Source organism: Urocitellus parryii, chromosome 8, assembly GCF_045843805.1.
Source record: "Urocitellus parryii isolate mUroPar1 chromosome 8, mUroPar1.hap1, whole genome shotgun sequence".
NCBI classification, from domain to species: Eukaryota; Metazoa; Chordata; class Mammalia; order Rodentia; family Sciuridae; genus Urocitellus; species Urocitellus parryii.
Genome location: NC_135538.1, coordinates 146,837,944 through 147,085,501, shown reverse-complemented (window position 1 = coordinate 147,085,501; position 247,558 = coordinate 146,837,944). Strand labels below are relative to the sequence as shown.

General features: G+C 42.1%; 3 protein-coding genes across 5 annotated transcripts; 1 reads left to right on the top strand and 2 right to left on the bottom strand.

The window, feature by feature from the left end:
- The first annotated feature begins 21,620 nt into the window (after positions 1-21,620).
- On the top strand, positions 21,621-83,043 carry Nup153 (nucleoporin 153). 3 transcript variants are annotated; one of them, XM_026402204.2, is made up of 23 exons: positions 21,621-22,940; positions 34,988-35,213; positions 40,781-41,029; positions 42,484-42,623; positions 42,705-42,830; positions 48,625-48,741; positions 48,850-48,894; positions 48,981-49,034; positions 51,120-51,266; positions 51,931-51,980; positions 52,250-52,376; positions 60,390-60,527; positions 61,127-61,225; positions 62,404-62,485; positions 64,467-64,589; positions 67,428-68,039; positions 71,230-71,424; positions 73,770-74,588; positions 76,914-77,059; positions 77,138-77,261; positions 78,044-78,316; positions 81,386-81,554; positions 81,884-83,043. In XM_026402204.2, exons 1-23 carry the CDS (start codon positions 22,830-22,832, stop codon positions 81,966-81,968), a joined length of 4,257 nt encoding a protein of 1,418 aa, XP_026257989.2. In that variant the 5' UTR covers positions 21,621-22,829; the 3' UTR covers positions 81,969-83,043. The 3 variants fall into 3 exon arrangements, with proteins under 3 accessions (XP_026257989.2, XP_026257988.2, XP_026257987.2); XM_026402203.2 differs by having other exon boundaries at positions 52,274-52,376; positions 76,914-77,261; XM_026402202.2 differs by having other exon boundaries at positions 76,914-77,261.
- Positions 83,044-84,765: 1,722 nt separating this feature from the next.
- Positions 84,766-94,821, bottom strand: Fam8a1 (family with sequence similarity 8 member A1). Its single transcript, XM_026402180.2, has 5 exons — positions 94,021-94,821; positions 93,038-93,158; positions 90,925-91,048; positions 90,270-90,409; positions 84,766-87,989 (listed from the first exon to the last, which is right to left on the bottom strand). Exons 1-5 carry the CDS (start codon positions 94,724-94,726, stop codon positions 87,845-87,847), a joined length of 1,236 nt encoding a protein of 411 aa, XP_026257965.2. The 5' UTR covers positions 94,727-94,821; the 3' UTR covers positions 84,766-87,844.
- Positions 94,822-109,504: 14,683 nt separating this feature from the next.
- On the bottom strand, positions 109,505-236,573 carry Cap2 (cyclase associated actin cytoskeleton regulatory protein 2). The gene is made up of 13 exons (XM_026402183.2): positions 236,343-236,573; positions 213,631-213,752; positions 209,749-209,849; positions 185,170-185,247; positions 147,929-148,072; positions 147,551-147,636; positions 142,227-142,332; positions 123,446-123,635; positions 121,228-121,400; positions 120,039-120,162; positions 119,870-119,952; positions 114,109-114,249; positions 109,505-111,016 (listed from the first exon to the last, which is right to left on the bottom strand). The coding sequence occupies exons 2-13, from the start codon at positions 213,749-213,751 to the stop codon at positions 110,933-110,935; spliced, it is 1,431 nt and encodes a 476-aa protein (XP_026257968.2). The 5' UTR covers position 213,752; positions 236,343-236,573; the 3' UTR covers positions 109,505-110,932.
- Between the last annotated feature and the right edge of the window lie 10,985 nt (positions 236,574-247,558).

The following is a 247,558-nucleotide window of genomic DNA, read 5'->3' as shown; positions in this document are numbered from 1 at the left end:
TACAATATGTGTGTGGAGTTTTACAGGAGTAGCCTACGTCCCTGTGCCGGAGACGCCTGCACCGCTGGTCCAGCTGCCCAGCTGTGTACGGGTGGTGAGAGGAGGCGTGAGACCGTGCGCAGCCCGCTCTACCTTTCTCCTTCAAGTTCGTAGCATTGGGAAATGAGGAGACATTGGAGACTTTATTGAAAAGCTGCTGTTCATGATTTTTGTGTATAGTGAGCTGACTGTAGTATTTTACTATTGTCTGTTTTAAAGGACGAAAAACTGTAATTTATATCCCCTTTCGACTTTATTGTATTTAATTGGTACAGATTTGTTGTGTGTGTTTTAGAATACAAACTGTCTAGTTCAGATGTTAAAACATCGGTTGTTGGTCTTTCATAATCCTGCCCTTCGTTTCTGACCCACTTTACCGTATTTGCATATATGTATGTCACTGGAGCGGCGAACAGTGTCACATTGGCGGGGGTTACTGAAGGCTGGTCACTGCCCCAGCATTGGATATCTCTTATCATTTAATCTGAGAGCGACCACAGCTGCTGTTCTTCAAGGGTCTGACAAATGGAAAGCTGACCCAGGACCTGGTGGGAGTCCTGGCAAAGCCGGGAGGCAGCCCACTCTGCCCTCAGCCTCTCCTCTGTGCTGCTTGGTGAGGTACTTGGATGGAGGGCTGGGCAGTCATAGGGCAGGAGGTGGTGAGCGTCACAACTCCCCGGCTGACCAGCACTCTGGTGCGGGGGGAGGGGAGTTCTGGAGCAGGTAGGATGTGGGTTACCATGCTCAGCAATGCCTAGGCAAACCCTCAGAGCAAGCAGCAGTGCCCTCTCGCCCCCGCCCCCCGCCCCCCCCCCACACACACACTTGGAAATGGTGGCTAAAGATTGCTTACTATAAGAATTTTGTTAAAAATGGTATTATTACAGAATGTTTTCAGGAAAATCTCAGCTGTTCATAAGAGCCTTTCTGAAGTCACCAAGAGTTGGATCTATACAGTGCTTTATAGAGACTTCCGGGAAGAAATAGAGAGGGGGAGAAAAAACTCAGAACTTACTCAAATTTTATAGTCTAGGTTCAGCAAGAGAGAAACTCAGCTATTTAACGCTTAAGCCAGTGGTAGAAACTGGAAATACTGTTCAAGACAAAAATGAACAAATCTGCCAGGCTTACTGGTGCACACCTGTAAATACCTGCGACTTGGGAGGCTGAGGTAGGAAGATGGCAAGTTCTAGACCAGTGTCAGCAATTTAGCCAGGCTGTGAGCAACTGGAAATGTGGCTAAGTGGTAAAGCGTCTCTGCGCCCGATCCCTGGTACCAAAACAACAACAAATAATGAACAAATTAACATCCCCTTACTGGTGTGAGATCAGTGGTACTTGGGACATTGGCATTGTCACTTGTTATGATTATAAGAGAACGAACTGGTTTGGGGACACAGTCTATTGAATATATCAGTACAGGCATGTGTTGAACAGTTAATTTCCTAAGTCCAGTGTTACCAGTGTCGTCATATTTGTGTACGGTCATTTGGACACATTTTCTCCTAACAGAAACATAGCTTGTGACTCTATGGCACTGACTTATGGTAGGAAAACTTTATTAAAATACCTTTAGGGTTAAGTAAGGGCAACACAGTATCTTCTACTAAATTATTACCACCCCAGCCAATTTAAGTTACAATATTCGAGCCTTGGAACCACACTGGAAAGAGAGACAACTAATTACATGATTAAACTTTATTTTAAAAAGTAAAGCTTTCTGGTCACGTAACGAGAGTCTTGGAGGAAAGTGTCATTGACGAAGATTTCTTGCCCTCTTCTTCCTGGACCGACAGCTAACAGAAGAGCATGCTGCGGGCCCAGTCATGTCGAAAGCTCTCCGTACTCAGCCTTGGTCTCCTACAGTGACAGCAGTGACCGTGTTTTCCTGAGCCTACCTCCCAAGTTCAAAAACAGGAACGGAAGGCCTGTCTGTGGTCTGTGGCAGGCGTCTGGGGTTTTCTGTCCTCTCAGAAAGGCACCAAGGCCAGCAGCTTCCCACCAGACATCCTGGGGGGATCTGTGACCTCTCACTGGTGGGACAGTGGGATCTAGATGGCCCCATGGAAGGCGAGAAGATGCCAAAGGGGAGCTCTGTCCTTCCGAGAGCATGAGCCAGGCCTGAGGGGAGCAAAAGCAAACCCCAAAGTCTAAATGTAATGAGCTTGTCTTTTATTCTTTTTTTTTTTTTTTTTTGATGCCAAGGATTGAACCCAGGGGTGCTTACCCACTGAGCCACATCCCCAGCCCTTTTTTATATTTCATTTTGAAACAAGGTCTTGTTAGGTTGCTTGGGACCTTGTTAAGTTGCTGAGGCTGGCTTTGAACCCACAGTCCTCCTGCCTCAGGTGCTGGGATTCCAGGTGCGTGCCACTGTGCCCAGCCCAGTTTGTCTTTTGTCTTTAATCCCGGAGGGGAGGAAGAGAGAAGTATCGATTTGCTCCTTGTTTCCTGGACACACGGTGCATGCGTAAAGCTGAAATGAAACACCTTGGTTTTTCTCTTTCCAACATTCTGGGACATGCACCCGCCTCTGTATTCTGTTTCCTGTCTGGGAGGCCCCCGGTGCCCTGCACACTGCTCACACACTGAGAAGACTAGCTCAAGAAGATGCACGGGGTGTCTTAAACCCTGTATCTGAACAGTGAATCATGTACAAAGAAACAGGAAAGCATTGTGGGACGATGAAGATGGTACAAAGAAACAGGTAAGTGTTGAAATTGGAGTCTCTGGAAGAAGACTTTAGCAAAATCTGAGCCAACCTGACCCTTTCATAATATCTAAAATGCTTTGAACTATGTAGTTTTTAAAATTGGTGTTTATAACAGCTGTAAGCAGTTACTTGGGGCCTTCATCTCCTAAATGTCTGCATGAGTCAAATCATGGAGATGTCCTTAAGTTTCTTTATTATTGTTTGTCTTTTCCTAATCCAGCAGGAAGTTTTGGGGCTATCACAGCACAGTAGATCAATTTCCCTAAGAGTTTTTGTCAAGAAACACACTTTGAACAAAAAGCCACAGCTCTGTGTGATTGATTAATCGCCCTTGTTGAATCAGCATAATCTACCTAGTGTGTGGTTAACCACAAATAAAACAAGCCTCCTCCAAACACTAGGGTTAAAATACTTAGGTGCAGCCGCTGCCAACAAGAGAGCAGTTTACTGAGAATGAGAACATAAGGTCTTCCTTCGTACCACAGGTACTCAGGGTGATTTTGATGATGGTGGAGGATGTCAGCATGCCTACGTTTTTCAAGCTAGTCCTTACATATACAGTGGCATGTATTTGTAAGAAGGGCAGTTATCTGACACACATAATAGATCACACTTACCCTTGGCAGCTTAAAACAACATTTATCATCTCACACAATGTCTATGGGTCCCAAATTCAGGCGTGGGCAGATCTGAGTAGTTCTGGCTCTACTCTCTTAGGCGTTTCCAGTCACCTGCAGCCCTGGCTTGATGGACTGGGGGATCCACTCTTCAGGAAGCTGGTGCTTCTTCCTTGCAGTGTAGACCTCTCTATACTGCTTGCATGTCCCCTCAGCATAGCTATGGGCTTCCCTGAAGTCAGTGGTTCAAGAGAGAAGACAGAAGCCATAGCGCCTCTCCTGACCTGGGCTCAGAAGCCAACTTCTACCACGCTATATTCTTTTGAAGTGGGATACTAAGAAGTGAAGGATGATCAGGCTTTCCCCCGTCCCCCCCCCCCCCTTTTTTTTGTTACCAGGATTGAACCCAGGGGTGCTTTACTACTGAGCCACATCCCCAATCCTTTTTATTATTTTGAGACATGGTCTTGCTGATTTGCTTAGGGACTCACTAAGTTGCTGAGGCTGGCCTCAAACTTGTGATCCTCCTACCTCAGCTTCCCAGGCTGCTGGGATTATAGGCATGCACCACTGGGCCCAGCTACGCTCTTCTTTTTGAGAAGAGAACTATAAACAGATATTAGACATGCTTCAAAACCACCAAAACTAGTTAGAAGTTGTACAGCAGAAGCCAGGGCCCAAAGCAAAGCTAACTGGAACCTTAAGTGAACACAGGAATCCAATTCCTGATGTAATGCTCTCATTCATGAAGAGGAATGTAACAAGGAAAGCTGCATCCCCTGGAGGGCAAAGGAGACAGCAATAAAAGGGAAAATGTGAGGATTATTTGAATATATGATATTGTCAATGATCAGACTGCTATAGTATTCCTGGTGGAAGCAAATGATCAGACACTATAAATTTTGCTTTTACTTATAGTTGTATTTTCTCATCTGGTTCTTTTTGGATCTGCTTCATTAGAGGCACAAGTACATAAATATATTTGATGGCTTTGTTCAATGCAGGAAATCCAAGCACATCCTTACTTATGAAGACAAGTAACAGTAACGATGACTTTAGGAATACAACTTCCACCAAAGACAAATTCCTCAGAGAAGCCTTTCCTTGATCCCTTAGACCGGGCTGGCTCCTGCTCTTGCGAATGGTCACGGTGTGCTATAGCTCTGGTTTACACCATTGGACGTGATATAATGAAATAATGGCATTTTTTTTTTCTGGTTTCCTCCCTCACAGAGCAGGGCTATGGTATTTTCCAACCCTGAACTCCAACTGCATAGTGCAGGGCTGGGTATGTATTAGGTTTCCAGAAGCCTGCTAAAGGGGTGATGCTGCAGTCTGGCTGGGCACAAATCACGAGCCACTCAAGCAGGAACAAACTTTATTTCCGAACTCACGTGAACGCCACACACCAGGAACACCACACACCAGAACTCCCTTCACTGGAACTTCACCAACCAACGAGAACTCCCCAGGAATCCCCCAAGAACTCCAAAGTAGCAGGCGCCTGAGGCGGACAGCAGGGGTCTATATACAATTGAATACATAGCGTAACTTAATTATCTGGCAAAATGCCAGGGGCCATTCCGACTGGCTGTGGCTCTCAACAGGGTGAGCTAGTGGGGAGAGCTGTACATCAAACCCAGAACTTGATCTGGAAGACCCAAGGCTTATTCCTAACAAGGATCCAGGAGTACGGACCCGGCTTTACAGTAGTGTTGATGTTTACAGAATACTCTCCAAGTGCTCCATTCCTCTCCTTTCCATTAAAAACATGATTTAGCCAGGACAGTGATATGCGGCTGTAATCCCAGTGACTTGTGAAACTCAGGTGGGAGGATCACCAAGTTGGTGGCCAGCCTCAGCAACTTAGCCGGGCCCTAAGCAACTCAGCAAGACCCCGATGTGGCTAGGGAGGTGGTCAGTGATTAAGCGCCCCTGGTTTCAATCTCCAGGACCCTCCAAACAACAAAAAGACATGATACCTGTACAAACACACATATATGGTTGAACTTAATAGTTGGTTTGTATTTCTTCAGTTACCTAATTCCCTTTTCTGTTTCAGGATCCCATTCAGGATATTATGTTACATTTTGTTGTATTGTTTTTTTGTTTGTTCTTTTTGTTTTGTTTTGCTTTTGCATCAAGGATGAAATCCAGGGGTGCTTAACCACTGAACTGCATCCCTTTTTTATTTTTTTATTTTGAGACAGGGTCCCACTAAGTCGCTGAGGCTGGCCTTGAACTTTCGATCCTCCTGCCTCACCCTCCGAGTGGCCAGGGTGACATACATGAGCCACTGTACCTCACTTTGCGACACCTTCTTATCTCCTGGGCTACGCCAGCACCTTCACTTGCTTTTGCTGTCTTGGGCAGTTTTGAGTCCTATAATGTCGGAGACTCTACTAGATTTGCTTTTGTTTTTCTCAAGATTAGACTGGAGTTCGTGGGTTCTAGGGGGGAGACCGCAGAGGTGACATGCCATTTTCATCACGTCGTGGTCCATGCGACCAAGGTGATCTCACTGTTGATCTCGGTCACCTGAATGCTGTTTGGTCTCTCCACCATCAAGCTACATCTTCCCTCTTTCTATATTCTTTGGAAGGAAGTCACCATGAAATTCACACAGGCAGAAGCTTGTTCTCTCGATAGGTCTTGCCTATCCACCAATCTGTATGAGGGGCACCCAACCTTCGTTCAACCCCTGTGATTCATTTCCTTTGGGCTGGAGATCACTGGATGAAGGAAATACAGATGGTGATGGATCTGAGCCGACTGGGAGAAAGGAATTTCACTGCCTACCATTTTCTGTTTTCTTTTTTTTTCTTTTTTCTATGTCTTTATTTACTTATTTTTATGTGGTGCTGAGGATTGAACCCAGTGCCTCACACATGCGAGGCAGGTGCTCTACCCCTGAGCTCCAGCCCCAGCCCCTCATTTTCTGTTCTCTGCTGAAAATTCAAGACTGAGAATCAAATATAACTGTGTCATCCACTATGAAGTTCTTTTGACAAGATTTTGAGCCTAACACATTCTGAAACTAGTCTTCCTGGGTGTGAATCCAGCTTGCCACCTAGCCTTTCTGATCTTGACTAATCCTAAGCCTAAAGCTCAGTTTTCCCACCACAAAGTGGGACAGGCAGCAGTATCCACCTCATGGGTTGTTGAAATCATTATGGGACAAATGCGTGTGAAATCCTTATACTGAAGAAACAACCAGGCAATGGGATATGTGTTCATATGAAACAGACATCTCTTTCCTGCTACCAATCATGGTACCCTGTGGTTCTCCACTCATAGCGTGAATGACACACCTTCCTTCATAGGGTTGCTTTGCTTTCAGATATCACCAAAGCAATGAGAACAGGCATGTTGGGAGAAGATCCAAGAATTTGTGGGAATGAAAATCAAATTCACTCAAATTAAAAACTCAGTGAATGTGTGAGCAACAGAAAATACTCCACGGAAGAAAGTAAGTTCGGAAGAGATTTAAAGAAAGTACTAAAAATATTGCATTGTGAGACAGAGATGGAAAGTGTGGGAAAGAGGTGAACCAGCATGCAGGATAGCATGACAAGACCAAATATACATCTAATACGAGCATCAAAGGAAAAAGAGGCATAGGAAAGCAGAGGTATCAATGCGAAAATTTCCCCAAACTGGTGAAAAGCATGAGTTCTCAGATTCAGGAAGTACAATAACTCCATAAAGAGAAAACTAAAAAGTCAACAATTAAACATATGACATGAAATTGCCAAACTCCAAAGATAAAAATATTTTAAAAGTATTCAGAGAGCCAGACATCTGTAATCCCAGCGGCTCGGGAGGCTGAGGCAGGAGGATCACAAGTTCAAAGCCAGCCTCAGCAAAAAGTGAGGTGCTAAGCAACTCAGTGAGACCCTGTCTCTAAATAAAATACAAAATAGGGCTGAGGATGTGGCTCAGGGATGGAGTGCATCTGAGTTCAATCCCCAGTATCCATCCCCCCAAAAAGTATTTAAAGAAAACAATTACTAGCTATAAATTAATCACAATTAGATTAACAGCGACCTTCTCAAACACACCAATAGAAATCTGGGGACATAGCTCAGTTGGTAAAGTGCTTGCCTTGCATGTACAGGTTCAATCCATAGCACCACAAAAAAGAAAAACAAAAAACTACACCAGTAGAATTCATAAGACAATGGAATAGATTCAAAATTCTGAAATTGCTAACTTATTTAGTTGCCAGTTACTTAAAGATTCAAGAATGAGGGCTGGGGCTCAGTGGTAGAGCGCTTGCCTAGCACGTGTGAGGTACTGGGTTCAATTCTCAGCACCGCATGGTAAATGAATGAATAAAATACAGGTTCATCAATAGCTAAAGTGAGAGAGAGGGGGGGGAGAGGGAGAGGGAGGAGAGAGGGAGGGAGAGAGATTCAAAAATAAGAACAAATTATAACATTTTAGCCCAAGACTGAAAGAATTGACTACCTGTAGATAATTCCACTAAAAGAACTATTTAAGGTAATACTTAAAGAAGGAAATGAAAAGCCGAGTACACCTCATCCTAGTCACACAGGAGGCGGAGGCTGGAGGATCATAAGTTCTAGGTCAGCCTGGGCAACTTTGTGAGGCCCTAAATCAAAATTCATAAAGGGCTGCAGATATAGTACAGTGGTACAGCACGTGCCCAGCATGCATGAGGCTCTGGGTTCAGTGTCCAGAAAGTAGGGGGAGAAAAAAAAGTCCAGAACGAAGATAAAGGCATGAATGGTGAGGAAAGAAATCAGTCGATATGTGGATAAATCTAAATGAGCATCAGCAAAATAAAACCTGTGTGGGAGCAATAAAATGGAAGTGGGACTCAAATATGGTCAACAGAGTCAACAGTTAAGGGAGGGGGGACTGGAATGGAAGCATTCCAGAATGTCCATGTTGCTTTGGGGGAGGATGGAGATGCTGATCCATTTTATTTTAACTAATCAATTTGTTCTCATCGGTTATACATGACAGCAGAATGCTCTTGGATTCCTTGTACACAAATGGAGCACAATTTTTGGCTTCTCTGGTTGTACCCAAAGTAGGGTGCTGATCCAGCTCAAGTGAAAGTGACAAAGTGATCACTCAAAAAGAAAAAAAGTGACTTCCAAACCAAGGACTGGGGGAGAGCAAGGTAACACCACCAGCAATCTATTAAGAGGAAGAATGAAGTGGGAAAAGCAGATGGAAATTTCTTTTAAAAAGGCAGCAAACAAGATGAAAAGGTACAAACAAATCTGAATAAATCCATATTCAGAATACATCTAAATAGGCTAAAATTATCTTTTTTTTTTTTTCTTAAACAAGATTTTTCTTTTTCCTCCACAAGGACTCTCCGGGTAGCACGAGGGCAGGGGAAGTACTTAACTTAGGCTTCGTGATGTTCTAGGCATAGGTGGGGAAAGGGGCTGGGTCCAACCCCACGTCCAGTTTGAAGGTGTTCCCATCTCGGAGCGCGCGCTGTGCTAAGTGAAAACATTCAACCAGGTCTCTTCCTCTGGATTCTCAAGTCCCTGGAGGATGCACCCCTAAGCTCTTATGGGGTGGGAGACAAACTCCCTTTCCTAGCTGCTCTGGGTGGGAAAGAAGAGCGGCAGTCAGCGGTGTGCCCAGACACTGCACCCATCTTGTGTTCAGCCCAGGGCCGGTCGTACCAAGAGCCTCCTTGAGGGTCTCCTTACATTTTGTCCGATATGCCTACGGCTGGTCCTTCAGCTATCATTTCCCCTGCCCTGCAAATGAGTTTCTCTCTCCCCAAGTTGTAATAAAATCTTTTTTTCCACAGGGGTCATCTGTTCTTTCTCCCTGGTAGTTTAATGATTTTATTAATTCATTTACTGTCACACATGATGAGTTTAGAGAGGGAGAAGTTACAAACCATGTGACTCATCTGCCAGCTTTAATCAGAAGCCACAGATCCAACTATGCTATGACTAGAAAGATTGACAGCCAATGCAAACAACATGAAGTACCATCATATAGAAGAGGAAGGGGACTCCAAGTGTAGGTGACCCTCTGTAGAGATCTACGACAGAGGCTCGCAGGGACTAAATTAAAATCAGTTTTCATAGCAAAAAGTTCACAACAGATGTACCAGGAGGTCAGAGATCAGAGAAAATCTAGTAATCTCCTTCTGTCCCACTTTTTGTTTACTTCTCTTCAGTAACATAACTAGGTAATAATACAGGTGTTACTTGAAGAAGGATTTAAATTTTTTTTTTTTACACAGACTGCTAGGATCTCAAGATCAATGAACAATATAAAGGCTATTCCTTGAAGTGCATGAAAATCAGTGCAGAGATGATTGTAATTAAATGGCATTTAGATGCTCAGTTACTTTTGCTTGGAGCATGGGAAGCAATATAGTTTATTGGCTTTTGAGTCAGAAAGAACAGGGTTCAATACCCATCTCTAACAATTCCCATCTCTATCAATTCCCATAACCAAACCAAAACAAAGAAGAACAGACACACACCCCCACTCTGACATTGGGCAGCTAGATGACTGATGACCTTGGGCAAGTTATTTAACATCTCTGAGCCTCAATTTCCTCATCTGTAAAATGGAAACCATATTCCATTTGTCACAGGATGGTTATGAAAATTAAGTGGGGTGCTACATGGAGAGGGTCTGGTGCTCAGCCTGGCATGCTATAGAATCTCAGTGCATGCCCCTCTGTGTCCTCTCCACACCCTGTCATCCTGGTGCTGTTTCTTGTTGCCACTAGTGAAAGAGAAATGAGATGTACATTAATAAATAATATGTTTTTTAAAAATTACTCTATGATAACAAAATAACACCATTCCCAAAATGATGTAAAAACACACTGGAATTTTGAGCCAGGAGATGTCCATTCATCATTAAGTCATTGATTATGGCTGAGTATATAGCCTGAGCTCTCGGCCCTCAATTTCCTACAAGGAGAGACAAAAATGGCTCAATACAAGTTTATTAAATGGAAATAAAATCCCAAATGGATGAACCACTCCAATGAACAAGGGCTTTTGTTTAAAGTAGAGATGCCTAAACCAACAACACAAGTCTGAGGGAATAGTAGCTTTTCAGCCAGAGGTGCAAGACTTGCGGAGGAAGCCTTCGTGAGGTTCAAGTTCATGGAGGCTGAGACTCCAGGGCTCCAGAGCTCACCAAAGAGCAGCCTGAGTTTCCCCTTGTGACCCTCCTGGTCCTGACTCTCACTCAGAAAAACAGCTGTCCCGGGCAGAGACCACTGTCCACCCCAGACAGCATGGATCTCCATTTCCAGATAGAATAAACCCCAAACAGAATGGGCACCTGTAGGCGAAGCTGGAGAAAATAACTCACTCATTAATGGTGGCACCAGCCTAGGAGAACTTGAGGTTCCTTTTGACCCTTGCGCGAAGTCTGATTTCCTTGGTCCCTAACTAACCCCATCGCTGTACCAAATGTTCAGCGGGGATAAAAAGGACATTCTCTTCAGAAGAATGATTTTCTTTCCTTATGACATTTAGTAGAGCGCTCTGCAGGCAGTTGATACTTCCTGGTCAATCAGGTACTGATGCTTAGTCAACTTTAAGGGAAAAGATATTAATAACTGAAGCCTGGAGTGTGAGGGCTCTTGGAATAAGGAAAGTGATTCTGGTAATCTGCTCCGTGCCCAGAAGTTCCCTTCTCTGCCTCCTGCTGGGCCTGCCCATCCCCCTCATGATTTACACCCCGGCCATTGTTATTGAACATGGAGGGGGATTCTGATGTCATAGTAACAATATGTGACTTTTTTGTTGAGTTAAGTCAATAAACATAGCTGACTTTGATCAATATCAACAACCATTCCAGGGGGTGAGTCTTCCCAATCGTTGCTTGTGAATGATTTTCAGTCAGTGTGTCCATCATCTTTCTCTAGGACTTAATCCTTTTTAGGAGTTCCAATTTAGCTCAGCACTCCTAACCTCCTTCTGGAATCAAATAGGTCAATGATATTGCCAGCCTAATATGTCCTACCTAGCCAGCTTCCATTAAAAAAAAAGGGGGTGAGCTGTTCTCGCCAAATAAATTAACAAGAAATTAAACAAATCAGTGCAAGCCATCTAAAGAGATTTCACTTTGTAATTTGTCTACATTGGGACTATGTATTAGTTACATAGAGCCTTTCTTCTAGAAGTATCTCTGAACCCTGAAAAACTAGGAGGCTTCTATATGCTAATAATTTTCCCTAAGAATCAAGCAGTATTTAGGTCTCTGGGAAATATTTTTGCACTGAACACAGCTTGAAGACCTGGATGCTCTTATGTGGTCCATTAGACTCAGAATTTCTTCTTGGAACATGGAAAGGAGATTAAAGGATGAGAAAAATGGGATTAAAAACCTGTAAGAGTAGATGAGATATGTGAACACCTGTTTGGCCTCTGCGTTATCCTCTCTTTCAAAGATGGATACAGGGGGTTGGGGTTGTGGCTCAGTGGTAAAGTGCTTACCTTGTGTGCAAAGGCCCTGGATTCTATCGCCAGCACCTAAATAAATAAATAAACAGACAAACAAACAAATAAATAAGTGTATTGTGTTCATCTACAACTAAGATAATATTAAAAAAAAAAAAAAGATGGATACAGAACTCCACTCTAGATTTTCATTCTATGCAAGGGAACTTAAGAAAGATAAAGAAATCAGGATGTGGAAAAGAAAATGACTTGCAGAGAGTTGTACCCCAAAGGAGGTCGGAGGACCAGTGCAACTGAGAACAGAAGGGAAAAAACTGGGAGTTTGTTTTAAAAAACAAAAACAAAAACAGACTTCTAGGGACTGGGAATATAGCCTTGTGTAGAGATTATGCTTAACTTTCATAAGGCCCTGAATTTGATACACACACACACACACTTCTAGGTTTAACCTAGAGGTTCTGTAGGTCTGGGACATGGACTGAGAATCCATACTTTGGATTCATCTCATGCTGATTCCAGATTTGTGGACGACCGTGAAACGAATTGAACAAATTAGGAACTAATTTTTAGCTCTGGCCTTGAAAATAGGGCTGAGGATGTTTAAAGTTGGTTGTCAGGATACTTTCCTCTCTATTCTCTTACCTCCTCTCCCTACTTTCAAGCAGTTAAGCCATGTGTGTTCACAGGGTGAAAAGGAAACAACCCTTCCGTGTCTTCCACAAATCTGAGATCCTTGGAGGAACAGATATAAGAAAAGCATTTGGGAGCTGCAGGGTGGAGTGTTGAGGAGGGTGAGGCTTCCCTCCAGTCACTGCTAGAAAAAGATGGTCCAGGCAGAGAAGAATTAGAGAGGAGCCCCAGAGGACCCAAGTGCCCTTGGACCCTCCCTGGGGTGAAGACGTGTTTGTGGGAGTTAGAGGAAGAGTAGATCCTGCAGATTCCCAGCCCAGTGATAACACCCTAGCCAGCCTGTGGCCACACTGCCAGAAGTTTTGGAGACTTGGCTTGATACCAGGCTGTGAGCTGTTGCTGCTGCCGCCTCTGCCTGCAGAGAACAGGCTGGGGGACAGAAAGCAGCAGGATTGAAGGGGCCAGATGGACAAATCATATTCCTTGGCCTCTTCCTCAGTTCTGGGGGATCTCATAGTTATTTGCAATTATTTGGGGACACAGTTTGTTCCTTTGCAAACTTGGGTCCATGTATCTCTGTCAAGTACATTCTGTAACCTGGCCTTTGGTCCTGAAGAATTAATTTGGAACTAAAGAACTGAATGGCGCCCTCTGCTGAAAAGCCACTGAACTGTCCTCAGGGACTGTGAGTGCTGAGCACAGTCTCTTTGAGCTGGGCAGTGGGAACCATGATGGTTTATATGAAGTTTTTGTTGTCTGCCTTCCAAAAATTGCTTAAAATGTAAAATATCAACATAAAGCCATTTAAATAAATAAAGCCATTTGTGAAATACATATTTCCAAAAGTAAATCTATGTGAATAAGCATTTAATTAAAATACTTAAGTACGACCATCTCTACTTGTCCCTAAATGGTAGAACCTATGTTGTGATCACATTTTTATTTGCAGAATATGTGGCTGGAATACAGCAAATATTCGTTGGATGTCTTTTTTTTTTTTTTTTTTTTTTTTTTTTTGCATTAGTAGGGATTGAACCTGAGGGCACTCTACCACTGAGCTGCATCCCCAGCCCTTTTGAAAGTGTTGGTTTTTAAAAAAATTTTTTTAGTTGTAGACGGACACAATATCTGTATTTATTTTTACGTGGTGCTGAGGAGCCAACCCAGTGCCTCATACATACGAGGCAGGCACTCTACCACTGAGCTACAGCTCCAGCCCTAAAAGTTTTTTTTTTTTTTTTTTTTTTTTTTTTTTAAGAGAGAGAGAGAGAGAGAGAGAGAGAGAGAGAGAGAGAGAGAGAAAGAGAGAATTTTAATATTTATTTTTTAGTTTTCGGTGGACACAACATCTTTGTTTGTATGTGGTGCTGAGGATCAAACCCGGCCGCACGCATGCCAGGCGAGCGCGCTACTGCTTGAGCCACATCCCCAGCCCCCCAAAAGTTTTTTATATTAAGACAGTGTCTCCCTAAATTGCTGAGGCTGGACTCACTTCTGCCTCAGCCTTCCAAGTCACTGGGATTACAGGCATGTGCCACCACACCTAGCAGTATGTCATTTTTTTAATGTTTTTTTGTTTTGTTTTAATTAGTTACACATGACAGTACAATGACCTTGACATATCATACATTTGAATCAGATGGGATATAATATCTCATTTTTCTGAGTGTACAGATTGCAGAAAGTATGTCAATTTTTAAAGTACTGTGTGTATCTTTCTCTCCTTAGTTCACAGTTCCTGTTTTGGTATTGCCTCTCAGGGAAAGCACTGTGTTGATCTGATTGCATAAAAGTGATATTACTGGCCTGCGGCGTAGCTCAGTAGTACGAGGACTTGCCTAGCATGTGTAAGGCCCTGTGTTCGATCCTCAGCATCATACAAGGAAAAATAAATAAAATAATGGCATTCTGTCCATCTACAATTAAAAGATTTTTTTTAAAGTGATATTACCATTTGTCTCTGGCAATTAGTACACGGTCTGAGAAAAATTATGTTTAAAAGGAAAGGGGAGATTAAAAGTACCTTAACAATGAACGCTAATCTTAACAAATTTTATTTTGAAGTATTTTTCCAAATACACAAAAAAATTTGCATAACATAAAAGTTGAAGAAAATAAAGAATTGCAAAACCTTGCATGAACAGGTGTTTTGGATACTTTCCTCTCTATTTAGGCCAGAGCTAAACACCATTCAGTAAACATTTATCCCATTTGTGTTTGGCACTATGGATACAAAACGTGAAGTGACAATAAGGCGAGGCTTTTCTTTCCTTTGTATTATTTATTAGTCCTTCATTATTTACGACGCTAGTAAGTGACACTCTGGTCTTCTGTGACACCATTTCTGCAAGGGATCATTCGTCTTTCCTTCGTTCATTTTACAGCTTTTGAATTTGGGTCAACAAGGAGCCAATCTGGACCCAGAAGAGTGACTTAACAGAGGGGAAAATACACCAAAGGTGAGTTCAGGCTGGCCGTGACCTGGCAGGATTTCTGAGAGTGCTTTCAGAAGGGGCGAGCCGAGACTGTCATTCAGAATTGAAGGTCTGCCATCCCCTTTCCCCTCTCAGCCTCCCTCTCTTTCCTCTGACACCACCCCTTAAACTTTTCCCCTTGCCTTTTCTACATTGCTGGTGTATATAGGAATTTTTTGGCAGAAAGTTGCCAGGGAAATTTAAACTGATGACCTGACTTGTCTTAGAAGTGTTGCATTTCCCCCTCTCCATCAGTTTTTCATATTTTTCAAGGGACCCTAGAGCTGGAGGAAAAATGAAGTGAAAGTCAAAACCAAACCTTGAGAGAGAAGGACCATGGCCGGTGTGTGAGGAAGCCTAGCTGCAAAGGTAGACCCCCATGAGGAGTAAGGGGAGAGGCACCTTCACTGCAGCCGGTGGTGCACAGGGAAGAGTGGGGGCTCCTTCCCATCTGTGTAGACCCGCTCCTCAGTCCCCAGAGGCAGACCATTACTGCTTTGCACAGTGACTGCCTTTTGGTGTGGACTTCAGGATGAGTGAGGCAAGCGACTGCACTTCAGCATTGCTTAGCAAGGATGATGCTCCAGCCATCATGGGTCTCAGGCCTTCAGCTGGAGGGATGGGTCCACAGGTGCTTCTCGTAAGTGCTTCTCAGTGGCTGGTGATTCAGTGAAGGGGCAAGATTCTCCGCCCTTGCAAGAGATAGAGAGATTTGACTGTTCCTCATTTAAAGCAGTTCAGGGGTGGCTTGGGCTTAATTGGGGCTGGTAGAAGCTGTTTGTCATTGGCTTTGGGCCCCTGTGGCGACCTCTGACATGATATATCACGTGTGTACATGGTGAGCATCAGCCTTTGTGTGCAGAGATCTCTCTCTTCCTAGCGGGGGAGCAGTATGACCAGTTCTGCTCCGTGTCTCTACTGCCTTGGGTTTGTCCGGCTATGCGGCCTGTTTGATACTGAATGTGGATTGACACAGCTTTGGTCATTTTTACCTTGGAGAGAACATTTGAAGAGTTCTGTTTGTTGTTTGTGTTCTGGTTTTGAAGACCCGTATATTTTTGTTAGCTCAAGATATCCTATAATGGACCTAAACAAGGTGAGCCATGTCATGGCCCCAAGCCAAACATGAGTTGGCGGTGTTGGCTTCAAATCATTTTAACTAATCACTATGGGTGGCTAATTGCTCTGTTCACTTAACTCTGCCACCTACGATAATGGAAAATGAGGATGTACTAAATCACTGTTTCAGGTAATAGTGTAGCTTCCTTTGGAAAAAGAAGCTAATGAAAATAATCATTAAAAATGTTCAATTTCTGTTCACTTTGGCGGTAAAGGTGGAACTTACCAACTGGTAAATAAGATGGGAAAAATCTACATGTTCCATAGGCTGTCAATCCATCAACTCTTAATTCTTGGTTGTTGTGGATTCATGAGGATCAGAAATTCCTAGATGGTCTCTTTTTGGGGGGTCTAGTTATGTCATTAGCCTGCATCGATGAGAATCTCACAGGAGTAGCCGTGGTTCTCCTTGGCTTGTGTGAGGGGAGATGCACGTGAGCACTTAAATCATAATTTTCCATTTTTTGGCACTGCACCACTTTTTAGGCCTTCTTGTTGTAGGAGTCAAGAACTCTAGATGTGTTGTGGGAAGACTACTATGGATGACCAACTTCAAGGGAATTTTTGAACCAAAGGATCCTTTATGGTTATAAAATTGAAATTTGACAGAAGAAAAAGTTTTGGAGAAAATACTGTATCTACACATCATTGTGGCTTCATGGTGCCTCTGTGAGAGGTCAATGTAGTCTGAGGAGGCAATCTATTTGCTTTTCTGCTCTATCAAGGAGAAAGCAGCTATCATACTTACCTTTAAAGTTTTACAGTTCAAGAAAGTGAAAGCTACAGGTTTTATTCTAAGTTACCTGACTTTTCATCTGGCATTCTGGATACTAGATAATAAATGATCCAGTCCCCAAGAATATCCCTTACTTGCTTTTGCATACTTTTCTTCCTTAAAAATGACTTTGTGAGGCTGAGCACGGTGGTAACACCTGTAATCCCAGTGGCTCAGGAGGCTGAGGCAGGAGGATCATGAGTTCAAAGCCAGCCACAGCAAAAGCAAGGTGCTAAGCAACTCGGTGAGACCCTGTCTCTAAATAAAATACAAAATAGAGCTGGGGATATGGCTCAGTATTTGAGTGCCTGAGTTCAATCCCCAGCACCAGCCCCCACAAAGACTTTATGATTACTTCAGAAAAATCATAGTAATGGTTTACCACTAGTTTTCTGGTATTTCTCTTTGCTCATGGCTTTTTTTTTTTTTTTTTTTTTGCACTGGGGATTGAACCCAGCGGTGCTTCACCAATGAGTTGTATCCCTAGCTCTTTTCATTTCCAGATGGAATCTTGCTACATTGCTTAGGGCCTTGCTCATTTGGTGAGTTGACCATAAACTCTCAATCCTCCTGCCTCAGCCTACTGAGTCACTGGGATTGCAGGCATGCACTGCCACACCCAGCTGGTCATAGGCTCTTGATTTATGGTTTACTCTACATCTATGTCTTCTGGTTGTTGTCTGTCATGAATTAATTCTAAAAGAAAAGTTTTATAAGAAGGCTGTTTGGGAATTAGCAAAGTGTTTTTCAAATATCTCCACTCAAGGTTATTTCAAAACTAATCTTTGGTTTCAGATTCTTAACATTTCAGATGTGCCTAATAAATTCTGGTGACATAGTTGATTTTCAAAACAGTGCTTTTCAATTTAATGTGCATACAAGTCACCTGGTGATCTTGTTCATCTGGAGGTGCTGATTGAGTAGGCCTGGAAGGGACAGAGATGCTCTAGTCTAACGAGCTCCCAGGGGACACTGCTGCTACAGTCAGTGAGCAGCAATGGACCAAAAGCCACTGTTAGTTTAAAATAGGTAGTTTGTGCTTTTCAGGTGGAGGTGGTGGGGTGATGTGTACATTAGGGTTGTTTCCATACTAATTAGAATAATGCACTTTAAAAGAAAAGCTTTCACAAGTTAGGGTCTGATCAATTGGAGTATTTTCTACAAATGCCGTTAAAAAAATAAAGAAGCTTGGGACTTGGTGTTAGCAGTTTGAATTTTGGGACTCTTAATTGTTTTATACTTGCAACCATAATGATGAGTCTGGTTAAAGTAACTGATCAGTTATATTTTTTTTAAAAACTCTAAAATTGAACAAGCCAATAGGTTGTTTGTATGGAATAGATTCAATAATGTGTTAGAATTTATGCTGTAGAATTCTGTAGGTGAATTGTTTGTGTCAAGAACCTCGTGGTCAGTGGAGCATAATGCATTAAACTTTAAGAGAACTCAGTACAATCCTTAGAGGATACAGTTGTATTCAATGACATACCAAATGCTAAGAGCTCAACATGTATTAGGCTCTCAATAAATAATTGTTTTCTTTTCTTTTTTAAAAATTTTAATTAGGTCTATGACAGCAGAGTGTATGTTGATTCATTGTATTCAATTGCAGCACAATTTTACATTTCTATGATTAAATAACTGTTTTTATTTTTGTTTATATTTTTGGTACTGGAGATTGAACCCGGGGTGCTCTACCATTGAGCTACACTACCAGCCTTTTTTATTTTTTGAGACAGACTCTTGCTAAGTTGCTGAGGGTCTGGTGAAGTCGAAGAGGCTGTCCTCGAACTTGTGATGCTTTTGCCTTAGCCTCCTGAGTTGCTGGGATTACCAGCATGCACCTCGGTGCCCAGAATATTTGTTTTTTAATCATTTAATCATTCACTAGCTGTCTTTAATTTTATGATGGGAATTGACCTTGAATTGATGGGAACTGACCTGAATTCAGTTGTCATTTTATCCAAACAATTTCATTCAAAAATGATGAATTTAGAGGCTGAGCATGGTGGCACACGCCTGTAATCCCAGTGGATCAGGAGTCTGAGACAGGAGGATCTCGAGTTCAAAGCCAGCAATGGTGAGGTGCTAAGCAACTCAGTGAGACCCTATCTCTAATAAAATACAAAATAGAGCTGGGGATGTGGCTCAGTGGTTGAGTGCCCCTGAGTTTAATCCCTGGTATGCCTCCACCCACAAAAACATAATGAATTTAAAATTTGCTTTGAGTTACATGTGTTTATGTTCATTCATGTAGTCAGGAAGAAGAAAAATCTAACGCATGTTGGAATCATGTGATAGATGTAATTAATCAAAACTTGGTTACATTAGTTAATTCATTTCATCTTAAATATTACTTTATTCTCCAAAGACAGAAAATATAATAAGTTAATGAGAGTATACTGATTTATATCTTTAAAAATCTTCCCACTGCCATGGCCCTTCTTCCCCTAAAATACAAACAAGCAAAAACCTCCAATAACTTTCTAGAATTTGAACTCTGCATTGTCATATTTATTGAGTTTCTCCAGCTGTGATTGTATATAGTAGAATGTGAACCTCATTACTTTAACATTATTTTTCTATCTAATGAAATGCTTGGTAATAATTATCACATGATATATAGAAGCTCAAGGAGATCTATCTAAAACTACTCAACAAAGTAGATATCATAGCACATGCCTCATTTTTTTATCTATACAAAGTAAACACATAAAGCTACCTAACTTCCTTTCATTGTCATCTTTAAGTGATCGTCTTACCTTTTGAAGAATAAAGGAAGGCTATTTTTTAAATCCAGGATGGACTTTGACCAAATTTATTTCTTTTGCAATTAGTGGATATTCTTCATCTATTAGTGAAAGGCTAGCAGCTTCTGTATTTGCTGATTTATGAATGGCAGATGGTTACCATGTCATAGGGGAAAAAATATAAAAAGTTTCTTGGTGAAGAAATACTGTAGTAGTAATAGGATTTTCATGAGCTGAGTTGTCTCCCAATAAACTATTTGTTTCAACTAAAAACAAAAAAAACAAAACCAACTGGGTCCAGGTTCATTTCAGATTTCTTCCTCTTATTTCTTGTCTGGTACAGCTTTCAGTGAATCAGTTACATGAATGTAGGACTACTGTATCATTGTCCCTTTAAATATTGTTATGCTTCCAAGAAATACCTGTGGAATGAAGGAAACAATTGAGAGCAAGGTTAAGAGAGATGTGCATTTTCCCCGATTTCCTCAAAATTCTACCCATCTTCTACTCTGAAGTTTTGTCTAGGTTTGGCCCAATTCTTTTACATGTTTCTTCCTTTCAAAGCTTGGCTGTGAAGGCTGTCCCTCTCAAGAAGGAGATGGTTTCCTGTGCTGGTAATTTTGATTCTGATAGGGTGAAAAGGAAGATGAGATGTGGATACAGTTCAATCTCCTACAATTGAAGACCAATTAAAAGATCAGGTACAGATCTTCCCTGTCAGTAAGCACCAGGAATAACCTTACTCTGCTTGGCAAATTACCTACCTAAGAAAAGAAGAGGATTTCTTCTAGTTGCAATGGCTTAGGCCAGTGATCCCCATGACTTGGGAGGCTGAGGCAGGAGGATTGCAAGTTTGATGCTAGCCTCTGCAATTTAGTAATACCCTGTCTCAAAAAAAAAAAAATAATAATGAGGGCTGGGGATGGAGGTGAATGGAGCACCCTGGGTTCAGTCACTAGTACTGGGCGGGGGGAAAGATGCAGTGCTTCAGGGGGAAGAAAATACCTGGAGAGTCTGTGGGGTAATAGCAGTAGAGGGAAGCTAGGACTGGGGAGAAGAAGAAGTAGACTAATTCTGTTTATCATTTTTGGCAACTTGTCTTAGTGGATATGGTCAGAGGTGCCACAGAAAGTCGTTTGCTCTGCAGCCTGTATCCGGTACAGCATGATTTCTTTAAGTGCTAAAAGGCATCACAAGTTCAAGGTACTATAAGTTTGATTTTACAATTTCACTTATATGATTTAAACAGTGACTTGAATCATACAGATTGGGGGTGAGGGGGTATAGAATTCTTGGAGCTTGTAATCTGTAGCTAATACCTTGTCAATATTATTAGATGCTTTCTATCTGAAGTTACTATGAGCTAGTTATAAACCCTTTCAGCAGGGCCACCACCCTGTTGAGGTCAATATTCACTCTATTTGCAGATGAGGAAACTGAAGCTTAGAAAGAAGATCAGTAACTTCTCCAAGGCTACACAGCTAGTAAGTGATGGATTTGTGTATTTGATTTCAAAGTTATTATAGATTCAAAAATAATTGTCTCAAATAGAACATAAAGCCTATGGTTTTTCACAACAGATTTTTCTCCCTAATCTTTTGTTTTATTTTGTTATTGTTGTCGTGCTAGGGATTGAACTCCAAGGTGCTTAACCATGGAGCCTCATCCACCGGTCCTTTTTTATGTTTATTTAGAGACAGGGTCTCCCAAAGGTGCTGAGGCAGGCTTTGATCTCTGGATCCTGCTACCTCAGCCTACTGAGCCACTGGGACTACAGGCATGCACTACTGCATCCAGATAGTGTCTCAGCTCTTACAGATGGGTTCTAATACTGGCTTTGACTGCCTAGCTCAGTGTCCTTGATGGTTCCAGCTACAATCTTTGAAAACCTCCATTTTGAAGGTTGAATGATAAACTGGACCAAATCGTTCTGTCAGCTCTTAGAATCTTTACAGGTAGTGAATTGAATCTTTGAATCTGGCTTATTCACTTTCCTAAATAGAATGCTATTTGGAAAAAAAAAAATGTTCACTTTTAAAATTACTAGAAATATTACTTACCCATAATGTTGGCTAACTACATTAGGTTATAACTGCATCCACTTACTGTGCTTCTTGCATACCAGTAAATACACTCAGTGCTGTACACAGATGATCACATTTACTCCTCACTATGGTTTTATGAGGTGGATTTTAAAGTCTCCCTTCTATAGAGGAGAAAGCCAAGGCCCAGAAGGTTTTGAGACCTCCAAAGTCCAATAGGCAGAGCGGCGAAGCCAGAATTCCAGCCCTGTGTGCTTGGCAGCAAAGCCCTTATGTGTCTAAAGAAACACTGGTAAGCTGCACGTATTTTCCAGTTCTGCTTTCGGCCTACGGTTCATGGACAGTGTTTATTCAACCCCAGGTTTGCTTTTCTCTTTTTTCATCTTAATAAAGCATCAGCAGCTCCTGTCTTTGGTTTCACATGCACCTTCTGCCAGCTGAACCATGATTGGGAGAAGCAGAGTGGGAGGAGGTTACTGTGCTCAAGCCGAACGCCTCTCCAAGATCTCCTTTACAGCCCACAGCAGCCGCGCCGCCCAGGCTTTGTGCCTCGGCCGGCTGGGCGCCACCCCTTCCGCGCGTCCGCGACCGGGCGTTGAACTACGTTTCCCAGCGGGCCCCGCGGCAAGAGCGCGGGCTCGACCAGCCTTCCTTCCTCCTCGCCTCCCCCCGTCGCGGCGGTGATGATGCAGACGCGTCGGGCGCTGACGAGTGACGGTGCTCTGGCTCGCGATCGCGGCGGCGGCCTAAACAGCGGCAATAGGCGCAACAGCGGCGGCGACTGCAGGGACGACGACGACGGCGGGGAGGGCGCTGTGCGCAGAGGGGAGGGGTAGGCGGGCGGCGCCGGCGGCTTCAACTGCGGCAGCGACAGCTAGGGCGACGGAAGAGGCTGCTCCGCCGGCCGGCGGTCGGGTTAGGCCTCAGCGGCGCCGGGAGCGGCTCGCGCCGTCCTCTGCGGGAGATCTCCATAGAGACCGTGACAAACAGACGCGGGGTCCGCGCGAGCTGCCGTTCTGGAGCCGGGTCCTCGGCCTCACCCTCCGCCACCCCCCCCGCCGCCGGCGCGCGCGCACCCTCGGTTTCTGCTCGCGACCTCGCGGTTCTCCGTGAGTCTGTGCCTTACTGTCTGGGCAGCGCGGGCCGACTTTTGGGCCGGGGCCGGGCGGGGGAGGCCCTAAGGCCGCCGCCTCTGCCTCTCCCGCCCGGGAGCGGGAAGCCGCCGAGGCTCCGCCATGGCCTCGGGAGCCGGAGGAGTAGGAGGGGGCGGTGGCGGCAAGATCCGGATGCGGCGCTGCCACCAGAGGCCCATCAAGCCTTACCAGCCGGGGCGACCGCAGCACCAGGTACGGGACGCGGGCGGCGGGCGGGGCCGGGTGTGAGGCCCCGGCGCCCCACGTGGAGAGCGGCCGGGAGGCCCGGGCAGAGGCCGGGAGGCGGCGACGGGAAGTGGGCTGCGCCAGGCCGGGCCTTGCGGCGCACACGTGGGGTTGGGCCGCCCTCGCCGGGCTGGCCCGGGGCTTTCCCGGGCGGCGCAGGGCGGGAAAGGAAATGCGGGGCTTGGGGCTACGTGGGCTTTTTTTTTTTTTTTTGGCGGGTTTTGGGGCTTTGACGGTATCACGCCCTTTGGAGGGGACTGGAAAGAGGTGGCTGGTGGCCCCGGAGCTGGCCGTCTGGAGGGGCGCGGGGAGGGGGCTGCCTGGACGGGCCTGGGGGCGCTCTAGGGCGCAGGGTGGCCCGAGGCCCTCGTCCCTCGCCCCCTGCCCGAGGCCCTCCGGCGAGAACCGCGGCTTAGGTCCCCTCCTGGCCGTGGCTGCCGTGCGCCGGGGCGTTTTGAAAGTCCCTCCGCCCTTACGTCGGGCTCTGCCGCGCGACTCTTCCCTCCCTTTCTCTCCTCCCCCTCTGCATTTCGGAGGCTGGAGTCGGCCGATCCCCGCGGCTGGCCGGTCGCCGGCCCTGGGCTCCCGCACCTGGGGTCTTAACAGCCAGGGTCGTGCTCCAGGGTTAGGTGCCCAGGACCCCGGGGGGCCACCCTGCGCCCGCGGGATGCTGGAGATGGTGAAAAAGGGGTTCCTCGAGGTGGTGGGTGAGACGTTTGGTTCCGAGAAAACCGCGCGTTGAGACGGGGCTCTGCGGGAGGACTGAGCGGGAAGCCCTGCCCTGTTTTGGCAGAGCCGCTAGTAAAACTTGTCGGTGGCTCTAAGGTGGGGAGTGCGTCTTCAGTTCCCCCAAACTAAGAGTACAGACCGCACAAGGACCTTGAGAACTTGTTGCATACTGTTAAAGGTACGTTTCCTCGATTGCTTGAACGTCGAACCCTTCAACGTTTTGTGTGGTGGTATTGTTAAATTGTGTCACTATCAACAGATTTTTAGAAGTAGAGATTTGAAGGAAATTTTATAATAGTATAAGTCGTGTTTTATGTAGTAAGTCGTTTTTTGCGTGGTTAGAACTCTGGACATTATTAACACTTCCAACAACCCCCCCCCCCCAGATATGTGCAGAAAAGCTTGGTTTTCAGAGTTCTTTGTGAGAAACAGGGGTGTTTGGAGACAGATTTAAGATTAGAATTCAGGTCACAAGCCTGACCATTTAACCTTACGTAATCCTTTGTGTATGGAAGTTAGAATTACGTGCTTTCTGTTTCTCCTAAGAATAAACTGAATGTTTTCCTAGATCTTATGCTGCTATAGAAAAAAATGAATTTTTAAAAATAAAGACCAATGAATGGTTTGGATTGAATTTAGAAGGGAAATTATATATTCTAGGGTGGCAAAAGTTACAATCACAATTTATTTTAAAAGTACTTAGATAAAAATCTAATTTGGGAGGAATGATGCCTTAATAGTACAACACCTAAAGTCCAAGTTGTTTTTAGAGCTGCTATGATTTCAGGCTGTGTGGTTTTATTTTAAATCTTGATAATTTATCATCATTTCTTATCTAAAATACTTTTTTCTTGTACCAGCCATTTGATTGAAAAAGAAAATATATTTTAGCTTTTGAACTGGGATCTGAGATATTTAGGGGTTTCTTGATCACTTAATACTGGCAGAAACTACGTGGTATTGGGGGATATATTAAAGAATATTCTCCTATTATTTTTTTTTTCCTCTTCATCTTAAAATAAGGACCTTTCTTAGTCCTTACTGGAACTTTGGTGGACCTGCTTGCTCTCAACTATACTAGACAATCCAGTGGATGTTTTGCAGCAGCTGCTGAGTCATCATGAATAGCAAGGAGCTTCATGACATGGCATGTTTTGTACTAATGTTAACTGATTAAGTGTTCAAGGTTTTCTGGGTGAAAATGAAGCCTTTGGTTTTGTGGTAGAAGGTTGGAATAAGAATGAGAGGTCTGGCACTGTTAGTTCATGGGTGTTTGCCAAACCCTGTCAGGCCAACTAGCTAGTGCAGTCACCTGGTACCTGTGACTTCTGCACATGTTCAGTTGACTTGTAATTTCCTGTTTTGACTTCTGGTTTAGCTCTGAGGGAAATGTGTAAAGATTAACATTTTCTCCTTGTAACTTATGATCTTTAAAATGTCACTGTGCTTGAAGATGTGGAGACAGAAATCCATCATCTTACTTAACTCACTGAGGGATAGTAACGCATAGAACTGTCACCGCTGTTGACCGGTGGATCTTACTCCATATTAGACCCGATTTACCTAACTACACTGACTACCTAACTTTAAATCTGGCTTCAGAAGCAAAAATGAAGAATAGCTTTGAACAGTGCAAGCTGATAATTTTCACTTGTATTCTTCTGCCTCTTATACCTTTTAGCTTAGACACTTTTATGAAGGGAATGGTATCATTTTCTACTTGGGAGTGAATAGGTCACTAAAGAGAATGTGGTTAGTTCTTGTCACTTCCCATCTCATTTTTGTGTTGTTCTGTGGAGAGGTCAAACCTCTTGCCTTTTGTAATAGCTACTACAAATTATTCGAGCACATGAGCCAGCAATCAATTCAGAACTGAAAGAAAGGGCTTCTTCTGGAAGAAACTACTGCCACCTCCTGGTGTTTTTTGCCTTCCAATTGGAATTGTGAGATTTGTCTTCTGGTTTGAAGCTAAGGGAGTCCACTCAGCAGTTTTGAGGCTATAAGCAACCTAGTGAGACCCTGTCTCAAAATAAAAAGGGCTGGGGATATGGCTCCAGGATTCAGTCCATGGTACAAAAAAACAAAAACAAAACAAAACAAACAAAAACAAAGATAGTTTACATCAGGGATTGGTAAACTTTTTCTGGAAAGGAACAGATGGTAAATTTTTAGACTTTGCTATTGCTAGTTCTCTGTTTTTCTTTTTCTTTTTTTTTTTTAACCTGTAAGTGGCACAATACCTTTATTTTATTTATATTTATGTGATGCTGAGGATTGAACCCAGTGCCTCACACATGCTAGGAAAGTGCTCTACTAGACACTGAGCTACAACCCTAGCCCCTCTCTCTCTCCTTTTTACAACCCTTTTGCAAATGTCAAAACCATTCTTATCCTCTGTAAGAACAGGCCAAGGCCTGTTGAATGAATTTAGCCTACAGACCATAATTTGCTAAGCTGGTTTATATGATAGTGTGGTTTTTGTTTTGGTATCTTCTTTTTTGATACTCTGCCCCGGGTAAGTATGTCCTGTGTGCTATCTGATGGCTAAAGTGTTTTGGTTTTGGTAAGAAGGGATATTTAAAGGTTGAGTGTTAAACTCATTCTAGAAGATCACAAAGTAGTTCTGACTTTTGTCTTTATTTGTTTTATCCTAGATGCTTAATATTTTAAATGGATATAAAAATGGAAATAATTGATTGGAAAAACATACTCTAATGGGATTAACTGAGTTTGAATCCCATTAGATTGCTCTGATTTGGGCAATTTAAATTCTTAATTTCCTCATCAGTAAAGTAAAACTTGTTGTGAGGGTTAAATGAGATAATATAAGTATAGCTTTAGTATATGATCTGACATGTATAGTTGGGACTCCTTTGAAATTGTTGTGATGAAGTAGAACCTTTGAATTTAAATGTCTTTAAATTGTGTCTGATTTGGGGGGGGGCGTTGAATGAGAGGTGCTTTACCACTGAGCCACATTCCCAGCCTTATTTGCATAACTTTTATTTTGAGACAGGATCTGGCTTAGGACCTTGCTAAATTGTTGTGGCTGGTATGGAACTTGTGATCCTCCTGAGTCACTGGGATTACAGTGTACCCCTGATACCTGGCATGAATTATCTGAATTTTGCTTCCTCTTAGAGGTTCTACCCCCTTCCCAAGTTTAATCCTTAATAGGTTTATATAAGATTTGAGATCTTTGTTTACTGAGTGATGAGGTGGTGAGACCAAATATTAAACAACTACTACCCTTTTAAGTATTTAGTATTTTCCTCATATAAGTGCCAGTCATTTTAAGTATATGGAAAAAAAGCCACAAATATTGTTTAATGAGAGCTAGGTTTGTTTTTTTGTTTTGTTTTGTTTTTTGGGTAGGGTACTGGGGATTTAACCCAGGGATGCTTTACCACTGAGTCACATTGCTACCCCTTTTTATTTTTCATTTTGAGACAAGGTCTCCCTAAGTTGTTGGGGTCTTGATAGATTGCTAAGGCTGGCCTCAAACTTGTGAGCTTCCTACCTTAGCCTCCAGAGTTGTTGGGATTACAGGTGTGTGCCACTGGTCCAGCTATTTACTAAATTTTTAAATTAAGGTGACAAAAAAGCCCAAGTGTATCCTTTTTTTCCTGGAAAGAACCTTGCTAAGGTAGGTAGCTATTAGTTTGAAGTAAAATGAAAACTTTGGTCTTTACCTAATGAAAATTGTTTTCTTTAGGTAAAGAGTATTATTAGATTGCAATGGTTCCATATTTTAAAACACTTGTAGCTACTTTGATTATGGCTAAAATATATTTTTAAAAGATCGTGCACTGGAAAGCCTGTTGTAACTTCTTGCTGCCAGCTACAGCTAATTGTCAGAAATAAAATGATAAGATAGATGGCTTTCTTATCCATATATGTCAGCTTGTCAGTTTGTTTGCTTTTGCTTATCTTTTTTCATAGTGTGATTTAAGAAATAAACTTTTACCCCAGTTTTCAAACATCTTAGGTGAGAAAAATGTGGCTGTATCTTATGGATGTTGTTTTAGTGGGCTTAACTGCTGTGAGCTTTTAATGGGTCATGAATTCTCCTTAGCTGCATTTATGGAAGAAAGTTTTTAAAAAGGTTAAAGTCTGTAGCCAATTGTAGAATTTTTGTTCTTTCATCAGAAAAGTATTTTAAGTGTCTAGAGAACTTGAGCTGCTTGGATGGGGTAAGTTTGGCCACTGAGTGACTAACAGCTTATAAAATATGGCAGTACCTTAGATTTAGAAGTTGAATTAAAGATATTGAAAGTGAATTTGGTGTATAACTGCATTAGAATTTAAGTACCAATTACTTTTCCCCCTTATGGAAACAACTGTTAACCTAACAGAGAAGCTATGTTAAAATAAGTAATTTTTTTAGGGGCTGGGGATGTGGCTCAAGCGGTAGCATGCTCGCCTGGCATGCGTGTGGCCTGGTTCGATCCTCAGCACCACATACAAACAAAGATGTTGTGTCCACCGAAAACTAAAAAAAAATAAATATTAAAATTCTTTCTCTCCTCCCTCTCCCCCCCTCCCTCCCTCCCCCCTTTTTTAAAAAAATGGATTTAAAAAAAATAAGTAATTTTAGAATGCATATATTTGAAAGCTATAAATTCTGAAAGAATAGAGTGACTTATGCCTTTACCATTTCGTGGTGTTGTTTTTTTTTAATAATATTATTTTTTAAGTCAGGTAGATTCTTAGATTGTTCTTGGGATTTGAGGGAGCAAAGGAGAAAACCCATTTGGGAAACTATATGAAATGACTTTGAAAAAAGTTTGGGAAGGAGGGTCTAGTGACATGGGTGTTAAATGGATCAGGAAGGTGTATACAGAAAGAAAACTTTTTAAGGGATGGTGACAGGTTTCTGTGTAATGCAGAAATAGCAGTCAAAACAGCCAAACTTGACACTGGTGATTGTTTTTGGTTTTATTGTTACAGATCCAGTGAAATTATTTCAGAAAGGAGATTTCAGAATCTGAGTACTACCATTTAATAAAGGATAATGTGAAGAAAAGCAAGTGGACTCAGGAGGCTGAGGCAGGAGGATCACAAATTTAAAGCTAGCTTTAGCAATTTAGCAAGACCCTGGCTGTAAATAAAAAATAAAAATGGGCTGGGGATGTGCTCAGTGGTTAAGCAAATTCCTAGGACTAACAAACAAACCCAGAAAGGAAAAGGGAGTGGAATAGAACTGAAGTAACAAACCTAAGAGAAGGAAATATGTATATGTATAGGAAGGATATATCCTGTGTCCATATTGGAAGATGCCTCTGATGAAAGATTTGTATGAAAAGAATGTCTTTATAATTGCAAATGAATTCTGAGTTGGTGTTGTATAGAAAAACCCTTCCCCTTCCCCCACTCTAGTCTTCTTTCTTTAATCCTTGAACTTTGATTAAATATATTTGAAAAGCTAATATGTCCACAGTGCTTTACACAGTGAATGTTCTTGATATATGTGTAGTATTGAATTTAATTTCACTGTGGTCTCCAAGTTGGATATTTAATTATTCTAAATCTCAGTTATCCCCACCTCCCCATCCCCTGGAGTTGAACCCAGGGTTACTTTTTCCAGTCCTTTTTAAGTTTACTTTCCCAAAATTCATTTATTTTTATATAACAAGCCATACACTAGAATTTTTTATTTTTAATTTCAAGACAGGGTTTTGCTAAGTTTACAAGGCTGGCCTTGAACTTGGTAATGCTCCTGCCTCAGCCTCCCTGGTTGCTGGAATAATAGGTGTGCATCACCATGCCTGATCTAATGACACATTTGATGTGTTTTGCCAAATGAAGAACCCTCAGTAATGGGGAGAGAACCCACTAGATTTGAGAAATGCAAGTTTAAAAATTTACTCCTTTAATTCTTCAGTTTAGCAAGACCCTCGTTATTAATTCATGTTATTTCTTATCATCTAGTGTAGACTTTGCTTCAGTGTCACAGGGAGTGTTTTTAAGATTTTAATGCCTTTTGTTGTTATTGTTTTTCCTAAACACTTCATTAATTTGACTTTTTAGGATTGCTTTTCTGCTGTCATTTAATTGGCTTAGTTATTTATCATTCCAGAGGATGGTTCAGTCTCTCCTTGTCCTTGGACAGCTTCAGTTGGTTTTTTTTTTTTTTTTTAAAGAGAGAGTGAGAGAGGAGAGAGAGAATTTTTAATATTTATTTTTTAGTTCTCGGCGGACACAACATCTTTGTTGGTATGTGGTGCTGAGGATCGAACCCGGGCCTCACACACGCCGGGCGAGCGCGCTACCGCTGAGCCACATCCCCAGCCCCATCAGTTGGTTTTTGTGGGCAAGAGATGTTAGTAGGGCATAAAAAATGATAATTGCTGAAAGTGAAACTTACGTCATGTAAATGTATTACATGTTTATTTATTTATTTATTTTTAAAGAGGGGGGAGAGAGAGAATTTTTTTTTTAATATTTATTTTTTAGTTCTAGGCGGACACAACATCTTTGTTGGTATGTGGTGCTGAGGATCGAACCCTGGCCGCATGAATGACAGGCGAGCGCTTGAGCCACATCCCCAGCCCCAATTATATGTTTTTCAGAGTTTTAGAATTATTGATGTTTTTAGAAACTTGCTCTAGAATATTCATATGTGGCAATAAGCTGTTATTTGAGCAGTGCGGCTGTAGGTAAATTAAACCCATGCACCAACAAATTTGTGCTCTGTGAGACCTGATGCCAGCTCTCACAGAACTGTGCTCTGGTAAAGGCCACAGACAGGCTGTAATTACCATGCTGTTTGGCAGATTGCCATCTTGTGGTAGGTAGCAGGGCACTGCTGGTACTCTTGTAAGGGAATGAGTGTCCCAGACTTGGAAGGTCAGAGGCGGTTTTCTATAGGAAAACTTCCATCAGGCTTCTAGGCTTACTGATGATACAGATCTGGAAAAAGGTAGGACTTAAGTATTCACTGGACCTTTCTTCAGAGTACTTGTGCTTCTTCCTCGGTTTTTCCTTTTGTTATGTTGCGAGTGTGTGTGCCCGCGCCTGCCTCTCCCTCTCTCTCCATGTCCTTCAGAATAGGGGATTGAACCCGAGAGCATTCTATCTCTTGAGTTATATTCTCAACTCTTTCTATTTTATTTATTTATTTTATTTTTGGTACTGGGGGCAACCCAGGGACACTTTGCCACTGAGCTATGTCCCCAGCCCTGTGTGTGTGTATGTATATATACACACATTTTGAGATGGGGTCTTGCTAAGTTGCTGCAGCTGACTCAAATTCTCAATCCTCCTGCCTCAGCCTCAGAGTCCCTGATATTACAGATGTGCACTGCTATTCCTGGCTTGTTATATTTTTTAAGTCATAAAGCATTCTTTCTTCAAACTGACTGTCCCCATTCCTGTAAAGACCTGAAGAACTCCTCAAGAACTCCTGAAAAGATAGTTGGGTTACACTGGGCCTTCTTTGGTAGTAAGGTCAATGAAAACTTAACTCCAAAAGGAAGCCATTTTTCCCCTTTTCCAATTCTTTTCACTCTCTCGATTTTTCATTAAGGGCTAAAGTGTTTGGTTCTTTAAAACTCTTTTAAAATAGACAGACAAGAAGATACTTCTTCAGATCTTATTCAGTATAATTCTGTGTATAATCAACAGATTTTTTTTCTTCTTGAGGAATTTTTAAACAATCCTGATATCTCCTAGTTGGTCATTTACTAAAAGCAAGTACATAATCTGTGCAAGTCTTTAACAAGTGGAAATAAAATTAGCTCCAGGGTGCATATTTACTTCTGATTGATTTTCGGAGTTGATATTATAAAATTTATAATGTTCATAAAAACAGGTGTAATGGTTGGATGAACTTGATAATTTTGAAAATAGGGTGGTCTTTTAGGTAAAATGTTACTTTATAGTTAAGTTTATAAGGTTATGTTTATTAAGGTCTTATTTGGTATAATAGGTCACTGAATTTTAAATAATTTTAGTAGCGTGGCTCTCAGAATTTAATTTGCATAATGATAACTCTAAGAGCTTGTTAAAAAGAAATTTGTATTTATCTAAGTATAACAGTACTTCTGATCTGAAGACTTTTTGCGGGGTTGGTACCTAGGATTGAATCCAGGGACTCTCAATCCCTGAGCCACATCACCCAACCATTTATTTATTTATTTATTTATTGATAGATAGATAGAATCTTGTTAAATTGCTTTGGGCCTCAATAAATAAGTTACTGAGGCTGAGGCTGGCTTTGAACTTGTGATCCTCAGCCTCCCGAGCTGATGGGATTACAGGAATGTGCCACTGCACCCAGTTGAGGACTACACTTTTTTGAGAATAATTATATTAGTCTTTTTATAATGATTAGATACGTGAACTGAAGAACAAAAGATGAAGCAGATGATTCTAAGCACATGTGCAAAGACACACATATAAGTGTATGTTTCAAGGGGATTTTTGAAGGATTTCAAGTTGATCTTAAGATATATTATATTTTTGCCTTTATTGATAAGGTAACCCTAAGTTTGGATAGCATATGTGAAGGACACTCCTTTATTTAGGTCTTCTCACTTTTGTTCCCTTAGTCTACTTAGCCTATTATTTAGTAAACACCCTTTTCTGACATTTTCTGTGCTTATATAATGGGGCACCCATCTCATTTTTCTTTCTCTTGATTTTTGTTCATGGCACTATCTCACACGTATGTTTATGTGTGACATATTTTGTTTTTCTCACTGATTTTTGAACTCCATGAGGGCAAAAACTTGTTCACCACTGTATCCCCAGTGTTTTGATTTCTTTTTTTAAAAAATATTTTTAATTGTATATGGACACAATACCCTGATTTTATTTATTTATTTTTATGTGGTGCTGAGGATTGAACCCAGTGCTTCACACGTGTGAGATAAGTGCTCTATCACTGAGCTAAACCCTGGCCCCACCAGTGTTTAATTCTTGATGCACACTACGGTGTGCAGTTAGTATTGATTGAATGAAGAAAAGCAGTGTGTGAACTGCATTGTATTCAGTACAGTCCAAAATGGTCACTGCAAAGTTTGTTGTTCTGATTCACTTTAGGATATTTTCATTATTGTCTGACTAGTGTTCCACATGTATGTTTTCTAAGCAGTTGAAGTTTGAGTCTTTTTTTTTTTTTAAGTATGCTTGATTTTATTAACCTGTTGTAGAGGAGCTTTCCCCCCTAAATGTAATGATAATTTCCTGAAATGTGTCTAAATTTCTAATGTCTTTAACTATAGTGTTGGTTCTCAAACTTTAACATAACATCAGAATCACTTGGGTGGACATTACCTGAGATTAATGCTACTGTAGCTGAGGGAACCACATGTTGAGAAACCACTAGGATTAGAATGTGTTAAGCTTAATTTAACTTTGTCCTAATGACTTGTGTCACTTAATAGAGGTATGTTTGATTATTTAACTACTTTTTATTATTTACTGAATGTACTTTTTTTTTTTTTTTTTTGGAAAAAAATCCTTTTGCTGTCATTTACTGTGCCACTAGTAACTCCTCTGTCCCACTGAAATGTTCCTGTGCTAAGCTGTTCTGGGCTGAGACTAGAGAAGTTGGTTAAATTTTAGCTTAGAAAAGAGAAAGTCTTGTAAGCACAGTTCATGTGTACTTCAGAGAATAAGCTTTTTCGTATCTGTTTTGATTATTCAGATTTGGTTTTTGATTGTTCTCTAACATATCTCCTGCTGTCACACAAGTGACTTCTGGTTAAATATAGTATCATTTTCTCTGCTTGCTTTAGATGGATAAGGATCATGAGGATCCGTGATATTTTTATATTTTCTATATTTTTATACTTTAGAAGTCCACAAATGACTTTTTCCACCCTGTTATTTCTGTAGTGCTTTAGCTAACCTATAACCTCATATTGTATGTGTCTTATTTTTTTTGAAAGGCTGTCTTAAACTGAATTTTACCTTGTTAAGTACTTCTGGGTCTTTTGAAATAGTGGAGGATGGGATAAAGAACTAGTACTATATTATATTATTAAAAATGTTAACTCTACATGTAGTAGGTATAATATGATCTTTTTTTCCAAAGTAACTAATATTATGCATCATAGCATAGAAAAAGGAAACAGTGCATTTGTGTTTTTTAGTAAATACTGCTTAATGAAGGAAATTGTTGCTTGCAATTGGTTACCTTAGCAGAGTTTTTTCTGTTGGCTTTTTCCTGGTTAGTAATAAAATTACCAATATGTTTGTTACACGTTGTAAGTTGAAAAGTACTGTCACTTAATTTTCACTATAATTTCAGTAGTTAGTAGGGGGGGTGTTCTTACTTAAGCTAGAGTAAATCAAAGAACAGGGAGAAATTCAAATTTCGTAATGGGTCATAGTAATCCCAAGGCCCATGCTTTTAGTCTGTCTTAGATATACTGAAGTAGTTGTGTTTGTGCCCGGGGTAAGTTACTTATTGTCTCTCTTCATCCTTAAAGTGATGGGAGTGTTAGTTTCAACTTCATATAATTATTGTAAGATTAAATTGAAGGAAATAAATTGATTACAGCATTGCCTGACTGATAACTGAAGTCACTGTAAATGTTAATAATTCTTGTAGTTATAATACCACTTTATATTTCTTCCTTTAAAAGTCAATACAGTAAAATTTCACTTTCAAAAGATATTAGAGGAGCTGGGGTTGTGGCTCAGCAGTAGAGCGCTTGCCTCACACATGTGAGACCCTGGGTTCGATTCTCAGCACCACATACAAAAATAAAGTGAAATAAAGGTGTTGTGTCCAACTGCGACTAAAAAATAAATATTTTTTAAAAAGATATTAGAATATTTCTTTGATTAATTTATGTTGGATTAGTTGTCTTTTGTTCTTAAACCCTCATTTCTATTAGTCTAATTGTTTTGTTTTCTTAAAGAATGTGTAAATAGTTGTTATTGAAGTTATGGTTTATATGGTTTCTTTTAATACATTGAGATAGAAAAGGATGCCTTTTCTTGGATTAAAACATTTAGTATGTATTTTATTGCTAAATCTAAAATAGATCTTGCTTATTTGATAGCTTATGGGGTATTTTAAAGGATTAGAATAATTAGGCATTTGGGACAAATATTAGCTCATGTATGCTATAGAACAAAGGAAAAAGTAAGAATTTCATATAAAGAAAATTTAAAATATTGTGTCATCGTAACTTTAGTAACCGAATTTTAGTAAACTCTGTTGGAAATAGTTATAGTTATGTCTTGCTTGGCATGAGTTTCTTTTCTGTAAGTGATTATATATTTAAAAAGATTAATTTCTAAAATTGTCTTGTGTTTTCTCCCAACAGGGCATTCTTAGCAGGGTTACAGAATCTGTTAAGAATATTGTGCCAGGGTGGCTACAAAGATATTTCAACAAGAATGAAGATGCATGTAGCTGCTCAACAGACACAAGTGAGGTTCCACACTGGCCAGAAAATAGAGATGATGATCATGTGATATATGGCCATGAGGAGAGCTCTAATATTAATGATGGAAGAATCACCCCTGAGCCAGCTGTCAGTAATACAGAAGGTAAGTAACATATGAATATATTTTTTATGAATGATAGATTTTCATGCCCTAATTTTAAATACATTTATGTTTACCTGGCTGTGGTTAATCAATGTCATTGAGTAGAACATAAAACATCTGAAGGAGGATGGTGATTAGGTTTAAATTGAATGTCTTTGTTATTTACCAACCTTCTGTTCATTAAGGAAGTCTGACACATTAGTTAAGAGTACAAACTCTGATGTCAGACTTTGGGTTTGAATTTTCATATCAGCAGTATTAGCTATGTAGTGTTTGGCAGGAGACCGTTTCCTCCTCTCTGCCTTCCTAAGTTGTTTCAGAAAGAGTAATTGTGAGCTGAGCATGGTGGTGCACTCTTGTACTCTAAGCTATTGGGGGCAGAGGTGGGAAGACCATTTCGGCCACAAATTTGAGACTGACCTTGTCTTTTTTTTTTTTTTTTTTAAGTAATTGTGAAGCCCTTAGAATAAACCCTAGCACTAAGGGAACACTGCACAAATGTTAACCATTAGAATGCAACTGTTAGTGCCTCTCAGAACTCGTGAATTTGGGTATAATATAACTAGTTGTATTCTGTTCTCTAGAGCAAACTCAATTGGGTTATTCCATTAATCACTGTTCAGTGACCCTGCATTTTAAATCTTTGAATTCTTAGGATCTACTTTCCAGCATTTTGTTAGGGTTTCCAAGTATTGTAAATTTAGTGTAACCCACGTCTAGGCTATATTTGGAGATATTATTATTGTCATTTCACTTGATATGTATTTTTTATATCTGTATTGATATATAGCTCATCTCATTATAGCTTCATTGAGATACATGCCATAAAACTCACCTATTTAAAATGTAGTTTAGTGATTTTAAGTATATTCACTGGGGTTTGCAGCTGTCACTCCCATTGATTTTAGAACCTTTGCTGTCACTCTTCATTCCCTTCTCCCTCAACTCCTGACAACCACTGATCTGCTTTCTATCCCTGTAGATCCCTATCCTAGGCATTTCATGTGAATGGAATCATAAAATATGTATTCTTTGTCTCCAATTTTCCACTGACCACAGTGTTTTCAGCATGTATCAGAATGTCATTTGTTTTTATTGTTGTTGGACAATATTCCATTGTATGGATAAATTTACCCCTTATTTATTAGTTAATGGACATTTGAGTTGTTTTCACTTTTTGGATGTTATGAATATCGCTGTGAATATTTGCATGCAAATTTTTGTGTAGAGTAAAATAGCTGGGGCATATAATCACTCTATATTAATCATTATGACAAATTGCCAAAGGGTTTTCTAAAGTGGCTGTATCATCTTACCTTCCTGCAGTATATGAAAGTTTTATTTTCTTTATATATCATTACCAAAACTTATTTTGATTATAGTTACCTTAGTAGGTGTAATGATATTTCATTGTGCTTTGGGTATAGTGTTGTGTCACCGTTGCCCTCCCCCTGCCAAAAAAAAAAAAAAAAAATCTGGGATTGAATCCATGCCTCATGCATGTTAGGCAAGCAGTCTACCACTAAGTCACAACTTCAGTCTCCAACTTAGTTTTAATATCTGTAGTTTTCAAGATTTCTTTTAAATATATGACAACAACCATCTGGAGGCTTTTTATTTGGTAGATGTCTAAGATGACTGCTTCCAATCCCCCACCCTGCCAATCACATGGGATCCAGTTTGACTTTTCTTTCTTTCTGTTAAGAGATTTTCTAGTATGCACTGATGTAGTCACAGTAACAGAATCTGTTCTCTCAATCCTAATAGAATACTTATAGGGTTTAATTAAACCTATATAGGGATTTAGGTGTGGGATTTATGGATAGTTTCTAATTCTACACCTGCAAGATTATTTTTTGTGTTTGTATTTACATGGAAACAATGGAATTAACTTCATTGGTTTGCTAAGGTTAATTCAAACTCAGATTGTATTCATTACTGTATTAAATTTATAAGATAGCTTTTCCTCATATGTATTACATATGCCTTTGTAATTTTTAAACTCAAGTTATTATGGAAAATTTATAGAAGCACAGAGGATAGTACAGTGAGCCCCTATTTCCCCATCACTCAACAACAGTTTATGGCTGGTTTTGTTTTCTCAGTTCTCACACATTTTATCCCACCTCTCCACTTCACTCCCCTGAGGATTCATTTTTTATTTATGGTGCTAGGGCTTGAACTCAGAGCCTCGTGTTAAGCAAGCACGCTACCACTGAGCTACATTTCCTGCTGTTTAGAAGCAAATTGTGGGCAGCTTTTTGATATGTTTCAAAAACTTATATCACATTTTCCTTTCTCAGACCTGACTCATAGTCCCCAAACCTTTGGAGTCCTAGGCAGTTCTTATAATCTGCCTTGACCTTTCTCAAATTATTTGTTTAATGCCTGCAGTCAGATAGTGTGAGACTTCAAGTATAAATTGTAACCCTCCCATAAGATGAACATAGCTATTACTAGATATAACAACAAAGAAAATCAGTTTATATCAACTTTGCAAAACATTACACTTGAAGTTATTCTCAAAATTTAGAGATATATCTACTGTCGAAGTAGTGTCAAATTGCAGAAGGCTAAAAATAACATGAAAGTTCTTAATGTTTCCTAAAAATTAATTTTTACAAAAATAACTTGTATTAATAGTAACAGTGGGGCTGGAGAGTATTTTTATTCTTCAAGTGGCACAATGCAGTAAAACAGTTTGCAGCCCATTTCAAATGTATTGTCTGCAGCCCCTGTTGATTCTTGTAATGATGATGAGCCTTGGATGTATAGATTGCTTCTGCTAGATTAGAAGAATAGAATGATGAGAAAAACCCCAAATCCATATACCTGTTAAAAAGTTTTGGACTATTACGCCTCATAGTTGTACTCTTAGAAAACTGGGTGTTTATGGCTGATGTGAATCTGTAGGTGACATGGCCTTATTTAATCTTCCCGTCCCAGACTATATTCTTCATATGGTTAGGTGTGAAAGATAGGAAGCTCTGTAAGTAGCAAGAACTGGCTTGTGCTTCTTGGCCATTTGAATGTATCATTTTTGGAGAAAGAATGCCTATTCAGTTTCTTTGCTTTTTTTTTGGTTTGGTAATTTGACTTTTGAGTTGTAGGAGTTATTCATATCTTCTGGATATTAGCCTCTTTATAGGCTTTCCGGATATTTTGTGTTCTGTCTTTTCACTCTTTTTTCACCACAGTTTAATTAATTAATTTGGTATGGGGGGATTGAACCCAAAGGCTCTTTACTGTTGAGCCACATCCCCAGTCCTTTTTACTTATTATTTTGAGACAGTCTCACTATGTTGCTGAGAGACTCAGCCTCCTGAGTTGCTGGGATTAAAGCGTGTGATATCACACCTTGCTTTAAATTTTAATGTAATGCCTTTGTTTTTGCTTTTGTTGCCTAAGCTTTAGGTATGGTATGTAATGTCAGATCCTAATAACTTAATGTTTTTCCTCTGATTTCTTCTGGAATTTTAGAGTTTTGAGGTATTGGGCTTAAGTCTAAGCCTACAATATGGTTAGACTTAACCTTCTGTTTCCCCTGTGACTTTTCAGAATGGTTGTAGACTGGATCTAACACTAGAACATAGTTCTTATTCCTACAGGGAAATGTTTTGGTACTTCAGCTGAATGCCAGGGAAGTGTTTATGGGATTTCTAGATTTCTAAGTTCTGGCAGCCCTTGAGAATTCTTGGCACAGGTTTTTTTTTTTTTTTTTTTTTTTGCTTAGTGCTCTTAGTGTCTCTGTTTTCAGCTTCATTGCAGCTGCTATTTGGTGGTCTTGCTTTGTGTATGTACAATCCATTTACCCACTGAACATTTCCATGTGAACTTCTGGGAGCTCCTGTGAGTGTAGTGCCCTTGGTTCTGATTCTATATGCTGTTTTGCATGGACTTCATCAGGACTCTGTTCCAGATTTGACAGTATTCCTCAGGCTTATCTTTTCTTAAACTCTTTTTTGTGGTCTAAACACAGTTGCCTTGTACTTTCACCAGTTTGATACATATTTACATTAGAAGAACTAGTTTCGTCTTAGTTATTTCATTCTCATGGGAACTTGACAAATGATTTTAAAGTTTTTGGAAATATACAAGAAGATGAACAGAGGTATTCTGAAAAAGAATAAGGTGAAGTGGAGTAAATTTAACAGGCATTCAGTGTGTTCTAAAGCAAAGTATTAAAACATTATGGCACTGGTACAGAAATATATAGGTGTAACATTAGAGGAAGAAGGAGTAAAGCCTTTTAATTGACAATCGATGAGGAAAGAATGGCTTATTTAAAATTTTATCTTAGGATACTAAAAACAGGCTTATCCCTTTGGAAAGAATGAAGCTTACTTCTTCACTCCTGCATTGTAACTGATTCCAGATGGAGTCAAGATGCAATAAGCAACAATACCAGAGGAAATGAGTAAAAGTTGTAAATGAGTTGAACTAACTGGGGGAAAAATGGTTGTGGTATTTCAGTTGTCATATCACATGGTCTTATGGGCAAAAAATACACTTTATACATCTTATTAGTCTTTTATTATTAATCTTAATAGTAAGGGAGACTATGACAATAAGCATTTAACAGAAGAAATATAAGTGGGTAACGAATATAGGGAAGGATGCTCAAAAGCTCTCTCACTTGAATAAGTACAAATAAAATAATGATTCCATTTGACAGAAATTAGAAAAGGTTAATATCCAGCTTTGGAGTTTATCAGAAAATGTATATTGTCATTTACTATTTGTGTGAGTACAACTTATGAAATCCTTTGAAATCACAGTTTAATATCTGTTATAAAAAATAAATAGGAGTATGCAGTTGAGTCTAGTTTGACAGAGCAGTTGATTTTCAGGAAACCTAGGACTGCTTGGGCTAATTTTGGCACTCAGCTTCAGACTTAACTGAATCATACATAGGCTGTGATAGGCTCAGAGAGATTTGTTTAATATCAGTTCTCACAAATGTCATATGTATTGAAATTATAGAACCATGAATTTATGCAAAAGAATACTCTTAAAATATGCAGATATAAGTGCATTCGTGTTTAATTATTTTCTTATTGGGAAAATAATTGAATAATTATAGGCAGTTTGAGGGTATAATAGAATACAGGGTGGTTTTTAAATGGAATGCTCAATGTACAAAAAATTATTGGTAAAAGAAAAAAGGTTAAAGAACAAGATGATAACATGATTATGGTGGGATAATGTATCTTTGTGTATACATAGAAAAAAATAGAGATACACAGAGTTAATAGTGACTAAATCTGGAGGGAGAGATTTAATGCTTGTTTTATGACTTTATGAGCAGGAGAATCTGGGACATGTTCTTTAAGTTGTACGTGATCACTAAATTATTTTGACACTAGTTTTGGTAACTTCAAGTTTAGTTAATTGGTTAAGGAGTATCTTAAATTTGTCTTATCATGGGAATCCTCAGTGATTCGTAGTTGAAACTATTAATATAGTGTTTCTTAAAGAAACACTGATAGTGTATTGATTTTTCTAAGTTGAATATTTATACTATTCTCTCTCACTCTCTCTCTCTCTCTCTCTCTCTTTTATTAAAGAACCTTCAACAACAAGTACTGCTTCCAATTATCCAGATGTATTGACAAGGCCTTCTCTTCACCGGAGTCATCTGAACTTCTCCATGTTGGAATCTCCAGCGTTGCACTGTCAGCCATCTACATCTTCGGCATTCCCAATTGGCAGTTCTGGATTTTCCCTTGTAAAAGAAATAAAAGATTCTACCTCTCAGCATGATGATGACAACATCTCAACTACCAGTGGTTTTTCTTCAAGAGCCTCTGATAAAGGTATTTTTTTTTTCATTTGATAGTAAGTTTGGTAGTAAAATTTCATGGAATGTTTTTTCCCCCACATTTTTTTATTGGTGCATTATAGTTGTTGATAATGTGGGATTTGTCATTACATGTTTATATATGCACACAGAAGAACAATATAATTTGACCAACATTCGAAAACACTTCTTTCTCCTTCCTCTCCACCTCTTATGTTAGTCCCTTTCCCCTGCTGATCTTTGATTTTTAGGATATCCACCCTCACCTTTGATTTCCTTTTACCTCTCTGGCCTTCCGCACATGAGAGAAGACAACAATCCTTGACCTTGTATGTTTGACTTATCTTACCTAACATGACGATCTCTAGTTCCAGCCATTTTCCTGCAAATGACATGATTTCGTTTTCCTTATGGCTGAATAAAATTCATGTATTATACCACATTTTCTTGATCCTTTCAACTGATGATGGACACCTAGTCTAGTTCCATAGTTTTGCTGTTATAAACATGGGTATGCATGTATCACTATATATTATCTGACTTTAATTATTCAGGGTTAATACTGAGAAGTGATAAAGCTGAATCATGTGCTGGTTACATTTCTAGTCTTTTGAGGAGCTTACAAACTGATTTTCATAGTGGTTGTACTAATTTACAGTCCCACCAGGACTGTAAAAATGTTCTTTATTCTTCATCTTCTCCAGCATTTATTATTAATTTATATTCTTGGTGACTGCCATTCTGACTGGTGTGAGATGAAATCTCAGTTTTGGTTTGCATTTCTTAATTGCTAATGATGTTGAACATTTTTTTCATGTGTTTGTTGGCCATTTCTATTTCTTCTTTTGAGATGTGTGTGTTTAATTCATTTGCCCATATATTAGTTGGGCTAGCTGATGTTTTGATGTAAAGTTTTTTGAGCTCTTCATGTATTCAAGACACTAACACTCTGTAAAAGAGTAGCTGGCTAGAAAAGACTTTCTCCTGTTCTGTGGGTTATCTTTTATTTCCTTTGTTGTGCAGAAACTTTTAAACTTATTAACTCTTGGCATTATTTCCTGACCTTTAGGGGTCCTTTTGAGAAAGTTGTTGCCTGTGCTTAAAAGTTAGAGTATTGACCCTATATTTTATTCTAAGAGTTGCATATTTTCTAGTTTAATTTCGAGGTCTTGGATCCATTTTGAGTTGGCTTTTGTGCAGGTTGTGAGATAAGGGTCTACTTCCATTCTGTATATGGATAACCAATTTTCCCAGCACCATTTGTTAAAAAGGCTGTCTTCAGTGTATGTTTTTGGCACCTTTGTCAAGGATTAGATGACTGTATCTGTGTGGGTTTGACTAAGTGTCTTCTATTTTGTACTATTGGTCTATGTTTTAGACCAATTACTGGCTATTTGACTTAGTTTTAATTTTTATTTTTCTATGTGAAAATCTAGAGTCTTATAATTGGCGCTATTACTTTTGTTTCAGATATAGCTGTTTCAAAGAACACTTCATTGCCACCTCTGTGGTCCCCAGAGGCTGAACGTTCTCATTCACTCTCTCAACATACTGCCACCAGCTCAAAAAAACCAGCATTTAACTTATCTGCCTTTGGAACACTTTCCTCTGTGAGTACTAACTGGATTGGATTTAATCACATTCATTTTGAGTATTTTTTGCTTAAAGTTTGTCATTGTGTTTCTGTGCAGTCACTTGGGAATTCTTCAAATCTTAAAACAAGTCAGCTTGGAGATTCTCCTTTTTATCCTGGAAAAACAACATATGGTGGGGCAGCTGCTGCAAGACAGTCTAAGCTACGAAATACACCTTATCAGGTTGGTTTCATTGGAGATGGATGATGGTTCTTCTTTTCTTTTTGCTTTTAATTAGCCATTCACTATTGACACTCGAAAATTAAAAAAAAAAAATAAACTTTTAGTTATTCTTTGGTAAAAATTACAGAACTATGGAGATGACTGCACCTCTACCATCACCCTTTTTAGGATATGTGAATATTATTTCAGGTCTAAGTGAACATTTTGTGTATTATAATTGTGTGTCTCTTAGGAAGTTTGATTAATTTATTTTGTAAGTGAGGAATAAATTACATAATAAAAATTTGCTCTTATTTGTGTATTTGAATTATATAATAAAACACATGCAGTTGTGTAACCATTTCTGCAGATTTTTGAACAAATATTCCCATCACCTCAGAACATTACCTTGTGTATCTCTGTAGTCAGTCTGTCCTTTCACTATCATCCTCTTGACCACCACTAATGTTTTTCTTTCCCTGTAGTTTGCCATTTTCCAGAATGTCATATAAATTTTAGTCAGGTGTAGCCTTTTGTATCTGACTTACTCCAGTTAGCATAATGCGTTTGAGATCAGTCTGTTTTTGCATGTCAATAGTTCCTTTTTATTGCTGAGTAGTATAATTATAGTTTTTCACCAGTAAAAGTTCACTGTATTATTTCTCGTTTTTTGCCTGTTTTGGATAAAGCTGCTATGAACATTTTGTATGAATGTTAATTTTCATCTCTTGGGTAAATACCTGGGAGTTGGATTACTGGCTCACAAGGTAAGTATATAATAAATTGCCAGATTGTTTCAGAGTGATTGGTACCAGTTTGCATTCTCACTAGTAGTGTAAGAGTTCTAGTTGCTCTGCATCCTTTCTAGGACTTGGTGCTAGCTTTTTGTTTTAGCCATGCAACTAGGCATGCAGTGGTAATTTCAACATGTGGTTTTAATTTGTACTTCCCTAGTGGCTATTGATTATTAGTACTGCAAGAAATCAGACATGTGCTCAAAAGTTACTCAGCAAGGCAAACTACCCAAAAAAATCTGGCAAGCAAGCACACTGGGTGGGAAGTCTGCCCAGGTTTTTATCCTTTTGCTCTGATAGAAGGAGTTTAGGATTACAATATATGTGATTGACTAATTTAAAATTCGGGAGGGCAAAGGGAAGGACTCTAGTTAGGATTGGATCACCTAGTACTCTGTAGGCATTATGATTGGAAGACAGAGGACAAAGAGAAATAGTTGGGGGAATCAAAATGGCTACATTTTAACCACATGGTTTAGTAACTTAAAAATAGTTCCGCCTAACTACTCACTAGGAAACTCAGATTTTAGATTATAGCAGACACATTTTTGTTACATATTAGTAAACTCAGACTATAGGTTTAACTTTGACAAAAAAGACAACATTAATCTTACATGATGTTGAACATCTTTTCATATGCTTATTTGCAATCAGTGTCTTTGGTGACGTGTCTTTAAATCTTTTGACCATTTTTAAATTGGGCTATCAAAGAATTTTGAGCGTTCATTTTTTTCAAATCCTTTATCAAATGTGTGTTGCAGATATTACATTCTGTGACATGTTTTCACAGGGTCTTTTGAAGAGAAATTTTTACTTTTGATTACATCTAAGTATATTATTCTGTTTTTCTTTTATGATTTCGCTATTATATCTAAGACATTTTTGTTTAACCCTGTGCCACAGATTTTCTTGTTTTTTGTTTGTCCCCAGAAGCTTCATAGTTTTAGGTTTTAATTTAGACCTGTGATTCATTTTGAGTTAATTTTTTTTATCTAGTGTTAGGTATGGGTCAACACTTGTTTTACGTATGGATGAACCATTGTTCTAGTACCATATGTTAAAAAGACTATCTTTTCTCCATTGAATTACTTTTGCACATTTGTTGAAAAGTAGTTTACTATACATTGGCTCTGTTTCTGGACTTTCTATTATTTTTCCATTGATCTGCATTTGTCCTTGCAGTATTACCTTGTCTTGATAGCTCTTTTATAGTAAGTCTTAAAATCAGGAAATGTGAGCTCTCTAACTGTTCTTTTCCTTTACAAGCTTGTTTTGGCTTTCTTGGGTTCTTTGCTTTTCCATAACATTTTAGATTCAGCTTGTTGGTTCCCACAGAGGCTGTTGGAATTTTGATTGGGATTGCATTGAGTCTAAAGATCAATTTGAGAAGAATGGACATCTTAACAAAATTGAGTCTTCCAGTCCATGAATACAGTATATCTCTTTATTAAGGTGTTTTTAAGATTTCTTTCATGAGTGTTTCGTAGTGTTCACAATGGAGACCTTGAACACATTTTATTAGAATTTTTTGTTTATTTTGATTAGTTACACATGACAGTAGAATGCATTTTGACACATTTATGTTTTCATTTTATTTGGCATAGCATGAGCAAAAGTCTGAATAGTGTTATTTATTCAGTAAGTTGAATTCATAGTTGAAGTCTTTCCAGCAAAGAAACATTCAGGCTCAAATAGCTTCCCTAATGAATTCTAACAAGTATTTAAAAAAGAAAGAACACCAATTATAAACTCTTCATGTATTAGAAAAGAACATTATCCAACTCTTGGAGGATACTGGGGATTTAACCCAGGGGCTTTTACCACTGAGCTGCATCCCCAGCCCTATTTTTTAAATTTCTTTTTGAGATAGGGTCTCACTAAGTTACTGATTATGGCCTTAAACTTCTGACCCTCCTGCCTCAGCCTCCTAAGTTGCTGGGATTATAGGTGTACCACCATGCCTGTCTCCCCAACAGTTTTTTTGGGGGTGGGGGTGCTGGGGATCGAACCCAGGGCCTTGTACATGCAAGGCAAGCACTCTACCAACTCAGCTATATCCACCCCCTACCAAACACATTTTTAATAGGCTAACAGTACTTTGATCCAAAATAAGACAAAGACATTATAAAAAAAAAAATGGACAGCATTTCTCATTAATTATGGATACATGCTTTTACAACAAAAATTTTTATAAATTGAATTCAACCTTTATAAAAAGAAAACTGTATCATGATCAGGTGGGATTTGTCCTGGGAAAGCAACATTTGAAAATTTTGTAACCTAGCACGTAAGCAGATTAAAGAATAAAAACCTTATGAACATTTGATATTATAAAACATTTCACAAAATCCATCATCCACTCATGATAAAAATTTTCAGCAAACCAAACGTAGGAAAAGATAAAAGATTCATCCTGATAAAGCATATTTACAGATGTACCATTCCTTAATGTGAAAGACTGATTACTGTTCTTCTGAAATGGGGGGAAGAGCAGGGAAGTCTCTTTATCAAAACTGCTACGCTTCAACCTACCCAGTGTAGAACAAGGTATACAGATGGAAAAGGGAGAGGTAAAATAATTCCTGTTCAGGAATGTAGGTATTTATTTATATCTATTACCAAAGGACTTCAAAAAATGCTATCAGAACTAATAGTTTGTCAGAGTCACAAGATACAAGGTCAAAATACAGAGCAATTTGTATTTATGTGTTGTATATATTAGTAGTCAATAATTAGAAATTAGTAACTTTTTGAGAAATACCAATTTAAGGGAAATTGCATCCTGTTCTTTGTCCTGCTATTTTCTTGAGGACTGTACAAATTCTGGTTTGTGTGGGTTATAGTATTTTTATTTTATATTATAGTTTTTGACCTTTTTAGAGATGGAAGAGAATGTAAACATTAAGATTTCTGGAGCAAATCTTATTGAAATGAGAATCCATGGCAAATAGGAATCAACAAATGCTTGAAATTAGGATATTTAAACATTTTAATTTTGTCATTAAGGGTAGTCATTTCTTATCCTGATTGGAAGATTCTTTCTTGTCTAATTAACAGTAGTAATTATGAGACTTTTTTTTTCTGCGCTACTGGAAATTGAACCCAGGGGTGCTTTACCACTGAGCTACATCCGCAGCCTTTTTTTTTTTTGGAGTGTGGGAGGTACAGGGATTGAACTCCAGGGCACTCATCCATTGAGCCACATCCCCAGCTCTATTTTGTATTTTATTTAGAGACAGGGTCTCCATGAATTGTTTTGCGCCTTGCTTTCTGCTAAGGCTGGCTTTGAACTTTTGATCCTTCTGCCTCAGCCTCCCAACCTGTTGGGATTATAGGCATGCTCCATCTGCACCTGGCCATCCTCAGCTCTTTTAATTTTTATTTTGAGACAAGGGATTGCTAAATTGTTTAGGCTGGCCTCGAATTTGTGGTCCTTCTACCTAAGTCTTTCAAGTTACTGGGAGAACAGATGCACAACACCACGCTAAGCTATGAGCCTTATTTCTGAGTGTTTTTATGGGGGACATTTTGTTATAAGAGAAACCATTAACTGAATGTCAGAGTTACATAGGAAGCTTTTTCTTAAGCTGGATCATATCATGTTAAAAATTAAAATTTATAGTTAATGTAGTTCAGCGTGTTAGACGATGATGCAAGCCTATGATTCATAGAATAGTCTTGAGTGTGTTCCTGTTTCCTTCTCCTTTATTGCCAGTATTGAGTTCTGTTCTTTTTAATGCTGAGTTCTCATATACCCTTAGAATCTTCCTCAATCAAGCATCCAAATATTTACAGTTGACATTAGATACTTTTGTTTTTGTCATGCTGGGGATAAAATCTAGGACCTTAAGCTTGTTAAGCAAGTGTTCTTCACTGAGCTACACCCTCAGCCTTGTAATTGACATTTGGAATGCAGTCTATTAGCCATTTCATTCCTAGAGTTATGGAGCTAGAAGACATTATCAACATTCCAGTTCAGTTCTGTTTTATTGATTAGTGAACTGAGGCCCTGAGAGCCAGTAGACTTCAGTGATATCCTGGTGAATAATTTAATGTTTTCTCGTGATTGCTGAAGCCTCTAGTCTCTCAACAGCAATCCATAGGGGGCACCAAATTTGTAATAATACTAATGTATTATTATTATTACTGATGCAGCTACTTTGAAAATAAATGAATATATTTGATATATAAGAAGAAATTTTTAAAGTAGTAATTATGGTTCAAATTTTTAGATGATGAAAAGTTTTAAAAACTAGGTTATATTTTGGTTGTGAGATTATCTTTTCCTTATGTTACTCATTGCCAAATTACTTGGTTTTGTGGTATCACATGTTTATTAGAATCTTGTAGTGCATTCTTGAGAGAAGGGTGTATTTTTATTGGAATATATACATTTTGCTTTTGTATTAAAGGGTAATTGCCTAGTCTTTAAGGTTTTTTCCTAATCCCAATTTTAAGAAAGTAAGTCACTTTATTAAGAAATAGCATGAGTATTTAAAAATGTTCCTTTTGTCATGTTGACTTTTGAGAAACAAGTTATTAGTATTAAAATGTTAGATTTTCATTGCAGTAGAATCTATAGTATTTTGTTTATCTGTCTTGGAATTTGCTTGAATTAAATGTTAATTAATATTCAGAATAACAGCTATCTTAATTCACTTCTCATTAATTTAATATTATTTGATGTAAATATCAAGAGTACGCAGGTCTAGGTATTGCTAGAACTTTTTTTTACCAATTATACCTTTTCAACATGTGTAATATAACTACAGATCCATTCTTCAGAGTGGTGTGTACTATTTTATCACTTCTAATTATAAGAATACTGTCTCCGGCAGGGAATTGGATTTTCAGTAAAGGCATGAAGAAGAAAAACAATTAAACTCTTATTTTATGACACCTCTCAGAGATAAGTTGTTAATATATCGTATTTTACATTAGACATTTTATTTTGTAGATATTTTCATAAAATATGTGACTTAGATTTTGTTGCTACAAATAATATAGAGTTTACTTCACAGGCACCAGTCAGAAGACAGATGAAAGCTAAGCAACTTAATGCACAATCTTACGGTGTGACTAGTTCAACAGCTCGGCGAATATTGCAGTCTTTAGAGAAGATGTCAAGTCCTCTAGCGGTAAATTTTTAAAATCACTCTTAAAATTTGAGTTTAGTGAAAAATCTTAATTTTATTATTTCATAAAAAATAAATTTTTTAAATAAATTGTTATTATAATATTAACAGGATGCGAAAAGAATTCCATCAGTTGTTTCTTCTCCTCTAAACTCTGTAAGTTGACCTTTAAAGCTGTTGTATTCTCAGAGACATATTTTTTACAGTTTTCTGTATATTCTAATACTGTTTTATTTTTTCAGCCTCTTGATAGGAGCGGGATAGATATCACAGATTTTCAGGCCAAAAGAGAAAAGGTATGGTAATTATTTAATGTGCCATCAATTTTGTAGCATTTAAAGTTTAACAGATACACAAATTAGATTTAGTTGATAGTTGTCATGGCACGTGTTTGAAAAATGACATTTTTTGTACTTGGACATTGTTCCTTCTTCTGCTCAGTGGTAGAGCACTTGCCTAGCACATGTGAGGTGCATTGGGTTTGAGCCTCACCACCACATTAAATTAATTAATTAATTAAAGGTATTGTTCATCTACAACTAAAAAAAAAAGATGCTGCATAGCAGATGCTTATTCAGTATTTTTTGGTGATCTGCCATTTCCATCTTTAGATTCTTTATGGTCTTTATGACTTGTTCTTTTGATAAATGAAAATGAGAATGAACAAAATTTGTTTAGTAATTAGAAGGTCAGAAAATTAAAATCTTCATTGAACATTGAACCTTTGGAGATTTTCCTAATTATCTAACATTATGACAAATCTAATGTGTATAAATAGAATTTCAGTTTGGTACACATTTCGTCAGCCAACCAACATACTATTTCAGGATACCAGAACTATAAAAAATGTAATATAGATGTCTTGATACACTTCCATTGTGTTTTATATGGTTCAAGTTAGCTCTTGAGGTTACTGTGTGAAAAGTAAAATGCTTAATAATTTGAGGCTTTGGGTTAGTTATGTTTATGACTGGCTAAATATCCTTCCAGAAATGCAGATTCTCAAATTCATACTGTTGAAAGCATTTATCACTAAATTTCCCAAAAGTGATTATTAAAATTATCCTAATTGTCTGAATTTACTCTGGGAACTATATGAGAGGTTGATGAATTATAATTATGAAATTGAGTATAAAGAAAGCTAAAATTGAATTTTTCATGGAAAAGTATTGCTTCTCAATTTTTGAATTACCTAGATGTTTGAACTTGGGCAAGAGGAAATCTATTATTAGCTGTCATCATGGTATTAATTTAAATTGTTAACTCTTAGACTCTCTTGTAAGATTGTTTAAAAACAAGTGGAGTTTTAAGGTTATCCCATAATAATATTGTCAGTAAAAGTCTTACTGTGTCATTATTAATGACTGCGTATTATTTAAATAAAAGGAAACAAAATGCTGGGGTACAGCAAGTTCATGTTTCACAGATACGCGCCAGAACAGTTTGCAAAATAAACTATCTTATTCAGTTGTGTGGTCACACTAATGAAAAGGATTTAGGGAAGAGCTAGCAACTGTACAGAAACTTTGCCCAGAACACCCAGGTTGTTCACAGCTGCTGCTGAGTGCAAGGGCTCTATTCATGATATTGCAGTCTCCATCCAGGGTTCAAATTCTGGGCTTTATGGTGACCTTACACCATCAAGATTTTTACTGTGTTTTAGAGAAGCAAAGGACTATTAATGAAAAACACTTGTGTACTTAGACAATAAAACCAGTTCATTTCAGAATCTGCAAGTTTTTACATTGTAAGGTTTTGACTTAGTTTGTTTTTTAATTAACATTGGAGGAACCAACTTAGGACTTTGTTCATATTTTTAGGAATTAGAAGTATTTTTATGACTAGCTAAAAAATATTCACATGCGTTATTTTTTTTGAGGTGCTAGGGTTCAAACCCAGGGCCTTGCACATGCTTAGATAAGACTTTAGTACAAAGTATGTCCCCAGGACTCATACAGCATCTTATTTGCAAGATGAAGAAAATGTAGACAATAATTTGGGGGAAAATGTGAGAAAAACCAATTTAGACATATTTAAAATTCATGCTTTAAAAACTGAGCAGTTTTAAATTAAATAAATTCCATTTTATGTGTGAGCAAATGTGCATGTATGTGAAAAAAATCACTTGAGTCTGGAATGAAATATAGTTAATCTTCCTATGAAATTGTTTTGAATTTGTGTGTATGTTATACATATAAATAGATAAAGTACCACTTAGGTTCAGTTTTAATAGTTTTTCCTAGTAGTATATATTTGCATCTGCTGAGTTTCTTTAGAAGTATTCATGGTCTCTAGGTAACTTTAGATTTTGTCATGTATTTTTAGATATGAGTCATTGATATGTATGAAGTTATTTGTCTTTATTTCTGTTTACCATTAAGGTGGATGCTCAATATCCCCCTGTTCAGAGACTTATGACCCCAAAGCCAGTTTCCATTGCAGCAAATCGAACTGTTTATTTTAAACCATCTCTGACCCCATCTGGTGAATTAAGAAAGGTTAATCAAAGAATTGATAAAAAGGACAGTGTGAGTATTTATTTATTTTCACCACTCTTTGAATATTGGTTATGATGAATAATAATGAGTAATGTTAAAAGGAGGTATTCTCTCATTATAATCTAGCATCTATATAATGAGTAAAATTGGTGTATTAATGATGATTATGTATATGCCTTTAAATAGTTTTCATCTTGATCAAATCCTAAATTAGCATTTACTGGTAAATATTAGTATTATACTTACTATCTAGATTAATTTTGCTAGATTTGATCCCCCCCTCCCCTGATCGTAAGTTCAAAGCCAGCCTCAGCAACTTAGTGAGACCATGTCTCAAAAAAAAAAAAAGTGTGAGGATGTGGCTCAGTGGTTGAGCACACCTGGGATCAATTCCCAATACAAAAAAATTTATAGGAAGAAAAATGGTATAGCTGGGTGCTGTGGCTCACACCTGTAATCCCAGTGGCTCTGTAGGCTGAGACAGGATGATCAAGAGTTCAGAGCCAGCCTCAGCAAAAGTGAGGTGCTAAGCAACTCAGTGAGAACCCTGTCTCTAAATAAAATACAAAATAGGGCTGGGGATGTGGTTTAGTGGCCGAGGGCCCATGAATTCAATCCCTGATACCACCCCCCCCCCAAAAAAAAAAGAAAAAAAGAAAAATGGGATCTAATGGCATCTATTTTTTTTTTCTAGACTGGATATGAAAAAAATATGACACCAAGACAAAGTAGAGAACAAGAAAGGTAATGTCATTTCATATCCACTAAATTTCTTTATATTTAATTTTTAAGGTCCATATTTGATTTCAGATACCTATTTGAATATTAAGAAATTTAAATGTAGAAACTTTATGCCAAAAAAACAAAACAAAAACCTGTCAGTTTTAAAAATTATATTGAGCTTTGCATTTATTTTTCTTCCTTGTTAGCAGTTCTGGATTTTAGGTATTTAGTTAACAGGTTATGGACCCGAATAATATATCAATTGTTTTGATTTTCTTTTTATTTGCTAGTGGCTTTTCATATCCAAATTTCAGTATTCCTGCAGCCAATGGTTTATCTTCTGGAGTAGGTGGTGGAGGTGGCAAGATGAGACGAGAGAGAACACGCTTTGTTGCTTCTAAACGTTCAGAGGAGGAGGTAGGGTTATATATTTAAATATTCCTGAGGTTTTTTTAAAAGCTTTGATGTGGTAGTTTTAAGGGGAGACCTGTAAGGGTGGGAGGACCCAGAGCAAGAATTATCTGCCATTGAAACATTTTCTTCAAAGTATGTGTGTAGCTGGGCATGGTGGTGTAAGCTTGTAATCCCAGCGGTTTGAGAGGCTGAGGCAGGAGGATCACAAGTTCAAAGCCAGCCTCAGCAAAAGCGAGGCAGTAAGCAACTCAGTGAGAACCTGCCTCTAAATAAAATACAAAACAGGGCTGGTATGTGACTCAGTGGCCAAGTGCGCCTGATGTCAATCCCCACTACACCCACTTGTCCCCCCAAAAAGTGTGTGTGTGCTAACTGTAGTATTTTTAGTGAATATTATAAAGCCACAATAAAAACAAATATTATAAAAAACATTATCGTCCTTCAAATACGGGAATTGATTGCCATCAAGATTACTTGATCTTGGAGTGTTACTATATAGTTTTGTGTGTTCTTAAACCATATATATGGTTAATGCTGTATATATTGTCCTTTTCTCCATTTTTTTCCTTTTGACATTGTGAAAATTAACTAGTTTGTTTCATTTCACTGCTATATATTTTTTCAGTGTAAAGCTTTACCGCAGTGATTTCATTCTACTATCAGGATGTATTTGGGTTGATTCCCAGTACATGTTAATAATATTCATGCACTTTTCCCCCTTTTTGTTTTTAAACATTTTTCTTGGTTGCCAATGGGACTTTATGTATTTATCTATTTATTTATTTATATGTGATGCTGAGGATCAAGCCCAGTGCCTCACACATGCCAGGCAAGCGCTCCACCACCGAGCCACAGCCCGAGCCCACTTTTTCCTCTTTATGTACAATATTTTCTCTAGTATATTTCTGTAGAAATGGAACTGTTAGATTATAGATGATGACATACAAGTTCATATGTATTAGATGCTGCCATATTGCTCTTCTAGGTAGTTTTGCAGTTTAACACTTTGCACATTACAGTGGGTAGATAGACTTTTTCTGTATCCTTACCAGATCTTGATTTTGTTGACTTTTGAATTTTTGCCAGCATGATGGTTGTGAAATGATATATCATTGGAGTTTTATTTTCCATCTTGTTTACTGGCAGGAAGGCATCTTTTTTGGCCATTTGAGTTTTTCTCTTATCAGTTTTTTTCTATGAGGTTATTGCTTCAATTAGGAACAATTCTTTATATATACTGACCTTGAATGTTTGCAAAAAATCAGTGACTAATAGAAGATTGGTTTGATTAATCTTTCTGCCTATAGTTGGCTATATATTTTTTTACTAGTTTAAATTGAATACAGGTCTCATTTCAGACTTTTTATAAATGATTTCAACCAAGTTACATCATTTAAAATTTTTTTTGTTGTTGTAAAGAAGAGGTTTATAAAGCTTGCTAGATCATTTAACCTTTGGTACATAATGCTTTCATTTGCCATTTATTTCAAAAATCTCATTTGTATCCTCTTTGACCACAAATGTTTTAGTGGGATATATTCTTAAATTTAACATGTAAGTGACTGTGAATTCACGTTTTGATTGAAGTTGTTGAATGTCTTAGGGTTAATTTTCGTAATGTCAGTTGGTATTTTGATTAGCAGTCTTGTTTGGGGAAGTTGGTTTCTTTTTCACTTTTTCTCTTTCCTTTTCCGAGTTAACATTTCAGTACTTTTGCATCTGGCTTATCAGAATCATGATTTCTTTGCCTGTTGGACTTCCTGTATGTACCTTTGCCATGATGTTTGGGTTTATGCTAAGGGCCTTGGTTCAGTTACTGGTCTGGACGCTCTCTTTCCCTCAGGTTCTGCGTGTCACTCTGCTGCTGGAGAGTTGTGAAGGAAGGGAATATATTAGTGTATTTCACTATCTCAAAAGAAAACTTCAGTCTTTAATGCCATTGATCATACAGTATGTACAATTTTAGCAAACCTATTTTATTTTGTTATTAAAGCTTTTATGCAGAACTATTAATTATGTTTAAGAAATAGGTTGTCTGGACAGAAAATGTAGCTTAGTGATAGAGCCTTGCCTAGCATGCTTGAGACTTGGGGTGTTTTTCTTAGTACACCCTGAGAAATAAGTTGTCTTACTTTGTACAAAAAAGAAATTTCGTGATTATCTGAATAATATAAGATAAACTTGTTTTTCTAGACATACTTTTATATTTTTCATTAATATTGTGATATTATTTATCCCTGTATGAGGAAAATATTGGGTTGGTTTTATGTTTGCCAGATGACATATTGTGTAGATATTCTTCATTTCCCTTCACTTTTAATTTTTAAAGATATTAAGCTGAAGCTCGATGATATCTGCAGCTTGATTTTAACTGTCTTAGAGGTAGTGTTTAGTGTTAACTTTGCGGTATTATGGTAGGGTTTTTATTGGTTTTATTTACTTTTGTTCTTATTGTCTGGTATAACAATTGTGAAGAGTTACATGGAAACCCCTATCTCATATCTTTGTCACCACCTCCCTGCTCCTGGGCCCCCCCTCCATTCTGGCCAACTGCCAACTGTCAATTTTGCATCCCAGGATGCCTCACCCAACCCTTGTCCATCCCTGGCTCTTTTCCACATTGGAGTTGTTATCTCCACATTTCTGAGGAAAGAGGTACTAATGGGAAGACTGCCCCACGTTTCTGCTCACTGCTTTTTATCTGGATAAAATAGGTTTAGCTACACATTTTTATAATTATTTTGAATGCATTGCTTTTTAAAATTATTGTTCACGTGTTAGTGATCTTCAGACCAGTAGGGTCTGGTTTTAGTTATAGTTAGAATTTTTGGCGAATTACTCAAGATTTTTTTTTTTTGGTAGGTATTTTAATGACCTTTAGGGAAAGGCCAAGTGGGAGAAAATTAAAATGGAACATAAACAGATAATGCTGATCTCAGATACAATTACTACTTAGCAGGAATTTGTATTTTTTGATTCACTAAACATTCAGGTTAATACAAATCTATATCTAAAGTAACTTAAGTTTGCAATATTGAGATAGAGTGTGTGTTTAACTTTTATCTTAGATTCTAAAATTTGTAAGAATTATAGTCACTACACTTAACTTGCATTTTGCCTTTATGTCTCTGTTTTTGGTACTAGGGCTTGAACCCAGGAGTTCTTTATCACTTGAGCTACATCTCCAGCCCTTATTAATTTTTAATTTTGAGACAGGGTGTGGCTAAGTTGTTGAGGCTGGCCTCGAACTTGTGACCCTCCTGCCTTAGCCTCCCAAGTCCCTGGAATTACAGGTGTTTTCTATCATGCCCACTGTGTCTCCTTAGTTGCTTATTTCTAAAATGGGAATAAGAATCAACATATTGCTGGGTACTGTGGTCAGAGCCTGTAGTCCTAAAGTGGCTCAGCCTGCTAAGCCAGAAGAATCGCAAGTTCAAGGCCAGCCTTGTCAATTTAGCAAAGACTTGGTCTCAAAACAAACAAAACAAAACACACACACACACACAAGGGTAGGGATGTGGCTCAGTGGTTAAGTGCCCCTGGATTCAATCCCCGGTACACCTTGTTGACATCTAGAGAACTCTACACCCTCAAATTATGGTATATTCTTCAAACAGAACATATACTGTACTATATTAAACAAATTTCAATGCAAGTTTAATTAGAAATTCATAATCCCCCATCCAGATATTTGGAAATTAAACACTGCTAAATAATGCATGCGTTAAATTAAAAAATCAAATGAGAAATTGGGGGATGGGGGACAAAAACAAAACCCAATATATTGAACTTACATCTGTAGTACATCTGTCACTTGATAGTAAGCCAAGTATTTCCCTGCTCCAATTTCTTCTTGTATCACATCTACCTTATATAAAATAACTCAAGTACATATATAACTCAAGTACATGTAAAGATGTTTAAAAGGTATTAAGCCATGAAACATTTGATGGTTGGCCTGTTCAGATTGATTAGTGCGTTCAGCTTGTGTCTGTAACCATCCAGTTAGCAGAATTCTTGATATTTTTTTCCTCCTATTAAGACCCACTTATCTCCAAGTCCTTATTGGGGGCATTAGAAATCAAATTACAGAATAATATAAACAACCAGTGTGGCTGTTTGTGGCTTAATGAATTGGCACAAAATAGTAGGTCATACAGTATGTTAACGTCTAAAGGCAAGAAAATAAGCTTGAGGTTGGAGAGTAGAAAGTCCCCTTCAAAACTAGCCTGGTGTATCTTTTGTTTGCTCCTCACTTCCCCAAATTGACTATCAGGTTCCAAACATAAAATATCAAAGTAATTATTCCGCAAATACACATGTAGCACTTAGATTTTAATGTATTGTATTTGTCCTATCAAATAGCCATCTGTCGGGCTGGGGTTGTAGCTCAGTGGTAGAACGCTTGCCTAGCATATTGATGCACTGGCTTTGAACCTCAGCACCACATATAAATAAAATAAAAGGTACATTGACTACTAGAAAAAAAAAGATGGGCATCTATCCTCCCCCCTTTTGGGGGGGTGTTTTTCAAATAAGTTGAAGATATCAGTATACATCAAGGTTATATAATGTACTAGAATTAAATATTTGTTGTTTTTTTAACTTAGCAAAAATATGCTTATAGTGAAATGTAAAATTCTTAGGTATAATGTTTAATGAATTCAACAAATGCTTAAACTAAACCTCTATTGAGGTAGTGAACATAGCCACTATCCCAAAAAATTTACTTAACATTCCTTCTCCAGTCCATTTTTGTCACCTTCTACCCTAAAGCACTTAGATTTTAATGGTTTATATTTGTGCTATGCTCAAATATAAAATTACTGTGCTCATTTTTTCCAAATTTTGGTTTTGCTTTTCCGGGAATTCCATATAAATACAATTATTCAGTAAATATTCTAAAGCTGCTGTGAACATTCTTGTACAAATCTTTTTGAAATCATATTTATTTCTCTAACAGTAAATACCTAAAAGTGGTAGGTTGTATTCTGAGTGTTTTAACTTTTTGAGAAACTGCCAAATTGTTCCCCAGAGTGGTTGTGGCATGTTATACTCCTACCCAGGAACTTCTCAGCATTTTAGTTACTCCTGATATTTACCAGCAGTTGTCATCGTTTTAAATTTTAGTCATCCTAGCTTGTGTATGTGGTATTGTGTTGAAGTTTAAATGATCATTTCTCTGATGACTAATAACATTGCATTTTTTTAATGTGCTTGTTGGCTTTGTATGTGGGTTGTTTGCTCAGATCTTTGTCTTTTTCAAAATTCAGTTGTCTTATCATTAGTTGTAAGAGGTCCCAAGTACTTTTGTCATATAAATTTCTTTTTTCCCAGTCTAAGCTTTTCATTTTCTCAACAGTGTCTTTTGATCAGCACTTGCCAAATTTTATAAAGTCTGATATTTTTCCCCTGTTGTTTTTGCAGTTCTTTATATGCCAAGAAACCATTGTCTTTCTCCAGGCTTCAAAGATATTGTTTTCTTCTAGAAGATCTGTGTTTGTGCTTCCTGGTTTTGGGGTTTTGTTTTTGTCCTATTCCCCCCCCATCCCCAATTTCTTATTTTTTTAAAAAAATTTAACTCATGCATTATTTAGCAGTGTGCTTAATTTCCAAATATTTGGGTTGTGGATTTCTAATTAAACTTGAATGGAGATTTGTTTAATATAGTGCAACATATGTTCTGTTTGAAGAATATACTGTAATTTGAGGGTGTAGTGTTCTTTAGATGTCAACAGGTGATTGATATTTCTTAGATCTTCTTCCTTTCTTTATTTTTTAAACTTTTTTATCTTTATTTTTTTATTTTTATGTGGTTCTGAGAATCAAACCCAGTGCCTCACGCATTCTAGGCGAGCGTGCTACCACTTGAGCCACATCCCCAGCCCTCTATTTATTTATTTTTCGAGAAGGAAGTATTGTTAGTCTGTTAAATTATGGAGAGGTGAAGATTTAAAATTGACAACTTTTTATATATTCAGATTGTTTTTTTCCCCTTAATTGTTTCAATTATTGTGTGATATATTTTGAGGCTCTCATTAAGAGCACACACCTTAGTGTGTAATGAGTTGATCTTTTATTATCATATGTCCAAAAAGATCTTTAAGAATATTCTTTGTCTTGAAATTTTCTCTGTCTGGCATTAATAATAAGTGCTGAATTCTTACTAGAATACATTTTATGCATAGTAATTACAGTTTATATCCTTTTCTATCCATATGCTTTCAGTCTTTTTAATATTTAAAGTAAGTTTTTAAATATATGACATATACTTGAGTTTAGATGTTCAATTGGGATGTTTAATTCATTTATAGTTAATGTAATTATTGATGTGGATAGATTTAGGTCTACCATTTTCCCATTTTTTGTTGTTGTTGTTGTTTGTTTCTTTTGAAAGCTGCCTCTATTGGTGTGAATCAATTATTTATTAAAATTTCATTGTAATTTATCTTTTAGCTTTACCTTTTTTGTTAGTATCTTTTTTTCAGATTATGTTACTTTTGTACCACTTGTATAAAATCTAAGTATCTTGCAACTATATAGTTCATACTTGCTACTATTTATTCTTGGCATTTTATGCTATATGTATCATTTCATTTTACATTTAGGCACACTGTAAACCCACAGTATATCCTCTTTTCTTTTTTTTTTTAAGGGCATTTTACATTTTATTTTTATATTTGTATTGTTAATGGACCTTTATTTTTTATTCATATGTGGTGCTGAGAATTGAACCTAGTGCCTCACACATGGTAGGCAAGTGCTCTGCCACTGAGCCACAACCCCAGCCTTCTATTTGTTTTTTGTATAATTATATATATTTTAAAGAAGCTAAAAAAGAAACGTGCTTTAATTTTGCCTACATATTCTTCATTTCCTTCCCAATCTGAGTTTCCATTTTGTATCATTTCACTTCAGCCTGAAGAAATTATAAAGCAAGTTTTATGGCAACAAATTTGTAAATTCTTAGTTTTATTTTATCTGGAGGGGGAAAAAAGGTAAAAATGCAAGTGTCAATTTTTGCTTTGATTTTTGGATCAACTTAATTGAGTTGTGATTTATGTACTATGAACTTTTCAGATTGTTTTAGCTGGCAGTGAACTTACTGGAACTAAAACTCTTTCTCCTCTGGTGGACAGCAGTTTAAACTCTAGTTCCAATGAGGTTCCCTGGTGTCTGCTTTATACCTGTGGAGTTTTCAGGTTTAGCAGATTTGAGTGGTTTTGCATTCAGACTTGAGAATTCCTTTCTGTGGCTTTTCATTTTTTCATCTCCCCTCATTTGTAACTGTTGTGGTCTTGCCACACTGTCTTCTGATTAGTCAGCTAACAGGTTTTCAGTATTCTGTCAAGTTTTCAATTGCTCAGAGTCACTAACTCAAAGAGAACAGGATGCTCACTCAGTGCCCTTTCCTACCTACTTTTTTTTCTTTCTTTTCAGCGTTTCCAAATGTTTGGTGTTGACTTTTTTTTTTTAAACACATTTTCTCCTATATTATTATGTTTCCAAGGCATTGGTCACATAAAGTACTCCACTACCAACTAGTACAAGTGACTCTGTGTGTGTTCTTAATCTGGGTCATTGGAAACTTGGGATGATCTTTGCTCTATTGGTTAGAAACCAAAGCAATTTACTAGACTTCATGGGTTATGGTAGTTACTGTTTGTTTTAATGCAAAGATAATATAGAACTTTGTTTTGCATTATTACCACTGTTATGTATAGAGTAAGAATCTTTTTTCCTCTCATTTTTGCCAATTAGAAAAATTGGTGCTGAGGGTAGTTAGGCTCTCAGAGTTATATGGCAGTTGGTGACATAAACCTGGGATTCAGATCTTGTTTTTTAACTTCAGAGCTTACATTGCTAATATTATATGGTGCTATCTTCTTTGTATTCTAAATTTATCTTATCTCAATTTATTTTAACTTCATCAGTTCTACCTGAAAAATAAGAGTAGGAGTAAAAGAATGATGGGGAAGATGCAAACTTGTCATTATAATACATGCTGTGTTTTAGGAAATGGAAGTACCAGTATTACCGAAAATACCCCTACCAATCACCGGTTCTTCACTGCCTACCTTCAATTTTAGTTCTCCAGCAATCACAACTTCCTCTCTGTCACCCATCGGTCCTTCTCAGTCGTTAACAAACAAGGTACAGAGCCATTGTATAAATGAGGTGATGTACTACTGAAAATGCTTATTTTAAAGCAGTGATTAATTTCTTTATGGAAATAATTACCTCAACGTAGGTAAAGAAAAATAAAATGGTGTCTTAATATTAAAAATTTAAATATATTTTATACATTATAATTGGAATTCTTTAACTCTTATGCAGTGCATTAGAGAAAAAAGATTAATTTGTTTCCCAACAATATTTCCAGTGAGACTTGGGGGTGGGGGTAGGAGTAGATGTTATGTCTTTACTTTCTCAGTTAGGTTTAATATCTTTTAGTTTGCTTCTGTGCCCCGTCCCTTGTTCCTTACTTTCACTTTTTCTCAACATGTAGTTTATTTTTCTCATGTAGGCAACTATCCAGCTCTAAGATTGTATATATTCCTTTTCTAAGAGGCAGCCAGATTTTATAGAAGAAACTCAGTGTTTTTTAGAAGTTCTGATTTTTAAATCTAAAAGCAAAAAAAAAAAAAAAAACTGAATTTTTTGGAAATAATTTTCTGAAGGTGTGTTTTATTGACAGTTTCTTTTCCTAAATAGCATTGTTTGTGTCATTTTTTAATAATTTGGAAAACCAGGTACAAATGACATCTCCGAGCAGCCCTGGAAGTCCCATGTTTAGATTTTCATCTCCAATTGTAAAATCTACTGAGGCAGATGTACTACCTCCATCCTCTGTAAGTAGTAATAAATATTTCATATTTAATATATATATTAACTTAATAATCATAACTTAATAAAGCATATATTTTGTATTTTATAAATATAAACTATTTCAAAGCCCTACTGTACTTTATCAGATCTGTGATGTTATTGGTAATAAGAAACGTAATTATTTTGTTTCCAACTTAAATATTCATAGTACAGAAAAGGTAATTGCATATACCATTTGATAGTTAATTCTCCTTCTCTGTGACCTCTAAGAAAAGGGACATTCCTTTGCTCCATTTAATATAGTTATCATACCCAAGAAATTTTATCATGATTTTATAATACAGTTCATATTTAGACTTCCCATTGTCCCTAGACTGTCAATTAGTTGATGTTTTATGTCTATTGGCCCTAGATCCAGATAAAGACTAGGACCTAATTACTGAATTATGCTGCATGTACTTAATAGATCTGTTGAATGACCTTTTAAAAAAAAATACATATGTATTTTTAGTTGTTGAATGACCTTTATTTTATTCATTTTATTTATATGCAGTGCTTAGAATTGAACCCAGAGCCTCACACATGTAGGGAAATGCTGAGCCACAACCCAAGCCCTGATGAGTGACCTTTTAATCTAGAAAAGTTCTGGGCTTTTTTGGTCATGCAACATATATTTGTTCATGATTAAATAACATTTTGAAAGAGAATAATGCATAAATTTAATGTACATTTTGTTCCAGGTTTGGCATTTTGTAAATTTTGCCTTCTGTTTTTGTCTCCTTTTTTTGGTCCCAACTAGTGTTACAGATCAAGTATAATTTCCTTGCTGCTTGCCGGAAACCCATCAGTTTTCCCCCAACTCATACTTTTTATTTAAAAAATTGCATTCAGAAACTGGACATTAGGAATGCAGCATTATTTTCTGGAATGTTTTGAAAGGGGGAATATAAGGCCTAAGAAATTCTTTTTTTTTTTTTTTTTTTTTTTTTTGAGACAAGGTCTTGCTGTATTACCCAGTCAGCAGTCTGGTCTCATTCCTAGGTTCACATGAACCTCCTGCTTCAGCTTCCTTAGTGCTGTTACTATAGGTATACACCACAGTGCCTGGCTTATGAATCCCAGATTTAGATATTGTGGAAATTATATAGGTGAAATTTAGTGTGTGTGTGTGACACTTAAGAAGACTTTTTTGTTTTTACAGATTGGATTTACATTTAGTGTGCCTGTTGCAAAAACAGAATTTTCCTCCACTAGTACTTCAGAACGAAGTATAAGTAGTTCTGGTAAGTAAAATTTTTTTACATATTTTTGCAAAAACAAAATTGTATTCATTAGCATAGTATTTCAAATCCTTTCACCTTTGGTAATTCTTCTAAGTGCTTTCACTTGAATGAAGTTAGCTCTGAAAAGAAGTTTTTGCTTTCTAATAATACTTTCTATTAATGGTTTTTCAGCAGGACAGTCACCATAACAAATTTATTCTCTGTTTAGTCAAAATACTGAGCAAGTTAGTTATAAATTAAGTTTAGTTTTACTGTAAATTTGTCTACAGTATAATTGTGGTGGATCTCATCTCCAGGTTTATGAGCATTTCATAAGCATTTTCATTTGTAAAGGTTATGCTGGCCTGTGCAGGTGATGATACATAATCTCTGAACTGAAAAAAAAAATTGACGTATTTGAGGAAAAGGAATTAGATAATTAAAATAGGATCTTGTTATAATAGTAGTTGTTTTCTTTTCACATGGACTGTGCTGCTTAGGATAAGAATTCTGAACAAGGGCATTTTCCCCAAGAAATAAAGCCAAGGGAAAGGGTACAGTTACAAAAGAAAAAACATTACATTCTTTGTAAATATCAAAAAATTTATTGTGAGGTTGGAGAGAGAGCTTTGCTTGCTAAGTTTGTGATTCTAAATTTTTTTATTACCTTTTTTTTAATCAAACAGCTGTATGTAATAAAAAGTAGCAGACATTTCAGTTGTACTTCTTACAATAAAATTTACGGATTAAACCTTGAATTATGTAGTAAACCTCTCATGACTTGTTATGAAGAAAGGTATTAAAGTCCTTTCTAGATTTTACTAATGCTTTAGTAGTGGTAACTGAATGTGTAACAATTTATTAAAATAGCTTTATTTTGTGAGAAATTATAATGTGAGAAATTGCCCAGGTTTTTTTTTTTTTTTTAATGAGTGATTACGAGTACATTTATGTGTGGCATCTACAAAATTGTATATTCTCACTTTAGCACCTTTGGTTCTCACCATTTTTTTTCCCTCTTTTTTTGATACTGGGGATTGAACCCAGGGGTGCTCTACCACTGAGCTACATCCCCAGCCCTTGTGTTTTTTTATTTTGAGACAGGGTCTCACTAAATTGCTGAGGCTGGCCTCGAACTTGCGATCTTCCTGCCTCGGCCTCCCGAGGCTGGGATTATAGGCGTGCGCCACCGCGCCCTGCTGGTTCTCATCACTTCTATCATTTAGCAAAGCTGATTGAAAATGTGGAAGTCATGATTAATTATTTTGTGACAGGAGCTAGTTTTCCCATTTTCTTCTTTTTGTCTCTTTGAGTGCGCTTCAGGTAATCCTAAAACTTTACCTTAAATTTACTAAAAACAATTTAATTTTGATTATAAAAAGTAAAAACAATGAATATGAATTCATTTTACCACTAGCAGCCACCATTAATTTTTAGATAGAAACATTCTAAATTTTCTAGACTTTCTAACCTGCTTTTGCCCACAACTATGCTTTTTAGCATATGCATTTTATTATGTCACTGTTATAGGCAGTTTATGTAACCAGACCCTTATTGATACTGTATCATACAGATTTTTAATATAACTGAAGGATATTTTTAGTCATAGCATGAATTTCTGTTGAGAATTTGTTTTAGGTTTTTTTTTAAATCTCTATTTTAAATTGCTGAGCAATCAAATACATTATTTTAAGCAGTGAACAAGTCTTGCCCCAGTGGCTGTATCCCCAGTGTTTCAGTTTAATTTTCTTCTAATGAATTTACTTGCTAACAGTTGTAGTTTATACTTCTGTGCCTTTTTGTGACATGTGGGGTGGTGAGGGGAAAGTATTTTTATCTCCTTATAATGGTAAATTATGTTTGCTCATTATTTTTGAATTATAGTGACTATCAAAGTTTTAGAAATTGATTTAAAAGGGCTTAGATTTTTAAAATGCATTTAGTTCAAGAATCCCGTGCTTTCCTTGGCATAATATTTTTTATAATTTTAAAAAAATTACAGCTCAAGATATCACTGTGGTGAACAGCACAAGCTATAAGAAGCGAGATGAAGATTGTGAGGGCCTTTTTAGACCTGTAAAAATCCTGAAAGAAGGAAGTGTTCTAGATGTTCTGAAAAGCCCTGGTAAGATGATAGTAGCCCTTGAGATAGTAAAAAGAAAATCTTAATTTTAAACTCCCTTGATTTCATTTTAATGTGATTTGTGTTATAATGTGGGTTCCTTTAAAAAAAGTAACTACCAATAATTTGATAAGCTGTTGAATTTTGAATGTAGATTTAGTGAAATCTAATTCTTTCATGGGAAATATCTTAGAAAACTACTTTAGAATTCAAGATCTCTGTATATAATAAAGAAATCTCTTTAAGAGGCAAGTATAGAAAGACAATATGAGTTTTCTATTAATTGAGATGGGCCAATATTGAATAAGAGTAAACTTGACGATAACACCTATTAGTCTTTGAAATAACTGAACTGCCTTCTCACATTATTCCCCGGATTGGTACATATAGAATGAGGCCAAATTTGCTGAATTTTAACACAGATATGTAGGAAATTGTATTCACTTGAAATAAGATTTGAAAACTAAGTCACTTATATGATGATGTTTATTTTATTTTTAATCAACACAGTGTTTGTATCGTGGGGTACAGTAGTATAATGAACAAATCAGGGTAAAGCAGGTATAGAATGGGATGAGTCCAAGTCTTTAAATAGAGGATGTAATAAGTTTGGCTTCTACAACAAGTTTCAGGGTTAGGTTGTTTGATTCTGCTTTCTTATTTCATAGGTTGTGTATACTACCTATAGGGTTCCGGTAATTGAATTAGTTTTAATTCCAGAATGCTTGCTTATAATAAAATTATTAGTCAGTGGTAATAAATGACTATTATGATCTAAAAAGTAGAATTATTAGCCAACTAGTAGATAAGCAGCAACTGTATAGTTTTTTGGACTGGGATATGTCTGAAAAATAGAGTGCATATGTGAAGCCCTGGATTCAGTCCCTAGAAAGGGTGGTGTATTCTTTTGCCCATACATGTATTTAGGGTTGCACTTTGTTTCTCAACCTGGTCCCCTTTTAACTTTTTTAATAGGAACATTTTTCAAGTATTTTATTTTGTACTAGAGATTGAACCCAGGGATACTTTACCATTGAACGTCATCCCCAACCCTTTTTATTTTTTATTGTGAGACGTGATCTCATTAAATTGCCCAGGCTTCCCTTGAAATTGTGATCCTCCTGCCTCAGCCTCCTGAGTCACTAGGATTATAGATATGTTCCACCAGGTCCAGCTTAAATAGGAAAAATTTTATAAGAGTCTTCTTATAAAGTTTATTTGAGTGACAATGAAAAGGAAAATAAATTTAATACTGTCAGTTTTCCTAATTTAGTGTTTCAAATAAACCATTACAAAACAACATTGCTGGGCTGGGGATGTGGCTCAAGTGGTAGCGCGCTTGCCTGGCATGTGTGAGGCACTGGGTTCCTCAGCACCACATAAAAATATTGTGTCCACCTAAAACTAACTAACTAACTAAATATTTTTTAAAAAACCCAACATTGTTGACTGCTGGGAGTGACTGAAATATATGGTATCATTTTGCCGTTATGCTAAAGTAGCTGTAGGCTTGATTATTTCTTGATACCAGTAGAAAACCTGTAAGGACCTTCTATATTGTCTTCCCTTCTAATGCTTTCTTTGGTGATAGTGTTGCTGTGTATAAACTAAAAGTTTGTTGTCCCCAGGAAAGGATTAGAAAGTCATTCTCATGAATAAAGTATAGCTTGAGTGAATCAATTCAATGACGGCTTTGAAAATACCCTAATTGTCTAAATATACCTTCCATTTTTACAAAAAGATACACCTGGCACTGGGTTATGGCTCAGCGGTAGAGTACTCGCCTAGCACATTCGAGGCCCTGGGTTTGATCGTCAGAACCACATAAAAATAAGTAAATAAAATAAAGGTATTGTGTCCAACTGCAACTAAAAATAATATTTTTTAAAAAGATACTTGACAATTATGAAAGGATTCTGAGATTATATTAGAAATATATTTGAGTTGTGTTTGAGTTACTGTTTACGAACCACATGTGAACATGTATTTGAGTAACATCAGCTGCTGTTCAATGAGGATTAAAAAACTGGGTTTTAATCATTTTTATATTTCTAGGACTTACTAGTTGGGTTATAGTATCATTTGTTATTAAAACATAGTTTAAAACTTTTTTTTTAATTTTTAATTTTTTTTAGTTGTAGATGGACAACACAACACCTTTAACTATTTATTTACTTATTTATTTATTTTTATGTGGTACTGAGGATTGAACCCTGTGCCTAACAAGTGCAAGGCACACACTCTACCACTGAGCCACAACCGCTAACCCTTTTGTGAGTTTAATATAGTTACAAATATTCCTTAGCACCTTGTTGTACTTTGAGGAATACTTATCAAATAATCATGCCTGCTCAGCTCTGCTTAGCTGGTTTTATTGATGGTTGAGGTTACCACAACAGTGGATTATGACTGGATAGCATTAAAACATTGTAGGTATTGAAATTGTTTGGCAGGGCCCAGAGAACACCCAAATGAAGGGACAGACATGAGGGGACATTAGGACTGTGCTGTAGTTTAATATTTTGGGAAGGCAGACTGCAGTAAAATGTGGATGACAATAGTGTACATCATTATAGTAGAAATTCCTTGAGGGAGAAGGTGATGTGTGCTTATTTAAAAAAAAAAAAAATCTTTTGTAGAATTTTAACTTGTCTAGATGTTGCTTATTTATGCTCTTAATAAATATGTATGAAAAACAATCCTTAAAAGCAGTCCATTTGGTATTGTAGTAACTCTGCAAGAAGGTAGATGTTTTTTTTCCTCTGTAATAATGTTGCAGTTAACGTTTTGATTGGAAAACTTCTCTTTTTAAAAACTCTCTGCTCTTTTTCTCCATTGTAGGTTTCACATCGCCAAAGGTAGATCCTCTTGCTGCTCAGTCTACCGCAACAAGCCCAGTAGTTTATACAAGACCAGCAATAAGTACATTTTCTTTGAGTGGAATTGGGTTTGGGGAGAATTTAAAGGGTGGATCATCATGGCAGTGTGATACATGTCTACTCCAGAACAAAGTTACAGACAACAAGTGCATAGCCTGTCAAGCAGCAAAATTGCCATCAAGGGAAACTGCCAAACAACCTGGAAGTGGGACACCAACCAAAAGTGGCAAAGCAACTCTTTCTGCGTCGGCTACAGGCTTTGGAGACAAATTTAAACCAGGAACTTGGGATTGTGACACCTGTTTAGTGCAAAATAAACCGGAAGCAATGAAATGTGTAGCCTGTGAAACACCGAAACCTGGCACTGGTGTGAAGCGAGTGCTCACATTGACAGTGGTTTCAGAAAGTGCTGGGACCATGGCTGCGTCATCTTCCAGCTGTACTGTGGCATCTGGTTCTTTAGGATTTGGAGATAAATTCAAAAAGCCTGTGGGGTCTTGGGAGTGTCCAGTTTGCTGTGTTTCTAACAATGCAGAAGACAACAAATGTGTGTCCTGTACTTCTGAGAAACCAGGTATGTTTATGGCTATATGGAATAATTTTACTCATTACTTTAGTAGGGTGTTGTAATTTATTCTGTAAAAACAGCTAAGAACAATCTCAGTATTTTAAATGGTTCAAGATGAGCATCTCCTCACATGTTGATTTTTTTTTTTTTTAAACCATCTTGAGGTTAAAATGACTTGATAGTAGGGGCTAGATCTTCATGTTTGCTTGGATAGGTTGTGTGTCCAGCATATACTCTGACCTCCATTTTCTATGTGCTTTTATTAAAAGCTTCTTGCTCTTCCTGATAATTTTCTTTCTTTTTTAAAAAATATTTATTTAGTTGTAGATGAACATACAGTATCTTTATTTTTATATGATGCTGAGGATCGAACCCAGTGTCTCATACATTGGAGGCAAGCGCTTTACCACTGACCCACAGTCCCAGCCCCCTTCCTGATAATTTTCAATGTTTCGTAATGTAGATGTTGAAAGCTTTCAGAGTGGGGCATTCTCACTCAATTCTTCACAGAATAAAATGTTATTTTTCTCTTTTTCTCTAAGTAGAAATAAAGATAATTTTGTCATTTATAGGGATGTTTCTTTAAGGGGTGAACACTGACACTTTATGAAAAGGCTGTAGCTGAGCAGTATTGATACCTGTAGTCATATGCTGTTTGCCAGCAATGTTGCAGTGATAGTAGATTTTTGAAATATTAATGCAAAAAATTGTAACAGCTAGAAAAATGGAGTTAATTGAGTTTCTTCTGTTTCTCTGTTCAAAATTGAGTACTGAAGATTCACATCTTAATTCATTTGGAAGTGACTCTTTGCTTGTTTTGTAATACTAGTATATAATTTTATGATACAGATATAGTGATATAGATATGAATAGATCATGAACGTTCTGACAGTTATACTTCCTGTTTTTATTGTGTTACTTATGGATGTGTCCTTTTGTGTGTGTGTGGGGGGGTTGTAGTTGTAGATGGACAGCATGCCTTTATTTTATTTGTTTGCCTTCATTTTATTTATTTATTTATTTATTTTATGTGGTCCTGAAGATCAAACCCAGTGCCTCACATGTGCAAGGCAAGCGCTCTGCCACTAAGCTACAGCCCCAGCTCCTCCTTTTGTGTTTGTAAAGTGAAGCTACATTACTAGCCACACTCTTTGCCTTAGCACTTTAGCCATATTTCTAATTCATGCCGGATACTACAACACTAAGGTTTCAGTCTTCATTCCGAAATATCTTTTTCTTCCCATCTGGCATCATCTCCTTACTAAAGTCTTTGATACATTGAGGAAACCAGAATTGATTAAATTGACAAAAGAGTAATAAAACTTTGAATCCTCAGTAAGTGAACTTTTACCGATGAACAAAGGAGTCTTATAGAGGTAAAAAAGAACTTGAACTTTATCCAGAAAATGACGAATGATCATTTTCACCATAGGAATGACTCAAATTTGTATTTTTTTGATAAATCACTCTGGGTTTTTGGTTAATGGATTTGATGCCAATAGAATTTTTAATATTCTTAGTCCTATGAATAACATGCAATAGATAATGATTGTGTGTACTAAGGGAATCAAATCTAGGAGGGAGGGATATAGAATAATGTACATTGGAAGGCATGTTAATTTCAAGTTGCTGATGTTGACATCAAATACATGTGAGCCCTTTGGATATGCTGATATGGATCATTAACCCTCAGAGCTGGAGATAAGATGAGGGAGTCTTTTGTTATTTGAAGTTATCAAAGTCATGGGAATAGAGGTGAGTGGAGTAAATAGAGAAGACAGCCCAAACTGCTAATTTAGGAAGTGGTAGGAATAAAACTTGCACAGTTAATATTTTAAAGGCATAATCAGAGGGAAAACAAAACTGCATGACAGTAATTGCCTCTGAGGAGAATGGATTTCAACAACAGATGAGGGGGAAACTTACCAGAATAGTGGAAGTGTCAGAGAAAGATTGAGATAAATTGAGAAATATTTAAGGGAGAAGGAGCCATTTAGACCTACTAACCAAGTGGATTAGCAGAACCACCAACTAAGACTATAGTGACAGCTCAGAAGAGAAGTGTGGGAGGCAGGTACAGATTAAGAAACTGTCATTTTGGTGTCTAAGACCACTAGAGTAGATGACAGGACAGTGGACCAGAAATGGAACCCAGGGAGCAGTTGTATTGGCAAGAGAACAAAACAGAACATGCCTATACAGTATAGAAATCATTCAGTTAACTGGGAGAATCGACAACAGTTGCAACCATTTAGAGAAGTGGTGGTGGTCGAAGGAATGGCCGGGCTCTCTTGCTATGTCTTCATACCTTGTGCTTGGGTGAGCCCTTCTTCCCAAGCCACTTTACTCATAAACATGCTGGTTCTGCTTAAAAGATGTAATTTTCATCTCTGGGAATCCTTCCATGCTTCTTCATCATTTCTTCCTTCTTTGCACACTTGTTTTAGGTCATTTATCACTTGATAATGGTGCTGCCATGAGTTTGTTTAATTTTCCCCTACCTTAGGAATTAAATGTTATTTTACTCAACCTGATGTTCCCAGAACCCAACTATATTCTGGTGTTTAATAAATGTGTTAAATGGTCAGCATGTAATGGAGTGTAGGGTTGAATTGTAAAGTGGATGATTGTTTTCTGTGCAAAAACAATCATTTCAAATGTGGAGACTTGTGCCTTGAGATCTTACAATGAATATGGTATATGGCTATGTATTTTTTGTGTTAGGGTATTGCCTATAGTTTGCATCTTGTATCTTAAAAACACTGCTGTTTAAGAAATTGACCTTTCAATACTAAAGATTGAACCCAGGGGCCCTTTATTGATGAACTCTTATCTATCTACAGTCTTTTTTTTGTTCTATATTTTGAGACAGGGTCTAAATCGCTGAGACGGCCTTGAATTTGGGATCCTTCTGCCTCAGGATCCCAGCTAGCCATCATCGTCCTTTTAGCCTCTTAATTTGTGAGCATGAGGTTTTTTTTTTTTTTTTTTTTTTTTTTTAAACCACAACAATTCAAATTTGAGGTTAAGGAATTCATCACTAAGCAAGGTTAGAGCAAGCTGATCATTAGAGTTTTTTTCTGGCATATTCGGTTTCTTAATATGAAAAGTTAATAAACATTGAACACTTAAAAATATCATTAAGATGCTGATACAATGTAGTTAAATTTTCATGAGTTTCCCTATTACTTTTTAGGAAGTTCAATACCTGCTTCAAGTAGCAGCACTGTGTCTGTCTCTCTGTCTTCTGGAGGCTGCCTAGGATTGGACAAGTTCAAAAAACCTGAGGGAAGCTGGGACTGTGAAGTGTGCCTAGTCCAGAATAAAGCCGACTCTAGCAAGTGTGTTGCATGTGAAAGTGCAAAACCAGGCACGAAAGCTGAGTTTAAAGGTAAGGTAATGGAATGCCTCTTTACAATGCTGTTTTAAAGCGCAGTATTTACAAACAGCTGAAGTTTTTAAAAAGTTATTCATTCTCTGTTAAATTCATATAAAATGGAATATTGTCCTTAGAACTTTTTAATTCACATACATCTGAATTATTATGTCAAATTAGTTGTAGATCATTAGTGAGGTATCTTTGCAACTGGGGTAATGACCTCTTGTTATTGAAAGAGAATAGTGTTTTTATTTTTCATTTTTTAAAGTTGGTGCATTATAGATGTCCGCAATGGTGGTATTCATTGTTACATAATCATACGTTTACATGGTTGTTGCTTTTAAATGTTAACTCTCTAGATGAGTTTTCCGACTCTTATTTAACAGACTCTTATTTACACAGACCTACAACCTTATTATATATAGGTAATATAGCTTTGGGCTTTGGTTGCCCAGCATATGACCCAGAAAATGAACTCTTGAATATTTTGTTAATCATGTACACATTTCAGTCAAAAGTTTGATAACCCTGGGGGGAAAAAGAAATTTTAATATCAGAAGGACCAGTCAGGGAGAAGTGAGCAAGATTTTAATCTGTAAGAGAGTAAGTTGACAAGGTGGGAATATGGAGGAATTAAAAGTACCATCATTGTGGCAGGAGGATCTCAAGTTTGAGCAGTTCAGCAAGGCCCTATCTCAAAATAGAAAATACAAGGGCTGAGAATGTAACTTGGTGGTAAAACGCCCCTGGGGCTCAGTCCTCAGTACTCAAACAAACAAAACCCAAGCTTTCTCTTATTTTCTAATTTGCCTCAGACTGGTGGCTTTCAAACTCTTCTGACTAAAAAATCAAAGTTAGATATGAACTATTATATTTTGACTCATCGTACCCACATCATATTTGTCTATATGATTGAAATAACATTTTTACAAAATAATACTTCCCTCTGGTATATATGAAGTACCCTGGTGTTTTCTGTTCTCTTTAATTTTTAGGGGGCCACAGTCAGCATTTAATTGGATGACTAATGAAATACCACTGTCATTTTGAAAACTATTGCGTCTGGTTGATTTGGAAGATCACTGTTTTCCATGCCATTTAACCTCATTTTTTAGCTGTTGCTCCACATTTACTTTACCACATTCTCTGCCTGTGGTTCAGTGACCACCATATTTTAAATCTGCCCATAAAAAGAAGTAATTAGTTCCCATCTTTGGCCCCTTTATTTTTAGCTTTCTGTCAGTATTATTTAGTAGTTTAGAGAGTAGGTATAACTTACTTGCTTAAGATTCTCATGTACTTTTCCAATTGAGTTTCTCCTAATGAAAGGTGAGGTTGGTGGGTAATCATTAAAGGGGGAGCTCTGAGGAGGAGGGCTTATAAAAAGTGTGGCTGATTCTTGTTTAAATTTACTCATGGATAAGTAATATGTGCATATCTTAGCACCTTTTAATGGTTCTCTTTGAACCTTGCACTGTATTTTTAGATTCTTCAGCTGTAGGAAAGCAGCAAGAGACCGATTTTTATCTTCTCAGTTTAATACTATATCTTTATGAATATTGCTTCAGGTCATATAATTTTTCTTGTTTATTGTTGCTAAAATTTTTTAAATGCTCAAGTAAGGAACATTTACAGGTAAAAGGAAATTGTGACAAAGGTTCACGGTGAAAAGTTGCTCTCTTGTTGCTATTTTTTATTTTTCCAAATCTTCCTCCTCCCAAAGGTGATAGCTGTGGCCCTTTTAAAATCTTCTAATTTCTTTATACCCATTCTAAGCAAACACGCTCCTATTTGATGTGTTCTGATTTCCCTCTACCTTGTAAGGAAAAGTTGTTTACCTCACTTTCTTTCTGCCTTCTTGATTTATTATGGATTATTTTGGACATATTTGTTTTTCATTCTTTAGCAGTTGCTTGGACTGCGTGTTATTTTGCATGCCTGTTAGTTTGTCTTTAAAACAAAGTCCTAGCTATAGAATTTCTGGGGTAAAAGGGTATAATTTTTGTTAAATATTGACAAATTGCTCATCCCAAATTGCTCGTGCTGGTTTATACTTTGGTCTACAATAGAGTGTTGGGTGTTCCCAGTGTCACCACCACTAAAAACTTTATCAAACCTTTTTGATCTCCTCCATTCCCATAGATGGAAAGTGGCAGATCAGTATAGTTGAGGATTGAGATATAAGTTTTATATTGAGTATTTGTCAGTTTGGTTCATATTTTATTTTACCATTGGTAATTCTCCTCAAAGTAGGCCTTTTCAAAGTTGTTTTTATGTCATTTTGGCTTTTAATGTTTACATTGTGAAAGGATGAGTGCATTGATCCAGTGTCTTTGTGGCATCTTATATTTTTGAAGGCTTTGGCACATCATCTTCGTCTTTGAATCCATCAACTACGTCCTTCAAATTTGGTATCCCATCATCTTCTGGGCCTTGTGTATCATCTGACTCTGGATCTATAAACCCCATCAGTGAAGGCTTTAAATTTTCTAAACCTACTGGAGATTTTAAATTTGGAGTTTCATCAGATTCTAAACCTGAAGAAGTTAAAAAAGACAGTAAGAATGATAATTTTAAATTTGGACTTTCTTCTGGTTCAAGCAACCCAGCTTCATCAGCTTCATTTCAGTTTGGAGTGTCTAATCTTGGGCAGCAAGAAAAGAAAGAGGAACTGCCTAAATCTTCACCTGCAGGCTTCAGCTTTGGTACGGGTGTTATTAACCCTACCCCTGCTGCTACTGAAACTGTGGTGACCTCTGAGAATAAGAGCAGCTTCAGTTTTGGAACCATAGAAACCAAGAGTGTCTCAGTGGCTCCTTTCACTTGTAAAATGACAGAAGCTAAAAAGGAAGAAATGCCTACAACCAAGGGAGGGTTCACTTTTGGCAACATGGAACCTTCCTCTCTGCCTTCTGCCTCCATGTTTGTTTTGGGAAGGACAGAAGAGAAGCAACAAGAGCCCGTCACTTCTACTTCTCTGGTTTTTGGGAAGAAAGCTGACAATGAAGAGCCGAAGTGTCAACCAGTGTTTTCCTTTGGGAATTCAGAGCAAACCAAAGATGAGAGTTCTTCAAAGTCAACATTTAGTTTCAGTATGACAAAACCATCTGAGAAGGAATCTGATCAGCCAGCAAAGTCTACATTTGCTTTTGGAGCTCAAACCAATACTACAGTTGGTAAATATTAGAAAATTTTTACAAGGGTCTTTAATATTTCCGTAAATGCAGTAGGTCAAGGAATGGTTACATAGAACATGCTTGATAGAGTACCAGCTATAGAGGACAGATGGGATTTTCAGTTTTAATCGCTCCAAACCCTCATGATTCTAATGAAGTTAACTGCAGGTCTAATTTTAAGAAAAAACAGCTCTAACGGAAAGCTCATAATAGTGTATCTTTGTCTTTCTCCCTCATAATTGGGCCTTCTACTTGGGCTTTTATAACCAGAATTGTTATTATACTATCTAGAAAAGTAGGTATTTTAAATAAGCTCATGAAATATTGTATAATTTTTATGTGAAGTCCTTCAGTTACAAATAGTTAACATTTATCATCAGTCATTTAAGGAACACAGCCTAGAAATATAATTAAATCCTGAGAAAACAGAGACAATTCTAAAACAAAAGTCCTGAAGAAAAAGAAATAAAAATAGCATTTTTAAAAGTAAAGAGCGTGGTTGTTAAACTTAAAGCCATTATATGGATTTAGTAGCAGAAAGAACACAGGTGATAATCAGATTTGTGAAATGGAATTTCCCAGAACACATTGCAAAAATAGATATTGATATAAACTAGATCTACAGTAAGATGCATTAAAATAGGAGTTCTTAGAAGATGAGAACATTACCTGGGAGATGTCAAGTAAGTGACAGAAGTTTTTCTAGATATAAAGAAAGACCTGTCTTAAAAATGGAAAGGTGGGCTCAGGGTATATCTCAGTTGGTAGAGTGTTTGCCTTGCATGCACAAGGCCCTGGGTTCAATCCCCAGTATCAGGAGGGGAAAAAAAAAAAAAAGGAAAGGCCCATACTAATTGACAAAGATCAGTGAGTTTTAGGACACCAAAGCCAAAACTCTGAACGCTTCCAAAGAGAAAAGCTGTTTGCCATAAACAAACAGGTATCAGAGTAACATTAGACTTCTCCTTTGCCAGCATCAAACACTAAAAAAACAAAAGAGCAGTGCCCTCAAAATAAAAATGGTTTTGGACTTAGAATTCTGTAATAAGCCGAATTTATCCAGACAAAATAGAGGTCTTTCAGACATGCAAAGTATAATTTAAAAACCCATTAATAACACTTTTTAACAATAAATTAGAAAATACTCAAAACAAGAACCTAAATAATGTGGAATTCATCAAATAGTTGCAAGCAATTTTTTCTATTAGATATTTTCTTGGAATTTTAAAAGCAACCTACAAAGAAAATCATAACTAAAATTACTCTTTTGAAAAGGAACAAAGCAGATCTCATCAAATTTGGTCATGCAATCCCTAGACCATAGTAAATGCTTTTAACCACCCTCCTGTTAGCCAACATGAAAGTGAGCCAACAGGCTCCGCTTTTTATAAATCATACTAATGCCCATAGGACACTGTGAACTGCCTGGACTAGTGTGCAATATTGGAACTCAAAACATTGAAATAGTAAAAAGTCCTCTGTTAGGTATTGAGGGTCACCACATAAAAACCATCAGGTTTCCTTTAAGTTCTCATCTTCTAAGAACTCCTATTTTAATGGAACTAATAATAGTGGTATAGCGTGTCTCATTTGTGTTTTCTAACATTTCTAATTTTGTATTTTATAGCATCAGTGGAATTTATAGCATGCAGAATAATTGAGTAATCATTAAAGACGTACTTGTTCCTGAGAGTAGCTACTCCACATCCCTTTACATGAATTCTTAGAAGAACTTTTGTGGAGCTTGATAAGCTATGCTAGTTCTGAAATGTACATGGAAGGGAAAATAACATAAGAAATTTTGGGGAGAAGGGCAAGCACACAGACAGGGGTATGTGACATTAAAATAATGAAAACAGTCTAATGACAGTAACATCAGAGGAAACAGTATATATAAAGGTAGCATTGCAAATTGGTTAGTAAGAGGTAAATAGTGCTGGGAGAACTAGCAATCCTTTTGGATAAATTGAAGTTGTTGTACTGCATAATAAATTGCAAAATCAAACACAAAAGTACAGCTAATCTGGATTGTTCTCCAAACACAGTATCAATTTATATTTGGATTTGAGGGAAAATATATATATATATATTTTAAGTCTTGAATGCCAAAAGCCTTCCTGTGGGGGGAAATATTTATAAGCTATAAAAGAAAAGATATTTTTCAAAATTTAGAATTAATAGATGATCATTCTGTGAATAAATCTATATAAATACAAGCTTCTATTTTTTTAAAACTATTGAATTCCAAGATTGTAGTGCAGGAAATGCCTTCTGAGATGATTTGTACTTAAGGGTTAATGTTGTTTTCTTAATTTTGTCTTACAGATCAAGGAGCAGCAAAGCCAGTTTTTAGTTTCTTGAACAATAATTCCTCTGGTTCAAGTACACCAGCAACTTCAGCTGGTGGTGGCATATTTGGTAGTTCCACTTCTTCCTCCAATCCACCTGTGGCTGCCTTTGTGTTTGGACAGGTCAGCAATCCTGTGAGCAGCTCTGCTTTTGGTAACTGTGCTGAATCCAGTACATCTCAGTCTTTGCTGTTTTCTCAGGATAGTAAACCAGCAACCACATCCAGCACAGCTACAGTGGTTACCCCATTTGTCTTTGGGCCGGGAGCCAGCAGTAATAGTACTGCAACCTCTGGTTTCAGCTTTGGAGCTACAACCACTACAGGTACATAACACATTGTGTAGTTAGATTGGCTGGAATACAAAAATGTCTGTTCTTAGCAAATAATATAGCAGGCTGCCAGCATTCTTCAGTGGCATGTGTGCCTTTGGTCATCTGTGCCTGAGATGTTGTACTTATTCATTGTATAGAATAGTGTACAATTTGTGTTCAGGTTGAGTATGTTTAATTTTGGCAACAGTTTTTCTAACCTTTGCAAGAATTTAATTAATTTTTCTGAGTTTTCATTTTGAAATGTCAAGTTATAAGTAATTAGTGGTGGTGGTTTTATTATTATTCAGTTCTCATGAATGCTATATGTACATGTATATACAGCATCAAGTAATTATTTCTTCATGTATTGAATTTCTGGCAGAAGATTATCTTTTTATATTTTTTAAGTAATAGTTGGACACAGTATCTTTACTTATTATTCATTTCCATGTGGTGCTGAGGATCAAACCCAGCACCTCGCATGTGCTAGGTGAGCGCTCAACCACTGAGCCCCAGCCCCAGGCCCAGGAGATTTATCTTTTTAGTTGTATCCCTTTACCAAAAAAATTTGGCTATGAGGTGGAGGAGTTTCATTCATGTTAATTGAAATCTCTGTTTATGTGGATTCTGTTTTACTACATAAGAGTAGAGTTATAGTCTCAATCATTACTTACAACTTGTTTTGATCAAGGTAAGCATCTAAAAAGAAGGATGGACTTTGAGGGTTTATGGAATCTTTTGAGGACTGACCGTAGTGACAGTCTTGATGATTTACACATTCCTTTGGCCTCCAGGGTCCTCCTTTGTATTTGGCACTGGGCCTCCAGCATCATCTGCCACTCCAGCATTTGGTGCTAACCAGACCCCAACATTTGGACAGAGTCAAGGTGCCAGCCAGCCCAATCCCCCAAGCTTTGGATCTATATCATCTTCAACAACATTGTTTTCTGCTGGGTCTCAGCCTGCACCACCTACTTTTGGAACAGTGTCAAGTAGCAGCCAGCCTCCTGTGTTTGGACAACAGCCTAGTCAGTCAGCATTTGGCTCTGGAGCAGCTCCTAATCCCAGTAAGTTTGTACAATAATGTGGTTTGTGTCATACTTGGAGTCCGTGTGTCTTACTACAGGGAGTTATGTGTCGATTACTCTCCTTGGATAGGCCTACTGTATTGTCTTATGACACTTTGATGATAATTAATACTAATCTTTCCATGTGGCTTGTTTGCTTGCTTATTGATTGACTAATTGATTGGGTACTAGGGATTGCTTACTTGCTTGCATATTTATTTATTTATTGAATACCAGGGATTAAACTTGGGGACACTGAGCCACATCCATAAGCCCTAATTTGTATTTTATTTAGAGACGGTCTCACCAAATAATAGCCTAGCACCTTGCTCTTTCGAACTTGTGATCCTCCTGTCTCAGCCTCCCCAGCCACTCAGATTACAGGCATGTGCCACAGTGCACAGGGTGACTTGCATATTTAAACAGAAGTTTCTATGACTTTTTAAATATGACTGATCATGCTGTATTTTAATCATATATTTTCTCAGAATTGCACTGTTTTTTTTCTTATTATGAAATGTAATCTCATTTATAGAAGTGGGTAAAACAAATGAACAGTGTAACACTGAAGCAAATACTTGTGTAACCACCACCTGGAAGCCCCTTAGAGATCCCATTTTGATCACATTCCTTTCCACTTAGATCTTTTGTGATCTGTGTGTGTGTTTGGTAATCATTGTTCTTTGGACTTTAAAAAAAAAGTTTACAGATATGCATCTTTAGGAAATATAGTTTTGTCTGATTTTTTTAATCTATAAGAGTAGAATCTTACTGTATGTAATCTTTTGTTTTTTTACTTTTTTCTCTTTGGTTTGTAAGGTTCGTTCATGTGATTGCATTTAGTGTGTTCATTATCACTCCTGCATTGTATGTATATACCACAGTGTTTCCATTTACTGGTTTTTTTTTTTTAATATTTATTTATTTATTTTTGTTTGTTTGTTTTTAATATTTATTTTTTAGTTGTACACAATACCTTTATTTATTTATTTGTTTGTTTGTTTTTATGTGGTGCTGAGGATCAAACCCAGGGCCTCACAAGTGCTAGCAAGTGCTAGGTGTGCTAGGTGAGCTAGGCGAGTGCTCTACCACTGAGCCACAACTCCAGCCCCTCCATTTACTGTTGATGAAGGTTTAAATTGTTTTCAATTATTAGAAATTGCTGCTCTGCATGTTCTTAGATATGAACCTTGGGGTACATGTGCATGCTTTTCTGGAGTATATAACCCTGGGTGAGGTCACAGGATTAAGAGGTCTATGTATCTTGTACATAGAAGATAGTTGATGGTTTGCACCAATTCACATTCTCTTACCATTGTATGAAAAAAAATTGCCATTTGGATTCTATTTAGATTCTATTTAATGTCATTTGTGGATTCTTGAAGCATTTTTGGCCATTTTCTGATTGTTTCGCTTTTGCTTATTGGTTTGTAATGGTACTTTGTGTATTCTAGTATTAATACTTTATTGGTTAATAAATGTTGCAAGATTTTTCCTGTTTTGTGACACATATTAACCATTTTAATCAGGACTTTTTTTTTGTAGTGTGGAATTGTACAGTTTGGCTTTGTTTTATACGGGTAACATCTCTCTCTATCCCAATAGAGATACAGTATGATTGGGCCAGTATTCTGATAATGCACATACTGTATATTGCTGAGTAGCTGTGTGGTATGCTGTGATTTTCTTTCCTATTCAAAATTTTGTTGCCTGTGACATCAATGATTCCTGCTCTTTTAACATTTTCTTTGTACTTATAATTAAAGTTTAAACTTCCTGAATTTGTATAAATATTTCCTCAGTATTTTTAAAGCCATTAACTGTTTATTAACATCTGAAAAAACTTTCTTTTGAATCTGATCTTCCACTAGGCTTCCTAGCCCAGCTGTTCTACAGTGGTGGCTTTGTGCTCTCTTACCATCACCTCAGGAGTTCCTTTAAGCATGACTTTTGTCTTTTGTACTTTCTCAAGAGATTTTTTTTTTAACCTTTTCTTGTCCCTTCTTTTGAGATTTTGCCTTTAGTATTATTACTTTTTATTTTTTGAATTATTTTTTATATTTGTTTTCTGGCTGTTTCTTTTATTTCTCTGATTTTGTTTCATGGATAGAGTGTTTTCTGTTATCCCTTAAGATGTTAGTGATACTGAGTTACTGGTTTTTTCTTCAGGTTTCACTTTCCTGCTTATTTCCCCAGATTGCTTTTTCTGTTTTTGTTTTGGTGTTAATACTGTCACCAAATATCTGGTGGTCCTTGGCTGTCTGCTAATAGTTGTAAGAATGTAGGATACCTAAATACCACTTAAATCCTTTACATACTGCTGAAGAGTATGCCTCTTCAGTTTTATTGTAGGCTTCTCTGATTTATCTAGCATTATTATTATTATTATAAACACCTGGATGTTAGTATCTTTAGGTTTTTCATCTTAGTTTGTTAAATTCCCCAGAGAAAATGTTTGTAGTCATCTGCTTAGAGGGTAACAGGGATCCTCCTGCTTGCCAGTGTTCTGGGAGCTGGGTCAGGGAGGATGGGTTGAGGTCACCATATGCGTTATGGCAACCTGTCATGTTCTTACCTTTGACTTGCTCCAGAGACATCTCCAAAGACCAAACTTTGGTTTGGTGTTAGAGTTTGTTTCTGAAAACCATCCACATTCTTTCTGATAGTTTTCTTTGTTGTCATCCTTGTCCTTGTTTGTTTGCTGGCCTCGAAATTGGCAATCCTTCTCAGACTCCTGCTGAAGTTACCAGCAAGCATCACTGTACCTGGTCATTCCCCTTTCCTGTTATTTTAATGTACTTTTCAAAGAAGATAGACCTGAATGTATGTCTGTTCCACTGCCTTTAACTAGATGTGTACTCTGCCCTTTTCTCCTTGGTCAAGGCCAAATTGTTTCACTTGTTAGAGATACCAATTGGTGTCAGAGAAAATATTTTAATTTTCTGTAGATTATATAATCATAAGAGATCTTAACTCTTTACATGTTTTCATATGTTGATGTCAGAATCATTACTAAAGAAAAACTATTATTTTTCCTTTAATGAAGTATTTCTGCTTCAACTATTATAGGTTCCGGTTTCCAATTTGGCAGCAGCACTACAAATTTCAATTTCACAAACAACAACCCATCAGGAGTGTTCACATTTGGTGCAAATCCTAGCACGCCTGCAGCCTCTGCCCAGCCTTCAGGCTCAGGGGGCTTTCCATTCAACCAGCCTACAGCAGCTTTCACAGTGGGGTAAGAGGATTTGCTATTCAAGTGAAGGTCAGGAGTGTATGAATGCATGTGTTTTGCTTCCTGAAAGTCGTTCAGATGCAATATACTTTGGGTGAAATTAATATATTCTCCAACACCAATTTGCATTGTTTTAATTTTGGAGATTTGTAGCCTGAAAAAAAAATATTAGTTGTAGTAGTAGTGTGTGTCAGATAAAGTGGAAAATGTATTTGCTTCACAGTGTCTTTCCTGCTTTCTTTTCCCTGTTGCTGGTCATGTAAAAAGTTATTATGATTCTAACATTTTTTTATTGAGCATCATGTCACATTATGAAGTTTTTTTCCCCACAGGTCAAATGGGAAAAATATGTTCTCCTCTTCTGGAACTTCAGTTCCTGCTCGCAAAATAAAGACTGCTGTTAGGCGAAAGAAATAAAGGTCAAAGTGGTGTTGCACACACAGTTTTAACGACAGCTGGTGCCCTTATTTCAGATACTGGATTGTACTCCAAACTGGGCTCGTCTGAAGTCACATCTGCCTAAGGACTTCTTTAATTTTGGAATTTTCCTCCTTTTTCTTTACGGAAGCTCCACTCCCACCTCTCCCAATCCCCACCCCCCCTTTTTAAAAAAAATAATAGCTAGACTGGTGACTGATTCTTCAGCAAAAATATTTTATGATTCAGCACATTATTCACTGATTTTGGCATAGTCTGGCTGTCCCCAGGAATAGAGCCTGCACGGTGAATGGCTTTGTATAGACCCTCTTCGTCTGCACCGCAATGTGCGCTGATAAGCGTTTGTGGAACGCATTGAACTTGTAATTATATCTGAGGAATTCTGTATAGATTAGAGGACATTGAAATGAATGATCTCTATGCCGAGTTTGTGCTGGTGTACGTGTGAAGTGAGTGAGTTGGGTGTGTTGTGCACTAAGATTTTCTGATAGAGAAAGCCTGATTAAAGAACGGTCCATGCCAAGGACTTGTTAGATCTAGTTCATCGTCCATTTAATAATTATATGCTATTTCTACATTTTCATTCTTCTATCACCTGTCTTGCCTTTTTCATTATTTTATTATGAAACTTCTGTAAATATAATTTTGTTTCTGTACTTTTTTGGCATAACATAAATCTGTGAACTTGAAATTTTAATTTTGTGTTAGACATTTTTTTGTTGTTTGTTTAGTCTTGTCTCAGATTTTATTATGTAAATCCCATTATTCAAAGTTGCCTAAATCCATTTAGAAATCTTAAAAAAAAATTGGGGATACTTAAAGTTGAATTTATTGGCTTTTCTGATCCAGTTTTGTTTGGACCAAAAACCAGTATTGTACAAAGTATTAAGCATATATTTTTATATTTACTGAAATGGACTGTGGTGACTTTGGATAATAAGGAAAAGTTTAATATTAAAGCCATGTTTATTACAGTATAATTAACATGTTAAACCATGGGATAAATGCCATCAATAAAAATTTATGAAGCACTTTTTGTTAAAGAGTTTTAACTCATAATGAAGGTACACAGTAGCCATGGGAAGAGAGAAAAATTCAGCAGTGTTCAGTTAGAAATCCCAGAGAGTATATTTAATGTAGAGAGGGAAGGGTCTGAGTTGACAGCATGAAGGAGGCACCCTGCCTGTCTGGTGCTGGGGGTCTTGCCTATTTGCACATAGATCTTCATACTTTTTTGAAGTTGAAAATAAACACACACACAACCATTTGTTTGTATTATATCTTCCTTGATAGGTGATTGGACAGTGTTTATTCATAGTTTGGAGGGATATGTATCTAAAGCAATTTTCAAAAACTTTAGTGGTCCTTTTGTGTGATTTTTTAAATTACTAAATTATTATTTTATTGATCACTTTTTTTCTGTGGCCCCATGAACTCTTAGAATAGCATTTGGTATTTTTAGACTGCAATTTGAATGCAGTTAATATGTGCTTGCTTTTAATTTGAGGTGTTTGGAGTTGAAATTCTGAAATTTTACAATGTTTAGAAGCATTTCTGTTTTCCATAAAATGATGTTTGTCTTACCTAAGGTATCTTCAACCATCATCCATTTATAATTAATAATATATATTTGATACTTGACCTCTTTAGAGGTCAAATGGTGATAGTCAATGTTAGAAAAGGTAACTGGAAATCTGTGACTGCTAGGAAGTTAACACCTAATGCTCTTGTAGGTTGGTTCTTTGCCATTACCCATCCCAGGTAATTAGGCATGTCAGGCTTTCTACTTTTCTCAAAAAATATGCTAGAAATGTTTAGTATTCCTTTTTTAAACAAGTTACCAATAAACCATACTTAAGATCCCATAAATGGGATCTTTCAGCTTCCCAACTGAGTGTCTATAGAACTGTATTTGAACTTGGGACTATTTCCAATCTTTATTCCTCAGTACCAGGGATCGAACCTAATGCTTTGCCACTGAGCTATATCTTTAGCCCTCTTTGAGACAGGTCTTGGTAAGTTGCCCTGGTTGGCCTCAAACTTGTGACCCTCTTTACTGAAATAAATTGTTCATTTTAACAATTTGTTACCAGGCTGTTAATAGTTTAGCCTGGGAAGAATGTTTCCTTCTATTCTGATGGCATCTCCTTTTGGGGGCCTGTTTAAAATTTGAAATTCAGTGAAAAATTTTAAAGGTTAGCTTGTGTGTTTAATGGAAACTAATTTGATGTAGTATTGAGGAAATGGGGGTGTTATGTCCACACACTACTGCTCCCTAACCCTAACCAAGTCAGTCAAGAGAAATATGGAGCAGCTTTTACAAACTTTGCTCAAAGGACAATGTAGTTCTAAAATGTGCAATTGGGGCTTTGTTGTTGTAGGTGGACACAATACCTCTATTTTATTCATGTACCTAGTGTTCCACCTCTGAGCCACAACCCCAGCCCTTACTAGCTAAGTTTTTAACAGCACATTGTCTATATTTTTGCCTTTCCCGAGGATAGTTATCTGTGTAGGTTAGATTGGGGAGGGGTTTGTAAGACCAAAACTGAAAGTTTAAGTTGCCCAGCTGTCTCATAGTCTTATGGTGGTAGCTAATGACTCTTTAAGGACTGGATTGATTGTAATTGGTGTGGGAAAGAAATATCCCTCGAGGCAGATAATGTTTTCATAGACCCATTTCTAAAAATGACCCAGTTCACTGGAGTAGCCCCTGGAAAGTGGTACTTGGAAGCAAGGTCTCCCTAGCAAACCTCAAAACAGACAAACACAGATGCACTGGTGACACAAGTATTTATTGAGAAAAATAATACAAACTGGTGGCATACAAATTATTAAAAAATAGAATGATGGATTTTTATTTATTGGTCAGACATCAGAAACTGCAGATCAAATCCTACTATAATGTGCACATACTTTTTGAAATGAGGAACATCACTCATGCAAGCACACGTTGTGAAGACTTTGGTACCGGGGAGGGGGAATGGCAAGAATTTAAACATGGTACTTGCCAGATTTTAGGAATACTTTTATTTGGGCACATTCTTTGAAGAAACAATAGCCTCTTTTAATAGGGCTAAATGTAGAATGAAAACATTCAATACTACACACACCCCCCCTCAAAAAATCCCTTTATATTCCCAAGTATAAATTTTTATGTGTAAGCAAAACAATCAAATCACTGACAAGAACAAATCTTTTTAATGTAGGAGTTAAATTTTGCTAGTATTTTAAGACATTAAAACATTAGACAAGTGGCCCTCAAATAGAATGTCTTTTTTTCCCCCAATCCTAAACACGTTGAGTGATGGAAGGTGAACATTAAGATAGAACTACTGAACCAGTGCTAACGGAGTTGGGCCATACTTTCTCATAATACTGGCAAGTAAAGACTTTTCATCCAAATGTGCAGGCTTGCTTTCTTTTTTTATATAGTGGTCTTTATAAAGCAAGGCTACTACTCGGCACTGTGAACCCAGGGCCCAGCTTCTGCCTCCCAACATGAACAGTGGTCAGCCTGCCAGACTAGCCATTCCAGGATACTTTTAAAGTGACAAATAATGTTTGTACTAAGATTTTTTTTTTTTTTTTGGCCTTTTTAGGCTAGAGTTTCAACTTGAGAATTAGATTTTGACACAGAAAAGAGCCAATATCACTTATATAAGTGAAATATACCAAATAGAAAGGTTTCCTGAAAGGGAGAGTCCACCTCATAGCCACAAGGGAAAATGGGCACTGGGCCATGTTCTCTTTTTTCCCCATTGTTTTGTCACATTTTTTCAACTCTGGGAATGAAAAAGTACTTCCTCTAAGCACTGAATTCATAAATAGAAACAGACTTTGGTTTTGTTGTAAAGGCAAAGTAAGACTTAATGTGTATCCTATGGGAACACATGGTATAACTTGAGTCCACACTTAGAGCAAATTGTACTTCTCTAACCATAGCTAATTAAACTGAACTTTTTTTTTTTGTATAAATAAAAAGCCTGATGACAACTTATTTCAGTAGAAATTCCAAGTCAAAGATACATTCCACAGTTACCACTGAAGGACATTTAAACTTGAATTCCCCAATCAGTGACAACAGTAGTGTCTATACTATTTTAAGTTTGTATAACATTTCCCAATTTTCAATATAAATAAAAGATTTTTTGTTTTCTTTTTCCTTCAAAGAGCCATAAAACAACCTTCACAGAGGTTACAAGTGAATCATCTATTTAGTACTTGTACACACTTAACTAATAAATCTTACTGTTAAGTTTTACAATAAACACGTATTACTAAGGACACTGTCAAAGTTTCTACACACATTAAATGTTACTTTCACAGTTTTAAATATCAAAAGAAAAATTACTTTAAAAATTGAACAGTGATAACAGACATGTCTTGGGTTTGCTATAAATTTAATACCAAGAACAAAGCTTAGACTGATCCCTTAAGCAGTCTAATTTTAAACTGTACAGTACAGTTTAGTGTTTTTTGGAAAATAGTGTCAGAGTTGGAGAAAATGAGTAAGAATCAAAAAATTACAAATAGTTCGGGTATCTCTCTCAACACAGCTAACTGGGACACACAACAAAAGCACACACAAACATGAACAAAACCCCATGACTTTGCTTCAGCAGAGTAAAGTAAAATGGCAATACACAAAGTATTATTTTGCTTCACATTTCCCCTACAACTCCATCCCAAGCAGGCCCAAAATGAGCTGAAAGCAGCTGAAATGATGTCTGGAGATGACGGTCTCCCTTGCTTTGGAGAGAATAGTTCAGGATGGGAAAATTGCTAGCATTTCACAGGCTACTGGCATTTAGAGTTACTCATGAAATAACTAAGGTGATTTATTTAACTCTTGATGTCTCAACAGTCATGGAACTATACAAGAAGAGGAAAGGAACTACTATTTGAGTATGAAGTATATAAGTTACAACACTGAAAAGCATTAACACTTTCTTCATGCTGCACACAAATTTTATAGTAAATATGCAACATTTTGATAAAAGTTTTCCCCACATAGTCATAGTGAGTTTTGGGGGGCAGTGAAAATACTTGCACATGAATTGTATGTTTTAAATTTACAGTAAAAATTTACACCCCCTGCCCTTATAAACAATCACTAACTTAACTTTTCTCATTAAAAAAAAAATCAGTGATAATATAGCAATATGACTTAATACTTTTTCATCATTATGAAAAATCTGCCCCTAAACACGTTTAAGCATTAAGAATAGTTGCAGAGTTACACCTTTACTGCAGTGAACTGCAGTACAGACTGGAAACTTCAGGCAAGGAACTGCTAGGCCTGCCTCACTTGCCCCTTTCAAAAACACTGCAGCTGACTCAACACCTGCTGGCAAGGGAGGTGAGTGAAGAGTTCTCACTCCCTCCCTTCCCACACCAAAACAAAGAACCATTTCCCCAAGAAGTGTTAACTAAAAGATAAACTAAGTAGGTGTTTACAAAACACAACTGGACTTCTTCCATCATTTTGGGATAAACCAAAATAAAAATTTTAAAGTTTCATTTGGAGATTTCAAAGCTGAAAATGCTTTCAACAAATTCTAATGCCTTAGATCTAAAGAAAGTATATATTGTCCGTTGTTGATTATGAAACCACTGGCCTTCTTGTTGATCTAAAAATTTTTTTAACACTTGAATTTAATATATATGTTTTTCTTCTGGAAAAGTTCTTTGGCATTCAAGTAAAATCAATACTTTCAGAACAGTCACCTGTATCACACTGAAGTGACTGCTTTAATTTCTAAACCAATTTTACCCAGGGATACTGATGGCCTTGACACATAATTTAGTCTTGTCATTATTCCAAAGAATGGAATTCAGGGTTTTCTGGGACATCATCTGACCCCATTTCTTTTTACCACAATGGTTCCTGCTACAATGTCATAGGCTGTTCGATTATGCTGAAAAAATAGCAGTGTGATGAAAGCAGGGAAAAAAGAGGCAATAGAAAAATTCTTGATCAGAGCTCGTATGGTGGACCTAAAAAATTAAAGCAAAAATATCAAGGTATAGATGACTACATACAGATGAGTGGTATCCTACCCAAGTTCAAGTTGTACTTGAAACAGTCAATATGTAATTAAGAGAATTTTTACCTTTGATGTGTTATTTTCAAGTAAATATATCATGACCAAACTACTGGGCTCTTTCCAAAGAGTTCATCAACATAAGACTTAGAACTTTCATAAGAAAAACATCTCAGATGGGCTGGACTATGGCTCAGTGGCAGAGCGCTTGCTTGCCTAGCATGTGTGGGGCACTAGGTTTGATTCTCAGCACCGCATATAAAAAAATGAATGAAATAAAGGTCCATCAACAACTAAAATAAATAAATAAATAAAAATCTCATAAACTAAGGGTTTACAGTATATTTTAGTACTTTTTCCTGGAAGAATACTGTTCCTGGCTTACCTTTTCCATAGTCTCATCTTTTTTGTTTTTGGTACCAGAGATTGAACCCAGGGGTGCTTAACCAATGAGCTACATCCCTAGCCCTTTTTATTTTTTGAGACATGGTCTTACCAAGTTGCTGAAGCTGGCTTTGAACTTAGATCCTCCTGCCTCAGCCTCCCAAGTCACAAGGATTAAGGTGTGTATCACCACGCTGGGCCCATAGTCCCTTTTATTACCAAGTGTTTCCTTCTAAACTGAATGCTTAATGTCACATTCTCTACCTTATATGAAGTTCGAGCATTTTAAAATTGTCTAGTCTTTCATCCCCTCTCTCCTTTGTAGGAAAGCCATAAAAAGTGCAACAACAACAAACATCAGAATGAAGAATTATCCTATTAATATTAGATCTCTGCCCTTTGTGCACTGTATTGTTACCAAAAGGGGAAAAAAAAAAAAAAGCAACGGCTAAAAGAGTACACTGAATGCAGATTAGTTGTTTCCAAATCCATCTTTTAATTTCTGGTTGTGTCGCACATCTGCAAAAAATATCTATCTTATAAGGCTCTAGGGATTAAATTAGTTAATGCACATGTCACTTTACAGTGCCTGGTATAACTGTTTGATAAGTATTAGCCATTTTTGACTCTTACCCACTTTCTTTTATAACAATCCAGGTGTCACTCAGTCTGGCAATATTTACAGCTAGATTTTATTTGGCTCAACTGATTACCACCCACTCACCTTTACCACTCACATTACCACTAGGTGCCCTCCCTGGAAGCTAGATGCCAACTACTAGGGGACTGGAGGTATTACAAGCTCTGGCATTTGAGAGCAACAGGATATGTACATGTATTATGCATATCATCAAACTATTAGCCTATTTAAGACGAGATATAATGGTGGCTCAAGACAGAGTAGTAACTGACCAAATATCCCAGACCTAGGGAATTATAAAGCTGGGCCCCGAGGATTGGTACAGCATCAACACCTAAATCATCTTCTCATTATTGTGATTTATAAAAATGATCTTGAATATGTATACTGAAGTGGAAACAATCAAAAAAAGTTCACAAATGAGAGCAACTAAGAACAGAGCAGGGAGGAAGAGCAGGAGGAAAAGATTAACATTTAACAGATTCATGAGGTGAGAGGGAAAGGGAGAGAAAAGGGAAATTGCATGGAAATGGAAGGAGACCCTCATTGTTATACAAAATTACATATAAGAGGTTGTGAGGGGAATGGGAAAAAAAAACAAGGAGAGAAATGAATTACAGTAGATGGGGTAGAGAGAGAAGATGGGAGGGGAGGGGAGGGGGGATAGTAGAGGATAGGAAAGGTAGCAGAATACAAGTTACTAATATGGCATTATGTAAAAATGTGGATGTGTAACCAATGTGATTCTGCAATCTGTATTTGGGGTAAAAATGGGAGTTCATAACCCACTTGAATCTAATGTATGAAATAAGATATGTCAAGAGCTTTGTAATGTTTTGAACAACCAATTAAAAAAAAAGTTCACAAACCCTTTAATAATTGCAGTATATGTCATAAAGAGTGAGAATAATCTAAATTCAATATTCTAAAAATATTATAACTTATGCCATATTCAATACAGTCCTGTGTCACATAAGAAGGGACACATTGAGAAATGTATCATTAGGTGATTTTGTTCACTATATAAAAATCTTAAATGTACTATACAAAACTAAGATTCCCACACAAAGACATTAGTCAATATAATCTTATGAGACCACTGTGATGTATGTGGTCTATCCTTGACCAAAACATTATGCAGTGCAAAAATATACCTAAAATATACACTTTCCCAAATATATAGTAGATGAAGCTAAGAAAAGGACTTACGTTGTAATGCTAACATTTGAGGAAGGAATCACTAAAACTCGACTTGGAGCAATAAGCACTGATGTATCACATGTCACAACTCGAAGCCCTAGCAGGAACTTCCCGGGGGTAGCTCCACCTGCTCCCCAAATGCAAATTATCTAAGGAAAGAAGGAAAATTAAAAAATAATTTATTGGTTCAACTATACCAATTTTAAAGATAAGTTTCCTATTACTTCATATTTTAAAATTTTCAACTTAAAAGAATACTCAAAGGATAGCCATTTATTTCTGTGGTCTCTTAATATGTGCAACACAAGAATATATTTAATATTTCTCTATGACCCATTATATTTTTTAATAAGTTGTTCCCAAGGAAAAATACTCCCAAGTGTCCTCAACTAACCAACTTACAAGTATATTTATTGGTCACAGTATTTTTACGAGTGGAATTTTATTTTTAAGACCGAAAAACACTACAAAGAAATTATAAAATGTCTCCCTTCTAAACAATTTCTAAAAGTTGTTTTTTTACCTTGAAAAAAAAGTTAACTAAAGAAAATGTGGGAAAAACAGAAAAATACTTGAAAAATAATGATTAATTATAAATTTCCATTACTAAGGCTGATCATCTAAAGATTGATTCTTAAAAAAATTATTTGCTGCAGTAACTTACCTCATAGAAACAAACTAATAATCTGTATATAAGTGCCACAACCATCATTTTCTGCAAATCTTCCATTGACGTATCTTCATCTATTTCTTCTATTATATAATGCATAGCAAACTTAGAGATATCCCTACACAAAATAATAATTTGGGGTTACTCAGAATTAGTTACAAGAACAGTTATGGTTTTGTTTTGTTTTTGTGGTACTGAGGATTGAACCCAAGGACACTTTAGCACTGAGCTAGATCCCCAGTCCTTTTCTTGAATTTTTGAGATAGGGTCTATACTGCTGAGGCTGCTCAAACTTGTAATCCTCCTGTCTCAGCCTCCTAAATCACTGGGATTATAGGTGTACAACATGGTGTTCAGCTGTTAAATCATAAATTTTAAATGAAATTCTAAGCTAAACTTTAGGGTCCCAATCATCTAGTTGCACAAAACATTTACTAGCTTGTTCAACAAATAGGCATGGCTGGGTGGAGGAGCATGTTCCTGCCACATGTGCTATGCACCGGGCTGGAGATAGCTCAGTAGCTAAAGCACTTCCCTAGTACAAGCAAGGGCCTGGGTTCAATCCCCAGCACTACAAAAAATAAAACAAAAATTGCACCATCATGAGTGAATACTGTGCAAGCCCTGGGGATACAATGATAATTTGAAATGTGTCTATTTTTAGGGAGATTCAACCCAAAAAGGGAAACAACAATAAGTAATAATAATGACAAAGCAGGAAGCCAGCTGTAATAGGGAACCACAAATACCAGGGAAACATTTCAGTTACACTTAACCTTGTGAATGACACGTAAGCTAGGATCTGAAGGATGAAAAGAAGTTAGCCAGACTAAGGTAGAAGACAATTCCAGGGAAAGTGAACAGTAGGAGAGAAAGCTGTGGAGCAAGAGTGTGTGATGGAGGTTATAAGCAGTTTGATATGGCTCAGATATTAAGTATGAGAAGTGACAGTAATTAAGAAATAAGAGCATGTGTTAAATCACATGAAGAAATTCAGACTTTATCTTGGTGAAGAGAAACAAGTAAAGGGTTTTAAGGCAGGGGAGGGCAGAATCAGAATTTATGATCACTTTGGTTTTACATAGGAGGTTCAGTTGAGATAAAACAAGAGACTGGCTATGATCCAAGCAAGAGATGACAGTGACTGGAGTAAGGAGAAACCATGATGAGGCAAAGCAGCTGGCACTGAGGAGGCAACGGTCCAGGCTCAAGCTATCCAGGAGAAACTAGACACACAGGAGTTGGCATTGGGTGGTTTTGTGAGGAGGAGGGAAAAGGAGGAAGCACAGTAACACTCAGGTTCACATCGGCTAACTTTCATGACTAAGTTCTAGGTTTAACTTCTCATAAGCCCAAATTTCAGTCTATAACCCACAGAGGTAAGCTCAGTGCCTCAGTGCTTAGCAAGTGGTAACTGCTGTTATGATTATTATGAGTAAATGCCTCGCTTGGCCGTTCACTCGGGATTTGTCTGATAGTATGAGCAATCCCATCTGGAAATGTCACTAGTTTATTACTAATAGTCACCTGCCAGTTCTCTTCATGTCTTTGTCTATGGAGACTCCACAGGATAGTAAGAGGAAAATTAATTCCTGTCCTCAGAGAATAGTTGAACAAATGAGATTTGGAAGGCCGCACGCATGCCAGGCGAGCGCGCTACCGCTTGAGCCACATCCCCAGCCCCGGAAGGTTCTTTTACCTTCTTTTGAACAGTGAAATTACCAGAAATTTTAAAAGAAGTTTATTAAATTTTTTTTTCTTGGGGCTGGGGATGTGGCTCAAGCGGTATTGCGCTCGCCTGGCATGCGTGCGACCCGGGTTCGATCCTCAGCACCACATACCAACAAAGATGTTGTGTCTGCCGAGAACTAAAAAATAAATATTTATAAAAAAAAAAAAAAAAATTTTTTTTTCTTCTTTATAGGTATTTCTTTAAAACTACCACCACCACCAAAAACAAAAAACAGTAACTCTAACAAAGCTCTTATAAAGAAATCATGACCATGGCACACCTATTACCCACATAGCCACTTGCAGGCTTGAACAGAACTTAACAAAGGGACTCTAAAATAGAACTAAAACCTTTCTACAAATGTCCTTCACTTACTTTATTCCACTGAGGTGCATAATGGTTAAGACAATGGTTGCTTTTATAAAGAAGAGAATAAAGAAATCCACCATCTCTGCCATAAATCTGTGGGCCAAGGATGGAATAACATACTCTCTGCCTGCAAATTAAAAAAACAAATCAAGTTAGGAAACCCAATCACTTCATATCTGGGAACCAAAGTCAGATAATGAGGGGGAAAAGCAAAGTCAGGGCACAACTTAATAATTCTAAAAAATATATAACCTGAAGCAATTATCAGGTATTGATTCCATAAGGGTACTATTAAATGTAACAACTATTTAGAGAGTATTTATATAAGACTAGTTAGCTTACAATTTGCTTTCACCTTAATGTTTAAAATTTGATTTCTTAGCTAATGACTAGAGTGCCCAATACATTGCACTAGGGACTAGAAGAACTAGATGATCACATACAGGAAACAAAATCTAACACTTGTAGTAAAAATCAAGGTTAAGAATGGACAACTAGTATTAAGTAAATCCCTATATCCCACATGCTACTTTCATTTAGTTTTGCTTTCTATTAAAAAACAAAAACAAAACAACAACAAAAAAAGCCCTGATATCAACCTCCCAACCTAATTCTGTCAGGGGTCGTGTTCTGGCATCCACCAGTGCTCGGCCATGCACAGGATTCGCTTTAACGAACTCGGCGTATTCTAGTCCACCCCGAGGTGCACAGGGCCTTGGGTCAGTAGGCCAGGCCCGAAGTCATCCCTCCTCTCGGTCTGCGACCCTCCCCGACGCGCGGTCCCGCCATCGGGGGCCCAGGCCGGCCGTCGGGCCAGGGGTCTCCCCCTCGGGGGCTGCGGCTGAGCGCAGCGGCCTACCAACGAGGGATTCGCTGCGCGCGGGGCGCCGTGGCCCCGGGTGAGGGAACCCGTTCGGGCGCCGGGCACCGCGGCCCACGACCCCGGGCGGCCTACGACCCCAGGCGGCCCACGACCCCGCGCCTCTCACCCGCCTGCCGCGCGGCGTCGCTCGCCGTCCGCGCAGGCACCGCGGTTCCTACTCTTGTCACTGGTGTCGCCCGGACCGTCCCAGGCACGGGAGCAACCCGCGGCCCCAAGCCCGCAACCGGAGCCGGGGTGGCGATGCCCGCCGCTGCCGCCGCCGCCGCCGCCGCCTCGGGCCCCGCGGCCCCGGCGCCCAGGAAGTAGAAGGGGTTGTAGTAGCCGAGCTGCGGCGCGGCGGCCGGGGAGGTGGCGCCGGCCGCGGGGTAGCTGGGCGGCGGCTGAGGGCCGCAGTAGGCGGGGAAGGCGGCCAGGCCGCTGTGCCAGGTCAGGTAGCCGCAGTACGACTGCCACAGCCACTCGTGCACCTGCCGCGAGTACTCGCGGGCGCTCAGCCGCGCCGACCTCTCCCGGGACGCCGCGGCCTCGGGCGCGTCGCAGCTCGCCGGCTCCGGCGGCCCCGCGGCCGCCTCCCTGCGATTCCGGGGCTCGCGCGGCGGCTCCGGCTCCTCGGCGGCGGCGGACGCGGGGCCCGGGGTTGGAGGCCGGCCCGGGGCCTGAGGCTCGGCCTGCGGCCCGTCCCGGGAGCCGGGGGCAGCGGCGGCGACGGCGGCGGCGGAGGGGCCACTCGGGGAGGGGACCGGCTCGTGGTCTCCTCCGCCTTCCTCCCGCCCGGGAGGGCGGCCTCGGGCTTCCTCGGGCCCCTCTGCCATCGTCGCCTCAGCAGCACCCTCCGCGGTACCTGTCACTGAGCCTTTCCCTCCCCCAGCGGCCCCTCCCCAACAGCGCCGTCGCCACCGCAGCACCGCAGGCGTCAACAATCCGCCGCCGGAAGCGGAAACCCCGCCCCTCGGAGGCCGCCGGGAGGAGCCGGGGCGGCGTCTCCTCAGTAGCTGCAACCAGGTGGTCGCCCTGCTCTGGGTTTCGCGCTGCGCTTTGTGATGTTAATGGCATCCAAGTGGAGGCGTTTCTAGAAGTTTCTGTGGGGATGGGCCGAGGTCCTGCCGGGAAGACTGTGGAGGGCCAGGAGGGTTTCCCGCAGAGGTCCCGGGCGGACGCCGCCTGTTCTGCGACGCCCAGAGTGGGTGGACCGCGCCAGTTCACGATTTGTCCCGAGGATGCCGTGTTTGTGCCCTGAGATGATAGACCCAAAGCCCCACTCAACTGAGACGTATGTAAGATGGAATGTCTCAATGTGGACATTTTCAACTGAAAGAAGAGAAGAAGGGTTGTGCTGATTTAGGGGCCCGAGCAGCGCGGTTCTGAACCGTGCTTTCCTCCTGCTGTCGGGCCGCCTCCCGTTTCCGCAGATGTGCCTCAGCCCAGGGGACCTTTCCCTTTATTTTGCTGGGAAAAGACCATGGCCCAGAACTTTGGTGCCCTCTCTCAGTACCTTAGCCCATGCGGGATAACTCCTATCCCCCTGCGACCAGAATTCTAGACTTAATATTTCATACACACACGCACACATACATACGTGTATACATATGCATATATATAAATTGAACCACTGAGCTGCATCTACAGTCCTTTTTATTTTTTATTTTTGAGACGGAGACTTAATAAATTGCCTAGGCTGAACTTTAACTTGCATTTCTCCTGCCTCAGCCCCACCATGCCTGGCTACATATTTATATCAATCAATTAATTTATATCAATTAATTTATATCAATCAATTAATCATAGGACTTCTTTTTTTATTATTTATTGTTGGTCGTTCAAAACATTACATAGTTCTTAATACATCATATCTCACAGTTTGATTCAGGTGAGTTATGAACTCCCAATTTTACCCCGTATACAGATTGCTGTATCACATCAGTTACCCTTCCATTGATTGACATATTGCCTTTCTCGTGTCTGATGTATTCTGCTGTCTGTCCTATTCTCTACTATCCCCCCTCCCCTCCCCTTTTCTCTCTCTACCCCTTCTACTGTAAATCATTTCTTCCATTTGTATTATCTTGTCTTACCCCTCCTTTCCTCTTATATGTCATTTTTGTATAACCCTGAGGATCGCCTTCCATTTCCATGCGATTTCCCTTCTCACTCCCTTTCCCTCCCACCTCTCATCCCTGTTTAATGCAAATCTTCTTCTCAAGCTCTTCGTCCCTACCCTGTCCTTGTTTACTCCCCTTATATCAAAGGAGTCATTTGGTATTTGTTTTTTAAAGATTGACTGGCTTCACTTAGCATAATCTGCTCTAATGCCATCCATTTCCCTCCAAATTCTATGATTTTGTCATTTTTTTTTTTTTAATATTTATTTTTTAGTTCTCGGCGGACACAACATCTTTGTTGGTATGTGGTGCTGAGGATCGAACCCGGGCCGCACGCATGCCAGGCGAGCGCGCTACCGCTGAGCCACATCTCCAGCCCGATTTTGTCATTTTTTAATGCAGAATAATACTCCATTGTGTATAAATGCCACATTTTTTTTATCCACTCATCTATTGAAGGGCATCTAGGCTGATTCCACAATCTTGCTATCGTGAATTGTGCTGCTAAATCATAGGACTTCTAACCAGAAAGTGATGGTGACTCTGTTCCTTCTGAGTTCCTCAAGTGAACATGTAGACCTTCTCCATCTCCTCTAGCCACAATTCATTGTGCTCATTTGCTGAGTGTGTTAAGTGCTGGATGTGTGCCGGGTGTTGGAATACAAAGGTGAATGAAACACCACCATTGTGGTTGAGGGGATGACAGAACATATGGGAGAACTTGGCGTGTCAGTTAGTACAGGATTAAAGTGTTAGTCCAAAGTGGGGAGTGATCAGTTCTGCTTGCAAAGAGACAGGTGAGAACTTGGAATGGCTTTGTAGGAGGTGACTTTTGTTATAGGGACTGGCAGGGAGGGTGATTCCAGGGAGAGGGTGCAACAGGAGTGGAGTTAATGTAAAAAGAGCCAGGCTGAGGCAGCCTGAGAGGGCCCCACATAGAGATGAATCGCAACACTAGGGAGGGGTTGGACTTTTTTTTCTCCAGGTGAGGGAGTTTGGACTTTGTCTTACAGAGAGCAGAAGCTATAAAACAATTTCTATCAGGGAAATAAAGGTAGTCTGCTGAGGGCCATTACCAAGTAGGTATGACGCATCGTAATCCTTGCCAGTGTACCCCATGTTAAATGGACTTGCCTTGGAAATTTGCTGCGACCTTGCTTGTGTGTTTGAGAAAGGTGACCCTGCTCAATCACCAGGGTGGATCCAGGATTAGGGTGTATTCCTGCAGGAAGTATCTCCGTCCTTGGGTTTAGGGCGTGACAATAGGAGCTTTAGGGAAGTTGAGGTTGAAGATTATGGCTGCTGGGATTAGGGTGTTCCTGCTGCTTGTTCCCGTTGAGTTCTCGTGAGATTCAAATGGGACTTGAAAAAAGCCTCGTGGAGTAGGATTTGGGATCGGACATATTGGAATTGCCCCTGAACGTGTGTGGAGGCTGGTGTGAGATCGGGAATAAAGAATTGCTGTTTGAACCTACAAAGTTGTGGTGGCTCGTGATTCTGTGCCAAGCCGAGACATTGGCACTTGGCTTTTGGCAGTAGTCATATTTCTTTTTAAAGACATCTCTGTCTAGTAATAGTGTGAAAAATGGTTTGCATGGTGTAAACAGGAAGACATGGACTCCACCTGGGAAATTATCATCTGAATAAAATAAAGAGAACCCGCTGAATGAAGGCAATAGCAAGGGGGACGTAAAGAAGAGCAAGCACTTGCATGACATAAAGGAAACCCAACATGCGGAGCTTAGTGATTGAATGGATTTGAGTGAGAAAGAAGCACACAGTTTGTGGCTTGGATGACTGAAGGCGTGGATTGTGCTGCTATTCATGGAAACAAGGAAGGAGGATGAGCAAGATGGCAGAAGGGGCTGTATGGGGATATCCAAGGCTCCCAGCTTTGAACACAGTGTATCTGTAAAGATAAGGTCAAGCTACAGGTGGAACTTGAAGTGAGGAGTAGGTGGAAAGTTTTATGAAATGAGAAGAAAGAAAAGCCAAGAACAGAATGGGGTGGGGGGAGAAGGAGAAAAGGAATTGTTGAGATGGGAAGGAAAGTAGGATTGAGTGGGAAGAGACACTTTCCCTAAGAAGGGAGTGGTATAAATAGAGTTCTCCAGAGAAATAGAACCAGTAGTGTGCTACGGGAAGATAATATTATGAGAATTTGGCACAGGATCTGCTGTCTGCAAACCGGAGACCCAGGAGAGCCAACGATGTGATTCTAGTCTGAGTCCAAAGGCCTGAGAACCAGGGCATCAATGGTGTGAATTCCAGTCCAAGGTGGGGAGAAGCCTGATGTTTCCACTCACAAGACAGGCAGGAAACCAAAAGAACAGCGGAATCCCGCCTTCCCCACTTTTTGTTCTATTCAGACACCCAGAAGCAACGTTCAGCCTTGTCCAATGTAGTTGACACTAGAATTAACCAACATTGGGGGCAATACCTGCTGTCAAACCAGAGAGAAGGAATCAAGATGAGAGCTATGGTGGGCATTTTCTTTCCTTTTTTTTTTTTTTTTTTGTACTGGGAATTGAACTCAGGGCCCTTGACCACTGAGCCACATCCTCAGCCCTATTTTGTATTTAACTTAGAGACAGGGTCTCACTGAGTTGCTTAGCTCTTGCTGAGGCTGGCTTTGAACTCAAAATCCTCCTGCCTCAGCCTCCGAGCCTCTGGGATTATAGGAGTGCACTGCGCCCAGCTCTGCCTTTCCTTTTTTGACCACCTTCCCTGTTTTTAATCTCCCTCTTTTTCTGACAGCTCCCCAATTTCTTCCTACCGAATAAACCCCTCCTGGTCTGTGCTGCTGTGGTAGGACTGCAGGGGCACTCCACACTCCAAGCCACCAGGTCAACAGGTGACCCAGGCTCAGCTAAGTGACCTTAGCTAGGACTTGGAAACTTGAGCCAAGTGATCCTCGAATGGAGTGAATTCAGTGCCAGCTGCAGTCCTTATCTGAAGAGACTGCTGAGGAACTCTTGCAACTTCAACTTCTTCCTTTACTTTCAGGGGCTCTGATATCCTTTCAATAACTTCCTCTTAAGATTAAATTAGCAAGGGCTGGTTTATGATCCTTCCAGCTAATAATATGGCTGTGAGATGGCTTTTGGATAGTTTCATGGGGTGAGGGGAGGGAAATGAAGCAGAGATAAATAACTGTGTTCTGATCTTTAAGGAGTTTGTTTTGGAGAAGAAGCTGCTAGTAGAGTGGCTAATTATTGTTTTAGGGATTTATTGTTACTGTTTTATTGTTATTGTGGGCAGAGAAAGTGGTGGTTTTCATAGAAGTGATATATTTGTTTTCAGAATGATTGATTGTTCTTTTTTTTTTAAAGAGAGAGAGAATTTTTTTAATATATATATATATATTTTAAGTTTTCGGTGGACACAACATCTTTTTTTTTTTTTTATTTGTATGTGATGCTGGGGATCGAACCCAGTGCCCTGCGCATGCCAGGAGAGTGCGTTACCGCTTGAGCCACATCCCCAGCCCCTGATTGATTGTTCTTAACAATGTTTGAATCCATATTTTGATAGAACTGAAAAGGGGTATCTTTTTTTTCATTTAATTTTTTTTCCAGTACTGGTGATTGAACCCAGGGATGCTTTACCACTGAGCCATCCATGTGCCACCATGCCCAACTTGAAAAGAAAAGGCTTAAAACTTGGGCAGTCATGAATCTGTAGTTTTATTATGGATTTCTCTAATTTTTAGTGAGGTAAACACTTTTAACTCATCATCCTATTTGAACTATTCTTACTAGTAATATGTGGTCTACAGTCCTCATGGTTATCAAGTTGGTCTTTAGAGTGTTTAGTCAGGGATAAATTTTGCCTGATTTAATACATTGATAGAAAGCAATTTGTAAAAAAAAAAAAAAAAAAATTGAACTGCTACCAAAGGCTTATTTATAAATAAGATGCCCACATGCACTAAATAAAAGGCTAAATTTAAAAATGACTTAATTTCAGTGCTAACTTTTTAGAAATACACATAAATGAAGGCATTTTTTTCCTCCCTAGCCAAACTTGGAGAGAATTGCTGCGTAATACTTTTCTGCCCCCCAGTGGTTGTTAACAAGCATTATGAAATTTGTCATCTGCTTTTAAAGATTTTATATTATCAGAATATATTTTTCTTTATGATAGACTTCTTGATTTGAGGAATTTGAAGTGGTTTATAAATAAATCATCAATCACAAGAGGCACACATGACTTTTAAAAGCAGGTCCTACTTACTGTAAAACAACCAGAAGCCTTATTATGTAATGTAAACGGGACTCAGGGCAACCAGTAGGTGGGGGAGTTTCCAAAGCTAAGAGTACCACCGCGTCCTTCAGGCCCCACAGTACCCCAGGACCTTAAAGAACATCCATTTAACCTTTTCTGTTTTATATTAACAAAAACGAAGGACTGTCCATTAGCTCCAAGTTATTTATGCATATATTTATATTGCCCATGAGATTCTGGTAAAAGTGAGGACTAGATTTTACCTTTGAAATATGAAATTGGGGTGAAAGGAGAGCATTCTTTTAGGTATGAACATCACAAGATAAAAAGCTCAAAATAAGTAGGATGTGTGAAGAAAATGGTTGTGACATACAGAGGAAAGGGTCAAAAAGAGAACTGGGTGACATGTTAGAGAGTCATGTTATGCACAAATGTTAAGGGAGGGAGCCGAGTTTGGCTTTGATCCAGTCAACAACAGAAATTATTATCATTTAATAATAATAATTAGGGGCTGGGGTTGTGGCTTAGTGGTAGAGCACTTGCCTAGCATAGGTGAGGCACTGGGTTCGATTCTCGGCACCACATACAAATAAAGGTCCATCAATAACTAAAAAATATTTTAAAATAATAATTAATAATTATTAGTAAACATTATTTTTACTTATGATTACATGATCATAATTATTATTATAACTCAATGGTGGAGCATTTGTCTGGTCTGTATAAGGCTCTGGGTTCTATGAAAATAAATTAAGGAAAGCTCTTATGAAAGACAAAAGAGCAAATATTTATAACATTTAAGCGTTGGCTTGAAGGGTATGGGAAACATTTCTTTGCTTCTGCTGCTGCCTTTACTGGCACTGAAGCCACCAATCCAGGGGGAGTGAACACGGAAGCTCTTGAGCACTGGGTCAGTTTAGCTCTTCTGGGCCTGATTCAGATCCTTCTCTTGGAATTTTGCCCTTGATGGTGGGTGGCCCTGCTCTTCCCAAACTCCTCCCTGACCTCTCTCCAAAGTGGATGCCCCTAGTCTGAGTGCTGCACTTCCCCTCCCTGTTGTTATTTATTTTGCACATGATCTTATCATCATGATAAATTGGACCCATTGCCTAGCCAATCTGGCGTTGAGCACAAGCAGGGCAGGCACCGAAACTTCAGCTTAACTCCATCAGCTTCCCACTGTGTTCTTGGCTCTTCTTGCTCTTGCCGTCAGATGAACAAGTTTGCACAACTTCTTTGAAGGCTCATTTGGCAGCATCCACAAAAATTCAGAATTTGTGAGGCCTATAACTCATGAATCCCCCTTTTAGGAATGTACAGAAATATGAGCACTAGGGTACAAAGATTCAAGTCAAGCAAATTATATTTATAAAAGCAAAACAACAAAAATACATGAGCTAGTCATCAAAAATTCAGTGATTAGAAAACATAGGGATAATACAATTTGTCAATAAATCCAGTTACTAGTTCTTTGAAGAAAAAAAGTGCAATGCATAAAATTTTGTCAATGTTAAGAAGGAGAAATTGCAACTCTAGAACATTAAGAGGAAAGAATATAAAATACTGAAACAATTTTTATAAATAACACAATCTAATGAACTCATTGTTCAACTTCATCCCAACAATTGTGAAAACCCAGAGAATGTGGGTTATTTTCTAGAAAAAGGTAAATTGTCAAAATTGAGTCAGATCTAAAGACATTTGTTGCCACTGAAGAAATCTAAAAATTATAGAACTACCTGTCAAAGTTAGTTAATCTTTTAGTTATTTAATTCTCATTTTGTAGCTTTATTGTCTTGAGTTTATTTATTTTTAAAAAAATATTTATTTATATATGTATTATTTTTTAGTTTAGGTGGGCACATTATTATTATTATTATTATTATTATTATTATGTGGTGCTGAGGATTGAACCCAGTGCCTCATGCGTGCTAGGGGAGCACTTTACCACTGAGCCACAATCCCAGCCCTTGTCTTGAGTTTAGAGAGAATGCCTGTATAATTTTTCCATTTTGGAATTTGAAATATTAATTTTCAACTGTTATGTGATTAATTTTAAATGTGTTCTGTACCCTATTGGGAAAATAGTTTATATAATAGCTGGAACTTTCTAGCTCTCCTTCAAAAATCAGAATATTCTTTATTTGTTTGCCTACCTATCATCTATTTTTAGTTACAAAAGTAATATAAGCCTATTATAGCAAATTCGAATCACAAGGAAAGATGTTTATCTTAATCTCCCAAAGAATTTCCTCTCACTATTAAGGCAATTTCCACACTCTTTGCTACTTATTCAAACACACACAAAAATAACCTTTTAAGTTTCTAAATTCTTTAATTTTGCTTTATTTTTGCATATTCGTATCTCCTATATTTCTTAATTATTTTTGCTTCTGTTTCCTAACTTTTTGGCAAAAATGCGAATTGTCCTATAGTTTTTTATAGACAGAGCTTTTGTAGTCACCAAACTGTTACTGCAATCCTGTTTTGTTCTTTGATTCAAAAACTCCTTAAAGCCAGGTACTGTGGTACACATACTTGTAATCCCAACTCCTGGGGAGGCTGATGCAGGAGTATCTGGAGTTTGAGGCCAGCCTGGGCAGCACAGTGAGAACCTGTCTCAAAAAACAAATGGTTTAAACAGCTCACCTTTTCAGTGCTTAATTTACTTTGGTTGAGCTTTAAGTTTTTGCTTTATTGTCTTACATTCAGAGATCATGGCCATGTAATATTTACTTTGCAGATTCTAAGGTTTCACTTTATATGTTATTAATTTGTATTCTATATTATTAATATTGTAACCCTTGCTTTATTGTTCTGTGCTTATTAATTTCCCATTATTTGCCTATCTTTTTATTTCCAACATTGTGAAATACTGTGTTTGGTATGTGCCTTTTTTTAAAAAAAATATTATTACTTATTTATTGTACCAGGGATAGAACCCAGGGGCTTTTAACCACTGAGCCACATCCTCAGCCCTTAATATTTTTCCATTTTGAGACAGGGTCTCACTGAATTGCTTAGGGCCTCACTAAGTCGCTAAGGCTGGCTTTGAACTTGAGATCCTCCTGCCTCAGCCTCCCAAGTTGCTTTTATTTTCCCTCAAGGCAGACTGGATTATTTCATCCCCCCCACCCCCCTCTATATCCTAAGTACCAACCACATAGAAAATACCTTTAAAATATTTCATTTGTTGAATTAAAATCACTAGGTTCTTAGCAATTATGCTGGCAATTGTCTTTTACTATCTTTTGTTTTTAAATAAGCATTTAAAAACATTACTTGATTTGACTTTTGGATTATGTATTTTTCTTGTTTTTTTTATTAAACATTTTTCTCATGTGTATTATTTTGAAACAACTTGTAATCTGAAACAGACAAAAAATGATGCACTAAAAGGTAGTTATCTTCTTCTGAATGCATTTAAAAATTATCGGATGTTTGGTAAACCACAAAAGATTATGGAGATTTTCACAGTAAAATGCATGTTCTGACATATTCAAATAAATGAAGAGAGTAGAAAGCAAAAAGTATTTCCCTCTAACCTATATCTTAAAGAGAGAGTCATTGTTACCATTTTAGTGTGTGTATTTTCATATTTTCTGTATGCTATAATGATAATCACAGCTAATTCTTATATAACATTTATCGTATACGTCACATGTATGAATTCATTTACCCTACACAACAATCCGATGGGATAAGTCTAAGGGAGATAAACAAACTGAAGTGCAGATAAGTTAAATGATTTTTCCAACATTATACAGCTGATAAGTAATAAAACTAGTATTCTTGCTCTTAAGCACTAAACTATGCTGCCATTAAATATACAGTTTTATAATCAAACACAATATTGTTCTTTTAATTGACTTGCATTTTAGTAAAAATGTTCTTACACTCTGTTTTCTGATACATGCTCATTTTGCTTGATAGCATATTGTACACCTCTTTCCAAGTCCTTAAAATGTATTTCTTCCCACTGAACCAGCAAACCAGAGCTTCTTAGGTAGCATGTTTGTTTTGGTAGATTAAACTACTCTGGTAAGTAAATCCAATTTGCAGTTGTTTAAGCACAGTCGTCCTGGTCCATCTGTGCTGCTCTAACAGAATACGTGAGACTGTGTAATTTACAAAGAACAGGTTTGTTTCTTACAGTGCTGGAGGCTGGGGAGTCCAAGGCCTAGAGGCCCATTATGGTTAGTCCCTTAGTGCTCTCTTCTCCCTTTGGAAAAGTCAGAAGGGCAAGAGAGTGTTCATGTTTGTGCCCATTCAGGTGAAGGGAAGATGGAGTGGGGGCAGGGGAGGGGACCAGACCTCCTTTCATCAGGAAACTACTACCACAGTAACTGACTCACTCACTCCTATGAAGATATTAATCCATCTATGAAGGTAGAGCCCTCATGATCTCAATGGTCTCTTGACGTTGGAATTTAGTTTTCAACCATGCACTTTGGGGGATACATACCATCCACTGCATGCTATACAGGTTTATTTCTCATGTGACTAACTAGGGCAGGTTCCTGTCTTTGTCTATCTTCCATCTTGTGACTCAGGTATGAGTCACAGGCTCTTTCCACTTGGTATTTCTTGTCTAACCAGATAATATTGTCATTTGCATGATTGAGGCTGGTTGCCATGCCCAGGATCTGGTTGGTGGAGGGAAGGGGAATATGGAGAAACATGCTCTTTAAAAGATTGTTCTAGGGGTAGGGCTGTAGTTTAGTGGTGGAGTGCTTGCCCTGTGTGTGTGAGGAACTGGGTTCAACCCTCAACACTGCATTAAAAAAAAAAAAAAAAGGTATTATGTCCATCTATAACTAAAATATAAAAATTTAAAAAAGGTTATTCTTTTTTAAAATTTTAATTTGTTATATATGACAACAGAATGAATTACACATATAGAGAACAATTTTTTAGTAATCATTCTAAAGTAGAGTCACATCCTTTGTGTCTTTTAGGGTAATGATGACCATCGCATTCCACCGTCTTTCTTACCCCTATGCCCCCTTCCTTCCTTTCCCTCCCCTTTGGGGAAAAAAGGTTATTCTTAACTGAGACTTCCCACATTAAAAAATTACCCAGCATCACTCACATCTAGTTGGAAGGCCATGCAACTGCAAGGGAGGCTGGGAACTTAAGGAGAGAATAAATTGTGGTGGATGGCAGGGGCTTCTGTTATAGACAATTTTTATTGTATATTTGTTAATTTCATGTTTGAAAAGAATTTTAACACACCGATCTCATTTTAAATGATCATATCTTCAAAGGTATTACGGACATCTTTAAAGGTATTATGGACACACCTTTAGTGGCTCCAGAATGCGAACCAGACTTTCTGCCTCCATGCCAAGTTCCTTTCCATGAATGTAAGGGCTACTTTTTTGGAGCCTTAATGAAGTATGCCTTTTTTCCCCATTGACAATAAACCCTATTGGAATTATCTTTATCTGGTGAGACACTGAAGCCTTTTTGAGCCAGAGAGACTTATTTCTGTAAACTACAGAGTAGGAGGTTAATTTAATTAGAGAAAATGGCTGTCTAGCCAGTTGGTAAAAGCAGTCTGCAGAATGTAGACCATATTGCTGGTGTGATTATTTTAGATGCTAACAAATGAGAGAACATTTTGGTAACTCTATGAACCAGATTTCAGTTGTTAACAATGGGGCGTCTTTCCCTGAATTCCACATTCCCTGAATGGGCTTCCATTAAAATGTTCCGTCTGTACTCTTCAGAGGCTTGTACATCAACTCTGACTGAGCATACAGGGAAAATGCCCACCACATATTCAGTGGATTTAGACAGGCAATTTGGATAACTTAGGTTTTCAAGTTCACTTTTCCAGCAGATCGACGAAGTTAGCTTCCTTCTGCCTAATCAGCCAAACGAATACCAAAATCTATGTTTCAGTTGGCCACGGTCAGAGTTAAAGTAATGCCATTCATAATAGAAAATTGTTGATTATTTCCTCCAACTTTTATCTCTGTCCCAGAACATAAAGAATGCCTAACCTTACAACTTCTTTAAAAGCGTATGGCTGTGAATCTATACCCTTTTCTATAGATGCATATTTTACATGGTTCTTGAAAACTCTTTCTCTGGCTCTGCACACCTTTCAGTAATACTACAGAACAGTGTCTTTAAATATCTGTAAGCCTCATAGATTTTAAGAAGCATGGTTTCAGGAAGCAATCACTCTCCTGGAACCAACAGACTGCATCTGCCTAACTCTGATATTTTCTCTACAGCTTTTAAACGGAAGAGAATGCCTGAAGCAAGGGCTGTCATAATATCAGCTGAACGAGGGACAGGCAGCCAGAGGACATGTGTCATTAGCATCAGCTTTTCTGGGGGATGCCTGCTGTTCATTATGTGTGGACACGATTAGGCTCCACAGGGACCATGAGCAGGAAAGAGCAATCACAGGCTTCCCAAGCGAGTCTGTCTTTCCAAACAAATCTACAGAACCACTCTGTTCACAGGAAGACTTCCATTATACGTTTATTGACTTTTGGGTGGATGAAATGAGTTCAAGGAATGATTACTAAAAATAGCAAAAAAGAAAATTAAGATGCAGTTTCTGATTAGTTGCCAGGATGAATTATTGGCCAGAGGAAATTATTAACTGATTTTAAAAAGAACAAACCTTTGTGATACTGTAAAATGCAATTTATAAACTGCTATTATGGTTTAGTAAGTAATGTATTCCTTTCATCTGAGCCTTCATGTCATTATGGGGTATTCTTTTTGACAACGGATGGTCCTAAAAGGTAATGTGTTGAAATATAGTGGACATATAACTCAAATGTGCAAAATGATAGTTGTAGGCAAAAATTACCTTTAAATATAAAATGACTCTTTAATTGGAGGGTAAGCTGAACCAAAATTTTCTGATAGGTAAACATTACCCTTTGTTAGCTGCATATTCTGTGCCAATGTACTAAGCAAACAAAAGAGGAAAAAAAAACATTTGGAAAAAAATCATCAAATTATCACTGGGTAACTTGAGCTGGTTTCTTTTTCTCTTGAAACACAGATATAAGCTTCCTCACAGAAAGAAACAATGAAATGGTTAAAAGTGCACAAGAAATTGTGACATTGTAAAATCAGCCTCTCTCCTTTGAAGCAATTAAAGCCCTCAAAATCACATGTGTATCTGAAGTGGTACAGAAAGTGCCATTGGTTTTAAATAAATTCTTCTGAAATGAGAATGCTTAATGAAATTCATTTTTGGAATATTAAACTCATGAGATAATTCTTAAGTATTTGGTTTCAGTGACAAGGACTCCAGATCCATAGACCCAAATGTTTACCTTCCCTTTACAGTTAAAATATTATACATATTCAAGACAGAACCCCCGTTTCCCCCATCTCTGGCTCTCTCAGCGTTTCCTAACACAGGAAATGGATGATTTTAAATCTTCTGATGGAAAGCCTAAGGTGCCTTGACTGAAATACAGGGACGTGTGTGGAAAATGCACTTTAATTTTAGCCACGTTGAGTGAAGCTGGGGCAGGCAGGTGGACGGACACTCTGTGTGGACACAAGGAGTCAGGAATCCTGGAGGTGGATCTGGGAGTCATCTATGTAGAGGTGATGAAGTTAAGGGAGACAAATGAGCTTTTGAGGGGAAACAAAAGGGTAGAAGGGAAAGGAACCAGAGAAGCATGTGGCCTATCACAAAATCAAGGGAGTTTAGTAAGAAAAGGGCAGTGTCAGGAATGTTAATGGACAAGGACTGAGACGAAGACACTGGATTTGATAAACTTTCAGAGTTTCAGAAATAAGAGACCATAAGCCCATGTGTTTTGACCTTAGGTTCACTTGCTGCTTCTACAAGAAGTTAATGTCATGGGATCTCAGCCTTCTTGTCTTTAAAATGAGAGGATTTCCTGGATACACTCATCTAGATTCTTAGAACTTGAAGTAGACATTTTCAATGAGAGAAAGAATAAATGAATAGAGCTATATGTATTTCCTATCGGCTCCCTAGATAAAGAGTGGTTAGTACTGACTATTCACATCAAAACATTTTGCTGTATAAGGAAAACTGTTTGCAATGCATTATCTAAGAGAACAATATCATTGAGGATAGAATTTTGAAGATAAAACCTCTTTCAATTTTTTTTTTGTAGCAGGAATTGAACCCAGAGGTGCTTAACCACTGAGCAACATCCCTAGCCCCTTTTTTATTTTGAGATAGGGTCTTGGTAAGTTGCTTAGGGCCTCAGCCTCCCAAGCTGTTGGAACTCCCAAGTCACTGGGATCACAAGCATGATGCCTGTGTTGATTGTTCATCTTTATCCTGTAATTCTACAAAGTAAAGAGGTATAGGAGACCCTTGCCCCGCTTACTTTTGACAGATTCTCATTTTGACTTCTTTTTTTTAAAAAAAATATTTATTTTTTAGTTGGACACAATACCTTTATTTATTTATATGTGGTGCTGAGGATCTAACCCAGGGCTTCGCACATGCTCTACCACTGAGTCACAGCCCCAGTCCTCATTTTGACTTCTTAAGAATGGATGTGTCATTGATTCTGCAAAGTGTGGATTTCTTATTCAATAGATATAGCACTGGAATTCAATAAGGAACAAGAAACAAAGCTTATTGGAAATACAGCATTTTCTTTTTGAAATTTTATACACTGCCAAAAAATTTTCAACAAATTTAACCTACTGGTTAACAAGTCTGGCAGGTGGAAGGTGCCTTAAGGCATACAGAGCTGGTAAATCATTATTTGATCCTAAGTCTCGATTTGCATTTCAGGGGTAAAGCATGTTGAAAAGCTGATGTTAATCCAAGGCTGACTGACAAACCCTAAGGATTTTGAGTGGACTTATTTTTCCATGGAAAGTTATTACTATATAATGGGTGTGTAATATGTCCTTATAAGAGTGATTTCTTCTCATTTAATTACTTTCCTCTAAAGTTTATTCATAAATTCATCATGTCATTCCTATTATAATCTATTAACATATAGTATGTAGTATCGTATTTATAAAATCATCTATTCTGGCATCTATATATTAAAAAGGCCTGAAGCAGGTGTTTTCTCTGTGAAGAGGTCTTGATTCTAGAATTTTGTGAAGGCCTTCCAATCACAATGGCTTCATCTGGTATCTACCTTGAGGAACCATTCTTTAGGAAAGCTGATCATATGCTGAATACACTATCAACCAGAAGGACTCATCTATCTTTTAAGTTTCATGTATGAGCAAGGGGAAAAATCAAAGTGGAACAAAAAATAATCTTAATACCCAGAATTCATCACAGTATTTAAACAATTAGAATTTTACTCTCTTTTGGAATAAGTTTACAGTTCAAAAATGATATTTATTAAAGCCACAACAATATTCATACAGACAAAACTTTTTGTAGCAAAACCTTGGTACATGAGCATTAGTAATTTGAATGCTATATGGATATAGAAGATATTTTTAAAAAACGGAAATGATATGTTCCAAAGGCTGTCATAGGCACAATATATATGCTTGTGTTGTTTCTGCAAGCACAGAATGACACTTTATCACACGTGATCCAAGAAGTTACAATTCAGCACTATGTACCAAAAAGATACAAAGGAATATCTTAGTTACTCATTTTTAAAAAGCAGATACTATCAAGACTACAAAATAGGAGCAGCAAGCCAAACCAACAAACAATTCTTTAGGTTTTAGAAGAAGTAATACATCTATGGCTTTTTTCGTGGTCATTTTTGAGACTGGTTAGCGTCTGGCAAGTGGGAAAGAAGAAATGATTCTATAATAAAGCACGACACCATTTACAAGGCATCTGATATTTAACAGGCTCAAAACTGGAAAACAAAAATTGAGCTGTTCTCAGAGCAAAATTATGAGATTTCATGTAGCAGAAACATTGCTTCCTCTTATGCCGATCTTTTGGCAGAAGAGTATGCAGAAAAGTGAGTTGTCACGTGACATGGAGGAACAATACTGAAGATGAATAATTAGAAATTTACTTTTTTTTTAACCTTTGCTTTATTTATTTTTATGTGGTGCTGAGGATCGAACTCAGGGCCTTGCATGTGCTAGGCGAGCACTCTACTGCTGAGCCACAACCCTAGCCCTTTACTTTTGTATTTTACTATTAAGGATATAGGTCTTCCAAGGACCAAGAAACCAAATTTGGGCCTTATGTGGAATTTTCTCATTTATTTTTAGGACATGGACTGAAATATGAATTCATGCTGATAGTGTATCCACACCGATAAAGATGAAAATGTAGTAAAAATAAGAAAAAAATCATACATTTTTCTGGGCACACTACTACTATTACATCATATTGAAATAGTCTAAAAGGTAAAAAGGACGTTGATTCTCAAAGGTTTTTTTTCCAACTAGCAATTAAGCCTAAGTGTAAAAGTGATACATGCAGTATTTTTACCTATCAGTGACTGTTAAGGATACGAGGGGAACAGAATTCTTTTTTCTTTTCCTTTCAATCAGTAGTGCTCACAAGTTATGTGGAACTAAAATCACACACAAAGGTAAGTCATGAAGAAATGTTAAATATTTCAGAATGCCCACAAAGGCGTGCCAGACACGACGCTGTTTCTAGAGCTCGGGTCTGTTGGAGGCTTAACCTAACAAGTCGGCGCTGGAGCTCTTGAATGCTGCTTGCTTGTGTTTGTGTGATGGGACCGAGGTGGGGGGGCCCAGGCTTTCTGGAGATTAGGCCATAATTTCTGCAGGTTCAGTGACCAGCTTGGATCCATCCCATACTGTCTTGAACTGCTCAGGAACAGGAAATTCTCTCTGGAAAAAGGCAAGAAGAACAGAACTTGTACTTTACATTCAAGCTGCCTCAAGACTGGTGAGTGCCATGTCATGGGCAAAGCAATTCCATTGAACCCACATCTGCACCGTGGAGAGGTTTCTGTCACAGAGAGACTCTCACATGTGTCCCTTTTTGTGCCTATAAGCAATAGAACTAGCATTTACAGAGAACCAGCTAGGGGTTATGTGATGCCATCTACAGAAAGCAGAGGCCTGAGGGGAAGCAGCTGGCCCAAGATGGGGGGTGGCCACAGAGCAGATAGCCAGAATCCACACCAATGAAGTCTCTTCTCTTTGTTTTTATTTATTTTAACTTTATTTACTTTTAACTTTATTTTATTTATTTTACTATGTGCTGAGGATTAAACCCAGTGCCTCACACATGCTGGGCAGGTACTCTACCACTGGGCTACCACCCCAGCCCAAGGCAATCTCTAATCCACTCCTCTCTACCACATCGGGGTGGTGTCTTATTAACATGCAGACTCTGATTCAGTAGATCGGAGAGGGAAATGAGAATCAAATTTCCAGCACACCCTCAAGGCTTATGGCCCCAGCCACAGGGAGTGGAATTTATTCCAGTTATCACCTGTCTGCTGTTTGAGAAACTGCAAAAAATGTGTGTAAGCTTGTGTAAACATTTGTTATCCTGCCATTGTACTCTTTCCAGTGGAAAACACACACTCCATACACACCTGTCCCCCACCTCCACGCATACAACCACACAAAGAAGCACAGACTAGTCTAAAAAGGACTCTCCTTCTTCCCCAGTGATTCTCCAGACATTTAAGAGGAAGATGGAAGGGGACCAAGTGGAAAAATCAAAGTGGAATAAAAAATATTCTTAATATCCAGAATTCATCCAGTATTTAAACAATTAGAATTTTACTCTCTCTTAGAATAATTTTACAGTTCAAAAATGATATTTTTGTTGTTGAGCGGCCCCCTTGGCCCTGACTCCTGGAGCCTCCCTGAACTTCTTGCATGTGCCAAGCAGACTGAAACCCCACATGCGGGATAAGCTAATGTCTCTGCTCATGAGATGTGACATTTCACTGGAACACACATGACCCCTATCTTCCTAGATGGAGGATCCAACTGTTTCTTTTGAAAGAAGCGAATTATTTATTTTGCTATAAAGAGCAATGAATTCTCCTTGAGTGAAATCTGAAATGGGAAACCTTTAAGTCTTCAAAACCCAATGTGTCCCTGTGGGTGTGTCTGTGTGTGTTGTACCTCATATCACTTCTGGAGCTCTTTTTGATGCATAAATGAAGCTTTGTCCTATAGGTGTTCTAAACTCTCTGTTGGCAGAGAGAAGATAGTAATGTGATGATGGATTTGCTCTGGGAGGCTGATTTCCTTCAGGATGAACCACCCCACCATCCATCTCTGCATGGTAATGACCATGGTGGGCCCTCAGGATGGTTCCCATTACCTCCAACTTAAAAATGTATGAAGGGGGTCAAGGACTGAAGACTCAGGGTAATTCACCTGCTCAGGCAAGACTACAGTTCCAGCATAAAAACTCAGGCACTGCTTGTAGTCACTCTTTAGGCCAGCGGATCTTAATCTCAGCCCCACACTGGAACCACCTGGAAAGCTTTAACACCACAGATGCTGGGTGGCATGCCCAGAGAGTCCAGCTTAATGAGGCTGCAGTGCTCAGCCAACCCCGCTGCTTTCCTTAGCAGGTCCAGTTCCCATGCTGAGCCTTCTGCTTAAACAGCTGCGAAGGCGAGGGATCATATGATTTATGGCTCTTCAGTTCTGGAGAATTCTCCTACTCTGAGGCTCTTTGGTATTGCCTTGAGCTCTTCCATAATTTTTAGGGTGAGAGCCCAAGAAGGGACTCTTCTCTTGCAGGACTCTTCTCTTGCTCAGGGCTGGGTGTCCATATGTGGAGTGGTGAAGCACCCTCTGATGCTTGTAGTTTTGTGTTGTAAACTGAAAGGATGAATTCTAGGCTGCTCTATATGGTATGTGGCCTGTGGAGCCAAAGAACTTGGCAGTGGGGAAAGGAGCAGTGGGCTGCAGCCACGTCTGTCCATGGAGGTCAACCTGTCTCTGACTGCCCTGTAGACAGCTGGAGACTGACCTTTCAGCTCATGTGGCCCCTCTTCCTAAGGTGTGCCTGCTAAATGACCTTTTCTTCCATTCTTTCCTGGTTCACTAGTCCCCTGCTTAGACCCAGAGGGAATGATCTCTATTTATTCTCCTACTTCTAAGTAATGACAACTAGCAGATCCATGATACTCCATTATCCAGAAATGTTATTTATTCACTTAAATTCCCTTTTCTATGGATGAGAATACCTGCATGCTTCTTTTAGATGCTATTGGAAGGAAGGAGCAAAGAAAAGAAATGCTGGCAAAATCACTTAAGCTTGTGTTTCTCAGAAGGGCCACTGGGTGGCCCGATGGCATTAGAATCACCTGGGATGCAATTAGCAATCCAGATGCCCAGAGGCTCCATCTGGAGCCCCCCCCAACACCTCTAGGTATAGGGTTTGAGTCTGGCCATTCCTCCTCCTCCTCCTCCTCCTCCTCCTCCTCCTCCTTCTTCTTCTTCATTTTATTGTTTTGTCTTTTTTTGGAATTGGGGGTCGAACCCAGGGCTTTGTGAGTGCAAGACCGACACTTTGCCATTGAGCGACATGCCAGCCCATCTCACCAAGCTTCTCACTGATTCTTATGGTAAGTGGAGGATCTCTGACTTGAGAAAACCTTCACAAACAGTTCTACTTAACTGTCCCCTCTCCTCCTTCCCATCCCCCCCAAAGCCTTCTCCTTTCCTGTTCCCCTCCATCAGAGCTCAGGAAAAATATTTAGCCCTACACAATATGAATTCAGATGCATGCTGCGCTATTCAGTAGCAGCTGGCCAATTATAGTAGCGATCAGTGACCTGCTGTGGGAATGGGCAGTGGGCAGAGCCCAGGAGCTGAGCAAGAGTGGTGGAAGGCAACTCCCTGAACTTGTTCCCACCTGTGATGGAGCTCCACACTGGTGGTTTGTTGTCTAATCAATCTCTAAGAATTTTAATAATGACAGCTGCCTGGGAAGTACTTACATAATCACCATCCTGAGGGACAAGGACATTCATTTCGGAAGACTTGGCGCTCACCAGCTCACAGTCCAAGGCGTCTTCACTGAGGTACACGTGGCAGCCTTCTGTCTTGTTAATGGAAATTGTTGGCACTCTACCCATTACCTGAAATGAGGTGGGGGGAAATCTAGGGTCAAAGCAAACCGATAGAAATGTCAGTGTTCCCCAATAAATCCATCTAGATTCTTCTTGGCCTTAGCTTGGGCTTAGCCAAACGTTAGGAAGTGCTAGGTGGAAGCTAGGGAGACTGGTTAATGGGCTCCAGGGTGAATAGGGAGGTGTCATTTGGGGATACAATGAAAAGACCACACAAGGGGATTCTCAAACCTCTGGGCCTCTTTCCCAAGATAAAATTAAGGGATTAATTTGGAAACAGCAGCTAAATGTTTAGAAAAAGTCTTGCAGCACCTGTAAGTGGATCTGAACCATATATTTGATTTCATGATAAAAGAATCAAGATGCATTTGCTTTATTTGCTAAAAATTTTAGTTTTGACAAATATCTAGAAACTGGGATTTAAACAAGTACTAATACTGACATTTAAGAATAGGATTATTCTTGAGCAGAAACTGAGTAGATTGTTCCTAAATTAAGAATAAGTAAGAAACACTACAATTCTTTTCATGTAAGTACTTTTGGTGGATAAAAATCTCAGTGGATGAATGCAAAGTTTATATGAGATGAGTTCTTAGAAGTGTATTTATTTTAGGAGCCAAAACTGGGGGCTTAGCTCAGGATACTCATTATACTGATAAACAGGACTGTGCACAAGAGAGGGCAATTCCTGGTATTGTTTACAAATACTAAATGCTGTAAAAATTCTGATCAGTTTTAAGTTTCTCTTTGAACAGTTTTCAGAAATCACCCCAAATTGCACAGGAGCAGAATGCCCCCAAAGACACTATGATTTTCCTTCTTGTAATGGTAATTAAAGTGATAAAGACATCTCCTCTTTCACCCTGAAGAAAAGGCTAGATTGCAAACCAAAGCAGCAAGTCCTGTTGATGGTGCAGGTGATGTAAAGAATTCCTTGGGGGGCGTCTGGTCAGATCGCCCTACTTCTCTGTTTTCTCTCTTCTCTGCATAGAAACTGAACACTGAGTTGGAATTGAACCTCAGTGCTAAAGTAAAGGCAGAGGTAGTTCAAGGTCAGGTAAGTACAGGGCTCAGCCACAAATAAAAGAATAATAATACATATGTGTATTTAAAAAATGTGTCAGCAGCTATGTTTTGATAATATCGAGATTTGCTTATTTTATAATGATGTAGAGCATTTACATTCTGACCAAAGCTGTGTGAATACTAGGCAAGCAGAGCAAAGGGATGTCTTGTCACTGTCTCTTAGAACGTATTTATACGTTGCTAGAGTATGCCAAAATCCTGAAGTGTCCTGGGTATTGGAAAAGGCAATAGCAAAAATTAAAAATAGCCCTGTTATGTTAAGAACTGCAATTTCCACAGCATTTTGGTCAATGACGTATTTGAATACATTATAAACATGGCTTTCCCTGGTAGTCTCTGAATACTTTAGGAACAGAGAGTGTTTCTTATCAGGAGAGTTGGGCCAAAGAGCTCCTCTGCTGAGTGACAGGTGGCATGTGAGCTTGCGCAGGCGGCTACTCCTGCTCTACCTCTAAGTTCCTCTTTTAGTCTCATGTAGTTTTTCACAAACATGTTTCTCCATAAAATTTTTAACATTCCCATTGACTTCTTGGGTCTCTCTCTTTTCCCATAATTTGTGTATTTTACTATGATGTTTGCCAAAAGTAGGATGACTGGTCAGATCCTGTGAACTTCAGTCTTGACCTGGTTATTCCTTTCAATCTTTTAATAGCATTATTGAAGGAAAACCTGCAAACATAAATTCACCCATCTTGAGTGTACAACTCCATTATATTTAATAAATTCACAGACTTGTGCAATCATCACTACAACCCAGTTTTAGAACATTTCCATCATCCTCAAAATATCCCTAATGGCCACTCACAATCCATCCCCACCCCCACCCCCACCCCAGGCCACCACTAAGCGGTTTTCTGTTTCTATTGTGTGCAGGCCCTTTTAAGTGCTTTAAATAGGTAATGACATTCCCTTGGTTTGAACATGCCAAAGTTCAAAAAGTATTCACTAAATGTTTTTCTCTGAATTGCACTGCTGAATTTCTATCATTCTGATACAAGAAAACATGACTTAATAATAATAAAAATATTACAATATATTTCAAAAATAGAAAAATATATAAAGAATAATACAACAAATACAGCAATGTGTATATGCTACCAATAGCTTCATCCGAGTGATTCATTTTGGCTTATTTCCTATTTTTTTAAGAGACTAAAATTTTCTAATATTGTTGAAACATATACCACCTCACTGATCTCTCCTTCCTCTGTAACTGCTCTTCTGGATTTTGTGCTTCTGATTCACCAAGTCTGTCTATTGTTCACCAGGTCTGTCTGTTGGTTAAAGTGATTGGCATGGCTACCCTGAGTTCTCAGAAGTACATTTACTATGTGGTATTGTTTGCATGTCTTCAATCTTTTTATAAATAGGTACATTGCACAACGTCTGCCACTCTGTAACGCCTTCATTGCTCAATACCATTTTATACACGCAGCTGCGGAGCCTTCATTTTCACTAACGTGCAGTGTTCTGTGAGGAGGATGTATTCACTTGCCAGTTGGTGGACATTTAAACTGGTTGTTTTTACTGGCATTCTGAATGACACGGCATCAAATACGTTTCGAGTCTCCTTGGCATATGTACGAGTGCTTCTTTAGTGTTTATTCCTAAGAGCAAATTAGTCACACAGTATGATGTGACTTCATGAGATGGGGCCAGTTTGCTCAGCAGTGAGTGCAACAGAATCACTCTCCCAACACGGATGCACCACGGTTCTCATGTTCCATTTCTCTTAACATATAGGCAATCCTCAACTCGAAGTTCTTAGAGTATGAGATTCAGTTCAAGGCACCCTGCAAAGGGCATTCTGAATCCAAAACTGTGTGAAAATATATTTCTAATTATTAACTTTACATACACCTATGCCTATGCATATATATGTATTCACTTACATATACACCTACATATAGGTATAGATATGTATACGTATGTTTCTATACACATAGATATCCACATATATCTACATGTATGTATACTCATATGTATCAACCAATTCTGTTTTCCTTCTCTGAGTTGCTTTAATAATCTTTGCCCATTTTCCTATTAAATTGTTAGTTTTTTTTTCCTTATTGATTCATGGTCCATTCTTTATATATTCTGGACATAAATTCTTTTTGTTTATCTGCAAAGATTTCCCCAAATTTATGGTTGTCTTTCAGCTTTGTATATCAGATCTACTTGTTAAACTATAATTTTATATTTATTTTTTATTTGTTCTTATTATATACATGATAGTAGAATGTATTTTGACATATTATGCGTGCATGGAGTATAACTTCCCATTCTTTCGGTTGAACATCATGGGGAGTTCCTTTCCCCCCATTTTAATTTTAATGATATTTACTAATTTTAGATTAATTGGTTCTTCTCTTTATGGTTTGTGCTTTTTGATCCAATTAGTTTCTTTCTTTCTTTGAGGTCACCAAGACGTTCTGCATGTTATTCTCAGAGTTCAAAAGTATTTCTTTTCATAATTAAAACTTTACTTTTATGTATGATGAGAATTCAGTATATATTTTTTTTCCCAAATAGATAATCAATTGTCCTAAACACACACTTCTATTAATGTATCTATCTATTTCAGGGCTTGCCAGGCTGTTTGTGAGTCTTTTTCTATACTTCCCACACTATAACGTTTTCAATGACTCAATATCTGGTATGCAAGTCCATTCAGCTTGTTCATTTGCTTTCAAATCGTTTTAGCTATTCTTGTCCACTAGTTTTCCAAATGAATTTTAAGGCCATTTTTCATCAAAAATCCTGTTGAGATGTTTGAGTTGAGTTTCACTGAACTTATGGGTTAAATAAATGGAGACCACTGATACTGACGTCTTTCTGTCCATTTATTTACATCTCTTTTGTGTTCTTTATGAATACCTTCCATTTTGGTTGTTATTTTTTCCCTAAGCACCCTACAGTTTGGTTGTGATTTAAAATATTATTTTGTATTACATTTTCTAAGACTTATTTGTAGTATAAAGACAGATTGTTGATTTTTGCATGCTGATGTTGTATCCAACCATCTTGCTGAATGTTTCTTCAGTTTCATAGTTTGTTAATTCTCTTGGATTTTATGTAAAGGCAATCATATTTTTAAAAATATTTTTTCTTAGTTGTCAATGGGACTTTATTTTATTTATTTATACGTGGTGCTCAGAATTAAACCCAGTGCCTCATACATGCTAGGCAAGAGCTCTACCACTGAGCTACAACCCCAGCCCAAGGCAATCATTTTGTTGGCAAATAAGGACATCTTTTTTCTTCCTTTTCCAGTTTTATATCCCTCAATTATTTTTCTCATCTTATTGCACAGATTGTACCTTTAATACATCACTAGAAGCAATGATGGAAGGAATTTTCTTATTTTTCTGACTTTAATGGCAATTCTAAAATTTTAAATTAAGTATGAGTTTTGCTGTAGCATTTTTCAAGATACCCTTACTTTGTTGACAGAATGTAGTATAGCCTCTCTGACTTTTTCCTAATATTATCAGCTATAGCTCCAGAGCTGGCATTAGTGCCCAGGTGTCCTGATGCCCAGTCAGGATTATTTCCATTTGACAGACACATGCAGAACTAACTTCTAAAATTACCATCAGTGAAATGTAAATGTGCACACAGGGGACTCTAATTAAAGGTTTCAGTGGTGACCAGCAACTTGGGAGGCTGAGGCAGGAGGATTCAATTTTGAGGTGAGACCCTGGCTCAAAAGAAAACAAAAAGAGCTGGGGATGTGGCTCAATGTTAGAGCACCCCTGGTTTAATTCTCAGGGCTATTAAAAAAAAGAAAGAAAGAAAAAGAAAAAAGTGTCAGGAAAGCAAAAAGATTTGTGCAGTCAAAATCTAATTTGAACAAACATTCTTGGGAAGTATCAGGTGGTAAAGGATAATTAACAATAGAGAAAAATGTAGCCAAAGACAGAAGTCACAGTTGGCCAAAGATGTGAGACACCCTCTAGATTTTGGTGTATTGTTAAATCCCATTTGGCTAAAGCAAAATTACTAAACGACTACAGGTTTTCTTGTATTTTTGAAAATTCAATTTCAATTTGACTTCCCAGGTGTTATTCTGATTACCTCACTAACTCTTAAGAAGAATTTTTCTTCTAAGACCAATTTTCCCAGTAGGGTTGGGGAAGAGTGCCTTAATTTTCCTGGGGATGATGGTGCTACGCTGAGAAATCTGCTTAGTATTTTTACACACACAGTAATTGATCCATTCCAATCCACCAAACATTTATTTATTAGACAACTACTGTGTGCAGGTCCTGTGCAAATCTCTGGAGCTGTAAAGATTAGTTAGTTGTCCTTGAAATAGACAGTAAACCAGTAGAGGGATGTGTTAGAGGCGGAGAAGGGGGAGTGAATGCTCAGAAGAAAGACAGGATGAGCCAGAAGAGGCAACGACAGAGCTATGTTTGGAAAGAACAGGAGCAGGAGTTTCCTGGGTGGATGTGGAGGAGTGAGGGTCCCCCTGCAGGCAGAGTGGGCGGTGCATGTGAGGCCACGGCCAGGGTGGAGCAGGGCTGGAAGGGCTGCTTACCTGGATCTGAATGTCCTTGGAGTTGATCACTTCCACGATCCCCACCACATTGTCAAACACCAGGCCAAACTTCTTACAGTTATCTAGAGGGGGAAAAGTCCACTAAATACTCACAGCATGCCTGAACACAACCCACCAGAGGAACCACAGAGCCGCCCCTTGGCCCTACCAATGGTAATAGAATTTATTTTCCCATTTATCTGGAGTGTCGATTTGTCACATTTGAAAACGTAAGCCACTTGTTTCAGTTCAGTCTCTGAAATCACGAGGTCATTCCTGTCCTCTTGATACTCCTAAAATTAAAACAGACACAAATATTAAGTTCGAGGATATACAGAGTCCACCGGGCACTGAAGTCACCATGCAGCTGGGATGATAGCTTTTCAGGGTGCTCTTCGTTCAGATCCATGTCCGCCCAGGCCTTACCTTGTCATCGTAATGACGAAAATGGATGGAACTACCTAGAAGGGGGTCAGGGTCAATGTGCAAGCATCGGGTACTGGCTCCCTGGTGAGTGGGCGGGGCTGAAGCAAGGGTGTGAGAGCTGTGGAGACACTGATGCCAAGGCCTTGATCCTGCAGCAAAATCCACTGTGCCACATAGGAGATTGGCAGAGGGGCTGCTGAAGGGACACAACAGCGGTCCAGCTCCACTGTGTTTTCAGGCCATGACAACCTTTCCAGGGATTTGGTCCTTATGCTTCTGGGATGCTCTCTGGAATGTAGAGGACACTAGCTTTCCCCACTTTCAAAATGTCCTTGTCCTGCTCACAGCGTTAGCCCTGAAGGTGGGGGTGGCAGCGGTAGTGTATGGCTGTATCAGGGCCTCCATCAGGGGCACCAAGGGAACACTACGCAGATCAGAACGGGGCACACCTTCCCCAGGCCACAAGCTATTGTGGTTTCTCACTGCCTGGTTGGAAGCTCATGGAAATGAGTAGTCAAATTCACAAAGACAGAAAGGAGAAGGTGGTCACCAGGGGCTGCGGGCAGGAGGCTAGGGGAGCATCATATGCTGGGCTCCGGGTTTTAGTTCTGCAAGATGCAGAGAGTTCCATGGAGTTCCATGGTTGGATGGTGGTAATGGTGCACAACAACGTCACTGCCCTTAATAATGTCACTGAAATGTACCCTTAAAATGGTTCACGCGTAAATTTTATGTTATGTGTATATTACCACAATTAAAAACAACTTTAAAAATGTTGAAGAAAATAATGCAAGAGAGTCAGAAAAAATTTATGGAAGCATTTGGAAATGCACAGTGCCTCCTCCAGCCAGCGTCCTTTCTCAAGACCCAGGAAAATGGATGGTGCATTCATCAAAGTGTGTGAAGAACACAGGTCAAAGGTCTTCACTCACCACCCTCCACTTCTTTCCTTCCAACTCGAACACTGGAGCATGTTTCTGGGGAGAAGAGGATTTGGGAGATGTGGGACTTGGAGTGTGGGATTTGGTTGGAGATCGCACTTGTCCTTGGGCCCGCAGGCTGGGATTCTTGTATGTCTTCTGGTCGTCTGTGACATGCCGGAGCCCTAGGAAAGCAACACACATGGGCACAGTTTTTTATGACATATGCAAAAGGAAAGATGCTTGATGTAAACAAGCAGAACTTCTGGTGGTGCTATTTTTGTTACAGAGTAGTTCTATGCATGTTAATGGTATTTCTTGTTGCCTAGTTAAAAGTTGATGGAAATGAGCAGCCGAATTCAGAGAGACAGAGAGCAGAATGGAGGTTGGTGTGTGTGTGTGTGTGTGTGTGTGTGTGTGTGTGTGTGGAGTGGGGGAGGGGAACAGGGATCCTGTGTAAGTTGATACTGATAGAAGCACCACGGGCACTTTTTAACTTGAGGCCCTCCGTCTTTAGGTAGAAATTCTGCAACAGACAAAACAAACAAAAAAAGCAGAACAACAACAACAACAACAACAAAACAACAAAAACCCAACTCCCATATCAATTACTACATTACCACAAAAAATCTCATGGTTTGTTTCTTTTCTCATGGCTAAATCACCCACAAGAACGGGCCTAAAAAGGCATTTGGGTGAGTGTATATCAGAGTATAGAATCAACTTCTATGCCCTGTTGATTCGGAGTACAGAATGCCTTTACGGTTTAGAATGCAAGCGCTTTTGACCCTGATATATCTTAACTGTTGTATTTTTAAAAATTAACCATCACTATGAGGACAAAGGCAGTTCGGTGATAGAGCTCCTCAGCAAGCCAGGACACCGCATCAGGACAGAGGTGCTGTCGTTGGCCATTTTCATTTCACTTGACCTCGATGCTTGGGTTTTAGAGGATGCTGCTGGAGCACCAGAGGCCGCAGGGGTGAAGTAGTGCAGTGGTTGACTGAGAACCCAGAGTCTCTGAGTTCTTCCTGCTCCACTGAGACCGTCTGCCTAGACTTGAAGAGTGTAGACGCCCTCCCAGCTATGGCGCCCTCCCCCTTTGTGTTGGGGGTGGGAGTGGAATGACTCATGCATCGCTGGCCTTGGGGTTTATGGTTTGAATCTGGAATGTGCCCCCCAAAGCCCATGTGTTGAGATCTCTAGAGATGAAAATTAATCCGAATGTTTATGAATATCAATACATATATAGCATACAGGGACATAAATATGACCATGTGCATGTAGAGGTACATGAATATGGATGTGTATGTGTACATGAAAATGAACATGTACACATACACATGCATGAATATGCAAATATATATGGATATGAGTACCAATAAGAACATGTACATAAATATGAATATGAAGGTGTCACGTACATAATTATGAACATGTGTATGATTACATATGATAATATGAATGTGTACATGAGTATGAATACATGCACATGAATATGAAAGTGTATATGAGCATGAATAAGAATGTGTTAATTTACATGTGCATGAATTGAATGTGTATGAATATGCATATGTGTATAAATATGCATATGTATATGAATATGCATATGTACATGTACCTTAAAAAGTACATGAATAAGAATGTGAATGTCCACACATACATGTGCATGAATATGACTGCGAATGTGTGCATGAACATGTGAATGAATGTGTGCATGAACATGAATATAAATATACTCTCCATTGATGAGATCCCACTCCAAATGCAGCAAGTTTTGGAGGTGGGACTTTTAGGTAATCACTGGGGCTCTGACCTCATCAGCTGATTAATCCATTTGCTGGATTAATCTACTGAGAGCTCTATAGTCTACTGCGTGGAAACTGTAGGCAGATGGGGCATAGGTGGGGGAGGTAGGGCGCCCGGGGCCTGGCCTTGGACTACGTCTGACCTTGTCCCTTCCTCTCCCTCTCTGCCTCTGTGCTTACTGACTGCCTGGAGGTGAGCGGCCTTCCGTTGCCCTTCTGATGCAAAGTTCTGCCTCATCTTGGCCCAAGGAATAGAGGTGTCCAACAAATGAACTGAACCTGTGAAACTCTGAGTTGAAATAAACTTTTCTAAGTTGTTCTAGTCAGGCATTTGGGTCACAGTGACAAAAAGCGGACTGACACAGGATGGTGTTCCTGGAGGCAAAGGGAAAGCAGCACACTTCGGGGTCTCATGTGCTCACCTTTGGTGATGGCTTCTCCCTGGTTAAGCTGGGCAAACAAAGCCGAACGAGAAGGAGAGGACTCCTCTTTTCTGCCTTCGTTCTCAAAGAGTGGAGGTGGTCCTGGGGGAGGCGGTGGAGGAGGAGGTGGCGGGAGGCCAGGCCCAGAAGAGAGGACAGAAAACGCCGATGCCGTGGTGGCTACGGGACCCTGCGGAAGGCAGAGGAGGGGGCTGCCCTGAGCCTGGGGCCTGCTGGGGTGTGGCCAGAGTTCCCCAGAACCTGCTGCCAGAGAGGGAGTGGGGCTGAGGACCCCCAGGGGCCCCCCAGGCGAATGGGTGCTGCGTGGTTCTGTTCAGGATCCTGGATGGAGGCAGGGCCTGCCTGGGGACATGACTGTCAGTAGAATCTGCATGTCCAGGAGCCCACTGCCAACTCAGGCAAACAAGGCCACATTCACAAGTTCGAGTCCAACGCTCAGGATAGGAAAAGAACTGGACCTTGGCCAATTCAGAATCCTAAGGGGAAAAGTGGTCCAGCTGATAAAATTAGCTTTACAGGGACACTGGAAACTGCAACCACCCAGGACAGAGAGGACAAGAAGGGGGGAAGGCGAAAAATAACCCAGGGTTCCTAATGTTTTTGAACTTTTCTTCCCCCCAGTATTAGGGGTGGAACTCAGGGGCGGTTATCCCCGGAGGCACGTCCCCAGCCCTTTTTATTTTTTTCTTTTGAGACAGGGTCTCACCAAGTTGCTTAGGACCTCACCAAATTGCTGAGGTTGGCTTTGAACTTTTGCTCCTTCTGCCTCAGCTTTCTGAGCCACTGGGATTACAGACATGCACCACTGCCCCTGGCTGTGTTTTTTAATCTTTTTGAGCAGCTCAAGAGAGAAATACTGAAAATCTTTGGAAATCTTTTTCCACATATACATGCTTCAAATTGACCTCCAAAGACCATATGTGACCTGTCAGACCTGCAGATCGTCTCAGGTAATGACCTAAAGACTAGCAAAGGGCTCTTGGCAGGCAGACCAATCAGAGACCAAGGGAAACCAGAGCCTTCCCGAGAAAGGGCTGGGCTCATTTTCATCTTCTTTGCTATGTGAAGTGCAACCTTGGTTTCCAATATGGAGGTCCAACGAGGGCAAATGGCAGTCGAGGATGATAGAAAAGGTATCCCAGACATCCAAAGACACCCCAGAAAACCAAAGGCTGAATGTTGTCTCTGATGTGCAGAAGCTGATCCGAAATAAGAGGTAGGGGGATTAAAAAAAAAAAAGAACATAAGAAACATCAGGGGAGTAGACAAAGGGGAATGAAAGGAAGGGAAGAGGAACCGGATAGAGAAAGAAAGTGGAAGGAATCTGACCAAACTTTCCTAGGTACAGATATACCACAGTGAATATCACCACTGTACACATCCACAAGACACTAATTTTGAAAAAAAATATAAGTAATAACAAAGATCAGTAGACAGAGGGAAGGGAGCAGGGGGAGGGAGGAGGGAAGGGAAGAGGGAACTACTGGAGACTGAATTAGAATAAATTATATTCCACGCTTTTATAATTATGTCAAAAGGAATCATATTGTCATGTATAAAAAGAACCAATAAAACTATATAAACTACATATAAATAATAAAACATATATAATAAAGGATATTTATATATGTATACACACACACACACACACACATATATATATATATATATTTTATTTTTAAACCCTGAAGTAGAACTGTTTTATCTATGATAATAAATCATAAGCCAATTCAACTTTAAGAAGTCAGGATACTTGGGCTGAGGCTGTGGCCCAGTGGGAGAGCACTTGCCTAGCATGTGTGAGGCACTGGGTTTGATCCTCAGCATCATATAAAAAAATAAATACATAAAATAAAGGTGAGAAAGAAATTTTAAAAAAATCAGGAATCTTAAAATATTGGGAATGATGGAAGTGTGGCCTAGATTCATAGACTTTTAATACAACATATAATACATAAAATATTACATAGGGGTTAATAAACATTAACGAACACAGAACATCCCTTCTTTCACAAACAGCTCAGTATTACCAGGTGCCAAAATTAGTTAGTTTTTGCCTATAATAGTTTTCGAAAACAAGCTCTTTTCATAGTACTTATAAAATCTCTGTTCAATGTAGAATTACTCTGAAAAGATTCATCTCTTATTCAGAAAGGGTGTTTTTAAAACCCAGCAGGCCGGAAGTCTCGTCTCTTGAAGATGTCATCGGTAATAAGTTTTTGTTTCTAGGGAAGCAGCCAGACTCCATCAGGATTCTGGGGTCAAGTAGAAAATGATTTCAAGTTCTTGAGACCAACCAATTTTTCCCCAGCATCTACACAATTTTCTATCATGTCACTGGGGTGCAATTTGAGAATCTGCTTTGAATCACAAACAGCATATAATACAAGCTTTATGCATCAAATGACATTCCAGTCCTCAGTTACAGACACGAGAAACCACTTCTGCTCATAAGCCTGTAATAATTCATATAGCTGTGGAGGGAACAGATCCCTCCTCCCCCCCTGCAACTCTGCAGCTTTACTGATCTCCTATTTTGTGGACAGGGGACATGATACTGGCTCCTAAATTTTAGAATGATTTAGATGGTTCTTTGGCTCTCAGAATTGAACTTCTCTCCACAAGCCAGTAAAAGACTTGGAAACTGATAAACCACGTAGTCAGCTTTTTGGAATTTTGTTGCTTTTATGTGATTGACCCAGGACAGCAGACAGATGATTTACTGTGACAGATGTTGAAAACAAAAGTCAAAGAAATCAGGGCCCTGGGACCTGTTAGAACTCCGCATCACATGCTCTCAGGAATCCCGGCCACAAGTAGCAGCCACACCAACTGGAATCCCAGCCTGACACTGAATCTCAAGGCATCCTAATGAGAAAAAGGGGCAATCAATGGTCCAGGAAGGGATGGCCTGAGAATTATGGGAAGTCTAGTATGTACTAAGCACCGATCATTTTCATTTATTTAGTGAATATTTAATGCTTAGTAATAACAGTCTTTATGCCAGGGGTTCTGAAGCTTGTCTGAACATTAGAAGCATCTGGGATCTTTTGACATCCTCCAAGCCCAGGCCACTGTGCACAGACACTCTCTGGGGGAGGGGGTTGGGTAGCACCTGTCCTCTGAAGCTCCCTCAGTGATTCCAAAGCGCATCTTCAGGACTACCGCTCTGTCCTATGTGCTGAGATTAACCTTAATCACAACATTCTTACCAGGACTATTGAAATCCTTCAAACATAAAGCAGAGAATCAGAGAGGTTGTTGAAATTCCATAATAAAGCCACCAGCTCATGGCAGAGACATAATTCATGAATGTATCTGCTTGATTCCAAAGCCTTCTGAGAAATCCTTTATGTTGTATTTAGATTTTGAAAAAGTCACTAGTCAATGGGCTGGGATTGTGGCTCAGTGGCAGAGCCCTTACGTCTCAAGTAGGAGGCACTGGGTTTGATCCTCAGCACCACATCTACACAAATAAATAAAATAAAGGTATTGTGTCCATCTACAACTAAAACAAATTTTTAAAAAGTCACTAGTCAAATGAAACACCAGAGGTATGCATTGCCTTGACATGTATGTAGAGTTGCATTTGAGCTTCTGATTAGAGGATTGGGGTGCTGGAGGTGGCATATGAAGCTCAGCTTAGTTTTTATATCCACCCTTACTCTATTGCAGCTGATCAAGCTCCTACAGCTGACTCTGGAACCAGACTCCAACATATAAGGCCATAAGATCCTTTGGGTGGACATAAGTCAGGCTTGATGTTGGTCTTGCTGTGACTTGGTGCCCCGGTTCTCGCCTTAATTTATGATTCCTAAATATCCACTGGTTCCAGTAGTGGGGTCCTCATGCCCAAGTCCTGGCTGGCTAACTGGTGCTCACATTGCTCCAGCACGGGGTCTTGCTCTCCTCCTGGGGACTGGAAATTGAAGGTCACCATCCTTAGCGGTGACATACCTGGTTGTCTAGACTGGACCGGGATGAGTGCCTCAGGTCAGGGCCTGGAGGATCAGTCTCCACTAAGGGATCCACAGCTTCTTGTTCACATTGGGTCAAAGAGAATGGAACTCAAGGAGAGAGGGCAGAGTTTGTATCTTTGAATTGGAGTGAGGACCATCTAGAGGTACAGGAGGATAATCCCTGGTGGGCAAACCTTAGGAGTGTCTCTGAGCCAACAGCACCTGCCCCAGGGGCCTGAGAGGATGACCCTTGACAGGGTTCCTTCCCTGCTGGGCACCATGGAGGTCCTGAGAAACTGCGTTCATTTCTTTTTAAAAAAACCTTTTCTTATTTTTAAAATTGTGACTGGTTCTTTTTAGTTACACATGACAGCAGAATCTATCTTGATATAATTATACAAGCATGGGTTATATCTTATTCTAATTAGGACCCTATTCTTGTGGATGTACACGATGGTGGGATTCACCGTGGTATTTTCATAAATGTACATAGGAAAATTATGTCAGATTCATTCCACTGTCTTTCCTTTTCCTGTCTGATCCCTTCCCTTCATTACCCTTTGTTTAATCTACTGAACTTCTAATCCCTCCAGCTCCCTTATTGTGGGTTAGCTTCTACCTACTACTGAAAACATTTGACCCTTGGTTTTTGGGGATTGGCTTATTTCATTAAGCACAATAGTCTCCAGGATCCATCCATTGGCAAATGTCATAAAGTCATTCTTTTTTTTATAGATGAATAATATTCCATTGAGTATATATGCCACATTTTCTTTACCCATCTATCTGTTGAAGGGCACCCACATTGGTTCCATAGCTTAGTTATTGTGGATTGAGCTGCTATAAACACTGATGTGGCACATCACTATAGTAGGCTGATTTTAAATCCTTAGCACAGTATTGGGACAGCTGGGTCATATGGTGATTCCATTCTTAGTTTTTTGAGGAATCTCCATACTGCTTTCCAGAGTGGTTGCACCAATTTGCTTGCATTCGTTTCTCTGAATGGAGGCTACAGGTCAGATCTGCACATGTAGAATAAACAAGGGTTTTTAATGAGACAACTTGTTTAATTGCAAATTATTTGACTATTTCTTGTCCTTCTCAAAGAAGGCTTTCCTTAATTCTTTCTTCTACAATATGTCTTACTCTAACAATTACTTTCATTTTATTGCCGCAGTATAAAAGCTTACATTTTAGTGCTTGGAACCTAGGATAATGATGTCATGTGACTTGCACAAGGTCAAGGTCACAGAGCTGGGAAAGCCAGGCTGAGAGCTGAATGGAGTATCCTGCTGTAGGAACTCAGGGAGAGAGATTTTAACTCTGCTGAAGCAGCAATGACCCGCACACAAATGCTTTTTTAAAAAAACTTCTTTATAATGTTGATAAAATGAGTCTTTTAAGTATCTTAGAGACATAGATTGGGGACAATTGAAAAAGACATTCTATTAAAGTCATGTAACAATGGCTTACAAGTTAAAAAGAAAAAAGGAAAAAGAAAAGCAGCACACTTAGGATTTTAAATGGCCATATTCACAGTGCAAAAGTTCACTTATGTTGCAAGAACACAGCACAAAACGTAAAAATGCTGCTTTTAAGGTCTATTAAGACTAATTTTGAGAGCAGATGTTTGATTATATACTTTTTTTTTCTGGTACAAAGACTTTTTTAAAAGTTGATGTACTGCAAATCCCCTTCTCTAAATTAATTTCATTGTCCTGGGAACAGCTGCTTCTTCTGTTTTTAAATATATGAACTGTAAAATAATGAAGCCATTGTAAGCAGCACACATGGAAAGTTGATAATTTTTGGTGACATATACTATATATAATACAGTTGTACACTGACGCGCACTGTAATTTGTTTTCATTACAAGCTACTTCTTGAAATAATTACTAATCATTTTATTACTTTAGAATTTAGATTTTATTATGAAGGAAAAATTGCTTCTGGTTCATAAATGGAGTCTCCATATTGCTTTGCTGGTGGTAATTGTATATATAATTAACAATCCACTTTTATTCCCTTCTCCCCAGCATAAACACTTGTCTTAATTATCCAGTTAATTCAGGTGCAGTCTACATTTGGATTTAATCAAGCTATAAAAATTGCTCCAATTATCCCTTCTGTTGAGTTTATGGAAAGTAAGACCAAAAGGGCACTTTTCAGGGGGTCCGAAGCCAGAGGAGGGGCTGCTGTGGTACAGGCCTAAACTGTACCTCGGAGGGCTTTGTAGAGCTCTTTATCCTCCAAGAAGAGACCGAGGGGACTTAAGCCGGGGAGAAACATATATATATATATATATATATATAAATGACATTCACCACTGACTTTAAGAATAGGCCAGGCCAGGTGCAGTGGTGCACGCCTGTAGTCGCAGTAGCTCAGGAGGCTGAGGCAAGAGAATCTCAAGTTCAAAGCCAGCCTCAGCAAAACTGAGGCACTAAGCAACTCAGTGAGACCCTGTCTCTAAATAAAATACAAAATAGGGCTGGGATGTGGCTCAGTGGTTGAGTGCCCCTGAGTTCAATCCCAGTAGTGCCCCACCCCCCCACCTCCCGGCCAAAAAAAAGAATTGGCCAGGCCATCAATGTCTTGATTGGTATTTTTACAAATTTTTAAAAAGCAAAACCAATAAAATAAAAGCATCATAGAATAATTTCATGAAACAGGTGGACTATGTTGCCCACGAGCCTTTGCTAGGATCTTTTCTATGAAACTAGCCCAGTGATGATGATATTTTGAGGCACCTGTCCTTAAGTATTTGTGAAAATCGTAGCTAAAGCCACAGAAATCAAACAGCTGACATGCAGTGGTGTCTGTGGGTCCCTCCCACCCCGTCACCTGTCCCTCTGGGACACACACTCAGCTCCCTCCAGTTTCTGGGTCAGATTCTCTCCTTGTCCACTGCTGAACCATCTGGGCTCAACAGTCACCTCTTTACCATTAATGATCTCCAGGTGACAGTGACAAGTGACCTGCGCCCAATCATAAAAAGTTTAAAAGTCACAAGGCCCTTACCGTCACAAATACACTTACATCTTCACACTCTAACCACAGGAGCTCACTATGTTTTACAACAACTTTTTTTTTTTTTTTTTTTAGTTGTCAATGGACTTTTATTTTATTTATATGCGGTGCTGAGAATCAAACCCAGCACCTCACACATGCAAGGCATGCGCTCTACCACTGAGTCACAACCCCAGCGCTACGATAATGTTTTAACAAAAGGCCGTTAATTAATTTTTTCAAAGGCAAAGAATCCCAAATGACCTGGTACAATGTAACACAGAAACCAACAGGGTGTGACCCTCTCAGCCTCCAATAGGAGCAAGTGATGCACAGAAAGAACCATCAGGTTCAGAAACACTGGCAACGACTGTAAACACATAAGTCAGAAGCCTAACAGCAAAATAAGTAAGTAAATAAATAAATGAATAAATCAAAGTTCACAGATTCACAATTTGGGGTTCATGTTTTAGATATCAAAACTAATTTATTTCTATTTTCTGCCAGATGTACCTTGGCCCATAACTTAGCCCAACGGACACATTTCCAAGGGTGTCAACCTCTATAAGAACCTGCAGATTTTACATTCCTATCTATATCACGCTTTCATGGCAAGATCACCGTAATCAAGAAAGAGGACTGTGCAGAAACTGACAGATGATCATCCTGAACAACTGTCCGCCAAAGTGAAGGGAGGACTTTAAGTCTCTTTTCTTCTTATTTGCATCACTTTTTAGAATTTTGAGACTTCTTCTCTTCTGCCAATGGAAACAAAATTCCTGGGAACATTTCCAAGAAAACAGGACTGCTAATAATGCCATAATGAAGTCCTGTGCTGCGCTTCAACAGTATGTTTATTAATAATTTTAAGAATGTTAATTTGGGGACCATTTCCCACTTCATCTATGGAAAGGGAACACGGTGGAATAGCAGGTTCCCATAGAAACGCCAATAGCATTTTATATGTAATCAACATAAACAGCTGGCCCCACGACGACTAAGGTCACGTGGGCCTGTTACCTTCAGTTTGCTTCCCAGGCAAAGCTCCAGATGCCCTTCCCCCAGACGGAAAAGCAAAGGTCATTAAAAACCCAAATCTCAGGGTTTCAGTGATGATTTCTAAACGTTTCCCTCTTCCCCGTCCCTCCCACCTTCCTGTGCTCTCTGAATGTGGCTCCTTTAATGAGGTGGAAGGACCAGGTTTGACAGTAGATGAGAAAATGAAAAGAAAGAAGAAATAAACTCACTCCAGAGAAGTAACAGCCTGGGAGAGACAAACAGCCCACCTTAGTGTCTCGGCCACTGACTTAGTGTTTCTCTGCTTGTTGACCAGTTGATCTATGTGTCCTTTCCAAAAATGTAGGTGGTGACTTCTGTTTGACATGCCCAACGTAGAAACTTACATTTTTTTAGTTGTAGTTGGACACAATTCCTTTATTTTATTCATTTATCTTTAAGTGGTGCTGAGGGTCGAACCCAGTGCCTCACACAAGCGAGACGCATGCTCTACCGCTGAGCCCCAACCCCAGCCCCAAAGTAGAAATTTTCCATATAAGCAGACCAAGCCCTCGAAACAGAGGCCAGAAGAATACATGGGACACAGTGTCATTGGCTCAAGTGATCCACATGTTCTGTGAACATCGTCTTGATAAGTAGCCTTAATGATTAGTTTGGCCTTGCTTTGCTGCTGATATCTGGACCAAATCTGGAATTTCCAGATTGTCTTTTCCTCTTTTCTGTCAGCATTGGCAACTTGAAAATACAATTTCTCATGAAAAAAAAAAAAGAGATAAAATTAAATTTTCCATGGGAAAACTTTGCAGAGTTAAAGATAGCAGAGTTTCCCCATCAAAAAGACCAACTTCAGAGAGCCAACAGTTATATAAAGACTGAGAGTGGCATGTGGCTTGAATTAGCTGGACAACTACTCCATTTGGATAGAAGAGCTTAAGTCTGAACACCCTGAATTCAAGTTTTTGTTTTTCTTTGGATTTTAGGGTCATAAAGAAACTGTTGTACTTTTTCAAATTATCCATGGTTGGTAAATGGTCGGGGTGAAGGCAAAGGAAAAATAGTTGCTGTTGCAAAGACTATTTATATTAGGTTTTGTATTACATAATGTATCTGAATGGATTTTATTTACCCAAGAAAATTTTTTTTTAAATGAAAATAACCAAGAAGAACCAAGTTCCTGAGCTTTATCAGTGAGGCACACTAAGTTAGAGGGACTGTTGACTCAACGTCAGTTCCAAAGTTCACAGGAAAAGGTCAGCTGGTGCTTAGACCTAGGCAAGGGACTGCGATTAGTTCCATTGACATCACAGGTAGACTCAATGAACTGTGGCCAGGGCTTGCCTCTGTGCTCTGTCTTATGACGGTTTTATTTTACCTTTAGAAGGTCGTCTGTCTTTCCTTCCTGTATTTTCTTAAGAAATCCTTTTTGCTTAATCTAATACCAGCTTCTGCTTCTTTTGTCAGTCCTCTCAAGATGGGAGGCAGCGGCGGCCAGGGGAAGGAACAGGGGAGGTGTCCTTGACCTGCAAGAGGACGCCCCGTCCATGCCACTGCCATCACCGAGTAGAAGTAAAGGCATGGTTTTTACCTGGTTCTTCAACAATGGACATGGAGTAAACATTTTGCAAATTTCATTGCCAAGAAACGTGATCACAAATGAATGCTTTTGATTCATCAAACGTGTGTGGACGTCATCGGTTTCTAAGGCCCTGGGGCAGTCACTGCTGCAGATCTCAGGTTCAACTGAAAAAGGACCCTGAGCTCATGGCCTCAAAGGAGAGAGTTCTGTGGTCCCAGACGCTTGGCTCTTGGTTTTTGAGTCTTCACTAAGACCTGACTTGGTTTGGAAAGCTCTTCCCCAATTTACTGTCTGGAAAACTCTCTGGTACCCTTCAAGCTCAACTCAAATGCTTCTTCTTTTTGTAGGTTTTACAAAGCTCTTCCAAGAGGAATTCCCTCTTTCTCTAGACAGGGCCCATCAGGACTCTCTGGGGACACTTCTCATTATATCCTCATCATCTGTCCGGCTGTGAGTTAAGGTTTGGTCATCTCTGGAGCCTGTATCTCTTGTTACTCTTTTTTTTTTTTTTTTTGTGCCAGGGATTGAACTCAGGGATGCTTAACGACGGAGCCACATCCCCAGCCCTTTTTATATTTTATTTAGAGATAGTCTCTCATAAGTTGCTGAGGCTGGCTTTAAACTTTTGATCCTCTTGCCTGTAATCTGCTGGGATTACAGGTGTGCGCCACCAGACCCGGCTTTGTTACACACCTTAATGCCACCAGTGACAGGCACCATGCCCGAAACACAGAATCGCCTCCTAAATATTGACTGATGTGAATAAATTACTGCTTTACAAGGGAGAAAGTGCTCAAGGAAGTACAAACTCTAAGAAGTGCTCTGGAGCTTTGGAGGTGAGCACGGGTAACTCCAGCTTGGGGCAGGCATGGTGATGAGCACAGCTCAGAGAAGCTTCTAGAAAGAAGGCTGATTTAAACAGAGCTGGAAGGGTGGTAAGATCCCACGCCAGGAAGCCAGAGGAAGGGATGCCAGGAGCAGGGGACGTGAGCGCCGTCCTGTTAAGGATCCCATGCAATCTCAGAGCACTCAGCGCTGTCCTTCAGAAGACCACCCGATGCTGCAGACATTCAGGGAAACCACTGCCCCTCGGCGACACGGTGAGGATGGCCTCTGGGCCTGCACGGAAACGTGCACACCAGACGTCACCAGTGCACCCCCGCTCTGCCCCTCTGGATTGAAAAGGGTATTGTTTGAATCCGTTCCTCTCCAAAGGAGTCCTTGATGGATTTGGGCCATTTAAAAAGATAAAACTTGTTGTTCAGGGAGGATGAGAGTCTCCCACCCCTCAGTGACGAGGATGGGCTGCAGCTTTCTCTGCCAGGGCCCTTTCTCCCTAGGGGTGGGGGGTGAGATGCACAAAGTCTTGTAGCCCTGGCAGAGTCCCGGGAGGGCCAGTCTTCAGCGGTGGGGGATCTGGGGAGCAAAAGCCAAGGGATGGACCAGAGGCCTGGTGCATCTGTGATGAGGGAAAACCCAGATGGCCAGAGCCAAGTGCACTAGCTCCAGGGTGGACATGGCTGAGTGTGTCCCCCAGGGGTACATGTGTTGGACGCCTGGCCCCAGTGTGGCCACGTGGAGAGGAGGGGTTTAGAGAGAGGCAGTGAGGTCACTGGGGACACTAGGAGGGATTAATTAACGTAATCTTTTGGGGTGAGTGAGTTTCCACAAGTATAGGTGTTGCACAAAGAGTGAGCCGGATCCCTGAATCCTCTGACTTCCTGTTACACCATGTAATCGCCCTCTTGTAGGCACTCTCTTCATGATGACATCTGCCATGCTGTAATGCAACCAAGGAGGCCCTCACCAGAGTTCAGACAGAGGGGGCTGCTGGATTTTGGACTTTTTGGCCTTCAGAAGTGTGAGACCAATAAACTTCTTTGCTTTATAAAGCCCCTAGCCTCAGGTGTTTAATTATAGCAACAGAACTGGATCAAAACACATCTTCCGCTCTGTTGTGGGGAGCATCACTCCCTGTCTATTTACACCACAACCTCCTGATAATCCTAGGAGTAGGTAAAGGAGACGATGGGCAAGAGGACATCCTCAGCCACTCTGTGGACTTCAACATTATGAACACATCTTATTAAAATATTCTCAGGGTAATCACTTAAATAAATTAGAAATGTGTATTAACTTCCTCGCCCTTAGGTCTAGAGAGTTTGAGTTCATAGTTATAAAACAAACAAACAAACAAAAAAACTAGTCAATAAAATAACCTCAACTGTTAGATTAGGCAGTTTTAAAAGCTTCTCCTGTTTTGATTTATGGAGAGAGAGAGAGAGGCTTAAATACTCTAAAAGTACTTACACATTCTTATCAACAAGCACTAAAACTCAAAGTTATTTATGTGATAATAGAAATAGTTCTAAATGTAAAACATTTAGAGTTTATCGTACTGCTAACCCTAAAGGATCGTTTATGAAATTCTAGTTATTTGACTGTTTTTGACCTACTCTACTGAAGGTATAGCACAGATCAAAATAAAAATCCACAAACAATTCCAAAGCTTTTGAGCAAAAATTGGAGCTATAAATAATCATCCCTCAAATTAGACAATTGGCCTGTAAATAATCAAGAGATCATTACGTGAAAACTCGGTACTCCTGAATTCTACAGCTGGATCTACCTCGAACTCTCCAGAAGGCACCGGTCCTCGACGATGACAGCCCTTTAGAATCTTGTCCTTCCCAGGTCACCAGGTGCACATCAGTGGCCACACCACCTTTCCTTTAGCTTTGGGGCCACTGATTCTTCCAGTTCTCCCTTCCCTCTCTCTTCCTTGTCTCCTTGACAAGGTCGCCCCCACCTCTAAATGATGGGTGCCCCGGGTTTTATCCTCTCCCTTCATCTCTTTTTCTGCCTTCTCCTCTAGTTACCTGTCATCTCCAGGCAGATGATTCCCAGCGTGTAAATCCGGGGCTCCCCGAGTGGGTCCCAGACCTGCCCCTCCACCTCTGCCTCTGGATGGAGTCTCAGCTGCCCCCCAAGCACCACCTTCAATACCCAAACCAAGGGCCTATTTCTCCGTGGCCCTTCCTGCTCCCCAGGAGTCTAATGAGTAAAGTTCATTTTCCAGCACAACTTCGTGTTGTTGATGTTGATTTACGTACTGCCAGACTTTCCAGAGGTGAAATAATTAGATGATGAGAAGTGTAACCCGACTGGTGGATTGAGCCACAGATATGGGTTATGGGTAGGGCATGGCCGGAAGAGGTAGGTCACGGGGACATGCCTTTGGGGTATATATTTGGTCCCTGGTGGCCACGTCCTGAGCTGCTTTCCTCCGACACACGCTGCTGCTCTGATGTTCTGCCTCACCTCGGGCCTGGGCCATGGAGTCGGCCAGCTGCGGGCTTGACCTCTGAAACTGTGAGCCAAAATAAACGTTCCCTCCTCTTTAAGTGGCTCTGGCCAGGTATTTTGGTCACAGTGACACGAAGATGACTAGCACATGTACTGCAACAGAAAAATGCTGCTGATTAATAGCAGAAATTGTAAAATAAGGCCCGACATGTGCTTTGTACCTGGTAGGGAGCCAAGTAATGGTTATTATGTAAATGAATTGCTAAATAAATTAGTAAAAATGAATAATCTCCCCATAACAGCTCCTTTGGCTCAACTGAAATATACAAGGGCTGTACCTTTCAAGCTGTACTCTATGTAAAAACCTCCCGGGCACCTTGTAAACTGGCAGGGTCCGATGCAGGAGGCCTGCGGTGGGGCTGAGATTCTGCGTGTCTAACAAGCGCCCAGACTGCGATTGGCCAAGAACCACCCTGGTGGAGCGTGGGCGTATCTAGAACACGCCAGCACTGTGCTTGTCTCTGCAGACCCCCTTCCTTCCTGCTGCACTGTTCCTGTGTTCTGCAGCTAGAACACAAGAGACGGGGTCGAGAATTGCATCCTGGGTGTCACGTACCATCTTTGTATCCTCAGCACCCTGCCCACACTCAGTGCACAGCAGGAGTCTCAGCATGGCTGGCTTAGCTAGGTGGTCTCTTTCAGGCAGAACTCACGACCCTTTCCAGCCTCATGCTATTATCTGTGCACTTTGGGGACTTCGTTGCTTAGCAACGTGGTGCACTGCAGAGCTTTGGTCCTTTCCCCTCGTGACTGTGGGGCTGACTGGGAGCTATGTGGCTGCTGCTTCCTGGCATCTCAAGGGAGGGTCCTAGAGCTCCCTGCTACCCGGGAAAGATCCATGTTCAAAATGCCAAGTGTGGTTTCTACCATGCCTTCCGCCTTTGCACCACGACAGGGTTAAAAAATCGTAAGTCAGGCCATTGTAAGTCAAGGAACGGTTTGTGATGGGTTACCCAAAGCTCCATAAAGGGGTGGAAAGTACATTTAACACAGCTGTGGTCAAGGACAATGGTGAGAGCCACTCTGCGGGCAGATCAGAAGAGGACAGTGGTGGACTTTGTGAACCAGACAAAGGACACCCCGCGGGGGCTTTGCCCATTCACATTGGTTAACAAACCCAAGGCAGGGGTTTAGCACCAGGGCCAAATGAAAACTCTGATATAAAGGGCAAGAGTTTTCTCTTGTAAATAGCAAGAGGGAGCCAGAGAGACCAGGCAACTTGAAAACTTACCAGATATACATATTTCATGACACGCTACCGAGTCTACATTATTTATAAGAAGTCAGGATACCCTCTGGCTAAGTTTTAATTTGATCAAAAGCAAACTGTTTATCTTTTGCTTTGTTAATGGACATTTAGCCTTTACGTTGAGAAATAAGCTGAAAGAATACCTGGAAGAAAAGAAATGATCTCGTGTCTTGCTTTGGGAAATTTATTATTATTATTATTATTATTTTGACTATTATTTTAAGCAGCCTAATAATTTGCATTTGCCTGGATGTTAAGTCAGGGCAGACAACAATTAGCATACATAAAAATTAACATATTTTTAAAACTCACATTTCTAACCCTAAGCACTATATCACTATATAAGACTTTGCATACATTCATCTATGTATAGTTTTATTCTATTCTACAGATAATTACATCCTAATTGTTCCTAAAGTTAAAGTAATTCAGACATACATGAAAAGACAGATGTACGTCGACAAGTTTAACACCAGAAAAATTAATAAAATAATCACAATTATCCTATCTGTGGAATTCTTTTCATGTTCCTTTTCTGGTTCAATTCACGAAGAACAGACCGGTTTGAATACCAACCAGACAATTCATCAAAAAAAAAAAATCAATTGTTTTGGTAATTGTGAAGACTAGGCCTTCATCTTTCATCGTTAGTCATCTGACTTGAAAGGACTGCCAATGAGTATTACAAATCTGACCGAATTTGGGTGATAAATTCCAGCCTCTCTACTGGGTTTCTGCCCAAAGATTGATCTCTTCAATAAAATGTATTTGAACCTTGGCACTAAAGAAATGGCTTCTATTGGTTTGAAAGGGAAAGAATGAAGAGCCGGGGTCATTTCGGGTGGAGGGTCCTTCCGGTTCACAGTTGGCCTCAGGTTGAAGAAAAGCCCACAGAAATGAGTAGATTCCATTTACCACCGCAGATGCGTTCAGAAATTCCAGAAGGATTACCACACAGCTGCTCCTGTCCCCGACACCTCCACCCAACCCCAGCACACTTGCGCACCCACACGGCCTCTCCAATCGCTGTCCCCCAGCTTCACATTTCACTGTGACAAGTGACAGGAGCAGCCGTTGCCTGGCACAGCTGCAGCCTGAAGGCAAAGGGTAGGAGGCGGAAGAGGCAAGCTCCGTCCCAGAGGCCCACCCAGGCCAGGCTCCCTGGGAGACCCTCACGCAGCAAGCTGGCGGTCACGAAAACTGCACGGAGTATGGAACTCAAACTCCAACTTGAAAACAGAAGGAAGCAATGGCTCAACATTCTTGAGATGTTAAGTCATGGAAGGTTCTCTGTGGTACGTGCAGGAGTGTGGCAAGGGCTGCATCCACGAGAAGCCAAACCTGTTTCTACAGCCCTCCAAGTCCCGCCGTGTCTGGGAACACTACGTCTTTCTACCTTCTTTCCTCATCCGTATCATTTTCTAAACACAGAGTTTTTACATAGTCATGATCAGCAGACGAATAAATAAAAAGAATCTGGTTTATTTTTTCTCCCCAAGCCCAGTTGACCAGACTGTTCAAACGGCTTTTTCCTCTTTGCAGGAAAGCTGAGGCTCAGGCTTTGTGTTATCATTCCTGTGCTGGTATGCTGATGGTACATGGTAGGGGAGAAGAGATTAGTTTGTTTTATGCTTAGAGTCTTTAAATTGATTTTAGTAATTTGAAATAGAGATATAATTTTAAAAATCAAAAGTATGATTTTTATGATACACTTTTTAGTAGCTTCTCTCCAAAACTTAGAAGAACACAGCAATATCAGGAAATATGTTTCTGTTCAGGTCTTAAAGCAGGTCAAAAGATTTTGTACACATGGTACCAGGGATTGTACCCCAGGGACACTTAATCACTGAGCCATATCCCCAGCTGTTTTTATTTTTTATTTTGAGACAGGGTCTCACTAAGTGGCTTAGGGTCTTGCTAAGTTGCTGAGGCTGGCCTTAGACTTAAGACCCTCCTGCCTCAGCCACTTGAGTTGCTGGGATTACAGGCTTGCAACTCTGTACCCAGCATGCTGTTATTTCTGAACCAACGTTATTCATTGTAATCATTTCTTACTTTAAACATTGAACCAACACTTTATCATTTGCTCTTCTTTGCAAAAGTGAAGTAGGGCTGATGGTGGGGCTGGGGGTAAGAGTGCCCGCTGAGCACACCTTGAGGCCCTGGGCTCAACCTCCAGCACCCAGGTTTGGGGGTAGGATGGGGGAAGAAGTGGAGTAGACGCTTCACTTCTATTTTTCTAAATAGAATTTTCCCACAACATATTATATGCTTAATAAACAATAGCTTTCATTGTTATGGTAATCCACAATGTGTGCTCTATGGATCACCTGCATTTTGCATAAATATGACATGTATGTTTTACAACACTTTTTCATTGTGTTTAAAATATACATGTGACCCCTTGGTAGGTCATGAAATTGATTTAGTGAGTCTTAACCACATTTTTATTTAAAAAGACATAAACATAAAAAGAAAATACCTGAATGCATCCAACGCAGTAAGAAAGAAGATTGTTTTGTGAAACTAGTTTTAGTATTATTATGTATGTGGGGGGTGTGTAAAATGTATTTCTTTTTATAATTTGTCTTAAAAAGTTTGAGAGTTACTGCTACGAGGCATTATTTCTTACAAACATATTCTAGTATTCACTAGTTAATTCATTAGTTAAACTGTTCTAGTATTCACTCTAGAACAAAGGAAAAAGCTACATTTACTTTGTGCTACAATTAATAATCAATGCTCTTCCTTTATATTCATAAACATAATTACTCAACTTTGTACACAGCATTAAAGGTATTCAAACCATTTAAAAATAATTTTCTATTCATTTACTAACATTATATTCCATAAATGGATTCTCATTTCTCTTCCATTTATCTACCATCAAATAATAACAGATCCCAGGTCTCTTGATTTTTCAGTTTACTATTTTCTAATGATGGGCTGCTTCCATGGCAAAGATGTGACGATGTCCCTTCATGACATATTGATCTAACTAACATTATCTCATTTGAGTGGGATGAAAAGTCATCCCAACCAGTCGATGTGAACACCCATCCTCACACACATGCATCCTTTCTTATTAAAACCCTCCAGATGTTTATGAACTCTCTTCTCAAAAGTCATAGTGTTGTGGGCCGAATAAAAACAACTGGCCAGCTTAGTTTTGCATGGTGCATTTCAACACTATGGAGGAAAAAGACAAAGTGAAAAATAAAAAGAGACATCATCGAGAGGAGGCCACGTCATCGGTGCCTACCTGCTGGGGACAAATGTAGCAATGCTAGACTCCCCTGGAAAATCACAAACTGCCCTCACATTAGGGCTACTGTACTGACAGCAGCCACCAGAATGGAAAGGTAGGTGCTGGGGTACAGCTTCAGGAGAGGGAGATTTCACCTCTGAATGGATTCACCACGGCTGCCTCATTTTCTCAATAATTACTCTGGCAAGATCATCCACTACTGGAAGGGAGATTCCATGGGGAAGCAAATGCAGAGACTCCAAAGGGCAAGGGAGATTCTAAGATACCCCTAACTCGTGATGTCATTCAAATCATTAGTTAAGCACTTACTGCATGCCAGGTACTATGTGAGGGGCTGGGATACAGATGAGTTTCCAGTCAAGTAAGAGAGTCCCGAAAGCACACAAAATTATACTTCTATGTGCTAAGAGCTCTGACTAAGGTATACTCAAGACATGAAGGAGGGATAGAAAGAGCCACCCATCAGATGGGGAGCTGATGAAAGTCCATGAACTTTCTTAAGGAGGTGACCACGTTGGGGCTACACCGTGGACAAGGGGCAGCGGTGCTTCCCCTGGGGAACTCAGGTTATTCAGCAGGATATATGCTCAGGACATTGCAATTAAGGTCAAGGAACAATTTCATTTGGTCCAACCTAAGTGGGGCCTATGCACAGATACTACAAGTAGCTACGGGTCTCTGGAGTGCTCGGTAAGGCCAGCGTGACAGGAGATGCAAAGCCCCCACAAGAGGCAGAGGCCAGGTCCAGGCCCCCTGTGGACATGAGAGTGGGGCAGACCCTGCCTGGGATTGCATCCTCCTGGTAGGCACCCTTGGAGGACCAGGATCACCCAGCGACGCATAAACATTGTTCAATACACTTAAACACGTCAAAAGAGAAATCAAGAATGTTTGAAAGATCATTCTACTGATCAGTTTACCTCTTTAAAATTATACCCATGTTCAAAGCTTCCTGTTCCCTTCTCTTCTCATCAGTTTCTTAACACTCACGCCATCTTGGTTCTCACACACGTCTGTGCTTGACTTTGCCACCTGACATTAATGGCAAAGTGCCTTCCGTGTAATCACCACGCGTTAACTTTAGTGGCTGTTGAGTGTCACCATAGACGACGTCCCATTTTCTGTCCGTAGTCGCATATTCCTGGATTTTCCTATGCTGCCACCATCTTTCCCCACATGGTTTCTTACGCACATTTTATTCTCTTTCCTTGGGACAAAGTTGAGGGTCATACTGGGTTAGTGGGCCATGGGGGACATGTTTCTACAAATAGTTTCATGCCTTGTCACTGGGGCGGGAGGGGCCCGGTACTCACTGTCGTGCTCCAGGTGAGGCCCGTGGTGTGGTGCTCCTTGATGTAGGCTTGAAGCTCACTCCAGATGTTCAGGTAGGACTTCACCCAATCCACGTGCCGTAAGTCACTTTGTTACAAAAGAGAGTGGAAGAGAGCAGAGTTAGGGTCTCCAACAAATTTAAAATAGAGGGCCATGTGGTTATCCAGTGACCAGCAGCCACAGGACCCAGAGCGACTCTCCCTCTAGCCACAAAAGAACCAGCGGGGAAGGTGGCCCAGGACTCTCCTGAGGGAGGCGGACACACGGCCCCAGTCCTGAGCTCCACACGTGAATGGAAAGACCAGACAGGGGACCTGACCCAACAGGGCCAACATGGGCCACGTGTCCTCTGGAGTCTCTGTCATCCCTAACGGAGGAGACTGTGGGGGGAGGCCACTTCTTCCAGTGTGGCTTCTGGTGCAGAATTAAGAACAACGCGTTCTCAGAAGTGAGAATGGTACTTAAGAGGAAAACGCCACTTGGTTGATTTCTAATAATTCAGTTGAATTATTTGGTTAAAAGTCTAACTGATTGGAGAACTTGAGTTATTATGACTGATAAGGAAGTCAGTATGAAAGAAAAACATTTCTCCACCAACAGGTCATACCCTGTATGTCTAAGGGGACATTCACTGACATGACCTTGATCTGATACTCTTGGCATCCCAAGTGAGGAGGGGCACAACCGGGATTTTTATCTCTTACTTTATTGAACTGAGTGCTAGCAAAGTGCTTACCTTTTATGGCAGGATTAACATACAGGATTAAGAGAGCTGTTAGGAGCGTGAAACTCACAGAGAGATGAAGGTAATTATATTTCCTTTTGGTAATTTTCATCATAGATTTTTTCTTTTTGGTACTGGGGATTGAACCTAGGGGTTCTCTACCACTGAGCTACATCCCCAGCCCTTTTTATTTTGAGACAGGGTCTGGCTAAGTTGCTTAGGGTCTTGCTAAGCTGGTGAGGCTGGCCTCAAACCTGTGATCGTCCTGCCTCAGTTTCCCTAGGTGCTGAAATTACAGGTGTGCGCCACCTCATCCAGCCCAATGTTCGTTCTCCCACTTGGCATGAAGGGGTGGTAAGGGAGAAGATGATGATAGTTGAGCTAATGAACATTTAATTATACACCTGGGTCATTAATCTGAAGAGAATCACCAAAGGAAATGTCTGTTATTAAAGCTCCTGCCAATAATGATGTGTCTCTAGGCACACTTCATTTTGTTTTCCTTGGAACATTCCAAGTCCCACCAGCTTGTCTGGAGTCCCACTGTTTGAAGCATGCCACTCGGAGGAGCGTGGGGGGGACTCCTACCTTCTCATTCATTCACTCCTCAGGAGGGAACACATGAATGGAGTTTCATTCTAAATTTCTCAATTAATTAATTAATTAATTATATATATATATATAAATTATTATGTATTAATGATCAATTAATTGAGAAATTGAGAATCTATCTATCTAACGAAATCTATGAAGAATCTCACTGTTGCTTTGTCTCATGACACACTTTGTGTCAGTCTCTGAAGGTTGTATGCCTCTTATGAGTTTCCTCACCCACAGGTTTTGTGAGGGTCTTGGTACAGTGTCTTGCACATGAGAAGCAGTCTGCACACAGCTGTTATTCGAGCACATAACCACTTTAATATAAGTGTACACCTATAGTTACATATATGTAACTATAGGTGTACACTTATATGTATGAAACACAAACATGCCATGTCATGGTGGTGCACATTCAACAGACTTTACTAAAACATTCAACAACCAGTGAAGACCAAATCTGTCTAGGCATGTTCACCTTTCCTTTTAATCAGTACAGCATGAGTCTGACTTGAAGAAAGTTCCAGAAAAACGGGTAGTAAGGAATAACAGTATGGTGACTTTTACTTCACCTCCCTAAGAGATAAATGGAGCAGGGTCCAAAAATCCAGGGGCAACTGCACACACTCCCTTGGTTTTCCTTGACCCTGGAGGGAGCCATGTTAGGGGAAGGAGCCGTGACAGAAGGAGGCCACACCCTGAGGAAGCCAGCCACCTGCCCTGTCATACTGAACCAAGGGCCCAGCCATGGCAGCACACAGAGGAGGGGCATGCTCACTGCCCTTGCTTCACCTAAAGGAAGCCACCCCCCAGCTCCTCCACCCCTCAGCTCCTCCACCCCCAGCTCCTCCACCCCTCAGCTCCTCCATCCCTCAGCTCCTCCACCCCTCAGCTCCTCCATCCCTCAGCTCCTCCACCCCCCAGCTCCTCCACCCCCAGCTCCTCCACCCCTCAGCTCCTCCACTCCCCAGCTCCTCCATCCCTCAGCTCCTCCACTCCCCAGCTCCTCCATCCCTCAGCTCCTCCACCCCCAGCTCCTCCACCCCTCAGCTCCTCCATCCCTCAGCTCCTCCACCCCTCAGCTCCTCCACCCCTTAGCTTCTCCACCCCTGAGCTCCTCCACCCCCCAGCTTCTCCACCCCTCAGCTTCTCCACCCCTCAGCTCCTCCACCCCCCCCCAGCTCCTCCACCCGGGTCTATCACTGCAGGCTGGGGTCCACCACAAGCCTTGAGGCTGTGGGGTACTCTGCTGTCATCTGGTGACCAGCCCTAGGAGATTGAGGGTGGACGGGGACAGGTGTGCCACTTCTGGAAGTGGAAGGATGCACCTGAACGTCTGGCTTGTCCTCATGGTCCACTGGACTGGACTGAGTCAAGCGTGAGGCTGCTGGAAGTACTTTTTCTACTCAATGGCTGACAGGAGGGGCGAATACTGGATTCTTTAGTACATATGCCCCGTGTGGAAACCCCACCACCCGGCCATGCCACCTCAGGGGGGGATGACACACCCACGGCCCCGACATGCACTCAGCTGGGGCTGGGAGAAGGGCAGGTGGCCCCGAACTGAGACACGAATAGAAATGTTCTTCAAGGGTGATCTTCTCAAAGGCAGAAGCCCCAACAGTGCTGGAGCTGCCCTGAACCGGCAGGTAGAAGCATCTAAACATCCCGAAAAAGGAGGTCACCCAGGGTGTGTTCCTGCCGACCTATCACACCCAGGTAACACACTCCCCATCTTCTGAAGTGGCACCTGCGTGTGACAAGCTGTCCTGCACCTGTGAGGCCCCTTCTCAGGCACCCCACGGCAACCTGTGGCATCAGATCCCTGGGCCTGGCTGCCTGGGTGCTTGCTGTGGTCACAGGAAGTCTGCCCCGAGGCCTGTGCGGCTGTTAGTAGTTGCATCTGCTAATGGTGCTGTTCCTGAAAGCTACAAGGCCTGCTTTGCTGACATCGAATGAACAAACTAGAGCTATTTTTAAAAATACAACAGTTTTATAAAGACAGAATTCATAGCCCGTATCATGAAAGTACGCAATTCAATGATTTAGCTCAACAGAGGTGAGCAGTCATCACATTTAGCTTTAGAACATTTTCTTTGTCCCCCAAAGGAACCCGGTCCTCATCTGCAGTTACTCCCCATCTCCCCTAAACTGTTCAGCCCTGAGCAGCTGCTCGTCTCTATAGATCTGCCTATTTTGAATTTCATATAAATAGAACCATACAACACGTGCTTTCTTGTGTCTGGCTGGACGATGTTTTCAAGGTTCGCCCATGTAGCCGTCTGTATTGATACTTCACTTTTTTTATGGCTACATGATATTCTCTTGCATGGAGACAGCACATCTTGTTGGAGTCATCAGCTGAAGGGCCTCTGGGTGCTCCTACCCTTGGCTCCTCCTCTGGGCTTTCGACAGCCCTCTGATAGCTGGAGTTGTCACCCCCGTCTCCCCGTCCACCCTGTTTGTACTTCATTTTAACTCCGTAGGTTTCCCTGTCACTGTCTGCTTTACTGACTCATCTCACCTCTGGTCTTGATTTTACACCTCACTTCTAGATTCTTCCTTTCTTTTTGGATATATACCCAGGAGTGGAATTGTAGTAAAAAAAAAAATTTCCTAGCTAGTTCTTAAAATGGGTAGTGGAAGGTGGGTATTCTTTGCATTGTACTTCTTTATACCTACGTATATTCTGAAAGTAGTCTTTTGAATCTACTCAATGTTTATTAAAACAAACAAATGACCTATAAAATAAAAAGTGGTGCAAATCTGGAGTACGGGCTGGATTGGCCCATGACTTAGAACTATGGTAGGCATTTGTTTATGCATTCTACGCATTTTTCTATGTTCCATATAATATTCGTCTCGTTGTGGATTCTTTTCTTCTGATTCTGTTTTCAGGTCTGTGTTAGTCAAATAAAGAGGCAAATTGAGGTGATAATCCAGACGATGCAGGTCCTCAAACTTCCTTTAGTGGGACAGTCTGGACCCATGCTGAGATGTCCCCAAGAGCCCTGCGTCAGCTCACTGATGCCCCGCTCTGCGGCTGGCACTGAAGGGCTCACATGGGGGCCCAGAGCCGAGGCAGGGGGCACATCGCTGCTCTTCCTTATGCTCCAACTCTTCCCTTAGTTACGAGACCCCAGCTCAGAACATTTGGCCAGCTGTGTGGGGGGCAAAGCAAGACCTCATCCCAGGGTGAGATGCTCCCTGCGGGGTTCAGGGACATCTTCTGGGTGCTTCCTCAGCTTTGGCATGTCTCCCCGGGTTCCGTTTTCCATCCTGATCCCAGTTCTAGTTTCCAGGACCTGCAGTTTGGGCTATAGAACGCAAGGTCCTTTCACGTGGGCTCTCTAGACAAAGCCCTGGACTCACCTGATCCTTCTTTTATTTTAAGTTAGTTTTCTATTAGTGCTTTATACTTATACATAATGGTGGGATTCACTGTGACATGCCTGTCCACGCACAGAACATGATCACCTGTGCTTTCGACAGCCCTGAGAATAGCTGCTCTTGTCACCCACGTCTCCCCGTCCACCCCATGTGTACTTCATTTTGGCTCCATCAGTTTCCCTCTAACTGCCCCATCCCACCTCTGTACTTGACCTACTCTGGGTTCCCGGAGTCCGTCTGTCCTCCATCTGCTCACCCACCATTAGTATAAAAGATTGGTGCCCATGGAGGGCAGTTCATCACAGAGCTCTCTCAGGATCACAGAAATACATAGCATAGTGACGCGCCTTCAAGAGGGGACAGCTGATCCATGCAAACACAACCGAGGGGAGTTTTCTGAACACACTCACAGTCTGCATAATTGATTCCACTTCCCCCTGAGCTTGACCTGCAAACATGGATTTTTCCTTAGCGTCTGTAGTACATTAGCGTGGTTCACGGGAAAGGGATTCGGAACCAGCCGCATTAAGTTTTAGGAACAAAGATCTAACAAGTGACCAACTGGAAATCCGGCTAGTAAAAGAAGGCACGTACCTGTGTTTGTAGTCCTTTAAGACCCTGTTAGTGTAAAAGGTGGCAGCATCGTTCATCTCCTTGACATAAGGACCAGGTTTGGGGGACTGAGAGGACAGGACCATCACCCAAGCATAGAAGGAAACAAAAAAGAGGATAAGAAAGAAAATGACTTGAAGAAGAAGAAAAGCAATGGTTGAAAGTTGCAGGCAAACTGGGCTCTGGAGAGGCTGGTGAAACACCTTCAGCACTGAACTTCAAACAGGATGAGGAGAAGCCGATTCGCTCAGCCTAGAAGGAGCCCTGCTTCGGGCATCAGGCTGCAGAGGCGGTGAAGGTGGCTACGAGGTCTCCTAAACCCTGCACCAGCGGGCAAGGGGCAGGGCCCGGCCGACTCACCACAGCTATCCACCCCAGGGCAGGGATGCTCTCGCTGACGGCCGAGAGGTGGTTGAACATGCTGCTCCCGCGGTTCCTCTCTCTGAAGGTCTGGATTTCCTGGATCTTTTCCGATATGGGTTTCAGAAGTGCAGCCACCTCGTTCTGGAAGTGAATGTTGAGAGGATTACTCAGGACAGGACAGAAGCTCAGCACCTCCAGCCATGCCACACGGGCCTAAGCAGGGGACTTGGGACTGTCCAGGGTTCCAAAAGAAACAGACAACTGTCCCAGAAGAGAATGGAACTTCGCTCCGGGAGGGCAATACAGCCAGCCCTCTGTTCCCGAGTCCCACATCTGTGCGTCGAACCAACAGCAGAACGAAAACATTTAAAAAATGGCATCTGCACTAAAAATGAACACTTTTGATCCCTATTTCTGGAATAATACGGTATTAACAACATTTACACTGTATTAAGTATGGTAAGTGATCTAGAGGTGACTCACAGTATATGGGAAGATGTGAGCTGGTAATGTGCACACACTGTGCCACTGACAGGAGGCACTTGAACCTCTGTGGATGCGGAAGTCTGTAGGAGGTCCTGGAACCAGCTGTCCTCAGGTACCCAGGGACAACTGTTTTGCACTTTCATTCTCTGCATGATGAAGATGGCAGGTATTTTTGACATTATAAATGCTGTCTCCTGAGACATGGGAAACCCAGCAGTGGGCTAGAGCCCTGTTTTGGAGATTACTGCATAGAAAGTCATTTTTTTTATGTAACAGAGAGAAGTCAGGTGTTGATTTAATCAGAACTGAGCCTGACCCGGAGTCATAGGCCTATGACAGAGTGTCATTGGAACCAGTGGGATCCACCAGCAAGGGCACAGGGGTAAGTCAGGGAGAAAGGACGGCTCCCTATTCCTGTTGGGGACAGGATGTGGGACAGCATCCTGGGCTTGGCCATTGTTCCCACGGTCCACGTGCAAACAGAGGGAAGATTCCCCGCGGCTCTCTGAAGAAACTGTGATGGCTTATCATTCATGTTGTCATATTCTCAGTGGCTTTCTACACTGTCCCCAGTCCCCATAGGCCTGTGACTCCCGGTCGGGCTCAGTTCTGATTAAATCAACACCTGACTTCTCTACGTTACATAAAAAATGACTTTCAAAACTATGTGAGCTGAGTGACGAGGTGTCGTGGGTATTGACACTCCAGAACACCGGCTGCTTCAAAGCCCCCACCCGGACCCTGTCCATGCCCTCAGCATCCTCTGCTCCCTCTAGGTGCTGAAGAGCAGACAGACAGCGTTGTTCCCCTGGTGTGTGTGTGTGTGTGTGTGTGTGTGTGTGTGTGTGTCCAAAAAAAGAGCTTTACAGAATAGTTGAAAGGCTTGGGCAGTATTTTAAGAAATCTGGTTTGCAGGAAATAATTGGAAAAATTCCTACAGCTCTTTAATTTCTTTAACCAAGATTTCAGAGGAATGGTTTCTAACCCTGGTTACTCATTGGAGCCACCTGGGGGGCTTTAAAAAGCACCTCTGCCTGGGTCCCACGCCCAGAGATTCTGATTTAGCGGGTCTGGAGGTGGCCTGGCCAGGGCAGGAAGGTGGGAAGAGCTCCTGGGGCGATTTTAATCAGTCCTACGGCGCTGGCTTCACACCCCATAGGATAGTCGTTTCTACCAGGGACAGCAGGTCATTAGGGAAGGGATTCTGTTCGGCAGCAGTGGCTTCCAGATGCCTCTCAAGCCCCTTGAAATGCCCTCCCCTGAAGGGAAAGTCGCAAGCCAGGGCTTTGGAATTAGAAGGCCTTCGTTGAAACCTCAGCTCTGCCCCTTACTACCTCCAGGGCCTGGAGCAAAGGGTGTGATCCTTGGTTTCCTCAAGAATAAATCAGAGACAAAGACCTACAAGCCAATAGGCTGCAGGAGATGCACCATCGGTGGAAATGGTGATCATCACTGTGAGGAGTTGGCTCATACGGAGGACGCTGTCCCCAAAATAGTTACCGTCCACTTGCCTCAAATCAATGAAGGTATTTAATTTAGGCTCCAGGGCTGGGTTGTAGCTCAGTGGGTGGGCACTTACCTTCCCATGCGAGAGGCACGGCCCTGGGTTTGATCCTCAGCACCACATAAAATAAATAAATAAATAAAAAATAAAGATATTGTGTCCATCTACAACTAAAAAATAAAATAAAAAGATAAAAAAAAATAAAAGAGGGGAAAGGCTCCAAACGCCCATCCCTGAAGATTAACAGGATTTTAGGATCCCCGGAGTCTCAACTGCGTAGCCTAGTTCAGCCTTTAGACAGATCCAGCTGAGTAGGTCACAACGAGTTTTGTAAAGAATAAATGGATTTGGACAGAACAGAAAGTACTCACATGGAGTAAGGGCGGGTATTTGGGGCCACGTTTGTGTCAGTCAGGCACGGTGTGGGGGTGTCTGTGGACTCAGCTGTGGGGTAAAGTGCATTTCTTACTGTGGACCTCAGCTCAAAGGTTTGACAAACAAGGACCTGGCCAGTTCTCCCATTTCGCACATGTGCACCAGGCTCACCGAGGTCCACTTGCTGAAGACCAGCGGGCAGAGTAGGTGGGGCTGCAGCTCGCTCCTAGGTATTCTGGGGGGTGCTGAGACCACCACTCTCCATGTACCACTGGGTGCTGAGCCGAATACAGTCAGCTGGGTGACACAGCCTTCTCCTCTGCCCACAAGACAAAGATAGGCACCGTGGACGGAGTAAGAGCTCAGGTTCTGGACAGGACAGTTGGGTCAAGCCCTTGTTCCACGGTGGAGCAGCCCTGGGGCTTTACACAAACGACAAGCAAGAATTCATCACCCCATTTGCAGGACCAGGGTGACAATGGCACCCACTTCACAGGGGTCTTATGAGGCATCAATGAGAGCTCTCAGTGCATTTTTAACTTCTTCCACATTGAAGGAGGGCAAAGGCAAAATGGTCTGAAGCCAGCCAGTCCTCGTGGAAGGAAGATTCATGAACACCTTCTTCCTGTCTCTTCCGGTCATTATGAAGCAAGGGTCTGACAGATTTGGCATGAAGATGCTGGATCCCAGCTGTTACAGGCGGACAGGTCTCCCTCGGATCCACGTTGAAGCCCTTGGACTCCCAGGACCTCAGCCTGTACTCACGCAGTACTGGACATGGGGGTCTTCAGAGGGGACGTTAAGATGAGGTCAGAGGGTGGGCTTTAATGCAACGTAACTTAACTGGTGTGCTTAGAAGATGCGGACATTTGGACACGGAGACCCCCAGGGGGAAGGTGATGTGGGGGCACAGGGAGGAGGGGGCCAGCTACCAGCCCGGGAGGAAGGCCTCAGGAAAGACCGACCCTGCCCACACCTTGCCCTCCGACTCCCAGCCTGCAGAACGGGGAGAACATAAAGGACTGATCCCTTGTCATGGCAAGGAACGCAGGGGTCTACGGGCCTCCAGGAAAAGCAAGCAAAGATCCTCACCCCTTCCCTCCCCGACTGTCAATAACAACACAAACAAACCCCTCCGACCACTCCAGCCCCAAACACAGCTCTCCATCCTGGCTCGTCACGGGCGGCCAAAAAAGTCAGTCTTCAATGTTCTCCCTGGAAATTCCCTCTGCAAGAAGCAAACATCTCCCCCTTGGAGGGAGGCTTTTCAGTCCAGACTCAATACTGACCAAGGGGGGGCCTTGGTTTTCTTTCTTTTTTTTTTTTTTTTAAAGAGAGAGTGAGAGAGGAGAGAGAGAGTGAGAGAGAGAGAGAGAGAGAGAGAGAGAGAGAATTTTTAATATTTATTTTTTTTTAGTTCTCGGCAGACACAACATCGTTGTTGGTATGTGGTGCTGAGGATGGAACCCGGGCCGCACGCATGCCAGGCGAGCGCTTGAGCCACACCCCAGCCCGGGGCCTTGGTTTTCTGCAGAAGACCACTGAGTTTCAATTATGGTAGAATTGTTAAAAAAAAAAAAAAAATACCGTCTCCCAAAGTTGGCTAAGAAAGGCCAGAATGATTGAATTGTTGGTAAGAGCGGGTCCACTGCCCCAAGGGAAAACAGAGCTAGGAACTGTGTACTCCCAAGGGTAGATGTATGAAGGCCATCTTTTTCTTTTTTATCTCTAACTTCCCAAGAACAAACTCTGAAGTCGGAGGAGACACCGTGTTCTGGAAGACATCTGACACTGGTTATCTGATGAAAGCATCGTAAGGACCGAGAAAGTTTCCCTTCGCCTTCGCTTGGCAGACGGGTGAAGAGCTGCTATCGGGGAAAAAACAAGAAAGGGTGCGGAGACAGCCAAGCGCCCCGGCTATTGGCACAAGGCTGATAAACAGGACGACTTTTATTCCCTGCCAGGAGACTTCTCCTCTACTTGAGAGGTGGGCTTGTCTTCTCCAGCTCATCCTGAACTTTCGCAGCTGGAATTGAGAGAGGAGAGGACACTGGAGCGAATGGTGTGACCTCATCGAGGCTGGCTGCGTGCCATGTCAGAGTGGAGGCCAGTGGAGGAGGCTCGTCACATCCTCCACCTGCTCAGCAAGGCACACCTACTAGGCATCCTCAACGCATGCAGGCTGAATTGTGAAGACGCCAATTAAACTTACAGAGGGGCTTTCCACTGACGAAGTGGTAACTTAAGAACTGTCCAGGTTTACTGTTCTTTTTTTTAGTTTTTCCAATAAGAGTGCACCGGTGACAGTCTCCAGACATGGCTAGCAGTCCTCTGAATGACTTCAAATCATTCACTGTCACAAAGGAGCTGCCCAGAGTACTTTTTGTTTGTTTGTTTTAACTCTCCCCTCTGGTTTCTTTTATTAGGAGACATTTCCCCAAAACAAAATCATTTTTCAAGGTTCATGGGAAGATGACCAAAAACCTTCCCTGCCGCTCCCCAGGTTTCCATGGCTTTTCAGAAGGTGCAAATGGACCAAGGGAGGAGACAGGAGCACGGGGCACGTTTCCAAGGGTGGACCTCTGATCCGGAGAGTAGTGTGGGGCTCTGCGTCTTTATGGTCCTACTTCTGCTTTAAACTGGAAGACTCAAGCCCATTATCAGCTGCATCTCCTGTGAGCTCCAGAACTAACTGAATTGTGTTGTAGAAAGTAAAATAAAAAAGAGTTTTATCAGCAAGCTTTGTAGAAACTTTACCCAAAAAGGAAAACCAAATCCCCACTCACGCTGTTTTGTAAGACATGGAACAAACTCTGGGAGTTTGACCTTAAAGATGTGTCACTGAGTCAAATAAAATTGGCCTGTTATTTCTAGAATCCAGAGTTCTCATGTAGTTATGCATCAGGTAGAAAATGGTTCAATCATTTGCTACTTAAAAAAAAAAAAAGCTCCCTTTCACTCTCTCCCTCTCTCTTTCATTTATAAAATTAATATGTGCATTTTGAGAAGCACTAGAAAATACAAATGAGAAAATCCACATAAACAGAAAAATATTCTTAATTCCACCCCATGGATATTTTCGAAAACAACAACAATTACTTTAAAAATAATGGCCACTTAACCCCTAAAGAATGAATCTCAAAGTTGAATTTAAGCAGTTCAATTAAAAGAAGCAAGCGAGGCACCAAATAAAATCCCATCAGTATATTCTTGTAAGTACGGTGAGCACACCGTCATCCTAGGAAGGCTGTATTCAAGTTAAATTTGGACTTTTTAATCTTTAAATTCCATCTACATCTAAAATTTTAGGAAAGCTCATAGCAAGTACTATTTCTCAGCAAGCCAAGCTACCAAATGCCAAGCATTATTACTGTGGCTTATACATTTGCCTGTGTTTCTTGTGGTGCTGGGGTTGGAACCCCAGCCTCAGGTGCGCTAGGTAAGTGCCCCACCACTGAACCTCACTTATGTATTTTTGTGCAAAATTTTACCAGCGGATTCAAGGGGTGGGTGAGGGTATAACACGAAGAACACATCGAAAGACATGTAACAGCGTTAACACGATTTTCATGTAGTTTTCTGGCTTACTCATGTATTTTAAACTTTCTAATCTGTACATATATTTCCTTTCTAGTTAAAGGAAAAATTTTAAAGCAGATTAAACAGTTTTATACTTTCCAGGGCAGAAAAAATAATTTCACAGAGGTGCTATTAATTTTGCATTTATCAAAAAATAGTCAGGCTCCTTTTTCTAATCAGGGAAGTAGCTTCAGGGAAACACATTCAGAAAGGCCAGAAGGCAGTGGTACGTGCACCTGTGATCCCTGATCCCAGCCACTCAGGAGGCTGAGGCAGAAGGATCGAAAGTAAGGCCAGCCTCAGCAACTTAGCAAGGCCTGTCTCAAAATTAAAAAATAAAAAAGGACCGGGGTATATAGCTAAGAGGTAGTGCACCCTGGGTTGACTTCCCAATATTAACCAAACAAACAAACAAACCTGAAACCTGGTGGACTTGGTCTTTCGGGGGATTGAATTGCTTTGGACAGTGGTATTGTCCCAACACCAGCTTTTAGCAGGTACAAACTCCTACCCAAACTTTTCATGTAAATCTTTCCACAACCCCTTATATTCATCAGCACATTTTAATTTTTTTTCAGTAATAGCTTTCATAAAACAAATGATTTCAGACATAAAAAGCATCAAAAATACTAAGGACAAGCTCATGGGTACATGAACTATAATATCATGGGGGCCCAGGATCATCACTACCGCGTCCCCTTGCTGACTTTTGCTGAAGAACACCTGGCAAAGCAGAGATCTGGGGCCGGGGCCAGGGAACTACGTAGATAAGACCTGGGGTGGGGGGCGATGAAGCTTGACATCAAATTGATGTATTTTTCTCATGAAGGTAGAACATTGTACTTTCAGCAACAAATAGACATTTTTTTTTTAAAAAAAAGTTTTAGTTTTAGGTGGATGCAACACCTTTATTTTTAAATTTTTATTTATTTCTTAAGTGGTGCTGAGGATGGAACCGGTGCCTCACGCATGCTAGGCGAGCGCTCTACCGCTGAGCCCCAGCCGCAGCCCACAACTAGACATTTTTAATGTAAAGAGTTTTCCACAAAAGTGTTCAGTCAACCCCAGGCTAATGAGCCCTCTGTGAAGTCATCCTCCTCTTCAGATGCGGATCAACACTGTTCCTGTCAATGTACTTTAACTTGCTGGAACCATTTAAAGACTTACGTAAAGTCTGGAGGCCACTGATGCAGTGGGCAGCAGACCCTCCTGGTCAGTCTCACTATTCTTGGTTTTGACCACTGTTCCCGGGCGGAAGCTCTCTCTCTCTCACTTCTAGGTTTCATGCTGTAATTTTGGGGTGGTGCTCACCCTAAAACCTACAATTGATTCGTCAGAACTAGGACACCGTACTGTCGACATGACAGGTGGGCCTCAACCTCCTCTAAGCCTCCATGTTTTAAATGTCTAGTGCACAAGGTCCATGATAGAGAAAGGTCAAGTTCAGCAGAGATCTTCTTTCCTTCTGGTTCATTTTTTAATTTGTGCTTTTTAGGTACACGTGGCAGTAGAGTGCACCTTGACACACTGTACATGTACGGTGTATGTCTTATTCTAATCAGGATCCCCTCTGGTGGCTGCACGTGATGTGGGTTCCACTGGTGGTGTGATCGCACATGCACATAGGAGAGTTCTCCCGGATCCACTCCACAGTTTTTCCCATTCCCATCCCCCTCCCCTCTCAGTGGAAATCGAACGGTCAACACGGCGACCGGCAACAGTCTGTTCCTTATGATATCTCATGTCCTGAATCTTTGCAAACAACGGGGATTGGAAGACATTCAACACAGAACAAAACGACAGGTAAGAGTCCCCTCACGCCCACAGCCCCTCAGGTGGAGATTGGCGGCTCTCTCCATCGCTGCTTCTGCACTTTCACTGTAGTGCACAGGGCTGACAGATCATCCAGGCAGAGAAAACACGCCTTGCACACAGGCGTGGTGTGCTGCCCTTGTGAAGCCCCGGGATCCCGCTCCTGCAGCGAGGGCTGGACAGAGGGTTCCAGCAGGGACATGGGAACATGCGGGGTTCAGCAGGGACGTGGGAAGAGAGGGATATTAGAGACGCAGGAAGGAAGTAGTCAGGAATGAGCAAGAACGAACAAAGCCATCCAGATCCACCACAGAGGGAACCCAGGAGTTTGACCTGGTGACCTCACAACGAGCCTAAGAGAGCAGACGGGAGGCCGAGAAGAACCTCATCTTGCATTTCATTACCGTTTCGATCAGTCTGATTGGCTCGGTTGAGGAAATATCCACGCTCACCCTATCCAGGATGTGCCATCTGGCTTCTGACAGTGAAGAATTTTAGAATCACCTACAATTTTACTTTACGAGATTCCGCACGCAGCGGCTCAAGAGCTGTGGATCTCCCTGTGCTCGACCCAAAAGGCCTCCACCAAGAACCCCTAATGTTACCAATTGGAGAAAATGGCCCAAGTCACTCGAATTCACCAGCCTTAGAAAATTGAAAACAATCCATGGCGATCACAAAGACGCTCCTGGAAACACCTAAAGTAATGAACACTTCCAAGCAGCCATTTATTTTGTGATTTTATCAACGTTCGAGGAGTACCGACTACAGGTGGGTGGGTTTCCATCAGCTGCTTTCTGATGACCCGCCTCGGTTTAAACTACCGAAATCACCACCTGAGAGATCCCACGGCAGTCCCCTCCACCTTCAGGTCCTTGTCTCTCCCCGAGACAAGTGGCCTGTCCTAGAGGCACAGTCAGATCTTTTCTCTGCGTTTCATTTTGCAGAAGGTAGCTGAGATGATGTAAATCCACAGTTTCCAACCGAGGCGATGGTGGAATTTCAACAGCTGCCCGGTGAGCCTTAGGACGTCCTGCAGGGTCTATTACTGGGCAGAGCAACCCAGGCTTAGCTCCCGTCATCCTGAATCAGGAATCTGCTTTCTCACTTAAGGTCAGCACCGTCTTTGAGATTCCATTGCTTGTTTTTCTCAAGAGCGGAGCATCCGAGAGGGCACCCTGTCTGGTGAGCAGCTCAGCAAGAACGTGCTTCCTGGTCAGCAGAATGGCCGGGGTCTGGGGTCCTGATACCCCCCCCCCCACACACACACACACACTCCTGGACACTCAGTTCACCTCAGATCACCACCCGGGCTGGTGAAGAGACCTACTCTGCTTCACCGGACATTTCTCAACCTTTTTAAAATCTTTTTGCCCATGGATTTTTAATTTCCCCATAGTTTTCTAAGGAGCTGAGATTCCGTGGGACAGACCCAGGCTAGTGCCACTGGAGGAGGGAGGGCTGGGGGGGGGGGCTGCGCTGCATGATCATCGTCCACTCTTCCCTAGCCGCTCTCCCTCATTACCATGGAGATGCTCTGGGGCATCCACTCTGTCCTCTCCCATGTCCACCCCCCGACACACCCACCCAAGGCGGCCATCTTCTGGGGTCTGTTGGCATGACCGTCCCCAGCGCGCTGTGGCCCGCCCTCTGTCACTCTCTCCTGCCAGTGCTGGCTCCTGCCCTCCCACCACTCCTACCACCAGCCATTCCAGTCCCTCCCTCCCTGGCTCCAGATTTCCTTTGTTTTCTCTTGCTTCTTCCCTCAGGTGGCTGGCCTTCGTGTGGGAAGGCAGACTGTGCTCTTCTGTGTCTTATTTAGAGACAGGGTCTCCCTGACTTGCTCGGTGCCTCACCGTTGCTGAGGCTGGCTTTGCACTCACGATCCTCCTGCCTCAGCCTCCCGAGCTGCTGGGATGATACGCGTGCGCTACTGCCCCCGGCCTGAGTGTATTCTTTCCCGTCTGCTGGGCAAACAAAGGACCGGTGCCCTCTGACTTGGGTTTCGGGAGGAGCCATTGCTTCTGATCCCCTGGACTTGGCTGTGTCCAAGCCTCCTGGAGTCCTGCAGGTTTTCTTGACTTAGGGTTCCTTGTGCCTTAGATCACAGGGACCCTGTGTCTTAGCAGTGCTGGGGGACTGCTTGGTTTATGACCCGGACCCCGGAGGGAAGGGGGCCAACAGGGTGTGTGAACCTCACGTAGAATGTGGGGGTATCCAGAACTGCTTCCCGTGAAGCCCGTGCAGAAGACCATTCTTGGAACTTGGACTGGGTTATTAGACAGACAGCCCGGCGCTCCTGACTCTGAACCACATGGAGACTACGGCCCTCGGCGTATCTCCAAAGAGGGTTATTTTGTTCCCATTTGGTTCATTTTTTTTTTTTTGCTCATTTATTCTGTAAAAGATACTGAGTGCTCTCTCTGTGCCAGGACTGGGTGTATTTGTCAGGTTTCTCCAGGATATGGATTTACTTATTTATTATTAGGGAGTGTCTTGTGTCATTATGGAGGTGGACAAGTCCCAAGATGTGCAGTCGGCTAGCTGGACACCCAGAAGAGCTGACCCAGCTCCCTCCAGTATAAAGGCCAGCAGGCTAGAGGTCCAGGAAAAGCCAAGGACGGTTCAGTTCATGTCCAATGGAAACCAATGTCTTAGCTCAAAGGCTGTCGGGCAGCAGGACTTCTCATTCGGGTCTTGTTCTGATTAGATGAGGCCCACCTGCACTAGAAAGTGCAATCTTCTTCAGTCTATTGATTCAAATGTGAACCTCGTGCAGAAACACACTCACAAAACACCCAGGACAGTGTCTGTCCAAATATCTGGACACACTGTAGACCAGTTTTGTTGACACATAAAATCAACCATTCTAGGGAGGCGCAGATGAAGAACAGTAATCATAATGTTTAACTAAATTAAATACAGCCTGTTATGTGTTAAAAGCCTCCAGGGAGCACGATTCACGGATGTCATTTGCAATGCAATGGTCAATGTCCTTCATGTCCCCTGCACCTCTCCCTGCCCCACTCAGTCCCTTTCTGGTCTCCACTCTCCATCATTCCTCTGCTTAGGGGCCTCTGCTCAGATTGTAATTCAGCGTGCTCAGTGTACATCCACGGGCTGTGTGTCCCTGTATTCCGACCAGCGGTTCTGATTCAGATCAACATGGTGCATCAGTGAGCCGCTCTGCATATCCGGGGGTGGCACTTCTGGCCTCGGACAGCCAGGGCCGCACTTTGAGCTGCTCTCTCCTGGCATGGCACGCGCAGGGTCCCCCTCGAGCCAGCAGCACAGGCTTGGGACACAACTCTCCTGGGTTACACCTACTGTCTGTGGGTGGCAGTCAAGGTACTTTTGTTAGTTTCTCAGCTCAATTACTCTCTGTATCCAGGATCCCAAGGAGACAAAATCTTTGGACTTGGCATCAACTGTACCAAATCTTAACTGACTCAGGTAACAGGCAGAAGTGCACATTATTTATTTATTTATTTATTTATTTTCTGGTACCAGGAATTGAACTCAGGGGCACTTAACCACTGAGCTACATCTCTAGCCCATTTTTATATTTTAGATAGAGACACGGTCTTGCTGAGTTGCTGAGGCTGGCTTTGAACTCTCAATCCTCTTGCCTCAGCCAAGTCACTGGGATTACAGGTGTGAACTACTGTGCCCATTTAAAAGAGTTGATTTGTTGTAGGCCCAGTCATGTTATATGAGTAGGTTCTGGTGGCCCAGATTACATTCCAAACAGAACAAATGGATGCATGACTGCACACTAATGTCGAGGTGATAAAGATGAATGAAACTTCCAAAAGTCAGAGAGGGCTGGGTGTGGGGGTGCACACCTGTTGTCCCAGTGACTCCGAGGCTGAGACAGGAGGATTGAAAGCATGAGGCCAACCTCAGTAATTTAGTGGAACCCTGTCTCAAAATTAAAAACTGGCGGGGGACTGGGGATTGGCTCAGTGAAAAGTGTCCCTGGGTTCAATCCCTGGTACCACAGCAGAAATAAAATATGACTATCAAAAGATGATGACAGGGGCTGGGGATGTGGCTCAAGCGGTAGTGCACTCGCCTGGCATGCGTGCGGCCCGGGTTCGATCCTCAGCACCACATACCAACAAAGATGTTGTGTCTGCCGAGAACTGAAAAATAAATATTAAAATTCTCTCTTTCTCTCTTAAAAAAAAAGATGATGACAGCTTATCTTATTTTGGTACATATTTTCAAAAGTCCATAAATGAGCAAAAGGATATCTTCTTTTACATGCTTCTCTGTTTTCCCTGCTAACCCTCTCTTTCCCCCTGATGTTTAGTCACTGTGACTTCATGTTTTCTGTCTCTTTGCCTCTTATTTACTGAGCACCTATTATGTGTCAGGGTTTGTCCTAGGAATTTGGAATACATTAGTAAGGAAAGAGAAAAAGAGCTCCCCATGGGGTTTACATGCAATACCCGAACAGAGGGTGGGCATAGGTTTATTAACTATATCATGCTGGTACAGTGGTGCTTGCCTGTAATCCCAGCAATTCGGGAGGCTGAGGTAGGAAGATCACAAGTTGGAGGCCAGCCTCAGCAAATTAGCGAGGCCCTAAATAAGTTAGTGAGAACTTGCCTCAAAATAAAAAATAAAAAAGGGCCGGGGATATAGCTCAGTGGTAATGCACCCCTGGGTTCAATCCCTGGTACAAAAACAAAACAAAACAAAACAAAAAACCCAAACAAATAAAAATCATGAAACAAAGGAGAACAACACAAAGGGTCTGAGGCTCTACAGAGGTTTCTTTAATGTTCATGTAGAAAGGCTTCGGTGATGTGGCCCACCTGTCACGGGCAGCAGCTGCTCAGAGCAAGGAGCAAACAGGAAGTGGAAGGGGACAAAGCTGCCCCTTCCCTCAGCTGGCCATCTGGAGTCCAGCCACTCGGCTACCGCTCAGGTCCAGCCCGCGCCCTTGGCCCTGGCACACAGCACAGGATGACCTGCTCGCTGTGAATCGCATCACGGAGCAAACCCACCAGCGCAGTTCCGAGGCCCCTCGCTGTCTTGATTTCTCTTTTGGTTCCTTTTACCAACTCTGGCCCTCCTCTTCCCCAGTGGCAGAATTACTTTATTAAACAGACCTGATTTCTTTGGGGGATTTTTGGTGATCCTCCCCCACCCCGAAAAATTAAAATACCAACTATGCACCCTCCCCCGGGGCCAATGTCACATGAAGTAGGTAAGGTGACAGGGAGAGAAATATACAGCAGGCAGCCATTTCCCAGCACTGGTTTTCGACGATTCCCCTGAAATTCCTAAGATGCGCCTCTGTACTATCCCACGGGAATGCTGAGAAGCACAAAGGGCAATTCCTGCAAAGGAAGAAGACCAGAAAGGTGGGACTCTTTCTTTCCTTGTGGCACATCAAGCGCTCCTTCCAGAGTAAACACAGGCACAGGTTGGGGTGCGGAGAGCCAACCTGAGTGGCCGAAGGGCTCATCGGCCCTTCCTCAGCCCCTGTCCCGAGGAGGCCACTTCCGTGTGCAAGAGTCTGTGGGAGGAGTACCCTCAGCAGAACAGTTTGAAGGGAGGGAGGAAAGGAACAGATGCTGATTGCTTGCTATCATTCAGGCACTGGAATTTATATTGTGTGTATTATGCAAACATCACAAACATTTTCAACGGTTGTCATTAATTTTTGTGTTTTATGAATGAGGAACAAGTTTGAGAAATACGAGTAACTTGCATAAGATCATCTGGCTAGAAGTGGGATTTGGACCCAGTTCTGTCTGGCTCTCGAAGGGCGGATTCAGACATAATGAGAGAAGCTTTGGTTTGGAGAAGGGCACCTCTGGGTTCCAACCACAGCTTTCACATGGAGATGAGCACCGCACCTTCCTCTGAAATGACTACTACTCATCTGTAAGGTTCTGATGCAGATTATGTAAGACAACGTGTGCAGAACGCCTCCTGAAACATCATTGAAGCCTAACTACAGTAGCTGCTATTATGATTGTAATTATTCAAGCCGTTACTGACCTTGGATACGGAAGAAAAGTATGTCTTTGACAGTTGGACAAAATGGAATGACCCATCATTTAAGTACTGTCCTCGATGACAGAACTGAAAGTACAGTCCCCACCAGGATGTGCCGTCAGAGGGCCAGCTGTCCCCTGATGGCCCTCTGGGAGCCGGTGGAACTTGGCTCATCTCTGAGTCTGTCCCTGGGTGGGAGCACATGGAAGGGCACTGTGACAATCTCTGGAGCACTGGGGGGACCATCCTTGGGACAGGCTTCCCAAACTCAACAGGAGGGGACCGTGAGAAGCCCAGGCCCAGAAGCTCACCTTTCTGGGTGCAAAGTTAAGGACAGGCACTGGCTTCCAGGAGCTCACAGTAGAAGAGGATCAGAGAGGAAGAGATGTCCGTTAGGAGCCCTGTCCTTCCACTCTCTGGGTGGAGCCAACACATCAGAGGTGACATGGATAGGGACACTCTCAGGGGAACTGAAGAGTAGAGAGTAAAGTATATATATATGTCTGCTTTGCTCACTACACTTTTCCACCAGCCCAGGATCTGGCAGATAATAGAATCTCCATGAATGTTTGGTAAATAAGGGAACAAATGCAAATTCCCAGAGTTACCAAGAGCCCTCCTGGAGGGTCTGTGGAAATCAGCCCAGAGCAATAAGAGGAGGAGCAGGCGGGAGGTGGGCACCCAGGTGACCAAGGCACTGCCGTGGTGCCAGAGGGTGAGGTCCAGCCACCATCCCACTGCTTGCCAGGATGGCCCTGGGCCTGACCCTTGCCACCCAGCTCTCTTGCCATCTTTGGGTGGGGAGACACTGGTCACCAAAGGTGGCTGGGGGAAGACGGCTGGGTCTCGGCTGGGAAAAGCCCAGCTGGTCTCTGCAGGTCTCTGGCAAGTTCTGCAACTCAACATCTGTGGGCTTTGATCCCTCCACCTGCACAGGGAGGGTAATATGGCTACCCGTGAGCTCCAGTGTGACACTGCGAAAATGCACCAACAGGTGACAAGAGAATTTTGAGATCCTTGAATTAAAAAAAAAATCTCTCATAAATATTCACTTAAAATGCATCATTACATAAACATTCATACATAAATATTCACTTAAATTGCCATCAGTATAGTATAAAATGCCTTTATATTAGGACTTGGGAAAAAAGAAAACACCTGGGACTGGGTTTTTTCTTCTATTTCTGTTTGTGCCATTCTGCTTATCTGCAGAGGAAAGCAATTGAACAACAGAGTTTGAAGGTTGCATTTTGGATTCATTTCAGAAAATGTTCATATGATACCATCAAAGAACGATTTCCAAAGACAGTGAAGGAAAACCATCTTTGGTTGGGAGCAGTGTGTGGCCAGAGAAGCAAGAAGAGATGGATCTCGAGACACAGCTCATCCCTCATCTGTCATAGAAATAGCTCCAGGTGTCCACGGGCAGGTGCTTTCCAAACCACTTTCTCCATTGTTGTTTTTACCCAAGACAAATCTTCCACAGTCGGATTTCCTGGTCAGCTCCAAGCGCACTGCCCGCCCAGACCCACTTCACTTAGATGATTCTGCCTCCAGAGCCGCGGAGCCGACAGGCATGCGCAGCCCCATCTGTATTCCACTTGGGTTTTCCATTTGTAAACCGCCCAGGAAACGTGTTAGATAGAGATGAAAGGCAAGGTGTTTACAAACTGGCAATGAAATATGATAGTTATCCTGTCAGCTGAAATGAGCCCGACAGATGTATTTTTTGTTAAAATTAAAATCGTGAACCATATCACATTACCCCTGGCGATACCGCCAGATGCACAGCGTATGCCTGACAAAGAGGCACCCTGTGGTCATCTGAGCCAGGCTGTGGCTTCCAGCAATTCATTACCTGGGAGCTCCTCATGGGCCTTGCCTGGGAGGACCTCCCCCTCCCCCCAAGTCCACACACACAGAAGCCGACTCGTGAAACTGGAATAAAAATCATCCTTTCCTGTCTTTCCTTGCCCACAGACATCCTTGATATCAGAGAATAGCTTGGGGGAAAATGAAGGGAGTCGGTAATGTTTTTATTTTGGTCTGTGACACTGGTGCTCGGGGGAGATAGCAGAGTGGACGTGCTCCCCGCCATTGGACTTCCACTACTCCAAACAGCAGTGGTCAGAAGGCACACAGGACAGAGCCGATGGGGCTATTTTCCAGGGCAAGCTCTTCTATTTTTTTTGTCCCCTCTTGGGGTGCTCCTGAACCCAGTTTCTGAGTTGGTCCACTTTTCTCGTGACTGAGCAACGAGCTAGTGTTACCTGAGAACAATCCTCCAACAGTACCAGGGATAGAGACCTCTAAACTGCCTCCATGGTGGGGTTTCCTGCAGCCCTGTGGCCCTCTGCCAGAAGTGGGGTACGTGGGTGCTAAATCAGGGCTCCTGGGGTTCTGTGATGGTGAGCACTCCCATCTTTCATACTTTCCCTTCACCAGCTTGTATTTTGTTGTTTTGCGCAGGAGCCTAAACCCCACACTAATAGTGAACCCCGGTCCACTCTATCTCTTCATCACCTCATCTGCAAAGCCAGCCCCCTCTGGCTGTGTCTCCCTGTGACCAAGGGCACACCATCAATGTCTTTCCTTTCCCTTTACACATGTGTGTGTACATGACCTCTCAGGAAGTGACAAAGATTCTCATGAGCCAGACACAGTGGTACACCCTGGGAATTCCAGCATCTCGGGAGGCTGAGGCAGGAGGATCCCAGGTTCTAGGCCAGTTGAAGCAACTTAGTAAGACCCTGTCTCAAAATAAAAAGGGCTGGGGATGTGGCTCAGTGGTTGAACACCCCTGGGTTCGATCCCCACTATCACAAAACAAAACGAAACAAAAATCACGGGATGCCATGTACTGTGGACTCACGAGAAGGAATTTCAGGTGGCTAATACCTCCTGCATTCTAGATAAAGTTATGTGAAACAAAGAAACAACACACACAATAGGGAAAGTTTCATACACAGTTAACCAATCACAGAAATAAAATTCCACCAGGTGACAGCCCAAGTCCTTAGTAGGAGACCCCAGTGAGCCTGGGGTGCCCCACCTGCACAGGCCTGAAGAGCCCGTGACAACCACTTCCAAACACAGAGAGAGAATGGAGAGTAATTGCCGCAGAGGAACACCAGGCCGAAGTGTGAGCTGTGACAAGCTGAACAGCTGGCCTAAACTGTGGCTGCTAAAGGCTGTGCACGGTGTTAGAGCACTACCTGTCACACCTGGGGTTACAGGCTGAATTGTGTGCCCTCCGCAGATTTGTATGTTGAAGTCCAGACCCCATGTACCTCGGAAGGTGACCTTGTTTGGAAACAGGGTCACTGCAGATGTGATTAGTTAAGCTGAGGGCATACTGCACCAGGGCGGGCCCTAATCTTATGACTGGTGCTGTGGTTTGAATGTCTGTCCCCTCCCAAGTTCATGTTGAAATTTGGTTGCCATGGTAACAACAGCATCAGTAGGCGGGACCTTTAAGAGGAATTAAGCACCTTTGGGAAAGGGTTTTGTCATTATCACAGGTGTGTTTCTTGTGAATGGATGAGTCTGGCTTCCCTTTGCTCTTCGTGTGCCCATATGATGCCTTCCGCCATGTTATGAGGTAGCAAGAAGGCCCTTCCTCACCAGAGGCGGACCCCTTGGTCCTGGACAACCCAGCCTTCCCACCTGTGAGAAATCAATGTAAATTCATGATAGATTACCTAGTCTTGAATATTCTGTTTTTGTGACACAAATGAACTAAAACAAATACTATTTTTTTTTTTTTTGGCACCAGGGATTGAACTCGGGGGCACTCGCCCACTGAGCCAGATCCCCAGCCCTATTTTGTATTTTATTTAGAGACAAGGTCTCATTGAGTTGCTTAGTACCTTGCTCAATTGCTGAGGCTGGCTTTGAACTCAGGATCCTCCTGCCTCAGCCTTTTCAGCTACGGGGATTACAGGCGTGCACCACTGTGGTCTGCAAATACTATTCTTATGCAAAGGGGAAATTTAGAAACAGAGACATGCACACAGAAGGGAATGATGTGTAAACATGAAGGCGGAGATCAGGGTGATATGTTTACAAGCCAAGGATCATCAGCTGCCCAGGAGCTAGGAGAGAGGCTGAGATAGAGTCTGCCTGGGCATCTCTGGAGGAGCGGGGCCCTGCCCACCCCTTGATCTCAGACTTCCAGCCCCAGAACTGAGAGACCAGAAATTCCCCTTGTGTGAGCCACTCAATTGACTGTCCTTTGTTATGGTAGCCCTACAACCTAACCCCCCGGAGAGGGAATAGGGAACCTCAGGCTTTGAAGGCCAGGAATACCCATAGTGTCAGGAAGGGATTGTGATGAGCAGAGCATTGGGGACCGAGGAAACGGAACATGTCCTGGGCTAAAGTACAAGTTTGGCCCGGAAACCATGAGAATCCAGAGAAGTCTGCTCAGAGGTAGACGTGCCCCAGGGCGCCTCCCTGGGCTGTCTTTAAAAATAGAATGAACAAAAAAGATTTAAAGATATCCAAAGGGAAGTTGACTAGAGGACAATTTAATTCTATTTCTCTGCTAAGACTTGGAGTAGAGAAAGACTGGGTGGAGAAGCTGACAAGGACAAGGGACAGGACCTGACCCACGGTCCCTCTGCTCTTTGACAATTTTAAGACTTAAAACAACTGGCCAATTAAAAAGACAAACAGCGAGTCACAGAAACTCATCCTCATGATGTCATTGGAAGGGACAATTAATTATCAGACTAGACAGAGATTTAAGGACACTTTTGAGGAACAAATAAATATTAGGCAAGGATTAACAAACTATGATGAACATGGTTGGTAAATTCATGAAATAAATCTGAGACTATCCCATATTAGCAGAACCACAAGAGGATCTCGGATGATGACTACTAAGAATGAACAGCAGCAGAAGAATAAAAGACTCCTTTTGTTTCCTAGAAGGAATCAACATCTATTTAGTTAATATAAACAAATAGAAGCAATTAAAATCATTTTTTTTTCGAAACACATTAACGTGAAAAATGTTAACAGGAGGCTGCTTATGCTTATCTTTCAGCCCAGCCCGAAAAGAAAGGATTCAACATCCACCACCGAAACCACAGAAGGGAACAAAGAAAGCAAGAAATGATGACAAGAAAGATCAACTAACTTGGGCTTATGGACAAATAAGGTCTCAAAAAAGCCAATGTGAACAGCCAACCTTGCTTATTAAAAAGAACAGTAATTGATTGGATGGAAAAATGAAATTCAACAATCTGCTATGGAGATACATTTGGCACCACGTCATTTGGGTAGATGGAGTGGAGGGAAAAGGGTCTGCGATTCAACCCACTTGTGTGGACACAGAGAACAAACAATACTGCAGGCTTTTTCACACACGAGGCACCCCTTCCCAGGGCACGGATCCTGCTTATCTTGCTAGACCAGGCTTAAGGGGCTGCTCCCCTGGAGCCTTCCCCAGCTCCCCTGGCCCCAGCAGCTCAGCCCTCATCACAGTGCACTTGTACCACGTTTAGGTTCATCTTTTGCCCTCATTAGACCTTGAACTCTCGGAGAAAACAGGAGCTCTGGGTGTCTCCAAGCACAGCTGATAAAATTATGGAGTACGACAAGTCTATTAAAATAGAGTTTTTATGATTAGGAAGATGGATATTCCCGGCCCATCCTTCCTCTGCGTGAGCAGGGCACATGTTTAGGGAGCTGGGGCTGTTCAGCGTGCCTGCGATGTTGGATTTATTTGGGGGAGGAGCTTTGGGGGAAGGATTCAAAGGCTGAAACAGTAAATGGCACAGGGGTGGCATGCCCCCCTCTGCAGTCTGGGGAAGAATGCCAGAGGTCCTAATTGATTTTGTTTTCTGCTTGTTTGCTTTGTTTTATAACAATAACTAACAGAAGAAAGTGGAGAACAGACTGGAGGAGAGGGATCTTTGAGGCAGAGACTGGCACTAAGAGACCACATGACAGTGTTTGTCAAGGGCAGGCAGGATTTCCTTCTTCTTCTTTTTTTTTTTTGGTACTGGGGATTAAATCAGTGCTTAACCACTGAGCCACATCCTCAGCCCTTCTTATGTTTTTACTCAGAGGCAGGGTCTTGCTAAGTTGCTTAGGGCCTCGATAAGTTGCTGAGGCTGGCTTTGAACTAGTGATCCTCCTGCCTCAGCCTCCTGAGCTGCTGGGTTTACAGGTGGGCACCACTGTGCCCAGGACAGTTTTTCTTCTTAAGTCCTTTCTTTACTCCACAGTTTTCAGAGAGAAAACTTGTTTTAATACCCTGTATGTGAAAAAATTTAAAAGAAGGTGATCTCTTTCCCTTCCTCGCCCTTTCTCTCTTCTCTCTGCTCCTTCCTTCTTCTCTCCCTTCCTTCCTCCCCTCCTTCTTCCCTTTTGGAAGCAGGGAAAACAAGAGTAGAGGAAAGGCTTCAGATCCCATGGCGTCTCCTGGCCAGAGTGTCACCAGGACACGGGCTGGATGTGAGGGGTGAGGGGAAAGGAGGTGTCCAGACGAGACGGCGTAGGCATTTCCAGACTTGGTGGCTTGGCTCCATCACCTGGGACAAAAACCAGGAGGGGGCACCGAGGTTGGTGGAGGTGGGTATGGTTCTGGGCCAGCTGCATCTGAGGGTCACCTGGGACACCTGGGCCCAGGGGGGAGCAGCATCTCAGCCTGGAGGGGCACAGCTGGCTCCAGGGCAGTGGATGGAATCAACCAGGGAGGGACCAGGCCTGATAAAGTCCCCTGCTGATGAAAAAGAAGGAAGTGGATACTGAACTGAACTGGTAGAGGGAGGAGGAGGAGCCAGAGGAATGAAACTGGCAACTTCAAAGAGCAGGGAGCGGGGATGGGGCAGTGGTAGGGTGCCTCCCTGGGACGCGGGAGACCCGGGTTCCACCCCAGCACTGCAAAAATAATAATAATAAAAAAGTTTCATTGTGCAAGTGGGAAAACTTGGAGGGAGCGGACAGTGCCTGGTGGGAATGAGTCAAGGAGGCTGAGGGGGATGGGAGGTCGGGAGGAGGGCAGGGCGCTGGGAAAGTCTTTTTTGGTAAAATGATAAGGAAGACGTGAGGCTGAGAAGTGCCAGGAAGTGAGGACAAGAAACCAGGGTGGCAGAGGAGTCTCCGGCAGTCTGGCAGAGAAGGAGGGGACAGAAGCAGCACAGGGTCCAGGGACTTGCTCTGGTGTTTTTTTGGATAGAGAAGCCTGATTTGGTTTGTAGACTCAACAGAAGGAGCCAATGGGGAGAGAGAGAGAGACGGGAAAGACTGAGGAGATAAGGTTCTGCTGAAGGTAGAGGAGCTCACCTCAGCCACACAAACAGGGACAGGCAGATTACAGGTCAGAAGGAAAAGCAATGAGGCCCATCATAGGGTCCCAAGAGGGACGACCTGTATGGACAGCTTTCATTCCAAGCAGTGTGTGTGTGTGTGCGTATGTGTGCGTGTGTGTGTGTGTGTGGTGTGTGTGCATGTGTGTGTGTATATGTGTGTGTGGTGTGTGTGTGTGTGTGCGTGTGTGTGTGTGTGTGTGTGTGTGTGTGTGCGCTGCAAGAAGAAGTAAATTCATAATTACATAACTTAAAATTCCGTGTTGGACCCAAGAATGGAGACAGTTGAACATTTCAACAATTAAGAAAAAAAAATGAACAGATGTGACTGCATTAAAATTTACTTGATTTCTTTTCAAGAAAAAAAATAAGTCTTTCTCCAATATTTATCAGGAAAAAAGGAGAAAAAGCCAAATCAATGAGATGGTGAGGTGATACATTTGTGGTCACTAGTTTCAGAGCTGGAAAACCTTAACTTTCAATTCTTGGGGCTCTTATGGAGCGAGATCAGTCAGGGAATCTTTCCTGTCTATGTGGGAGTAATATTTTTTCATCAACAATCCATAGGCTAGGGAATCACACGCCGAGGCCTATACTGATGGGATGAATCTCCTTTTTGCAACTTGTGATTCTCTTAATATCAAAAAAATGATTGAGGCACTTGGTTCGATCCTTAGCACCACATAAAAATAAACAAACAAAATAAAGACATTCTGTCCACCTACAACTACAAAAAATATTTTTAAAAAATGATTGGAGCTGTTGCAGTAGAGCAAGCCTATAATCACAACAGTTTGGGAGGATCACAAGTTCAAAGCCAGCTTCAGCTACTTAGCAAGGTCCTAAGCATCTCAGTTGATGTCAATAAAATACAAAATAGGGCTGGGGATGGGGCTCAGTGGTTAAGTGCTCCTGGTTCAGTTCCTGGTACCAAAAAAAAAAAAAAGAGATTGGGGTTGATTTTCCATGCATATTTTGCATATTTGTTTGAACAAAAAGACAAGAGAAGCGTTTCAGAGACCCTCTGAATAAGTGATCCCGGGGGAAGGTCTTAATTGTTCTGAGTATTGGGGAGTCTGTTTGGTTGAGATGACGTATCCATCCTGTTTCTGAGCACCTGCCTTCAGCTGGACCCAGGGCGGGTGTGGCTCAGAAGTCCCGAATCATCACATTCTATTATATCAGCCCCTCCCTGGCACTTCCTGGTTGTCATTTGAGTGATGACTCAGTGCCTAAGTCAACAGTTCAACTGATGGGTGCCAGGGACATCACAGGAGGATCAAGAATAATGTTGGGGAAACAACTTGGTTTAGGAAGTCCAGGAAATTAAAGTGGCCCATTGACAGGTAGAAGCCAGTGTGCCCGTCCCGTCTTCCGCTGTTCACTCCTTGGTCTCTGCCTTGGTGATGAGGAACACCTGCCTTTTGCCTTTCCCACCCTGGAGTCTGCACGTGATGGACAAAGGCACACGGAAGAAGAGTCGAGTGGTCCAGTGAGGTCACAGCCGAGTGGCCGGCTCCTCCCTCCCTGCTGGCTGGTAAGTGGCAGGGCTCGTCCACCTCTTCCCTCTCCTCACTTGCCTTTCAGGCTCTTGTCTGATTGATGCCTTTCCCGTTTAAGCCTCGGGAGATGGAAGAACAAAGACAAGTTGCCTGAGAAGACCAGAGCCCAGAGAAGCCCCCCAAGACACCCTGGGTGTGAGCTCCGAATGTTGGATTCTGTGGCTGCTGCTTTGAAGAGGGTGATCCAATCATCTAAAGAACAATTAGGGAATTAATTTTGAACTCTTGGTCCAGGCTAGATAAATATTATCAGGAAACAAAAAGAGGGCTGAGGACATAGCTCAGCACACGCCTAGCATCTGTGAGACCCTGGGTTAGACCCCCGCCACAGAGAGAGACAGAGAGAGAGAGAGAGAGAGAGAGAGAGAGAGAGAACAGACAAAAAAAAAAGTTTTGAGATACAGGTGATCCCAGGACATCCTTACAAAAAGACCTTCCACATTCTAAAGAGTCTTGAAGTTATTACTGATGGATATTGACGATAGCCCTCCACAGTTCCAGACTGATTAGAGTGGATCAGAGAGTCTTATAATCACCACGAACATATATAACCACTTTCTAAAACAGGGAGCCACCATTTTCCATTTTAAATAAGTATAAAGGCTTTAGCTGTATCTTCAGTTTTTATGATGTAAAAACTGGTTTGCTCCTTATTTCCTGTCTGCCGGTACAACATGAAGTTTCAAATTATAACCCTGCCCCAGTAGGAAAAGATGATCCAATGCATGACTTTCCAAGAGGAATCCTGTACACGTTCAACTATACGCTATTCAGGCCGAGAAAAGGAGGAGACTCCTGTCATCCCCTGCACGTAAATCCACTCTGTGTGATGGGCTGTCCATGTAGACAATCCATCTGCGCAGAGATGGGGTACACCTGAGGGTCTGCACTGTGTCATTACCAGCTTCAGAGGATGAATATTGGACACTCAACAATTTCACTGCCTCAAGAAAGCACCGCTTTCCCCGATTTACATGAAAACTCTGCACAGGGAAGAATCCCTCTTAATTGGAACATTTTTCAACAGCGTTTAAATATCAGGCCAGCTGGCTCTCTGCCACCCATGTGAATTTAATCAGCACACTCTTCCCAGAACCTATATTCTATAATCACTGAATGCTTGAGCTACATCTGTCACCCAAATCTGGTTGTGATCATCTCTCATCGTTAGCTCCACGCATCTAGAAATGAGCCATCCCGTGGAGCCCTCAAAAGCATTTATTTTGTAAAAGGGTACATAAGAGAGATGGTGTCTCTGAAATGAAATGCCTTAATGGCCCCGTAAGTCCTGTTCTGCCTCTGATTTCCCCCTTTCCTATTCCTAGAAGGAATATTCATTCGCTCAAGGCTAAGTCTGCGTAACGGAATCATGATTCACACTTTACCATTTGCACTCTTACTTGATGAGACGGAGGTCTTCACCAAAGATGCCTCCGAATATTGAGTTCTTTTTGGTAAAAGATAACAGTGTGAGACTAAATAAAAAAGTCCCTTCCCTCTGTTCCCTCCCTCTGTGCCACCGTCATCCATTGGCCCAGCTTCTATTTCCCCAGTCCAGCCAAAGGTGCTCAGGAGCCTGGGTCTGTCTTCTTATCAAACTTGGCATCATATAAATCATTGTCAAGACCACAATGAGGCATAAAGCAAAAAAAAAAAAAAAAAAAAAAAAAACAAAGACCCCTGAGGCTCTCAGAATCCATCCAGGAGACGGAAATCACCTACAAGACAACAGAGGCATGTGTCCAGAGTAGCATGTGAGCAAGTTAGACGTGGTCTGACAGAGGCCACTACCCAGCACGTGAGAAGCCCAAAGCAGCGAGAGAGCATCGGAAGGCAGAAGAAGGTGGGCTCCTTTACAGGAGAGCCGGGCGGAGGCAGAGGGCAAGATGTCAGGGACGGAGCTGGGCACACCTAAGACGGGGGGAAGCACGGGGCCACAGAGGTCATGACAGATAACATCATCCAGGCCCCATTTTCCCAAGGCATGAGCCACAGAAATGAAGCAGTAACAGACCCAGAGAGTCCCCTAGGCACTCTGGCTGTATGGGCTGGGCATCCAATGACTGCTTGGTTTACAACAGGAAAAAAAAAGCCCCGAGAAAGAAATTAATGGAGTCGAGGAAGTTAAAGAGGACTGGAGCATATAAGGTGAACAGGGCCTTCCAAGATCCAAAGCAGCTACTTACTGTCAGATTTATCTCCTAAACGATTCCACATATGGAAAGCCAGCTCCTAGCAGCTAATCCACCCAAACCTGACAGGAACATTTTTTTTTTCCTGTTTAGTTTATGAAGAGGAATAATCATCAAAGAAGAAGTTCATTCCCTAGGTGTCTGCCGCTGGAAACCTACATATTAAACGGCACCGGGAGAAGGGCTGTGGAGAATGGAAGGAGAAAAGCAACTGGCACTGTGTTTTCTTCCCTCTTGATTAGTTTGAGAAAAGTCTCTCCTTTCAAATAAACGGACACAGGGATGATTCATATCCAAGTCAGGAGAGGGGCGGGAAAAAAAAATGTAAAATAGTGAATTTTGGTCTTTATTATTCTGGCAATGTTGACTCGCTCATGTTCAAAATGTATGTGTTAAAAATCTCTGGAAGGCACCGTGCATTTCAATGAGGTGGGTGTACCGCACTTTGTCTCCCCCCAAAGACAATTATATAAAATTTATTCCGGGTTATTTGGGATTTTAGTAGTTAGGGAAGCGGCTGCATTTTCGATTCAGAGCTAAATATTACAAGTTCAAAGTACGGCACAGCAAAGCTTCCACGGAGCCTCACTGGCCGGTGCACATAAACACTAATATCAAGTGATGGTCTCATCATGTGATCCATCCCCCAGCACATACAAATATAGAACATGACCATAAAAAGTAAGGGACCGTGCCCTCTGCTAAGTAATTCATGACAGCAGATCCAGACTGGAATGCTACCCTGTCCCCAACGGCAGTTTTCACATACACAGCAGCCGCGTCCGTCAGTCCCGGGGAGAGGAGCAGTTCTGAAGAAGAGGCCCACACAGGCTCCTCCCCACTGTTAGAAGACATTTGCCGAGAGACCCGTGGATGCCTTTTTAAACTGCCTGTTGACTTGGGTTGTAAGAGGAACTCTTGTAACCCTCTCCAGCTTTTACTAGCAGGTTCATGGTGGCTAGCAAGCAACTATTTCGCTTCGCAGTGGAGAATGATAAGCAGTCGATACTTATTTTATTAAAAATACAGAGTGATCCCAAATGGTAAACTCAATGGAGAATGCAAAAAAAAAAAAAAAAAAAAACTGCCCTGGTCAAATGAATACACAGCTGTGTTGTTGATGTAGCTGTGGCATCAAGACCGGCAGGAAATTCTAACAAACTTAGGACGAAATGGTTGATAAAACAAAGGGCATTATCTCTCTTTATTAACCTTTACCCCTCAGATAATCGCCCAAATCCCCAGTGTGTGATAACCACCTCACTTCCTTTGGGCAGCCATTCATTATCTAATTCATGTCTTACACAAAGAGAGATGAGCTAATGTGCTTTATCAGATTTAGAAAAAAACAGAAAAAAAGAAAAAAAAAGGTCACCACCGGCGAGAGTCCCATACACAGGATCTTAGCAAATCCTTCCTGCCTCCACCGTCCTGGGTTTCTAAATACCTATAAAGCTACTGACCCATAGTGCCAGCTCGCAGGCTCACCACAGCTTTATGTGGCTAAAGCAAACAGTCTGGGCAGAAGAATGACAGAATTACCCTCCTCTCTGATTACCCTCCTCTCTGCATCCTGATAAACGAAATGATTAGCTTTCCTGTTGGGATTCAGTCCTGACTGGGTAGCTTCAGGCAGTCAGCTCCAGCAGACCCTGATGACATTACACAAACCGAGGCCTCTCCTTTCCCTGGTGATTTATTCTGTGTTAACCAGCCTCCATACCCAGCGCGGGTAGCAGCCTTCACACGCCAGCCAGGGTGTAATCACTTGCCATCGTGGAAAAACTCCCATGAAAAGCTAAGCCTGCCTTTGGCCCCACTCCTCCATCCCCTCAGGAAGCTGCTGGTTATAAAAGACCAACCAGCACAGTATCAGCAATGGATCATTTTTATTCGCCCTGTAGAGATTACATTTGAGCAGGTATTTCTTGATGCTTAAGCCTACATGTTTCTCCAAAAATAAAAAGTGCATGTCACCTTGGGTGCCTTTGAGTCAACAGTGAAGACAACCACCCCACTTAGCGATGGGTAGAGCAGAAACTTATGCCCATTGAAGAAACGAGAATATCGAGTGAATTTGGAAAAAGACCACAACGTGAGCCACTGGTTCGATTCTAGGTGCTGTAATTTCCCCAAACTGTCCGTGCAGACCACCGGGGAATACCACTACTAAATGAAAACATAACACACTGACACAAAAGATGAAAACTTCACTTTTTCTTGTGTAGCTTTTTTTCCCCTGTTTTCAGATAAATGTAGAAATGATTTATTGTAAAACTCATTAATGTGGATTTAAAATTTTAATATTTAAAAACCATTAACACACTTGCTCTGCCCACATAATTAACAGTTGTGATTCAACAGATAATTTTCTGGATGCCTTTGTATTAAGAAAAAGCTCCAATGTTCGAGCAATATCTCAAAGCAGGCATTTCATTTTACATCAGGGCCAAAGCTGATTTATTACATTATGTTCCCTGTCACGCGGACCCTGACAACAGAGCTCAGCAGCAGTCATCACGGCCCCATCTTTCTAGAAGGCTCGGCAACCTGGACTGAGCAATGCTGAGACGTTTTCTGGGCATGGACTAAAGAAACACTTGGGAGTTTGGCTTCGTTCATGGGTTTGCTTTTCCTTTACAATTTCCAGACCTTCCCCTAGCACTGAGTAATCCACCCAGGGCAGGCTCCGAGATCAAAGCCACAGGAATACTGGTTTGTCATTTTAAAATATCGGACAATAACTTGCCACCTTACAGTTATGGTATATGTTACCTAGGCAAAAAGGATAAACTCACTCTGATTAAAAGAAACTGAGCTACTTGTTTAGATAGACCTATATTTATTTTATTTTAATTTTGGCACTGGGGATTGAACCTAGGGGTGCTTTGCCACTGAGTCACATCCTCATCTCTTTTTTTTTTTATTTGGAGACAGGGTCTTGCTAAGCTGCTCGGGCCCTTGCTAAATTGTTGAGGCTGGTCTCATAACTCAATGCTGCTTCAGCCTCCAGAGTTACTGGGATTACAGGTGTGCAACCCCCCTGCCCCAAGCCTGGATATACCTTTATCTATTTATGCACAAATATAATAAAAAATTCAGTTGTTAGATTTGAAAGACTTTGTTGTCTTTTGTTTTTGGCTGGGCAGAGAAATGGGGCATTAACCTGGAAAACCCAGGTGAGTTTCTGGAATGACAGACAATATGTTTCTGCAAGAGACCTCACCGTAGTCACGCCAAAGGTCCAGTCCAGTGGAGGGTCAGATGTTCGCTGTGTATGTGGATTATTCCTTACAGGCGCAGGAGTGGGTTAGATTTCTGACCCTCCCTGGTGGCGAGGGTGGCCATTTGACTGAAAGAAGGTAAAGGTGACATGCTACTTCTGGGCCTGGCCCAATAAAACCTTTCTGGAAGTGACTGGCATTCTCCTTCCTAAGTCAACGCTGAGGACCTAGAGGAGGTGGGGAGGGGAGCCCAACATGGAAGAAGCCTGCTCCCTGATGACCACAGGAGCCTGTCAACCCAAAACACCGGGTCAGCCCTCAGGTGAGCTAGGGAAAAAAGTTCTATTGTGGCAAGCCTTTGGGGACTTTGAGCTAGAAGGGTGTGACACAGTGACTAATAACCAAACTCCTCTCTCAGCCACCGGACCCTTGCGTGCTCTGTGTCAGTTAGAGCTCACAATAACTCGCGAAGTAGGGGCTGTCATCCCTGTCCTAAAGGTAAGAAGACAGCCACTTAGCAACTTGGATTGCCTTGCACCAAGGGGGCCACTTGAAAAGTTAGTGGCTTGGTGGACATTGCCAGGTTCATTCTCCAATAGCCACCCAGAAAAAGAGGGAGGATTTGCCCCATTAAGAGATCCAGACAGGCTGGGGTTGTGGCTCAGCAGTAGAGTGCTCGCTTAGCCTAGGCCATGGGTTGGATCCTCACACCACAAAATAAATAAATAAATAAATAAGGGTATTGTGTCCAACTACAACTAATAAATAAATAAATAGATTTTTAAAGAGACACAGATAAATTTGTTTTTCTTGCATTTGGGTTAGCAGAGCTAATGTGTAAAAGACCTTGGATTCAAATCCAGGTAAGCTCAACTCCAAAGTTTCTGCTCCTGGCCACCCTTACAAATTGATGTATTTTTTTAATAATTTTTTTTTTTCTGTACTGGGGATTTAACCCAGGGCACTCTACCACTGAGCTATACCCCCAGCCCTTTTTATTTTTATTGGGGCAGAGTACTACTAAATTTCCAAGGCTGGCCTCTAACTTGTGATCCTCTTGCCTCAGCTTCCTCAGTCACTGAGGTTGCAGGTATGTGCCACTGTGCTTTTCCTAAACTTATTTCTTTAATTGATACACAAGAACATAAAAATTTTACATCATTTGCCGGGTGCAGTGGCACACCCTGTAATTCCAGTAGCTCAGGAGGCTGAGGCAAGAGGATCACAGGAGGATGGGGAGTTCAAAGCCAGCCTCAGCAATGGTGAGGCACTAAACAACTCAGTGAGACCCTGTCTCTAAATAAAATGCAAAATAGGGCAGAGGATGTGGCTCAGTGGTTGAGTGACCCTGAGTTCAATCCCTGGGCCCCCTCAAAAAATTGCACATTATTTGAGGGGTACCATGTGATGCTTCCATGTGTGTATACATGGTGTAGTGTTTAAATCAGGGTAAACATATCTATTTCTTCAGTTATCATTTACTATTAATTTTATTAAAATCCCAAACACACCTTTGTCCCCTGGTAATCTGGATCCTCAGGTTCTTAACTAATTGGCTGACCTCCTAAGGTTACTGCCACGAGGCTGAGGCTTTCTTCCTGAGCTGAAGATTAGCAAATCACTAGCACACTGTTATGGCTCCGAACCTCAGAACAACCCTGTCAGGTGAGAGCGGCTGAGCAGAGGTCCCCCTGCAGCCTGCAGATGCCTCAGAGAGGGAGGGGTGGCCAGCAGGCGTCTCCAGCCCTCCTTTCCCCTCTCAGTTTTCAGACTGTGCAGGGAGTGAAAGGAGAGGCTCAGAGGTGAAGTTCTGCTCATGCACAGGCACTATTTCCTTTTAAAGTGCAAATCCCTGAGGCTGGGCCAGAACTCATGGTAGAGCCTTTGGAGCATTTGCAAGGTCCGGGTGGTCCCCAGCATGAGGACTGCAGGTCTGGATATAGTCAGGAGAGGGAGGGTGAAGCGCTCCCCTCGGGAGGAGTCCCAAGCTCAGCTTCCTCACCTTTTGGATAGAATACAATCTACAGAGCAGCGCTCTGGGTTGAATTTGGGTAGTGTCCCCTGAAGGTCCACAGGCAAAGACCTGGTCTCCAGGGTGGCAATATTAGGAGATGCGGTGACCCTTGAGGAAGAGGCGCCTGGCAGGAGGTCCTTAGGCCGTTGGGGGCTTGCCCTCACTCTCTGCCTCTCAGTTCCTATTGTGGGTGGTTTGCTCGGACACCAGCTCTCTGCTGTTGCCATCTGGCTTCCTCACCAGGGTCCCAAACCAACAGGGCCCCTGATCTTGAACTAGAATCTCTAGAACCATGAGGGAAAACAAACCTCTTTATTTCCTAAGTAGCCTGTGTCAGGCATTTCATTACAGTGACACAAAGCTGGCTAATACGGGTGGTCAGTGACTAATCAATCATCTTCCTGGAGGCTGGAAAACTTAGGGTTAATTTTTTTTCTCTGTGTGTCCTTGTACATTAATTCCATGCGCGTACACACACACACACACACACACACACATCATTTTTACTGACAGGTCTCAGCAGCATTAAGAAACGCTGGAGAAAAATATGGAAAGTGAGTGGGAGGGAAGGAGGAGTCTGTTTGCTTATGGACAACAGCTGCAGTTCTCCCCAACCAGGTACTTCCCATCTGCTCCTGCAGATAACCAGAGCTGGACCAGCAGAGCTGGGGGGGAGACCTTCCCCAACTCCCTGGTTACAGTCCTCCTGGGGGTGGCGTCCGTCCAGGGGGTCTGAGGCTGTGACCCACCAGAGGTTGCATTTTTAGTTCAGGCCAGAGTTGGGGTCACACCCAGCACAGATCACTAAGGATCCCACTTCCTGTCTCTCCCCGGTGATGGGAGGTGTTTCGAGGCCCCCCAAAATTCCACCTCTCCCTATTGATCTGACCACATTGTACATAAAACTCCAGTAAATGACAGTGCCGTGTAGCTCTTAGGTGTAGGGTCTGAGAAAAGGACTTTGGATGGGGCTATGGTTTGCATGGGGTTTGAGTGTGTCCAAGAAGCTTGGTCCTCAGTGCGGCCATGTGACAGGTGGTGGGACCTTGGAGAGTGGCTCACTGGGAGCGCTGACTCAGAGGGACCCAGGAAGTTCTGGTGGGATCCTGGCTAGTTCTTGCAAGGGGCTTGTTACAAAACAGCAAGTCTTTATAACCCGCCTGTCTTCCCCACAGCTCGGGAGGCTGGGGCAGGAGGATTTCGAGGCCCTGTCTCAAAGTGAAATAAAAAATGGGCTGGGGATATGGCTCAGTGGTTAAAGCGCCCCTGGGTTCAGTCCTTGGTACCAAAAAAGAAGAGCAAGTCCAACCCCTCCCTGGTCTCTGACTTCCTGCATCGTGTGCTCTCTGCCTCTCACACACAATCTCACCATGATGTGGCTTAGGTGGGGCTCTTGCCAGAGCCAGAGACATGCTGTTTGGACTTTCTACCTCCAAACCCGAGCTAAATAAATCTGTTCTTTAAAAAAATACCCAGACTCAGGTATTTCTTGAGAGTAACGGAAAACAGACGAACCCAGATGGTGAATAAAGGAACGTGCCCGGGTCTCGTCCCGTGGCCAGGTGGTTAATGTATGGCTGTTTTCCCTGTTGGTGAATTAGAAGGGACATACTGTCTCTGTGGCCACCTGTTCTAAATGGAAACGAGTGGTTGAGCATGCCAGGTTGGGGGCTTCTTGGAAATTTTCCATGCAAGAATCCTCCTTTCAACTGGAAGAAGACAGGCTTCATAAATTGTCACTGAAATTCCTAGATGATGATGCTCTAAGGCCCGGACCATTCTTTCGCCCAGAGATTAATTTTATAAATTACAACAAGGGAGACAAGAAAAGCATGAGATGTTCTGCAAATGTTTTGTAATGTGTTTTATGTCATGAGTATTGTAATATATCAATGAGAGAGAGGTGCTCTGGAACTGCAGAGGGTGATCCATTAGTACATCGTGAAATTGATTCAGTGGGTCATGACCAGTCTCAAAAAAAAAAAAAAAAAAAAAAAAAAAAAAAGAACAGCAATAGGAGAAACCAGAAGGAAAATATCAAAATGCTATGCACATGGCAAAAATAATTGTTGTTTTGTGAAACTAAGTGATGAAAGAAAATATATTTCTTTTCTGTGGGTCATGGTTGAAAAATTTGAAAGCCCTTCTATGAGAGAACGCAAGAGACTTATTGCTCGGTACCAAAGTGAGAAAGGAAACTTGGAATTGGACGTCACCATTGTCAATCAGGGCTGTAGATCAACCTCTGATCCTGTTTCTTCTAGGATAGATGGAGGATCTGGATTCAGGTACTAGGGGGCACATTTCATTTTGGTTTGCAGCCTATAGCTTTAATCTTTCCTTCCCTTCCTTTCCCTCCCTCCCTCCCTGGGTTCCTTCCTTTCTTTCTTCTTTTTGTGCGAGGGATTGAACCCGCTGGTGTTCCAACACTGAGGTGCATCCCCGGCCCTTTTATTTATTCTAATTTATTACCTATGACAGCAGAATGCATTACAATTCATATTACACATAGAGAGCACCATTTTTCATATCTCTGGTTGTGCACAAAGTAGAGTTACACCATTCGTGTTTTCTTACCTGTACCTTTTATTTTTATTTTTATTTTTTCGAGACAGGGTCTCGTTAAGTCACTGAGGGTCTTGATAAGTTGATACGGCTGGTTTCAAGTTTAGGATCCTCTTTCCTCGGTCTCCTGAGTCACGAGGATTTCTGGCATGTGCTTTACCATGCCTGGTCCCATATCCTTATTTCAAAAAGTTGTTTCAGAATCCAGCAGGAGCCAAGCACGGTGGTTCATGCCTGTCATCCCAGTGGCTCAGGAGGCTGAGGCAGGAGGATCACAAGTTCAAAGCCAGCCTCAGCACTTTAGCAAGAAACTGTCCCCCAACCCAAAAAAGGTCTAGGGGTGTGGCTCAGTGGTTAAGTGCCCCAGAGTTCAATCCCCAGTTCCCCCTCAAAAAAACCAAAACAAAAAAAAACAGCATGAAGGGAATCAAGGCAACCCATGTTAGTTTTCCATTGCTGGCTGCATAACAAATTACCCCAAATGGAATGGCTTAAAATACCCATTTATTACCTTCCAGTTTCTCTAGGTCAGAAATCTGAATCAAGGTGTAATAAAGTCTCTCTGGTTTAGCTTTGCTTTATACTTTGGCATTGTGGGTGGTCACCTTCATTATCAGAATCCAAGGCACATTTGGAAGGTCCTCCCATCCTAAAATATCTTCCTTCCCCATATCCAAAACTCCAATTAAAAAGTCATTCTCTACCATTTTCTCTCAGAACCCCATTATGACTCTAAAACAATTATATGAGTAATTACTTAATAACTCCTCCACCAGAAAGTGAGTCAACTTGTAATGGGCATGCAGTTGGATCATGAAATCAATCTTTACAATTCTAAGTCACTGAGTCTTGGAGATGTTTGTTACTGCAGCATGGTGTAGCCTACTTTGACAGAGAAATGTTAGAAGAGAATATTAGTTTGAGGTTTGAGTACTGAGGGATCTTGCGCACGTGGAGACTTTGGGTGGTGAGGACTTGCTACTCAAAGTGTAGGGACACACTAGTGGCAGCAGTATCACCTGGGAATTTGTCAGAACTAGACACTTTGGGCCCAGTTGAAACCTATTAAGCCAGACCCTCTACTTGAACAAAATCTCCAGGTGAAGAGTAAAGTTTGAGAAGCAGTGGTCTAGAGGCAGTTGGAAGGTAAATTCTGAAGCTTCTGAAATACATTTGAGCTGAAGGTTTAATGGGGAGGGCGATCCACACACAGCAGCTTCTCAAAGTGTGGTCCCTGGACCAGCAGCATCTCCATCACCCGGAGACTCCTTAGAACTGCAGATACCCGGGGCTCAACCAAGACCTACTGAATTGGAAACTCGGTAAGTGGGGCCCAGTATTCTGTGACTTAACCATCCAGGGGATTCTCACGCACACCAAAAAAAAATTCTCACGCACTCCTGGATGTCAGTGGGAGTTAAAATTATAGCAGTTAATCCTTTCCCTCCTGAAAGAAGAAAAAAACAATAACATAGACTGATACAATATTGCTCCCATGAGAAAATACCCTGAGCTTTATGATAATGCTCTTTATGATCTATCCTCTCTAACTTGATTTTCTCCCAGGTGCAAGCTGCAGGCCAGTACTCTGGGTGAAGGAAAAAGAGAAGTAGATGGTAGGGTCAGAAATGGAGGCGGGCACCAAAAAACTGCTGTGCCTTTGCCTCCCTGTTCCTGCTGGGCCTTAGTACACTGAGAGCACTGTGTAAGTGCCTCTGGGGACAGTTCCATACATGCTTGCCTCCTTCTACCAAGAATGCAGCAGAGCAAGAGGGAGAAGCTGAAGATACCATCACCCAACTCTGCAAGCCACGTGCCAAGCCACACAGGTGCCCTGACCATGATGGCTCCTGTGGGGTCCCCCAGTTCCAGTGTACCAGCTCACCCCACACCAACTCAGTCCTCATCAGTGTTTAGTGAGTGACTCTTCCATGAGGCTTAGAGAAGGGACTGCCAGGATCACCAGGAAGGAAAAGTCACAGTTCGTCCACCTGAGACCCAACGGAAACCTCCTCTCCTCCCTTAATCAGAGGGCAGGCCGAGGCGGAACCCAGAAGGTATTACACCGTAATTTCCTAGTTGCATTTTTCTTTTGCAAAGCAGGGACAGAGAAGGCCACGCAGGCATTTCCTTCTACCAGGGAAAATGGAATCTTTGCATCTCTGCAGACCCACTGCCTGGCAGAGTGCTCACGCCCCCTCTCACACGGAGGGAAGTGACACATCTTCAGATGGGAGACAACAGCACTATTTACAGTTAGAATTACCTTTGGAGCTGTGGCCAAGGGACTGAGTCCAGCACCAGCAAAGAAAGTCAGGTCAAGGTCACTCTTCAGACAAGTTATGTCAGAATGACTCAGGGAAGCATCGGTATTTATTTATTTTTATATTTTCATGCTTTGAGTACTGGGGATTGAAGCCAGAGGTGCTTTTCTATTAAGCCACAATCCCAGCCCTTTTTATTTTTTGTTTAGAGACAGGATCTTGCTCAGTTGCTTGGGACCTTCCTAAGTTGCCAAAGCTGGCCGTGAACTTGCAATCCTCCTGCCTCGACCTCCTGAACTGCTGGGATTAGCGGTGTGCACCACCATGACTAGCTCGGGGCATTGGCATTGAAAACAGAACAGAACGGAACTCTCCAGGTGATCCCACAGCACAGGCCAGGCTGGGAATGGCTGTTCCAGGGAGGGTACGGGGTCTCAGGGGTTGTTCCTTTCCGGAGCTGAGTGTTGGCACCCTGAAGGCCAAGGTTCTGTATTCCCTGATTCTCAGCTCAACTCTTTTAATTTCAGGAGGTGTTTTTAAATTCAAAGTAAGCTATTACATTTAAGCTACTGTGTCATCATATAGGATCAATTCAACCTTTTTATTTATATCATTTTGATCAACTTTAGATGCATGATATTTAGTCAAAAGAGCAATTTGTATCTCTTATCTCACAAAATATGCTGGCAGTAGATCAGCTTTTTAATGAATAATTTCATTCATTACCAATTCGGCATGATGGAGACCTTATGAATGTGTGGTAAAGGGAATGTGGCCATCTGCATGATATGATGTCACTGGTTTGGACTTGTGGGTGGGGCCTGGCTTTAGAGAATGAGCAATTTTATGGTGGTCTGGGAAATGGGAAGGACCCATAACAACCACCATTTTACTCTTATCATTTTTTCCCCCCTGAGTACTGGGGATGGAGCCCAGGAGCACTCTACTATTGAGCTTCCTCCCCAGCCCTTTTTAAAAAATTTTGGGAAAGGGACTCACTAAATCGCCAAGGCTGGCCTTGAACTTGTGATCTCAGCCTCCTGAGTAGCTAGGGTTAGAGGTGTGCACCACCACACCCAGCCTCTCTTATCATTTTTATTCCTATATATATCAGAATTTGCTCTGGGCCCTACATGGCCACGTACAATAAGTTAAAGGTCATTAAAATGATAACATCGACAATGTTGTTGCAATTAGCATCAAACCCTCTAACATCTCTAAATATGTTTAAGAAATGCTAATCTGTATTCCTCGTGGCAGAGAAAGGAGAGGTGGGCTAGGCCTGCATACTTACAGATTCATAAGAGTTCTCTCCCATTTTGGTGTTTTTGCTTTTTAATAAGCTCCTAAGTGATGCTCAAGCTGCTCATCCTCACTCTTAAAACACCCAAATTGGAGAGGATCTTACTGAATGAGAAAGAAGATCAGCAGTTTGGGAATCACTTAGGAGCTGATTAACAAGAACATCTCGGGCCACATTCCAGACCCAATGAATCAGAAACTGCCACGATGCTCCCGAGGCCCCCCAGAAACGGAAGAGGCCTGAGAAGCTCTGACTCCGCCTGGCCCTGCTGCTTATGACCCAGGGGCTAATCAAATCCATACGAAGAACTTATGGCTGATCGTGGAGGTGAACTGTCTTTGACAACAACGCAGCACAAAATCAGCAGTAAAAGTTAGGGGTGAACGTTTCCTCAGTCATAAAAACGTTGGGAGGCCCGTAAAAAGAACAGGTTGCAGATGACCTTTTGGCTTAGCGATGTCCATTGTTGGGCTATGGATTTAGCCGTAATGACCCAATATCAGTAGTAAGAAGACACACATAATGCTTTCTTTTTGTAACTGGCATATATATTCTTTTTTTTTTTTTAATATTTATTTTTTAGTTCTCGGCGGACACAACATCTTTGTTGGTATGTGGTGCTGAGGATCGAACCCAGGCCGCATGCATGCCAGGTGAGCGCGCTACCGCTTGAGCCACATCCCCAGCCCTTTTTAAAATTTTTTAGTTGTTGATGGACCCTTATTTTATTCATTTAGTTTTATGTGATGCTGAGAATTGAACCCAGTGCCTCACACGTGCTGGGCAAGCGCTCTACCACTGAGCCACAGACCCAGCCTGGCATAGATAGTCTTAAAAACGTGCCTCCTAAGATCATATAAAGACAGAAGAAACGGTCCACACCACGATTGGATCAGAGACGGAATCTGAAAGTGCTAGTAGCCTCATTTCGGATTTCCCTTGCAGGAAATGGACCTGCTGGTTCCCTGCTCCATGTCTTACTCTGCCACTCCCTGGGCAGCCTGACTCTCACGACTCTTCTTACCTCCTGGGGTTGCTGGTACTGCGAGGCCATCAGAAGAAACGCCCGCTGGGCCTGGAAGGCACCGTGCACCATTTCCGCCTGAAAAAAAAGAGGAAGACGGCATCTTCAGTGTTTGGGTCCCTATACCAACGGTCATCCCAGGACCCAGTAACTCCACCCCGAGGAACAAACCCAAGAAGGATGTAACCATATCTTCCCACAGTGACTCATCGATGAATGGTCCTAGAGCCAAAAAATGGAAAAACCTGCTCAGGTCCATTAGCAGATAAATGGATAAATAACATGTGACGTATCTCCACAATGGTGTTATTATTCAGCCTCAAAAGAAGGAATCGAGTCCTGTCACATGCTACAACATAAATGACTCTTGAAAACATTATGCTGAGCGACGGAAGCCACTCACAAAAGAGCACATTCGTATGACCCCATTTATACAAAATGTTCAGAATCAGCAAATCTGCAGAGACAGAAAGGGGATCAGTGGCTGCCAGGGGCTGCGGAGAGGGTGAACTGCTGATGGGCAGGGGTTCCTGTTGGGAGAGGAGGATTAGACAGCGGTGATGGTTTCACAACTTGGTGAATCTGCTAAAAACTGCGGAATCCTCCGCTTTGAAAGGGTGGATGTTAGTGTGTGTGAATTCTATCTCACCATGTGCTTAAAAGTTCAAGCCCCAACAGGCTCTTGTTTTCACAGAGTGTCTCTCCTGTCCTCCTTCCCTGTGCCCAAATCTGTTCGACACCTTCTAGTGGACAGAGGACCGTCCCATAAGTCACCTCCACAAAGACAGGCTCACCAAGAGGCATGGCTTCTGGGATCCTCCGAAAGGTCTGGAAAAGAGTTTTCAATGCCACTCTGGGCCTTGGCCAGGGGCTGCCAGGACCGCAGGTTCACAAAAGGATGCGTGCAGGTGGGAACACCTTCTTTCTTTCACTCTCTACTCATACCTAAGTCATTAGTTCCATTAAGTGTAACAAGAAAAAAATCATGTCAAATACCTTATCACCCAGAATTGATCGTTTTAAGTTTACTACTTAGTTTTTAAGACAATTCAAGATTTTTTTTTTTTGGTAAGATACAGCATAATGATTTGAAATAATCATTAGAAATGTAGAATGTTTCAAAGGTAAAAGTTTTTTAAAAAATATCTGATAACCTAGAAATAATCATTATCAGTATTAGCTAAACATAATTTCCTACAGAATTTATGCAGAGAGGGCTGGAGACGCAGCTCAGTGTAGACTGCTTGCCCTGCGTGCACAGGCCCTGGATTTGATCCCCACCAACAACAACCAAAAAAAAAAAAAAAAAAAGAAAAAGAAAAAGAAATGTAGAGAAACTTACAAAATGAGACCATACCTACCACTGTTTTTTTTTAATTAAAAGCATATATTTTAATTTTAATTGAATAGTAGATATGAAAAGAAAAGTAACTGTTAAACTGAAAAATTTACTGCACTATAATAGCTATTATGTCCTAAGTGATCATTCTAAGGTTAAAAAAAATTGTAATATATTATCAGATTGGAATACTTATCTCCATAGTGTTTAGAGTCTGCCTTGAACTTATTTGTCTGAAACCTGTGTTCATTGTGATCAGATGAATATTTTTTCTACTTTTTGTAAACATTTTAACAGGTCTCACATGTTAATGTGTCTAATTAATCATTTCTGTATTAATGATGTCCTGAGTTGTTTTTGTGGAAAGGTGAAGTACTGGGGATGGAACTCAGGGGCACTCGACCCCTGAGCCACCTCCCCAGCCCTGTTTTGTATTTTATTTAGAGACAGGGTCTCACTGAGTTGCTTAGTGCCTCACTTTTGCTGAGGCTGGCTTCGAACCCATGATCCTCCTGTCTGGTGCACCACCATGGTTCTGAGCAGTTGATTGACTAGATTTTCCGCTTTTCATTTAGTATCATTCTCTCACCTTGTCTTTAAGCTTTTTTAAAATTACTTTTACACTTTGTCAAAGTCCAAAGAGTGCAAGTTTTGTTCTTATTAAGTCACGGTGAGGATTCTGTTTCTGTTACTTAAGTTGATTTTCTTCAAGGCTGTTAGCATTGGGATCTGACTGTGCCTCAGGGACCATGTGTTAAAGGGTTGGTTCCCAACGTGGCGCTACTGCGAGTCGGAGAAACCTTTGAGAGGTGGGGGCTAGAGGGAGATCTTTAGGTTACTGGTGGAAATGTCCTTGAAGGTGATCATGGAGTCCTGGTCTAGCTTTTCTCCCTTTCATTTCTGGCTGCAAGGAGAGAGCTTCTTCTGCCATGCACTCCCCCCCATGATAGAAGGTTTACCACAGGCCCAAATAAGTGTGGATTGAGCCTCCTGAAACTGTGAGACAAAATAACCTTTCCTCTTTTTAATTTGATTCCCTCTGGTATTTGGTTAGAGTAATGGAAAGTTGACTCACACAAAGGGCCAGCCCACATCTCTCTACTTTGCACCTCATGTTCTATTCTGCTACACTTTTTTGTTGCCGCCCTCCTGGTTCTTTTCATCTTGTTCGTACTTGACCCTCCCTGTCCAGAAACTTAAAAATTTCTGTAAAAACACAAGTGATTCATTGAGTCTCTTGCTTCCAAAGTAAAGCTAGTGTCTTTCCTCTCAAGCGACAACTTGAGGGTGAAATTCTTTGTGCTCTCTCTTCTTCTAGGGCCTAAAGGAACAGGGTGTAGGGAAAGGAAAAGCTCAGTGGAGGGGATATCCAGTCTGTATTTCTGGGTGCTGCTAACTCTACCTAATTGCAATGTTTGCTATTCTCGGGTTTTGGGCCATTTTTCCAATTTACAACCTAGACACAAAGCCTCCCATATACAGAGAGAAGCTCCCCGTGGCTCTTTTCTTGCTTTCCATTCTCCTTTCCTGATTTCACTTCCTTAAGGTGAGTCTTTAAGGGCTGGGAAGGAGCAGAGTTAGGAACCCAACTACTCAGCCACCAGGTGCTGACATGTCTTGCTTTAGATCATGGCTTTTTTGGTTTGGTGATATAAGGGAGTTTTCTTGTTTTTTGTTTGTTTGATCCCCACCCCCGCATCCCCTGCCCTTCATTTGTGGGAAGAAAAATTCTTTCCCTAAAGAATGATTCAGTCTGATTTGGCCATGAGTTTTTATTCCTTTTTGCTTACTGCTGTCTTCTTAATCTCTTCCTTGTTAGCTTCTGATCTGTTTGGGGTCAGATTCTAACTCTCGGAAATGACATAACTCTATGATAGATAATAGGTAAGTACCAGCTTAATACTACTTTTAAAAATAGACACCCTGGATGGGTTGGGTTAACCCCAGTGTCAATATCAGACGATTTTCTGGGATGGAAGGGCACAGAATGCCCACCAAATGGGAAATGACCAGTTTTTATCCTTCCATTGACCACGTTTGGGCACCTGACACATTTTTCCAAAACGTTTGCTGTAATGAACGCCTTAATTTTGATTCTAACTTCCTCATTACTTCTCAATCTAAGGATTTTATTTTTCCTCCACGAAGAAAATGTTTGAAATCAAACTAAGATTTGTGGATCATTTATCCTTAAAACCACAAATTGACATCATCGCTGGCATGATGAAGTCTTGTGAATGTTTAAATGGGCACATATTTTTCTCAAAGCCATTTTTGAAGGACGCCATCTTCCTTCCTCTTTGTCCTGGTTGTCTGATTGCTGGGACTATATTGCTCAAAAATCTCAGATTTCAGATATTGCTTAGGGAAGAACAGAATTTTCCAATTTCTGTTGCATTTTGACCTTGTAAATGTGAAGCTCTGAGCTGCACATTTTTCTACCTCTCAATACGTATATTTTTCGGTGATTCAGAAGGACTTTTGTTGGTCTCTAATGACCATATTTCCAAAGACCATAAGATAAAACTTCCTGCAGCACGGCTGTAAATAAAATAACTGCACTCTCCCAGCAACGATGCCACTCGGGCACCCTCCGCATCCACGACAAGCCTTGCAGCTTCGCCTGAATTATGGTTGCCATGGGAACGGTGATTCGGGATGGCCCGGCTTCTATAGTTAAAACTGTAGCTCAGAGGTGGCGGTAACGACATTTTCGTGGTTATCCCAAGATGCACACTGTCGTTAGCGGTTTTTCATTTTCCCTAGTAACGACATTCAGCCTGTTGCTAATAGACCAATTTTCTGGCAAGGCCAATTAGTGAAGATGGGCAATTTCATTAATTAGTCTCTTCCTCCAAATGGCCTTTCACTGAACAATGGGGGTTGAGGCTGGGGTGGAGAACTGCAGGGTATCTGGAGATCGGCTTCAAATCCCTTTCCTTTGGCCTCTGTAGAGAAGACCTTTCTGAAGATTTGCCTGTGCCTTCTTTCAGCTCCCTGGAACTCTGGGTCCCCTGAGCCAACCAAACCCCACTCATTTTGAAACTCATCAGTCCACACGTCCAAGGACTTTCATTCCCACTTTGAGATATTCTGAGCCACTTGCTTCTACCTTCTGGAAAGTTCCATGAGTGGTCCCCACCAGAGAGCCTCCTATCGAGGAGAAACTTCATTGAACCTGCTGAGTCTGGTGACTGCAACGGGAGAATTTGGCTCACTCAGGCAATTCGAAACAGTGTGAAAGGAAAAGCCACACACAGGGGTTTTCGGGAACGGCAGATTCACCGAAGGTTTCTGCTGAGTTTGTCCATCATGCGTGTGCAGGGCTCCGAGAGCCCTGGTGACCTCTGTGGGGGAACATGCGCCTCTATCTGCCGCTGCCTCGTGTGTGCACGGAGGAGAGGGACCGTTTGGTAAAGGCCCAGACTGTGCATTCGTGTGAACTCCTCCATCAGCACTCTGGTTCTGGGGCAGGTGGGGGGACACCTGTTGTTCTGTGGTCCTGGAGCAGGAAAATGAACTTCAGGAATGGCTGAAAGCAAGCCTTGGGGAAGCAAGCAGACACCAGTTGACCATGACTTGCTTTATGTGCCCCTCTTGGGAGTGAGAGCCGGCGCCTTCCTCTGGGGAAGCCCAACCGACCTCTCCATCCCCATCAAAGCTTGGTTGGCAGTGTTTCACTGGAAAAGCCACAGGCTGCAAACAAAGTCCCACGTGGGCGGCAAAATAAACGGCACCCCTGGGGGAGGGGCAAGGGAAGATGCGGAAGATGGAAGAGCATCCTGCGTCTGGTTCTAGAAGTGCATCAGCCTCTTCCTGAGAACCCGAGGGGTTCTCAGTGCAACCTGCAGGTCCCGGGCAGCCACTCTCAAGGGCCCCCACCGCGCTCCCCAGGTGGCCCCCAGCACCTCACACCGCATAGTTAGAGATGCTGTGTCTTCAGATGTGTTTCTGAGGGGTCTCTGCCCTACCCTTAGGAAGTCCCTGGGATTTGACCCATGAAGAAGTCAAGAGGGAGCTCAGAAGAAAGCAAGAGAAGAAAATGAGCCGAAAAATGAGGTGAAAGGATGCCCAAGACCACTGCCACCCACTTCATGGTTTTGCTCAAAACAAGATGGCAGATGCCTGAATTTGTAGTCACCAACCCCATAAAGCTGGGTCACGACAGACGTCTGAGTTGGTATGTCAGGAACCTCTAGGAAGGCTTACGCCGGCAGTTCTCGGTCCAAATGCACGGGAGGGTTTGCTGAAACAGCCAGCCACCCGGTGGACTCGGGTGGCCGAGAGTCGGCATGCTTCATGTCTGGACACCAACGTGGAAAACCGCCGGCTTCCTTCTCTCCTGTACGTCGTCTGTTGATTCTCTCATTTCCATCAGGAGCCGAATTAGAAAGCAGCTCTCAGGGGTCCACTTGGAACCCTGAACCCAGACCAGCCAGAGGAGCGACTTTCATTCAACCTTGGCTTTTTTCTTTTTAAGCCAAGGGATGAAGTTCTAGGAAAAAAAGTCCTTTGCCCAAGGTCACTTAGCCAGTGAGCGGCTGAGCAGAGGCAAGAACTGCCAACCCCCGATTCCTCCCTAGAGAGACTCGAAGCACACAAACCAGGTTGGTTTGGCCAAAATGAGTGGCGACCATCCAGATCCTCAGGGCTGGATGTGACTGCACCAGGCCAACGGTGCTTGGAAAAGTTCCAGCAAGACTGACCCGTAGCTGTGACCACTGACAAGTGGCCTGAGCGGAGCCAGTCGCGGGACTAGCACCATCCCCCAGAATATTCATCAAACAGCCACAGGAGCACTTTGCCTGTGCGCTGAGGACAGGGCCCGCGAGGTAAAGGGAGAGGACCAAGGAAGTGGGTCAGGAAAGAACCAGAGCCCTGGGTGGAAATGTGCTGATGTGTCTAGGAGCAGGTGCTGCAGGCCACCGAGAGGACGCCTCATTCCTCCCCGCTCACCCAGCGCTCAGCGCAATCCCCCCAGGGCTCTCATTGCTTTTAAAGGGTTTGACAAAGCCCAGAACTGGGCCTGGCCTCCTGGGTCCTGCACAATTACACGCTCATCCATGGCATCACAGTGGCCACTTCTCTGCAAGTGCTCCAGTGGGGTGGCCTCCCAAACACCCCAGGGCTCTTCCTGAAAGATCCCGGGGGACAAGAAATGCACATATGCACCAGAGCCGATTCCCCAGGGCTGGAGACAGCGAAGGATGAGACTCAGGTCTGCTGATGAGAGGCTATGTCCTTCCCTCGCTCCGGTGGTTCACCCCCGGGGCTGAGCTTTGTGGAAAACATGCTCCCTGCTTCTTCAAGAAGTTAGAAGTCCCTAAGAGTCAAAGGTTTCCTATCCTATTATTTTATCTCCTCTGCCGAGAGGAGCATGAGGCTTTGCATACAGTAGATAATGACACTTGTCGACTGTTCAGCAAGGCTTCCGCTTGCAGTGGTCAGGCCATCTGACAGAAAATTAAGGCCAGAAGCTGAGGCGGATGCTGAGTGCTCAAAGAACAACCAACGGGGTGCAGCTACAGTCGGAAGTGGATCAAAATGCATCCCATAGGCGTCTGTTTTCCCAGATGCCTGTCATGCTCTGAATCAACAATGGAAGGGAGGCCGCAGTCCCTCACACCACACATCGCACCCTGAACAGAGAGGCCCTCCCAAGCCACCAACGGGGCCTTTTGCCCTGCGTGATTCTGTCCTGGTCTGCTCCCTCTATCAACCTCCCAAGTGTTTACTTCAAAGTCCCATCTCCTTCCAATCTGTCCCCACCCTATCCATGGCCAGGATGCGTCACAGGGGCTTTGGGACTGCTGAGCAGGTGCCATGGTGACTAGAAGATCAGGGGCAGGATCTGAACCAGAGTGCAAACAGTTCAGTGCTGACTTACGAGCAGCGGATGGGCAAACTAGAATCCCCCTACCTGTGTCCTTCCAACTTCAGCCACCAGGCCTGAGAGTTAAAATATCTGCTCCCCCTCTCCATTTTTTTTAATGAGAAAAATCATATTCAGTTTTAATTTTCAAGCACCATTGTTGAACTTCCACCCTGACCTCATCCTCTTGAGGACAAAACATTGATGGGGGGGCTCTCTGGAGGGAGAGGTGTGATGCACACCACACAGGTGGCGATGTGGAGGTCACGGAGCAACTCTGCAATGAGCATTCTGTTTTCTCTTGGACTATTAACAAAAAGCAAAATTCTCTATAAAGATGTTTCACCTTCACTATTTGAGATTTTTATTGCATGTGCCTCTTGTTATTTCTATCACATTTATTCTGCAGTGCTTGCTGGTGCTTATGGAGATGGGAGGAGACCAACCTGCCATCCCACCTGCCCCTGCATGCTGTCACAGCCAAGAAGGAACCAGGCAAGGGCACAGGTCCCTCCAACTGTGACTTCTTTGGTTCCCAGGGACGTCTGCCTATCTTTGCAGGGTAAGTTTGGGGAACCACTCTCTCCCTTTCCAGTGCCAGGAGGAAAGGGCAGAAAGAAGCAAGCCAGAATTGTCACCAACGTGGACATCTGCTTGGGCTAAAACTTACCACAGCGGGACCAGAGAGGGCCAAGCTTTGCGTGGACTCTGGCCCTACCGTGTGCATTAGCATCCTCATATACCACCTGGACTCCCCGTACCTGCCAGTGCTTGGCATATGTCACCTGTGCCTAGACATAGGGTCAGCACAGATTACTGTAGGATTCCATCTTAGGAAGAAACAGGGTTGTACCATGGACGGTGATTAAGATTTTGAAAAATGTCCTTATGAAATAAATCCACAGTGATACCCATGGAGGTTATCTCTGGGTTGTGGGATATGAGTGGTTTTTGTTCTCTTTTCTATACATCAATTGCCAAAATTTTCCTACGTCAGAAAAGATTTTTTAAAAATTTTTATCAAGAAAGACAGAAACTTACTATTTAATTTTATAATCAAAAGTGTATTCTGGGGCTGGGGATATAGCTCAGTTGGTAGAGTGCTTTCCTGGGATCTAATCCCCAGCCCCACCACACACAAAAAAAAGTATATTCTGTGTACCTACTGTGAGCCTATGTGCTAGATCAGGTATGAATCAGTGGGACGAGACGTGACCACAGAGGATAACCAGTCCATGTAGTAACAAGTGGGAGCGCTCATGGAGAGCACACACCAGCCATGTCTGTCCAGAAGAGAACAGGCTCTGGTACCACCAGCCCATGGCTGTGCAGGAAAACATCCCAGTTTATAAGGAAGCGTTCTCATAAAAAAGAGAGTGCAAGGGGCATGCAGAGAAGACCCCTCTAGAACCCAGGGAGCATAGCGCTTGGTGCTTTGTCATTTCCAATCCTCATCCCTTCCTGGGCTCTGGGCTCTTAGGACAGCAAGGATTTCAGCAAACATCCAACTCCCCGTGGCTGCCTTCTAGAAGTTTCCAGCATATGCACATAAAATGGAAGCTAAATTTACAGGCTGACTAGGGGAAGGAAGCTGTAATGTCACACTCCACTTACTTAAAAAAATAGGTTGGCAATGATCCATTAAATCATAAAGACAAGCTAATTTAAAGACTCTGGCCTGCTCAAATACCTACCAAGTCACAGTCAATTTCAGGTTCTGCCTTAGCCAGAGCATATATCAAAAGGGCAATAATTTTATATTAGGTAATTGTTACAAATTAATGTTTTTACTGCCCTTAAAGTTTACCGATTTTTTTTTTTTTTTTACCTTCAGTTCTACTCTCATTGGCAGAGGAAGGAGGCCTGTTTATTGAATAGGGCTAAACAGTTTTGCAGCCTGGAAAGGGTAGAGGAGTAGGTAGATGGAGAATGTCAACGTTCGACCACGAGGTACACTTATTAAAAAAAGGAATCATTCAGGCACTGATAATAAATGAGGCTCATTCTTCATTAATAGGACTGTTGCCATGGCAACTTCCAGCTCACAAAAGTATTTACATCAGCCACCCCACACGGTTCTGACGCGAAGGCGCAGCTCCAGCCTGGCTCCTCCACGTTCGCCCCTGGAATCTTCTGTTAGGACTCCGAGCCGCAGAGCCGGTCTCACTTAAGATGACCTCGGCAGCCACCAACCCCATGGCAGACGGGTCCTCTCTAACCCCAAGGAGGCACGGGAAACAAACCTCTGGGCACATGGAAATGGTTTTCTTGGGCCAAAAGGATGATTTGTATGAGTTGTTTTTATTTTCCCTCTCATCCAGTCTTTTAAAACATTCCATGTCATGAATATTAATGGGTATTCAAAAAATCACGCGTTGTTTCCCTAAAACTTTCATTTTTCCAAATGCCTCATTGTCACCAAACAGCCTAAAGCACTGGAAGTCACTGTGACACCATGAGTCAGCGCAACTGCGTGTGTGTGTGTGTGTGTGTGTGTGTGTGTGTGTGTGGGTGGGGGGGGTGAGGATGATGTGGCAGTAAGTAGGAGCCACTGGCCTAACACTGTAACTGTAGGGACTTTCCTTGAGAAAATAATTGCATAATCATAACCTCGTGTTAGCCCAGGGATAGTCACAGCGATTTGATGAACAATAGGGTAGGGGGGAAAAAATCCAAGCAAATCAAATGTCACAAATTTCTAAAATGATTATAAGTAATACCAGATGACCATCCTCACAGGGAGTGGACCAGAGGAGGCTAGCAGTTCCCTCTGGGTTGTGTTCTGCATTCTCATCAGGATATTATTGTACCTACATACAGTTTGTGACTGTCAATTATGGCGTAACCATGCAACAAAATACTATGCAATCATTACAAATGATAATGCAGGCCTCCACTGCCTGACCTGGAGACAGGCCCAGAACATATGGCCTAAATTAAATAAGCAGATTACAAAAACAGTATGTGCAGAAAAATCTGCAGAGCCTATAACATAAGACAACCACTCATTTAAAAAGCCTAACGTGGAGCTCTTCTAAATAATTGATTATCCCAATTGATGTGAAAAAAAGAAATCAAAGATTTGAAAGAGTTAAAAACAGCATTTCTCCAGGCATGGGAATAGAAAAAGAAAGAAAACACCACTGTACGTTCAAATCCATTTGCTTTTCTGACAGGCATGAATATTGCTACAAGTCTGTATTCTGAACAAAACCGTTCTCCTAAATTAACTTAATTTTCAAATTCAATCATTGCGCAGCTACAAAATACTTGGCAGATTGGCTCCTTTCCAAATTCTCTAATTTGTTTTTTCTAACACTTAAGGAATCTAAAATACTTGATCAACATGTTTTGGTGAAATCTTTGGATGCAGGAAGCCAGCAATGTCCTCGAGGTAGATGACTCTTGGGCCTACACATGTGAAAGCCATCAGGCTGCCTTAAGACCACTCAGAACAATCAGATAACAAAACACTCCTGATTCTAGAATGTACTAGAAGGCAAGCTCTAGTCTTTCATTTTGTGTGTACACACACACACACACACACACACACACACACACACACATATGTTGTTTTTTTTTTTCTGGTACAAGGGATTTAACCCAAGGGTCCTCTACCGCTGAGCGACATCCACAACTCTTTTTATTTTTTATTTTGAGACAGGGTTTCACTAAGGCTGGCCTCAAACTTGCAATCCTCCTGCCTCAGCCTCCTGAGTCACTGGGACAACAGACACATGCCACCGTACCTGGTATTTAAGCCATATTCTTCATTCAACTTTTCATGCGTGTATATGAAAATTGTGTCCCAGAGAACTAAGTAGTGGCTACCCACATATAAAAGTATGCATTACAACAGAAACTCAGTAACTACTGCTTAATAATGAACAGGGGAAATCACTAGAAAGCAGTGTGGGGTAGAAGAAGGGACATCCTGAGGTTTAGGTTCAGAGAGGCCCCAAGGTACGTGGCTACAGCAAGTTCCCCAGTCTCCCTGAGGCTTGGTCTCTTCGTCTTGAATGCTACCTTCCTGAAACGGTTCTCTTAACTATCACAGGACATAACCCTTGTCAGGAGCCCTGCACCGGGCCGGACACACTGCGGGTCCTCAACGAATACAAGTTCTCTCTCCTCTTCTTTACAGTCGCCCCTCTTACCAATACGCAAATCGGACACGAGGCAGGGAGACCAAGTTAATCTGTAGGGGCTGGGAAATCTCGTTCATTCACCAACCTTGTCTATCCAGAACCAAGCCATCTAGACTGGTTCTCACGATGAACCCTCGACCAAGAACGGTACTTGGTAAACTCTGGTTGCCCGTGCCCTTTGGATTCCCAGGCCAGGGTGCCCTGCCACAAAGCTGTGCAGGATAGGTGACATTTCCTGGTGCCCACGATTTCTCTTTTGTCTTTTGTTGCTCAGTGAACTCCCTTTCAGGCCACACCTTGATTCCAAGATATTTTCTTCTAGCCCTAAATCTTCTTTCCCCCTCTTCTGATGGTAACAGCCAACACATGCTTTTCGTAAAAGTTCGAAGACAAGGACATTTAGGGAGCAAAAGCCTGCAGTCACCCCACCCCCAAGGATGACCACTATCAGGGATCCTTCCAGACTTTATTTTTAACAAGGCAAATCCTTCCTAAGTGCACATTTCACCTCCATACCCTCTCTTCTTTCATTTCCTGTTCAGTTATCCCCAGAAAATCTCTTTCCCCATCTTTCTTGCCCCACTTGTGAATTCCAAGGTTACCTTCACAATGGTTGCTAAGCATCAAAGGAGTGTAACTATAACACTCATAAAGAAGAGAAGGAAAATCCTGTTTGGTAGCAAAGTAGAAAGAACTCAGGCTCAGCTGCAGCTTAGAGTCTGCAGAACCTGCATAGGAATCCCTCCCAGTTTCCCGTCTCCCTAATTAAACTCACATGCCCCCAGGTATCAGCGATCTTAATAAACCACTCTTTCTCATTGAATGTTATTGTTTCCCTATTTCATTTAACTAAAAGCTTGGTGGGAGAATTTTTCCCCCAGCATTTTGCAGTGAACAGTGCCGCTTTTTTCTTTTCCATGGCTGATACTTTTATAAAATAAATAAAAAGACATTAGAGAAAATGAAATTTTAAAAAATTTCAGATGTTTTAAAAATTATTATTATTTTTTAAAATAAAAGTATAAGTCCTGGTTTTCTTCAATGACTAGCTTTTGGAGACTTGAAGTTCCCCTGTTGGATTGCTATAAAAATCTTCACAGTCTTCCTCCCCCTCTCTGTACTTGATAGTTTCTGCACCGCAGCCGCTTACCTGAACGCTACGACACAGTAGCTGCTCACTGTGTAGCGAATCATCCCTGGCTTACCTCAGGTCTTGGGGCAACAACTCTCAAGTTTCTAGCAACTACCTGACAACGAACTTGAAGCGAGGCAGGAGGTGTCATTTAAAGTTGAGGATTGTCTGTATTTGGATATATTGAGACCATCTACTGGATTTTTTACTTTCCAGCTGGATGGTTTACAATGATACAAACACAGCAAGACTCTGAAAACCAGGGAAGTTTGATTATTGGAAATAGGCTGTTAAGTCTCAGCCAAAAATTCCATCTCCCAGCTTCCCCTTTCGGAGGTATTTCTTGCCTGATCTAGCACTGGGAAACATAGAGGGGAAAGCAACCTGCCAAACAAACAAACAAAACTCTGTTCTTTTTTAACTCTGACCTTCAGCTTAAAATACTTATAGTAAGGTTCACAAAAATATCTCCTCTCAGATAGAGCTCACGGATTTCTACAGGCAGCGACTGCAGGTCCCTATACATTGGCGGGTGCACTTGCTACTTAGGGATTCTTGTCTTGCTTTCTAAAGCCGCCGGAGAGCCCCAGTTTTCAATGGCTCACTTTCCCCAGCTACAAAACAGGAATGAGAATGAAGAGAGTGAGGAGAGACCAGACAAAGTGTCAGGCCTTCGATAAATTCAAAAAGTGTGCATCTGTGAGAGGTGTGTGCGTGTGTGTGTGTGTGTGTGTGTGTGTGTGAGAAACGAAAATCTAGAGACACAGAAATCCAACACCCCATGTTCCTCACTATCTCACTTATTAATTCATGACTTAAAAACTAGCTTTGATGATTTATTTTCAACTGCCAGTTCAGATTTGCTTGATTCGAATTGTCATCCATCCATGGATTCAATTATATGTTAATAATTTGATTCATTTATCTAATATTCACTTGCATTCATTTATTTAGCAAACATTTGTTAACCATTCACCCTGGGCACAGTGTTAGACACCAGGAGGGCTGGAGGAAAGCAGTAGGCGTGGAGAATCTCATCATGAACCACAAGCCAACTCAGGTGGGCCTAAAGCTACGGCACCCTACCTGAACTGTCTTACCCAGACAACAATCTGTTTTAACCAAAGCAGTTGAAAGCCACACATTCCGAGTCCCTTATTATTTAAAATAATTCTTTTAAAAGGGGCTTTCTGAAAAGGAAAAGGATTTGTACAGCAAACATATCTGAGTGACAAATTATTAGTTCATTGAATACTGTGTTCTTATGTCACCAAACATTTTATATTTAAAAGTCTTGCCTTGTAATGTGTCTCGTGTGTGTGTATACATATACTGTCATGTTTTTAAAAAGTCATTTTTTGTTTCATTTTGCTTTGTTTCTGGGAGATTGAACTCAGGGGCACTTTACCACTGGGCTACATCCGTGGTCCTTTTTATTTATTTTATTTTATTTTTAAATTTTGAGACAGAGTCTCGCTAAGTTGCTGAGGGTCTCTCTAAATTGCTGAGTCTGGGCTCAAACCGCGATCCAAGTCGCTGGGATTCTAGGCATGCGCCACTGGTGCTCAGCTCAAACCGTGGTGTCTTAAAGTGAATGGCGTTAAACCACAATCGAGATACAACTGGTAAGGGAAAAAAATATGATCGAGGCTGGAAAGTGTATTTTGCTCTTTCTGTGTGCCCAGTAACAAATATGCAAATACCTATACCTAGAATCAGAGTGCTTTGTGGGCCAGAGCACACATAACATTGATGGGTACTAACATAATATTATGAGGAACTCTTAAGTGACTGATGTGTGTGTGTGTGTGTGTGTGTGTGTGTGTGTGTGGTGTGGTGTGTGCATGTTTTGTGAGGACGGGTGTGTGGGTGGGTAGATAATGAGATGATCTAAATGAAATCAGAATGTAAAGAGGTCACTACTTTGGTCAAAGTATTAATGCTAAAGTAGCCTCCAGGCAAGCAATTAATGATCCTGAAATTCAGATAGAACAACATCCACTGCAATTATTGACATCACTTTAGAAAGAAGTAAAGCTGGGATAAGAGAAGGAAACATGCAAAGAAAGGACATGTGTTTTGCAGCAGCAGATGTCAGGGTTGATTTCTGACGTGGGAAACAATCCAACGAAGGGTATTCTCAAGGAGAAAATTTGCTGGTTACCTGCAGGAGCTTCTGACACGGACTGAACTGTAGCAATGCTGCTCACCTGCGACTTAGACACCTGATTTCTTCCGCAGGAAGGTAAAGTGGTACTAAGTGGGATGCATTGACACCCAACCAGGTGGGCATGCTCAGAGTGTGCACCGGGTGCTGGCAGTGCCATCTCACCTATGCCAGTGAACACACAGCAGAAAGGCTGCACCAGGGCCCTCACTCCATGGGTTTCCCATGGCCAACACCAGCTGTGGAGATCCGAAGGTGCACAGGAGGCAGAACCTCAGCCACAGCTCTGCAGCAGCTCATGGCCAACCTGGAAGCAGGTTTCCTGCACCCCATGTTCCATTCACAGCCTCTACTCCAGGAGAACAGGAATGTCTTTCAGATTCAGCCACCTGGTGAGGATTCGGCTTCATTCCACTTACTCAACCAAAGAAGTCAATTGCCCCTAAAGAATTTGTTACTGACATCAGGCCAGTAAAAGCTGGTTTCATTGCAAGGTCCTTCCCCTTCCTGCTTGATTTGTTAGTATAAGCAATAAAGGGTTATGTGAGGAAGTGAAAAAAGCAGGATTCCTTTCCATGTCGGGCACACTGTTGTGCTGTTTATTTCTTCAATCTCAAATTTGAAAATTTTAGATAACGTCCATAATAGAAAAGAATGTAATTGCAATTTTTTTTTTTTGGTAATGGGGATTGAACCCAGAAATGCTTGACCACTGAGCCACATCCTCAGCTCTTTTTTGTATCTTACTTAGAGATAGAGTCTCGCTGAGTTGCGTAGTGCTTTGCTGAGGCTGGCTTTGAACCGGCGATCTTCCTGCCTCACCCTCCAGAGCTGCTGGGATTATAGGCATGCACCACCACACCTGGCTGTAACTGCTATTTTAAAGTTAATTTGAACTTTTATATATATATATATATATATTTTAACTTGTAGTTGGACACAATACCTTTATTTATTTATTTTTACGTGGTGCTCAGGAACCCAGGGCCTTGCACGTGCTAGGCGAGTGCTCTACTGCTGAGCCACAAGCCCAGTCTTGAATGTTTTCTCTTAACAGTTACACACTTCAAATCTGTCAGCTTCCATTTAGCTATCAGTGTATAATAGAAATTTTGTTTGTATTTGGACAGGAGATTGCCACAGCCTGGCTGGGCACAAAATCACGAGCCACTCACAGCCTTATAGATTCAAACAACAATTCTTTATTCAGGAACTCTCACCGGCACTCTACACGCACGTTCTGGGGAAAATCCACACTTCCACTGGGCTCTGCATCCCAAAATACTCTCTGAATCCCCCGAGAACCCAAGGGGAACTCAAGGAGGGGGTAGGTGCCTGAGGCAGCAGGATACGCCCTATTCCCAGCAGGGTCCACCTTAAACCTGGACCCACCCTAATCCAGCAGGATCCTCCCTAAACCCGGATCCACCCTGGTCCTTGAGCAGGGTCACCTTTCTCAAACATTCATGCAATGTCACTGCAAATGACCTGGGTCCAAGGCAAGCCCATTTCCACAATGGAGAGTCCTCCCTCTAAGTAACATTGGGTAGGCTGACAAAGAAATTGCCATTCGTCATTCCTACTTGGCTATGGCTCTCAGCAGGAGATCTTACCTAAGAATGCACTGTACATAAATGATCTTAAGCATACAAAAGCTATTTAAAATGCCTTTGGTATTTAACAATATACCAATAATAAAGCTTAAAAGTACATAAGGATTTTTCAAAGAATGCATCTTTCTTGAACAAATTAGGTTTCATATGACTAAGAAAACTTCACATTTCCCTTTATCTCATTTGAAAAATTTTGAACATTCTGAAAGAAATGTAGAAGAAAGTTTAGAATGGTCAATTCAATATAATTAGTTTCCTGATATACAAGAATGATTCAACACCACGGGCTATATTAAAATAATTAATCATAGTAAAGATCGTAAGGAGAAAAGTCACATGCTTATCTCCACAGATTCTAAAAAAAGACCCTCGACAAAATCCAACAATTTTCTTGCTTTAAAAAAGAAGACCCACGATTGGACATTAAAAATGATTACACACACACACACACACACACACACGTGTGTACACATATACACACACTTTTTTTCAGTACCAAATAAGCATCATCCTTGATGGATTAGCATTACTATTGAAAGACGAGCCATTATCAATATTTTATTAACACTGTCTTAAAGGTACTAGAAAAGACACGGAAGATCTAACAACTAGAAAGGAAGAGGTGCATCAATTATTATTGGCAAATAATTACACACCTACAAAACCCTGGATCATTAAATGAAAAGCTCCTATAAACCACCAGCAAAGGAAAGAACCAAAGGAAACAAGGTGCAGAATGAGCAGAGAAGTCAGAGCCTGCCTGTGTATGAAGGGCCAGTTAGAAACTACGGAGATAAAGTTGGTCCCTTTACCAGCAGTAACACCATCCCCTCCAAAAGAAGCCGAGAACTGTACAAAGCTCTACGAGAAAGACTAGAGAGCACTCGGAAGGACCCAGAAGTGGTGAGAACCTATGGGAAGATGACCTGATCCTGGACAGTCAACATCCCTCAGAGGCAAACTTGGAATCCTCATTTATACATTGACTTTGATCCCAATGAAAACATCAACATTTTCCTTCTGGGAATGGACACATTGATTTTTTATGAAAGACAAATGGGCAGGAACAGCCAGCGAAACTGGACAGAGCGGGCCCCGAGGGGAAGAACCCACAACATGCCAATGTGCTCTGAATCCTCAGTGATCAGTGCGGTCCTGGGACATGAAGAGACACAGGGCGCGGTGGGAGGAATGAGGAGCACAAAAGTCGACCCAAAGGCACTCGGGTGCTGGGTGCGTGGGAAGGCACCCTTCAGTCAGCAGGGAATGGGCCCATGAACAAGATGGAGAAGGGCCTTTGGATCCGTACCCGGCATTAGCCAGGATGAACTCAAGTGTGGATCCAATTTACACGCCAACAACGAAGCCACACCAATGTTAGACGAAAGAGGCTTTTAAGTCACAACTCAAAATCCAGAAGTCACAAAAGAAAAAAAAAATGATCCCTTCATAATAAATGCTGCGACATTAAAAAAAAAATCTTCTGCATGGTCAAAAAATAGCCCAAAGACATGTCAAAAGACAATAATAAAGTGGGAAAAGTATCTGCACTTTTCAGACAGAAGGTTACTCTCCCAAATACACAGAGATCTCTAGAAATGACAAACCCACAGCCTTTCTTTGGGGGACTCCTGTCTATGGACAAAAGACTGGAGTAGACCACTCACAGCCAGAGAAACACAAGCAACCCTCAAACATAGGAAAGGATGCCCAACCTTACTTGTCATAAGAGAAGCCAAGATTAAAACCTCACGGAAGTACCCTCTTGCGCCTAGACCAGGAAAACATCCGCAGGCTTCGTCCTCTGTAGGGAACGTGGGGGGACAAAGCCGCTCATCCCTGCTGAGCCAAGAAGCTGCACACCCCCCAGGGATGGCGACTCCAGCAGATCTCAAGCAAAGTGCCCTCCCCTTGGCCCAGGGAGCTGACATCTCCGTCAGGCATCCCAGATCCCTCTCGATCCTCCCGCACCCTGCTCTTCGCTCCAGGGTGACCACCCAGCTCCTGGCTGCTGACTGGCTTTGGCTGGGAGAAGGCCTGGCAAGAAGTGGGGACAGAGGTAGAGGGAGAGGGGCTCCAACCCCGACTCTTCCCTGCTGGCTTCCATGGCTTGGCTGTGTCTGTACTGAAGGCTGTGAGTCCCACTCCCTCCCCTGGACCTGGCAAACCCTGGTTCTTGTAGCACATTCTGGGTGCTGTATGTCAACAGTCCCTTCATTAAACTCTCCTCACAGTCCCCTGGTTTGATCCATGGCACCTAAGCCTTCTGGGAGCCAGCAATTCCACTTTGGGGAACCTATCTTCAGCCATCTTGGACAGACAGGAAATTCTGTGCACACAAGGTGAAAAGACGGACTTCCCAGCCTCCGGGCAGGAAGGAGCCATCTGCTGGTTCATCTCATGGCAGAAAGTGGAAGGGCAAGTAAAAGATTAGAAACTACTCCATGTTCAGCAACACGGGTCCGACGGTCAAATAAACTATGCCGTGTCCACGCAGAGGGCTGTTACAAAGCTGTAATGAACAAGGAGGCTCCACATGTACTGATAGAACTCTAGAACATGTCATTAAGTGAAGAAAACAGAGTGTAAAGCTGTATCGATAATGAGGTGACCTTTTAGTAAGATAGGGACTAGTAAGAAAACATATTTTTTCAAAGATCAATGCTGAAAGGATACATAAGAACGAAAACTAGTCACCTTTCGGGGCAGGGGACGTTTTAGTTCGTTTTCTGTTTCTATAACAGCATACCTGAGACTGGGTGATTTATAAAGGCAGATGGTTACTTCCTGCTTGGAGGCTGGGAAGTCTAAAGCATGGTTCAGCTCATGGCAGAAAGTGGAAGGGCAAGTGGGTTCCTAAGGAAAAGGAGGACCTGACAGGCAGCCTAGTTCATAACCAGCCACCGCAGTGGTAAATGATTTACTCCTGAGAGAGCAAGGACTCCCTCCGGGGAGATGGCCTAAGCCCATTCATGAGGGCTCTGCCCTGGCCCCAGACATTCCCCTAGCCCCACCTCCCACACTGCTGCCTTGAGGAATTAAGGTTCCAACAAGTGAACTTGTGGGGACACACACCACAGCATGGGGAAATGGGAGGAACAAGTAAGTTGGTAAACTTCTCAACACAGCTTCTCCTGGCTGAAATTCTTTAACCCGGCAAACATATTGTTTCTCCAAAAAAAAAAAAAAAAAAAAAAATTAAACTAAATTAAATTCAAAAAGCAAAGAAAAAAACAGGTATCATCTCAACCTTAGGAACCTAATTCATTACTTTAGCAAATATTCGGTGCTGACTTTAACTTCCAGTAGAGTAAACTGGGCGATCCCCTGGTCATGATGCCTGGTGGTCCTTCAGAGACACTCTGATCCCAAGTCCAGTTTCTCATCAGCCAGTCCCCTAAGCTCTAATTAGAACACCCCATGAGAGGTGGGGATGATATCCTCTAAAGCCAGGCTTCCTTCAATGACAAGCTCACCACAGCGATGCTCAGCTGAGGACAACAGCTTAGCAGGACATGGGCTGTGCGTCAGAACACATCTGGTAGCAAAGGAGGTGTTCAGTGCTCAGTCTTTCATGTTCTTGGGAAGAGACGATAACCAAGGTCCATCTCTCCGTGACCTTTCTGAATTCTGCAGATTTGGTGCCAACAGCACTGTGAGTAATGGCCAGGCTGAGGTCAGGTGCCAGGGACTCTGTCCTGGAGGTCAGCGATCCCCCTGCCCTCACTCAGCACCATGCCGAAGACGTGCACCAGTCACTGGGTACGTCAGCTTCCACCTGTGCCCAGCCTGTTCCTCCTTCCTCACTGCACAGAAAGAGTGGGTGGAGAGGGAGGCAGGCCAGGGCCAGCTCATGCCCACGAGGGATCCAGTTACCCACATGGTGTGGGGGGAGACACAGCTGTCCAGCAGGTCAAGGTTGGCAGTGCCAACGTCATGGATGGAACTCTGGAGACCAGATCCCTGGCTCTGCCACTCTCAACCCGTCGCCGCCATCACCTAACTAGTCCAGTCCCCAGCTTCCTTCTTGGTAGGAGACAGAAAGACAGAGTGACCAGGGAAAGGAAGGGAAGGATGAAGCGGGAAGGAAGGGAGGAAGGAATGTGGGCAAGAGGGCAGGCGGGCGGGGGCGGAGTGGGGGAGGGGGGAGTGATTGACAAATGGACCATTTCCAAGGGCTTCCTTCCCTGAAAACTTGGACCCTCACAAAGGGCTCAGGCAGTGAGAGCCAGAGGAGGCTCGTGCCAGTGCCATCGTCCTTCTCACTAAGCAGCACATGACTTGGTTATGATCTTGCTCTTGATGTAGGAGTCAGGCCAGCTGGACAATCGGACCTGGACCTGCCGGTGCTGGTCAGGGGGACACACAGGGCTCCCTCTGCCATTCCTCAAATTCATTACCCAACCAGCGAAGCATAAAAAGAACCAAACGTTCTGTAGATGATTTAAATAGATGGTACAGACCAGGCACATCCAGGGTCACTGTGAGCCATCAGAAGGGTGGCTAGAAACCACCTGAGAAGACTCATCCTGTAAAGGACGTCATATCGTACGGTGTGTCGTTTACTCATATGCTAAACGTGTGCTCTGCTTAGTTGAGTTGTATTGCCCTTTTGTTCAAACTGAGGCTCTCTCGTTTCATGAAACAATAAGAATTTTTTAAAAATCCATTTTAATCAAGAACAGGAAATAAACATTCCGAACCCCTAGAGACATTCCAAATGTAAAGTCCATGAACCATCCAAAAGGAAGGTTAGGAAGAGCTATGATCTGCAGCTGCTTCATAATTGTCAAACCACTCAGAAACAGAACTGGGATTGTTTCATATACCGGAAATAACAGTAGAATAGCTTTGTTAAAAAAAAAAAAAAGTATCACAGTCCATTTGTGGATAAACAGTGCCCAGCCAAGCACTTGGTATTATGTACTCCCATTATCTAGAGAACTTTTCTTTTAATATTAAGGACTGTATTTACCATAAACATCTATTACAAAATTATGCATTGTTTATTCTTTCCTAAAAGAAGTGTAAGCTGTGTGGGTGTTGCCAGGTTGAGGAGTAATTGAAATAAGCCCTCTGGTGTGTGCTGCCTACAAGAAAGCTTCACGAGATCTCATCTTTTCTAAACCTGCTCTGTCCTCGGGTTTAGTGGAGCTTCCTAATTGTAGCTATTAGCTCCCCCTTTCTTGTGGTCCCTTGTCAATGGACTATTGAGTGTTGGGTAAATGAAGCCAGACCAGGAGCCAACACATGGAGACAGACGTTAAATCATAGCCTGGCGGCCCTCATTCATTATTCGTGTCTGTGGGATAGCTTCTCAGCCCAGGGACAGGATTTATTTAAGATGATGCCCATTTGTGTCATTCTCAGATTTCCATACAGTACAATCAGGTATGCGAGGGCTTTTTTTTTTTTTTTCCTGGGCAACAGGTGTGTTCCTGAAACAAAGTTCAGCCCCCACTTCTGGCTTATGTGAGAGGCGGCAGCTGCAGGCTTAATGCCTGTGACACATGGTCCTGCAACAGAGAAGAAAATAAATGACTTGTTCAAAGTATGAAAGCAATAGGCAGATGGACGGTAGCCGCCCGGGCTTTTCTTTGTGTGGTGGAGCCGTGGCCTCAACTTGAGGGTGACCGTGTGTCTCCCCCTCTTTCTCTTTCTCCTTCCTTCCTGCCTGCCTGTCTTCCCTCCTTTCTTCTGTTTTTCAAAAACCAGTTAAAAACATAAATTTCTTTATGCATTACATGGTCCGTATTCTTTCCCTGGAGACATGCTGTTTATAGGCTGATGGAGGGAGAAGGAAAAAGGGAAGGAGTCGAGGTGGAGTTTACAACTCACTTTGTTCTAAAAAGAACTTCAAGAGACTGTTCACAATTTGAAGTGTGCAGACCCTACTTTTTCTTTTTTACAATGCAAATAACTATTTATTTATTTTTAAGAGAGAGAGAGAATTTTTTTTAATATTTATTTTTTAGTTCTCGGCGGACACAACATCTTTGTTGGTATGTGGTGCTGAGGATCGAACCCGGGCCGCACGCATGCCAGGCGAGCGCGCTACCACTTGAGCCACATGCCCAGCCCCATATTTATTTATTTTTGTACTGAGGATTAAACCCAGGCATCCCCAGCCACCTTTTTATATTTTATTTAGAGACAGGGTCTCACTGAATTACTTAGGGCCGCTCTCTAAGTTGCTGAGGCTGGCTTTGAACTGGCGATGCTCCTGCCTCAGCCTCCTGAGCGGCTGGGATTACAGGCGTGTGCCACCCAAGAACTACTTATTCATAGGCCTCATTATTCTCGAGTGAAAAGTTTCCACCTGGAACGTTGTGAGATGTCACTAGTAAGAACTACAACGTCCTGTGGACGCTGAAGCACACCATCGGCATTAACCGACGGGAACAATGACCACTCCAGCCTATCTTCACGGTCCTGGGGACACGTGGGCATGTCGGCTCTCGGGTGTGGTCATGCCTTGGCATACAAGCGGCTCCTGCCTTACCTTGCTGCACACAGGTTTCTTGTAAATAAAAACACCAAAGAGGACAGACCAGTGTGATGGTGGAGCTGTGGGGAGCCTCTGGCAGGGACACGTCTCAGTACAGTCTTTTCTGGAACTCAAGCGTAACAGAGGTCCCCCTCTTATACCAAAGGGTACTTCAACAGAAATAGTCAACAAAAAAGAAGAATCTTTGGTTTTCTGAGGTCTGATAAACAAGTGCGACGGGGAACAATGGCACAAGATGAGCTATCATTTCATGGCCACCTTGGCTTCTCTGTAAAACCGAGCCCCTGAATTCCCTGCAAGACCAGAGCTGGGCTCGTGTACGCCAGCGATTGAGGAAGGAGCAAAGAAAGAACCACTTTTTCACCTTTTTCCCCTTAACCCCAAACCACAACTTTATTCCAGAATCATATTTTCTGGGAGTCTCCATTGAAAATGGTTTCACCCCCACGGTCTCATCAGTAAGAAATCTAGAGGCAGACGGATTTGGAATTCATTTTAGATTTTCTACTAAATGCATGCAAATAACAGCCAACCTCAGGAAGCTTGCTAATATCTTAAAAAGGAAAAAGCGTACAACAGGAGACCGGGAGGCTGGCTCCACACTGTTCAAGGTCTCTTCCAATCTAGGGATTCTCAAATTTTCTGATATTACTTTTACTCCAGATGTACTTAAAAAAAAAAATGTGGTAAGAGACACACAACAAAGTGTACCATCTTCACCCTTTACATACACGATTCGATGGTGTAAAGGATGTCAGTGGTGTTGTGCTCTCTCCGGAACGTCTTCATCTTGCAAAACTAAGACTGTACCCATTCATCAGCATCTCCCTGTCACCCCCTTCCTCACCCTCTGACCACACCATTCTGTCTCTGTAAATTTGACTCCTCAGGGTACTTGAGATGAATGAAATCACATATCTGTCTTTTTGTGTCTGGCTTATTTCCCTGAGCAGAAAGTTCGCAAAGCTCACGGCTTTATAGCACGTAATAGGATTTTCTTTCTTGTTAAGGCTGAATAATATTCCATTGTACATCTACACCGCATTTACTTGATCCGTTCATCTGTCAACGGATCCTTAGACGGCTTCCCCCCTGGGCTACTGTGAGCGGTGTTGCTGTGAACGGGGGTGCGTAACATCTCCTCAAAACCTGCTTTTGGGGATACACCGGCCACGAGATTGTCAGACGGCGATCATTCTCTTTTTTCATTTTTTTGAGGATCAGCCATACCATTTGCCATAGCAGCTAAACCGTTCCACATTTCCACCATTTCTCCCACATCCTCACCAGCACTTACAGCTTTCTGGGTTTTTTTCTGAGAGTGGTCACCCCAACGGATGTGAGGCTATATCCTCAGGCTACACTTTAAGGAAAGAAGAGGGGCCTGGTGATAGAGTCAGCCAAGTGGCCCTCGGTCCTGTGCCCAGCGCCCTCCGTGGCTTCCTCCTGCTTGGAATAAGACCAAATTCCTTACTGTGACTGCCAGGCCTTCTGGGGTGGGCCTCCTGTTCTCTCTCCCCAGCTCACCTTCTCCCTGGCCTCCTGCTCTCAAAGTTCCGTGAGGCTAAGGCTTGGCCTCGCCTGTCCATTCCTGACCTCCCAGCTTCTAGGACCGTGCCTGGCAATGCCCCATCAGCAGGCGCTGCAGGAAGGAGTGAGCCAGGGACCATCGGTGAGGGTTTTAGCTACCGCCATGCTAGCCAGTGAAAAATAAGTAAAGAAGATGCCATCACGCCACCCAGGTTGTCAGAGGCCGCTGGCCACTCTGACTCTCCATGGGGAACGGGAGCAACTACTCACGTGAGTGTCCACGTCACCGGCCAGGATCCTGCTGTTCTTTAAGAACTCAGCCACCACGCTGTCCATCAGCTTGTCAAAGGCTTCCACGGAGGGCGCCACACCTCGGAGAGGAACATTTAGTTATCCCCTGGCAGTCTAAGGAAGAGCCAGGCCTGCCTTGCACTAGGTGACGTGGCCCATGAATGTCCCCGTCATCACCGCCAGCCAATGTGTTCCCGAAGTCATTCCCTGGCTCAACCCCGACGAACCGAGCACTTCTCAAGGGCTCAGGAAAACAGTGTCTTCCACCCTCCTGAGTGGGGACTTTTGCCCACAGCCTCTCATTTTCCTCTCCTCCAGCTCAGGTGGCACCCTCACAGGTGCAGAGGAGGAAAGGGAGAGGCAACAGAGCGTGTGTCCTGCCCTTCCCTGCTGGGGACGGAACAAAAGGCAAATCCCCAAACTGAACTGAGCCCGATTCACCCAAGGCCACTGGACTTTTTTTCTACAGGGACCTGTCCAGGTGCTAGGTCATCCTTACAAATAGCTACCAACTCTTTGTCCTGGGGGCCAAAAAACATGAGCATGATGGACCCTGGGGAGGAAGGCAAAGACTGCTGACTCCACTCTTCCTGCTCCTTCCTCTGTCCCAGACGGAGGAGAGGCGGCCCTGATGGAAAGGCAGAGACAGGGACAGCCCACCGGGTTCTCAGAGCTGAAGTGACGACAGCCCAGCTCTGTGTTCTCTCCCTACTTTTTGATCAAATGAAGAAAACCTGGGTCTCTGACTTCCTGCCCCGAAGACTGAGAAACATAATACTGAGAAACTTAGACTTATGGACTGTTGATATCCAAACCCAAATCTAGCATCTCCTTTCTTCTGTTGTATGAACACATCATCCTCACTCATAAAGCTAGAGGAGAAAGCTTCCTCCCCTCTCTCTTATTCCTACTTGCCCAGTTGTTCCAGCTCAAAGGGGATGGAAATGTTCTGTCCAGCCCTCTGCACCTATGAAGTTTCAAGCAGATGTTGAAACTGTGCTATCTTAAATGCAAAATTCTTGAGCACAAGAGGACACAAGCCCCAGCTGCCTCACGGGTTCACCTGGAAATGGATAACCCTGTTTGCTGTCATGGAAGGGGCCCAAAGGTCTCCGCCGAGTATTTAAAGTGGGAGAAAGTTTTGGAAATGTGACAGAGGCCTCTACCTAGCAGAGGGTTCGGTGATGAAAGGGAATATTTTCTAATTTCCTTTCATCACTCTAGTCTGCTCACACCTCCTCCGGGTAGCCTTTAATGATCTGTCCTCTCACCAGTCTGCACCCTTTGAGCATCTCTTAATCAAAGCATTTGCAGCTCTGAATAGTAATGAACGGAGACCAAAGGTTCCTGAGGATTAGGACTGTGTATAATTCATCTAAGATGTCCTCACACCTCGCACCGTGTTTGTCACTTGGCAGGAATGCAAAAGTACCTCTTCACTTGTTAAGCTGGACTTATCTAATGATGGTGAGGGGGATGAGTGCGGAGCCCCACATCATAAAACACGTCATGACACACAAAACAGCAGACCTTTGAGCTATGTGCACTATGTATTTGTAATGGATTATGTTCTTTCTAGAAATTTCTTTTCAAGTAAAACATAACAAAACAAAATATTTTTGGTGCTAGAGATCAAATTTGGGGCCCCGAGCATACTAGGCAAGTAACTCTACTACTGAGCCACACCCCCAGCCCCTAAATAAAAATTTTTAAAAATTTGACTCTAGGGACTGGGGTTGTGGCCCGGTGGTAGAGTGCTCATCTAGCATGCATGTGGCACTGGGTTCGATCATCAGCACCACATAAAAATAAAATAAAGATACTGGTTCAACCTAAAACTAAAAGATAAATATTTTTTTTAAAGAATGTGCTTTATTTAATTTTTTCCCTAATCCATAAAAATATTTGACTCTAGTTAAATAATAATAATGATGATGTTTATATTTAAGGTTAAAAAGTTGTTCTTAAGAATTTTTTAAGAATAGAATTTAGGAAGCTACCAACACGTACTAATGAAGGAAAAATAAAATATCAATGATGTTGTTTAGGACTTGTAATATATTCTAACGATGGGCCTCATTCAGACATTTTACTAATTATCTTCCTTATTAATTACCCTACTTCATTTCAAGAAGGATAACAAATTGCTAGCTAAGTTGTTTTAGAAAATCTTTGCTTTAATAAACGGTTTGCAATGATGTGCTCTATTAGAAAATATCTGTTTAAACACCAAATAATTAAATTATGTCCTCCAATTTTGCCAGCCTATTCATTTTCCCAGAAAAATTATTTTCATCAAGAAAGCACAAAATTCAGTCTACTACCCCCTCTAGATGCATAAGATTCCAATCGTTGATTTGATTTTTCTTTACTCAAGAGCATAGTTCAATCCTCAGAGAGTGGGTTTGGGCTTTTTTTTTTTTTCTAATCACTCACAGACTTTACATTTGGGGTCAGCAACCTCAGGGAAATGTCTGTACTGGGGATGAGGCCAGGGCATAACGAAACAAAATTACTGAAGAACATGAAAAGTATTTTCTTACCCATAAGACTGAGGAGTCTCCTAGACCCACTGCACAGCTAACAAAGACTTAAAATGAAACCATGAATGTGTTTCAGTGGCTGTGGAAAAAACTTCCAGACCCCTGGCAGCCGGCCTGCAAGCCCCGCCCCTTCCAATTCATTCAGGGCATTTTAATTTTCATTGTGTTCAGGGGGAAAAGACAGCTGGCACATTTGTGCTCACCCAGTCATTCCTGTCCCCTGGCATGTAACACAAGGCACAGCTCCAAACACGCCCGAGATGCTAGAAGCACCAATGGAGGTCTTCCCTGGGGAAGTGGATTCTGAAGCCTCCTCTTCCCCAAGGCTTTTCTCAGACCTCCAAAAGCTGACAGGCTTCAAAACGGGTCAGATAAGGAGGAGGTGCACGTGGGACAGGAACAGAATTGCCATGTTAAACACAGATTGCCCAGTTAAATCTGAATTTCAGAGAAGCAATGAATAAATTTCTAGTATAAATATGTACCATGCAGTATGCCCAGGCAGTATTTGGGACACATTTATACCAAAAAAAAAGAAATCTTCTTTATCTGAAATTCAAATTTAACTCGTGCCCTGTATTTTCATTTGTTAAACTGCAGACTTAGACAAGAAGGAAACTGGAGAAATTATTATAGATAATTTGAAGAGTCTGCCATATAGGGTACCCTCTTAGAGAGTTTTTTTGAACCTACAATTTTTAGGAATCTTTTTTGTTTAAATGTTGTGTTGGCCTATAGTTTTCAAAGAGTGAATAGGCCAGGTGACCATGGGAGGTGGCCCTGACACATTCCTCAAATTTCCCTCCACATCAGACTGGCTTCCCTCAAAGCTACAGTTCCTAAATGCAAGGACTTGTCTTAAAATCAACATCGGCAGGATAATTCCTTCCAATCTCGTTGCCATTGAGAACATTTGTTTCTTCTCTTTTTCTTTTGATAATCACTTTAGATAATACAGCCATTGAGTATTGGAACAGCCGTATAAACACTAAAACCAAGAATAGTGACATTTGGCACATGGATTTTTTACTCTTAAGAGGCACAGATGTTGGTAAATTTTTGTGAACTGCAGGTTGAAACTTTTAAAATGTTATTACTTTTCATAATTGGTGCAAAAAATTTGTTTGATTTCTGGAGAAAGAAAACTCATTTTTTTTCCTTCTCTTTTTTTCAGGGGCTGCGTGCTTATGGCCACACAGAAAGGAAGGAGGAGGGACGGTGGCAGCAAGCAGGTGGACTGTTATCCGGACAATGAAATGATGAGGACAAAGTTAAGTGACCCACACGGAGACCAGCCATGACGGCTGTGTGGCCCTACCTCCATGGACGCCGTTCACCTCCCCGCAGTTCCCAGGAGGCTTGTGTGACTCCGCAGACAGCTGCTCCAGCCGGCAGACGGCTCGCTCCAGTCTCTCCACCAGGCCCTGCATGTCTTCCATTCTAGAAGGACACACACACAAAGGGAGGCCACGTGAGCACCAGGGTGACACCCTTACACCTGCCCGCAGGAGGAAAATGAGAAGTCCTCTGAGCAGCTTGAATGGCCGAAAGACCATCGCCACACGTCGGGAAAGTACATGAGATTCAAGAGAACACCAAAACTTGGAACAACAAAAAAAAAAAAAATCAGCAAACAATTGAAAGCTTATTTTCTACTCAACTCAGTGCTTTTTACATGACGTGAAAATGAATCCGTCAGACACACCACCCTCCTGTACCTCACCCTCCAGCACCTGCTCCGTGCTTCCTCGTTACAAGATACAACTCAGACGCGGTGCCTGCTTAAACGCCCACAAGCACATATCCCCAAATTGATATTGCCAACGCTGGCTCTGCTGAATGGTGGGGGAACATTTTAACTATTTCCCACAACTCTTCCTGGCAAAGCATTATTCCCCAGGGGCTGCTAAACCCATGGATGATCCTTATTTACTGAGTAGTGAGAAAACCTAACAGCCCAGCACAGAACTGAATTTATGAAACTATGTGCCATGAAGGGGGAGGAGAGTCCCTCCCCAAGGCCAGCTGGCTCCCGTGGGTTTCTATTGCTGAATTAGTTTAAATGAAAATGATCCTGAATGGTGGGCCGTTTTTAACGAAAAATATTAGAAATGATTCTTTTCCTTGGATAAGGCTGCTGGCTAGTTTTTAGTAAAATTTTGTGTTAGGTGTGGTGGATTTTAGAGACAGGCTCTTTCTTCAGTTACTCCTTATTCTGGCTGGAATAAATAGGAATTGAAGTGGACTAAGGGATGGGGGATAAAAGCGGGATTGGCTAGCCACCCCTTCCACTTCTAAACAGATATGTCTCTGTGTGTATTTATTTATCAACATATATGCACACATATTTTTATGTATTTGCTTGTTTATTTATTTTTTGGTACCAGGAGCACTCAGCCACTGAGCCACATCCCCAGCCACATCCTGAGACAGGGTCTCGCTAAGTTGCTGAGGCTGGCTTTGAACTTGTGATCCTCCTGCCTCAGCCTCCCAGGCCACTGGGATTATTACAGGCATGCACCATAATTAGCTGACCCAGACAAATATTTAAATGACTATATACGGGGTAAATATGTTAAAATTATTGGTCTTAGAATTTACATTTACATTCCTCTGGGGAGTGGAACCCACTCTAATTCAGGCGGTTCCGGGAGCGCCACTGTGTAGGCACCGTGACCCCGACCACACCCACTTATGACTGCCTTTGGCACAACAGGGTAGATTCCCAAAGAGAATAAAACGGGCCTCCTCTCCACGGGTGCCCGGGGTTCTTCTCACTCTTAAGAACTTTCCGAGCATTCCTCTGAGCCAAAGAGGAGCACTCTGCTTCTCATCCAGAGCCGCGGCTGCCCCGGGCATGGGAAGCGGGCACTGCTCTGAGATGGGCAAACAGTTCATTTCTCCTGGGAACCAGGCTAATGCACTCCTGTTGGGCTCTGTATGCCATGCGCCTGGGGTGTCAATGCCACGATGACGCGCCGCTGCGTGTTTCCAAGGCAAGGCTCTGCTCATCCAAACGTGTGTGCCTCTCTGTGATTCTGCCTCCAAATGTCAGTCATCGGATTCGGAGGCAGGGCTCACTGCCTATTTTGGAAAGTCATCTCTCTGAAAACTGCCGGCAGCGACTCTCTCAGAATATGGAGCAGTGTTCTCTGCAGGGCCGAAACCCGCATCAAATCCTAAGGGGATTCAGAATTAGAAATCTCTCATCTATTCTTTTCCTCCTCACGTCAGAGCTTTTGATTCCATCGCAATAGAAGAGAGAGGGGGGGAAAAAACAAAAAGGAAGAAGAAATTGAATTGAACCCTTTACGTAATCTTCTTGCAAGGGAACAGGGTACCTTTTAGGTGGGTGAAGGCCATTTGAGAAAGGATGAAAGCCCCTCCAATCTTTTAATAGTTGCCCATCTGTTCACAGTTATCTCTGTTCCCTGTTACCCAACTTGCCAAATGTTACCACCATGGACTTAGTCCTGACTGGGGGGGTGGGGGACGACGACGAGTTTGCTTTGTTAGCAAGCTCCGGGCCCATAGGAAAGCATCAGCCCCCCCCCCCGCCCCCCAGCAGCTCACAGAGGGAGCTGCCCTGGGAAGGCCTGTTACATTTCACACTTGAGACTGCCATCTCTGAGTGCTGCCTAATCAGACCCCCTGACAAGACCCACACTCACACCCTCTAATGGCGCTCCATATGGTGAGAGACAACGGGACTCAGCCCGTAAACTGCGGGGCTGGGCAGATTGCTATGGAATGCAGTCTAACAGAGACTCAGATGTCACTCCGTGGAAAATCACCATGAGCAAGACCCAAGTCTTGCCCACGGCTTCAGAAGAGACCAAACTGTGGCTCATACGATGAAGCTCGAAAGGGTTTAAAGTTTTAGAACAGGTTCTATGAGAAACTGAAAAATAAAAGAAAGAGTATACCAGGGGACATGTTAACACCTCCAAGAGGCTGCTGAGGTCCCAGCCCTCTCCTCCATCTCCCTCTCTCTTTCTCTCTCTCTCTCTCTCTCTCTCTCTCTCTCTCACACACACACACACACACACACACACACACACGCCCTCCGCTGCTGTCGAGAACCTCAAGAATGAGGGAAAAAACAGAGCTGCAGATTTTCCAAATTCTTCCCGGGCACTTCCATCTGCCTTGGCTTTTCAAAGTGCATTTAGCCAGGTTTGGACAGGAGCCAGGATCTCAGAATGAGGCTGAAGAAGCACATGAGGTAGGCAAGGCGGATGCAGGCAGCAGGGGCAGGATGCGGCAGGAGTCAGAGCCAGGGGGCCTGGGGAGTCTGCACAGGAGCAGTGTGTGTGTGTGGGGGGGCATGGCAAGATGGCTGGAGGGGAGAAGCCTAAGGAGCCGAGAACAGGAAGCCGCATTGGCAGGTGGAAAGCCCAGAGACTCAGCCTGGTCCTGCAAGGCTCACTCATCCCCTTCATGCACCAACCCAAGGCGAGAGCTTCCATAGCCTGGGGCTTCGGGAGGATGCACCATTCCAGAGGACCAGGGTTGGAGAAGCGAGAGAGGGAGCCTGGCGCTTCACGGCTTTGGCTTTTTAAGGCCGTTTAAAGAAGCGAGGGTTGGGGTTCTTCTTAATTCCTCCTTGGGTACCCATTTTTGGGTGTTCTCTTTGGAGTTCCACTACGATGAGAAGCCCACCCACCCTAGTTTATCTCCTTCTTATTATTACTTGCACTTTCCTCACTTTTCCTTTTCTACCTATTTCTCTTTTAATGGACACATACTATTTGGACCTACTTAGAGGTGACAGTATGATAACTCCGTGCGTGTTTGCAGCGTGCAATGATCACACCACGGTGATCGGCATCCCCTCTCCTTATCATTTAGCATTCCTTTGTGTTTGGAGGCTTGGGCTCCTCTCTCCCAGTTCTTCATTAAACAGATCAAAGTTGGTTGTCAGTTGTAGTCACTCTACTGTACTGTGGGAAACTTGGACTTATTCCGCCCATGGAACCACATTTGGGTGCCCATCATCCAACCTCTCTCCCCACCCCCGCTTCCCGGTCTTTACTAATCATTATTCTACCATCTTCTTCTTTGAAATCAACATTTTTAGCTTCCCCACATTTAAGTGAGAACACTCGGTACTTGTCTACGCATCTGGCTTATTTCGCTTAGCACCAAGTCCTCCACTGCCACCTGTTTACCACAAATGACAGGATCCCATTCTTTTTCATGGCCAAATACTATTCTAGTGTGTATATATACCCTACTTTCTTTATCCATTTCTTGTTTACATATCTTGTCCTTTTTTTTTTTAAAGTTTAATTTTTTTTTCATCAAAAACTATACATGAACAGAAAGAGTCAACAGTTCTACACGTTTCCTTTTTTTTAAGAGAGAGAGAGAGAGAGAGAGAGAGAGAGAGAGAGAGAGAGAGAGATTTTTTAATATTTATTTTTTAGTTTTCGGCAGACACAACATCTTTGTTTGTATGGGTGCTTGAGGATCGAACCCGGGCCGCACGCATGCCAGGCGAGCGCGCTACCGCTTGAGCCACATCCCCAGCCCGGTTCCTTTCTTTTTTAATTTATTTTTAAAATTCTCTCTCTCTTTTTTTAGTGGTAGTCGAACACAATACCTTTATTTTATTCGTTTATTTTTATGTGGTGCTGAGGATCGAACCCAGTGCCTCACACATGCTAGGCGAGTGCTCTACCTCGGAGCCACCACCCCAGCCCCTGGCTCCTTTCTTTTTAACGGATACATAATAACATTAATATATTAATGGGATACCATGTGACATTTTGACATGTGGATACACTGCACAAGGCTTAAATCAGGTTAGACACCTCGATCTCCTCAAATATCTATAACGCCTTCATGGTGACATCAGTGAATATCCTTTCTTGCAGCTTTTCAGGATACAATGCACATGATTTTTACACAGGTGTCAGGACTAAGTCCATGGTGGTAACATTTGCCCCCTTTTTTTTTGTCTCAAGAGTCCACCATTTTCAATTATTTTATCTATTTCTTTTGGCAACTTCCTCCTTGTCTCTAAATAACATGCTTCGTCCTGTGTCTGGCTTATTTTTCTTCTGTTGTGGCATTTTCCCTTGAGTTTCCACCCAAAACTCAAGGGTTGACTTATTTCTTGACCATCCCCACTAACTACGCATCTGCAAAAGGAAATCTCACAGTCCTCCCAATTGTGTCCTGTCTCCGTTTTTGTGTGACGCCACTCAGCATCAGCACACTGTGCCGTTGCGCACTGAGCCACGAGGTGCACACAGCGGTCAGCTTTCCATGCTCTGCACGTCCTATTTCCCCAAAGCAATGATTTCCAGCTTCCTGGTCCCCGTGGACCTCACAACAGCTCACACCCCACCTCTTCCTCCTGCTCTTCCTCTGGCTCTTCCTCCATTCGACGGCGCCAACACACCTGGGCTTCTCTAGACTCCTGGGACACAGCTCTTCTGCATGTTGCTCCGACTCACGGCTTCAGGGTCACTGGACTGCTGCTGAGAAGTCCAAAGCCCTCTGACTCTTGACCCCTTGAGTACACCCAGCATTTTCTTTCTGAAGGTAGATTTGGAGTCTTCTCTCTGAACACTATGACGATATGCTTTGTTGTCAATATATATTTTCTTTTCTTTCAGGGGTGGAGTACCAGGGATTGAACTCAGGGGCACTTGACCACTGAGCCACATCCCCAGTCCTATTTTATATTTTATTTAGAGACAGGTCTCACCGAGTTGCTTAGCACCTCACTTTTTGCTGAGGCTAGCTTTGAACTTGCAATCCTCCAGTATCAGCCTCCTGAGCCACTGGGATTATAGGCATGTGCCACTGTGCCTGGCTATATATATTGTCTTTATAAATGATTTTCAAGAGGCCCAGAAAATGTTGGAAGGTGGGTCTTGCATGTTGTTTATCTCTGAGTGAGTTTATAAACCAAGTTGTTTGTTTCCAAATACTCCATACACTTCAGAATGGAGCCAGCCAGTATTCATTAATATGCTCTCTTGGAATAATAAGGTATCCTAAGAGAAAATATAGCTATTAGTTTTTAAATGTTCTGCCTCATTGATCATTTTACAAAAACCATCCTCGAAACCATCCAGAATATTAGCTCCTAACACCGTCTGATTCCATGTCCAACGTCCAATGTCACACCCCCAGTGCAATGACCGTGCAGAAAGACTCAGAGAGATGGGTTTTTTAATCCTTCTCCATAACAATTCCAGAAGCAGAGAGTTCCACACACTTTCACACAAAGTCTCAAAGGTCTCGCTCGTCCTTAACCTGGATAGTACAGAGAGGCCATGACTTCGGAGTCAGACATACCAGATGTGTCCTCTGGCTCTTGTCAAGCAGAGGATTATGAGAAAAGAACTTAATTTTGCTTTGCTCCTGTCACTACCCATACATAGACTTGCTCTGAGGCATAAAGATGTAAAATAGCTAATGCTATAAGACACTCCACCTCGCTGCCCCTCGGTGGCAATAGTCACAGTATTGGAAATGTTAGGCAGTCAACGAGAAAGTCCCATCAATGGAAGACACTTCATTTTTTTCCCTCTCCATTTACTTATTCTTACAACATTTCTGAGATTTTCTGTGTGTAATGGTTATAGAAAGTGATCAATGTGGCGTGTGACTAGTATTTTGTATTCCTCTCATAAGTGTTTTACGACTCCCTTCCTTTCTGTGGTCCTCCACAAAGGACCCACTCACAGCCTCGGTGGAACCAGCTTTGGAAACGAGCATCCTTCATCCCCATGTCCCATCCAGACCACCTCATGCTCAGTGGTGAAGGTCTGCCCAGGTTTCCCCTAACTGGTTCTGATCAGTTGTAAATCCGGCTTTCAAGGCTGCTCTGAACACTGGCCCCTGTGCGACCCTGTAAATGGTGAGAGGCCCAGAATAAGGCCAGTTGTCTGGACTTCCTCCCCAGCATCTGTCAGGCATACTGTCCAATTAAAATGCACCCTCTGCTTCCTCTGCTATTAGCACCTGTCCACCTTCCTCCCCACCCCCAGGAGCCTGGTCCAGAGCTTTCCATGAGCTGGGGTCGTACCTCACTCTTCTCTGACCCTCCTGCTGGGCCCAGCATGGTGCCATATGCCTAGAGGATTCTATAAATGTTTCTCGATTGACTAATTAATTGGCTACCACTCACTGCCTTTTCCTTGCCTGCCCACTCGCTGGCGCAATCCCAGATGGGGCTGCAAGCCAGATTTTCACAGGAGAAATTTCCATTGAAAAGTAGGCATTAGATTAGTTTTTCCCCACTTGGAACCACAGCAGCTTCCTCCTCCGGCGACTGAAACAACAAGCTTGCTCCCTCCAGATAGAAACCTCTCAGTCTTCAGGGGCTCCTTTTGCTTTAGGATTTCCATTTTTAAAAGAAACTCCATGTTGTTCAAAGGGCTCTGTAAATTCCTCACAGCGAGCTCCTGAAATAACTAAAGGGGAGAACATTTTCACGTTCATAATAAAAGGTTTCCTGATTGCGGGTTCAGAGTGCTGCTCACAAGGTGCAAGATGCCATCCGAGATGGCAAAGGAGGCTCAGATACAGGGGTTCTGAAGACCGAGTCTGAGATTAAGCAGGAAAAGACTGGAAGGAAGAGGAAATCCAAGACTCTCGAACCTTTTCTCACAGTGAGTGCAGGCAACCGGTTCAGAGGAGAACTCTGCAAAAAGTCAAGTCACTATGGTGGTTTCTCTGGAAGGGCACAACAATTCAAACGTATTTGTTCAACTACCATGAAACCACACTCTTTTTTGATGATGTATCAATGACTGCCTTTCTTTTCCAGGAAACCATCACTCCTGGGAGTCACTACTCTCACCAGGCTTAGGGGACGTAGGGGAGAAACAAGCATCATAGTGTCCATCCACCCGTCCACTGGCCAGCTCAGGGACCATGTCTGCTTTATTCACCCAGTCAGCACCCACCCTCGGCTAGGCGTGCTGCTCACGTTTAAGAGTCTGGGGTTGATTGAAGTACCTTTCCTGCCCTGCTGTGGTGGGAGGGAGATGAGAGCAGGCCCCACTCACTCACGCAGGGAGCTGCTTCCCCAGGACCTGCCTTCCCTTCCTAGTGTTCACCTAACTCTCCTGCAGAGCATTTCTGGAGCCAGCTTCTCACCAAACAGCAAACACAGCTGCTGCTTTAGTTAGGATCTGAAACGTCCCTCCCCCTCCAGTACCCGTTGGAGGCCTGGTTCCCAGTTTGTACACCAGTGGGAGCTGCTGTTAGGAGGTGGCACCTACTGAAGGAAGTGGGGTCATTGGGGGTGTGCCCTTGAAGGACTATGGGGACCGCCCCTTCTTGTCTCCTCCACCTCCCTGATGGGAGCAGCCTCTCCTGCCACGTGCCCCCACCAGGACCTGCTGGGCTGCCACAGGCCCGAAGCAACAGGGCAGAGCAACTGCAGATTGATAACTCTGAAATCACAAGCCAAATAAACCATTTCTCCTCCCAAGTTGTTCACCTCAAGTGTTTGGAGACAGTGATGCAAAGCTACCTACCACTGCCACCGTTTTCTTCTTTTATTTTATTGCAAAAAAAAGTTTCAAGACTCTGTTTTTAGACAGTGAGATCAGAATAGGGGAGACCTCGATGCCTGGTCCTCTGTGTCCACTGCTTCAAGGTCCTTCCTGGCACGACTGAGCCATCCCGCAAGCCCCAAGTCCTCCCAGAGGACCTGCAGAGTCTCCTGCCCTCTCCATCAACCCCCCCCCCCCACCCAGAGTGGAACCCAGGAAGGCAAACTGAGCCCCCAGGTGGGGAAATGGCCTCCCCAGCAGGTGAGCTCTCCCCCTGGTGGGATCGCCCCTCAGCACCATGCCGGGCGGGTCTTGTGGTCTAAGTAATTCTGCTCTGGGTTGAAAGCCCTGAAGATACAAATGAGGACTTGTCCCTGGATGAAGCAGAAAAAGCATGACTGAGATCAAAGCATCTTCACCCACACCCTTCAGCGACAGCCTGCGTCCTCCTGGGCGCCCTGGGTAGATTATTTAACCTGTTGAGTCTCTGTTACCCTATTTCCAATCAGTGAATTCCTTTCTGATTCTTCACTCATGAAGTTAAGAAAAACTGTCTGTGAACGTGTTCTGAGCTGTGGCTTGAGCCCCTGAGGCTACACGACAGGATGGGACACAGACTGCACCTACCTCCAGGGCCCCCAGATCTCCTTGAGGAACAGACAGTTCAGCCACAGGGTCAGGCCAGCCCATCGCAGGGAACTGAGCCCAGTGGGAGCTGAGGCCGGGAGAAGCCCCCGTATGTCCAGAAGGCTGGTTCTGGGCCCCCCGGGTGGTGGAGCAGAGTCAGGATGGAGTCATAAAATCACGATTCATCCCCTGTTCCTCCACCATGAAGTGGAGGGAGCTCTCTCGGCTAAATGTGTGGTAGGAACCCTTCACCAAAAAAGAGCTCTCTCTGACCCCTCAGGGGCCCTTTCTAAGTGCCGTGCTGTCTGGGAAGCTCTTTCTGTTGCTGTGTCCTCACTCTGCCCTTGTGGCCCTTATGCCCTGGAGGAGGTAGAAGTCAACAAGCTGCTTCTCAGAGGCCCCCGAGGGCCACCTTCTGGCACTGAGAAGAGCCACAGAGATGCTGGTGGGGAGGCTACTACACGCAGCCTGTTTTCCTTCCACCAAGTGATCATCATGCTCCCTTGTACTCAGCATATATAAAGAGCTCTGGCAACTCAATGATAAGACAACTAGAAAGACAGTATAAAACAGATGCTGGTGAGAATGTGAAGAACATGGACCTCATGCACTGCTGGGGCTGCAAAGGGGTGTGGAATAGAAACTGGGAGTTCCTTAAAAAGTTCAGCCCGTCTTTCATTTGAATCAGCCATTCTGTTCCTCAGTGGATACCACATATCCTCCATGTCTTGCTTCCAGGTGAGGCGATGCCAACAGGAGGAAAATGAAGAGGAGCAGGTCAGCCCTGGAGGACGAGGGTGACATGTCCACAAGGGCATTAGGTGACAGGTGGCAGCTCGGGGGCCATCTGCAATTCCCTCTGGAACACAGCTATGATAGGAAGCACCCCCCCTCCAGGTTCTGGGGGAGATGAAAGGAGATGGAGAAGTGAACTTTGTGAACTAGAAGTGACCCTCAGGGTCGTTATGCTAATCTCTCCACAGCTCTGTGCTTGACGCCCGTGAGTCATAGTTCACATGTCACCAACCCTTCCATCCCCAAGCACGACGGCCGTGACCCCTCACACACCACGCTGCGGAGACCCTGCTGCCTGGAGGCACCGGGGGGGGGGCATCATTCTGTGTGTTCAGTCGCTTCTCCCAACGTGACGCGAAATCTCTGAATTCATTAAGTCCTGCCATCCAGCGATAAGAATGCCCTGTCTCTCTGGAATAGTGACTAATAAGGTTTGCCGAAAGCCCTTCTAATCCCATAATCCATGGCATTCAGAAGATTAACACGTAATTGAATAACAGTTCCAACAACTCTTTAATAAGAAAAAGAAAAACCTACGGATCGGCCCCAGGGGCTGGACCCGTGTTATGCAGAGCTCTCCACCCGGGGGAGTGTGCTCGCGGGGCGTGGAGCAGCCGGGTGGTCAGGTCCTCCGGTCCCTCTTGCTCCCAGCCTCCTGGGTCTATTTTTATGCTTGATTTCAAATGATGACTTCAACAGAGTGTTTAAACAGTGCTGTGGGCGACCCCAAAGACAAAGAGATTCTTCTTTTGCTCTTTGGACCTGGGAACCCAAAGTCAAAGGGGAAAGAGAGAAAGAGGGAAAAAGGGAAAGAACAGAATAAATGGTGGAGGTGGGAGAAACAGCGGGGGGAGGAATAAAGGGAGTCATCAAAAAGGGGGGCTACAAGGGGAGATGGAGAAGGAGCAGGCCCACATTGGCCTATCCCTGAACTGCCTTCAGAATGCAAAAGCAACCGCTGGATTCTGAAAGGACACGCTGGAGCTGAGGAACTGAGGAGGAGGAGCCAACTTGAAAAAGCCACCCAGTAGGGAGGGAGGGTCTCAGCTTTCCATTACTATAACAAAATGCCTAAGACAATCAACTTAAAAAGAGAAAAGGTTTATTTTGGCTCATAGTGTTGGAGGTTGTCCCCATTGTTTTAGGGCCTGGGTGAGGCAGCACATCACAGCTGGAACCCAGTGGTGGACACCGATTCACCTTAAGACCAAGAAGAAAGAGGAAGAGGAGGGGCCAGGGCTCCAGTATCTCCTTCAAGGGCACACCATGAGTGATCAGAAGATTTCTCCCTAGGCCCCACTCCCTAAAGTAGCCCCAAACTGGGGAGTAAGCCTTTAACACACGGGCCTTTGTGGGACATTAAGAGCCAAACTGTAGCAGGAAGCTGGTCCTGGTGGACCTATGCCCATAGTCCCAGCTACTCAGGAGGCTGGGGCAGGAGGACTACAAGTTCATGGTCAGCCTCAGCAACTGAGTGAGACCCTGTCTCAAAATAAAAAGGGCTGGGGATGTAGCTCAGTGGTAAAATGCCCCCAGTTAAATAAATAAAGAAGACAGACAGACAGACTACACACATGATGAGCTAAAAATTGAATCTTCAACATCCAACAGGAAAGAAGGTAGAACAGAGGAGAGAAAAAGGAATTGTAATCATAAAATATCACTGTCTGAATAGACACCCTGTGAATTGGTTTTTTTTTTCTTCTGTGACTAAAAGATCTTACCCAAACAATTATAGGAGAGGAAAAAGTTATATTTGAGGGCTCACGGTTTCAGCCTCCATAGGAGGCTGGCTCCATTCCTCAGGGCTCGAGGTGAGGCAGAACATCACGGTGGAAGAGTGTGGTGGAGGGAAGCAGCTCAGATGATGATCAGGAAGCAGAGAGACTCCATTCTCCAGATACAAAGTCTGCACCCCAAAGCCACACCCCCAGAGCCCAGCTCCTCCTGCCACACCCCCTGCCTCAGTCAGCACCCAGTTAACCCCATTGGGGGATCGATTCACTGATTGGGTGAAGACTCTTACAACCCAATCCCTTCTCCTCTGCACCTTCTTGTGTTGTCTCACACGTGAGCTTTGGAGGGTGCCTCACATCCAAACCATCACGCTGCCGTGTCTCCAAACAAAAAGGACTAGGGATGCAGCTCAGTGGTGCAGGGCCCCGGGGCTCAATCCCCAGCACCAAACAGGAAAAAGGAAGAAAAGCAAAAACTCTAACAGGGAGGTGCAGCCTCTGAAAGGTGGCTGGTTGTCAGGAGGGGTCAAAGGAGTCCCCTCTGAGCTCTCTCTTCCCCACACGCCCACTTGCCCTTCCGCCTCCCGCCAGGCTGGGGGAAGCAGGAAGGCCCTGTCCCACTCTGCCATGGTGCCCTCGACTGTCAGCTGTTTCTTGGTCTCCTCTTTTCTCTCCAGGTTATTAACCTGGAACTGTGCCAGGGGAGTATGTCCCAGTAACGTCCCCCACATGCAGGTGTGAACCAAAGCACGTTATAAACCACAGCTCAGCCCCAGGCTGACCCTGAACAGTGCATGCATGGGACCCAAAGCCACACAGCAAAGCTTTGGAAATAGAACCGACGTTGGAACCGTGGCCACGGCATACAAACAAAAGGGCTGCGACTGGCTGGTGAAACAAAAACCAAAGGTCCCAAATCTCACAATATAACACTCAAGGTCCAAAACACAGTCCCAAAATATCTGGCATGCACAGGATCAGAGAGACACAACCAATTCTCAAGAAAGAAGATAATCAATAGATGATGCAGACACTGGGATCGTCAGACAGATTTACAGAAACTATTTTAACTGTGACTGAGAAAATGAAGGCGAACACTCTTGAAATGAATGGAAAGACAGAAGGTCTTAGTAGAAACACAGAAACCACAAGAAAGACCAGAGTGCAAATTCTAGCATAGCAAAATATATATAATGTCTACAATCAAAAGTATACTGCATGGGCTCAATAACAGACAGGAGATGACAGAGGAGAGTGTCCATGAACCTGATGATACTATTACCTCTGTCTTAGATCAGAGGGAAAAAATACTGAAAAAATTAACAGTATCTGAAAGGCTGTGGGACCACACTAACGTTCTAATATTAATGTCCCGAGTCTCAGGGGAGGAGAGAGAAATCAAGGTAGAAGACATATTTGAGGAAGCAATAGCTTCTAAATTGGTGAAAGACATACATTTACAGATCCAAATAGCACTGTTTTGTTAGTTCTTTCTTTCTCTTTCTCTCTCTCTCTCTCTCTCTCTCTCTCTCTCTCTCTCTCTCACACACACACACACACACACACACACACACACAGCCTTACAATGAGTGTGGCCAAAGGGGAAAAAAATAAAGAAGAGTCAAGTAAGACTTTAACCACCAGAAAAAATAAAAATAAATAAATAAAATGCAACGGGCCAGCATCCTCTTTGGGGAGGTGTTAAGGTCTGTAAATAAGTCAAAAATAACACCTGGTATTTTGCCAGAGAAATGTTAGAGTTAGTAAACAAGTCTGGATGGTGCCTGGCAAAATGCCAGAGGGAGTGGTTTGAGAAGTAACAAAAGCTAGCCATTAAGTGTGGAGATTCCTTATTGGTTGACTGATGTATCTAGTTTATGCTAATTAAGATAAGCTGTGCAAAATGTATAAATAGCTCTGTTGCCCTACAATAAACGGCTCCCATTCCTGCTGTATCAATGTACAGAAGTTATTCGTCACCCCCCAGCTATTTTGCTGCATCCTCTTTGGGGAGGTTTCATATAAGTACCTTTAGTTTTCAAATGTCCTCCATGAGTCTTGCAGAACAAGGAGTCACTAGAACTATGTCAATAAGTAAGTTGATTCGTTTAATATTAGGATCATTCCAGGACCAAGCCAAAAGGGTAGACAAAGGAACCGAAAACACACTTGGGAGAAAAGACAGCCTCTTCAACAAACGGTGCTGGGAAAACTAGAAATCCATATGCAGCAAAATGAAATTAAACCCCTGTCTCTCACCCTGCAAGAAACTCGACTCAAAGTGGATCAAAGACATAGGCACTAGAACAGAAAAAAAGTCGACCCAAATCTCCACCATGTTGGCCTAGGACCTGACTTCCTTAACAAGACCCCTAAGATGCAAGAAGTAAAATCCAGAATCAGTGAACGAGAGGGAGGGCTGGGGTTGTGGCTCAGCGGCAGAGAGCTCACCTAGCACGTGGGAGGCCCTGGGTTTGATCCTCGGCACCACATAAAAATAAATAAACAAAATAAAAGCATTGTGTCCAACTACAACTAAAAAATACATGGAAAAATAAATGGGATGGAATCGAACTGAAAAGCTTCTTCTCAGCAAAGGAAACAATCAATAACATGAAGAAGAGAACCTACAGAATGGGAGAAAATCTTTACCACACACACATCAGATAGAGCACTGATTTCAAAAAAAACCAACAAGTAACCCATCAATAAATGGGTTAAGGAACTGAACAAACACTTTACAGAAGAAGAAATACAATCGATTAACAAGGATATGAAAAAATGTTCAAATCTCTAGCAACTAGAGAAATGCAAACCAAACTACTCTAAGATTTCATCTCACTCCAGTCAGAATGACAATTATCAAGAATAAAAGCACCAATAAATGTTGGCCAGGCTGTGGGGGGAAATGGTACACTCATACATTGCTGGTCAGACTGCAAATTGGTGCAACCACTATGGAAATCAGTATGGAGATTCTTCAGAAAACTTGGAATGGAACTGCCATTTGATCTAGTATCCCTCTCCTCGGCTTATATCCAAACAACTTAAAAACAGCATACTACATTGACACAGCCACATCAATGTTAATAGCAGCTCAGCTCATACTAGTTAAACTATGGAACCAACCTACATGCTCTTCAACAGATGAATGGATGAAGAAGAGGTGGTATATATACACAATGGACTATTGCTCAGCCTTAAAGAAGAATGAAATCATGGCATTTGCAGGTAAATGAATGGATATTTCATGCTAAGTGAAATAAACTAATCCCCTAAACCCAAAGGCTGAATGTTTTCTCTCATATGTGGATACTAATTCACAATAAGGTGGGGGAGCTAGGGAAGAATAGAGGTACTTTGGATTAGACAGAGGGAAGTGAAGGGAGAAGAGGGTATATGAGGGTAGGAAGGACAGTATAATGAACAGGACATTGTTACCCTACATGCATATATGATTACATGATCCATGTGATTCTACATCATGTACAATGAGAGCTTATACTCCATTTATGTATGATGTGTCAAAATGCATTCTACTGTCATGCATGACCAATTAAAATAAATAAATAAATAAATAAATAAATAAATAAATAAATAAAAGGGTTTCCACATTTATGGATCCTCGATTTTTGCTCAGAAATCAGGAACAGGCAGGGCAAACCATAAGAGTTCTCACATTTTTACTTGAATCAAGCCTAAAAGAATTTTTCGAAACCCTGTTGCACATTTTTAGATTGACACATTTTTTTTGCCAAAATATGAATAGTTGCAAAGGATATAACTGCCAGCACCCTGTAAATATTGACACGTAATAGAGAAATGATTTTACCACTCATCAAAATATATCCGATGAAATCATCATTATTCATTTTGAAAGAATACATGGGCAGGTTGCTCTTTAATGGTCATAAATTGTGCAGAATTCTACTTTCCCCTTGAACTTACATTTTCTTTCTCCTTGCCTTATAGAAGTTCATCCTCATTTTACGTATTTTGTGTTTTTAGGTCCTTTACTCACTGTCCTACTGTACTTTTCTGTATCAAAAACACTTATTTCAATTTCAATTTTAATTCAGGGTAAAAGTATCTTTTAAAGTTCTTCTGATATCATTGTTACTATTATTAGAACCCAACTTATCAAAACACAAATCACAAATTTTAACAAATAGTCACTAAACACAAGTAAAAAGTCATTTCCATTGGAAATCCCTCTCTTCTGAGTACTTTTGTTTTTCAAGTATCTTGTGCATATGTGGATAAGTGTACTTATTATGAGAATGGGTCAAGGTTGGGCCTCAATTTGATTCATATCATTTTAAAAATCAGTGTAAGGGTGGGAAGTGTAAATGCAAATGGAAGAAAAAAATTATTATAAAAATGCCATTCAATTCTTTGAATGCCTCCTGAGTTACATGCTAAAGATCACTTGATGGTAAAATACGGAAGATTATTTTAATTATCACTGTAAGAATAAATCAGGGAAGACAAAGTTGGTGAGCACCCTACCTGCTCATCCATCTGGGTTATGCCAGCCATTCATGCCTTCAACTAGGCTATTTTACAGCTAACTCTACAGAGAGAAATCAACATGTGAAAAATAGACAGTAAGGAAAATAGCTACTATATATATATATATATATATATATATATGCAAAACCAAACCAAAACAAAAAAACCTTTATCCAGTGGAAGATCAGCGGTCTTCAGCCTCTTACTGAAAGAAGCCAGTTTCACGTATTAAGCACTCGGTTCGATTCTCAGCACCGCATATTTATTTATATGAATAAAATAAAGTCCATCGACAACTCAAAAAATACTTTTAAAAAGTGGTTTCCTTTGAACTGATTCAGTCTCTTGTTTTAAAAGTAGGTTTTAAAATGTTCATTTTTATTTGTATGAGAGTCATGATTTTGTTTTAATGTTTATCCTTTTACTTCAGTTTACAATGTGTCTAGATTGACCAACCGTTTTGCTTTGTTTTTTTCAGATAAGGATTTAGAAAACCCACAATTTGCAAAAGGATCTCTGTTCAAGCATTAGAATCATCCACTTCCTCATCCCCAAAACTTAATATTCTGAAATGCCCTCCCTTTTTGCTCTTCCCACCCACTAGATATTCACCCTCTTGGGCAAAACAAGTTACCAGCACGGGTTAGAGACGGAACTGGGAGGGTGGCCATGGAGGTAAGAGAGGTAAGTCTGGGAAAGGAGGTGAGCACTGCCCCTTGCAGGCCCTCTTGGGAGGGTCAGTCTTAGGGAAAAGTGCAGGCAAGAGATGAGGAGGGGGACGATTTCTCAAAGCACTTGTGTTCACGCAGCTCTGGGAGCCGTTGGGTGTGGCACGTGCACAGTGGCATAAGGGCTTCTGATCCACAGTGAGAAGCATGAAAAGTGTCTCACCTGGCTAAGGTGACGATGTGACCCATCCTGGATGCCACCCACTTAAAGCTTGATGTCAGGAGTCACTGCGTTGGGCGGTGACTCAGTCAGCACCAGGCATGGATGGATTAATGCCTTTACTGAGAGGGAAGAAGGGATGAGGGACGGGGTCAGTGGTGTTATAATGCAGGGCTGCCCCACACACCTGGCCCCTTGTGCACGTGGTCACCTCCGGGTCCACTTCTCCACCATCAGGTGACCCATCGCTGTTAGGTGGGTAGTAATGAGCAGTGGAGGGCCAACTAGTAACAGAGCAGGGGCAGCACCCAGCCAGGACTACACCTAACACTCATGGCTTAGAGGTCTACGTAACCTGCTTCTGGAAATCCTGATTGGCCAGTTCCCTTGGTATGGCCCAATTTGACTGCTTTTCATTGCCAGAAAGTAAAATCATAAACTTATCTCAAAAGAACCCAGGAAGTCTTCTAAGTGGAAACAAGATAGGAAGGAATGGAGACAATCACTGGCATAGATCTTTCTAGTTAGGTTCGGGCTCAGACATCATCTTCTGTTCACGGCATCTTCCTTCGCGGATGTGCATTTCTTGGTCCCCAGTGACAGATGCTGAGCACAGAGTGCTCACTCAACATCGAGACCATGAATAAGTGATCAATGGATCCCAGACCTTCTCTGGATTTGTACGTGGAAGGACAGAGGTTATTTTCTCACTGTACTGTGCACAAATTCAGATATAAGACATCCAAGATGTCCAGGCACTAAAAGATGTGCCTTTGGTGTCTCTGCAGAGGTTATTGTCCTCATAACACTGCCACTGAGACCACCTCACCTCCACTTTCAGCCTCCCAGACCCCTCCTGCCCTTTAATATCCCATCCCATCAATGCAGACTTTAAAACAGACTTTTAGATTACAGGATGGCCTTCAAATTCTGAGAACTGGAGACTCAGGAGGCCTCCAAGTGTGCCCAGTCCATCCATTCATCGGAGAGTGTGACGCTGTGAGAAGCAGGACTACTGGACCCTCTTCACTTGGCAAAGGGGCCAATGAGAAGCCCGGGATTCTTAGACAGATGTCCAGTTACTAGACAGGGCACATGAAGACCCCATTCATTACTCAACAGTTCTGCTTTTAGGCAGCTTACTGTGTCTCTCTCTCTGTAGGGCAGGAGATTTACAGAGGGGGGAAAAACTATTAAATAATTTCTTGAGAGAAGAAGCCATGTTTTCCGTGAGTAGAAAAAGAATCCATAAAGAGAAAAATAAAACAAGACAAAATTCCTCTGGACAAAAAAGCTCATGTACTGAAAGGTGGAATATGGTATCACTTGCACGAAGGAACCCAGAATGCGCAAATTCAGGTGGGCAGAGAGTGGAGTGGTCTGGGGGGCTGTCCTTTAGTGGGCCCAGAGCTTCAGCTTGGGATGAGGACAAAGCTCTGGAGGTGGGCAGTACTGATGTGAAGGGACTTAGTCAAACAGTTACTAAACACAAGTAAAAAGTCATTTTCATTGGAAATCTGTATACTTGAAAACGATGAAGATGGTGAATTTTATATTATGTGTCTCTTTCCACAACAAAAAGAAATTCTTTTAAATGCTTTATAATCGCCTGTTCTGGCCTATGGGTGCTTCCTCCCTTCCTAAGTCATAATATCTGAATAAACTGCAGAATCTCACAGCCTGTATCAGAAGCTGCCCAAATAACTGATCAGCTTGTTGATGTCAGAACAACTAAATCACAGTAGAATCCTGGGCTGCAGCAAGGTTCACAATACATGGCATGTTTTAGTGAAGCTTACTGACCCTTTCCTGTACCTTGCCCCTTTGATTTCCTAAGGTTGTCTATCCTCAACCTACGACGTCTACAAGGAGGTGCTCGTGAGTGACTGGGTAATGAGATCACACTGGGGAACTCAGTTGTGAATTTTAGATTAGTGTTTTCCCACTAAGGCATCAGAAAACATATTAGACCCACGCCTGTAATCCCAGCGGCTCAGGAGGCTGAGGCAGGAGGATCACAAGTTCATAGCCAGCCTCAGCAACTTAGCAAGGCCCTAAGCAACTCAGTGAGGCCCTGTCTCTAAATAAAATATTAAAAAGGGCTTGCGATGGGATTCGGTGGCTAACCACCCCTGGGACCAAAAAAAAAAAAAAAAAAAAAAAGTCAACACATTAGATTTGGAATTTAAATAGATCAGAAGCAAGACTCTCGGAATCAGTCACTTCATCTTGAGTTAGATGAACGAACACAAAGGTATACACCATCCACATGGAAAATGACAGAGAAACAACCTTTGTTTTTTTTGCAGGTAAAATATATGACATCTTCACGTTCCCACAGATGTCCTGCCCAGGCACATGAGAAAGCGCTTTGAAAGCAGCATTGTTGGAAACAGCAAAACACAGGCGGCAACTCAGATGCCTGTCAATAGGGAACGGCTAAATAAATGACGGAATATTTGCCAAAATTTATTATATAACTTCAAATAACAACATGGGTGACCTCAAAAGCTTAACATTGAGTTTAAAGAAAGCGAGATTAGCCAGGTGAGGTGGTGCATGCTTGTAATTCCAGCCACTCAGGAGGCTGAGGCAGGAGGATTACAAGTTGGAGGCCAGCCTGGACAACTCAGCGAGACCCTGCCCCAAAATTAAAATAAAACGGGCTGGGGGATAAAGCTAAGGGATAAAGCACTGGGTTTCAATCTCCAGGATCAGAAGGAAAAAAAAAGGTAAAGAAAAAAAAGGTAAAAAAAAAAAGGTGAGATTATATATTACTTTCTTATAAATCAAAACCAAATAGAACTTAACATATGTTGTTCAGGAATTCGTACATGACGTAAAACTGTTTCACAATTAAAGCAAGGAATGATTAACTCAGAATGCAGGGTTGGCAGGGACATGGGGAATGACCCGGGGGAGGAACACAGGTAGCCAGGTAGGTGAGCGCCCATATTTTTCTCCCCGGAGCCTCTATTCTCCCTAACAGCTTTATTGGCATGTTTTTCACATACTGTACAATTCACCCACCTAAGGTGCACAATTCAATTATTTTTAGTACATTCACAGACTCGTGCAACCATCGCCACAATTTTAGAAAATTTTCATCAGCTCAGGAAGAAATCCTATCCGCTTTATTACTTTTTTAGAAACTCACCTCCAACTCCAGCCCCAAGGGATAACTAACTAATCTACATTCCAACTCTATAGACGTCCTTGCTCTGGACATTTTCACCTGAATGGATCACACAGTGTGTGGCCTTTTGTGACTGGCTTCTTTCACTTAGCATGGTGCTTTCAAAGTTCACCCCTGCTGATGTAGCCGCACTTCTCTCCTTTTTATGGCTGAATCATATGCCATTTTATCTCCCATTCATCAGCTGATGGACATGTGGGTTGCCTCTGCCTTGTGGCTATTTTGAATGGTGCTGCTATAAGCATCTGCGCACAGGTTTTTGTGGGGGCATGTTTTAATTTCTCTTGAATACATACCTACAATGGAACTGGCAGGTCATACAACACCATTTAACTTGAACTGCCAAACTGGTTTCCAACGTGAAGGCAACACGCTAAGGTCCCCTGAGCAGTGCCTGAGGCTTCCAGTGCTTCCTCCCTCACCCACTCTCCTAATTACCTTCCCCTTTTATGACTGCTGTCAGCCAGGATCAAGAAGTTATGCCGTGTAGTTTTGACTTGCATTTTCCTGATGAATAATGATGTGGAGCATTTTTTTCATGCATTTATTGGTCATTTGTATATCTTCTTTAGAGAAATATCTATTCAGATCTTTTGTCCAGTTTTAAATTGGGCTACTTATCTTTTATTATTGAGTTTTAATAAGTCTTTATATATTGTGGATATAAGTCCCTCATCAGATATGATTTTTAAATATTTCTTCCCACTCGATGAGCTATTTTTTTCAAAACGATCTAGTTCTTAAGCCTTAGTTTTAAACTGGTGATGGGTGGTAATGGGCTCGTAGGTGTTCATTTGAACATAATGTTCCTAGGTTACATATACTTATTAACATTATTTTTATGTATAAAATATCATATAATTGATGAATTAAAAACAAAACTTCTTGTATAATGATAAATATTCAAAATGAAAGACCATAAGGCCCCAAAATAAGTTAATGCTCTTCTTGAAGATGTTTAACTTAACTCTTTGGGTATAATTTTGGCACTTAGAAAATCTGGCCCATTAATCCTTTCAAAAGGTTCCTTTCTAACTCAGGGTGGCAGGAAGGCAGAGTCCAGCCAGCAGGACCAACCTACTCTCCTCTCTTCTCCTGTGTATTTTCCCTCCTCCCCTAAGCTAAGAATAGTATTTTCACATGTTTTTTAATGCCTGGGGGAAAAAAGAATATTTTGTTCCTGGTGAAAATTACGTGACTTTCAAACTTCAATATCCACAAATAAAGTGAACCATGGTTGCACCATTCCTCGATATGTTATCTTTGGCTGCTTTCAACCTATGATAGCAAAATCTAATCATTACTAAAGAATCCACATGGCCAGCAAAGCCAACATATTTACTCTCTGGGTTTTTACTCAATAAGTTAAATTATTTCTTGTTTCAAAGAAAAACAGCCAACACCTACTTCCTATTAGCAAAGCACCTTGGTAATTATCTTCATGATTTCTCAAAGTCAGCTTCTTTTTCTCTTTATCCTTAGTAAATAGTTACATGACCCCTTGTTTCTAATTTTATTAAGGATTTTTAGATTTGGGGATCCATGGAGAAATAGGCTTTTCTTGCAAATATACAGTCTTGTCAAGTTATGGTCACACTTAAAACTATTCACCTGATTATTTACACAAACGTTTACTGCCTATTCACAATACACTGAGTCAATTTCTATGGACTGTTATACCACCCCCACACCCTCCTTGCCCTCAATATGCTTACAGTCTAATTAGACGCTAATAACATAATTACCCTAAAGATCACACTTATGTTGTAATCCTTCCCAAAATGGACCTAGACGTTTTATCAAACATTGTAAGGCACATTCCTTAAATTAAAAGAAATTTGGACAAGCAGAAGAGATACAGGCTCTACCAACAATTCTGGTAAGCGGTGGTGCCTAAGTCTCACAGACCACGTAGCCAAAGGTCCTTGATCTTTGGGCCAAGCATTCCTCTTCACCTTGGCGGTTTGGACCTAACCCAGCTTCACTATCCTAAATGCAGTCACCTACATTCACTCATTTTAAAGAATGCATGAATTCAAATATCGCCCAAACTTGCAGCATATCTGTGGTGCTGATGAGAATAAAGATTCCCATCTGCACGCCCGGTTATTGGCCCTCCGAGTGATGACGAGGCGGCTACTTTTACCAACAGCCCTCTACCCTAAGCAGTCCGAGAGCAGCTGCGGGGTACATTTTCGGCGCTGTCGCTCCATGCCTCAGTTGTCTTTGCATTTTTAACAAGTGACTCATGGCCTTAAGTCAGGTTCTGCGGAGAGGCCAGGTCGGTTTCTTTCCAGCACTTTCTGATCGGGGTGGCTCTGGTCAGCTCCATCTCAAGGACACCCCCACCCCCACCCCCGGGAGCCTCACGAGCGTCAGATCCGAGTGGGCGAGACCCCCCCAAAGTTGGACCGGCCCGGGCTGCAGCGGCTCCGGGTGGGCAGGCCTCGGCGGCCGGCAGCTCCCGGCCCGCCTCCGTCTGCACCCGCCTCCGGAGCTGCGGGGCCAGGGCCGAGGAGGCGGCGCGGGCGGAGCGCACCGTGCGCTGACCCAGATGGGGCCGTGCGCGCCGCGCCCCGCTCCCGGGGTCGGGTCGGCGCAGCCCGCAGCCCGCAGACCCCGCGCCGCCTTTATTCCCCGGGCGCCGCCGCGACCCCGCAGCTTCGTACCGCGGCCGGGGGCGCAACTGGCCAGCGCGGCCGCCGAGTCCCTGCACCTGCGCCCGCCCCTGCCCGCGCGGCGCCCCGATTACCTGCTCCGGCGCCCCGGGGTCGGGTCCTCGCGATGCCAAGCCGTGCGCGGCCACCGGCACCCTCCGCCCGCCGGCCCTCCCCTGCTCCTCCCGCTGCCTCCTCCCCCCTGAATGGGAGTCGGTCACGCTGCTCCCGGGGAGAGTCGCCGGCTTCCGGGAGCTCCAAATACAGACGAGCGCAGCCGAGGGGGAGGGCGAGCGCAGCGCGAGGGCGAGGAGTGGAAATAAAGGGGAGCAGCGAGGAGAGGGGGTGGAGGGAAGGAGGGGCAGATGGGCCGTGGGAGAAAAGAGGGAGATGGGGACGGCAGAGGCGCGCGAGGGAGACTGGCTGCCAACGCCAGCCTGCGAAAGCCAGGCATCCACTGCATCGGGAGTGTTGCAAGGAAGTCTGGAAAGATCTGGAGGCTCCTGGCTGAAGGGGGCACAGATAGGTTGGGTCCCCAATGGGTAATGGGTCCTTAGGGAGCAAGAGACTGGCCTGGGTCCCCACCCCTCCCATCCGCGATGTAAGGACAAAGGCTGTGGGTAGGAGCAGTTATCCAACCTTTTAGCTGGACATCAGGGTCAGATGCACGTGTATCTTGGAATGATTCTTTTCTTAAAGTACTATATATACAGCAACTTTAGAAAGTTGCCTGATTATTTAAAAACAACCTACTTCTTAAGATGGATATTGTAGCCACGTCCCTTTTTATATATGGATTATAATTACAAAATTGGACGTGTTCCTTTTTTTTTATTAACGTTATTAGGTGGAAAGCATTGATTTTCAATTTTCATTGGAGTTTACTTCAATCTGAAAAAAGTTCACTTGAACCTCTTCTTTGAATGAATGCCAGAAAAATAATTGCTTGGGGGGTTGGGGGGTGGGGGGCAGCAGGAATGTAATTGTTGTCCTCTTAAAGAAAGTCTCCAAACATGAAAATGAACCTCTGAAAAGCGAGAATTCTATGTCAATGTTAAAACCACTTCTTGTTCAGTTCTATGCATTACAAGGCTTATTCTGACCCAAGAGGTCGCAATTTAAGTCAAGGTCATTCCTATTACATATTGCTCTTGGCTGGTAATGATGATGTGCAGTGCCTCTTTGCTCCCCTTTGTTTGGAAAACAGGTAAACAACATGACATAAACATCGATTGATGAATGGGTACTCGATGAATGGGTACACTACACAAGGTCAGCCAACACCAACCCTGTGATGCACATACTTTGCATATATTAGATATTCAATAAATTTGTACTGAATAACACAGGGATGAATGAATGGATGGATGGATGGATGGATGGATGGATGGGTGGATTTATGTTCCAGGAATGCATATGCATTATGTAATATGTCAATAACAACCAACTTGTTCAGGACCATAACCAGAAACTTCCAAACATCCATGGCTAAAATTTTAAGCATTAGCTTCAATAAACATTAATAGAGTATTTATTTTAGCTAAATAGAGTCATTACTCTGTATCCATGTGGGTATATAAAATGGTGCAGTATTTGCATATAATTCATATAGTTCTCCCTTATACTTTAAATCATCTCATGACTACTTTTAATACCTAACACAATGTAAATACTCTGCAAATAGTTGCAATGCTGTATTATTTGGGGAATAATGACATGAAAAAAAGTCTGAATGCCTTTAGTACAGCTACAATTTTTTCCAAATATTTTCAATCCAACATACATTGAATCCACAGATGCAAACCCCTCAGATATAGGAGGCTGACTGTATATTTCATACTGGAGTATAAAGTATTGTGGAGAATAAGGTTGAATGAGGCAAAATTCTGTCTTCAAGTTTATGACATAATAGGAAGATGTGGAGAGTATAAAAATAAGCACAGTGCAAGGAAAATTGCAAAACATACCCTAAGTTAGAGCGGTATTTGTGGCTGTATAGGAAAGGAGGTTGTTCCTACTACTCCAGATCAAAGAATGCTTCCTGTGGAGTTAAGAACTGAGTCTTCAAGAAGAAATGAGACATGAAAGGTGATTGGTCGCTGACTGTACACCTATAATCCCAGCAGCTCAGGAGGCTGAGGCAGGAGGATCAAGAGTTCAAAGCCAGCCTCAGCAAAAGCAAAGCACTAAGCAACTCAGTTGAGATCCTGTCTCTAAATAAAATCCAAAACAGGGCTGGGGATGAGACTCAATGGTCAAGTGCCCTTGAGTTCAATCGACAGTACCCCACACAAAATAAAAGAATGAATGGTGCAAGAAGAACACTGAAGATGAAAGGAACAAGCCAGGCTCAGTGGCGCACACCTGTAATCCCAGAAGCTCAGAAGGCGGAGGCAGGAGGATTGCAAGTTTGAGGCCAGCCTCAGCAACTTAGCAAGATGCTTCTTGAAATACAATAGGCTGGGGATGTGGCTCAGGTTAAGCACCCCTGGGTTCAATATCAGGGACAATATTGAAGAGGTGATGAAGGATGAGAACTGTGAAGGACAATCTGAGATTTTATTTTTGAATTGAGGATTGAACCCAGGGATACTATACCACTGAGGCTCATCCCAAGCCCCTCTCCTTTTTTGAGACAAGGTCTCACTAAGTTGCTTAGGGCTTTGCTGAATTGCTGAGGTTGACCATAAACCCAGGGATACTGTGCCGCTGCTGTACCACGAAGCTACATCCCCAACCCCTGCCTCAGCAATTTAGCAAGACCCTGTCTCACAAATAGAAAATAAAAGGGCTGGGAATGTGGCTCAGTGATACATCATCCCTGGGTTCAATCCTCAATCCAAAAAAACCCCCCCAAAACTCAGGGCTGACAAATAAGGATCATTGAGCATGTTTGTTGAGAAATGTTTCTTTCACAGGATCAGTTCTGAAGGCACTGGAAGTGGAAAATAGAAAAGATGCTGAACTTTTCTGTGACTGTCAGTCCTCCTTGAGATTCCAGCGAGAGCCTGTCTGTCTCTGTGGAGGGCGATCTCTTTATTTGCTATACGAGGAAACCAATGTGAATTTCTATTCCTTCAACTTTCTCTGCCCTCTACCTTAAAATTCTCCTCTCCTCTCCCTGTCATGTATTTATTTTGATGTCCCTTTCCTTGTCAAAATAAGAATATTCTTTTCTTGTTCCACTTGGACCCTTACTCTTGCATCCTGGGTCTCTCCCCCTTCACTGTGTTGTCCCTGTGGGTTACTTTCCAATCTTACCCGGCCAGGGCTGTTTCTAAGAGCTGACCACTCAGTGCACACGTGGGGAAGAGGAGGAACCCAGCACTGGAGTGGTCCTACAGTTCTTCTACCTTTCTTTACGTAGCGTAAGACTTCTGAATAAACTATTTCCTATGAACAGGTTTTTCTAAAATCTTGACGGAGAAGGTAACCCAGGACCTCAAAATTCATTGTCTACAAAGCTTCTAGGAGTACCAGGTAGCCTTCGATGATTCCTTCACAGAATCTACTGAGATCCTCTCTTATCTGTCTGCTGCTTTTACACAATACATCCAACTGGGTGATTTATGAATAATAGAAACTCATTTCTCACTTTTGGAGGTTGACAAGCCTAAGATCAAGCAGACAGACTCTGCTCTCTGCTCTCTGCTTCCTGATGCTGCGTCCTCACATGAAGGTAGAAGATGGACTAGCGGGCCACCTTTAGCCACTTTTATATGCATGCAAATTCCATGCATGAGGGTAGCACACTCGTGATTTAATGGGGCCCCCAAACAGTTCACCTTGTAACACTATCACACTGAGTTTTAGATTCCAACATATGAATTTGAGGGACACATGCATTCAAAATATAGCAAGTCCCAGAGTACCTGTTCATCAGTCCGACATGTGGGAGGGCTAACCATCTGGGTTGGCTTGGTGAAAAATTTGTCCCTAAAGTGGTGTACTGAATGGGAACAAATGAACCCAAATAAACTCCTGTTGCTAAGCAGTTGCCACATTGGCACATAAAGAGAGAATGGGTCACTGGATTCCAAATGAGGCTACGGAGGGCGCCCGATCTGAGAAACCTGTTCCTCCCATGTGGCTGCTGAAATTACTGAGACCAGATTATTGGCTCTTGCTGCCTCACTGTGATCCCACCTGCCCTGTTGGGTTGGTCTCTGACTGGCCAATGGAAAATGGCCAATGGACACAGTATTCTTTCTCGAAGCTTCTCCTTGTCGCTAAATGGGACAGGATGATGGTGATGATGTAGTGCCTCCACAAACACACCTATTCTGAGTCAAAAGTTCTGAAGAACATGTGACCAGTGTATTAGGGGAACTTGTATCTTATTTTAATAACTCCACAGTGGAAACTGATCAGTAGGTAATTTTATTATCAGCTGAATCAAGAACATCTATTTTACAAAGTCAGTGATCTGTGTTCCACACGTTGTGGGTACTGAGCAAACAGGATAAAAATGCAATTAGTGCTCCATATCCAGTTTCCACATCCAAGGACACAATCAACCATGGAACCAAAACATCTTTTTTAAAAAAATGTGTCCGTAGTGTATAGCAGCAGAATCTTTGCCATTATTCGCTAAACAATACAGTATAAAACTGTTTCTATTGTATTGGGTGTTATAAGTAATCTGGAGACGATCTAAGGCATGCAGGAGGGTGTGTAGGTCATGTGCAAATACTACAAGAGACCAGAGCATCCTTAGGTTTTCTTATTCCAGGGGGTCCTAGGACCAACCCACATGGATGGATACCAAGGAACCACTGTGATCAAAAAAATTACCAAGCCTTTATCACTTGTCAAGCTCTGTCCTAAGCATTTTATGTGGGCTAACTCTCCACCTTACAGGTTGGGTACTGTTCCTATGCTCACTTTATTTATTTATTTTGATACCAGGATTTAACCTGGGGTACTTAACCACTGAGCCACATCCCCAGCCCTTTTTAATATTTTATTTTGAGACAGGGTCTCGCTAAGTTGCTTAGGGCCTTGCTAAGTTGCTGAAGCTGGCTTTGAACTTGTGATCCTCCTGCCTCGGCCTCCTGAGCCACTTGGATTAGAGGTATGTGCCACCACACCGGGCCCTTATCCTCACTTTATAAAAGAAGAGACCCAGAGGTTTAGTCATTTGATCAAGATCACAAGAGCCCACGATCAGGTGGGATTTGGAATGCGGTAGTCTGGTTTGACTGTGCTCTTAATTACTGCATTTTACGGAAACAACTAGGAACAAACAGAAAGCTAATGACTGATAGTAACACAAAGAGCCTCCCAATCTGAGATATCTGAGTATCGTTCTCTGTGTTATCACCTAGAGTCAACCTAGAAACAGAAACAGATATTTCACTTCTGTTGTATTCATGTTTCAGGGATGAAAAGTCCTAAGGAAAGTGGCAGAACTTCACACAGCTGTCCTTTGGCATCCACGGGACATTGGTTCCCGGACCCTGCAGATACCCAAAGCCAGGAAGCTCAAGTCCTTATGTTAAATGGCATAGTAGTGGCATAGGACCCAGGCACAATCTTGCACATACTTTAAATTTTCTCCAGGTTGCTTCTAATGCCTAATATGATGTAAATGTCCTGTTAATAGTTGCATTGTTTAGGAAGTGATGACAGGGAACAAAGTCTGTACCTGTTCAGTGTAGACACAATTTTTAATCTTGTGATTTTGATCCACACTTGGATGAATCTATGGCTGTAGAACCAGAGGACACCGAGGGCTGACTCTATACCTCAGGGTCAGCTGTGTAGAGAGGAGGACAGGGAAGGGTGGGTGAGTGATACTCTCAAGTTCAAGAAATATGGACGATCTTACGCTTTCTCTGCAAAATACAAACTCCTTTGGCAGAAGGAATTTCATGGCTGTGGCATATGATCTGATCATCAGTCAGGGTTCTCTAGAGAACAGAACCAACAGGACACGTTTGCACGACTGTATGATGGTGAAAGGGGTTTATGAGATTGGCTTACACAGTGGGGTACAGGATGTTCCCACAATGGCCGTCTGCAGGCTGGAGAGACAGGAAAACCAGTAGCTGATCAGTCTAAGGAGCTGGAGCCTCAGAAAGACCCCATGATACAGCCTCAGCCTGAGCCTGACAGTCTGGAATTTCCCTGGAGAGTCTTTGGGGAGAGTCCACCTTGGGAGAGTGAAGGACCTGGGGTCCAGCTTCCATAGGAGATGGCAGCAGCATCAACACACCCACTCAAGAAGAACCAAGCTTGCGTCTGGTCTGTAGGGGCTTCCTCCCTCCACTTTCTTCCTTTGGGACCCCAGTCTATTGGACAGTGCCGCCATATTCAGGGCAGATCTCCTCACTCAGTTTGCCGTCCCATGTGCCAATGGTTTCTGGAAACGCCCTCACAGACACACCATGGAGTCTCTAAATCCTAGCCGCTTCGATCCAATCAAGTTGTCAATCCAAATTAACCATCATGAGTCCATTCCTTGTCAATTGATAACCCCACGTGTCTCTTTAAATCATCCTTAATCTCCAAATAAACGCAGTAACAAGGTCACAGTCCTGATTAACATGACGTAATCATCTCACAGACAACCCAAAGGCTCTCGTTTCTTCCCCACAATGGGAGGCAGTTTTGGAGTGATGCTTACTTTACTCTTCTAACATCTCATACCTGAAATACTATCATGTAGCTTTTCCTCTCGAATACTGACATTTAATAAATGTTACATAATGAAAGAATATGAGTCGAAGAAACCAAGATATCTGCTTGATGTGTGTCCATGTGCACAAATATTCTTAAACAAAATAGGAAAGAAATATTCATGACAATTATAACTGGTAACATGGCCGTCTTTGGTGTTTATAACTACCATCTACCCATTCTGGGTTCCTTCTGCCCACAGCAAGTTCCTTAGCGGATCTTGGTCCTTTACTTGGACGGGTGACCCATAGCCTCACTGTGGAAAGGTCTGGGGGTATTAGTCACCCTGCCTGGATTGGAGTGCTGCAGTTTCCCAGTGACCTTGATAACAGGCTGTGGAAATACGGAGAGGCCCCAAAGGATCTCCTGCACGCCAAGAAAACTCTCCCTTGCCTCCACTGTGGAGGAATAGTCCAATTTCCCCTTGGTCAATTGCATCCATCGCCCCTGCCAACATGGTTAACTCCCTTCTTAACTTGTGGACTCAGAGGCAGGAGGGGCCCAAAGTGGCCGTGGGAAAATCCTAACTTGTAGTTCAAGGGGATCCGATAGAAGTGCCTCCTGATAGAAGCACTTCCCGCTCTGGAACTAAGACTTCCAGGCCAACAGAACATAAGGTTGTGGCACAGGGAGTAAAACACCTGTTAGTGAGCTGGGTGTGGATGATCCCAGTGGCTCAGGAGGCTGAGGCCAGGAGGACTGTGAGTTCAAAGCCAGCTTCAGCAACTTAGAGAAGCCTTAAGCAACTCAGTGAGACCCTGTCTCTAAATAAAATACCAAAAAGGGCTGGGGATGTGGCTCAGTGGTTATGTGCCCCAAGTTCAATCCCTGGTACAAAAAAAAAATCTGTTAGTGGGTCACTGGGATACTGGTGAGTGGTATCACCCCACTCCCATTTCCATCCTGGCTGGGGAGGAAACAGTACATTCGGAGCACCTACAGCCTTCTGGAGAATATTGCCTTTAGCAGCTGTGAGCCACCACTTGGCCCCTGTCCCTCCAGGATCCAATGATACCATATCACTTAAGTTTGCCAACTCAGTGATGGCGGCTCCCACGGTAAGTTCTGGCAAACAGAGAAGAGCAATGACAGAGCTCTTCCGGGATGCTGGCTGGCGCTCCCTTCACAAATCTGTTCCTTAAAGTCCTAGTGAAGCGCACATCTTCTGGACCCTCGAAGTGCGGAGAAGGTCTCCCGTGGCTAAGCCACTCCAGCATTCCAGCCTCTGAATCCCTCCATCAACAGTAAACCACGGGAGGTCAGGCATTCCCAGCTCACAGTAGGCCATCTTTTGATCCATATGTCAGCCAACCAACCAAATAAACTATTAGTGCCTTTTTGGGGTGGGGGGCACTGTCAGCTACTACATTAAATCTAGAATCCCTGCTTAAAGGGCCCATATCAATCAATTCAGCCTAATTTCATGTTCCTCCCATTATTATCCCACACCCTTAAAATCCATTCCCAGACCTGTTCCCCAGTCCTCTGCTTGTATCAATTAGAAAACTCAAGAAGTTCCTTTGGAGAGAAGCACACCTCCTCGTGGGTCACACTGTCGACCTCACCTCTGGGCCCTGCTTGGGCTTGAGTCTGCTTCCAGTTCCAGAGGCAAAAGCAGGTGGTTGGGGTGGGTCTTGAGGCGTAGTGGCTTTGTCCCCCTTGGGAAGTGCATCATGGAAGGTCATGACAGTGTCCACAGAGGATACAGGATTAGTTCCCGCAGGGGGAGGTGGGGAGGCCAAGACCACAGGAGGTGGGTGGGGAGGCCACTTCCTCTGTCAAAACTAACCCTGGGAAGGTAGGAGTTCAAGGTCCCCAGCCTCTTTGGGGTCCTCCCTCACATCCCCATCTGAACCTACACTAGCCCATTCTTTCCCAAGCTGCACCCTCACCTTGCAGCACCCTTCTAGGCCGAGATTTGCATCTTCATTCAGCTAATCACATGATGAGAGTTTTGAGTTTGGTTTTCAGCAACCTCAGCCCTGCAGTCACAAGAGAGAAGAGTCTCCTTCAAAGCACACGGAGAAGCTGTCACCTCATCCCTGGGTGTCTGGAGCTGAGAAACTTGTTCTCTGAGCTCATCCTCCTCTTTTTCTACTTTGTCCAGTGAATCCAGAAGCAACCAACCAACATCTTCTTATTTCTTTGTTTTCCAGAAATGGTTAAAAGCATCACGTACACAGTCACTAAACTCCTTGCTTCTCACAAGAGGCGAATGAGGAGCAAGGGGTGCGATCACTTTGCGAATCTCTTTCAACAGTTCACACCACGGATTCTTGGTGCCATCCATGTTACCGGCTGGAGAGGCTTCAGCAACTTCAGGCAGAAACAATCCAGAGAACCAACTGACTCCAAAACCCAGAGAGCCAACTCAGGAAATTCATCTCCACAGTGTGGTTTCTCTAGATCCATTCTTGGTACCTGAGAAACAGATGTGACTCCATTTTTGAGAAACCACCTTCAACCTCAAGGCCTGTCCAAGGAAGGGGGCATGATCCTTGTCCTTGGAAAGACCCACAGAGCACTCCTAAGCACATGCCCACCCTGCTGAGTGGTTTATCTACAAGTAACAGGAGAGATCTGCAGCACCAGGTGTCCCTGACTCAGTCAGGCTAGGTGGGAACCCATAGCAACCCCCTAGCAACCACCAATGAGCATGAGACAGGGAAAATACCTGGGATGCCAGATGACCCCCCAGTAGTTTATGGTGGTTGATAACATGTTGGGAAACCATGTAGTTCAGCATGTACACCGCTCGTGGCCTAAACCAATCAGTTCAAAGGAATCCCCCTCTGGTACTAACCAATCACCCTTACCCAACTTGTTCCCGCCAATGAATGTGCTCATCAATGTTAAGAGTTGTTGTTTTAACAACCAATTAAAAAAAAAAAAAGAGTTGTTGTTTGACTTTCCCGTGGTGTGGAATGATTTGTGTGTGATGTTGTGACGGATAGAGTATTCCCCCCAAACCTATAAAATCTCACTCAACAAAGGACGGGGACTCACTCCCTGGGACTGCTGCATCGGGAACGGTTGTGAGTCCAGGCTCCAGCTTGCAATAAAGACTCTTGTGTGATTGCATCGGATTCGATTCCTGGAGGTCTTTTGGGGTCCCACGAATCTGGCATGACATGAGGTTTATGTCTTTTATTTTTAACCTTTATTTTGTTTATTTATTTTGATGTGGTGCTGAGGATCGAACCCAGGGCCTCACATGTGCTAGGCGAGCGCTCTACCGCTGAGCCACAACCCCAGCCCCGAATCTGGCATTACAGTACCCAGATCTGTATTAGTCGGGGATCTCTAGAGAAACAGAACCAACAGGATATCTAATTATAAGAGGGCATTAATTAGATTGGCTGACACGAGGAGGTGCCTGCTGTCCCACATGGCCTGGCCCTCTGCATGCTGGAGAGATGGGAAACAGCAGCTCCTTGGTCCCAGCAGCTGGAGCCTCAGAAGAGGGATGAGGGATGCAGCCCAGTCCAAGGCTGGGGGCCTGGAGCTCCCTGCAGAAGAGCAGGGAGCAAGGAGCTGGAGTCCCACGTTCAGGGCAGAAGGCAGCAGCAACAGGCTCACCAGCTCAAGAAGAATGGAGCCTCATGGCTTCCTGCTGCTATTTGTTCCATCGTGGAGGGTGGGGACATCCTATTGGACGGTGCCACCCAGATTCAGGGCAGATCTCCCCACTTGGTTCGCTGTCCCAGGTGCCAATCATCTCAGGAACAACCCTCACAGACACATCCAGAACCTCTTAATCCTGGACGTTTCCTAGGTGTCTTTCACTCCCATCAAGCTGACAATCCAGGTTTACGGTCTCGCTGGTTTCCCCTGCTCTCTAGAAGCCGTGCTGAGCTTTCACGTGATGGAGGAGCTGCAAAGTGGGGCCGCACTGACTGCAGCCACCTCACCTCCACGGTCACTGCCTTCCCTTCACCACCACCCAGAGAGCCAGCCTCCTTTGGCTGCAACTCGCTCTTCGTGAAGTGGTTCTAGAACACAGAAATAAACTGGATGGCAGCAGCCCCCAGCCCTCCTTTTCCCAGAGTGATGATTCTTAGTCATCTCTTAGATGACTCTGCCCACCCACAAATGGTGCAGTGGAGGGCGGGAGGGTACAGGAGTGGAGCAGACAGCAAAGGGGAAGATCCAAGTCTCCCTAGCCCTACTCTATTATCTCAGGCCCCATGGCCACTATGCATGGCTCCAAGGAACAGGGATTCTTAACCTGGGATCTTTAGATAGTTGTTTGGTGTTTTTTTTTTTTTTTTTTTTTGGTACCAAGGATTGAATCCAGAGGTAATTAGCCACTGAGGCACATCCCAAAGCCCTTTTTAATTTTTTTTTTTTGAACAGGCTAAATTGCTCAAGGCCTCCCTAACTTGCTGAGGCTAACTTTGAACTTTTGATCTTCCTGCCTCCGCCCCTGGAGTTGCTAGATTATAAGGGTTTGCCACTGCACCCAGCTCTAGATAGGTTTTTATTTTTTATTTTATTTTATTTCATCTTATTTTGTGTGTGTGTGAGGTGTTGGGGATTGAACCCAGGGCCTTTTGCGTGCAAAGCAAGCACTCTACCGATTGAGTCATATCCCCAGCCCCTAGGTAGATTTTTAAAACATGTTTTTTTA

Coding starts and splice junctions, on each gene's coding strand:
- Nup153 (XM_026402202.2), top strand. CDS start 22,830: ATGGCCTCGGGAGCCGGAGGAGTAGGAGGGGGCGGTGGCGGCAAGATC. Junction 48,895..48,980: donor TTTCTTCTCCTCTAAACTCT/GTAAGTTGACCT, acceptor TTATTTTTTCAG/CCTCTTGATAGGAGCGGGAT. Junction 62,486..64,466: donor ACGAAGTATAAGTAGTTCTG/GTAAGTAAAATT, acceptor AAAAAATTACAG/CTCAAGATATCACTGTGGTG.
- Fam8a1 (XM_026402180.2), bottom strand. CDS start 94,726: ATGGCAGAGGGGCCCGAGGAAGCCCGAGGCCGCCCTCCCGGGCGGGAG. Junction 93,159..94,020: donor CGACGCCGCGCGGCAGGCGG/GTGAGAGGCGCG, acceptor TTTAATTTGCAG/GCAGAGAGTATGTTATTCCA. Junction 91,049..93,037: donor ATGCACCTCAGTGGAATAAA/GTAAGTGAAGGA, acceptor TATTTTGTGTAG/GGATATCTCTAAGTTTGCTA.
- Cap2 (XM_026402183.2), bottom strand. CDS start 213,751: ATGGAAGACATGCAGGGCCTGGTGGAGAGACTGGAGCGAGCCGTCTGC. Junction 123,636..142,226: donor GCCTCACCTGGAGCACGACA/GTGAGTACCGGG, acceptor TGCCTTCCGCAG/GGTCCCGTAGCCACCACGGC. Junction 111,017..114,108: donor TCCCTCAGGATGGTGATTAT/GTAAGTACTTCC, acceptor GCCTTTTTCCAG/AGAGAATTTCCTGTTCCTGA.